The sequence below is a fragment of the Panicum virgatum genome, chromosome 8K (assembly GCF_016808335.1).
Source record: "Panicum virgatum strain AP13 chromosome 8K, P.virgatum_v5, whole genome shotgun sequence".
Classification (NCBI taxonomy): Eukaryota; Viridiplantae; Streptophyta; class Magnoliopsida; order Poales; family Poaceae; genus Panicum; species Panicum virgatum.
Window position 1 is genome coordinate 2049494 of NC_053143.1, and position 239438 is coordinate 2288931.

The 239438-nt window shown below is 46.6% G+C and overlaps 20 protein-coding genes, 2 long non-coding RNA genes and 1 other non-coding gene across 40 annotated transcripts; 9 read left to right on the forward strand and 14 right to left on the reverse strand.

The window, feature by feature from the left end:
• Positions 1–5071: 5071 nt before the first annotated feature.
• On the reverse strand, positions 5072–8879 carry LOC120646064 (UV radiation resistance-associated gene protein-like). Of its 2 annotated transcripts, none has more exons than XM_039922772.1 (6): positions 8445–8879; positions 7883–8089; positions 7414–7594; positions 6760–6914; positions 6284–6514; positions 5072–5907 (listed from the first exon to the last, which is right to left on the reverse strand). In XM_039922772.1, exons 1-6 carry the CDS (start codon positions 8697–8699, stop codon positions 5875–5877), a joined length of 1062 nt encoding a protein of 353 aa, XP_039778706.1. In that variant the 5' UTR covers positions 8700–8879; the 3' UTR covers positions 5072–5874. The 2 variants fall into 2 exon arrangements, with proteins under 2 accessions (XP_039778706.1, XP_039778705.1); XM_039922771.1 differs by having other exon boundaries at positions 5072–5608; positions 8445–8876.
• A 6793-nt stretch (positions 8880–15672) lies between these two features.
• LOC120646065 (calmodulin-binding protein 25-like) lies at positions 15673–16671 on the forward strand. Its single transcript, XM_039922773.1, has one exon. It carries the CDS (start codon positions 15775–15777, stop codon positions 16432–16434), a length of 660 nt encoding a protein of 219 aa, XP_039778707.1. The 5' UTR covers positions 15673–15774; the 3' UTR covers positions 16435–16671.
• A 4873-nt stretch (positions 16672–21544) lies between these two features.
• Positions 21545–21618, reverse strand: TRNAV-CAC. The gene has a single exon. It is a non-coding gene; the product is annotated as a tRNA-Val (tRNA).
• A 5007-nt stretch (positions 21619–26625) lies between these two features.
• On the forward strand, positions 26626–30542 carry LOC120646066 (UDP-rhamnose/UDP-galactose transporter 6-like). The gene is made up of 6 exons (XM_039922774.1): positions 26626–26817; positions 27502–27718; positions 28440–28624; positions 28701–28901; positions 29552–29713; positions 29913–30542. The coding sequence occupies exons 2-6, from the start codon at positions 27589–27591 to the stop codon at positions 30231–30233; spliced, it is 999 nt and encodes a 332-aa protein (XP_039778708.1). The 5' UTR covers positions 26626–26817; positions 27502–27588; the 3' UTR covers positions 30234–30542.
• Positions 30543–31920: 1378 nt separating this feature from the next.
• LOC120646479 lies at positions 31921–36839 on the reverse strand. The gene is made up of 7 exons (XM_039923037.1): positions 36826–36839; positions 35660–35752; positions 35361–35576; positions 34618–34740; positions 34297–34399; positions 33187–34137; positions 31921–33094 (listed from the first exon to the last, which is right to left on the reverse strand). The coding sequence occupies exons 1-6, from the start codon at positions 36837–36839 to the stop codon at positions 33919–33921; spliced, it is 768 nt and encodes a 255-aa protein (XP_039778971.1). The 3' UTR covers positions 31921–33094; positions 33187–33918.
• LOC120646068 (protein sym-1-like) lies at positions 36781–39083 on the forward strand. Its single transcript, XM_039922775.1, has 7 exons — positions 36781–37103; positions 37197–37284; positions 38045–38139; positions 38237–38309; positions 38443–38535; positions 38624–38710; positions 38803–39083. The coding sequence occupies exons 1-7, from the start codon at positions 36838–36840 to the stop codon at positions 38881–38883; spliced, it is 783 nt and encodes a 260-aa protein (XP_039778709.1). The 5' UTR covers positions 36781–36837; the 3' UTR covers positions 38884–39083.
• Positions 39084–62962: 23879 nt separating this feature from the next.
• On the forward strand, positions 62963–69654 carry LOC120646480 (uncharacterized mitochondrial protein AtMg00810-like). Its single transcript, XM_039923038.1, has 2 exons — positions 62963–63914; positions 69446–69654. The coding sequence occupies exons 1-2, from the start codon at positions 62963–62965 to the stop codon at positions 69652–69654; spliced, it is 1161 nt and encodes a 386-aa protein (XP_039778972.1).
• Positions 69655–79009: 9355 nt separating this feature from the next.
• Positions 79010–81049, reverse strand: LOC120646069. The gene is made up of 2 exons (XM_039922776.1): positions 80666–81049; positions 79010–79643 (listed from the first exon to the last, which is right to left on the reverse strand). The coding sequence occupies exons 1-2, from the start codon at positions 80967–80969 to the stop codon at positions 79273–79275; spliced, it is 675 nt and encodes a 224-aa protein (XP_039778710.1). The 5' UTR covers positions 80970–81049; the 3' UTR covers positions 79010–79272.
• Positions 81050–87454: 6405 nt separating this feature from the next.
• On the reverse strand, positions 87455–92439 carry LOC120646070 (aladin-like). Of its 2 annotated transcripts, none has more exons than XM_039922778.1 (15): positions 92125–92439; positions 91968–92023; positions 91713–91874; positions 91084–91198; positions 90884–90983; positions 90584–90766; positions 90288–90346; positions 90105–90192; positions 89954–90029; positions 89143–89242; positions 88986–89037; positions 88281–88418; positions 88090–88177; positions 87932–87994; positions 87455–87826 (listed from the first exon to the last, which is right to left on the reverse strand). In XM_039922778.1, the coding sequence occupies exons 1-15, from the start codon at positions 92180–92182 to the stop codon at positions 87800–87802; spliced, it is 1365 nt and encodes a 454-aa protein (XP_039778712.1). In that variant the 5' UTR covers positions 92183–92439; the 3' UTR covers positions 87455–87799. The 2 variants fall into 2 exon arrangements, with proteins under 2 accessions (XP_039778712.1, XP_039778713.1); XM_039922779.1 differs by having other exon boundaries at positions 91968–92063; positions 92125–92437.
• Positions 92432–95599, forward strand: LOC120646071 (protein ROOT PRIMORDIUM DEFECTIVE 1-like). Its single transcript, XM_039922780.1, has 3 exons — positions 92432–92741; positions 92902–95122; positions 95214–95599. Exon 2 carries the CDS (start codon positions 92985–92987, stop codon positions 94332–94334), a length of 1350 nt encoding a protein of 449 aa, XP_039778714.1. The 5' UTR covers positions 92432–92741; positions 92902–92984; the 3' UTR covers positions 94335–95122; positions 95214–95599.
• A 7253-nt stretch (positions 95600–102852) lies between these two features.
• Positions 102853–117805, reverse strand: LOC120646072. Of its 12 annotated transcripts, none has more exons than XM_039922785.1 (12): positions 117484–117805; positions 117301–117330; positions 116974–117030; positions 116386–116523; positions 115115–115168; positions 114572–114709; positions 113676–113744; positions 107235–107386; positions 104747–104788; positions 104421–104625; positions 104009–104170; positions 102853–103487 (listed from the first exon to the last, which is right to left on the reverse strand). In XM_039922785.1, coding segments are annotated over exons 2-10 (675 nt in total). In that variant the 5' UTR covers positions 117303–117330; positions 117484–117805; the 3' UTR covers positions 102853–103487; positions 104009–104170; positions 104421–104602. The 12 variants fall into 12 exon arrangements, with proteins under 12 accessions (XP_039778719.1, XP_039778717.1, XP_039778716.1 ...); XM_039922783.1 differs by having other exon boundaries at positions 117301–117367; XM_039922782.1 differs by having other exon boundaries at positions 117301–117378.
• Positions 117806–118530: 725 nt separating this feature from the next.
• On the reverse strand, positions 118531–128587 carry LOC120646074 (glutamine--fructose-6-phosphate aminotransferase [isomerizing] 2-like). Its single transcript, XM_039922793.1, has 11 exons — positions 128255–128587; positions 122482–122654; positions 121867–121978; positions 121342–121481; positions 120682–120843; positions 120187–120508; positions 119812–120062; positions 119604–119718; positions 119259–119514; positions 119021–119189; positions 118531–118906 (listed from the first exon to the last, which is right to left on the reverse strand). The coding sequence occupies exons 1-11, from the start codon at positions 128502–128504 to the stop codon at positions 118823–118825; spliced, it is 2034 nt and encodes a 677-aa protein (XP_039778727.1). The 5' UTR covers positions 128505–128587; the 3' UTR covers positions 118531–118822.
• A 198-nt stretch (positions 128588–128785) lies between these two features.
• LOC120646075 lies at positions 128786–129812 on the forward strand. Its single transcript, XR_005664268.1, has 2 exons — positions 128786–129311; positions 129410–129812. It is a non-coding gene; the product is annotated as an uncharacterized LOC120646075 (long non-coding RNA).
• Positions 129813–130261: 449 nt separating this feature from the next.
• Positions 130262–154792, reverse strand: LOC120646076 (peptidyl-prolyl cis-trans isomerase FKBP12-like). Of its 2 annotated transcripts, XM_039922794.1 has the most exons (8): positions 154607–154792; positions 152476–152548; positions 151865–152016; positions 136607–136661; positions 136453–136505; positions 136018–136152; positions 130742–130842; positions 130262–130648 (listed from the first exon to the last, which is right to left on the reverse strand). In XM_039922794.1, the coding sequence occupies exons 3-6, from the start codon at positions 151919–151921 to the stop codon at positions 136051–136053; spliced, it is 267 nt and encodes an 88-aa protein (XP_039778728.1). In that variant the 5' UTR covers positions 151922–152016; positions 152476–152548; positions 154607–154792; the 3' UTR covers positions 130262–130648; positions 130742–130842; positions 136018–136050. The 2 variants fall into 2 exon arrangements, 1 of the variants encoding a protein (XP_039778728.1); XR_005664269.1 differs by lacking the exons at positions 130262–130648; positions 130742–130842; positions 151865–152016; positions 152476–152548; positions 154607–154792 and adding exons at positions 134571–135007; positions 135123–135236 and having other exon boundaries at positions 136607–136731.
• Positions 154793–164831: 10039 nt separating this feature from the next.
• LOC120643468 lies at positions 164832–167549 on the reverse strand. Its single transcript, XM_039919833.1, has 2 exons — positions 165569–167549; positions 164832–165177 (listed from the first exon to the last, which is right to left on the reverse strand). Exon 1 carries the CDS (start codon positions 167378–167380, stop codon positions 165590–165592), a length of 1791 nt encoding a protein of 596 aa, XP_039775767.1. The 5' UTR covers positions 167381–167549; the 3' UTR covers positions 164832–165177; positions 165569–165589.
• Positions 167550–184846: 17297 nt separating this feature from the next.
• LOC120643469 lies at positions 184847–189442 on the forward strand. 2 transcript variants are annotated; one of them, XR_005663017.1, is made up of 5 exons: positions 184847–185473; positions 185591–185912; positions 187969–188077; positions 188320–188889; positions 189144–189442. It is a non-coding gene; the product is annotated as an uncharacterized LOC120643469 (long non-coding RNA). The 2 variants fall into 2 exon arrangements; XR_005663018.1 differs by having other exon boundaries at positions 188320–188411.
• Positions 189443–190485: 1043 nt separating this feature from the next.
• On the reverse strand, positions 190486–192283 carry LOC120643471. Its single transcript, XM_039919836.1, has one exon. The coding sequence runs from the start codon at positions 192143–192145 to the stop codon at positions 190886–190888; it is 1260 nt and encodes a 419-aa protein (XP_039775770.1). The 5' UTR covers positions 192146–192283; the 3' UTR covers positions 190486–190885.
• A 3178-nt stretch (positions 192284–195461) lies between these two features.
• LOC120643470 (probable protein S-acyltransferase 1) lies at positions 195462–199095 on the forward strand. 2 transcript variants are annotated; one of them, XM_039919835.1, is made up of 6 exons: positions 195462–195785; positions 195978–196169; positions 196394–196708; positions 197307–197540; positions 197996–198497; positions 198903–199095. In XM_039919835.1, exons 1-6 carry the CDS (start codon positions 195702–195704, stop codon positions 198962–198964), a joined length of 1389 nt encoding a protein of 462 aa, XP_039775769.1. In that variant the 5' UTR covers positions 195462–195701; the 3' UTR covers positions 198965–199095. The 2 variants fall into 2 exon arrangements, with proteins under 2 accessions (XP_039775769.1, XP_039775768.1); XM_039919834.1 differs by lacking the exon at positions 198903–199095 and having other exon boundaries at positions 197996–198688.
• On the reverse strand, positions 198936–200152 carry LOC120643473. The gene is made up of 2 exons (XM_039919839.1): positions 199843–200152; positions 198936–199292 (listed from the first exon to the last, which is right to left on the reverse strand). The coding sequence occupies exons 1-2, from the start codon at positions 200041–200043 to the stop codon at positions 199179–199181; spliced, it is 315 nt and encodes a 104-aa protein (XP_039775773.1). The 5' UTR covers positions 200044–200152; the 3' UTR covers positions 198936–199178.
• A 44-nt stretch (positions 200153–200196) lies between these two features.
• On the forward strand, positions 200197–202890 carry LOC120643472 (phosphoglucan phosphatase LSF2, chloroplastic-like). The gene is made up of 4 exons (XM_039919837.1): positions 200197–200514; positions 201830–202035; positions 202213–202383; positions 202456–202890. The coding sequence occupies exons 1-4, from the start codon at positions 200256–200258 to the stop codon at positions 202660–202662; spliced, it is 843 nt and encodes a 280-aa protein (XP_039775771.1). The 5' UTR covers positions 200197–200255; the 3' UTR covers positions 202663–202890.
• Positions 202891–203389: 499 nt separating this feature from the next.
• LOC120643474 lies at positions 203390–208346 on the reverse strand. 2 transcript variants are annotated; one of them, XM_039919840.1, is made up of 3 exons: positions 208330–208346; positions 207913–208083; positions 203390–206197 (listed from the first exon to the last, which is right to left on the reverse strand). In XM_039919840.1, the coding sequence occupies exons 2-3, from the start codon at positions 207917–207919 to the stop codon at positions 204084–204086; spliced, it is 2121 nt and encodes a 706-aa protein (XP_039775774.1). In that variant the 5' UTR covers positions 207920–208083; positions 208330–208346; the 3' UTR covers positions 203390–204083. The 2 variants fall into 2 exon arrangements, with proteins under 2 accessions (XP_039775774.1, XP_039775775.1); XM_039919841.1 differs by lacking the exon at positions 207913–208083.
• A 1994-nt stretch (positions 208347–210340) lies between these two features.
• On the reverse strand, positions 210341–214664 carry LOC120646481 (rhamnogalacturonate lyase B-like). Its single transcript, XM_039923039.1, has 10 exons — positions 214512–214664; positions 213444–213625; positions 213231–213347; positions 213007–213126; positions 212740–212881; positions 212481–212657; positions 212042–212395; positions 211637–211932; positions 211429–211548; positions 210341–210787 (listed from the first exon to the last, which is right to left on the reverse strand). Exons 1-10 carry the CDS (start codon positions 214662–214664, stop codon positions 210370–210372), a joined length of 2079 nt encoding a protein of 692 aa, XP_039778973.1. The 3' UTR covers positions 210341–210369.
• Positions 214665–217324: 2660 nt separating this feature from the next.
• LOC120646090 (probable rhamnogalacturonate lyase B) lies at positions 217325–222171 on the reverse strand. Its single transcript, XM_039922807.1, has 12 exons — positions 221791–222171; positions 221363–221484; positions 221203–221262; positions 220219–220335; positions 219983–220102; positions 219733–219874; positions 219474–219650; positions 219021–219374; positions 218240–218535; positions 218041–218157; positions 217776–217899; positions 217325–217653 (listed from the first exon to the last, which is right to left on the reverse strand). Exons 1-12 carry the CDS (start codon positions 221974–221976, stop codon positions 217384–217386), a joined length of 2085 nt encoding a protein of 694 aa, XP_039778741.1. The 5' UTR covers positions 221977–222171; the 3' UTR covers positions 217325–217383.
• Between the last annotated feature and the right edge of the window lie 17267 nt (positions 222172–239438).

The following is a 239438-nucleotide window of genomic DNA, read 5'->3' on the forward strand; positions in this document are numbered from 1 at the left end:
TCAACTAGTGAATACAAAATAGGCCCCAACAAAATCTCAATATCACAAATCTTCGCGGTATAAATTTGACAGTATCTCCCAAACTATACGTCCAAAAATTCATAACTTTTGCAAGTGAGTGGTTATCGGAATACTCTACAACTTTTGTATAACGCGCGTTTACCGCATGGACTGTCTTCACGAATTTTTACGTACTAAACTTCGGAATTACCATAAGTCGAACGCTAAAATGATATTTTACAATGGGATTACACACCTACAAACTCAATCCAAACATATACAAACCATCGTCCTATCTTACATCAGAGTTATTCTATCATACTACAAGATCTAGTTGTCTCTCATACATTTACCAAACTACAATACTATGTCAACCCTAACTACACCCAAAGTCCAACTACTCAACGCGGCGGCTGGTACTCAAAGACACGCTCAACCTCGATCCCACGCGCGCGTAGCTCCTCCTGCAGGCGTCCCACGTTCTGCTCGTTCACTAAGATGGCTGTGGACCCTGCCTGAGGTGGAACGTCGTTCTGACCGACGGAACTCGCTGCATCAGACATCTCCTGAGGCCCAACTCCTGACTCAACACCTGACACCTGAGGTGGTGGCTCAGGTGGGGCTGCGGCCTGCTGCTGCTGAAGCTGCAACTGGTGCACGTTCCCTAGTGCAACCTGAAGCGCGTCCTGCAAGTGGTCAGCTAGAGCCTCCTGGTCGTCCACCTGCTCAGTCAACTCCTCAATCTGCTGAGCCTGCTCCGCTAGCTGCTCTGTCTGCTCCGCTAGCTGCTGTGACTGCTCCTCTAGCTGCTGTGACTGCTCCAAAATCTGCTGAGCCTGCTCAACTATCCTCTGCTCCTGCTCCCAGAACTGCTGTGCCAACCCCACTACCTGCTGACTCTGCTCTGCGAGCTGCTGGCTCTGTCCTAAGATCTGCTGAGTCTGCTCCTGTGCTGTAGCGTGGGCTGTCCGGAGTCCCTGCCGGTAGAGTGTGTTCTCACTCCTAAACTGGTCGCACACCCCCAACATACCGGCGGCGTAGCGGGCGATCCTGGCCAAAGCTGGGACGTGGCCTGGAAGAGTAGAGTCCAACAGAAGAGAGAACCGCTGCCTCGAGTACTTAGAAGTCACTCTGACAGGAAAACCAACCGTCGAAGCAGAGTAACTCGCAAAAATGGGCTCCTGCTCACAAAACTGGGTAATAGCCATCGCGGCTGCACGATCCCAGACGCTCAAAATCTCAGCACCCTCAGTGTGCACCTCCCAAGGGTCTGACGGAAAGAGACCGAGGCGTGCCGGAACTCGCAGGCGAGCCTCCCAACCAGAGATGGCCCCCTCGGAAGACACGCGACCGTAGTACTGGGGAGGCTCGGTGTGGCCAAACTCCTGGAGCACCTCCCACAGCAACACGGGAAGGCCCTCACGGTGAAGACAAGTGGAACGCACCCACCCGTCCTCGTCAAAGTGGAAGTCCGACAAGGCTGCCATCTGCGAAAAACGCCGACAGCGGTAAGGAACATTCCCAAAAGAAAATACAAACTCATAACTTATAAAACGGTAAATACTTACAACACTCTGGAAAAACAAAACTCTTTTAATTTCAAACTTCCAACAAAAGTTCACAACCCAAATCACTCGCTAACCCACTAATATAATGCAATGAATGGTATTATGCATGATCGTCCTACGTCGCTCTTCCAACAAAATTTGCCGACAATAATAGGGCAATATACGTGAGCTTTCGGTGGCAACATACGCTCTCAATTATATAATCGATTTCTACACGCCTTAACTTACGCGTTCGTTTGTTAGTGTACCTGCAGAAAGCACATGATATACAGATATATGCATATATCCACGACTGGACCCTTCGTGCCAGCACACACGAACGGCCCCCATGTGTCCTACGCCACATGGGTAACGCATATGCAGTTGCCCACATATTCACACATACATCACCCTCCACTATAGAGATGGCGCCCATGCGTTTAACACTGCATGGACAGCGTTGCATACGTTACCGAGGCAACGTATTCACTTCCCGTACAAATCGCCTTACGGGACACCCAAGGGTAAACGTGTCCCAAGGTACACGGTCATAACCAATCGCATGACAGATTTACATCTCGTAACATTGCCTTACGAGATGGCCGTGATTGCAATCACACGGTGGGAAGTCCGCACTCCATATCAGGCGGCAGATAGCGACAGGCTCATTTGAATGGAGCCTTATCACCTCCTCGTATGCTCATCATACGGGACCCGCGCACGTATGAAACACGTGGGCTATTCTAAAGACTACCAAGAATTGCTCACCTTGCTTACCTCAGCGTAGGTGCGTCGTTACAATATTAAGTAAGGGTTGTGCAAGAAATTAAGGTTTAACAGAAAGAAATGTGCTGGAAGTCAGTGAATATAAATATTGCCGCCAATTTATAAATAACCAAGTACTATATAGGGCTTAGTACGGATTTAATCGTAAAGCGCGACTGAAACGACTTTCCTCATACCCCAGAAATTCGTTTTTAATTTTGAAAGTCTAGAAAATAGTCACATCCGTACCACCCCTGGTGTATTTCGGCTCTGATACCAGCTGTGACAGAACCGCCAAATTAAAACTCAAATTAAGCTAAATGGCCATCATTTGAACACATCAGGCACATTTGGCTTAACGGTTTAATTTGACAGTCCTTTCGAAACCGACATTCCGATCGAAACAAACACCAGTAGTCCCACGCGAAGGTGAGCGCAGGCAGTACAAATATGACGAGTACATATAAATACGATTACAATACTGAGTGGAGTACACTAAGTTCTACAGACCTGGTTTAATTACATATGTAATATACAAGAGCAACTTTATTTTAAAACAAGACCAATATAGAAACCTGACGTCTATATTACACGAAGTGCCGTATCGAATCACACACTCAGCCCACGGGTGTGTGATTTGGAAACTAGCAATGACTAAGCATCTGATCCGGCCACCTCCCAACCATCCGCGCCCAGCTGTATAAATTTAGCACAACACGGGCAGAAGTCTACGTCTTGGGGTCCTGAAATAATAATGGTGGCAACAAACCCTGAGTATTCTAATACTCAGCAATGCTTACCCGACCAGGGGTATACATAGCCCCTATATCTAGACATGTACGGCTTTCTGGCTCATAGTTGTTTTGCAGAAAAAGCATCTATAATTAAATCCTTACTTTCAATGTTCTAGCCTCATATTCTATGTAGAAAGACTCTCATCTAATGTTGGCCTAACTAAAACAATCATGTTGGAGCATTACAATAACAATTCGAAATAGTTCCATCATGTATCACTAATATTTCTAATACATTTCTACGTGGCGACAAAGAGATCAAGGCCCTCATAACCGCGAGACACGGCGAATCGATCCGATTTAACCTTGCAAGGTGGACCTAACCAACACGGCACGTATTTGCCCCGTCGGACAATACAAACCAACCATTCCCCTCCCCGCCCCGAACTACAGAACCGCCCCACCTACATATAGTCAGCCGGGCTCAACGAGAGACCACCAAAAGTAAACATATGCATCCCAATTCTCCGCGACTACCCGACTCGCCCTAAGGGGTGGTGATGAAGTTCTGTACTTTCGAAACAAGGCAGTACTCGGCTTACCGGTTTCGACTACCTCCTACTCCCGGCATGCGGTTAGTACAATTCAATCCCCGATCAGCACTGCCACAACGACCGGTCCTTGATCGACACAGGCGGAGCTAAGACAACCAGGAACCCTGTCCTGCTGCCATACCTAAACATCATCACTCTCCGCCCGGTCTCACAATTCCATATCACTTTCAATAACTCAGATACTGTAACATAACTATACATATAACTTTATATCTCGCGAGTAACTGGAAATTACTCGTCTTCTAAACATCCTATATCTCGCGAGTGACAAGCAGTCACCCGACTTCTATCGATACTTATTAAGCATAGCGTTACTATCGCCCTATACATACTAGTACAACTCAAGGAACTACGGATCATGCAACTAGGTTTCAAATCAACTCCTAAAACGTAATGCATAAGTAATAGTAACATATATGGATGTCATAATTTTAAAATACTAGGACATGCACCGGGGCTTGCCTGTGGGCTGCTGCTCAGAGCTAGTGTCCACTGGGCCTTGGGCCGGGTCGTCACGAAACGCCTGCGGGGCTGGCTCCGTCTGCTCCTGCGGCTCCGCGATCACCTCGTATACGACTTCCTCGGTCGCGGATTCTAGGGTCGATTTGAGCCGTCAAGCGACGAAAACGATGGTCGGATGAGGGAGTTCGACGGCGACCAGAGCTCCGAGCGGCTTTAATGGCTGGCGGCCGGGAAACCTCCGATTTCCGATGAAGCAGGGGTCGTGGCTAGGATTGAAGGGGTTGGGAAGGTCGCTAGAGAGGTGGAGGAGCTTTGGGTGAAGTGGATTTGGAATTCGTGGAGCGGAGCTCGCGAATCGGTCCGACGAATGCGAGGAGCTTCAAGAGCCGTTCATGGCGAACGCAGGGAGGAGAAAGAGAGGAACGGGAGCGTGAACGAGAGTGAAGGCAGGTGGCGAGCTCGGGAGACGTCGTGGGCGACTTGGCGGCGTCACCGACGGCCGGGAAACCGGGATCGGGCTCCACGACGACACGCACGGCGGGGAGCTTCGGGAGACCGCCATTACTGCGACGTGCAGCACAGGAAGAAGTATGGGAGAGGGGAGGGAGAGACTGACATGTGGGGGCCACGTGTAAGATTTGATTTTTATTAAATCTCTAATTTTTGGATTATTACACTGCTCTGCTGGCCCTAGATCAAACGACAACGGTAGATGATAAACAATGCCACACAGGGGTAAAGCACCAAGAATGGGTGCTTCTGGCTCAACCGTGAGTGCCTCCAGCTTAGTTGATGCTTGGTGGAGTATAAACCTGAACCCACCCTCCTCCGTCGAAACTGCGGCAACAGAAACAATCCAACTGCATTGCACGAGTTTCACTCGAACAGCGAGATGTACGCAAGGACAGGACGGATTGAAGTTGTTGTTCCCCGGATGAACCATGGCTACTGGACCACAGAAAGCTTCTCATCATTTTACTGGCATGCAGTGCAAGATACAAGAAATATTGCTCGATCTTGCGGCGGCAGTCAAACGTGTACACGTAAAACGGGGGTGCATTTTTTCACACTACTAGAAGAGAACAGGCTAAAACAATAGTAACTATGGCTATGGCATGAACAACAACCTCTGCTTCCTCCATTCCTAGTACAGTATGCCGTTTCTTACCCATATCTATCCTGTACACCTGGAAGTGACAACGTTTTACACCAACTTTAATGAATTGCTCATTTACAATGAACATATCAGCACAGAAACTGGCTCTTGAGAGTCCATAGGGGACGAAAAAAGGGTGCCTGTTAAAAGCAGCACCAACCACGTCTGGACTAAATATGTTCAGAACTCCAAAACTGCATCTGGGTCAAACTAATCAGTAGAGATATACTGTTGTGACTGGATAATCATAGTCAGCTGCTTCAGGTTAGCTAATACATATCTCGGCCCAAGACTTTCTGCGCCAATGTAGTTCAGGAGTTGTTCGATATCCTGCCAGGAAGCACGCAGGAGGTTATTAATGTCTAAACTCTAAAGTGAAACAATGCCAAGTGCTGATAACCCGGTTAGTTGCAGTAATCATCGGGGTGGTTGCAGTAATCACATGAACATTTTGGCTTCAAAATATAGTAACTCTAGAGAAAGGACACCCACTCAGTTGGTAACAATTTCATGAATCAGACATCACTAAATTCTTTGTTGGATTATTTCATTCATCACAGCTTCATATGTTGTCCAGAAACATGGCACCATCTTCACTAGCCTGACATGTTTGGTGCTTCCACAATGTTCTGTCAAATTCAGTTAAGAATTATATCTTATCCTAAACGGGGCTACTTCTAATCGAACTCAAGTACCAAAACACAACTACATTCTGAAGCTGAATTAAGATTCAATTTGATAAGCAAACAGGCATATGTAGGCATTTCTTTCAAACCATCTTTGATTGCGCTGAAATAGTTCCTACTTTCTAGTTACGTGGGGACAGATTTCCAGATTTAGTGGACAAGGCAAGAAGAGAAAACGTGTATTATGTATATTCTTCCACAGTTAATTTGAATTTTAACATCATCTAGATTCTTCTATTAACAACAGTGCTAAAAGTAGCCATTGATATTAACCGCACACTTTGCATAAAATAAATACCCCAATAGAAAGGAGACCAACCTTGTTCAATAGGAATATTGCATATGATGATCTTGTTGTCTCCTGGCCATCGAAAAACAGAGGGAATTCCATCATCCTCATGCTTGTGTTCGGCGGGACAGAACTCACAACTGAGGTCATAGATGATGGCTCAACTGAAGGCGAATGATCAAGAATATATGACCGCGAACCTCCAAAGCGCAAAGGATATCGAAGAGGAACATTGAGATATGATGCAATGAGGGAGACTGCCTATGATTCATAACAAATAAACAGTCAGATCTATAAAATAGTACAAACTGGAGAACAATGTTCAGTAACATGTCCACCCAATCTGAATACCTCTTTTCTAGAACAGAATGAAATTATAAACTGATAATAGTTCAAAAGGCTCTACCAAAAAAAACAAATGAATGATGAAGTTAATTTCCATTTGATAATAATTTTTTTTGTGGAACTCCATTTGATAATAATTAATAAAACTAGACTATACATACATGTGCAGCATATCCCAGAACAGTAGAAGACTTCTGAAAATCAGTCTTGTCACTGAAGTAGCCGGTCTTTTTGGCAGTAGGCTTCGATAACTGAAGACCCAATATGGCCAGAGGTCTTTTCTGAGAGCCATTTGGCAATATTGATTCAGCAGTGCCTGAAAAAATTTCTTTAGCATTTAAGTTTTGGCAAAAACACAATTTCAGAAGTCTTAGGACAAAGTAGTTCTCTATCCATAAAGTCTGACAAAAATATTAAAGTTTCATGTTCCGTATACCTCTTCCTATATCTTAGAAAGATTTTCAAGCAACCCAGTGAAATAGAATAATAGTTCTGTCCACAAAAAAAAATCAATTCTTGCAACTAGGGAATCACTGCCAGACACAAAGGTACACTTTGTACGACACTGTGAATGATCATACTTTTTACAATAAACATTTCATGGCGTTCTTTGTTAGTTACTGGAAATCATGTGTTGATAAGCCCATAATTACAGTTATTTTTTGTCTATCACCATTCACCAGGCCCCCCCTTAATTCTTAATTAAGGTCTGCCACTTAACACCAGTAATATGGTACAATTTTCTTTATGCATAAAATTGTATAGCTTGATCGCAGAACTGAAAACCCACGAAAGATGCACGGAAAAAGACATACTTGTTTTGATGATGCTAGTGGTAATTCCAGGCTTGTGATCTGGAGATTGTTCATCCAAATGCCTCACAGGATATATCTGCGCAACTTGAGTTACCATATATTGCTGTCTTTTCCGTAACTTCTGTTCCATATTTTCAAGGCGCCCATGACCATTTTCGCCTGACAGCAATTTATTAGCTTCCTGTAACCATCAAATAAAATATTCAGTTAAGATTTGTGGAAGAGAACAGCCTTGTCAAATGCAACAAGCAACATATGTAAGAGGCGAATGCATAATACACAAGTTTAGACAAATATTTTATCAAAATGATTATTGCTTACACAATCACTTTTTGTTTGCACTCAAAAGTTTCTCAAGAAAACTACTCGCTACAGTACTCAGCATGTTTCTGTGGCGTTTTGGTATTGATCCTGGCAGAGCTATTACTATTAGAGCTCAAGAGGGAAAAGAAATGTAAAGATGGAATACCTCAAGCTTATTGCGCGCGGTGCCAAGAGTTTTGCTTGCCACAGACAATGTTCTAATTTTGACGCAAAGCTGTTCCCTTTTACCCTCAACATCATCTGACGATTTCTTTGTGCGCACTTTCAAATCCCCCAGATGATGAGTATGCTCTTTCAGTCTCTGCCTCATTTCAGCCAACTCATTATCCTGCTGGAGAAACGCCCGTCTAGCCTGCCCACAAGCACAATGATGTTACAAATCTGTGGTATTCTTGGGTTCCAAAATCAAACACGGGAATTACTCCATGGGTGCTATTCAATTAGTTTTCAGCCTTTCAGGACACGCTGCATAGTCAAGAATTGGGAATGTGGGTTTCCCTCCTTTTGATATCCCAAGCACAACCAAAGGTATGGAGACGAATCCACCTTTGCCAGGAATAATTCAGTGCTGAAAAGGAAAGCACCAAGATCCGAGCACCCACGCACCCATTGGAGAATCAAATGGTAGAGCGCACAGGATCCGACAGTTCGACTAGGGATCGAGTGAGGAGGGACACCGATCGACTCCCAACCTCAGTGATTATTACCTCAATGGAGGAATCGAGCCGCGCGGCGAGTTGCGCTTTTCGGTCCCTGACGGATTGGAGCGCGGCGGAGAGGCTCCAGAGGCGGGCGAGCTCCTGCTGCAGGTCCTCCCAGTGGATGACCTTGGGATCGTCGATGCCCTCGACCTCGCTGGGCGGCAGGACCACCCAGCCATCCCCCTCCTCCGGCGGGGACGGGGGAGGGGGAGGGGGAGGCGGAGGCTCAGGGGCGGCGGACGACGGGTCCGGATCCTCCATCGCGGGGGATCATGTCCGCGGGTGGAGGAGCGAGCACGGCATGGGCGGGCGGTGGGAGTTCGTGGTGTTGCAGTAGGGAGGGGATGGTTGGAGGCGTCGGCCGTCGTCGTCGGGTGGGGGGAGCCGGAGATGCTTCGCTGGCGTGCTCCTACCCCGGCGACTGCTTTTTTTTTTCTGGAAAAAGAAAAGAAAAGGTGTCGTGGGGAGGCAGGCGATTTGGGTTGCAATCTCATATAGGAAGAAGGCCCACGGCCCATTATCTAGTGTGGGCTGGAGAGGTTGCTTACTAGGTTGGGTTGGGCCAAAAGGTTTCCGTATGGTTCTTTGCGTCGGTGAAAATGACCGACCCTGTTGAAAATAAAAAAAAGCAAGCAAGCATTCTCAGTCAATGAAAATGGAAAAAAAAAGAGAGAGAAAGGGAAAGAACAAAGCAAGGTGCATTTAGGTCCAAAAGGATTTGATGGTGAGTGATGAGGCCCCTTGTGCTTGACGATGGCAGCCATTTGTAACTACCGGTTCTAGTCAATGGAGAAGTCAACTCTACGCCCCCAGTGCGTATGTACTCTCTCTGACGCGGTCAAGCAAGCAAGCAGTGAGCCGCAAAAGCCATTGACCCTGGCCTAGAGTGTCAATTCTACGAAACCAGTTTCACACGCAAGCTGCAAAGTAACGAGGGGATACATATATACGTAGTAAAGCTGAAAGCAAAGGGCGGGATCAATCAATGCACTGCATACTACTGGTAGCTGGCGTGTTTGACCATGATAAAAAAGGACATGCATGCATACTACTTACTACTGCCAGTTAAAATTAAAGTTGACTAAATATTCGATTGATTGATTTAAGAATATAATTTTTTTTAATTTTGTTCATGTGGGCATAAGCATTATTGTTAGATTTTCGCAGAGGTAGGAAACGATTTCCTTTTAGATTTGATGTATTCTATCACATCACATCCGATTGATGAAGATAGTGCGGCCGATTTACGTGATCTAAAATCTCCCTGCACGCGAGTGGGGCAGTTTACTTTAGCACTGACGAGTTGATGATGCATGCTGTTGACAACAACAATTGGCAGCCCAGGTACGACCGGTCAGACCTCTCTCCAAAACCGGTCAGACCGGTCATGTTAAATTCTTCAAATTGCAAATTGGATTTCACCATTGCGTAGCTCTCGTCGAGACGATCAAAATGCATATATGGAACGTCCGATTTGGACTTCGGATGAGGGAGATACGCCTTCGGGAAGTTCTGCACCCCGGGCAGACCGGTCAGACCGGTTGGCACAGGCGGTCAGACCGGTTTTGACAGCCTATTCCGAGTTAGGAGTTGTATTTTGACACGATTTTAATTAGGGTTTCAACTCCTAAAGGGATAAGACCATCCCTCCCTATAAATATGAAGGGTCACGGCCGATTAGGGGTATCCAATCGATCAAACACATATCTATCTTTTATTTTGCCTTACTTTTTGTATCCTCCAAACCCTAGCTCTTCCAACCCCCATTATCCTTCTGTTCTTCCTTCGTCTCGACGACGTCTGAAGGCGTTCTAGGTGGCCTGCCGACCCTAGAACAACCCTACGTGCGCTTGCCCTGACGGGGTCCCTCCCGGGTGGGCGTTCGTCGGATCTCGTCGGGCCGCCCCGACGAGACCGGTCTGACCGGTTGGCGCAGCGGCGCTGCGAGGTGCACCGCCGCCCGCCGCAAGTTCAGTGCTGAGTATTTGGCGTGGCACGTTTTTCGCGTCAACATACTTTTTGGCGACTCCGCTGGGGAAGAAGAAAGATAAATCGGTTACCATGACCGATCCGAAACACGGCGAAGTTGATCCATCCAACATCGTCAGGTCTGATCTTGATCAGATTGCGGCCGACGAACAAAAAATCCTCGCTGAAGAATTGAAGAAGATCGAAGAGGAGCAAGCGCGAGAAGTGGAGCGTCGCAAAGAAGAAGCAAAGAAGAAATTCTTGTTGCCTTACTCCAAGGACCGTCAAGGCAAAATAACAAAGATCAAAGAGGTCATCTTCAACGCTTCATCACCTGAGGTAAAAACCAATGTGAGCACTGAAACGTCATCTGTTACTTTGGAGTAAGTTGGTCAATTATTAGTTACTGGTCAGAAACAAATCCTTGCTACTGTTCAAAACATAATTGATAAATCTTTAGGAAAACAACCTTTGACCGATGATAATGATGCTCCTAAGTTTATTGTTTCTGATGCTTCACAATATGATATACCTCCTGAGTCATCGGCAGCACATGCATATCAATACGGCATGCCGATGAACTTTTACGAAGGTCAAAAGGACCCAGATCAGTACAGTCTGAACAGGACGGTTAGACCGGTTTCACCAACCGGTCACACAATCATACCGGTTTCACCAACCGGTCAGACCGGTCATACAGGACCGACTCAAATCGGTCAGACTGGTTCTGGCGCTTTAGTTGCATATCAGCCATCCCCTGAACCAATTGCTACTATCCCTCCTATTCAGGCTGACTCTAGCCGGATGAATGGGTTTGCTGGTTATTGTGTTCCTCCATATACAACTATGACATATAACCCATATACTATGCCTCCCCGAAGTTCAGGTTATTCATACGGTGCAGTGCCAAATAATGGTTACTTGCAGCAAGCGCCGTATATACAACCGAACCGTGCACCACAGCATATGCCGATTAATTCAAACTCTGTGCAAAGGCCAAATGATACTTATTTTAATCAAATACTTGAGAAGCATAATAAAGATTTGGCCATCATGTTTAAAGAAAATTTCGGCATAGAGCTTAAAGATAAAACTCTTGTGTGTCAGAAACCTTATCCTGAGAGTTTTGATGCTATACCATATCCTCATAATTTTAAGGTGCCTGAATTTATTAAATTCACTGGGGAGGATAGTAGAACTACGAGGGAGCATGTTAGCCAGTTTAATGCACAAATGGGTATTCATGGTACTCTTGATCATTTAAAAATTAGAATGTTCCCTTTGTCATTGTCTGGTGCTGTTTTTTTATGGTTTTCGGCATTATCTTCTAATTCTATTCAGACATGGTCTCAATTAGAGCATAAGTTTCATGAGCACTTTTATAATGGTGATAATGAATTGTGGCTATGTCATTTAACATCGGTTAAGCAAAAACAGGATGAGCCTGTTGCTGAGTATATTAGAAGATTTAAAGATATAAAAAACCGATGTTATAGTGTGGTTATTTCTTAAAAGGATCTTGCCGAATGAGCTGTTAATGGTTTGAGATCTCATATCAAAGAAAAACTAGAAAGCTATAAGTTTCTGACCATTAATCAAGTGTTGCAAAGAGCTTCGGCTCAATAAAGCCGGAGTAGAGATGCTAAACCTAAATCTGATCGTCTTAGTATGCATATGCTTGATATTGATTCCTCAGACGATGAAAGTAAAGAGGTTTATGCTGCTGAATTTGTATGGTCATCTAATGATAAGCCAAGCACTTGTGCTTCTCTAAAGCCGATTTCTAAAAATCGGCATGATGAAATCAAATTCACCTTTGATGTATCTAAGTGTGACAGAATCTTTAATGAGCTAGCAAAGATTGGAAAGATAAGATTCTCTCAAGCTATACCACCATTGGATGAGTTGAAGAAGCGGGCTTATTGTAAATTTCATAATTCTTTCTCTCATGCTACCAATGATTGCAATGTTTTTCGTAGACACATACAATCGGCCATAAACGAAGAACGATTAGTGATCGGTGCAATGCAAATTGACCAGAATCCTTTTCCCATGCACATGCATATGCTTGAGTTGACAAATCCGAAAGTGTTGATTCGGCCAGATCAAGCCAAAACAACTAAAGGGAAAAATGTGATCATTGGTGAAGAAAGACCTAAGAGAAAAGTTCTACAGAAGAAAACTCCTCGTGTTGCAGTAAAGGCTTCAACACTCGGGGGGCAAGGCGGAAATAAAAAGGCCAACAACAAGACCACCGGTCTGACCGGTGCAACCGGTCTCACCGGTATACTGACCGGTGTATCCAGCGAGATTGGAAATTTCTCCAAAGTCAAGAACAGAACAAGGCCGAGTTTTAAAGAGCTCCTGGCCAAATATGAGAAGGAAAGAGATGCTCAAAAGCCGAAGTGCTGTCCTTCAGGCTTGTCTCGCACTCAAAAGAGAAGATTGCAATGGAAGCAACATAAAGAATCAGTAGAGCAACAAGTTGAGGTCGTGCCAATGAAATCACCAATTACAAGGAAGGTATGGCGGCCGAAGCAGGTTGTTCTATCATCAGTTTGAAGCAAGTTATGGCCGATAACATATTATCGCCCTTAGTACAAATATATGGCCGATGTATTATTAATCATCGTCCTTAGACAATTTTGGTTCAGAAGAATATTTTTTGGCACGCAAGCTTTCCAAAAAAACATGGGGACATATGTTGACAACCAAAATTGGCAGCCCAGGGACGACCGGTCAGACCTCTCTCCAAAACCGGTCAGACCGGTCATGTTAAATTCTTCAAATTGTAAATTGGACTTTACCATTGCGTAGCTCTCGTCGAGACGATCAAAATGCATATATGGAACGTCCGATTTGGACTTCGGATGAGGGAGATACGGCTTCGGGAAGTTCTGCACCCCGGGCAGACCGGTCGGACCGGTTGGCACAGGCGGTCAGACCGGTTTTGACAGCTTATTCCGAGTTAGGAGTTGTATTTTGACACGATTTTAATTAGGGTTTCGACTCCTAAAAGGGTAAGACCATCCCTCCCTATAAATATGAAAGGTCACGGCCGATTAGGGGTATCCAATCGATCAAACACATATCTATCTTTTATTTTGCCTTACTTTTTGTATCCTCCAAACCCTAGCTCTTCCAACCCCCATTATCCTTCTGTTCTTCCTTCGTCTCGACGACGTCTGAAGGCGTTCTAGGTGGCCTGTCGACTCTAGAACAACCCTACGTGCGCTTGCCCTGACGGGGTCCCTCCCGGATGGGCGTTCGTCGGATCTCGTCGGGCCGCCCCGACGAGACCGGTCTGACCGGTCCCTACAACCAGTCTGACCGGTTGGCGCAGCGGCGCTGCGAGGTGCACCGCCGCCCGCCGCCCGTTCAGTGCTGAGCATTTGGCGCGGCACGTTTTTCGCGTCAACACATGCATGGTGCTTTGTTTGATTTTGTAGAATCAATGAAAGCGGCAGTTGCATTCTTATACACTATATATATGCGCTAGCTAGCTAGTATGTGCGCGCGTACTTTGACTCAAGAGGTCAAAGGCTAGGAGCACAATAAATAACAAAAATACATATTTTAATTTGAAGCAAATACGATTTTTAAAAAAAAACTCGACCGTACCGGAGGAAGGTATGAAGGATATTTTGAAGCAATAATAATAATAATAATAATAATAATAATAATAATAATAATAATAATAATACAGTAGATGTGGTGCCATCGATGACTATTTGGAATGGTTGAATAGTATATACTTGCTCGTATATATGCTTGGATTTCATAATACACATAATTAAGTGAACGATCTTAATTTTTGGGTCAACTCGGCACGCAAATACAAAAAATCCTTATTGTGGCCTTCAGAATGAATGCATGCTTTCAACCGTATACATGCATGCGCAACAAGGAACTGCACAAGGGTATGGTCTCAATCACGTACAATTGGCATACGTGACTGCATGCAGCATGCGTTAACCATTCACACCAGCTAGCTAGCTAATTGCATTTGATTGCAGTTATATATTCCACCGTCTTAAGTCAGAAACTAGATAAATGCATATATTAGGTAGTGCTCCATCTGTTCCAAATTCTGACCACGGATTTATTCGAGGAACCTATCAACATGTCGTATGCTGCAACAGGAGACTAACTAAAAGCATGAAGTGATGGAGCTTGTGGTGGCACAAAAATACAAGCGTGTGCGCGTGGTGGCTGTGTTTATATACTGTAAAAAGTTGAAATTTTGTACTGTAATATTTTCGTTATTATTTGACAATTATTGTCCAATCATGGAGTAACTAGGCTCAAAAGATTCGTCTCGCAATATACAATCAAACTGTGTAATTAGTTATTTTTTAATCTACATTTAATACTACATGCATGTGTCCAAAGATTTGATGTGACAGGGAATCTTGTAAAAAGTTAGGAGTTTGGAGGGATCTAAACACAGTGATATGCGTAAGATATGACGGGATTGCTACCATGTTAAAATTTTGGCTAGCTAGCTAAATATTAGGCAAAAAAAACTTGACCATATTTTAGTAGGATAAATGTGAAATGTGGATAAATTTTAATACCCAACTAAATAGTCGTCTAAATTTCGGCTTGCCAAAGTTTGCCAAAATTTTTGTAGCAAACCAATCAAGCCCGACATCACGTTTTTCAGAAAAAATAAAACATCTCAGGCCTCTGCAGCACATAAACTGAAAAAAAATAGAAAAAAAATACGCTGACGATTTGAAGGAATTAAAAGTAAAGTTTATTATTAATGCTTCTGCATTCATTCATAGCATGCAAGCACGTATGCATGCTAAATTCTATCGATTCTTATACCGTCGATGCGTTGCGTGACTAATGAATGATTTGCATGCTAAAACAAGCAAGCGGTTAGTGACACGACGCAGCACATAATCTCTTGTTTGGCCGGCATGGTCGGTGCTGCCCGCAATAACAAAGCATGCATCCACCACTCCTCATCATTGGAAGCATCAGCTGGTTGAATTTCTTTTGGGCCATCAAAATAAAGAGATCCAGATCTTTTTTTTCTTTCTTCCATATGTTTGTCTGTACACATTCTCTGTTTTTAAAAATGGTAATAATTCAGCTAGTTTTTCGTTTCAAATTTACTAGTAGTTGGAGGCAGCAGCGTGGGGCCACCGGAAGCTGAAGCTCAACAGCGTGCTGTGCTGACGTGGCTGCCGCTGCCGCCGTGCCTTACTTTTCAACCCACCACACCACCTGCCCCATATAAACCGTGGCGCCTCGCCTGCTCTGCTCATCAGCTCATCAGCTCATCTCCCTCCGCTCGCCAAATCCTGCAGCCACGAGCTGCTCCACCACCACCAGTCCCGACCACCACTCCACCAGGATGCTCATGACCGCCGCCGCCGTCCACATGGACTCCTACTGCGCCCACGGTCACGGGCCGTCACCCTCCTCCTCCACCTCGCCGGCGCCGCCGTGGCTCCCCGTCCTTGCCGATGGCAACCACCGTCACCAGCTCCTCCGTGACTTCACGGCCTCCTCTGCGCCCTCCACGACGCCCGCCACCGCCGCGCCGCCGAACCGTCACCACCTCCGCACCGCGGCTGCTGCAGCTGCAGCCCGGCGCACCACAAAACGCCGCCCGCGGCCGTCGCGGAAGCTGCCCACCACCTACATCACCGCCGACCCCGCCAGCTTCCGCCGCATGGTGCACCAGGTCACCGGCGCCGACGACCTGCTGCCTGCGCCTCCTCCGGAAGCCCTCTGCCGCCCGGCGCCCTACCGCGCTGGTGCCGCTGCGGGCCCGGCCGGTGCTCGGCTGATGCTGCCCACGCTGGACACGTCGGCGTTCCTGCTCGGCGCGCCCGGGGTGGACGCGCCGTGCGCGCGCTCGGCCGGGTCGGCGGCGGCGGCGCAAGCGGTGGATCGGGCGGAGGCCGGTGGACCAGCAGCAGGGGCTTGCAACTACAGCAGCAACAGCAGTAGCAGCTGTGGTGGTGGCTTCCCGACCTTGGATTCCTGGGATGCTGCTCATCTCTTCTAGCAGTAACAGCAGTAACAGCAGTTTAACTCCCGTTTGGTTGCCTGCTGCCATCCTCACTTTCTGCTGGTTATTACGAGGAGCAGAGCACCCAAGAGATCTTCATGTCTCATTTTCTGTGGTTATTAGGAGGAGGATTGTGTGAGGTGGCTCCATCAGTAGTACCAAAATAAAGTAAAGTGTTAATTGTTGTTATTAATATTTAATAGCATGTTAAACAGGCTGCATGCTTAGAGCACACGATACGTTGAGATGAAGGCAAGCCAGCCAAACTGATGGATCGGAATTGGACAGCGACAGAGCAGGAGTGCGTCTGCTCGTCCTTGAGAATCAAATATGAGACTGATCCATCTTTATTTTGGATCCTGATTGGCTTGCCTGACTGCCACTGCCAGCCATCATCAAACGAATGAAATGCAGCCAGGCTTCAATTTTTGCGACTGACTGCAAAAGCCAATGGATTGACGATCCTCCCAAATAGAAAAAGGCAAGTAAGCGATCCATGGAGAAGAATGCTGGTCCAAATTAAAAACAAAGCCTGACTAATGATCCATGACACTACTAACAAATATAGGTGATGGTAAAACCTGGTGCTTCAGTCTACTGTACTGACAGAGAAGACTAAGAGCAAAGTATAGTAACAGCTTTCAGCCCGCGTATGCATGCTCCACCTCAGCAAAATCTGACGAGGATAGGAGCCACCGTCCGGTGAAACGCTAGCACATGGCACAAGAATCGAGTAAAACATATTAGTTTTTAACTCTCCCCCACTGGTATGTAGTCATTTATATCTTTGCCATTCTAATAGCCAACCTAATAGGTGACCTATTATATGAGCAGGCTATATTATTGTCTTTATATGGCATGGTAATAGTATCTAGCCTTCAGCTGGTTAAACTATTAGGCTTGCTCTAAGGTAAAGAGCTGTTGCTTGGAATGCTGCTGCTGCTGATTGCAGATTTGCAGTCGCAAAGCGGCCGTCAAAAAATAGCGGCCCAATGCAAGGCCGGGGTGCAAGTCGCAGAGGATCGGCGAGGCAGTGGCCATTCAGAGTCCACGTTGTCTCGGTCGGAGTTCGTACCGACAGCCAGATCGTTGAACGGCTCATGTAGCTCAGGCTCTGCTCTAAGGATGGAAAACGGATGACAGATATCCGAATTATCCGACATCCGTATCCATTTAAACATCAATATGGATATCCATATTCGTATTCGAATTTAATATGATAGTAAAGTGGATACATCCGAATCCGTTTTTCATTTGTTTTCTCCATCCGATTCCACATCCGTATTCGACAATATCCGACACTATCCGTATCCCGTTTTCATTGAAACTATTTTAAAATCATATTTATTTCCCACTACTAAAGTTATTAATTTTTATAATAAAGATGTAAGAAGATTAAGTTTAATTTTAAATATTTTTATCATCTACTTATTTTTAAAATTACTTTTATATTTTTATTTATATATTAATACAAAATTTATGTATTATTTATTAGAGAAAATTATTGATTAATAAGCTATTGTTAACAAGCTATCTTTGTTACATTGTTATACTTTAGTTTGTACATATATATTGATTTTATGTTCCAAACTATCTATAAAGAAAATAGCAAAATATCATCTCATATATTGAGTAAATATCCGAATTCGAATCCGAATCCAAGGTATCCGTTTTGTATTCGTATTCGAGAATATCCGAATTCGTATCCGTATCCGAGTTAAAATATAGTAAAAAGTAATATCTGGATCTGATTCCATGCGTATCCGATCCGTTTCCATCCTTACTCTGCTCTCGTCTCCTCTCTTATCTATCGGCATGGTCATGGAAATGGAATGGATGGAGATGGATACTCCAGATCTCAGCTCCGTTGACCGCTATCTAGCTGCCCCGTACGTCATTAATTGGGACTGCCGCCTGCTCGTCAGATAAGAGAATTCCGGGTCAACGGAGCTGACGAGGTAGAAGACGATGCTTTTGTCCGGACACGTGCTCCCTGGCCGCCAACCTGCCGCCTCATCACTAGCTAGCTCTTCGATAGGTACCCGCCCACATACGCCATCATGTCGCCATGCTCATGTCATCGATCGATCACCTTCTTAATTGCCAAGTTATTTTGGCCCTTTTCTTTTTTTTCTGAGATTAGAAATTAACAGTTCACTAGGTTTATGCCCATGCGTTGCTACGGGCTTCAATCATGATTGAATAATAACACCAATTTAATATGCAAGAAACTATATAATAAAAGCATAGGAAGGGAAACCATTTGTATTTTGCAAATGCATTAGAAACCGGTAAATCACCAGAAGCACAGTCAGTGGACATAGGAAATTGGTACATAATAGTTTCATACTATGGATGTGGGCACCAGTTTTATAACAATCATTAATCGTTAATGAAATAGTTAAATCTGAAGCACTAACCGTGGACATTACACATTATATCAAATTTATTTCTTTTATTTGCTATATATGTGCCAACTTCTAATAGCTGCCTGACCCATCATTGCTCATATATGTTATTGGCACATAAAGCATTTTAGTAAGAATGATCGAACACATTCTCATCAGTAGTATATTGTTGTAATAAGAGTTCCTAATAAATTCAATACCATCCCAACAAACTTTGGTCAACCATAAAAGTCTACACAATTGACTGCAAGTAATTCAACAACTCCCAACGGAATGAGTAGTTTGGACTCTGTAAGAAGCGGAACACATATGAATCAGGAGATAAACATCCGCCAAAATCTTGTATCATAGTTGATTGTACAATAGAGAGATGGTATTGGATGAGAATAATTACAGCTATGGACTATGGCAAATAATATATAGAGATGCAAACGCATTCAAAGAAGAACAGCTAGGCTGTAGTGAAGGATCGGAAGTTTGTCCTCATATTGCATTGATCACAACATGGAATTCTGAACAAAGAAACTATACACAAGACAATTCAGTGTCAGGCAAGCCAAGATTAAGCAGATGGAAACAACTCATTTTTTGTAACATGATTTGTGTAGGAATAGTTAGTCATCAGTTAAAATACATCTTGCATATAAATCATTCCATTATTACTTAGGTTACGTCAGAGGTCAGCAGAAGGATCAGAAAAGGTTAAGAAAGCACTGTTACGCGAAATTGCTCACAAGGAAACATGATCTACCTTCAAGTTCAGAAACACAATGAAGATAGTGAAAAAAAAACCAATCGCACACAGTTGTGACAAGTTTCCTTGACTGAACTGCTGCTTTATTTGGTTCTGTCATTGTACATTAAAGTTCCTATAGACTTAGTTCTAACATGATGAACCAACAATTCATAGGTCTAGCACTGCAAAAATGAACACTATACATTGAAATTTATATCAGTGCAAAATAATTGAGAAAGGAAAAAAAAAACATCAAGAGGGTGTAGTGTCTGACGGTGCAGGTTTCGTGATGGTACAAATCAGTACAATTAACATTATCTAACCATATGTAAAATCATCAATGGCAGCATATATATTCAATCACACGACCGTTGAACTTATACAATTCAAAATTTGAGTGATATCTTTTCAAGATTAAAAGAGTGAGTATAGCTCTGAACTCTGAAATAACTACCATGAGGGTTGGAGATAAAAAAAAAATGGAAGGGGCGGACTGGTGTTGGTGTAGGCATGTAGGATGATTGGGCAACGAATGCCATGTGTTCTTTTAATCACGATCTAAACTCACAGACTGAAAAAATGTCAAAAGGTCGAACTAAAGAAACATAAAAATTCAGAAACTTGAGTCAGTATACATCAATGAAATTACAATCGATATGTAGAGTACGGGTCGGCCGTCAGCCACATACCTGTTAAGCTGCTAGAGAAGCACCTCCCTGATCTGTGCATCCCATGCAACTCCCGGTGTCCTGCAGCCAATGGCCCTGCGACAACAGGCAAAGCTAATTGCAAAGAAACCAAAATCACCAGTTGATGCTAACATCAGATATCCCTATCCACAGATATCCCTCCAATCTACCCGTGATAGGGGATGGATTGAAATCAATAAATCGCAAGCAAAGCTAAAAAGAACTGAGTGAACTTCTTGTGTTATATCGGCAACGATGATTTGAGAGCCACAACCTCTGGGCTCTGGCTTCGGGTGCGCCCATGTGATTTGACTTCAAAGAGTGCATGGAAGGCGGCGAGGCAGATGAGTCAGCGCCATACCAGTTACCAGAAGACGCGTAGGCGCGATTAACGGCGACACAGCTTGAGGGAAGGATTTCCAAGATCTAGATGAAGGGGGCGAAGCGTCCACAGCGAGAAGGTGGTAGATCCTGGAGGAGAATTAAAAGAGAATGACGATTCTAAATAACTTCACATTCATAAGCGTATAAGCAAATTACTTATCCTTGAAATAAAAAACTGAACCAGAAGCGTTGAGCTAAATAATATAAGAGATCACAATGGAAATAGGGATGTAAATGCATGACGAACAGTATATCTTCTCCATCATGTTCAATTGCATTTCACTTGCATAGAGATGATGTGGCCCATGACAGCAAGATAGACGTCACGGCCCACAGCCTTGGCGAGCGCAGTGCAGAGCTCGGCGACAACGGTGCCTGGGGAGGCAACGGCGAAGGGGAGGGGCACCTCCGCATGGGATTCCACCGAGGGCGAGGGTGAGGTTACAGGTCGGCGACGAGGGGGTCGCAGGCTCGCAGCGATGTCGATTCGCGAGGGCGCGAGGGAGCGGATCGGCGGCGCTGTTTCGATTCCACCGAGGGCAAGGGCGCGGGCGACGGCGACAGAGCGGGTCGGCGACGAGGGGGCGCGGGCGAGGTAAGGGTTGCGGCGGAAGAATCGACGGCAACAGATGGCTTGCGGACGGCTCTAAACGCCCGGTAGCAGAACGATTCCGCCGTCCTTGCGGGCTCGCGCGTGACGTACGGATCGACGGCCCAAATCAAATGATAACAGCGCCGCTAATCAACCAACGGTGGGAATCCGCAGGCGGCAGACTGACGAGCGTGGGGCGTTCAGGTTCTTTTTAGTAGTGGGAGATGGGAGATGGGAGATTAAGATACGTACGAGCATAACGGTTATGCCAGCAGGGACCCCAAAAAAAAAAAGATAATGTCTGAGCCCAGGTTCGAACTGGGGACCTTTAGTGTGTGAGACTAACGTGATAATCAACTACACCACCCAGACATTGTGATTGACTAGAATCGTGCCCGTACGTTGCTACGGGCTAGAAAAAATTGCATCATGAAAGTTGAGAATAATATTCATCTGTGACTCACTCGATCATCAATAGAAATAACTAAATAAGATAACATGATACGATGGTAATTAGATTGCATTATATAACCAGGGCGATAAAATTAATAGTGATAAAACGTGAAAATAAGATAACATGAAAAAAAGCTGCAGGGATCTAAACTTGATAAACGCGATAAAATAAAACCAAGAAGGGGCAGCAGGGGAGAATCGCAAAACGATATAAATAGTGCTAGTAAAAAGTACAAGGCTCGGGGTCAGATTTGAGAAAGGATTCGGCTGGGACTTAGTGTAGGTATTTATTAGGTTTAGGGGGTTATCGGTGAAAGCAACAAGATACAAGAAATAACTAAAGGATTACAGGCTTCTTTGGGGTTTTGTGCAAAAGCTTGCAGATCCGTGGGCATGGCGTACAGGTTACAGGGCCTTCGGGGGTTCTCCTTGCCGGAGTTTGAGTGTGCAGGAGGCCATAGAAAAGTGGGGAGAAGAGAGAGGAGAGGGAGGGGGTTCCATTTTACCTCTTAGGCTCTTATCCGTGGCATAGAGGTACCGTGGCAGCCGAATTTCACCGGAGGAGGAGGCGGCGGTCTGGTTCCTTGCCGAGCAGACCTGGGGGCAGGGAGCGCTTCTACAGGGCACCGGAGGAGGCGGCTGCGGTCTGGTTCATTGCCGAGCAGACCTGGGTGCGCAGGAAGTGCTTCTATAGGGCTGCATAGGCAGCAGGGCGACGGGGAAGGGTAACCAGGACCGGCGTCGCCCCTTTTCCGGCAATGGAGCGATGATTGGCGGTAGCTGGATCAGGAGGCAGCGTGATTGACAGGCGTGTTCATGTGAGTGAGGACGCGATGGGAACGCAGAGCCGAGCACCGGCGGGCGCCACCAATCGGCGAGAGCGGCGATCCCTGGGGCGTGGCCGCAGGTCGGCTTCCGAACGGCGACAGGGGGTCGATCCAGGCCTGGGCGACTGGGCATCGCTGCAGCAAGATGCGACAACCCCAATTTGCAATCACGGCGACGGCAACAATCCCCGGCGTCCCGCGTCGTGATTTCTGGCGAGGGCGTCGAATCGACCATCTATTTTTTTGGGGACTGAGGACGTCGTGCGAGGGCGTGCGAGTCGGACGAATCGCGAGGGCGGGCGAGTTGGGGCGCGCGGGCGGCTCGGCGTCGAATCGGACGACGTGCGAAGGCAGGCCTACGCCTACGCGAGGCAGATGTTCGGTTCGCAGGCGGCAGGCCGAAGCGGGGCGCGCGGAAACATCGACGTACGGTCGCTCTTCCAGTCTTTTTTGGAGTAGATAGATATGAGTTGCACAGTTCATTTTACCAGAAAGTCGAATACCATGAGCATGATATATACGAGTCAAGTCATCAGCTACGTCAGAATGGTGAGGATGCGGCAGGGCAGCGGACGGCGACGATGCAAGCGCAGACGGCCAGAATCGTCCGCGAGCGATTACTATTACTATCTGGGGATGCGGAGGGAGAAAACCCTAACCCAACCGGCCGGCCGGAATCACCGGCGAGGCGAGGCGACGCCATCCGCATCCTCTCGATCGTCATCATGCCGTCGATGGCGTGCCTGATCCTCCGGGCGGCTGCTCGCGTCTCCAGCTCAGCTGCGTGGGCTACATATCACCTTGCGGCGGTCACGCGGGTGGCGGCGGCGGCGGAGGAGGAAGCGGAGGCCCGCTCTGGTTCAGGCGGTGCGCGCGGCGGCCTCAGATCTGCTCGTTGCTGCAGCGGCGGCCACCCGGACTAGTGCCGCGTCGTCATCTGATGGCAGCTTTCATCGGAGCAGGAGCAGACTCTCTCACGGCGGGTCACCCTAGCTACTTCGTCCTACCAACAGGTATCATGTTGATGTTGGTCTAGCCTAAATTAAATTAATGTAGTATATATGCATCGTTTTATTCATCATTTTTATCTCTATAGATTGTACGCAATTCGAGGCAAATGACAAGGATCTTGAAGGTGTTGTTTGGCTCCAGGACTTTTTTCAAAAGTCCCTATCACATCAAAAAAAATCTTACTATTTTATAGTATTAAATAAAATCTGTTTATAAATGTTTTTTGACAGCTGAGTGCTTTTTCGCGAGACGAATCTAATGAGCCTAATTAATTCATAATCTGCTACAGTGATGCTACAGTAACCATTCGCTAATCATAGATTAAGATACCTCATTAGATTCGTCTCGCAGTTTAGCCCCAGGGTTCTGCAGTTAGTTTTATAATTAATATTTGTTTAATACTTCTAAATACTAAAAAGTTCCAGGGACTTAAAAAAAAGTCTCTGGAACCAAACAACCAAACAAATGGGACCTGTACGAGCGCCGGTGCAAGTTTTTTAACCAGGAGCGTGACCGTGAGGAGATGGCTCGCCGCTTCAGCTACTTCAAGGACACTGTGCTGAGAGTCGAGGAAAACAAGAAATCCGACCTGCCTTACAGACTTGGGATTAACCATTTCGCCGATGGAAAGCTAAGGGAACTCTGCATCGAAGGTTCTGCCATGAACTCTCGACGCAGAAGGCCAGCTTGTTCTGCTTCACCCATCTATGCAACTGATGAATCCATCTGCAATTGAATTCCGTGCACTGGTTTGTATCCACTCTTAAAAAACTTTCTTCTATTCTAATTTCGTTGATTAAAGAAACATATATATAGATGACAAAAGGGAAGTCGATCGATCTCTGACCGATGGAGGGATATCAGCTTATTAGCTGGCAGTACCTTAAGATAATCCAAGTGAGATGTGATGCTGTTGATGAGAGGAAAATTTCAAGTTGCTTTATTCTTGTGCGCATTTCACATACGTAAGTTAGCTAATGTGATGCTGTTGATGAGAGGCTTCTGTATTTCTGAGATTTACCGTAACCTTTATTTATGTGAAAGAAAGCAAGCAAGCAACGTTGAAGTCAGTTTTCTGCTGTAGCTGGTCAGTTCTTCATCTTCGTAGCGTAGATAACATTTCTTTATCTAAAATTGGCACTTCCCTTCTATCTAATAAATTTAGGTGACGTGGGCTCATTTGGGTTTGAGCTGGGCTGCTTGGGGAGCGCAGCCAGCAGCGCGGCTCATTTGTGTTACTGGGCTGCTACTCTCCATGCATCACGTGTGTGTCCTTGGAATGGGCCGCATACATTTCCAGTTCCAGCAGGGCTGCCTGAAGAAGTACATTATTACAGTGATGATGAAAGAACACCAGTTCATATGCTTGATGCTTCCTCTCAAATAAAAAAAAAAGGTTGATGCTTCACTCTACTGCAGATGGGGAAGGTCTCATGTGCCGTTCCGTTTTTGTTTTCCCAGGACTAGCTAGCTTGTAAGCAAGCACAGGTCAACTCAAGATACGTACCTGCACCGACAAACTAAAAATAAGAATTATAATAACTAGTTCTTCTAATAATTATTATTTTTTCAGAAAAAAAATATAAAAAATAGTGAAGAGTCCAATAAGATTCTCTGGTGATCATAAAGTGTAAGCATCAACGCATGCACGGTGTTAGGGCTAATTTAATTAGACGACAGGTCAATATCAGGAGCTACCTAGCAATTCAGCTGTCTAATCTAATCTAATTAATTCCACAAGAACTCAGACGCAACGTCGTAGAAGGTCGTCGCAAGCTAGCTAAAAATGTGGAGGAATTACCTTTAAAGGCTTCTCAACAAGTATAAGCAACAAAATCAATTACTCTCTAAACTTTTATTATATGGGTGCATGGATTAAGTAAGAAATATAGTTGATGTTTAGAGTCGTGTGTTGTTGCTTCATCGACATGCTAGATCGAACCCTTGATTTGCTTAATTATCTCACACAGCAGGCTGGGATTAATCTTTTAGAATGTATGTATCCATAATTAAAGTTGGTGAACTTGCTAGCTCCTTTTGAGCCAAAAGTACAGTCAAATGCAAGCTTTTTAGTTTTTACCACTGTCACTACTAGTCCTTTTTTTTTCAAATAAAAGAAAAAAAATTACTACAGTAGTGGCTGTAGTGCGTAACATACATGGGGGCAAGTGTATACTAGTACTTCACACCTTTGGACAGAAGACAAGCCACATCTTCGTTTCTCTCGATGCATATAATATAGTATAATAGAGAGTGCAATGCTGCGATCTTGATCATCAGTCGTCTTAATAACGAAGCTTGCACGTCGTGTTTAATTGGTTGAGATGGCGTAGCTTAGTTTGTGATCCGAAAAAAGTTGCATCAAGATCATGCATTATTGGTAGGAGGGCCATGTGAATATGGGCTGGCATCTAGCTACTTTTGACGTGTGCTCTAAATTTTCATCCGGATTGCATGTACAGCTAGCAACCTGCAACCAGGCATCACGTACAGTGCATTTCCCATTTCCAGTTCAGTGGCATTCCTTGATAGGCTGATCCCGTGGAATGAATGAATGTATATATAATGATCTTTTTGTCATTTTCTCTCCTATAATTTTAATGCACTACAGTTGATTTTTAGGATGTAGGCCCCACGATACCATGAGAGTTGATTCTTAGGATGTACTCTACTATTTGAACTGAATTTTATTTGGGTGTACATTGTACTTTTTAGGAGACAAGTACACTAAAGATTAGGCAACCTAATTGTCAATACTTTTTTTGCGGGTACTAATTGTTAATACTAATATGGATTGAGAACTTTCTTTTTGAAAATAGCAAAACATGGCATTTCTAGGACTTGCCATTTGGATCGACAAATACGGCGGCATTTTTTTTTCCTGTCACTTTCCTTCAGAACGAAATCATGGCGAATTAACCGAGGGATTCGTCAGTTTGAATCGAATAGAAAAGGGAAAAGAAATGAAATAAAGCAAAGTGGGGTGACTTGTCTGCATATAAATATAGAGTTCCGTCCGGTACCTGGGCAGAGATCTGGGAGTGGCAACAAATAACTGTAAACCGGAAGGGCGAAAAGGGGAGATCAAAAGGGGGAAACGGAAACGAGCTCCACGCACACCACACCGCGCTCCTCTGACGAGACGAGGCGGCAGGCGGCAGCCGGCAGCAGACCAACACCCTCCGGCGCGGCGCCCACCCAAATCTCCCAGATCAAAACACCACGTCGGAGGAGGCAGGGATACATTGCTTCCGAGCAATCGAGAGGTCCTCCATCGCAGGTAACCCCTCCCCTGCCCTCCCCTTTGCGATTCCCTCCTCTGCTCTTCTTTCCCCTTTCCCGGATCGTTTCTGGGTGAGCGAGCAAGCCCCCACCTCTCTCTCTCTCGCGTGTGCCCCGCCGGCCTCCGCCGTCCGCGCGGCGCGCCCGTAGCAGCGATTCATCTCTGAATCCTAGGTGCTGCTGCGGCAATGGAGTGGGGAGGACGAGCTACAGTCGGACGGACGGAGGTACTATACTAGCAAGCTGCGGCGAGCGACAAGGCTCGCGGTAAATCGCAAGTGCGCTCTTGTCGGGCCGGCACGTCAGTGCAGTACGGCACCACGCCACCACCGGCTGATTCTACCTGATGGAGTGTTGCTTGCTAGTGTAGTCGTGCTCCATACTTCTTGTGATGCAGAGAATACACACCTGAATGCAGAGAATGCGCACCTGACACAACTCGGACAATTGTTTACCTGTATCGTGAACCAACGTTGCCAGTGAAAACTATAGAGAACCATTTGCATCGTCTTTTTTAAATCCTTGTGCAATCACTTGCACTTTGCCGGAAATCTCAGGCCCAGGCATAACCTGCACCACTTCCAACTTGTACAAACTGTATTGCTTTATGCTCTATATGCATACATACATTTATGCTTACTGGGTGAACTGCTCTTCTGATTAATCACTTCGCCTTGTGCAGTTCAAACTTGTATTCCTGGATCTGATGGTGTCGGTCTCTTGGAGACTGTAATTCAGCTAACATTGAATTGAATTCGTGAAAGTGGAGATGACTTCCGTGAAGAAATCCGACAAGAAGGCTGTCCTCGACTTTGCAGCATGGAGTCTCAATGTTACTACATCTGTTGGAATCATCATGGTCAACAAAGCTTTAATGGCTACGTATGGATTCAGTTTTGGTATGTCTGTAGCTCCGTGCTTAACTGAGCATTTATTTTTAATATCAGACTATCATCTTCGGTCTCTAGTCCTTGTATCTGTGCCTAGTGAGTGGTATAATCTTGTGTTGCCACATTTTGTTATGTGTTTATAAGACTTCAAACTGAATGCTGTATGCATATTTTATATTTTGAATACAAACGAGTATTGTCCTGATAATTCTTTTTCCTGAACAAAGTAATGGTATTTGTTTACTAATGTGGACTTCATACGTTTTCATTAGGCATTGCACATTTGGAAAACTGGAAAGCATCTTATAAAATTCTTTTTAGTAGTTTTAACTGTACCACTGAAAGTTTCCTACCTAAATTTTATCAGACTTCAATTTGAATGATGCATACTCTTCTGCAAAATCTTGGTTGCAAATGACAATGCTTTCACCTCACTTGCTTCTTAACTATTGAAGAATAGTTCTATAAAGTGCCCTGACTATTGGGCGCTTCTGCTGAACCTGAAACCAGCACTCTTCTAGACTTCCTTGGTGTAATTGGTAATGTGTCTGTTGAGCTTTAACGGCCTTGACTGAAGTAATAGGAATATGCTAACATTATGTAATTTCCTACTGAAAGTTAGGTGGTTGCATGTTCTACCATATTTCTGTACCTTCTCAACAAACTGTACATAGGAATTCTGAGATTTCTCCTGCCATCTCAGTAATTACAATCTTTTTATTTTTTGCAGCCACAACATTAACTGGGCTTCATTTTGTCACTACCACCTTGATGACAGTCATATTTCGGTGGTTAGGCCTGAGCCAGCCTTCCCAGTTACCGCTAGCGGATCTGATTAAATTTGTGATATTTTCAAACTTGTCAATTGTTGGGATGAACGTGAGCTTGATGTGGAACTCTGTGGGCTTTTATCAGGTTAGTAGATTTTAAAGTAGCTAAACTTTGTGGCTTTAAATTTGTTGCAACTGATTTCATTCTTTTCCTTGTTCAGATAGCAAAGCTGTGCATGATACCTGCTTCATGTCTTCTGGAGATTGTCTTTGATCATGTACATTATTCCCGGGACACAAAGCTGAGCATAATGGTTGTGCTTATAGGAGTTGCAGTCTGCACGGTTACTGATGTCAGTGTGAATGCAAGAGGTCTAATTGCGGCTGTTATAGCTGTTTGGAGCACAGCCTTGCAACAATATGTAAGTTTTTTTTTTAGCATGACAATATGTAAGTTTGATCACCTTCACATGCTGATTTCTTGTATGTCAGCTCACCAGTAAGATTGCTTGCTATAACTGATTGTTTGGTTTTGGTTGCACTTTAGCTGCGAAGTTTGTTGGCACACTATGAATCTTTTCAAAAGACATAAGTATTAAAATATGCCACTCTAGTGACATGATGCTCTTTAATTTTGCAAAGGTGTGAATGATTAGCAGTTTCTGATAATGCTCCAACTTTTCTTCTATACATTGCAATATAAAAGAACTCGACTGTTGGGGGAAAGACTGCCCCCATAGCTTTGCACTAAGAAGAAATTCTTCCTGGCCCGGTCGAGGAAAGGCCCCGAAGGTCGGCTCCCCATGTGTCCTGGGCACCCTGTGGCGTGTTCTATACATTAGGATTCCCACCATGCCAGTATTGGTATTTTCCATGTTTGAACTGTTAGAATTGATACCATGTTCTCATGATAATACTGCTTATCATTACACAAGTTATAATCCATTTCCGAAATGTGATAGCATGATTTCATTTAATTTCACAACTTTGGTATTCTATTACTATTCCTATCATGTACCCAATTAAAAGAGGCACCATTTTGATTCATTTGTAATTTCTGCTCGATTTGCAGTATGTTCATTTTCTCCAACGGAAGCATTCTCTGAACTCATTCAACCTCCTGGGCCACACTGCTCCAGCCCAAGCAGGGTCCCTCCTGTTAGTGGGACCATTTGTGGATTACTTGTTAACAAGCAAAAGGGTGGATCACTTCAATTTCTCATCTCTTTCTCTGGTAAAGGCAGTCTCATAAAAATGTTTCTTACTACATGCTTTCACACTAGTTCGATGTAATTAGTTCTTGTGGCTGGAATTCCACAATCTACTAATGCTAACTTCTAGCAACTACAGCTTCCTTCAACTGTCATCTTTTTGCTTGATCAGAAGTTTTTATTTGACTGTTATCCTTACCATACGTTTGCCTGACTATGCAGTTTTTCCTAACACTCTCGTGCTTCATTGCCATTGGCGTTAATCTGAGCCAATTCATCTGCATTGGGTGGTTTTCTGCTGTATCCTTCCAAGTCCTGGGCCACATGAAGACCGTGCTTGTTTTGTCCCTTGGGTTTCTCTTCTTTGGCAAGGAGGGCGTGAATCTTCAGGTAGTCGTCGGGATGGTCCTCGCTGTTCTTGGAATGATCTGGTATGGGAATGCGTCAGCAAAGCCTGGTGGCAAAGAGCGGCGCAGTGTCCTGCCGGTGAGGTCCGCAAGTCTCAAGGGAAGTTCAGAAGAAAAGGATGATTCAGAGGAATAGTCCTGCTATCTCACTGAAGTTGAGATGAGAAATAGCCCTGTGCTGTGAGGTTAAATTTCTGGTGAGGGAAGCTACAGAAGATGAACTCTTCCTGATTCTAGTAGAAACTCAGCATTGTTAGTTACAGGTATACGGGTATACATCCATTGTTATAGTGACAGGTATATTATGACAACATTTTTGGCTTTCCGATTCAATTTGTAGGGAGGGGGATGACAGTTACACCAAATATAGTGTAGTTGTTTGCAAAACATTGCCTTCAGTATTTCGTGTGAATTTGCGATGAGCACTTGTGGCTGGCTTGCACAATGCGAGCATTGTATCTTTCGTATGTTTTGGTTGACAATTTATTCAACTGATGAAATGCAAATCAGCAGCCACTGTCTGACCTCTATTACAAATTGATGCGGCTGAGTAGCTGAGCGTGACGCTCTGCCAAAGCCCAGTCAAAACGATGATGCGCTGCCTCCAGTATACAACCAAGCGGACTGGCGGTTCTTTTAATTTGGAACGAAAATTGCTCAATTACAGATAGGTCTCTGTGCACTATCCGAGTCTGTTGGCTCATGGCACACACATCATACTGCCAAAATATATCATATTTTAGGCATAGCATGAAGTTTTTACAACAATAAGCACCAATAGACTTACTTAAACAACAAAAACAAAAACACAAAAAGAGAAAGAAAGAAAAAAGGTTAAGAAATGTTACAGAAACAAACACAAAATGTATAAAATGTTAAGTATGAGCAATCAACAATTTGATCATCCCTCAGAACGCCAGATCTCAACAGAGCATATAAAGATATTGGTTCCTTCAACCTCCCATCCCATCAGAGTGACGAGGAGGGAGCACCAACTGAATGAGCGCTCAGATTACTAAAATGTTCATCACGGGGATATATGGAAACTGCGTGATCAACATAAGGGGAAAAACATTCTGAAGGAAGCGCCGATGCATCTCAATGTATCAGTTTTCTGATAAATTTTCATGTAGCAACAGATGTCATTTATTAGAATTAGAACTTTTGTTGTAGGGAACATATCCGGTGGAAACTACAACCTTCGTGAAAACCCATGCAAACCACGGCAAAAAAGTCCTTTAAATTAAGTCTCCACAACATCAACAGCTTCGCATGCAGTCATGTGTGTGCATTCAGAATGCAGGCGGGACGGATTGCAGCTGACCGCAAACCCACAAAGCTTTGCCGCCAAACTAATTTGCGGGTTTGCGGCTGCCCACTAATCAATCCACGCCGCTGATACTTATTTCGTGGACATAGCGACAGAACACACGAACCCGCATGACCCGCATGCAAAGCAAAGCAGCCAAAGCTGGCTTGCTCGTCGACCGCTTATCCATTTGCTCACCGGCCGCTAATACAGATAGCTGAGCATTGCTGCTAAAATGAAAAAAAATATATCTAGAATAAACAGTAGATCTAAAAGGAATTAACATTAAAAAACCTTAAATTATTCTATTCGATTGAACTAAATTAACAACTCAAAATATTATCTCATTAGCTTTTTTCTGCAAGGCAACTTGGTATCTCACAAAGGCTTTTAAGTTAAAAACAAGGGAGTAGCTGCAAAGCGTCTTCTTCGTTCAAGCACACCCTTTCTTCGAATATAGGAGTACAATAAAATTAAAATAAAAAATCTTGATCAGATCAATAGTACTCCAATGTGAAATCTTAGCTGCAGGAGCAAAGAAACTGTAGTGTCTACTATCATTTGAGTCTAAATATAGTTATTCATCATTGAGAACTCTAATTTCAGAACAATAATGGTAAGAACAAACATTATATGCAGCTCATAGTTTTTAATGATTTGAAAAGACATTAAAATTTAGAATCAGCGTATAGTTCAATCTGATTGAATTAAACCAACTACTAAGGATAGATTACATTGAGGTGAACCACATCTCATTAGCTTCTTTCAGCAAGGGAACACCATAACTCACCAGGACTTTTAAGTTAAAAAAAGGGGGAGTAGCTGCAAAGCTTCTTCTTCCTTCAAGCAGACCCTTCCTTCAAAACAGCTACAAGATTTCTCTCAGATTCAAAACAGGATAGCATAGAAGCAACTCTACTGCATAACAGATTCAAGAAGAAAATACCTGTCAGCTTTTATTCTAACTGATCCTCGTCATCGCTAATATCATCTTATGCATAACAAGTTTGCATTATTAGTATTGCACTTCATGAGCCATGATGGCACTAATGGCGATTCTTATCATGTTTTGCAATATTGAAGTAGGCATGGCGTATAACCTCTGGTTGCTGCTACATACGGAGAAACATGAACAATTGAAAATTTAAGCAACTACCAGAAATTGCCTCTAGCACATATGGAGAAACATGAACAATTGAAAATTTAAGCAATTATCAGAAATTGCCTCTAGCACCTAACCGTGGCATATAACACTAGCTGAACCATGTCATGTCAACTCTTTAACAAGGAAGTCGAGACCATTTCACAAAAAAAGAAGTCCAGACCATCATGTTTGTACTACTTTAAGATATCATAAGGCTAGACAAAGGAATCGTTTGTAACCGGTGGAATTCTAAGGAAATTTAAGTCCAAGTAGTCATAAATATTTTTCCAAAATCCACGACATTACTAGTCTACAAGCATGCATTTTCAGATTCAGATTTTGCTAAAATCCAAATAATCGGAAACACCCGTGAGATTGTGCTGCTAAAATTACCACTATGGATCAATTAGCCATGATGCAAAATTGAAGGCGTTACTTCCCAGGTATGCCCTGCACATGCATACAAGTATACAACGAAAGGCAAGGCAACTTGCGTGGAGAGGGTAAACAAATCAGGATATTGTGCTCTGATTCCTGAGATGACCTGCGCGCAGATCAAAAGTAAACGCAAAGGCGAACCCAGAGATCCTAATTTTGCAAGGAACCAATCACAGACATGAAGAGGAGTCTGCATACCAGGAGAGTCCTGAGCGCGGGCCAGTCCCGGAGCAGCAAACGAGGACAACGGCCGGAAAGCACAGCGCAAGGCGCTCAGCGGTGAAGGTATTGTGCATTTGTGCTGCGCTAATCCTCTCCTCCGTTGACGGCATGACGGCAGCGGCGGCGGCCGCCGTCGCGGCAGAGCATGAGGTCTGGCAGACAGAGGCGATGTGAGGAGGTGGACGAAGGGCGACAATAGTAGTGTTTGTTCCCTTCGCCGTACACCGCGCAAGAAGGAGATGCAGGCGGAGGTTGGCGGCGGCGGCGGCGGCGGCTGAGCACCAATAGGTTTCTTGCGGGTTTCTCGTGGGTTCTCGTGGGTCGGTCCTCTATCCACTGGGCTTGGTAGGCAGGATAACAGCGACCCGCAAAAGCATTGCAGCTGGGCCGCATGGGCCACGAGAGTTGATTTTGCGGGGCGGCTAGGCGGGTTCGTTTATGAACCCTCCCCGCCTGCAACCCGAGTGTGCATAATAGAGCACAACCATCCATATAGCATCAAGCTGGTAAGATTTGTTTTGAGCTCAGCTACTACCATCAAAAGAAGGAAAATGTACAAGACCAAATGAGTTTCTTGTTTGCCATATCAATGCCATGTATGCATCCATTATTTTTTTATGATAACAGTTGGCTGATGTCAAACAATAGTACCAAGTCGGTCAGTCCAACAAAAACCTGCTACTACCACTGACCTGATGCCGCTCTATCTCAAAGCAACATATCTCTCTCCTCTTTCATCTTATTTGCAATCTCAATTACCTTTGGGTTATAGAAACGGTCCATAACATACTTCTTTTCCTCTGCTTGTATTTCTTTGATGACACTTGGGTATGGGTTTGGCGGCGGTTCCTTCCCTTCACTGCGAGCGATTTCTTTCAATTCCTTGTATGCTTTCTTCTTTGCTTTCTTTTCTTTACGATACTCAAACTGGAAAAAGGATGATAGTCATCAAATAAAACTGACACTGTTTAAACATGTACAGTTCTATAACTTGCAAATTTAAACAGAGTGGGCTCAGAATAGGATTCTGTGTTAAGGGTATTTGGTAAAATTAACAAAAGGACATCTTCAGAATAGGATGATTACATCTGCCACAGCCATTGCATAATCTTCGCTGACTCCTTGCTCTTTCAACTCCAAGACACGCCAAGCGAAAACTCGTGCTGGTGGCGGATCAAATCCGCTTATCCTGAAACGATGGGACATGTATCAAAATTTGTGGTCAGTATTAAACAAATTTAGATAAGAGCACCACTTGTATGTGCAAAGGAAATAGATAAACAATAGAACATTCGCGCTTCCCTTAAAAAATTTGGAGTCTTAAATACATGTATACTATTTCAACTGTACACTGCTGAAGTGGTAAATTTTATAAGGTAAACACAAAGCACACGATAAGGAACTTACTTGATTGCATCATGGTAGAGCGAATCTGGATGCTTTTTGAAGAACTTGTTAACGTACACATCCTCTGGCAACTCAATCTTCTTGATCTTTCCATCCACACGAGGAAATGCCACTGGAGGTGCCCTGATCAACAAGTCTCATGTTTCAACTGACCAGCAAGCAATATGACGAGAAAAGGAAAGGCAAGACTGTAACACAGTAACAGAAAAGTAAAATAACAGTTTGAGAAAATAACTGCAAAGCATGCAGATTCACTGCATCTTCAGTTTACAAACCTCTAGCCTCACAGTGTAGCACAACTGAACCGCGTAAAAAAATGATGCAAACGATTTATGACAGCAGAAATGATAATATAGCAACATGAACTACACAAATCACAGCTATAAGCAGGACCATGTCGTTCAGGGTGATTTATTGATGAGAAAGAAATTATAAATCCACCGTGTTTCAGCACAGAATCATGCCATTTTACAACATTTCAGTTCACAGATCCTTGGATGAGCAACCAAATGAACCGTATATAATGGCCCGTAGAGTTTCGTGGACATAACCAGCTACGCGCAGCGCAGTTTACGCGTGGATCTGGCAACCAATCGCCGCTAGAAGGGTGGATGAACAGAGAAATGCAGGCGTAGATGCACAGACACAGCTAGAAGGATATGGCGACGTGGGGGTGGGGTAGGAGAGGACCGACTCTTCCATGGCCTTGAGCCATGTGGGAGCGGGCTTGGCGAGGACCGTACCCCTTGGTCGTTGGAGTGGAGGCGGCGTCCACCTGCGCGGGCGGCGGGCGGGGGCCGGGAGGGGCAGACGGCGGCCAGCTGCACGGGCGGCGAGCGGGAGGGACGGCGGCGCGCCTTGCGGCGTGCGGGTGAGGGACCTGAACCGGCCCACTAAAATGTAGGCGAGCGCTGCAAAATCTGAGGCCCGTCGGAGCCCAGAGGCAATTATTCTGTTGGCTGAAACAGGCTGTTCCCGGAGCCCAGTACGTACTGAAATCTCCGATCAGAGGCAATTCGCCTGAAATCTCGAGAGAACGTACTGTTCCCGGCCTGTCCGTTGGCTGTTGGCCTGTTGCCCGTACTGCACGTCAACACCGTGCACAAGGCTCTCTGATCGAGAGCCTCTCTCTTTCCTGATACATACGGTTTCCATAAATCAAGGAGGGTAGTTTAGCCCGTGTACGCCTTTTTTTTTGCATATAACTCTTGAATCTTGATTATATTATTATTATTGGTTAAATCAATCAATGAATCTACTACGCCTCAACATCTGACGCTATAATCAGATCGACATGTAGATGTTGATCTATGCAAAATAAAATTACAGGGGTCGACCCCCAAAAGAGATATCAAAATTCTTTATGCTATATAAACAAATAAAAGTTGGGGATGTAGCTCAATTGGTAGAGTGTTAATCTATGCATGATAAAGGTTCGGGGTTCGACTCCTCGCATCTCCAAAAATAAATAATTTTGTTATTTATCTTCCATCTATAAAAAAAAAAGATATAAAAGTATTTATTCTGCAAAACCAATAAAAATTGGGGGATGTAGCTCAACTGGTAGACCGTTAATCTATGCATGATAAAGGTACGGGGTTCAACTCCTCGCATCTCCGAAAACAATTGTTTTTGTTTAATTTATCTTTCATCTATATAAAAGATATAAAAATATTTATTGTGTAAAACTAATAAAAAGTTGGGGGTGTAGCTTATAACTGGTAGAGTGTTAATCTATGCATGATAAAGGTGCGGTTCAACTCCTCGCATCTCCAATAAAATATTTTTGTATTTATCTTCATCTATAGAAAAAGATATAAAAGTATTTATTCTGCAAAACCAATAAAAACTTGGGGATGTAGCTCAACTGGTAGAACGTTAATCTATGCATGATAAAGGTACGGGGTTCAACTCCTCGCATCTCCAATTTTTTTTTTAATTTATCTTCCATCTATATAAAACATTTATTGTGCAAAATTAATAAAGAGTTGGGGATGAAGCTCAATTGGTAGAGCATTAATCTATGCATCAGCGCACATCAATGGGCCTCAACGAATGGGCCCAAATGAGCCCACTAGCTTCTAAGTTTACGTTTTCTCTTGTTTCCGCTTTCTATGGAAGAGAAACGTAAATCAGTTCTTAAACCTAGCGAGGAAACGCTAAAACCCCATCCTCCATAGGACCATAGCAGGCAGCTGCTGCAGGTACCGTCTTCCTGCCATGGCCATGGCGTCCGCCCTTGCGCTCCTCCTCACGCCCCGGCCCATCTCCGCGAGGCCCACATCGCCTCATCTCCACTCCCGCCGGCTCGCTCTTCCTCCTCCCCGACCGGCCACCATCTCCGCCTCAGCCGCCACCCACCCGCGCAAGGCCGGGAGCCTCCAGCAGCTCCATGCCGCCTCCTGCTGCAGCAATTCAGCGCCAGCCGCAGGCACCGGTGGAGGAGGCGCTACCGGCGCGAAGGATTGGCGATTCTTCCTGGCATGGTAAATCGATTCTGCTGCATCTGCTGGCTCCCTGACACGCAATTGAGAATCCGAGTGTGCCCATCTTCAGATTTTATTTATGCATCGTAACAGGTATTTGATGTCTCTTGATAAGAATCCGATTGCAACTAAGGCTGTCACTTCTGCCGTCCTAACTCTGGCCGGGGACCTCATCTGCCAGGTACATTTGCAGCATTTGGCTTCAGTCTGATGCAATGCGCCATCACCATGGATTTCGTACTGACTTTCAGGCAGCCTAGTACTACTATGTTACTATTTGTTTTGAATTTTAATTGTTCATATAATCGAAGCACTGAAATATCTACCATAATCCCAACACCTTGCTTCAACCTAATTGTGCTCAGATTTATTTTGTTGAGCGCAAATCTGTGTATGAATCCTCCATAAATCTGGTGTCGGCAATAGAATCGCACAGAAATTTGGTTCCCAACCATGACGTTCTCTCAATTATGTGAAGTTATTGTGGTTTATTGCAGTATTTACTATCACTGCTGGCCTTTGATGGGGTAGGTGACTAGGTTCACCTTTGAAACTTGAAAAAACAAAATTCTTAGACAAGCAAACTATTTACAGTACTACTCTATGGTGTAATAACACTGATACAGTAACCAACTTTGTGAAATAACTTATTAATGAATGCATGCCAAAGATGAAAATTGAACAAGCAAGCAAGCAAGCAAATGAAATAACCTAAGAAGTTCAATCCATTGACGGCATAGGGGATTGCAGCAACAAGTGTATGTCAGCAGAGGACTGAAAAACATACTTAACGTTTTCATCTGTATTGAATTGTTAAGGTTGAAAACTTGCCTTGACGGCTCATCAAAGTGTTTTGATCCTATATTTGTGACTGTTGCTATTACTTTCTACTTAAAACACCAAAATGTGTAGTCCTAAATCTATTTTCCTTGCTGTTCCAGCTTGTGATTGATCAAGTTCCAGAGCTCGATTTAAGGAGAACATTTGTATTCACATTTTTGGGAATTGCACTCATGGGGCCAACTTTACATGTCTGGTAATCTTTTCTGAGCTGCAGAAGTAATTATCAGTACATAGTGTAGCCAGCATTCTCCGCACTGCTGTTTTGTTTGATAGTTAGTCTTCATATGCAGGTACCTTTATTTGAGTAAGTTAGTGACGATCAGCGGAGCATCAGGTGTCATTACTCGCCTTATACTTGATCAGGTTTGCCTTTTTTTGCCCCCTCTCACCCTTGCAATCCCAAGAAAATATACTGTCGTCATGTAATGTTTCTTTGTTTCTACAATTATTGTATTTGCTTCTGATGTTTTTTTTTATCTCTTCTCATCCTGCTCAGTTCATTTTTTCTCCCATTTTCATCGGACTTTTCATGAGCTTACTAGTCACCTTTGAGGGAAAACCCTCCCTTGTAGTGCCAAAGCTGAAGCAGGTGAGGTGAACCTTCCATACTGTTTGGCACGATATGCATGCACCCGGCCTGTTTCTTGCTATCTAATTTTCATCTCCAACATCTACAGGAGTGGTTATCATCAGTGGTGGCAAATTGGCAATTATGGATACCGTTTCAGTTTTTGAATTTTTACTTTGTCCCCCAGAAGTTTCAGGTATTTTAAGATACTCTTGTCCGCAAGTTGTTACACTAGCGTGTTGTCTGTGTTGGCCTTGCTGACACTGAAACTTTTTTTCCCTCACTCAGGTGCTTGCTGCCAATTTCGTAGCCCTTGCGTGGAATGTGATTTTGTCATTTAAGGCTCACAAGGAGGTTACTGCAAAATAGGTGGCTTGGAGCAAAATGGACATCATATATAGTAGGTTTACTGACTGACGATGCGCATGACGATGTATACTATATCGTGCCTCTGTTTATAGCATGTTGTTTGTGCTGTGATGGGTTGATGAAGCTCATCGCGTAGGCATTGCTGCCTCCTTGAGACTTGGTTATGCCACCAAGGAACGTAATAAGAAGACAATTTGTTATGGTTGGTTGTGTTGGAAACGGTCTTCAGCTATCCGGACTCCGCACACGACGCGCACGACGCAGTCTGAGCGCGACGCGCACGACGCGCAGCTCCGCAGGCTCCGCAGCGCGTCCGCCGGTAGTGTAGGAGTTAGTTAGCTTCCTGGTGATCCAATACTCGATGTACATGTATAAAAGAGAGTTCAGTGATCAATGTAAATCACGGTTGCCATAATCTTTCTCTACATGGTATCAGTCAACTTCCGCATCTCTCTGATTTCCTTTCCTTCTCCACCGCCGCCATGGCACACAGCCCGGCACACTCTGCCACCTCGTCCAGCTCCGGCGACGAACCGGCGCCCACGGCTCCCGCCTCTCTTCTCCAGACCGTCAACATTCGTTCCCATGTTCCGGTCCTTCTGGACATGGATGAATCCAACTACAGCCAATGGCGGTGCTGTGTTGAATCTGTTCTTGGCAAGTTCAGTCTTGAAGACCATGTCCAGGCGCCGCCCCCTCTCGCTCAACGCGACGCCGCCTGGCGCATGGCCGACCACTGCATCGTCAACTGGCTCCACAACTCCATCGCCAAGAACGTCTTCGACATCGTGTACAAGCCGCGCGCCTCCGCCTTCACCGTCTGGAACGACATCGAAGGGGTCTTCCGCGACAACGCCATGCAACGCGCCGTCTACCTCGAGGCAGAGTTCCGCTCCATCCAACAGGGCGACATGACGGTCACCCAGTACACCTCCAGGCTGAAGCAGCTCGCCGACGGTCTGCGCGACATCGGGCAGCCGGTGTCTGAACCGAGCCAGGTGCTCAACCTGCTCCGCGGCCTCAGCTCCAAGTTTCGCCATCTCCGTCCTGGCATCGCCGACCGGAACCCGCCGCACACCTTCATGAGCGCCCGCTCATAACTTCTCCTGGAAGAGCTCCAACTTCACCACGACTCCAAGACGGAGGCCGGCCAGGCTCTCTACGCCAGCCACGGTACGGCGTCAGGCTCCTCCGATGGCGGCGCCAACCCTCGCTCCAAAGGCAAGGGCAAGAAGCGCGGCAAGGGTGGCAGCACCACCTCCCCCGGCAACGGCTCCTCGTCCTCGTCCACCGGCGGCGGCGGCGGCGGCGCTCCCCAGCGGCGCCCGTCCTGGCCGACCAGCTACAACCCGTGGACGGGCCTTGTTCAGGCGTGGCCGATGCCCTTCCGGAGCCCCGGTGCCGGCGTCCTGGGCTCACGTCCTCCGTTCCCGGCCCAACAGGCGATGACGGCCCAGCACCAGTTCCCTGCACCGCCTCAACTCCAGCAGCTTCCCGCGCCGCCGGGCAGCTCGAACGCCTGACAAGCGCTCTGTACAGCGCTCTGCAGTCCGCCGGCGTCGGCACTACTCCTCCGAGCGCGGGCGACTGGTTCCTCGACACTGGTGCTTCCGCCCACATGTCCTCCTCGCCTGGTATTCTTACTCACCCCTGTCCTCTCCCTTTCTCCTCATTCATCACTGTTGGAAACGGCGCGCAGCTGCCTGTCTCTCATTCAGCTCACGCCACCATTCCTACATCTTCTTCCTCTCTTCAGTTAAATAACGTTCTCATTTCTCCTTCACTTGTTAAGAATTTGATCTCTGTTCGAAAGCTTACTCGTGATAATAATGTTTCAATTGAGTTTGACCCTGCTGGCTTCTCCATCAAGGATCTTCCAACACAAATGGTGAAGCTCCGCTGTGATAGCTCGGGAGATCTTTACCCTCTGCGCCTGTCGCCACATCATGCCCTCTATTCTTCAGCATCGCCGACGGTGGACTTGTGGCACCTGCGCTTAGGGCATCCCGGTGTTAAGCGTTCTAGGATCTTAGCTCAAAAGGAACCACGTAGATGACTCACCTTGATCATTAGGACCTCCCATCTTCTTGTTCTTGGATCTTGTTTCTTGTATTTGCCTCTTTGTGTGTTCTTAGTGTGTGTGTTTTTGCCGGTCACAGAAACCCCGGTATTGGCAACGCGAGGTGATCAGTCCCTTGCACGGGGTTCTTCCCCGTTATATAAAGCCGTTGCACACCGGGGGGGAACCGACATCAATTTGGGTCGGTTTTCGCCCCTGACCAGGACGGGAACGGGATGTTTCCATCCCGTTTTCTTATCTTCTTCATTAATTCATCTTATCACTTTACTGTAGATTATTTAATGAGCTTACTGTTTAAGCTCACAGATCATCATCCCAAGGATCTTAGCTCAAAAGGAACCACGTAGATGACTCACCTTGGTCATTAGGACCTCCCATCTTCTTGTTCTTGGATCTTGTTTCTTGTATTTGCCTCTGTGTGTGTGTTCTTAGTGTGTGTGTTTTTGCCGGTCACAGAAACCCCGGTATTGGCAACGCGAGGTGATCAGTCCCTTGCACGGGGTTCTTCCTTGTTATATAAAGCCGTTGCACACCGGGGGGGGACCGACATCAATTTGGGTCGGTTTTCGCCCCTGATCAGGACGGGAACGGGATGTTTCCATCCCGTTCTCTTATCTTCTTCATTAATTCATCTTATCACTTTACTGTAGATTATTTAATGAGCTTACTGTTTAAGCTCACATATCATCATCCCAACATTCTCCCCCTTGATCGTAAGTGCTTAAACTTATAAGTTTATTTTTTAACAAAATAGTACATCAAGACAAAAGGAGCTCCATAAACTTTATTACATCAGCCTTATACAAATTTACAGACTCACTCTTTGACAGACAGTACACCAAGACACTAAGTTACAATAGTCAATTAAGTACTACTGAACTAAGTGACTATGGTTTCTGAACAATCTCCGAGGAAGTCCACATTAGGATTATGGGGAGACGATGTCACATTGGTCCCAACTAATCCAGGATCAAGGGCTTATCTACCAAACCCATACCGGTAACGTGATCTTTGAATACACTGGGTGGTAGGCCCTTTGTGAGTGGATCCGCCAACATAGACTTAGTGTTTATATACTTAATACTTATTGTCTGATCCTGGATCCTTTCTTTCACAACATGGTACTTAATGTCAATGTGCTTGGCACCACTCATTGACTTGTTGTTACTCGAATAGATTACTGCTGGTTGATTATCGCAGTATAATGTGAGTGGCTTTGAAATGCTGTCAACCACTCTAAGTCCCGGAATAAAATTCTTAAGCCATACTGCCTGCCCGGTAGCCTCATAACATGCCACATATTCAGCCTGCATTGTCGACGATGCAGTAACACTTTGTTTGGAGCTTTTCCATGATATAGCTCCTCCTGCGAGTGTGAAGATATAACCTGACGTGAATTTCTTAGTGTCAACACATCCTGCAAAATCAGCGTCTGAATAACCTATGACTTCAAGGTTATCAGACTTCTTATATGTGAGCATGAGATCTTTAGTGCCTTGCAAATAGCGAAAGGTCTTTTTAGCTAATTTCCAGTGTTCTGGTCCTGGATTTGACTGAAATCTGCCAAGCATCCCGGTCACGAATGCCAAATCAGGGCGAGTGCAAACTTGTGCATACATTATGCTTCCGACAGCTGAGGCATAAGGAATTGACTTCATCTGCTGTAAGGATCGATGGACCAAGAGGGGGGGTGAATTGGGCCTTTTTCAAATTTCTAAGATAGATAAAACAACCTTAACCTATGCAATGCTAGTAAGGCTCAATTCACCAACCGGCTAAACAAAGCAAACTACACAAGCTAACAAAGATAAGAAACTAAGCAAGGTAGAGCTAAGCTATGATCTCTAAGGTCAAGCACATCAAAAAATGCATGAAAGTAAGTGCTTGAAATGAAAGAGAGTGCAAGAGACAACCGGATTTTTTCCGTGGTGTCGATGTGTTGGCACACACCCCTAATTCACGTTGTGACACTCACTAAGAGTCTTGTCACCTCCCATGTCACCGAGACTTGGGCGCTCACTAAGAGTCTCCGTTCACCATCCCGGCGTGGTGGAGCTCAAGCCACGTACAATCTTCTTCTCCGGGCTCCCACAATCCTTGGCAAGCTCTGCGAGAAACACTTCGATCACCAAGATCGTCTAGGTGCTGCCAAACACCAAGAGTAACAAGCTCCTAAGCCTTCACTTGACCTACACTCAGTTGGCCCTAGCTCAAGCACACTTGCTACACTTGCAAAGGATGAGTTCTTCAAGGTTGAAGCACAAACTAAGCACTAGATCTTCTCTCTTTTGCTCAAAGCTCTTTCTCTTCTTCTCAAGGGTGGCCTCAGGTTTTCAAGGTGTCAAAGGCAACTGAAATGAGCCAGGGGTTACCCTTATATAGAGTGGAGGAGGTCACATAGCCGTTGGAAGTTTTCTGCAGAAAAACCATGACCACCGGAAGAACCGACAGTATAGAAAATATGGGCATCGGTTCAACCGGTCTCTCTGTGTCAAAGAAGTAGCCGTTGGAGTTCTGACACAGTATCCACGCTTGCGTCATTGCACCGGTGCATGCTCCATAGGGGCATCGGTTCAACCGGTGCTGAAGAGGTTCGCTGATCAACTCAAACAAGCGTTCTGGAACAAAGTACATCCAATGCACCGGTGCTTTGATTTTGAACCGTCGGTTCAACCGGTGCTGAAGGGAAGTTGGAGTCCACCAAACATGCTCTCTGGAACAAAGGACTTTCATTGCACCGGTGCTTTGATTTCTGAGCGTCGGTTCAACCGGTGCTGAAGAGAGGTTGAAGTCCACCAAAACATGCTCTCTGGAACAAAGGACTTCCAATGCACCGGTGCTTATCTTTTTTGACCATCGGTTCAACCGGTGCTTTACTTGATTTCTGCCTTCATCCAGAGAAGATAGACCGACAGGGCATCGGTCCTTCCGCCATGCATCGGATGCTCCGATGCTAGGGCACCGGTTCAACCGGTGCAGTTGATTTTCTTTGTTTTCAGCTGTTTTGACTTGGATTCGAATGTGACTTTGATTGTTTCTTCTTCCAAGAGTTGTGTTGACTTCTATTGACCATATTTTGCTGTTTTTGAGTGAGTGTGCAAGATTTCTAAGGCCAACTCAAGTTTGATCAAGCTACTAACTCATGAACCCCTCTTAATAGTACGATCAAGAACTAGAAACTATAAAACCTAACTAAAACAAGTGTCCTTCAACTCCTTGTGACACTTGAGACTAGAAAGGTCCTTAATCTTTCAAATTGAGTCCTTGGTACGCATGATTGTTTTGAATTGAGGGGTCTCCTTTCATATTTCATATGAGACTAATCCAGTTGTTGAGCTTTCCTTTAAAACACACGTTAGTCACATACGGTTGTCATAAATCACCGAAACTTACCATTAGCATCTATCGGCCTAGATGCGCTACAATCTCCCCCTTTTTGGTGATTGATGACAACACAAAGTAGAGATACATACTATAAGAAAATGAAAGAGATAAACAAGCATGCATTACTTGAAATAAAGGCACATGTAGGGACATGTCAACACAGAGCATACACAATATCCAAATAACATGTCCATACACAAAAACCAATGAAGATCCAATCACTCCACAAACCACCAAGCTCCCCTATCTCTACTCCCCCTATCTACCCTATCTGTCTCCCCCTTTGGCAACAAAGCACCAAAAAGGAAGGCAAACTAATCCTGAGCTGGAGAAGGCGGGGTCTTCCGGCTGGGTCCGGTGGAGAACTGAGCGGCGGAGTCATCAGCGTCGTCGTCCGTCCAGTCGTCGTCGACCGAAGAAGACTTCTGCTCGACCGGAGTCGTCGGAGCAGCAGAAGTAGCTGGAGTAGCAGTAGAAGCTGGCGCGGCGACGATCGTGGAGTCCGTCGGAGGAGCAGACGTGACGGGAGTCAGGTCTGGCTGAGTGGGGCGCACGACGGACAGACGGAGCACCTCAGGCTTTGAAGGTGACTCGAAAGTGAGTGACTGAGCCGAGGGGTGCTGGAGCTGGTGTAGGATCTGCTGCTGTCTATGAAACTCTGCACGCTGCTCGGCTGTCCAGACACTAGGCTGTGGAGCAGGAGCCGGGGCAGCAGTAGGAACAGGACTGGCAAACAACCCGGTCTGAAGAAGTGGTGACATCGGGAAAGATGACAAGGGTGTCTGCACAAATCCGCCAACAGGTGGAGGGGGAACAGTGGGGTCGAACTGGAGCTGCTGGGGTGTAGGGAGCTGAGGCTCAGGCAGTCCAGTGTGTCGGTACAGCTGACCGAAGCATCCCGAGAAGAAGGTAAACATTTGCTGCTGGATCTGGGACTGCTGCTGAAGCTGTAACCTCATGGCCTCCTGCTGCTGTCGAATCCCCTCAAGCACTAGAGTCTGGGCCTCCTGCTGGCGAGCCTGCTCGGCCTGCATGCTCAGCTGAGCTGCAGCAAATCTGTCCTGCTGATCTGAGAGCCGAGTAAGAATGGCAGCGAGTGCATCGGGCTGAGTGACCTGAGCAGTGGAGACTGGAGGAGCGGGGGCTCGTGCTGCACCAGAAGATCCTGCCTCATCATCATGAGCTCCTCGAGGGACGGTAACAGTGGGAATGAAGTCCTCGTCATCCTCCGAGTCCTCTGAGTCAGTGATCAGGTAGTGTGGGAGCTGGGCCTCTGCTGCTGCTAGAGAAGCGTCCTCGGCTGCTGTCAAATCATCTGCAACTCTACCCTCAGCCAAGAAATGCTCATCCAGAACCCGCTGTGCTCGGCGCTGGCCTCTCGAGCCACGACGACCGTCTCGAGGAGTAGCTGGTGAGTAAAAACTGAAGTGTGTCCTCGAGTGCTCCAGCTCATCCATATGCTCATTTTGACTTAGCTGAGCCAGAATCCAACAGATCCAATGAGCAAACGGATGACGATGGTGAACTGTCATCCCATACAGAATCACATCCTCTAGCTCGCAGATAAAGAAGTCGACTAGGTCAAAGTCACGACATGTCATGATATAAAGTAGAAGCCACTGCTGCAGAGCTGTGATCCCCTCATTGTATCCAATCCGAAATAACAGACTCTTCCTCAAAGCTAGATGGATAGAGTGTGCCATGGGAGTCAGCCTGTCCGGAGTCCTCGGTGTGCCAGGTAGGAATGGCTGCTGAAAGAGAATACTGATCTCCTCGTCAGACGGGACGTGAGACTCATGAGGACGTCGAGGAGGTACCGTGCTGCCATAAGCCTGATAGTGCACGAAGTGTGGCTCCTCGACAATCTGAACTCCAAGATAGGTAGCCAGTCGTGCTCGGGTCAAACGATAGTGCCTCTCCAGGAACATGAAGTCAATAAACTGCCGGTCCTCCTCAATAAACAGAGTGGCGTAGAAGACTCGAACCCACTCTCGAATGTATCTGGACCTCTCACTGAGTAGAGCAGGCAATCCAACATATCTCTCAAAGAGAGGAAGCACTGGAGTCCCACCTGCTGCTACACGCATAGCTACCCAGTGGAGCATCTTGTGCTCACTAATCTTGATGTCCAACTGGCAGTAGGTGTGGTAAAAAGACTCCTGAAGCAGAGTGTAAAAGCGACGATCAACTCCGACATCCCTCTGCTCGGGAAACCACTGCTCCGGGGTCACATAACGCAGTCTCTTGACCCTAGGTCCTGGAATACCCCTGAGATCGAACAACTCAACCTCGGGCAGCTCCTCACCACTGTCCTGACCACCTGTCTGAGTCTGACTGTCGGTGTGCTGCTGCGGTGCATGACCTGCTCCCCTCTGTGTGCCACCACCTCGAGTCCGTGGACGTGAGCGGGACTCAGGTGTGGCCTGAGCTGTCTGAGTACGTCCTGAGCGACGTAACTGTTGCTGTGGCTCCCCCTGAGCCTGAGGATCCCTGATCCTGAGTGAGCCCTGCCTGTCAGCTGCGTCTGCCACTGCCTCAGCCTGCTCTCGCTCGCGGTCCTCACGTGTGCGCTTCTTCTTCTTCTGCACAACCATCTTGCTCTTGCCCTTCTTGTCACCAGCCATTTGACATAGAGCCAAAACATGGATTCGATTTGAGCTTATGACAAGAAATCTAAACTAATATAGATCATCTCGAGTCCAGGGCCAAGATGTGTGAGTGAGAGGCAAGGGTTATATGTGAACATGTGTGTCAAGGATAAGAAAACTAAGATACAACACATGCTTAAGAGTGTGTAAGCCATACCCTTGCAAAAACAGGGAAGAAATCGAAGAACAACCTAAAAGGCAATTCCTCGAACACATTGTGTGCACCGAAACAAGGGTGCAGAGAACTTCAAATTGGGCTTGAAAAATCATGCGAGGGAGAAGGAGTGGAGCAGTACTGTGGAGAAGGCTTGCTGGCGCTTGGAGAGAGGCCGACGGCGGTGGTGAGCGGCGGCGCGTGGGTGGCACGGGCGCGGCTTGGGCGCGCGTATGGCTGCGGAGCAGCGGCGCAGGAGCAGCGTGCGCGAGTGTGGGCGTGCGCGGGCGGCGGCGCAGTGAAGAGCTCTGGCGCGGCGGCGGCTTGGAGTGGCGAGCAGGCGGCGCGCGAGCGGCGACGGAGCGGCGTACGGGCGTGGGTGCAGGGTGGCGGTTTCGCGAGGAGGAAGAAAAACAGTGAGACTGACGCGTGGGGCCCGCGGAAGGGTTAAGAGAAAACAGAACGTGCGGGCCCGCCAACCCTAAGCATCGGAAGATCCGATGGTTTGGAGAAAAGACCGTCGGTGTAATTACCGGTGTAACTTTGACCAGATCTGAACGAAATTGAAACGGTGGTCAACAGGGTACCGGAAGATCCACCACTGAGGCACCGGAACATCCGACGGGCGTCGGTGCATTTGTAGGAGTAAGGTCCAGAGGCTTTGCAAGGGGCCATTTACTCCACGCAGTAGCACCGGTTGAACCGATGCAGAAGCGTCGGTTCATCCGCCATGCATCGGAAGCACCGGTGGTCATCGGTGTAAAGGTAGGAGGTTGTTCCAGAGGCGTTGCAGAAACCGAGCCACGAAGACTTTAAGGATCGGTTGAACCGATGAAGAGAAAAACCAGGCGTCGGTTTAACCGGTGGTTAAAGAAAATTTCTGCCGAACTACAAACTCTACTTCTGATCCAAATTTTCAAAACCAAAGCCATAAACACTCAATTTGGACCATTTTCGAGAGACAACCTCACCCCTCAAACACTCATACTAAGTGCTCGCAAGCTTTTATATAAACATAGACAAATTAAGATCCAAGCGAAGTTTAAACACAAAAACCAAATGTATGACCCACTTTGCCTATGAACTTAGAGATTGAAACTTTTAAGTTCGATAGGACGTGACTCAATAGGCATGCAAGCACAACGTTGATCTTATCACTCTTGTGGAGATGATATATCATATTTAGCATGAATATCTTTCTCGAAGTGTGATTTGCTCCCTTGTGATGCTACTAACGTGATGCAATGCCAATGCAAAGCGAGAAATTAAACATGGATGCATTCTATATGACAAGCACATGCATTGCAAAATTTAAATCTATCTTGTCAAGTTTGAACCCTCGTCAAGCTTCTTCATGATGAACCATTCTTCATGCCATGAGCGAAACCAAGACCACCGGCTCATGCAAGACCCATGTTCATCACTATCTTGACAAGGTTAGACAAGCCCCTAGCACATGTACATATGAAATGCATCTATATGACAAGGCAATTATATGACGTTAGAAGCATCTAGAACGTTAAGCTCACTCCTTAGCCTAACAAAAGTACTCTCGTCTAAAGGTTTTGTGAAAATATCCGCCAATTGCTCCTCGGATCTCACACCTTGAAGAGATATATCTCCTTTGGCTTCGTGATCACGCAAGAAGTGATGGCGAATATCAATGTGCTTTGTGCGAGAGTGTTGAACCGGATTTTTGGCAATTTTTACGGCACTTTCATTGTCACAAAGGAGCGGGATCCTATCTAGTTTCACACCAAAGTCCAAAAGGGTTTGCTTCATATATAGGATTTGGGCACAACATGCACCGGCCGCTATATATTCCGCTTCCGCGGTAGACAAAGCTACGGAATTTTGCTTCTTACTCGACCAAGAAACTAGAGAACGCCCAAGCAAGTGGCAACCCCCGGAGGTACTCTTGCGATCGACACGGCTTCCGGCAAAATCCGAATCCGAGTATCCCAAGAGATCTAAGCTAGCGCCTTTGGGGTACCACAAGCCTATGCTTGGGGTGTGTTTGAGATACCGAAGGATCCTATTCACAGCCGAGAGGTGTGATTCCTTTGGGTTTGCTTGAAAGCGGGCACACAAGCACACACTAAACATTATATCGGGCCTAGATGCGGTAAGGTAAAGTAAAGACCCTATCATAGAACGATAGAGGGATTGATCAATCGGTTTACCGTCCACATCCAAATCGAGATGCCCATTGGTTGCCATGGGTGTCTTGATTGGCTTGCACTCATCCATCTTGAACTTCTTCAAGATATCTTTAGTATATTTTTCTTGATGGATGAATGTCCCTTCCTTCATTTGTTTGACTTGAAAACCAAGAAAGAAGGTCAATTCGCCAATTATGGACATCTCAAATTCCCTAGACATCATGGTAGCAAACTCATGGCTTAGTAAATCATTAGTTGAGCCAAAGATAATATCGTCAACATAAATTTGACAAATGAAAAGATCCCCGTTGACGTCTTTTGTGAACAACGTGGTGTCCACCCTCCCGATCTTGAAGCCTTGCATGATTAGGAAGTCACGAAGCCTCTCATACCAAGCCCTTGGAGCTTGTTTGAGTCCATAGAGTGCCTTGTGCAACCTATAAACATGGTTAGGATTCCTCGGATCTTCAAACCCGGGAGGTTGCTCAACATAAACAAGTTCATTAATAACGCCATTTAAGAATGCACTTTTCACATCCATTTGATACAACTTAATGTTATGATGTGAAGAGTAAGCAAGAAGGATACGAATAGCTTCAAGTCTTGCGACCGGAGCAAAAGTTTCACCAAAATCCAAACCTTCTACTTGAGAAAACCCTTTTGCCACAAGTCTTGCCTTGTTGCGTACCACCACCCCATGTTCATCTTGCTTGTTTCGAAAGACCAACTTGGTGCCGATGATGTTCTTGTCTTTCGGAGGAACTTCGAGGACCCAAACTTCATTGCGGGTGAAGTTGTTTAACTCTTCTTGCATGGCCATCACCCAATCCGAGTCCTCAAGCGCTTCCTCTATACTAGTGGGTTCAATACAAGAAACAAACGAGTGATGTTCGCAAAATGAAGCATGTTTAGAGCGAGTTCTTACTCCCTTGGAAGGACTACCAATGATTTGACCAATTGGATGATCCTTGGAGATGCGACCATGCTTCACTAGCGGTACTTGCGTTGATGCTTGTTGGGGTGGATCTTGTGTGACTTGTGCTTGTGGTGGAACACTTTGCTCTTCTTGTTCTTGGACTTGGGGTGTTGGTGTTGGCACATCTTCTTGAGGTAGTGGATCATCTTTTTCTTGATCTTCATCCACTTGGGGCGCCGTGGAGGTGCTTGGTGTAGATGAGGAAGGTCCTCCCCCTTGATCATTGCCTTCATGCACCTCTTCCGGCTTAATATCCCCAATGGACATATTTTTCAAAGCTTCATCAATCTCCTCATCACCTACATTTTCATAGCCAACAACCTCCTCTTGGGAGCCATTAGATTCATCAAACTCCACATCACATGTTTCTTCAACTAACCCGGAGGTTTGATTGAATACTCTATATGCTTTGGAGTTTGATGCATAACCAAGAAAGAAACCTTCATCACATCTACTCTCAAACTTACCGAGCCTTTTCTTCTTATAGATGAAGCATTTGCAACCAAAGACTCGAAAGTATGATATATTTGGTTTCTTCCCGGTGATGAGCTCATATGGAGTTTTCTTGAGGAGTCAGTGAGGATATACTCGGTTGGATGCATGACACGCCGTGTTGATTGCTTCCGCCCAAAACTTCTCGGACGTGCCATAATCATCCAACATTGCTCTAGCTAGGGTGATGAGTGTCTTGTTCTTTCTTTCCACCACTCCATTTTGTTGAGGCGTGTAGGTGGCGGAAAACTCATGCTTGATGCCTTCTTCATCGCACCATTCTTCAATCTTCATATTTTTGAACTCGGTGCCGTTGTCACTCCGGATCTTCACAATTGGGGAGTTGTACTCCCTTTGAGCTCTTCTTGCAAATGTCTTGAAGATTTCCGGAGTTTCACTCTTATCGCCTAGAAACATAACCCAAGTGTAACGTGAATAATCATCAACAATTACTAGGCAATAGAGGTTACCACCAATGCTCTTGTATGTAGTTGGACCAAATAGATCCATGTGAAGTAGCTCGAGCGGCTTGGAGGTAGACAACATTGTCTTGATGGGATGATGTGTTGCAACTTGCTTCCCGGCTTGACATGCTTTACATAGCTTGTTCTTGTCAAAGGTGACGTCCTTCAAGCCGGTGATCATCCCTCTCTTGTGGGCTTTCTTGAGGTTGCTCATGCCTATATGAGCAATTCTTCTATGCCAAAGCCACCCAAGAGAAGACTTGGTGAAGAGGCATGTCATGGTGCTTGTTTGCTTTGAAGAGAAGTCCACTAAATAGATGTTGCCATGCCTAAACCCCGTGAATATCATTGACTTGTCTTCTTCAAGAGTTACTACAACACCATTCTTGTCAAAGGTACACGTTAGTCCAAGATCACACAATTGAGCAATAGAAATAGGATTAAAACTAAGTGCTTCTACAAACAAGACATTAGAAATAGATAAATCTTTAGAGATTGCTATTCTACCCAAACCTAAGACTTTCTCCCTTGAGTTATCACCATAGGTGACATGTTCATGATCGCCGGGGTCTTCAAGAGAGGTGAACATACTATCATTGCCGGTCATGTGTTGAGAGCAACCGCTATCAAGTACCCAATATTTTCCACCGGCTTTGTAGTTCACCTACACACATGAGAATTCACTTTTGAGTTTTAGGAACCCAAACAAGCTTTGGGCCTTGCACATGTGTGACAAGAGCTTTTGGGACCCAAAGTTGCTTGGGGAGCTTCTTCTTTGACTCCTTAGCAATTTTGCCAATAAATTTGGCCTTCACCTTGCCCTTCACTTTACTCAAGAGAAAATGGTTATTTTGAAACATTGATGTGTAATTCTTAGGTAAAGTGGGAAGATGGCGTGATGGTAAGGTGCACTCCCTAGTGTGGTGCCCGGTGACTTGGCAATGTTGGCAATATGAACCAACTTCCTTGATGAAGCTAATCTTGATCTCCGGAGAAGGAGTAGTGCCTTGATTTGGCTCCGGAAATGAACCAAGACCTCTCTTGCCATAGTCACGTGCATTGTTGAAGAGAATTTCCTTGTGGATGTATTCTCCTCTTGAGAGCTTCTCCACACTACTCTTGAGGCTTGCCACTTGATCCATCAATTCCTTTTCCCTAGAAGGTACAAGCTTGGGCAAAGCATTAGTGGCATTTGCATTAATGAGTAGGTCATCACATGAAGTAGAAGCATTGACCTTCTCAATAGTTTCATGAGCAAAGTTCTCAAGACTTGGGTCAATTGCTTCATAGGCAAATTCTAGTTCTTGATACTTGTGAGCCAACTCCCTATGCTCTTGTTTAAGCTTCTTGTGGCTCTCTTCAACTTGCTTAGCAAGTACAAGTGACTCATTGTGCTTTTTGAGCAAATCATTGTACTTGCCAAGCAAATCGGAGTGGGCAAGCTCTAACTTGGCATGGGTGCTCTCAAGAACTTTGACTTTGCCCTTTTCTCTCTTGATGACAGATGTATACTCATTAATGAGGTTAGTGAATTCATAAGGATCAAGATCTTCATCACTATCATCTTCACTATCTACCTCACATACCTTGGTGTTGCCTTTTGCCATTAGGCACATAGGAGGCGGAGGTAGTGGTGGTTCTTCATTGGTGAGGGCGATGGTGACGATGTCTTCTTCATCACTTGAATCTTCGCTTGATGAGACATCGGTCACCCATTCTTGTTTTTCCACCAAGAAGCTTCTCTTGGTGTGCCCTTTCTTCTTTGGGAAGAGCTTGGTCTTCTTGTCATGGCTCTTCTACTTCCCAAGCTTCTTGTTCTTGTTCTTCTTCTCATCTTCTTCATCATCGCTTGAATCATGGCGATGTTTGCCTTTGTTGTCCTTCTTTCTTTTGTCCGGCTTGGGGCAATCGGGAGAGATGTGGCCTTTTTCTCCACAATTATAGCAAGTTTTGTTCTTGACATCTCCCCATGACCGGAACATTCTTCTTTTGGGGTCAAAGTTGAAACCCTTCTTGTTGATCTTGTCATTCAAGCGTGTGAACTTTCTCATCATGAGAGCAAGTTCTCCATCATCTTCTTCATCGGATGAGCTCTCATGATGATCCTCTTCTTCATTGCTTGAGCTTGATTCTTGCTTGACGATCTTGAGCTTGCGGGATTTGTTGGCCTTGGTTTTGAGAGCGATTGACTTGCTTGTTGTTGGCTCTTCGGACATACCAAGGATACCCATTTCATGAGCGCGAATTTCGCCCACAAGCTCTCCCACTTCCATTGCATCAAGATTCTCTTTTTGAAGCATAGCATTGATAATGTTGTACTTGGACTTCGGAAGGAGCATGAGAATCTTGCGGTTGATGGAGCCACTGTCAATTTTAGAAACTTCAAGAGCGTTAATGTCCTTGACAATGACATTCAAGCGAGAATACATATCATTGCAATTTTCATGAGCAAGCATCTTAAAGGAATCATATTTTGCTCTAAACAAGTGATATTTTTGTTCACGGACTTTTGTGGAGCCTTCATGAATTTCAATTAGCTCTTTCCATATCTCACTTGCTAAGTCCATGCCATTTACTCTAGCAAAGACTTCCTCACTAATGGCTTCGAAAATTGCATTTCTAGCCTTAGCGTTCCATTTTAATTGCTCCGGGGTGGGAGTTCCGGTGAATCCGGTCTTTGTTGCCATCCACACTTCGGGGGCAATCGCATCAAGGTATGCGGCCATACGAACTTTCCAATAGGCAAAGTTCTTGCCCTCGAAGTGAGGCGGCGAACCTCCCATCTTGGCCATAACTCTAGGCGGTGAAGCCTAATGATCCAAATGAGCAACGAGGCTCTGATACCAATTGTAAGGATCGATGGACCAAGAGGGGGGGTGAATTGGGCCTTTTTCAAATTTCTATGCAATGCTAGTAAGGCTCAATTCACCAACCGGCTAAACAAAGCAAACTACACAAGCTAACAAAGATAAGAAACTAAGCAAGGTAGAGCTAAGCTATGATCTCTAAGGTCAAGCACATGAAAGAATGCATGAAAGTAAGTGCTTGAAATGAAAGAGAGTGCAAGAGACAACCGGATTTTTTCCGTGGTGTCGATGTGTTGGCACACACCCCTAATCCACGTTGTGACACTCACTAAGAGTCTTGTCACCTCCCATGTCACCGAGACTTGGGCGCTCACTAACAGTCTCCGTTCACCATCCCGGTGTGGTGGAGCTCAAGCCACGTACAATCTTCTTCTCCAGGCTCCCACAATCCTTGGCAAGCTCCGCGAGAAACACTTCGATCACCAAGATCGTCTAGGTGCTGCCAAACACCAAGAGTAACAAGCTCCTAAGCCTTCACTTGACCTACACTCAGTTGGCCCTAGCTCAAGCACACTTGCTACACTTGCAAAGGATGAGTTCTTCAAGGTTGAAGCACAAACTAAGCACTAGATCTTCTCTCTTTTGCTCAAAGCTCTTTCTCTTCTTCTCAAGGGTGGCCTCAGGTTTTCAAGGTGTCAAAGGCAACTGAAATGAGCCAGGGGTTACCCTTATATAGAGTGGAGGAGGTCACATAGCCGTTGGAAGTTTTTTGCAGAAAAACCGTGACCACCGGAAGAACCGACAGTATAGAAAATATGGGCATCGGTTCAACCGGTCTCTCTGTGTCAAAGAAGTAGCCGTTGGAGTTCTGACACAGTATCCACGCTTGCGTCATTGCACCGGTGCATGCTTCGTAGGGGCATCGGTTCAACCGGTGCTGAAGAGGTTCGCTGATCAACTCAAACAAGCGTTCTGGAACAAAGTACATCCAATGCACCGGTGCTTTGATTTTGAATCGTCGGTTCAACCGGTGCTGAAGGGAAGTTGGAGTCCACCAAACATGCTCTCTGGAACAAAGGACTTTCATTGCACCGGTGCTTTGATTTCTGAGCGTCGGTTCAACCGGTGCTGAAGAGAGGTTGAAGTCCACCAAAACATGCTCTCTGGAACAAAGGACTTCCAATGCACCGGTGCTTATCTTTTTTGACCATCGGTTCAACCGGTGCTTTACTTGATTTTTGCCTTCATCCAGAGAAGATAGACCGACAGGGCATCAGTCCTTCCGCCATGCATCGGATGCTCCGATGCTAGGGCACCGGTTCAACCGGTGCAATTGATTTTCTTTGTTTTCAGCTGTTTTGACTTGGATTCGAATGTGACTTTGATTGTTTCTTCTTCCAAGAGTTGTGTTGACTTCTATTAACCATATTTTGCTGTTTTTTAGTGAGTGTGCAAGATTTCTAAGGCCAACTCAAGTTTGATCAAGCTACTAACTCATGAACCCCTCTTAATAGTACGATCAAGAACTAGAAACTATAAAACCTAACTAAAACAAGTGTCCTTCAACTCCTTGTGACACTTGAGACTAGAAAGGTCCTTAATCTTTCAAATTGAGTCCTTGGTACGCATGATTGTTTTGAATTGAGGGGTCTCCTTTCATATTTCATATGAGACTAATCCAGTTGTTGAGCTTTCCTTTAAAACACACGTTAGTCACATACGGTTGTCATAAATCACCGAAACTTACCATTAGCATCTATCGGCCTAGATGCGCTACATCTGCGCAGCTTCATACTCATTCTTTGGACATTGGAATTTTCCAAATTTATCACCCTTAACGATAGGAGCAGGCGAGGCTGAACACTTATGCATATTATACTTTTTCAGCACTTTTTCTATATATGTCTTCTGAGATAGCCCCAAGATCCCTTTGGATCTATTTCGGTGAATTTCTATGCCCAGAACATAAGTAGCTTCACCGAGATCTTTCATCTCAAACTTAGAGATAAGGAACCTCTTTGTTTCCAGCAGTAAATTCTTATCACTGCTGGCCAGGAGTATATCATCCACATATAATATCAAAAAAATGAATTTACTCCCCCTGAACTTAGCATAAATGCAGTTATCCCTTTTATTCTCTTCAAAACCAAATTCTCTGATAATTTGATCAAACTTAAGGTACCATTGTCTTGACGCTTGTTTCAGCCCATAAATGGATTTCTTCAATTTACATCCCAAATGTTCCTTTCCTTCCACAACAAAACCCTCAGGTTGTGTCATGTATACATTCTCATACAAATCACCATTCAGGAATGCCGTTTTAACATCCATTTGATGCAATTCCAAATCATAATGAGCCACAAGTGCCATGATGATTCTGAATGAGTCTTTAGAAGAAACAGGGGAGAAAGTTTCATTGTAATCAATGCCTTCCCTCTGTGTAAAACCTTTTGCCACGAGTCTTGCTTTGAACCTTTCGATATTACCCTTGGAGTCACGTTTAGTCTTGTAGACCCATTTGCAGCCTAATGTTTTGGATCCTTTAGGAATTTCTACTAAGTCCCATACTTCATTAGTATTCATGGATTCCATTTCATCTTTCATAGCATCAAGCCATTCAGATGAATGCTCATTATTCATGGCCTCTTTAAATGATGTGGGATCATCGTCCAATATCAACTCATTCATATCTTCACTCATATAAGTGACATAATCACTAGGAATAGCTGATCTTCTTTCTCGTTGTGACCTTCTGAGTGGTTGCTCATTATTTTGCTCATTCATCACAACTGGAGGCTGTTGAATATCCTCATTAGGCTCATCATTAGGTGCAACACTTGAAGTGGTTGTAGGAGTTTCAACAGGTGTTGCAACAACAGTCCCTTGGACTTGAGGTTCAACATCAGCATGCACAGGGAAAATAGGATCTTGAACTATAGGTCTTGGGACATATTCCCGCTTTTCCTCTAGATTAATTTCCCTGGGAGTCATGCTCCCCCTGATTACTTCATCTTCCAAGAACACAGCGTGTCTTGTTTCAACAAACTTAGTAAACTGATTCGGGCAATAGAATCGATATGCCTTTGACTTATCAGGATAACCAATAAAATGACAACTAATTGTCTTGGGGTCTAACTTTCCCATATTTGGATTGAAAACTCGAGCTTCAGCAGGGCAGCCCCACACATGTAAATAATTTAGAGTAGGTTTCTTCCCAGTCCATAATTCAAAAGGTGTCTTAGGAACTGATTTGCTGGGAACTCTATTGAGAATGTGTGCAGCTGTCTTTAGAGCTTCCATCCATAAATTCACAGGCAAAGTGGAGTGACTCATCATACTTCGTACCATATCCATTAGAGTGCGATTACGCCTTTCAGCTACTCCATTTTGCTGTGGTTCACCCGGTGCAGAGTACTGGGCTTTTATGCCATTTTCCTCCAAAAACCTTGCAAAAGGTCCAGGAGTTTGGCCATAAGGTGTATGTCTTCCGTAGTATTCTCCACCACGATCAGACCTTACAATTTTGATCTTCCGATCATGTTGATTCTCAACTTCTGCTTTGAAAATTTTGAACTTGTCTAATGCCTCGGATCTTTCTTTAATTGGATAAATATATCCGTAACGGGAGTAGTCATCGGTGAATGTAATGAATGAATCAAAACCATCCACTGATTTTACATTAAAAGGACCACAAATATCTGTGTGGATTATTTCCAAAACTCCCGTGCTTCGGTTTGCACCTTTCTTGATTTTCTTTGCATATTTTCCTTTGATGCAATCAATGCAATGTTCAACATTTGCATCCGAGAAATCCAAAGGATGGAGGATATCTTCTTTAATGAGATGCTCAATTCTCCCCCTCGAAATATGGCCTAAACGGTAGTGCCATAATTTCGAAGAAGTCTCATTATCATTATGTTTTCGTTTGGTATTGATATTTGCATTTGAGGAGGAATCAACATGATAAGTGGTATCACATAAGGATATTTTATAAAGTTGTTCCCGTCTAACGGCGAGACCAACATTTTTATTACCACACATAATTATACATCTATGGTCTCCAAAAGTACAACGATAACCACCATCATCCAAACATGAAACAGAAACTAAGTTTCTTTTCATAGAGGGTACATAAAGAACATTATTCAGCTGAAGTCTAAAGCCAGTATGAAGAGTAAGAGTGAAGTCTCCAATGGCTTTGACTTCTGCTTCAACTCCATTAGCAACTCTAATTCTTCTTTCCCCTCTTCTTAGGGTCCTCCTCGTAGCGAATCCCTGTAAAGAGTTTGCAACATGAATTGTTGCACCTGAGTCAATCCACCAAGAGTCGGTGGCATAATCAATATAAAGGGATTCATCAACAAAAGTTATAACATCAGTACCTTTCTTATTGAGCCATCTCATAAAGCCAATGCAGTCCCTCTGACGGTGTCCACTTTTTCCACAAAAGTGGCATCCTTCGGGATCTTTTCCTTTTTCCTCTGCACTAGAGCCACCTGTTGGCTTGTTCTGCTGGCCTTGCTTAGAAGATTGCCCCTTTTCTTTGAATTGACCAGGCTTAGGCTTCAAGTATTCTTTCTTAAATTTCTTATACCTTTTCTTTTCAGAATGCTTGAATTGATTAGCATGATCAATCCTTTCTGCCTTAAGCCTTTCTTCTTCTTGCACACACATGGCAATCAACTCATCAATACCCCATTTTATTTTCATAGAGTTGTAGTTGATCACAAATGGAGAGAACTCCTGGGGCAGTGATGACATAATGAAATGGACAAGAAAACCATCAGAGATTTCCATCTCCATTGACTTAAGCTTGGAAGCCATGTGACATTTTTTCATAATGTGCTCCCTCAGACTACCAGTTGCATCATATTTTTCACCCACCAACCTTTTGATGAGGGCGGTGGCATAAGCTTTAGAGGAGCCTTTGAATTGTTCCTCAATCTTATTAAGATAATCCCTGGCAGACTGAGTATCAGGAATTGCTCCTCTTATTGCATCAATAATGGAGCTTCTGATGATCATAAGGCATTTTCGATTTGAAATATCCCATTTTGCCTTTGCTTCATCATATTCCTTCTTAAGGGCTTCATAATTTTCATCCTCTGGTTTAGGCTCAACCGGAGGATCATTATGGAGGGCATAATCAATATCCAGCAGAGCTAGAGTGATCTCCAGCTTCTCCTTCCATGAAGCATAGTTGCTTCCATTAAGTTGCTCAATATTGCCCAAAACTCCGGCAATTTGAGACGCTGCATAAGAGCGAATCAACATCATTAAATAAGCATATTCTTTTATTGATCAAATTCAAATCAGCTTTGGCCAGAAATGAATGAGAACAACAAAATTTTGTGAATAAGTATTTATTAATCAGCTTTGGCCAGAATAATAAATACAAACCACACTTTATTGAACTTCATGAACTTCTTTTATTAATTCAATCAAATCAGCTTTGGCCTGAATTGATTTGAATTAATAAAATTTTGTGACCGAATAAGTGTCAATCAGCTTTGGCCAGAATGACAATTATTTGTCACACTTAATCAGAGTAATTATTTGCAACGGAAATAATTTATAACACATAAAATAATAATTTTGAATAATAAACATAATGTAATCATCATAAAAATTAAATAAACATAAGAAAATTTCATTATATAATAAATCTAATTATTATTTTTATCATTATTTGTATCATTATTTGCTAAAACATAATGAAACATCTTTAAAAGTTAAACATGAAATGACACATATCATAATGCTTTAAGGATAAAAAACATGGAAGAATAAAACATAAAACAATATTTGTATCTTTAATTTCAATATTATTTTGGCCCATAAACATTTTCAGCCTGTTACTATGCAGCCCAACACATTTAAACCCAATACTATGCCCAAACTTCAAATTTCGGCCCAGGCCGAAAACGGCCCAGCCCGTTTAAGCGCCGTCTCCCCCTTCCTGGGCCCCAGGCCCAAAAAAACCTGGGCCTGGGCCGGGAAACCGCCTTCCCCGCGCCGGCCTCCGCCGGCCCGTCCGCGGCCAACGCGCGCGCGCCGTCGGATGCTCCCGCGCCGTCGGATCCGATCCGACGGCCGCCGCTGCTCCCGCGCCGCCTTAAAAAGGCCGTCGGCCGCGACCCCCCCCCCCCCCCCCCCCCCGCGAACCCTAATCATTCTCTCCCTCCCCTTCTCTCTCCTCACCCGTGGCGGCAGCGAGCGCGTGGGACGGTGGTGAGCGGCGCCGAGCACCTCGCCGGCCCCAAGGGAGGGAGCGGCATCGTGCGAGCTTCGCTCGCCGGAGCTGCATGCCGCAGATGCGGGCGCGCAGCTCCGTCGAGCAACGCTCGACGGTGCCCTAAGGGCACCTCGCCAACCGCGCGCGGATCCACAGCGGCGGCGACGGCAAGCTTCAGATCCGCCGGTCGCCGGCGTGAAGGGGTGGCCCTGGTCGGTCCGGGGCTCGCGAGGCCGCTCGGGACCAAGTCCCGAGCGCGCGCTCGCCATCAGTGACGGCCATGGCGGCATCCATGGCGACGGTGGTGGCCTAGAAGGCCCTTTAGGTAAGCCCCCGACCTCTCTGTAGATCTTAGAGTTAGGGTTTGAGCAGGATTTGGGGATTTTTCTAGGGTTAGGGTTTCGGCAGTGGGATTTGGGGGTTCTTTAGTGGACTTAGGGTTTCGGGCTGCACGATTTGGGCGCAAATCTTAATAACAGAGGCATGAACTTATAAAAGATGAACAAAATCACTTAAACAAAGCATGATCTGTGTACTCAGAGAGGTATTTTGGGTTCCATTCGATGCTAACCAAGCTCTAGATGCCATTGTTAAGCGTTCTAGGATCTTAGCTCAAAAGGAACCACGTAGATGACTCACCTTGGTCATTAGGACCTCCCATCTTCTTGTTCTTGGATCTTGTTTCTTGTATTTGCCTCTGTGTGTGTGTGTTCTTAGTGTGTGTGTGTTTTTGCCGGTCACAGAAACCCCGGTATTGGCAACGCGAGGTGATCAGTCCCTTGCACGGGGTTCTTCCCCGTTATATAAAGCCGTTGCACACCGGGGGGGAACCGACATCAATTTGGGTCGGTTTTCGCCCCTGATCAGGACGGGAACGGGATGTTTCCATCCCGTTCTCTTATCTTCTTCATTAATTCATCTTATCACTTTACTGTAGATTATTTAATGAGCTTACTGTTTAAGCTCACAGATCATCATCCCAACACCCGGCTCCAGCTCTCTGTCCAAGGTCCTCAGCTCTTTTGATTTTCAGTGTAATAAATCCGCTCCACATCTTTGCCATTCTTGCAAGGTCGGCAAACATGTGAGGCTCCCGTTTCAGAACTCTTCTAGTCAGAGTTATTTCCCTTTTCAACTTGTTCATTCAGACGTTTGGACCTCTCCAATTTACAGTAATTCAGGTTACAAATATTATGTTGTGCTTCTTGATGATTATACACATTATGTTTGGACCTTTCCCATTCGTCAAAAGTCTGAAGTTCTTCCCATTGTTCGCTCCTTTCTTGCTTACGTTCGCACACAATTCGGCCTTCCCGTGTTAGCTCTCCAAACTGACAACGGCAAGGAATACGATACACATGCGCTCCGGCAGCTTCTCTTGCTCCACGGCACTTCCTTTCGCTTATCGTGTCCTTACACGTCACAGCAAAATGGAAAAGCCGAGAGGGTTCTTCGAACCATTAACGATTGTGTGCGTACCATGCTTGTTCACAGTGTAGCACCTCTGTCCTTCTGGGCAGAAGCCTTGCAGACGGCGACTTACCTGTTGAACCGCCGCCCCTGCCGCGCCACCGGGTCCGCGACGCCGCACCAGCTGCTGCTCGGCGAGCCGCCGTGCTACGACGACCTCCGCGTCTTTGGCTGCTTGTGCTACCCCAACACTGCGGCAACATCGCCCCACAAGTTGAGTCCGCGGTCCCTCCCATGCATCTTCATCGGCTACCCGCTCGACCATCGTGGCTATCGCTGCTACGATATGGTCTCGCGCCGGGTGTTCACGTCACGGCACGTCGTCTTCGTCGAGCACGTCTTCCCGTTCCGCGACGCCTTGCCTCGACCCTCCCCTCCTTCGGCAACAGCTGCTCCAAGCGAGGACACTGTTGTCGTTCTCCCTCCCGTCGCGCCCCGGACTCCACAGCCGCGCGCCATCGACTCGCCGCCGCAGCCCGATGTGCCTCCTACTCTGTCACCAGTCGCGCCATCCTCACCTGCTCCGTCGCCAGCACCCGCCCCGCAAGCTCTGGAGCCGCATCCCATGACGACGCGCGCTCGCGCCGGCATCACCAAGCCAAACCCGAGATATGCTCTCACCGCCGCCGCGCCCCTCTCTCCGACGCCTACTTCCGTTCGCTCGGCTCTTCGCGATCCACACTGGCGCGCGGCTATGCAGGCTGAGTTCGACGCGCTCCTCGCCAACCGAACGTGGACGCTGGTGCCTCGGCCGCCCGGCGCACGCGTCATCTCGGGCAAATGGGTGTTCAAGACAAAGCTCAACTCCGACGGCTCCCTCGACAAGTACAAGGCGCGGTGGGTCGTGCGTGGCTTCAACCAACGTCCCGGCGTCGACTTCGGCGAAACCTTCTCGCCGGTGGTGAAACCCGCCACGATCCGCACGGTGTTGACACTCATCTCCTCCCAGCGGTGGCCGGCTCACCAGTTGGACGTCTCCAACGCGTTCCTGCACGGCAACCTCCAGGAGCGCGTGCTGTGTCAGTAGCCCACCGGGTTTGAGGATGCTGATCGCCCAGACGACGTCTGCCTGCTCTCCCGTTCTCTCTACGGGCTCCGTCAAGCACCGCGCGCCTGGTTCAACCGCTTCGTCGAGCACGTCACATCCCTCGGCTTCGTGCAGTCCCGTGCCGATTCATCGCTGTTTGTGCTCCGTCGCGGCAACGACATGGCGTATCTTCTCCTGTACGTCGACGACATGATCCTGTCAGCGTCGTCTCCGGCACTGCTCCAGCACATCGTCAGCCAACTCAAGTCTGAGTTCGCCGTCAAGGACATGGGACCGGTGCAATACTTTCTCGGCATCGAGGTCAAGCGGTCTCCAGAAGGCTTCTTCCTCTCCCAGTCCAAGTATGCGTCCGAAGTCCTCGAGCGCGCGGGCATGGCGAACTGCAAGCCTGTTGCTACACCAGCCGACACCAAGCCCAAGCTCGCCAGCGACGATGGCGCTCTAATGCACGACGCGACGTGGTACCGCAGCATGGCCGGCGCGCTCCAGTATTTGACGTTGACGCGCCCAGATATCGCCTATGCGGTGCAACAGGTGTGCCTGCATATGCATGCTCCCCGAGAACCTCATGGTGCGATGCTGAAACGGATCCTGCGCTACATCAAGGGAACCCTCTCCTTCGGTCTGCACCTCTGCGCCACGACATCGCCCACGCTCATCGCCTACAGCGACGCCGACTGGGCCGGCTGCCCCGACACCCGGCGTTCCACCTCAGGATTTTGCGTTTTCCTCGGCGACTCACTCCTGTCGTGGTCATCCAAGCGGCAAACTACGGTTTCGCGCTCCAGCGCGGAAGCCGAGTATCGCGGCGTGGCGAACGCGGTGGCTGAGTGCACCTGGCTCCGGCAACTCCTTGGCGAGCTTCACTGCAGCATTCCAAAGGCAACCATCGCCTACTGTGACAACATCTCCAGCGTCTACATGTCCAAGAACCCGGTGCACCACAAGAGAACCAAGCACATCGAGCTTGACATCCATTTCGTCCGCGAGAAGGTTGCGCTTGGTGAGCTCCGCGTTCTGCCGATACCGAGTGCCCAGCAGTTCGCCGACGTGTTCACGAAGGGGCTCTCTTCTAGCATGTTCAACGACTTCCGTTCCAGTCTCTGCATCGGCAAGCCGACCGCTGATACTGCGGGGGGGGGGGGGGGGGGTGTTGGAAACGGTCTTCAGCTATCCGGACTCCGCACACGACGCGCACGACGCAGTCTGAGCGCGACGCGCAGCTCCGCAGGCTCCGCAGCGCGTCCGCCGGTAGTGTAGGAGTTAGTTAGCTTCCTGGTGATCCAATACTCGATGTACATGTATAAAAGAGAGTTCAGTGATCAATGTAAATCACGGTTGCCATAATCTTTCTCTACAGGTTGGATTACTAAATGTGAGCAGAGGGGTAGAATCTAGTACATATGAATCTCAGCCCGCTTGTATGTTTGCCGTGCTTGGGTTGCCCGCCAGTTTGTTGCTGGAATTGCATATTGGTATGCAGTAGCACATAGCAGGCCGGCGCATGATCGATGCCCTGCATAGTAGTACTTGTTTGAACTTTGAAGCCATGCCATTGCCATGCCCAGCATGTTCAACTACTGTGCCCAGTTGGTGGTGGTGGCCGCTCTTCTTCTTGGTGGTGGTGGCCGACGCAGACGCAGCCCCACCCCAGCCGCAGCTGCGGATGGGGGTCCGTCCCAACTGCACCACCAGCTGCGGCGGCGTGAGCTTGCCCTACCCCGTCGGCATCGAGCCCGGCTGCCACCTTGGGGACTCGTTCCGCCTCACCTGTGACGACACACACAAGCAGCCTGCTCCTCGTCCTCGGAGGGTGGCCGTTCCAGGTCATGAACATCTCCCTCGATGACTCCACCCTGCGCCTGGTGAAGCTCGTCGACAAGACCACATCGCCGATCCTGCAGGGTCTCAAATTTTTGCTTGTCTTATTTTGACTTGTTTCGACTTATTTTAGCTTATTCACTCTTACAAAATACTATTAAACCAGCCGAAATCAGCCAAAATCACCCAAACGAACAGAGCGCGATGCATATCGTCGCCTGCCGGCGCGGTGCCAGGGCCAAATGAGAGACGTCCTGGGAACACCACGTGCCCCTATGATTTGGCCAGCACCGCATGCCATAGCCGTTACAGCACCTGCAACGGCCTCAACACTGGCGGCTACACATGCGAGTGCGACGAGGGTTACCGGCAACCCTTACCTCAGCGACGGATGCCAAGGTGGTAAATTTAGTTATCTATATACTCCTTCCTCCGTTCCGGAATATAAGTATTTCTAAATTTGATCAAAATCAAAATTTTCAACTCTGATCATAAATAGTAGATAATTTATAAAGATCTATATGATGAAAATAATATTAGTATATTCTTTATGAAAGCAATTATCATTATGTATAAATATTTATATTTAAAATAGTTTATTTATAATGACCAAATCCAGAAATTATCACATATTGTGTTTTTTATGCCCAAGAATAATATATAGTTTACCCTTCATCATTATTAGACGTCGACGAGTGCTCGCTACCGGGTAAATGCTTTTCAAATTGCATAAATTTACCTGGTGGGTATTCGTGCCGATGCCCGGAGGGAACTATTAGCGACCCATATACTCGAGATGGCTGCGTCAAATCACGTGATCTAAATAAAGGTAACTCTTACTCTTAAATTAACTAGTTAACCCACATATATGTAGCAAATGATTTTACTCTTTAATTTTATGCCAAGCTTTTAATAACAACCTTTTATGATAAATAATAGTGCTTTTTGAATCTAGATAACATTGCACATATCTTGGTGAGAAGAGAAATATATATGTGTTCACAGAGAGATTCTAAAAAAGCGTCCTCCAAACTGTAGATGAATAGGGATGATTCTAGTAGCAGAAAATTGTTTGCACCTACTAAGACAAATATTCTGAGTCACATCCCCTTGATAATTTGTATCGTGCTCTTTTATTTATGTTACTAAAGTTAACCATTGTGTCAATCTCAAGGCTAACCATTGGCCTAGGAGTTGGAAGTGGTGCAATGCTCATCTTTCTAGTCCTAAGCATCACATTTCTGTCCATAGAATCTTGACGCGAAAGAAAAGGATGAGACGGAGATGCTTCGAGCAAAACCATGGTCAGTTGCTACAACAATTAGTATGTCAAAGGGCAGACATTAGTGAGAGAATGATTCTTACTTTAGATGAGCTAGAGAAGGCCACGAACAGCTTTGACAAAGCCTGTGAGTTAGGTGGTGGAGGGCATGGCACAGTGTATAAGGAAATTTTATCAAATCTACACGTCATGGCAATTAAGAAGTCAAAGATAATGATTCAGAGAGAAATTGTTGAGTTCATAAATGCGGTTGTTATCCTCTCTCAGATAAACCATAGGAATGTTGTGAAGCTTCATGGGTGCTGTCTCGAGACATAAGTTCCTCTACTTGTTTACGAGTTCATTTCCAATGGGACCCTATACAGTCATCTTCATGTGGAAGCTTTTTTTATCATTGCTATGGAAAGATAGAGTGAGGATTGCAGTGGCGGAGCCAGGATTGAAAGTTAGGAGGGGCCAAGAAATTTTTTTAGCACAAATTCTTCCATAACAAGGATTAATTACTAATTTCTTAATGATTTTTTGCTAAAAAATAAAGAAAAATTAAGGCTCATAGTGTAATTGTTGGGAGCTTAGGGGGGGGCATGGCCCCTGCTAGCCCCCCCCCCCCCCTTGGCTCCGCCACTGGAGGATTGCTGTTGCAACTGCTAGGGCTCTCGCATATCTTCACTCACTTCGATGCCAATAATTCACATGGACATCAAGTCTCCTAACATACTTCTTGATGATAACTTAATCGTGAAGTTGTCAGACTTTGGAGCTTTGAGGTACATTCCAGTTGATCAAACCGGGTTGGATACAGCTGTGCAAGGAACATTTGGGTACCTAGACCCTACGTACCACAGCACGAGGCACCTTACTGACAAAAGCGACGTGTATAGCTTTGGTGTGGTTTTTATAGAGTTGCTTACCAGAAAGAAGCCAGTTTCTTATCACTGCTAGAGAATCCAACATCTGTACCGGTTGGAAACCCACGGTTAGTATCGGTCCACAGTCCGGTACAACCTAGGCGGCACTAAAGTGCCCACATTTTAGTATCGGGCAAAAGGACCAGTACTAAAGTACGCGTTTAGTACCGGCTCGCGTAAACAACCGGTACTAAACAGCCACCACCGAAAGTTCAGTGGCGGCTATTTAATACCGGTTGTTGTTAGCAGCCGGTACTAGAATCTTTTTGTCTTTATGTTTTTGGTTTTGTACATTTTATTTTAATTCGAAATCGATTTCGTAACGGTAGACATTTATGTAGAGCTAGTATTATTTGTGACTATACGTACAAGTATCTCGAGCATATACAAAAGATGACAACATAATATATATATATATTTCAAGTAAGCACTGTTCCGTACAACTAGTTCAACCTTCACTGTCGTCATCATCGTCATTGCCTGTATCTAATACCCCCACGCTTATCGTATGATTGGCATAAAATTCTCCATTTGGATTTATGACCTCATCTAGCAAAAATCTGCATATTTCTTCTCGGACGGCCCTGACTCTTTCTGGAAGAATGAGGTCCTCTTTCATTACAAAAATCTGTCACGTGCAAACCTCATTATTTTTTTACATCAATACATGTAAAGAAATATGCGAAAGAAATAAAAAAATACATGTGCTTATTTTTTTACGTACTTCTAATGCTTGTGGCGTCATTTTCTTTGGGCCGCGGCAAAAGGGGCGGATGTACTCACAAACGTAGTACCCGCATAAGTTGTTTCATGACTCTTGTCTCATACACTATACACAGAGGAGGGTTATGAAATATTAGTTATGATTAAGGAATTGGAACTAGATGTGCGAATTGTTTTCATACCGAGAAGTCTGTTTTGAAAGTAAGTTCACTCTGGCTTGATGAGATTTCTATGTGCTTTTTGAGGAAGAGATCCCATACTTTTTGGAGGAGATTTATGATGGGTTGATATAACTCTTTTGATTTTCTCATAGAGTCGAACACGATGATCCTAGATTTTTTTATCTCGATACATAGCAAGATCTAGTGATACCTGTTCATACACATACTTTATATGAAAACGTTTGAAATACTAAAATATTATGAAATTATTAATCCAATAGTCGACTGCTTACTGAAAGTTGTATGAAAGTTGTATGGCAACTGAATGAATGTACACGTGTTCTGCTCATCCAAGCTCTTGAATATACTTTTCATCGTCCGGTTTGGCCATTTGCGTACGCTTTCCTCATGGATAACATTCGGGTCCATAAAGCCAATGTCATAGTAACCTATTTGTTGACATTCTTTCACCTTTGACCTGTACATAATACAAAAGAGAAGACATGATGAGCGTTGGTGGAAGTAGTTGAGTTATAGTGTAGAAATGAGAGGAGACACACTTACATAAGAAATGCACTGAGGAGGGACTTATCTATTGCATCCTGATGGTATAGAAACCAAAGACTTTCAAACTCGATCCATACATCATCGTTCCCCCGATAGAAATGTTTATGTTGAACCTGAGCTGCAATCATTGTAAGCCCATCCTCACTGCTGGCCTTCAAGTACCATCTATGCAACTGTCACATCCTCGTTGGTAGTGTCTCCACTAACTCCGGCCACATGAGAGGTTCACCTAATACAAATAGTTTTCTTCTTGACCCTTGGTGCTTTGCGATTTCTTCCTTCCCGTTGAGCTGAGATTTTGTGAGTTTAGTTTCTACCATAAATTTGGCCGTAGCTTGATCCTCTTTAGAAATTACCGGTGTAGCTAATGTTTGCTCCGGCTGGTCTCCGAGCTGGGGCACTTTTTGGTTGCGCCGACGATTACTCACTTTCTGGTAAGACTTCGTTATCGAGCGTTCGTAGTCCGATAATCTTTCTTGGGCCCTTGGTTGGCACATTGCTATGCGAACCCACGACCACAAGGCTCTTAACCCTGTGGTCGTGGGTTCGAGCCCCACGGTGGGCGCCAAAACTGTTGGTGGAGGGGACCGTTCGGATGAAGCGATCCCACAACAGTCGAAGTGAAACCGTGACGCGTAACGAAAATAAGCACTCAAATCATTCAAAGGGAATCTGAGGAATATTCTATTACTCCCAGGACCAACTGTCCCATCAATGACAGTTACATGAGTATTTATAGGATGACTGTTCATCTTCCCTTCGGTTAATTACACATTCTTACCCCCTAACTGCTACATTCTCGGAATATTCCAGGGGCAAATGGTCATTTCTCGACCGCACTAACTATCCCCATCACCCTGACTGGTGGGCCCTGGGTAGTCTTCCCTCTCCGCTCCTCGCTTGTCGCACGAGTAGGATGCGAGGACGTTTCGCTGTCTTTCGCCGGTGCTCCTCACGCGAAGGTCCTGCGTATGCTTCGCCGACCTTCGCTCGGACCATGCTCGCGAAGGTCCTGCGGGTGCTTCGCTGACCTTCGCTTGGGCTTCGCATGCGAAGGTCCCGAAGAGGCTTCGCTAACCTTCGCTTGGGCTTCGCATGCGAAGGTCCCAAAGACGCTTCGCTGATCTTCGCTTGGGCTTCGCTTTATCGTCGCATTCGTCGGTCTTGAGGATTTCGCCAGGGCCAAAGGTGGCTTCCCAAACAATCGCCTTGGAGGTCGAGTTGCCGGCCCTCGGCCCGGGGCAGCTGCGGGTGACCGTGGCAAACGGCGAGCACGTTTGGTGCCCGGGCGTGTACCGTGACGTGTTGTTCTCCATCGACCAGGAGTCCTTCACCGGGGACTTCTTCGCACTTCCGCTGGCTGGGTACGACGTCGTGTTGGGGACCTAGTGGCTCACGGCACTCGGGCCGATCCTCTGGGATTTCAGCTCGCGTACCATGTGTTCTGGCGCGATGCTCGCCGGATCACCTGGCGTGGTCCATCCTTGCATGCGTCTCTCCTTGGCATGCCGTTCTTCGGCTTCCTTCAGGGCTTCCTCGGCGAGAGCCTCATTGCTCAGGGCGATGGTGGCTCACGCCTCTACGGCTGCCAATTTCTCTTGGAGCCTTCCCACCGCGAGCTCTGCTTGCTCAGCCCGGTGGGTCTGCTCCATAAGGGTGTTGGCCTGCTCGTCAAAGAGCTGATCAAGGGAGGCTAGGTAACTAGCCACTTGGTATAGGGGCTCCTCCTCATCGCGGCATCGTTCTAGGCTTCGCATGCGAGCCCCCCAAACTGGGGTTCTGACGACCGGGGGAAAGAACCTCATTGGTGTGGGGGTGAGGTGTTATTCGAAGATCCAGCACAGATAGCGGAGTGCCTTCCTGACGGGCAAGGGATAGGTATCTGGATACCTAAATCCTGTGGCGGTCACTCGCCATGGCTCGATGGCGGGGTAGCGGTTACTTCTGGCGATGGTCAGGGTCACCCTGCAGCGGGGAGTACCACTGTACTCGTACTCCTTGCTGTAGTACCTTGGGCGTTACGTAACACCAAGGTTTTCCAGGGCATTGATCAACAGGCTGGGGAGGCCAGGTGCAGCTTGGCAAATGCCCTGGATCCATCCTTCCTTAGCCATCTGAAAACAAGGACAAGATAAACAAGGATTGCATGATTACTTGGGTACAAAGGGAACATGTGGCTTTTATTTCGTCACAAGGGTGGGTACATGGTTCATAGGTACACTACGAGGATAGCGGTTCTAGCCTAAACATGCTACCCTCTGCTCATGGGGACGCTTCCCTATGCCAGGTGCGATGCTTCTTCGACGGAAGACAGAGTTCTTCCTCCTCGATCTGAGTGCCCTTATCCCAATGGGTTTCTTCGGGTTCCTCCTCTTCTTCCTCTGTCCTGGGCACCTCTCGTTCCTGTTGCTGGGTTCGGAGAGCTCTTATGGCTCTCGTATTTTGTTCTTCCCTTTCTCTGATTTTTTTTTCTGCCCTACGAATCTGGTACTTTAGTTGGGCCGCCTGTTCTTGATAGAGGTAGTCTAAGCCGATGAGGTAGATGGACAGGTGGTGGACCGTATCTTCTAATTCCTCTTCATCCTCTCCAAGTCTTCTCATCCGGTCAATCCATGCGCGACCACTTTCTACAATGGGTGGAAAGAATTCCATAGAAGTATGCTGAAGATGATGCTTGTAGACCACTCGCAGGCGTCGCAGGGCTTTTCGCGCAGCCTTCCGATAGGTGTCTGGGAAACGAAAGCCAGTGGTGGAGATAAACCAGGGTGCCACATCAGGAAAATGGGTGCTTTTTCCCACGAAGAGAATCAGGTCACACCGAGGGGTTCCCCTGGAGTCGTACTCCCGGTAGACGTACTCCGGTGTATCCTCAACTCCAAGACGTTCCAGGCTGAGGAGAAGCAGCTTTGGGAGGCCGGGCTCTACGTGGCAGATCCTGCTACTCCACTCGTCGTTAGCCATCTGGAACCAAGCAAGGGCTAGAGGTAAGCATTATGGGGAAGATGGGCTAGGCAAAGAAAGTCCTAGGGCAAAGCGGCTTAGGAAAGAGTCATCGATCCTAGGGGTCACGTTCTACAGCCAACCTACGGCTCTGATACCACCGGAAGCGTCCCCACTTAAGTAGAGATTTAATATGATATAAATATCAGTCTCAGGAGGCTGATATCACATTTATTCAACAGGTGGTGCAGTCACGGTGCATACCTTGGACGCGGAATGCACTCTAGCAGAAAGATAACAAAGAGTAAAAACGCTACGATGATACACCACAACACGACCCAGATAGTCTCTATCTCGGGCTCAGAGTAACGCGCTAGCAGAAACATCTTGTCAGGGCCGCTCCACAGGCAAGGTTGGGGTTCGGTCGTTGTGGCAGAACCGCCTAAATTATCCCGGCTCAAGTGCGTAAACCATCACCATAAAGGCAACATTAGCTTAAACGCACTTCAAACGGAACAATTTTTGGTCTGTCGGGTAACGTCCCGATACAACCACCGATTCTCGGATCGAACAAGCATACCCCGCACGAAGGCGAGTCCAGAGATATTACAACCATAATTTTACAACACAGGCATAGTAATGATTACAAGCCAGTTAAAAACATTATTACAAGACCAACTTAAATAAAACAGTTATACAAGTTATGATCATAAGTTCAGAGTCTAAACAGCGGAAGATGAAACACGATGACTACAACACGTCGCAAAAGTATACCAAGCTAGCCCAAGCATGGTATCACTCGTCATAGTCATTGCCGGCCGAAGACGTATCCCATTCTACGGACCAGCCAGGAGGCAATGTGCAAGGATAGGTCAAGCTAGCGATCTGATCCTCAAAACTCATACCTGAAAAAGAGTTTCAACAGCAAGGCTGAGTATTCTAATACTCAGCAAGACTTAACCGACAACGGGTATAAGTAGCCCACCTTAGCTAGACTATGCAAGGCTTTGTAAGGCTCTGGTTTTCCTTTGCTGAAAAGCAATAAAGAGTAGGTCCTTACTTTCAAGTTTTAGCTTCAAAATTCTAGTTGATTAACCATTCTATGTAAGCATCTACTATCCAATCATGGTGGAACTTCTAAGCAAACATCAAGATTAATAAGAATATTGTTGCTCTTATTACTCTGTGTGGCAAAGAGATCAAGCAGTCTCATTTCATCGTGAGAGGCGGACGATTCTGAATCGAAATTCAACCTTGCAAGGGTAACCTAGCACACACGTCTGGAATACCGTCGGGTCATTCCCAAACAACCGTTAACCTTTCTTTCCGGCTTGTGGATAGTGCCACTCTCCCCGACTACAGGGCTCCAAGGCCGAACCTTGTCCCTAGAAGTCGTAGTGTTGCGCAACATATAATAAAACCTATCCCTACTGAGAGAGTGGGAGGTATATCCACTCCCCGGTCCAATCGGCTACTAGGCTTGCCGCGTACCATATTTACGGCATGTGACTAGTACTTTCAAAAACTTAACCAGCACTACCACACACCGCGACCTTAGCAAGTTCATCAACACAGACGGGGTCTCACATAGGACATGATATCGAACACAACCCCGTCCGTCGTCCTTATATTGATAACAGAAAGTAAACAAGCAATTCCTATAAAGCTCGCGAGTGACAGGCAATCACTCGACTTTTACCGTTCCTATAAGCTTAGCAATTACTCGAACTCAAGTCTAGTGTTCAGTACATAGGTTCCTAGGATCATGCATCTAGGGTTTCAATCCAAATCCTAAGAACTGTAAATGCACAAGTAAGTAATACAGTAAACGATATTAATTTGAAGTATAGGTTATGTCCGGGGCTTGCCTTCTCGGTAATTACTAACTATTTCAGCGCTAGGCTCTTCCGAACTTTGGTTCGGGGCTTCAGTTAGTTCCGCAGTGTTTACTTGAGCTTCTAGATCACCTCCGTCAGATTCCGGGATCAGCTCGTACGTCCCGTCCGATAAGGCAGTCGTGTCTATATGTAATGCAAGAACAACATTATAAACATACATGGGCAATCATTTATAGAGTAGTTAAATACCAAATTTAACTACACAAGGCATCATGATCAACAACACAAATGAAGTTGACTAACTTCATAAACAAGTGGGGGTGATTTCCTATACAATTAAGTCACGGTTTACAAATAAATCAACAACTCAGAGTACAAATAGAAATAAATTATACCAAAATTACACTAAACAGAACATGAACATACTAAGCTACCCTGTAGAAATCATGCCAAGACATTTAACCATGTAATCACAATAAAACATTTATGCAGGCAACACCTAGTACAAGCTTGAATTATACAGATCAAACTAGAGCCAAACAGAGGCTCAAAATTTAACAGGAGATCTACACAGGGATGATTTATCTACTGTGAATTTCTCACGATTTTACCTACACAGAATTAATTCTGAGAAAATAAACAAAACAGACAACAGTTTAGAAAGATTCAATTTTAGCTCCTGTTCTAGCCATTAACTGATACTCAAACTTCCTGGACAAGTTAAGATATTCTAGATGAACACTCAGGAATATTTTCATGATTTAACAAGAACAGGAACTATTTATCATAAATAAAGTATACTAAACAAGGATTAAATCAACTAAATAGCTACAACAAAGAACTGATCATGAAATTTTTATAGCAAAGCTAGTGTAACAAGAGTAAACTACCACCAAAATTTCAGAGCAATATCAGCTTTCAAGCATCAGATAAGAAAAAGATTAAATAACTAGTATTTATACACCTAGTAACACAAAACAAAATCTACAGCAAAAACTTGCAACTAAAGCCTAACATATTATGGTTCTACTGCATAGAGCTCTTCAAGAGGATTCCAAAATATCAAGATTTGCTAATTTACGAATTTTCTACGAATTGATATTGAATTTCAAAGATCACTGAAAAACATTGCAAACCAGTCCCTAAGGCACTATTGCAATGAGTCACTGACATCGCAGATAACCCCCTGGGCTTTCTCAAATTCAAGCACGCGGTCCTTGGGTCGGGTCAGAGAGGGGAGGCAAGGTTTGACCGGCCGTTTCCCGGCGAGGGGCTCACCGGCGGCGAGGGTGGAGGGGTGCGTGAGCCTCACTGGTGCAAGGCGCACCTCTGGGTGCTTGGAATCGAGGCTAGGGCGGTCGGAGGTGGGGTGTCGACGGCGAGCGGCGGCTTGCGGGCTCGGAGCACGGCGGCGAGGTAGCTCCGGTAGGTTTGGGCGAGGGGAAAATGGCCTGGGAGCTGCGCTAGGACGAGGCGCGGCTAATGGTGGGGGATGTAGGGGTGGAGCGGGCTTGCAGTGGCGGCTCCGCGGTGGGGTAGAGCTCGCCGGGGTTCAAGCGGGGCGGCGGCGGTGTTCTACGGTGTGGGAGCGAGAAGAGAGCAAGAGAGCGAGGGGAATGGGTCTCTGGGGTTCCTCTATTGCTCGGGCGCTCGCTAGAAGAGAGCGGCGGGCTCTGCAGGGGGCGCTCCACGGCGACGTCGCGGTGGCGGCCGTCGGGGAGGTTCTGGGCGCGGCGGGGTGCGTGGCACGGGAAGGAGAGGGCCAGCGCGGAGCAACAGGAGGGGGAGGAGGTCGTCCGCGACGCGTGGGCGCCAGCGCACGGCGGAGTAATGGCCGGGAAAGCCGGGAAGGCGTCGGCGGCGACGCTGTCGGTGGCGTCGGCGGCGAGAAGCAGAGCAGGGAGGGGAAGAAGACAGGGACCTAAACGCAATTTCCAAAATTTCAGGGACCTAAATGTAAAATAAGGATAACTTTTAAACTAAAGCTCAAATGAAAAAGTGCCCAACATGAAAGTTGTTCAACTTTTCAAGATCTACAACTTTGATGTTGTGCAAAAATTTATTTGACCAAAGATTCAAGAGCTAAAATTAAAATCATTGAAGGGAATTTTGAATTCCAGGAATTTTGTCTTTTTCAATGTATTTTCACTTTAAACATAGACTTAAAAGCAAATTTTGCTTCCATGCATTAAATGCACTGAATTTTGCAAAAACACCCTCCACAAAAGTTATAATTACACAACCTATTCAACATAACTAAAGAAAGGACCTTGCATAAAATTATAATTACACATATAACCTTTTATAATTACAAAAAGATCCTTTTTCAAGCAATTCAAGCACATGATGCATAATTTGGTTCTAATTACCCTAAATTGGCTATTTAAAACCCTGGGCCGTTACAGTCGTGACCTCTACTCGGCGTCTTCAATAGTGTAGTCCGGATCTTCTTCTGAGGAAAAACCACAGATAAATAACGGGTGAGTACAAATGTACTCAACAAGTTCAACCCCACCCACGGAGGGGATATAACAGGAATGCACAGGATAAATCAAGGGTACGATTAGGGTTTATTTGCGGAAAGCTAAATTTAACACATGCAGGGATCTATTTTCAAAAAGGGGTTTCGTAAATAAAACTTTACTTAAATTAAGTGGAACTGATCCCACACAGGGATCCCAGTTTTAAATGCTACCGGACTCCCCGTCCGCAGTAGCTCACGGCACAACTGTCAGATACTTTTCAAAACAACTGACACCACAAAACCAACCATCCCAAAATGCTAGTTATGTGACCATGCCGTAACTCGTCCATTACCGTGGACACGGCTATTCGAATAGATTTTACACTCTGCAGAGGTTGTACACTTTACCCACAAGTAGGGTACCGCACCACGAACACCTTAGTGCCGCTGCGGATCCTAACAAAGCCATTACCCACCTTAGTTGAATCTAACTAGCCAACACGGAAGCAACCATGGGGTTAATGATCTATCCACGAAGTCATAACCGGGACATATCACACAGATCGCATTTCTTCTCCATGATCTTCCGTTGCTCACCAGCTCTCCTATTGGCTAGCAGAACAACTAGTGGGGTTTATGCTAAGTCGTTGCCCATACAACGGTCGAGTGGTTGTACGATAAATTTGGGTTAGGCAAGATGACACATCAACTCGGTCCTTAAGTATGACAAGATGGATACCTCCCAACCTTGCTCAACCACTAAGGTACGAGCTCACCTCGGTATTTCACACAAGAAACACCATCCATCTCATCGAGTTACCTCTTTCTTTTATTTTCCCAAAATCCTGTTTTAATCTTTAAAACACTCACACATTTATTTTAGAAGAAGCATATGGTAGTCATGATTAAAATTTACAGCTGCCCTTTTCTATGCCACAGTTTCTGCATTTGTGCGCCTAAAAGTCGTTGAATGCTTCAAGTTTCTTTTCCCAGACAAACCTGCTTGCATATCAGAGACCATCAATATGCCTATAAACAAGCTAGTCAGTTATCTGCCAAACTCCTTTAACAAGCTTAAACAGCTTTTGTTAGAACTGTACCAAGATCTATGCATGCACAACAATCATTTCCGGTACCTTGGTTTGGATCATTGCATTCTGGTGTCTAGTGCCAAGTACTGAAGGATCAATGCAAGTCAGGTTTAAGAACTCTTTGTTGCTCCATATTGTGATCATATTAGCCATACATTTCGTGAAATATGTCCTCATGGCTTGTTGCAATTCCATATCTGTTGGTGTACATCCATTGTTCCACTGAATGGATCGATTTGTTAATTTCTTTTTCCTTTTTGCCCCTCCTACTATGCAGACCACCATGTGTGTCACACGGATGGATCATTTCGGAAGAACTCCGATGGTACCTCATTTTGAGAGGGCTCCAACGGTAGGTCTATTAGAAGCTGCAACCTTACATTGTACATACGTATGATGTGCCCTGGTATATATGGCAGAGGCATATTATAATCTAATTCGAACCAATTATGCAATTGCAGCTCCATAGCACTGTGGTAAATGTTCACAGTGTGTTTTAGCTTTAGGATAACTCCAATAGCAACTCATTTTGGAAGGACTCTATGACCATGCTTATTAATATTTGGATGGAAGTTGTATGCTTCGATTGTAGGTCTAATCTGCCAAACTATGTAACTCCAACTATTGTAGCTTAATCCGGGTCAATTATATGCTACCAACTCTATCTATGTACTGCACTGATACTTATCGTGTGTTTTGATTGGTGCCGTACGTGTTGAATCAAGGGTATATCAGCAACACAAATTCAGTACTATATTACTGTAGGTTCCCACCTAATTTAATCTGTAACCTCCTTTGCCAATCTTCCTACAGCGACAGATATATACAGAGAAAAACACTCCATGTTCATTGCAAGTTAGTGTAGACTATTTCTCCAGACTCCACACTTCTCTAAAATAAAAATAATAATACGCGCGCGCATTTACTAGTACATACCGCACCGGCAGCAAGGACGTGGATCCATAGGCCTAGATAGACGGTCCAAGCTAGATAGCCTCAACGGCCACTTATACAAACGAGAAGACATTCCCCCTTGAAGAACACAAAGTCGATGGCCTTGAGAGGCGACTTTGTTCGTGACCAGGAGGAAGTTCTTTGGCTTCAATCCCAGTGCATCACTCCGGCCGTTCTCGTGGAACAGCTGCTTATCGGATTTGCAAGAACAGCGGTGTAAGACTCTGGCGAATTCGTGCGTCCTCGCTCGCTCGGCGGTTACCTGCACGACCTCGCTCGACGGTGGGTGGGGTGAGCTTAACCGCGGCTCAAGATGAAAATGGGTTGGCCCGGATCTTGTCTTGGACCCGGCCCTATAACTCTAGAATCAATTTATGAGGTCAGGGGCCGACCCAATCTAGCGTCTGCATATGACCTCAGTGACCCAATGAGTATAATGGGTTGCCCTATTTAAACATATTAGATACTAAATATTATAACAATAAATATATCTTACGATCAAATTTTATTAAAGTTGATTGAAATTTGTTGAAGATGACTTAATATAACTAAACTACATCAAGAGTCGGACCCTGAAAATAAAATCCCACGTTCACACTATAAAATTTCATCGAGATTGATTAAAGTTTGTTGGAGGTGACTCCGTTCACACTATATATTTATTATAACAATAAGTATATATCTTACGATCAAATTTTATCAAAGTTGATTGAAATTTATTGAAGATGACTTAATATAACCAAACTTCATCAAGAGCCGGACCCTGAAAATAAAATCTCGCGTTCACACTATAAAATTTTATCGAGATTGATTAAATATATATCTTACGATCAAATTTTATCAAAGTTGATTGAAATTTATTGAAGATGACTTAATATAACTAAGCTACGTCAAGAGCCGAACCCTGAAAATAAAATCTCGCATTCACACTATAAAATTTTATCGAGATTGATTAAAGTTTGTTGAAGGTGACTCCGTTCACACTATAAAATTTTATCGAAATTGATTAAAATTTGTTGGAGGTGACTTAGTATAATTGACAGCTACTTTGTGCAAAACGGTGAGGCTGTTTTGGATCGACACATCTTAACCATCGGATCTTAACCATCGGGGGCTGTTTTGAATCGACCCATCCTAACCATCGGGTCGGTAGATTTCGGCTTCATTGACCCATTCTCTAATTTGAGAGATGCGTCGGTCGAACAGCGAGCTCACCGCCCTTGCTAGCTCGCAGAGCTCCATGACGAGGTGCCCGCCTCGCGGACAGGCTTTGGGGGAGAGCGAGCGCCGCCGCTCAGCTCATTCACCGCTGGTGGACTAACGTAGTAGGCGGATCCATCCTTAACGCCCCATACGCATCCATGTATTATGCCCCTGACAGTGGGTCGTCAAAAGCGTAGAAAATAACATAAATGAGAGCACAATAGAATTGTAATGGTTAGCTTGAAAAATTGCAATAAACAGAAAAAGGGAACCCTTTATTATTAGGTCTAGACATCAAACATGTTACGGTGAAGATGCAAAAGTCGAATATAGGACAAACAAACATAACACTTGGCACGAACATGCATGCAAGTTTGCACAGAACCAAACATGCAGCTCAGTAGATTAGACATGCATGCAAATGGCACGCCACACACATACAATAACTTAATACAGGTTCGAACGAAAAGTTATTCATGCATGGGTCTTGTGGATCCTGAGAACGATCATGCCTAATTCAATTGCAGATGGATTTGAGGTTTCGGTTGCGGCGGCTGGCCCGCTTGCGCCTGGCCTGGCCCCTTACTTCACTCCCATAGCTCAGTGAAGTAGAACAAGACCTTCTCTGTCGAAAGTTCATGCTACCACTTTCGATGCAGAGTTCCCTTAGCTTCCCATCGGCAAAATGGTTAATCCCAAGTCTGTAAGGCAGATCAGATTTCTTGTTTTGCTCCACTCTCAGCACAGTCTTTTTGAAGTAGCTGAACCGGCGAGCCATCTCCTCACGGTCACGCTCCTGGTTAAAAAATTTGCACCAGCGCTCGTACAGGTCCCATAGGGCATCATCTGACTCAAGATCCTTCTCATTTGCCTCGAATTTCGCCCAATCTAGAGACATAATTGTGCGGATCAGATTAGCTGGTATACATATACATATACATACATACATATATATAAGAGTAAATAAATGAATAAAATGATGCATATTAACAACAAAAAGAAGAGTAAATATCGCCTAATGATACAGACTACGTTTAGGCTAGGCCTGTTCCTTGGTTGAGCGAGCTAAACCGTAACCCAGTACAGAACCAACCAGGATGGAACCATAATCACCTACGGTGCGCGAGGCGGAAAACACTATAAACACAGAACAAAGAATAATATATTTGACAGCCTTGCGGGTTTTGATCGCGGAAACAGGTAGAAAGAAAAAAAAAGAAGAAGAATATATTTGGCAGTTGCCTCTCTCACACACGAGCTCAGCTTGAGCCTCCCCCAGCTATTGACATAGGAGGCAAAAAGGTTGCATACAACTCAATTCAAGACCGGATACATCAAAAGAATTAATTCAGGCTCCTGACACTGTGAAGCACAACCCCAATCTGTTTTGGTGCTGCTGGCGGGATAAACTAACACCAGGGAAACATAGTGGGCAGTATCAAATCAAGCTACAGTAGCGGCCGCTGGCGGAATAAACGCAACACCTGGGAATCCAAGTGCCCGAGCTACCGTGGCCACTGCGCAGCCAGCTCAGCTCCGATGATCAGAGAACCTGCTGGCCATGACATGCAGAGAACAAATTGCCGCGCTGGCAGCAACCCTTGGATCGACCCACCCACACAAGCAGTAATCCATTAAAAACCAATGGACTCGTATTCATCCCAGTCCGAATGCACTAGAGTGGATCGGAATCATCTAATTTCTACCAAAATCCACTCCAACTCAACCTAGAATGATGTGAATACGAGTGCATCCAAACTTAAGAACTAAACCAGCCCGAGAAAATTATAATGATAGGACTCCCAAACATGTGATTTGCTATTTTAGGCTGTGGATTCGCGTGCACTAAATTAGCGTCCTACTAACGTCTGACCTTAGATATAGGGAGGTATTATTGGGGGTACGGATACCTGGTATGGCTGATTGCCATTTGTCGAGAGTGGATCTATTGTCGTGAGAGAGCCTGGCCGCCACCGGACCGCCTGGACCAAAGCGGGCCTTCGCCGCCGCTGCAGCAACGAGCAGATCTGAGGCCGCCGCCGCACCGCTTGAACCAGAGCGGGCCTCCACCGCCGCCGCCACCGCCGCACCGCCTGAACCAGAGCGGGCCTCCGCCGCCACTCGCGTCACCGCCGCAAGGCGATCTGTAGCCCACGCAGCTAAGCTGGAGACGCGAGCAGCCGCCCGGAGGATCAGGCACGCCATCGACAGCATGACGGTAGATGAGAGGATGCGGATGGCGTCGCCGGTGGATGGGTCCAACTTCACTGACTTGAAGAAGCGAAGGCACAACGATGAACAGTGATCTGAGTCTGGATGAACAGATAAGTACTCTATTCGCAACCCTAGGCAGATTCGGAGTTGGAGTTGGAGTTGGGAGGACCGGACCGCCGCCTCTCGCTTGGGACGGCCCATCAGGCATACGCACGGCCTTAACAGCCCACAACCACCGAGCCCGCAATTGTAGTTTGTTTCCTAGTTTGTTCCGATGAAAAACTGATGCGTATTGGTGCCGTGCCTGTGTGCATCAGCTTATTTGCTGTTGATACAACCCAGAACGAGTCCAGTCGTCCATCTCCACGACGCCCCGACGTTAGCTTGTCCAATGCGCAGGAATTCTAGACCAAAACTTCGCATGCACGGCGTCCACACATGTCGTCAGCTCTTGCACGCCTCTGCACCAAAGTAAATTGACAATGCAACTAATAAATTCAACATAACGCAAATGTACATACAGGTCAATGTTACATATATGGGATACAATCATGCTTAGGCGCATAGAAATTGCACCTGCTTAACAAAAGCAAGGCTTTGCAATGCATCTATACAAGACATCAACAGTAATTTAAACATTGTCTTCCAACCTGTATGTGAAACATTCAATCTTCCAGATCCACAGCACTAGTTGAAACATTCGGTGTCCTGAACCAAAGATACAATGCGCTACACAGCAAAAAAAAAAAGGAAAAAGTCCATTTTACACCCTCCAACTATCACAGAAGTCCAAAACCGTACAAATTTAGCCCTTAGGGTGGTTTTGAAGGTGGTTTTGGATTTTTAAGAAAAAATTAAAAAAATCTAATTAGATCTAAAAATCAAAACTAATTCATCTTAAATCAGAAAAATATGAAATTAGTACAAAAAATTTCTAAACATGTAACCTATCTATTATTGCTCTATTTGAATCTTAATTATTCAAAAATAATAGGCATAACTACAAGCAACCAAATACTATAAACATAAAAAATGGATTCGATTAACTGACAAATATAGTGACAATAGATAGGTTATATTTTTAGAAAACTTTTGGTACCAATTTTGTATTTTTTTGAGTTAAAATGAATTACTTATGAATTTTTTAGTTTAAATTTGAATATTTATAATTTTAATAAAATGGAAAACACATTCAAAACCACCCAAAGGGCTAAATTTGCACGGTTTTGACAGTTGGATAGCCTTTGTTATCCGGTTTTGTAGTTTAAGGTTGAAAATCGGACTTTCGTGATAGTTGGAGGGTGTAAAATAGACTTATCCCAAAAAAAAATTGAAATTATCAAAACAGTAAGCAACACAAATATCAAGTCATCATAGATAACTGAAAGACAATGCGAGAGGCCGGCTGGGAAGCAACAAGCGCTTTGTTCGCTTGTCTTTATTTTGGCTTGTTTCGGCTTATTTTAATTTATTTCCCCTCACAGAATACTATTAAATCAGTCGAAATCAGCTGAAATCACCCAAGCGAACAGAGCCTCCGGGAAGAAGCATATTTTGACTTGTCTTATTTTGATTTGTTTCGACTTATTTCAACAAAGAATTGAAGCTAGGGAAATTGTATAAACCTGGAAGAAGACGCCGAACAACGTCTCCGGGATCTTCCGAGCCGCTGACGCGTCGACCTTGATCACCGCCTGCTGCTGTTCATGGTCCGCGCGCGCAGGCGACAAAAGGAGAATGATGAGGAGCGAGAGGGCGGTGGCCATGGCTGCTGCCATGCTCTTCATTCTTTGGTGGCACTGGCAGTGGCAGGCCAAAGCAGAGCTGCAACGGCGTCCTATATATCAGCTCAAGGCCGGCCGGCTTCTTAACTTATTGTAGCTTAATTATATATTATGTTTAGTTTGTTACTGATGATGCATGCATGGCCTATCTAGCCCACTGCATGCATGCTCCTCCCATGCACGTCCTTTTCACCTGCCGAGCTTGACAAAAGGAGAGTATCAACATGGACGATGAAGAAAAGCGGAAATCAAGGGGCAAAGATGCAATGGATGAATGCCATACAATTGCAAAAATATTTCTGTAGCAACTTATGTGTATATCGGTTTACTATAATAACAATTTATGAGCATAATAACTTTTATTTTAGATCAACTTATATGTATAAGTGTATGATAGATTTAATTTTTAGTGATAAATTCTATTTTTTTGACAACTTATGCTTATAATAATTATGCCTTTATTTTCATGACTGCTTATAAATAGTATTTTAGCAACATTTATCTTATATGTATGGCAACTTATATCCTATGTTTGTGGTAACTCATGTGTATAGTAGATTCTATTTTTATGGTAACTTTTATTTTACATGCGTAACAACTTTTATTTTATGACAATCGTTTTATATAAACTCATCATTATAACAACTTACTCCTCTTTTACTACTTATGTATATGACATTTTGATAGCTTATGTATATGACAGATTCTGTTCGTGAGAACTTATGTTTATAACAGGTTATGCTTTTTGTGGTAACTTTATTTTTATGACAACTTATAAATATTTTTATGCAACTTTTATCTTATACATGTAGCAACGCATGTGTATAAATGGCACATTGTGCGCCTAAATGCGAAAAGACAGTGTAAAAACTTCCATTTTCATGGCAACTTATTTGTATAATAAATAGCAATTTATAGGCAGATAATGTGTCAACTGATATACAGAATATGTGGCATCTTATATTATATGATTTTTTATCTATTAAAAATTTTAGAAAGTACTATAGTAACTGATATAACTACAGTAGCAACTTATAAGGTAGCATATTATGATTAGTATATATTTTATAGCCAAAAAATACTAATAGTTGTTGCATGTTATGCACGTTAATTTATATTATATATACACTAGCAACTTATATACATGTACTTGTAACAGCTCCTTCAATAATATGAAACTCAAATTTACACATAAGTTGCTACTAGAGTAAAACATCTTCAAAATATATGCAAGTGGGATCTAGTTTTGTTCGTCTCATTACGTAGAATACAACGGTGCAATCAATATTGTAAACAGATATCGTACAAATGAGATAAAATATTTTTTAGCAAGCGGTTATGGAAGGCATATCTCATCATGTGCTGAACACATTGGTCGGTGGAAGAGGTCGCACGCGCTCCACCCAGCGCGACCCACCGCGCCTTATCCCGGTCCACCCAGCGCGACCCCTCACGCGTTAAGTCTATCAGACGACCGGTCGCGCCACCGACCGATCGCGCGACCCCCGCGGCCCAGCAGGCCAATGCAGGCTTAGGTAATCTCCGGCTTGTGCGACTTACGAAGCGCCCACATGGCCCTCTGTTTTTACTGTTTTGGAGCATAACCGCCGGCTTCCTGCGACAGTGCGGCGGAGGTGACTTGGGGGAGGCGATTTTCTTCACTCGCCGGGAGAGCGGTGGAGCGGGGGCAGCAGCCATGAATGGCGGCAGAGGAAAATAAATAGAGGGTGCTACTATAGATAAGTTGCCAACATTCACTTCATAAGTTGACGCGTGGTCTCTATATAACTTGATGTTGCATATGTTGTAAAACTTTTTATACACAAGTTACGTAAATTGACACTCGGGACCCTATATAATTTGATATAGTTGTAACGTTTAAATTGTTTAACAATCTATGTAATTTTTGTTACTAGACATTCATATTTACGTAAGTTGTTACATTATATTTTTAGAAGCGCTGACAACTAGAAGTTGCCATGCATTCTTCACATAAAATCAATGTATTGAATTGATCCAAATTATCTATGTTGATACAATGTATCTATATACGTTGTTACATTATATTTTCAGGTAACAAAAATAACTTGCACTTTTTCTCTACATAAACAATACTTATAAGTTGATACAAAATATCTATGTAAGTTAAGATGGTACTAAACATAAGTTATTACAATGTACATCATAATTTGCTACATGTCCATGTATATATTTATGTTAGACAACAAGTCGCTACACATTTGTATATAAGTTGTCATTTTAGATTCAACATAAGTAGATAGTAAAATAAAAACAGTATTAAAATATATCAAATATGGGTCTTATATTGTAGATCTTGTCGTCAGGAACATAATGGTGCAAACGGATTTGGAAATGGATGCTTGATGAGAGAAATATGTTAGTTCGAAGGAGAATACATCTAGTATTTGATGCCTACGTTTAACATCAGCTGAAAGGGACGGTTTTCTGTGGATGCTTACGCGCGCCATCGTGCCGTCTTGGAAACCAAAGGGCACGCGCCAGCAGGGGCTGGGGGCCTGGTGCGCTCCCGCCGCTCAACGTACAGGGTGTCGCGCAATAGGTTTCTGCGCGATCGCGCGTTAACCCGGTCCTTGTTGGAATGAGGAGGCACGTGACCAGCCGGCCCAAATTATATTGAACGAGATCGAGAAAATAAACAACACCGTACTAGCTGCAACTGTCTACAACTAGCAGAAATAGTATAGTGTCACCCCACACGTCAGTAAGCCAATTGCACTCTAAAGTACTGCAGAGGATCCTCGCGGACTGCGACTGCCTCGCTGACGTACGTATCTTGTCAACGGAAAAAAAATTAGGTGGGAACGGTCCCCAAACCGCACTCCGTGAGGACCTGCTCCCGATGAACGTCACGTGGTCACACCAGCGATCCGAGGGCACACAGCGCTTCGGCTCCGACGGGCAGGAATGAACCCGGTTTGCTCGGCTCTAGTGCACCAAGATGGACCGGCTCGCTCGGCTCCAGGTGAAGGCGAACATTCTCGGTGATTCCGTCGGCTTGGACTTCTAGCTTCCCACCAGATGTCAGGTGTGGATCTTGCTCTCCTGATGGTGGAATCGAGCGCTGCTCCATCCTGCTCCGCCTCCCTCATCTGCCGCCGGCGACACTCCTTAAGACCGGCGGCCATTCGCTTGACAACTGACACACTTAATGACAACTTCTTCAGAACTGAATGGCATCTGAACATTCAAAGAACTTGACGAATGCTGCAACATCCTGATCCTTCACTGATCATCTGACACGCCCCTGTAATCCCCCGAGGGGTTCGCTGATTTAGCTATCGCTTCATTTAACACTAGTCACAGATCATGCAGCTCCAACACCTTCCATCTTCATTCAAGAATTGAACATGATATCCGATTAATTGCAAGGGGAGCAAGCATCGACAAGAGACAAGTTCATTGACGTGAGACTTATTACATCTGAAGCAACGAATCGAACTGATCCAGGCAGCCACAAAATTGGAAGCTAATTGGGCAACGGAGGCAAGAAGATAGGGAGCGTCTATTCATCGCACATGCTACTAGAAGTTGTTACATCGTACATATCTTTAGAGATAATAATGTTCCAGAACAAAATTAAATATTCTAAAATTTGTTGTAGAACATTGTTATCTTCAAAGTTCTGGAACATTTGATTTTATTCCGAAACATTTTATTTTATTATGGAATATTATTAGCTCTAACGGATATGTGCGATGAAACAGTTTCTAGTAGCTTTCCGAGAATATGCAGCATAAATCTTTCGGAGGAAGGAGCTGACCGTGGCGGATGAAGGAAGCGTCGAAGGCGACGGCGGCAGCAGATGAGGATGACGGATGCCCGGCTCCGCTCAGCTGTCAGCCTGCGAGCCGAGAGCGAGCCGAGCCATGCGAGGGATGTTGATGGTTGCGAGCCTTGCCCGCGTGGGAGCCGAGCGAGGCGTCGTCGGATCGGTGGAGTCTCCACGCGGCAGGAAACGGGGACGGGTCCTCACGGATAACGGTTTGGGGACCGTCCCCACCCAATTTTTTTTCCCTTGTCAACAAGCTCAAGTTACTCGGCCCTTTAATTGGCTGGGACGAACATGCAAGCACCAGCCAAAAAAGAATGATGCGCGGCGCGGCCAGCTTCGATCAGCTGGAAATTAAATGATGCAGTTGCAGTGGCAGCTCGATCAGTTACTACTGTTGGATAGGAGAGGAGCCTTTAGAAAAGACGATCGAGTTCGTCTTCAGCTGGATTTAGTTGTAAGCTGCTGGTGCTTCATTTTCAGAGGTTCTGTTGGCTTCCAAAAGAGAGAGAGAATCAGAGGTTGGTTGGTGGACAAGGCTCGTGAAATTCTATTCGAGGAGGGTCGATTATATTGGGACATGTTCGCATGCATGCTGCACAACATACAAAGAGAGAGAGAGAGAGAGAGAGAGAGAGAGAGAGAGAGAGAGAGAGAGAGAGAGAGAGAGAGAGAGAGAGAGAGAGAGGTGTGGCCATCATGGACCAACAGAGTGCCGCTCCATTCTCAGCTACAAGATAGCAAACCATGGCGTGCCAAGGTTGCAAACCAGCCTTTTTTTGCTTTGACTATTATACTTGACTTGCATTATATCGTGTAGATACCAGATGGGTGCGGTGCATGGGACGTGTATCATTGCTAGCTGCTCGTCTCGGATCATCATGCATTGCTTGCTTCTAGGATTTTGACAGCTCGTTGCTAGTACTAGCTCAACCATAGGAAAGGGACGGTCAAATCCTCCATTCCAGAAGCTCGCATGAACTTCCTTTCCTCCATCTGGAGACGAATCCGCTAATAGACAGACATCCTTTCTCAAGCTACAATGTTACATATATATGGGATGCAATTCATATACTTTGCATTTCTCCTAGCAGGCGCATGGAAATTGCACCTGCTTAACAAAAGCAAGGCTTTGCAATGCACCTATGCAAGACATCAGCAGTACTTCGAAAATTGTCTTCCGACCTGTATGTGAAACATTCCATATTCCTGGTCGACAGCAGTAGCTGAAACACTCAGTCCTGAACCGGTGTGACACCACACTAGACATCAAAAGGAAAGGTACGTCAAATTATCAAAACAGTAGGCAACACAAATATCAAGTCATCATAGGTAACTGAAAGAGCAAGTCTGCTGAAGAAACTTACATTGTGGAGTTTATGGGAACGAAGTATCAGTGGATATGTACAGCACCAGCCACTGCTCCAGCACTGCATGTGCAGCGGAACCATGTGTGAGCAAAACAAGTTGAAAGCGCAAGCCATTGTTTGTCTAATCGTATAAGCAGGATTCACAGGTCTCTTACCACAGAAAGCAAGGGTCCTTGCTTAAATTTATTGTGGAAAGCAAAAGCAAGTGGTTTCGCTCCTTCTCCAGGTCCTCTAATGAACCCACTGGATGTGCGCAAAGGAATATCATCAAAGAATGGTGAAGGAATAACATGGAAACACAAGTTAATGATTAACATGATGCAGTATAAAGAAAATTCGCTCTTACACTAGTGACACTGAGACAAGTGGAGATCTCCTCACGTCATATACAGCAACAAGACCACGGTACATTTCATTTCCATCTTTGAACGACAATGCCAGACGCTCCCCTGAAGCATCCCATGCTAATTTTTCTATGCCTCGGCTAGATGAAGCAATTAAAGAATAAGTATGTGAATCAAAATAAGTATGCGAATCAAAGTAAGATTCTAGTCTAGGCTATAATAATGGGTGAACTTCCTAACTCAATCGGCTGGCCTACTCCAGGCTGCTGGGCTGGTTTCCCCGGCTGGAACCAGGCAGCCCGGCTGGAAGCAGGCTGAAAGAGTTCCAGCCCTCACCAGCCCAAACAAGTCCAGCCGAATGGTGTGAATACAAAGTATACTACTGAGCGAAAACATGTGCAGGCAGTGGTAGTAAAAGGCAGATTTTGAAGATAATTTACAGAAATAAATGGTCTGCATGCTTCTGTTAGTTAACAAGTGCTTGTCTTTCCTTGTGATCCTACAAACCTATGCTATATACACTAAGACCGGCTTCTGAGCTAGCTGAGTGCATTCACTGCATACATGTGATATAAATTACCAATTAATAGCAAATGAAATGAGGCAGTTGAAATATCAAAATCTTAAATGGGGATGCAAGATGGCAAAATTATGCAGCATGAGGTGCCCATAAGATCAAGAGCTTATTCTAATATCTATGTTTGTACCTGACAATCAGGGAGGAAATTTCTGGAAGTTCAACTGGTAGGAGATGAGCATCTGAAGAAAAGGAACACAGGACAATTATCAGGATTCATCACACAAATAGTAGAGCAGCATAGTTTTAGCAAAAAAGAAAATTTTGCAGGGATATCTGGGATATACCTAAAGATGGTGTCTTAGATGAGAAGTGAATTGAGCCAAGTGTAGTAAAGTTAGAAAAGGATACCAATGCAACACGACCTTCTGGGTCCCAATTCACTCCCTGTCAGGAACCAAAGTAGAAATTAGCAAACATGTAAACAGTTGTGGAACAGATACCATCCAATGTGTAAAGGTACACTGGACACATCATGTGTTGCTGCCAAGTAGATTTGCCATAAAGCAGGATTATTTACAATATTCAAATAACCAAACTAGAGTCAAATGCGGGTCAAACATCTATGTTAATATTTATGTGTTGCTATAGCTTAGATACAATCAAATCAAACTAAACTTTATGCAATATTCAAGTTACAAAATTAGAGCTAGTCACTATTAACTGCCAAACAATCATCTATATTTGTTTCCAAAAGATTTTATCCACCAAATAAGTAAGTCTCATATAGTTTTTTCCTTTAAAAAGCAAACCATTTTCAGCTGTTGGGACTACAAATCATTCAGAAATTAATAAAAACAAAAATGCAAGGTTGTCATGAATAAAAAAAAATTAACTTACAATATTTGTACTGTAATCCAATATGCAATGAGAAAATAGGTATGTTCCATATGCATCATTTAGATGCTAAACATATCAACGTTCAAGATAACTTATATGATAACTAAAAGATTCATGAATATCAAGGAAATGATCTGTTTCCAGCAGATCCCATATAACCTCGAAAGTAAGAAGAAATCTATAAAATGTAACTTGAGTATGGTGCTCCAATGTAAAAAATATTAAAAACAGGCTATTAGGACTGAGGATGTTACATACAGACACATATCCGTTAGATGAAGACCAAGGTTCTGAAGTCCATGTGTTTGTCTCCCAGAAATGAAAAGTTCCATCACTAATATAATAATGAATTTTGTAAATCTCTCGAAATATTAGTTACTAGAAATGTAAAAATGAAAATAGACCATACAATTTAGCAGCTAGAAGATAATCTCCACTAGGTGACCACCGCAGTAGTGATATATTACTTAATCCACGCCGTATAGGAGTACCCAACCCTGTAGCAAAAGAAAATGTCTCCAGATATAAGTAGACATTTCTGTATCAAATGGGATTGGTCATCAGAATTTAGAAAAAGATAGCAAATGCCTACCTTGAGACACATCCCAAATCGTGAAAGATGGACTATTACAAGAGGCAGATGCCAAGTATGTGGAGACTTGTCAAGGAAACAATATATACAGTTGTTGGTTCTTCGCACAAACAACTACTCTTATTGTGAACTTTTCTGTATCCGCAATGGATGATAGATACAAGGAATTTGGCAAAAATGTAATTTTATGCAGTTAGCCCACACTGACATTGAATTTATTGCAGTCCTAAAACAAGATATATGAAAACAAACGAGAGCTTTTGCCAGATACTTATGAAAATTTATATGAAGGATATCTTCCATCAGGCTTCCAGCAAAGCGAGGTAACTTGCTCAGAAGAAGAGTCACGAAGCACATCCACCAGTATCCACCAACCACCAGAACTTCTAGGGAAGGCACTAAAGGAATAAGGGGTGACCCCAGCTTTCATGAATGGAACATCGCCAGGATATGATGCTGACCAGAGGCATATCCCTCCCCTAAAAGAAAAATGATCACCTCAATCTAAAAGTAATATATGCCAGCAATTATTAAGACATGACAAGAGTGAGGAGCCAGGTTGAAGAGCTATAGGATCAGGAAGTAGTAATACACACCTGCAGGCGACTGCAATCATCTTGCCACTATTTGGTCTCCACTCAACAGCCTTAACATTGGTTTGCTGATCACTTGTCAAAATGAATGGCTCTTTAGCATCTGTTAAAAGGGCCAGTCATTATTATGGGCTGCAACTAAGTTGATGGATATAGTTCAGTTCATAAAATTAATACAACATAACAAGGTAGGCAGTTCCCACCTGAATCCTCAAAGTCATGTACAATAACCTGGTTCTTCCCAGACACAAATGCTAGACAATGCTTGTGCGGATTCCAGCTTATTTTCTGGGTGTCAAATTTTTGTAGCAGATTTGGCTGGTAAAACAGAATGACTGTTCATGAGTATAATGATTTTCTTCTAAAAAAGCACATGGAAGGACTTAGCTAATTCAGCAATCAGGAGGCAAATACAGGGCACAAGGATAAAAACTTGAGGCTTTAATTTTGTGATAACTTTGTAATGACAAAAAAACTAGAAAGTTTGCTGGAGGAATCAGCAAATCCACGCATAGATTCCAATGCTGTCGGATAAGTAGAAAATGGAACTTGATATAACACCAACCTTCAATCTAAGGTGGGTTGTATAGTTGCAATCGGAGTAACTACTTTACTCTATCAAAGGTACTGAACCAATATATAATCATGTATGCTCATTGTGGAGAAGTGAGAAACAGGCAACTCATTCAGCCTCTGGGACTGGACATTGACATTTTTCACAAAAAAGGTAAAATAATATACTGCCAACTTCTTAATGCACACGAAAATGGTTTAAGAAACTTGAGGCAAATTGGAGTGAAGTGAACATTTCAGATACAGTAATCCAACTCACATTTAATGGAGGGAAGATCATCCGTTTGAAGAACTCGGATATGGTGGAAGCCACACTAGCTGTGGGCACGTTCTCAGTGGACTCTGGTTGCTCTACAGCAGGGGGCTCGCGGATTGGGGGAAGAGAGTCTGGCTGGAAAGGGATAGGACTGAAGACCATTCCCTGCAAATGCCAAATCCCAAATTCAAATAAGCAAATTCGCTTCGTAGATAAAGAAAAATTTGTGGCGAAATCTTTTAGCGGGGGCAAACTGACGAGGACATCGCCGTATGCGTCCTTGGCTCGGTCGTCCGACAGGGCCTCCGCCGCAACTGCGAGGTGAGGAAGGCAGGTCGGGATGAGCACACATCACTGAAACCAACTGATTCAGAGGTCGTCAAGGGGGTAGGAATCGATTAGACGAGGGAGGTACCGAGGTCGCGGTTGATCTCGCAGACGGTGACGGCGCCGGGCGGAGGGAAGCTCGGCATCGTCGATCCGCTTGTCCGTTCCCTCGCGCCTTGCTAGGGTTGGGGCTCAGGGTTGCGAATCCCAGCCCGGAATGGGGCTCGAGCTCGACACAGCAGAGGAGGCAACGTCGGGGGGTAGAGGCGGAGCGGCGGAGGCAGCGGCGGAAGCGAGCGGTAGGGGAGAGGGCGGCGATGGGTGGCTGGTCGGCGGCGAGGCGAGGTGGCTGCTCTCTTGCTTAAACCCTGGTGGCTGATGCGGGAGGGAACGGGGAACGCCGACTAAACGGTAACGGACGGCCCGATGGCTGCTGGTTACGGAATCCGACGGCCCAAGAGGCACGCAGCGCTCGGAGTGGTTATCCCAACGCCACCCGCCGCCCACTTCCCGCCTGCCGAAACGCCGATCACCTCCCGCACCGCACTGCTTCGTCCTGGTCCTTGCCAATTGCTACCTTGAATCTGAAGCCAGCCGGCACCTCTCGCCCTCCGTCTGGCCACCGAGGCTTGCAGCACCCTGGAGTGGGCTTCATCCGTCGCTCTGATCAGTGGTTATGTTATGTTCGATGAAATGCCTAGGAAGGTAAACTTCGAGTTGCTGTGCTGCTACACCGTCTTGTGTCATGCTCTGCTCCCACTTTCTGACACTCATTTGTTAAATTTTATGAATACATCCTCTACTGTGTGCTAGTCCTGCCAATGACATGCTCTGAAAAAGCTGAACATGTGTTGAACTTTGGCAGGTTGTCATTGCCCTACAGATGCACTTGTGGCTCTTGATGAAGCTTTGTGTATTCTAAGGATTGGAGTTCTAACATAAAAACAAATGGCATCGATCATATTCGGTCCAGGAAACCTGCACGCCCTCTCCGTGCGGCTGAGAATATTTGTTGGGAGTGGGATATTTCAGTATGGTCCCTTTATCCGTGGTGTGCAGCGGAGGTGGAAGAAGCCAGTAGATTCAGCAAGAACCCGTCTGGAGGGCAGAACAAGGGATCATAGGCTGGACAAGCTAATGGTCCAACTGAGGAACTTGAGGCATGCCTTGGCTTTACGTGAGTTAATATCTCAGCGGAGGAACGAATATGCTTCTCTCCAACTTCTTTCAAAGTGGAGACATGAGGTCGGATTGAACATTGAGATTGGCGCTTTCCTCAAGAAATACCCCCACATTTTCCAGATTTACATGCACCCTGTGAAGAGAAACCATTGCTGCAAGGTCACACAAAAGATGACTGACTTGATTGCAGAGGAAGAGGCAGTGATCAGGGAGAATGAGACCAACATAGTTCAGCGGCTGAAGAAACTTCTCATGCTCTCTACAAATGGAAGTCTGAATATGCACGCATTATGGCTAGTGAGGAGGGAACTTGGGCTGCCTGATGATTACAGGTCTTCCATGCTACCAAAATATCCACATGATTTATATCTTGAATCCCCTGATACTCTGTCACTTGTCTCTCGGGATGACGAATTAGCTGTAGCTAAGATTGAAGAATGGAGGAAGAAAGAGTACACTGAAAAATGGCTAGCTGAATCAGAGACAAAATACGCTTTTCCAATCAACTTCCCTACTGGATTTAAGATTGAGAAAGGCTTTAGGGAAAAACTGAAGAACTGGCAGAGGCTTCCCTACACCAAGCCTTATGAGAAGAATGATTTGCATCCAATCCACAATGTGGAGCGGATTGAGAAACGTATTGTTGGTATTCTTCATGAACTCTTCAGCCTTACAGTAGAAAAGATGATACCACTTGAGAGACTGTCGCACTTCAGACGAGTTTTTGCTATGGAAGTAAACTTGCGGGAGCTTCTTCTTAAGTACCCCGGAATTTTCTACATCTCGACCAAGGGAAGTGCACAGACAGTCATTCTGAGGGAGAGTTACAGTAAAGGCTGCCTAGTTGAGCCTAATCCTGTATATGATGTGCGAAGGAAAATGCTAGATCTGATTTTGTCTGGATGCCGTAACGTCGGTGAACCGGAGAGTGCAGCTTTGTTTGCTGAGGAGTATGATCAGGCAAGCTGCCATGAGTTGCAGAAGAACATGTGCCAGGTGGATACTGCAAATACCGTACTTGAACTTGAAACTGACAGTGACTCCTATAGAAAGAAGTGTATTACTGAGAACCTCCCGTACCAACATTTCTGTGACTCACAAGAAAAGAGTGACTAAGCGATGAAGCAGACCTCAACATGTAGGGATAGTTTGGGACTCTTGGTTACTGGACGCAGATGGTATCAACAGGCACTGTTCTCACTTCTCACAGCATCTTCAACCATGTCCAATCACCGCTCTGTTCGCTTGGGTGATTCGGCTGATTTCGGCTGGTTTAATAGTATTCTGTGAGAGGGAATAACCTGAAATAAGCCGAAACAAGCCAAAATAAGACAAGCGAACAGAGCGCACAACGCTGCATCCTGCAGACCAATTCATGGACCTCCTCAATCGGTACCCAAACAGTAGCAACAGTATTCAGTCTCTTGGTAATTTTTAGATGGTTTTTGCACCATCATACAGTGACGCTTCAGATTGGTATATAGCTTCCACTTTGAACTAGCTAGGGACATGATGCCATCGATATACATCTAACTGCAAATATAGAATGTCGTCCGGTTCAAGAAACACGAGAATCTCCAGTTGCAGGCCTCCTGCAACCGCTTCCCTGTTAAAACCGATAGGATCATCGCAGCATCAGGGCCTACTTGTAGTAGTAGTAGTACAACAAGTGAGCATTAGAAGAGCAGAGCTTCACTGATCTCTGAAGCTATCTATAAGGATACTAATGGTACTGCTAGGAGTACTAGGGGTGCAGAGCTTTTGAACCACCACGCTCACCATCTATTCGTCAGCTACGAGCATCGCCAAGATGTCACGGGGCACCGGCGGCCTGACCGCCGTCCGGCTCGGGCTCCGGCGCCGGCGAGTCCTCCAGCTCCAGGCCTCCTCTCCCAGGTTCAGAGGTACGTGGTATCTGCACTTCTTGGACAGGTTGGAACTTGGAACAATCACATAATCTAATCGTTTGATGAATTTTCAATCGCTGATGTGTAGTGGGATTCATCAGCCTGAGAACGTGGATACTGGCGTTAATCTTTATCATCACCCTCGTGCGCCCTGATCTGGTTCTTGCCGGGGTGAACGCGTCTTCAGCTATGCTGCCTCTGCCTGAGCCAAGGCCGCAGCCGGCGACGTTGGAGTTGGAGGTGGAGGTGCCCCTGCCGGCGGGACCACAGGCCCGGATCTTCCATCTGCATCCTACAAATGCTGCTTCGGTGGTGGCAAAGCCGACATCCACCCTGCCACTTATTTTGCTCTTGTTCTTCCTCCTCACGATTATTGCTTAAATTATCTACTTCCGGACATTTTATATGAACAAACAATAAACTTTTGTTCGATATAAACATATATATGAATGAATGGTAAACGGTAATGCGGCTCACGATTGGAAGAGCGCCACCTGTCCGTCACGGCTTGCACGTTCAGTCGCCGACGCGCGTGCCTGGTGCCTGCTTCCATTCCACCCAAACTAGAACCTGAGGCGCGCTTTGCGCGCCCTATAATAAATACGATGACTCTAACAATGTAAGTAATACAGAATAAACTCTGATAATTTCTATTGTTATCTTCAACTTCAACCATTGCAATCTTGAGGTCATTTTGACATAAAACTTTTTATTTAAAAATAGCTATTAGTATAGATCACCAATTACAGAGTACGGAACGTGTTAAAGAACTTATTTTAGGTCCTTTATTTTTTTCGGCAGCCATTGTACTTTATCTTGCGAATAACCAAATTTTTAATATATGCTTTCTAAAAATTAAAACCAAACCAAGCTAATGTATCTCCTATCTTTTTTTGTCTGCATAATGTACATGGGAGACTAAATTAATGTACACTTATAATTGTTAACTAAAAAAACATAATAGAGGAAGAATTTTAAGTTAAGTATGCCATATCTGTGCTCCACTGGTCCAGCTCTCACTTCAACGGCAAGAAACACTGCAGCAAGCAGTAGCATCACAACTACACCAATCTACTTCATCCATCCACAAAAGAATGCAACTTTTACTTTATAAATATAAAAAATCATTAATATTTATGTCTACAAATAGATTTAGTATAAAGATATATTACATAATTAATCTAGTGATATTGATTTTGTAACATAAATGTTAATAGTACTTTGCATTTTATATGAATGTAGTTAAATTTGAAATTGTTTGACCCATAAGAAGCGAGAGTTGCAGATTTTATTTAGGGTGTGTTTAGATTAAAAAACATTTAGCACTACTGTAACTTTTAACGTTTGACCATTAATTAGGAGCATTAAATGTGGATAACTGACAAAACTCATTCCATAACCCCAGATGAAATTTCGAACGAATTTTTTAAGTCTAATTGGACCATAATTAGACAATGTCGTGCTACAATAAATAATATCTAATGACGGATTAATTAGGCTTAATAGATTCGTCTCGTGATTTCTCGGACATCCATGTAATTAGTTTTATAATTAGATTATATTTAGTCCTTCTAATCTTAGATAAAAAATTGCTACGGTGAATTTCGTAAAAAAAATTACACCATGTAAACACATTCTTAGCCCTCTCACACGCAAAATGAGCACATAGCAGCAAAATCGAGAACGCTGTAACAAAATTGATTCTTCTCACTACTTCAATTTTTCTGTGCTGATCTGTCCAGCACCACCACAACAGCAAAATTAATTCTTTTTCTATGTTCCATCTCTCTCTCCTCTCTCTCTCTTTGTCTCGGCAGAAAGCACATGCTGGTTGGGTGCTTGCCGGTAGCAAGGCAGGCTGTGGCGCAGGTGGCTCAGCAAGGAGGGAGGGTAGGGCCCACGCTTTAGCTAGATAGGAGAGGCCTTCCGGGCCGGGTGACGCGGCCTGCTGCGAGTCAGCTGCCGTACGCGGAAAACCCTCTCGCGCCATGAGGAGCAAGTTACTTTTAAGGCCCTGTTTAGATTTTTATATGTAAATGCAAAAAAGTTGTAAACGTATTAAAGTGAAATGGGATCTTGCTAATTTAAAGTACTAAATGAAGTCTATTTACAAATTTTTTTGCATAGTTGGGCTGTAAATCGCGAGACGAATCTAATGAGCATACTTAATCCACGATTTGCAACAGTGATGCTACAGTAATCATCCGCTAATTATTGATTAAACATGGATTAATTAGCATCATTAGATTCATCTCGCGATTTACAACTCATCTATACAAAAAGTTTTGCAAATAAACTTTATTTAGTACTTCAAATGCCCTCTTTACATCTTTACACAATTTTGCAAAATGAACTAAACACCCTCTTAAAAAATCCGATGCGGCGCACATGGGCCCAGTCAGCCGCGTCGTCCGTGACTCCGTGTCTGCAGAACAAATCGTCTAAGGGGGTGTTTGGTTCATTTTGCAAAATTGTGTAAAGATGTAAAGAGGGCATTTGAAGTACTAAATGAAGTCTATTTGTAAAACTTTTTGCATAGATGGGTTGTAAATCGCGAGACGAATCTAATGATGCTAATTAATCCATGTTTAATCAATAATTAGCGGATGGTTACTGTAGTATCACTGTTGCAAATCATGGATTAAGTAGGCTCATTAGATTCGTTTCGCGATTTACAGCCCAACCATGCAAAATTTTTTGTAAATAGACTTCATTTAGTACTTCAAATTAGCAAGATTCCGTTTCACTTTAATGTGTTTACGGTTTTTTGCGTTTACATGTAAAGATCTAAACAGGGCATAAGAGCATGTTTTATAATCTAGCCGACATCCGGCTGCAAGCGCGCGCTTCCCCGCGCAGGAGGGTGCGGCCCCCGCTGATGTTGATCGCTGCGGCAGCAACTTGAGCCAATAGCAGCGCGGCACAGCGCGGGAGAGCACGTCTCAGCCGGCTTGAGCGGGCGTCTGGCGAGACGCCCGTCTCTTTCTCTCTCTTCATTTCTCTCTCCACCACGACGATTCCAGCCTTCTTACCGCCGATTGTAATACTTGCTCTAAGCCCGCAAATTCATCCTTGCACCTTGCAACCCTGGTAGAAGTTATCCTGACCCTTCATCACACATAGGGTTCTGTGCTATCTCGTCCACAGTGAACGTATTCCGCTGTATACAAGGTTTTCTTTTGATGTATATATATATGGCCATGTTTGGTTTGTTTTAGGAACTTTCTAGAACAGACTTTGATCGATAATTACATGTGTTAAATAAAGTCAGTTTGCAAAACTAACTTCAGGATCTCTGTGTTAGTAATCTTGAAAAATCTAATGAGGTCTTTGATCGGACGATTAGAGGATGAGATCTTTGATCGGGCGATTAGAGGATAGTTACTGTAACATCACTATAGCCAATCATGAATTAATTACCGTCATTAGATTCGTCACGAAAAATTACACTCATCTCTGAAATTTTTTTGCAAATAAACTTCATTTAATACTCCATGCATACAAGATTCTTTTTTTTGGAATTGTGCATTTTAGGATCTAGAATGATCCAAACAAAGCCTTATGTTTAGGGAAAGGAATCTTTTACTGACGGATGGAATCTAAAGCTGCCTGTACTTTTTGCTTTTGAGCCTACAGGTGCAGGAGTGATAATGGACAGCAGTACTGACTGGACATAAAGTTGAACAGTAAATTGTGAAGTTCTATGCATTAAAGTACAACTTATTTCAAAATTTAAAAATTATTACCGTTGCACATGGTGTAATATTGAAAATATCTTCTCATTTTTTATGACCGGTAACATGTTTATTTGAATATGCACCTAGGTAACACTTCGATATACACAGGGGTACCGCATGCGAAAAACCTATGAACACACACATCTTACCCATAAAAATAATATCAAGAGAAATAAAAAATATAGTTACATATATCTTGCTCATGGAAAGGAATATCAACACAGAGAAAAATAAAGTTTTCATGTACCGACAACATAACATCTCACTGTACCTAGCTTTTTTCATATTTTGTTTACAGGTACATAGGAAGTGGATGGAGGCAAGAGTACACAGCAACATCTAATTCAAATTATACATAGTACTTGTTCAATTGGAAGAATAACAATCCACTTGTACAGTGGTCTCTACCACATAAATATAAAATATATTTATCATGAGTCCAGGTAACCTGTCTTATGCTCCCTAACTCAAATAAGCACACGCATTAACCATGGACTTTCATTATACATCATTGTACAGTCATGGTACTCCTATCATTTAAAATTCAAAATTAACCCATTACAAAGCAGATAATGTACATTGTGATGGATATACTCAAGCCACACTAATTTGAAATATACATGATGGTACCTCATGATGTACCATTTGAACACACATATTCATCATGAAGGTAGTCTCATCAAAATAAAAATAAAAAGGCCTCACAAATGTTGAAATAAGATATGCTGAACTCTGATGATACACGATGATATATACACTTTACAATTTTACCGACATCCATGTAAAATGAATATTTTTACATATATTTTGCACGGTTATTGCAAAGAACAAACAACAACAATGAACAGTTATTGCAAAGGAATTATTGGTTCAAACAGCTAAAGACACCAAGAACCAAGAAGAGCTAACGAGATCGAAGAACAGGAAGGGCCGGACTAGAAAGCTGGACTCCACTCGCCTCTCGCAGATTGCGATGGCCGTGGATGTGGAAGAGCAAGCACAAAAATTTTATTGAATCTATAGCTACCAGAAATTCGGCATTTTGAGCGGCACCCATGATTAAAACTTAACGACAACTGAAAATGGTACTTGTGTGATTCCTGTACAAGCAGGCGGCAGCGCATGCATGAAGTACAGCCATTCAGAGAAGCAAGCTGGGGGGATTCCAACAAGGAAAATAAGCGGAATAATAGCATCGATAAACTCTCGTGTAAAAGAACACCTCAAGCTGTAATGAACAGAACATGAAAAGAACGTGAAACATTTTTCCAAAGAAATCAGTCCACTGAAAAAAATAATAATAAGCTAATAAAAGGGAAGAGCAAGAAGCAGGGGAGAACTCGAGAATGAGGTAGCACACCAGCGCCGCTCCTGCTGCACATGCGTTCCACCAGCTGGCAGCTCGCGCCGCAGTCGGCCGTCATCCTCTTCCTCGCACGCTGCAGGCCGGCATCGCCGTCGCTCCCTAACAGCTCGATGTAGTGGCCTCTGAAGAACTACGCGACCGCACGGTCAGCGTCGCCAACACCGGTGACCGTGTGGACGGTCTCCGCACATGCGTCCCACCAGCCGGCAGCTCGCGCCGCCGTGGCCACACAACTATGCGCGGTAGGCGGGCTTCCCTCCTAGCGCCTGCACGGAGTCGTCATGGAGCTCGAGGACGATGACGCCGACACGGGACGGCGAGCGGCATGTGGGGCAGGACGCCGCCGCCGCATCGGCTTCGCCCACGCGCCTACTGCCTCAGCTCCTGCTGTTGGAGCCCCACACCCCCGCGCCGAAAGATGCGGCCGCAGGCGGCGGCCTAGGAGCAAGCGCCGCCGGCCACGACGCCCGCCGGATCTAGGACCGCAGACGCCGGATCCGACCTCTCCAGTGCTGGATCTGGACCCAGGAGCAAGCGGCGGGCGGCGGCGGGGCTTCCGCACCTGCGTCGCCGTCAAGAAGGTGGACCAGCCGCCGGTGCGCTTGCCGGCAGCCGTGCCGTAAAGGTCCACGCTCCTAGTGCTGGCGCCGTAGCCGCCGTCGAGCTCCGGGAGCGAGCCGATGGCGATGGCGGCGCCCCGTAGCTCGGCGGCCTGGCAGAGGTGCCGGTTTCCCGTGTCCAGCAGTCGCAGGGCTGGACCGCTCGCCCCGCGCACCGCCCTCTTCGCCCGGATCTGCTACCACCTGGTCCGGATCTGCTCCGGCGGAGAGCCGGAGCACCGCCATCGCCGCCGAGAGGAAAGGAGAGGGGGTACAGTTCAAATGATTTTGAAAGCTGAGGTGAGGATGTGGTGTTACTTTTATAATGTATATAATATGTACATGTACTCTGGTCCCACCGTATAGAATACATCGACGAGACATAAATCTGCTACCCTAATGTTTGGCTCAGATCTCGATACAGGAACAATTCACAGATGGATGGACAGGATAACACCTATCATGACTAGGGCTGGATATCGAGCCAGCTCGGCTCGTTAGTGGCTCGGCTCGTTATAGCTCGGCTCGTTATGGCTCGACTCGTTATAGCTCGTTATACAAACGAGCCAGAAAGCTAGCTCGGCTCGGCTCGTTAGTGGCTCGAGCTAGCTCGTTTGGCTCGCGAGCCAGAGTATAAAAATATTTACATAGGGATGATAACCGTAAATCTATAAAAAAACACATCACATGCATATTTAAAGTGAAATAAATAAAATAATGTGAATTTTATAATAAAAAATATAAGTATGTTATCATCCATGACCATGATCAACAATTATTCGTTGATCGTTTCAACTAATTCATACAATATTTGTTATTTATCTTGGCTCGTTATGGCTCGCGAGCAGCTCGCGAGCCAGCTCGAGCTGGCTCATTATAAAGCGAGCTGGCTTGTTATAAAACGAGCTGGCTCATTATAAAACGAGTCGAGCTCGAGCCGAGCTACTAACGAGCGAGTCGAGCGAGCTAGCGAGTTTCGAGTTTTTCGCCCAGCCTTAATCATGACTGCAAGGTGTATAGAATTCTAGTTCGCCTCTCATCCATCCAGGCTCCAGCGCCGTCGCACGTGTCCGCCTCTCTCCCGGCACTCGCATGTGCCCCGTTGTGCTAAAAATTTATTCTTCAAATTGTTAGGAAAGAGTTATACATCAAAATTATGTATATCATAAAAAGTTGTGATGATAATTTATCCTCGAAGAAGGTGTGCAAAAAGTTATACGTAAAAATTATCTTTACAAGTTGTAGTTTTCCAAAAGTAAAAAATTGTGTAGAAATAACTTTTCAGAAAAGGAAAGATAACCCCTGTTGGAAATCGCTCGCTGCTAGCTCTCCTGGCGAGCGCCCGCGGATTAGCATGCCCGCATGCCATCGCCGCTCGCCCACAACGGCCACTCGTGCCTGCCCGCTCGCTCCGTGCCCGTGCCTGTGCCCGCCCCTCGCCCTGCCTGCTCGCCTGCTGCAGCTCGCGCATGCACGCGCCGCCCGGCAAATCTATTTATCGCGCGCGCGAGAAAGCGCCGACGCGTCGCAGAAGCTGTTCATCTTCCTCCTCGCGCCAGGGGAGGGGCAGCGACCGCCGGCGAGCCAGGGGAGGGAGCAGGGGGAGGGGGTGGCCGGCGAGGGGTGGTTGGTGGGGGGCGGCCGCCGGCGAGGTCGCCGGCGGCCAGGGCGGCGGAGGGCGGCGGCGGCCTTATTATCCGGGTTGCTAGGGCTCCAATGGCCACCGGACCTTGAGGAGGAGGTCGGGGGTGGCGGCGGCCCGGCGGTGGGTTGTCGTCGGTCGCTTCGATCCCATCTATCTGATCTGATCTGACATGCCAAATCAGTCAGCCCACGGCCTATTAACTGCCACCTTCCCAGAGCTACTGGCCCAGGCCCCTGTGATGGCGAGTGCCCTGGCCTGCTCAGCCTGGCACTTCGGGCTCTGCCGCGTGTCGCTCGGCAGAGGCACAGGCAGCATCAGACACATACTCGTGTGCACATTTGTATCCTGCATACTGTAATACTGTCTAGCTAGCATCAGACAATATCACTTGTCTAGCTTTTTTTTTGATGCCTCTCATCTGGGTACAGCTGTAGCATCTGTTCATACACGCACGCACGCACCACCCTACACACGCACACCACACTCACACCACACGTGTACAAGCAGACCTACAACTACACACAGATATGAAGACCGCGTCCTTCTGGAAATCACCGGAAACCTCCAAGACTCCGTAGGCAACGGGTGCGTTGCAGTCCCTTTGTGGCACCACGCGTGAGAGGCAAACGCTTGGAATCCATCCAAGCGGAGACTAAACAACAGGGAACTACTGTTCCCGGTGGGAAAATCACGAGTTCGAGCGCGCTCGAACCGTGACCGGCGGCCTCCACACCCGGAGGTCCCGCCACCCGAGCTACGGCTCGGTCCCTATCACTTGTCTAGCTAGCATACTGTAATACTAGCCACCTCAAGAATAAGAATAAGTACACCAAGCAAAATGGCTAACAAACAGATCTAGCAAGCCTGCTCTCTATAGAACAACAGCCTGATACAACAATAGGGATACAAGTCACACATTCCTCTGCCTCTATCTATTGTGTGGTCACGCTCTTCACCAGATTTCTTGGTTGATCCACATCGAATCCATGTAGAACAGTCTGATGGTATGCAGCAACTGAACAAAAAAAACACTTTGTTCAGCGAACAGAATTCTTGTGAAAATGCTAGTGTAAAAGGAGGTTGATAATTTGACAGAGATTAACAAAATAAGCTTAGACAAACTGGTAATGGAATTATGTTAATCACAGGCCTTTTCTATCCGGCATTCCTGTTATATGGCCTTATAGTCATTTATAACTAGGTGGTTCTTGATTCCTACCGGTGGACGTAATACAGCAAAGAGGCTACACATGCCAATAGTGTTTTAGTGTTTAACTTCTTTCTAATAAAATTTTTAATTTTCCTAAAGAAGTTTGTATACAGAGGTCAGCATCGAGTGAACTGAGCTAGGTGGACAGTCACCAGTCACCATACAAGCATTAACATAAGACTTACATGTCATGGAGTGATTACCAGCTGAGAAAGAATGATATTTGACCCAGAAACAATACCATAAAAACAAGCACACATCTGAGGAAACAAAATTACTAAGAAATGGAAATATACAGTGAGTATTTATATATTCATAAGTTGTACCTTGTCAACAGCCAAGGGCACCACAATCATCATCGCCATCACTGTCAGAGTCAATGTCATCTATAAAAGGCCAACATATATCAGCAGCTCCTACCTCGTAACAACCCGTACTAGGATGCTTTAGGTCATACATGTCCTGGTTCTTGCATCCATAGCAGTGACCTTATGCAAAAGAGTTAACAAATCTTTAAATACAAAAATGCAATTCAATTACACAAAACAAAAACTATATATGTAACAGCTCTACAGGGAGTAATTCATGAGGGGGAAAAACTCAAATGAAAGCTACTCATATACAATTTTTTTATATTTTTGGATGATTCAAAATGTAAACTAATCTAAGATTTGAAAATATAACTAACAACCTTTAATGTCCACTTTGACAAATTCTTAAGAAAATTAGAGCATAGACCTTCATCACTTCGGTCCAGCGGGCAGCAGAAATATGACTTAACACCAGACAGTTGCTTTACTTCAGCAAAATAAAGTTGTGAAGTCAAAACATCAGTACTTCTATGCTCTGTCTCAATAGTGAAGTTGTAGTGATGAAAAATCTTGTCATGAGCTTCTACACTTAAACATTGATAGCAAAGCTCACCAAACCTGTGCTTGATGCCCTACAAACCCAGGAGGAAACAAAGCTTAATTGGACTACATGAAAGAAAAAGTAAAGGGCGAGGATTGACAAATCTCAAGATTATTAATCTTTTCAGCATATTTTGTGAAAGCATTCCTCACTCATCCATTTGATTCCATTATTAATTGTTTCTTTCTTAGAAACTGTAGGAGAGAATAGAGATGCGTAATGGATGGATTGTATTAGTCTGAGCCTTGGGGCTGAATATATAGGAGTACATGACTTGGAGGGCAAGAAGCCTCTCCTACAGATCTGGTAGGATACGGATACAATCCTAATCTACCTAATATAGAGATATCCCTAATATACTCTAACATCCCCCCGCAGTCACAGCGGGAGCGTCGCAGACGATGAGACTGGAGAGAAGTCGATAAACTGACATCCCCCCGCAGTCACAACGATCAGTGCGCCGCAGATGCTGTGGCTGGAGTGGAAAACCACAAGGTTGCTCAAGCAGATGATAGCCCTTTGTGCCGATGTCGAGGTAGCCGAGGTGAGGACGAGTAGCCATGGTCGATGATGCCGTACGTAGAGTAGCCGTGGTCGACGTAGCTATGTCGAGGTTGCCGAAGACAAGGTAGCCGCACATGAAGCCGCGGGCGCACGAGGAGGCGCCATGGTGGTGGCGTAATGGAGAAGACGCCGGAGACGAAGATGGCGACGCATCGAGGCAGTCGTAGAGGGAGCGATGCCGAAGTCGAAGCAGTCAGGCCATCGGGCGACACATACCCGAGTTTGCCAGGCTCGAGAACGCATCGGGGATGATGGGCACGCACCGGTGTTGCCAATACCGGACGTGCAGGGGAGGATGCACAACCAGACGCCGTCGCCGGGTGGACCAGCAGAGAAGGCCTCCATGGCAGTCGCAGGCGCAGAAGAAGGCGAGGTAGAAGATGCCAACGCCTGCTGTTGCTGGAGTAGACGAAGTAGTCGGGGACGAGATGGCGACGCTAGCGACGTGGTTATGCTAGACGAAGCGAGGAGGGGAACCCAGATTTTCCAGCACAAGACTGAATGATCCGGATGACGCGGCGGCGGCGCTCGAAAGAGACGGCGAAGAACTCGTACAGCTTGACGAAGACCATGCGCGGGGCGCACAGCGACGAGTCCATGATGAGGTCGGGGACGTGGTCGATGGCGGTGAAGAAGCAACGGCGGAGAAGACCACGGGGTGACGCCATTGCTGCCCGAAGAGGCGATGCAACGGCAGCCCTCCGTGCTCGGTGAAGGGCGCGCTCGACGAGGACGGACGTCACGGGAGCCGGGTGGATCACGCACATCAGCTGATCAGACCGAGTAGCGTGAGGCGAGACGACGGTGGGCGAAGTTGGTGAAGGCGTCCCGATCGGTGAAGGCGACGACGAGCCGGCGAAGGTCGACGTGCGGACGAGGCGGCGATGTAGGCGGCGGCGCAAACAAGCGCCCCCTAGGGTGCCGGCCATCTCGCCATGCCGCATGGTCGAAGAGGAAGAAGAGGCCGGTGAAGTCGACGCCGACGTCGAAGTAGAGGCGTGAGGTCGACAGGCGGTGGGCGACTCAATCCCGATCTCTGATCGGGCAAAAGAAAATGATGCAACAAGCAGCTTCTCTGGTAGTACCTCTGGGGTGCACGTAGCTGGAACCCTTATCCTCTCTTTCCTCTCTGCCCGCAGCCCACCATGGCCAAAGACCAAAAGCAGAGCACGAGTGAGAAAAGGAAAAACAGAGGCGAGGGAGCACTCGGACGAAGGCTGGCGTGGACGGAGCTCCTAGCCGGCGGCGGCGAGGATCGTGTCGGGATGGGCGGCGCATGGGCTGGCCGTTAGCAACAGGAGCCCACACGAGGCAGAGTCGGCGGGGCGGAGCTGCACCGAAGAGCCATCCTAGAGGATTCCGCCGGTCGAGCGGCGCGGATCCATCCCGCAAGGCAGAGGAGGCGGGGCGGAGCCGTCCCGGAGGAGTCCGCTGGTCGGGCGGCGCGGGTCCCCCCCCCCCCCGCGAGGCAAAGGAGGCGGGGCGGAGCAGGGGCGCCGCCATGTAACCAGCCGACGACAAGGTGAACGCACCACGCCGAGGCCCCTGCTGCCACCACGGCAGCACGGGGTAGGACGCAGGTGCTGCATGAGCCCGCGGCTGCCACCACGGCAGCGCGGAACGGAGGTGTCGTCGACGATTTCCATGGCGGGTGATGAGGTACGACCGGATCTGCTGCTGCTTGACGCGATCTGGCGGCGGATTAAACTGATCCGCCGCGAAGAGGGGCGCTGCCCCCGGCGGAGGTCATGGGCGACCTCCCCGGGGGCGCGCTAGGAGGCCGTCGAGGGGGCGGTTTGGAGGTGCGCCGTGGAGGACGGCCGGCGGCGCGCGGAGGGCGGGGTGCGAGAGGGGCAGCGGAAGATTAGCCTAGGATCTCAAACCCTAATCTCGTGATACCATGTAGGAGAAAATAGAGATGCGTAATGGATGGATTGTATTAGCCTGAGCCTTGGGGCTGAATATATAGGGGTACATGACTTGGAGGGCAAGAAGCCTCTCCTACAGATCTGGTAGGATACGGATACAATCTAATCTACCTAATATAGAGATATCCCTAATATACTCTAACAGAAACTCTATTCATACTCTTGCAATTGTCCATTGTGGCATTGTCCATTTCAATAGGATCATAGAACTCATCTGGCACATCATAATGTGCGACATGTTTTTCTCCTTCATCTGGGATATAGCGGGATAAGATATCATCATGCCCCCCACTCTTCAATCTAAATAGTCATTTCAATCTGATTAGAAATAATATCTTCAAAAAATTACATACCTAGTGACTTCAATCTGATGTTTATAGCAACGACAAGAAAAATGAAGTACCTTGATAGCATATAAGCCTAGTGTTTGTATCTTAATTATGCATTAGTTTCTTGTTTAGACTTGCCTTGGCTTCCAAGTTGATGAGCCGGGCTGCCTTTTCTGCTTTAAGCACTTTAGTGGGTGAGCTCCTGCTATATAAGCAGAGCATCCCCCCTCTATGTAACGGTGAACTTCATTTCAATTCAATCAAGCGGCCTCTGGTCAAGCTGACCTCCGGCCTTTACCATGAGATTGTGAGTTACCTGGGCAACAATTGGCATCAAGAGCTAGGGTTTTAGTGCTCTCCCCTCCCCAGCCGCCGCCACTGCCACCATGTCTACCTCCAGCTTGAGAGCTCGCCGCCTTGCGGACGCCTCCAAGACCCCTAGCGCGGGCGGCGACGCCGCCGCCACGCAGGAGCGGAAGGCGCATCTCGAGGCCGCCGAGGCAGCTGCTATGCAGGCGGCGCAGGCAGCTACGGACGCAGCGGCCGCGGCCATGGCCGCGGTGGAAGCCGCTGCAACTCTGCAAGCGGAGATCAAGACGGAGGAGGCGGAAGAGGAGGAAGGGGAGGCGGAGTCAGAGGAGTCCGGCGGATCGCGCCGGTCGAAGAACCACTGCCGCCGCATGTCGCCGTCTCCACCACGGCACCGCGGGCGGCGCGGGCGTTCGCCGGCTGCGCACATCTACCGTGAGATCGGCACCGGGTGGCCGATGCTCACGCGGTCGAACTACTACGAGTGGAGTCTCCTCATGAAGGTGAAGATGCAAGCTCGCTTCTTGTGGGACGCCATCAAGTACGACAACGTCGACTTCGAGCAGGATCGCCGGGCGATGGAGGCCCTCTGCGCCTCAGTCCCGCCGGAGATCGGAGCCACCCTCGTCAACAAACCCACCGCCAAGCTCGCCTGGGAGGCGATCGAAGCCAGGCGCGTTGGGAGCGATTGCGTTCGCCGCGCCGCACTCCAGCGCCTTCGCGGGGAGTGGGAAGGTCTCACCTTTCGCCCCGACGAGCCAATTGAAGATTTTGCGGTTCGCCTCACCAACCTGATGGAGCAAATGGTGCGCAACGGCGACACCGATCTCGACGAGGCGCGCACCGTGGAGAAGTTTCTCCGGTGCATGCCCAAGAGGTGCGAGCAGCTCGTCTTCTCCATTGAGACCCTCCTCGATCTCCAGGATCTCTCCATCGACGACGTTGCCGGGCGGTTCAAGGTGGTCGAGGACCGCGAACGCGCGTCGGAGTCAGAGCAAGGCAAGCTGCTGTACTCCGAGCAGCGGCGCGCCGGCGGCCGGAAGGAGACAACGCCACCACGTCCAAGGACGGCCAGGAGTGGTGGCGTCGTCCCCGTGGAGGCAGGAAGAACAAGCCCAAGGGCGACCGTGCTGGCGGCGCGGCCGATCCCGGCGGCGGACGCGATGATCGTGGAGGTGACTCCGGCGGCGAAAGCAGAGCGGGCCGCGACGACACCTGCCACAACTGCAACCGCGCTGGGCACTGGGCTAGAGATTGCCCCAGCCGCGGCGAAATCGCGGTGCCGCACATGTTGCGGAGGGAGACGTCGACGTCGGCCTCTTCCTCGCGCACGGCACCGTCGAGCTGGATGCAGAACGTGCAGCAGCGCACGGTCTCTTCCTCGAGCTCGACGAGCGGCGTGCCCGAGTCGTCCTCAACACCGCCGTCGAAGAGAACGTCGACGAGTGGTACCTCGACAGCGGCGCGACCCACCACATGACCGGGCGCCGTGAGCTCTTCACCGACCTCGACGGCGATGTGTCCGGCTCGGTCCGGTTCGGCGACGCGTCCAGGGTGGACATCCAGGGCGTCGGCACCATCGCGTTCGAGGGGAAGAACGGCGAACGGTGGCTGCTGCACGACATCTTATACATCCCGGCGCTCAAGAACTCGATCATGAGCCTCGGGCGGCTGGACAAGGACGGATCGAAGTGAGGATCTGAGACGGTGTTCTGAGGGTCTGGGATCAGCGCGGACGTCTCCTGATCAAAGTCCTGCGCGGTCCCAACTTCCTCTACACCCACCACTTCGCCGTGGCCAAGCCGCGCCGTCCTGACCAAGCCGAGGACCAGAAGCTCTGCCTCGCCGCGCGCAAGGATGATCAAGCGTGGCTGTGGCATGAGCGCTACGGTCATCTCCACTTCGACGCCCTGCACAAGCTCTGCAAGGACGACATGGTGCGCGGGATGCCGGTGATCAAGCACGACGGCCACCTCTGCGACACGTGCGTCCTCACCAAGCAGAGGCGTGCGCCCTTCCGCGCCCAGGCCCAGTACCGCACGCAGGAGCAGTTGGAACTGGTGCACGGCGACCTGTGCGGGCCGGTGACGCCGGCGACGCCCGGCGGCAGGCGCTTCTTCTTGCTGTTGGTGGACGACGCCACGCGCTTCATGTGGGTGTCCCTACTGACAGCAAAGTCGGCCACCGCGGATGCGATCAAGCGCGTCCAGGCGGAGGCGGAGAAGGCCAGTGGGCACTAGCTGCGCGTCCTCCGCACTGACAACGGCCGAGAGTTCACTGCCGCAGAGTTCGCCGACTACTGTGCCGACGAAGGCATCACGCGGCACTACTCCGCTCCCTACTCGCACCTGCAGAACGACGTGGTAGAGCGGAGGAATCAGACCGTGGTGGCCATGGCGCAGGCCCTGCTCAAGCAGCGGGGAATGCCGGCCAAGTTCTGGGGGGAGGCTGTGGTCACGGCGGTTCACCTGCTGAACCGATCGCCGACCAAGAGCTTGCAGGGCAAGACCCCTTACGAGGCTTGGTACGGGCGAGCTCCGGCGGTGGCGCACCTACGCGTCTTCGGCTGCCTTTGTTTCGTCAAGGAGCTGAACCAGGTGCGGAAGCTCGACGACCGCAGCAGGCCGGGCGTCTTCATCGGCTACGCGGACGGCGCCAAGGCGTACCGCGTCTACGACCCGGTGTCGCGGCGCGTGCTCGTGTCGTGCGACGTCGTCTTTGACGAGGCGCGGATGGGACTGGAGCAAGAGCGCAGATCATGCTGCGTCGGTGGCGGAGGAGCTCGTCTTCGACGACGAGCTGATCGACGCCGGCGGACCAAGTGCGCAAGACGCTTCTGCGACCGCCGTCTCACCCTTGCCTCGATCTCCATCTCCGGGGGAGATTGGGAGCGCAGCATCAACGGGCGGCGCGCCCTGCTCTGCTTCCGCTCCGTCCCCTACTTCCGCGCCATCCCCTGCTTCGGCAACTCCTGGAGGGGCAGCACAGACTCAAATTGAGTCAGCCACCCCTTTGCAGGATGATGAGGACCGCCTCGACGTGTTCTACGACGGCGAGCCTCTCCGGTACCGCAAGATCGACAATATCCTCGGCGACGAAGCCGTGCCGGAGGTGGAGCCGCGGGTGTGCGCAGAGCTGCATCTTACGCACGTTGGCGAGCCGTCCACGTACGCGGAGGCACAAGGAGATCCAGCGTGGCGCGAGTCGATGCAGCTGGAGCTCGAGTCCGTGGAGAAGAACAGGACTTGGGAGCTCGTGGATCCGATTGCCGGTCACCGCCCAATCACCCTGAAATGGGTCTTCAAGCTCAAGAAGGATGAGAAGGGCGCCGTGATCAAGCACAAGGCGCGGCTGGTGGCGCGTGGCTTCGTCCAGCAGGAGGGGATCGACTACGACGACGCATTCGCGCCGGTGGCAAGGATGGAGTCCGTCCGTGTCCTTCTCGCATTGGCGGCCCAGGAAGGATGGGGCGTGCACCACATGGACGTGAAGTCCGCCTTCCTCAACGGGGACCTCAAGGAGGAGGTGTACGTGCGGCAGCCACTCTGCTTCGCCGTCCCCGGAGAAGAAGGCAAGGTGTATCGCCTGCGCAAGGCGTTGTACGGGCTTAGGCAGGCACCGCGGGCCTGGAACGCGAAGCTGGACGCCACGCTCAAGGAGATGGGCTTCCAACAGAGCGCGCACGAGGCGGCGATGTACCGGCGGGGCAGCGGGCGCTCTGTCCTGCTGGTCAGGGTCTACGTCGACGACCTCATCATCGCCGGCGCAGATGCAGGGGAGGTGGAGAAGTTCAAGGCGGCCATGAAGCAGAGGTTCGACCTGGAGCTCGGCGGCATGGAGGGCTGCAACCCCGTCCACACGCCAATGGAGGAGAAGCTCAAGCTCAGCCGCGACAGTGAAGCAGAGGAGGTTGATCCTACTCACTATCGCCGGCTGGTGGGCAGTCTCCGCTACCTCGTCCACACCCGGCCGGACCTAGCGTTCGCGGTCGGGTACGTGAGCCGATTCATGGAGCGGCCGACAGCGGAGCACTTGCAGGCCGTCAAGCGGATCCTGCGCTACATCGCAGGGACGCTAGACTTCGGCCTACACTACAAGTTGAAAGGATCGATGGACCAAGAGGGGGGGTGAATTGGGCCTTTTTCAATTTCTAAAACACAATAAAGCAACCTTAACCTATGCAATGCTAGTAAGACACCAATTCATCAACCGGATAACTAAGCTACCTACACAAGCTAAGAGAGATATAAAGAGAAGTAAAGCCTAGCAAGGTAGAACTAAGTTATGATCTCTAAGTCAAGCACATGAATAAATTGCATGAAAGAAAATGCTTGAATAAAGAGAGTGGATAAGAGACGACCAGATTTTTTCCCGTGGTATCGATGTGTTGGCACACACCCCTAATCCACGTTGTGACACTCACAAAGAGTCTTGTCACCTCCCAAGTCACCGAGACGAGGGCGCTCACTAAGAGTCTCCGTTCACCATCCCGGCGTGGTGGAGATCAAGCCACGTACAATCTTCTTCTCCGGGCTCCCACAATCCTTGGCAAGCTCCGCGAGAAACACCTCGATCACCAAGATCGCCTAGGTGATGCCAATCACCAAGATTAACAAGCTAGGGCCTTCACTTGAGCAAGAACCGATCACCAAGAACGGATGCACACAAGCTTCTCTCTACTCAAGTCCTTAGCCTTGCTTCTTGAATGATTGAATGATCAATTTGATGGAAGATGAAGCTCAAGGTGGCTCTTGACTATTGTATAAGTGTATGGATGTTGCCTGGTGTCAAGAGTAGCAAAATGACCCATTGGAGGGGTATATATAGGCAGCTCACACGAATAGAGCCGTTGGAGAAAAAGCTGCCAGAAAACTGCGTAGCGCCGGTTAATCCGATGTACCTCCAATAGTTATCGTCGGTTTAACCGATGAATGTAAACTGCCCATTCTGAAAACTAGCCGTTACAACTTGATAGCTAGTCTCCAAGCGCTCCTATCCAAAACTATCTCTTTAGAGATATTCCAATTCTTAAGGTCTCTCTTAACCGACTCATCCCACGTCAGTTTAGGTCTACCTCTACCCCTCTTTACATTATCGACCCGCTCAAGAACTCCATTACGCACCGGCGCCTCAGGAGGCCTTCGTTGGACATGTCCAAACCATCTCAGCCGATGCTGGGTAAGTTTCTCCTCAATTGGTGCCACTCCGACTCTATCCCGAATAACTTCGTTCCGGACTCTATCCCTCCTTGTGTGCCCGCAAAACCACCGCAACACCGCATCTCTACTACACTCAGTTGCTGGACATGTCGCCTTTTTGTAGGCCAACATTCAGCACCGTATAGCATCGCCGGACGAATTGCTGTCCTATAGAATTTGCCTTTTAGCTTTTGTGGCACCCTCTTGCCACAAATGATGCCAGAAGCTTGTTGCCATTTCAACCAGCCAGCTGAAATTCTATGCCTAACATCTTCATCAATGTCGCCATCCTTTTGTAGCACCGATCCTAAATACCGAAAAGTATCCTTCTGGACCACCACTTGTCCATCTAGACTAACGTCTCCCCCCTCATGCCTAATCGCGCTGAAATCGCACATCATGTACTCGGTCTTGGTCCTACTAAGTCTGAACCCTTTCGACTCTAACGTGCGTCTCCACAGCTCTAACTTCCTATTAACCCCTGCCCTACTCTCGTCAACTAGCACCACATCATCAGCAAAGAGTATACACCAAGGGATCTCACCTTGTATATCCCTTGTGACCTCATCCATCACTAAAGCAAATAAATAAGGGCTCAATAACAATAGTGATGTTTATGGCAATAACAATAAATCTTAAGGTTCATGTGATTAAAAAGATCTTCTAAGCTTATACAACAGTGGATAGCAACCTTCTAATAGTGATGTTTAACACTAATCCAGTAAAAAATGACTGCATGCCATAAATACTTACATCTTTATTATCCAATCTACATATTCATCTTCATCATCATCAAACAAATCTCCTTTCTTTGCCTTGGTCCTGAGTAAAATCACGTGCCACGGACAGTTAGCATGTTACTAACTTTATATTATTTAACAGACGTAAAGAATTATTCCAAACTAAAAGGAGGGCATATTTGAATATGGCATGCTTACATAAGGTATACAGAAGGTCCTCATATTTGTAAACACATAACCAGCAGTGATAATTCATGTTTTTTATGTATCCCATAAAACATACAACTTTCATCATACGCAAAACTGATATAACATCCAGCACACAATTAATGTAAGCCCATAAACAACACCTGCTGGATGTAATCCAAAAAATCGAGTATATCCATAAAAATAAGATAAACAATGGTAGACTCAGCACATCAATAATAGTAAACGTGCAACCATACAGATTAGCATCAAATGCCATACTGTCGTGTAAGTATTTACGCTAGAAAACATAAGAGCTCAAGATGTGGCACATACTAGTGGCAAAAAAGAAAAAAAAACATCGAGAGATGTAACACATAACTGATATTCTGCTGCTTACCACGAAGTTTATACTATCTCAAATAAGCATAAGATGCATATTACCTCAAAGCTTATGGAACATGATCAAATTAACAACAAGGTAAGAATAGTAAAAATAATAGTACAAGACTAACCAGTGGGAACAAAACAAAGGTTAAACTAAATGCTCCTTACATAATTACAGATATAGCTAAATAAGTTCGAGTATTTATAAGCAAAAGAGAGGACAATAGGTTTGAACGCAGCTTTACTAGGCCAGATGGAAGCACAAAAAATTGCAAGAATGACAAAATTAACCCTTATATATGCCAGGAAAAGATAACTCAAGGCAGATGAACATACATGGTCGAATCCTTCTCCGAGGATCTGTCAATCTCGGAAAAAATACCCCCCTCCACCAGTGGAGGTGTCTCTACTTGCGCCACTTTACCTTTGGAACGAATACTATCCTCATTTGCCTCCAAGCCTGACTTGCCAAACCTAAATCGTCCATTTAAATCTGATTAGAACGAATGTCTCTGAAAGATCAGATGACGGTATTAAAAAAAATCTGGTTAATTTGATTATGTAAAATATGTTTTTAAGCTTGAGTGGTAGAGGATCAAAACTTTCAAAGAGTACTGTAAATTCCACAGGATGAACATAAGTTAGCAATAGCACGTGAAGCAGAAACTGGGCATGAGTACTAGTGGGGTGTTCCATTTGAGGAAGCACCCTAAAATTGGTTTGTACAACCTCAGCCCCAATGGTTCTCGTGGGATGATACCATTCTTCAATGTTATATTAGCATGAATGCATGATTTTGTACTATTTGATGGAGATAGACCAACTCTTCCAATGACAAGCTAAAAGGCGTGAAAATGAATGCCTGAAAGAAATACTTACAGCAGCGAGATCCAATCTGATGACAGATCTTCTTCATGCAAGCCATCCAAATCCCTATGCAAGATAAAAAATGCCACAATAAAGTTACCATATCACCAACTTTTTTTCTCAAACACGCAGGAGAGCTGCGTATCTTTGTATTGAGATAGTAGTAGTTTTGTCCAATTACAGAATACAGCGCCGCACCTTGGACCAGAGTACCCATATCACTAACTTTATATCATTAGATAAACACAAAACATTTATAGGCCTAGTTCATCGCTGACAAGGTCAGCCTATGAATTCTGAGTGTTGTGTATGTTCAAGCTTGTTATTCCTTTGTGTTGGAGTATAAGTGAATTGCCCGTCTTTCCCCATCAGCTTAAGCTTTTGGGTTGAACTGGTCGGTGCATGCAACTCAATATGGTATCAAAGCCAGAGGTCTCGAATTCGAATCCTGGCTGGCACAATTTAATAAATAAATTGTTGCCCACTCCAATATTCCACGTTTGCGGCCTGGGGGAGCCTGCACGTGAGGGGGAGTGTTGGAGTATAAGTGAATTGCCCGCCTTTCCCCATCAGCTTAAGCTTTTGGGTTGAACTGGTCGGTGCATGCAACTCAATACTTTGCTAAATATAATGACATGAAGTTATCCTGCACGTCTAAGAAAAAAAATAGGCCTAGCTTGAATATGTATGGTTGGCCAGTAAGCTACATAAGCTATCCAGACCATGATCTTATTTGTACAGACATAATGAATGGCAATTTCTGTATATTTTCCCTTGACTACCTTAAAAAATAAATATGCTCCCTTCATAATAAGCTAAATTAATATCCTGAGCAGAAAAAAAAACATCATGTAAACAAGACCCACAAGTTCTGGATGCAGTATCACAAATTCAGTAGATACAAAGGATAAACAATAGCAGACTTAGTACAACAAAAGTAGTTTTTCAGAAAAATTGAGCAAGCAAAACATACAGTTTGGCAAGTTTGGCATGATTTGGCGTAGGTGTAGGAGCGTTAAGCATGAGAATCTTAGACACCTCAAAGCTTATGGGAACATAATAATCAGATAGGAATGCAACAGAAGAATAAGATGCCATAGGAAAAAGATGATGTTTGATTAAAGGATCCTTATGAGATTATAAAAGATTTTCACACGCAACTAGAGAATAACATGTCCATCAGCAGATTTAATTGGCCACATCAAAGGGATAAATATTTAACGGTAAGTTGAAGATGCTAACAATTGCTAGCAGAAGAAAATTTCATGGCATAGATATCATACATGGTCGAATCTTTTCCTTGTGATTTCCCGTGGATTTCAGAGGAAATACCCCCCTCTGTAATGGGATATGTCCCTACTTGAGCCATCTTCCCAGTGGAAATGCTATCCTCATACACCTCCAAGTCCAATTTCTCGAACCTGAACAACCCAATCTTATTAGAAAGAATATCCCCAAAAGAAGAAGCCTTTAGAAACTTAGAGATGATGATAATCATGATAAATCAAAGGTTCATTAGGTAAATGAATTAATAAAAATCTGCTTAAGCTTCTAGGAAATATATTTGTTATTTGTTATTAAACTGCCGCAAATGGAAGTTACCAATAGCTTCAGAAGAAGAAAAGAATGAGAAGACTAATGTGATTTTTGGTCTGACGAAGCAGTCCCATGGTTTATCACCATATCAACCCATGATTAGATGCAATAACACCAACCCAATCCATTATTCAAACAAAACAAGTGGATTCGATTCAGGAGTAATGATTGGCTAGTCAATCCCTAGCCCATTCCTCAAAACAAACTCACAATTATGACTTGGAAGGACTCACAAATCAAAAGGACATGTAAAAAGTGAAGGAAAGGAAACTTACAGCTGTGACATCCAGTCTGATAATTCTTCTTCGTGCAAGCTAGCACCCACGTCAGCCCTAGGAAAGGTCACAATAGTTAGTTCGTGCCAATGGTTAGGATAAATGCTCCTGATGAAATTACACGGATTATATCCTTTACTAGGTAACACAAATTATAATTACAGAAAAGGAAAAGTAAGGAGCTCACAGTATGACAGTATTTACAAGCAAACTAAGAATAAAAGGTCCATACCTTATGCCATATTGGAGGCACAAAGTTTGCAGGTAACAAGACAGTAAAAAATTATGTGTGTGAGCAACAGAAAACTCAAGGTAGAGATAGCATACATGGTTGAAGCTTCCTTTGGCCGTGAATTTCTGTAGATGATTGAGAGGGGGTCGTTTCAGCAGCCGTCTTGCCAAACACTTATTGATTAGGTTCGTGCACTTATTGATTAGGCCGATTTCAAAGGCATAATGTGTGCAGGGAACATTAAGCGCTACTTATGCACGTGAGCTGAGGCAACATACTTGGCCGAACCTTCCTCCTCCTCGGGCCTGCCAATTTCTGCAGAATATTATGAGGTTTCAGCAACCGCTGTTCTTCTGGATTGGGCACGTCGTCGGCGTCCATGGTGCGCGAGTGTGGTCAGCCGGACGGCGGGGAGAGAGGAGGGTCTGGACAGGGTGTCGCAGCTGCTAGCTACCTGTTCAGGGGAGGGGCAGCCAAGGCGCGGCGGTGTTCAGGGGGAGGAGGAGAGGGCGCCTGGGCATCCTGTCCCGCGCCGAGGGAGATGGTCGGCGGCGGCGGAGGCAGAGGACCGGCTGGTGGGAACTGGCTGGGTGGGCTGGTTCAGCCGTTCGGCGGCCCACCACCAGCCGAAGCTCCACCTACTGGATGGGCTGGGCTGGCCGGCTGTTTCAGCTCCACTTCCAGCCCAGCTATTTCCAGCCAGCCGAGCAGGTAGCATATACTATCTTCCATCTCAAAAAAAAAAAAGTAGCATACATCTTACAAAGGCAACTTTGCAAAAAGGAAAATTTTAGTTCAAAAAAAGGAAAATTACAAACACGCCCTTGTAAGAAGCTTCCAGTTGTTCAGAAGCGGCTTCTCTTCTAAGCGAAAGTTAAGCGTAAGCGGATAGTTTGGGTGGGTTTTTCGATGAGCTCCCTTATAAAATTCACAATTTTAAGCGCAAGTTCAGGGACTGCAAATATTTGGCCTTTTTGGGTTTCAGATTCAGAAAAAATTATTTGACCTTTTCTTATCTCAGAAAAGCTTAATATCTTGTTTTTAAAGAAAACATGTTTTGATAGCTGTCATGACTCATGAAAGTAGTAAGAACGTGTGTTGCGAAAAGATGGTGGAGTACCTTAGTACCTTCCGCTGCGGAGGGCTACGAATCCCGGGCCCTTCTTCTTCTTCTTCTCCAAATTACTAGGAGAGCCGATCGGACGGAATTACTAATCAACAATTGATGACATTTTAAAAAAAAAGAATTGATGACATTTATATAGGAGGCAAGGCAACGTCCATCGCATCATATGGTGTCCCAGCCGGACTCCAGATACACATCATCTCGGTCTCGGTTTCATATCCTTCGTTCTTCCCAGATCAGAAAAAAGAAACAAAGAAAGACAAGTCCCAAACCGATCGGCCCAAGGCACACACACCTGCACATTTCTTTCACAAGTACTACCATTTGCAACAAGCATTTCACAGTCACTTGTTTAACATACTGTAATACTTACCCACCCCAAGAATAATAAACAAAATAATTACAGTAAGCAAAATGGCGCTAACCTAAAACCCTGCTCGATACAACATAGGGATGGATACACGCCACCCATCTATCTCCTCTACCCCTGCCTATTGTGTGGTCACGCTCTTCGCCAGATTCCTTGGTTGGTCCACATCGAATCCACGGAGAACAGTCAGATGGTATGCAAGCAACTGAACCAAAAACAACGACAACAGTCCAGTCAACAGAATTGTAGGGACAAGGCAAACATGAAAAGGGAGGTTCGAGGATTTCACAGAAAAATAAGAAAACAAGCGTAGAAAAACCTGTAGTGGGATTATGTTAATCACAGGTTGGAGACAATCCGCGACCCCTGGAACTTCAATAACCCTGCAGGACCCATTGGAGCATACAGCAGACGCATCTCCCTTTGAGCACATCACTATCAGGCGCCCCTTGCGTGAAAGTAGCTGCTGGATTACCGATTGTTGCTTGCTGCAAAAGGGGGGAGAACTTGTTAAGCAAAGACTTTTTACCAATAATAAAACCAATGCGCTTGATTACCTGAAGCATGCATCACGTGTCGCAATGACAATGATGGGAAGGATTTCATCCACCAGTGCCAGCGGCCCATGTTTCATCTCACCAGCAAGCATGCCTTCGCTGTGCATCAGCGCGACCTCCTTAACTTTGAGGGCGCCCTCTAATGCAGTGGCATAGTTATAACCTCTTCCAAACACAAGGAGGGACTCTGAATCGATCAAGGAAGAGGCAAGATCCTTCATTTCAGCATCAAGTTTGAGAACTTCACTGACACAGCCTGCATCGTACAGTACACGCATTCAGGACTCAGGAGCATCAGTCAAAAAAAAGTTAGCATAATAAACTTTTGTATCCAACTCAACATACTTGGAAGACTGGTAAGTCCACTGATGATAGCATTCCTTCTAGCTTGAGTGGATATTTGATCAGATCCAATAGCCAAAGCCATCATCGCCATGGCAACTATCTGACTTGTATATGCCTGAAGGATTGGCAGGTATGTTTGTTAGGACATACAGTATGAGATGGAAAAGTGAGGATAGTCATTGCACGGAGAAAAATTAAATAGACCAACCTTGGTACTGGCAACACCAATCTCACAACCAGCATTGATATGAACTCCACAGTGTGTTTTTCTCGACAGTGTGCTTCCAACAGTATTTGTTATGCCGACACAAAGGGCACCATTTTCTAGTGCATAATCAAGAGCAAGGAGGGTATCTGCTGTCTCCCCTGACTGACTAACAAAAACTGCAGTGTCTTCCCTATAGATGGGACCTTGTCTGTCCAGCAAGTCACTTGCAACCTCCATAGTTACAGGAATACCTATGATCCAAATAGAACAAGGAAAAAGGACTTAAACTACAGGACCCTAAATTCTAATTGCGTCAACGAATTCCAAAATTTTCATCATAAAGGCAATACAGCCGGGATAATTGATTGGACTTACCAGTCAGTTCTTCCACAAAAGTTCTTGCAGCTAAGGCAGCATTGTAACTTGTACCGCAGCCAATAAAAACCACCCTTCTACAGCGCCTAATTGTTTTGAGATGCTCCTTCAGTCCACCTAAAAGAACCCCACCATCCTTTAGCCTGCCTCTCATTGTTGTTGTTAACGAATGTGGTTGTTCATGGATTTCTTTTTGCATGAAGTGATCATAACTTCCTTTCTTTATTTGCTCAACTTCCATCTCAAGAACAGACAATGCTCGTTGCACAAATGCTGGCTTCTCTTTGTGAGGGTCAAACTTGAGGATAGACACACTGCCATCCTGCAATGCTTAAACCAATCAGGAATAGAAGGTAGGGAATCAAGAATAGCATTGATGATTATCAAGGTCTAGAAAACCTCAAATTAAAATACAGAAAATTCTACAAACACAAAAACTGGCAACTTAAAAACCAGAAAATGCATGTAAACTAACAAACAAGCCCTTAACAATACCTTAATATGCACAATTTCATTATCTTCAAGAGCTAAATAGTTCTTCGTATGCTCTACAATAGCACACAGATCACTGGAGAAAAATAATTCTTTGGGCTTTCCATTTGTTGTCAAGGTTTTGACATCATGAAATGGTTTCCCATTTTGTTGACCACTCAATTCCTGCAAGACAAGAGACAGTGGTCATGATATGTATATTATATTATATAGGAAAGAATTCAAATTCAATAATACTATTATAAGATATATACAAGTGCGATAACAAAATGTACAGTACAGTGTCGTATTACTGAAGGTTGTCCGGAGATAGAATCAATCTTGAACTACATAAATGCATGGTTCTTAAGGTCGAACAGTGTAGAGCAAAACATGTGGCAATTAACAAGTTCATTACTATATTGAAGGTTATAATAGTGAAAGTCATTTATAGGATACTATTCCATGGAAATAATGGAATTAACATTATTTAATGCTTCATGTTTACTATTATGCTGCTTTCCCCTGTCATATATTTTTGAAGCAGATGACGACAAGAAAAGCTTAACTTTAGTGCCTCATTGTAACATAAGATGAAGCTAACAAGAAGAAGAAGATTAGTTTATTTTCCTCATATTAAACCTACTCAATAGCCCAAGGGTATAAGGATATTATTTCACTTACATTAACACCAAGTATCAGTGTGCTGCCTCGTTTGCATGCAATCAATTCGTTTGGATAGTGTGGACTCTTAAAGATAAGTGCATAAGCTCCCTCCAGCTGCCTCATAACTTCCATAACAACTTGGCTAAATGTCACATCACCTGAGGAAATGATAAACAATGTAAAGAATCGCTATAAAGATAAGTCACAGATGGGTTCAGTCGGCAATTATATATTCTGTAATGCAATAGTAAGTATTCTTCCATGCTGAAGGAACTCTTCTGCTAAGTTTAGAGTCGTGTGTTGCCAAAGAAGTATCTACATTCTACTAGAAAGTGTTAAGCACAAATAGCATGTCTGTATCAACTATTCCCTCATCTACTTCCCAGGGGGACAATATTAATGTTTTAGCTATAGTGTAATGCTCCAAGGAAACAATTTAAGAGAAACTACAGACTAAATGACCCAGATAACTATCAGAAGGTTATTTTTTCTGCTTTATGGTTATGAAAGCAATATTGCAATTCCAAGATAAAAATGCAGTACCTTCTTCATCATGAGATTTATCAAAAACAAATTTTGCTAGTTTAGGTATGACTTCTGTATCTGTATCAGACTCGAAGGTGAAACCATGCCTAGTTAGTGTCTCTTTCAGGACCTGCACAAGTATGTCAAAAAAATCAGGTTATAATTACTATGGTATAAGGAGAACAAAATGATCACATACATTCAAGTTTCAAATGGTTGAGGCTTCTCATAGATTTCCAATAGATACAAGATCAACTTTGAAATCTAACATTGAGAATTGTGAATCATCATTTACATAATTAGACAAAAAATTTAGTGAAATACTCTTCAGGATTAGATATTCCATTTGTTAAATAATAAATAACGTGCTGCAGTAACTTTTCCTAGTACTGGTCATTTTATGAGCTTTTAAACTAATGGGCAGATTCCCTCTTTAAAAAAATAGGAAGGAAGATAATGAGACATCCCATGTGGAGGGGCTCAAAGCATAGACTTTCACATGGAGTGCAAGTTGGTACAGGCATGTGGTTTCAATGATTCGTGTGCACTCACAACTGTAAAGATTATATAGAACAAAACAAACAATACACAAGAATTGTATTACATAATATCACACCGACAAAGTAAGCAGACCTCATAGTTTGTGATAATGCCATTGTGGACGACCAAGAACTCATCGCCGGCACCAGAAGATTGGGGGTGGCTGTTCCTTGGGGCAGGCACACCATGTGTGGCCCATCTGGTGTGGGCAATCCCAGCATGCACGCTGAATGCAGCATCCAGGTTCACATCCTTCTCATCAACCTCTGGAAATAATATTAGTATAAACACGAAAATTGGAGTAAGATTTAGCTTCTGTGCTACTCCTATAGTATGAATGTCCGGAGCAATAAAACTGCAATGGTAACTTTGCGTAGCATGGAGTTGCATGGAAATCGAAAATAAAGGGGTACTGAAGTGCCGAATTGCATAACATATCGAAATTTAAGAAGTGGCATAAACTAAGGTACAAGCTTGATCCGAATGGGTTCAACCTTTTTTTTTGTTATAGGCCATGTGAAGTTAGAGATATCGTTGAAAAGCACAGCAAGAGAGGCATCAAAGCGATCATTGTTTTTGTCGTCCTGAGAGCGTATGAGATTAAAGTCCCCAACGAGAAGTCAAGGGCCAGACACAAGTGGCGCAAGCTCAGTTAGGTCCTCAAGAAAGGGAACCGAGTCCCGGTGGTCAGAGGGGGCATAAACATTCGTGACAGAGAAGAGAATGTTAGTGACGGTAGAGGAGAGGACCGTCGTTAACGTGTGCTTGCGGGTAATGAAGCCCTCAAGGGAGAGGGAGCGTGCATCCCACGCAGTTAGTATGCCACCTTTGGAGCCACCGGCATCAACACACTGGAAATCTCTAAAGTTGGGCGGTAAAAAGGAGCGAGCTTTCTGGTTTGTGGGGGAAGAGAGTTTGGTCTCTTGCAAGCAGATGATTGTGGGGTGTGCAGAGGTTAACGCATCCTTAACAACGTCGCATTTTAAAGAATCCCCAAGCCCACGCACATTCCAGGAGAGCAAGTGAAACACACGGCCGTTTTGATTCATTCCAATAGGACAAGCACCGAGCTAGAGCAAATCACCACACAGTGCGCCTTCCATCCAAGGCACAGTGTGGCGAAGCTAACATTAACCCAGGAAGAAGGGGCGAGCACAAAGACTCCCCCAAGAGCTAGGACAACGATGACACGAACAAGACCGAGTTCAGTTAACAACAACACGAGTGACACAGCTAGAACTAAAACACCAGGGAGACTGACGTTGGCGCTACTGCTAACAAAAAATGGCAAAGCAGTCCGCGTCCACGGCGAGGGATCAGGCTTCATTCCTTGGATTGTAGCACCAGGTCCAGCTGCGCAGACGCCGCCGGCCCAATGCCTGCGGCTGCGGCGAACTTGCGGAGATCAGTGCCGCCCAGGGGTTTCTTCTTCTTGCGCAGGAGCCCGTGCTTGGCAACTTAATCCTGCAGGTCACGGGAACAGGAGGACAGTGTGTTCTTGAGTGTCTTGAGTTGAGTTGCCTTCGCTGCCATGGTGATGAAGGTAGGCTTTTCCTTAGCGGCCAAGCATGAACTGGGCTCGCGGCGCGGCAGAGCGCGGCGGCTTGGCATGCGGCGGCCACGCGCGGGCAGGCGCTCCTTCACGGGAGAAGGGTGCTCAGGGGAGGAGATAGGGGTAGGTGGTGGTGGAGGGGGTGTGTCAAGCAGTGGAGCCGGATGCCAAGCGAGGAGCGGGAAGGATGGGTAAAAGGTGCGAGGCTGGCGAGGTGGCGCGGTAGCAGTAGCAATGATCACCAGCGGGAAAGCAGGAAGGCGGGGCAGCGGGTAGGCGTTAACAAAGCCGTGGCAGAGGATGGTGGCACCGAGGAAGGCAACGGGGTGCAGCGGTGCAGGGGGTTGTGGCTGGTTTGCTGGCGGTGCTGGAGGTGGGGCAGGCCCAAAGACCGGGGCTGGCATGGCGGCTGGAGCTGGTGGCGGCAGGCTGTGCGGTTTAGGCGGTGCAGGCGGTTGCGGGAAGAAGGGAATGAGCTCGCCATTGTCGTCCAGTTGCTCAGCGCGTGGCCAGATCTCGAGCCTAGTCACGTTCACAATGCTGCCATTGCCATCATCTGCATGTACCCAGACGTCACCAGAGATGTCCGAGCGTTGTTCCAGCTCGATCAGCAAACGCAGGGCGGAGTAGTCAGAACGGTTGAGGTTCTTGGGATCAATCTCTGCCACTCTGCCAAAGCAACGGAAAGCCTTCTTGATTGGGATCTCAAACCAGTGCTCCAGTGGGAACTCCTTGACTGATAGTAGGGCAACCCATTCATACTTCCTGTAGAACCGGTTGGAGGATTCCTCACAACGTTCCAACTTCACTTGAGCTCCCTCATGGATGATGGGCTGCATGTTGGCGACAAACTCACGGTCCTCGTGGGAGGAAAAGCGCAGCATCATGACCCCACGGGAGGAAGGTAGCATCTCAAACAAAGTCATTGGTGCAACCGAGTGTATCGCTTCCAGAACTCCAGCTCATGGAGCTCCCTCTTCTCGATCGGATGTTTACTTGGTCTAACAAACGTGACACCCCAACGCTCGCCCGTCTAGATCGTGTTCTCCTCAAAACCACTATGAGCACTACCTTCCCCAACACTACTCTTACCTCTCTCACACGCCCCACCTCTGACCACACCCCTCTAGTTGTCACCATCTCCACCACGGTTCCAAAACCAAATATTTTCCGCTTCGAGAACTCGTGGCTCATACACAATGATTTCCTCCCTTCCATCCTCCCGACCTGGTGTGCTGCTCCTGGTACAACAGACGCGGCAGGTGATCTTGCGAGTTCGTTGAAGGCGTCGAGAGGTGCAGCAAAGGTGAACTTTTCTTGAGGCAAGCTTGTACTGATCGACTGCATGTGGCAGTTCGAGAGAGGGCAGCGTACTGGAAGCAAAGAGGAAAATTCAGGGCAATACGGGAGGCTGATGCAAACACAGCCTTCCATCATGCTCACGCCACTGCTCGACTCCGGAGGAACCAAATCAAAACTCTGGTCATTGATGGCACTGAGGTCACAGCGCACAATGCTAAAGCAGATGTCCTCACCGCGTATTTCTCCTCCATCCTCGGCACCTCTACTGCAACAACCTGGGGCTTTGACATGAACATCATCTACAACGACTCCCCTGTGGTGGACCTTGCACACCTGGCTGCACCCTTCACCTGCCTGGAAGCTAAGCATGCAATCCAGCAGATGAACCGGAACAGTGCGCCAGGCCCTGATGGATTTGGTCCCGGTTTCTATGCTGCTGCCTGGGACACTGTTGCCCCAAAGGTCATGAATTTTGTTCACGCCTTTGCTGAAGGCCGGGTGGACCTCGACCGTGTCAACCGTGCATACATTGTGCTGCTGCCCAAGAAACCAGGAGCTGTGACGCCCGAGGACTACAGGCCGATCTGCCTGCAAAATTGCTCCTTGAAGATCATAGCAAAAATGCTTACTACCAGGCTACAACAAGAAATCCCAAAACTCATTGATCTTGACCAGACCGGCTTCATAAAAGGGAGGTCCATCTCTGAGAACTTCATATATGCCATGGAACTCGTGCAATGCTGTCACAAGAGGAAACTACCCACTCTTGTCCTCAAGCTTGACTTTGCAAAGGCTTTCGACTTGGTGAACTGGGACAGTTTGCTCCACATCTTGGCTAGCCGAGGCTTCCCCATGTTATGGTGCTCCTGGATCCAGCACATCCTCAGCACTTCCAAGTCTGCCGTCCTCCTCAATGGCTGTCCAGGACGCTGGTTCACCTGCAAGCAAGGGTTACGGCAAGGCGATCCACTTTCACCTTACCTGTTCCTACTAGTTGCTAATGTTCTCCAGCAACTGATCCGCACTGATGGAGGAGTTCGCCACCCTGCCATGGACAACGCCAGTTGCCCGGTTTTACAGTACGCAGATGACACGCTGATTGTACTTAAGGCGGCTCAGGAAGATGTCATCAGGCTGAAAAATTTGCTCGATCAGTTTGCCACAGCAACAGGCCTCAGGATAAACTATCACAAGAGTACAATTGTCCCGATGAATGTGGACGCTGCTGATCTGCCTGGCCTCCTCGACATCCTCGGCTGCCGCCAAGATAGTTTCCCTCAGACGTATCTCAGTATGCCGCTATCCAATGTCAAGCTCAACTTGAGCGCTTTCACCCCACTGATCGCTCGAGTGGACAAATACCTCAGTGGCTGGCTGGCGTCTTTGTTGAACGCCATGGGCCGCACAGTCCTGGTGAATGCCGTCCTAGACAGCTCACTAATTTATATCCTCTCTGCCATGATGCTACCACAAGGCACGATTGAGGAGCTGGACAAACGCCGCCGCGCCTTCCTCTAATCTGGTGAGTCGTCAACAAGTGGTGCTCAGTGTTTGGTAGCATGGGAGCGAGCCTGCCTCCTAAAGGAACATGATGGCCTCGGCGTCAAGGACTTGAAAACCTTCAACCAATGCCTCCTGCTCAAGCTTTTGCATCGGCTACACCACCCAGGAGACTCAGCATGGGCAAAGTGGGTGAAAAATCAGATTACAGTTGCCTCGCTTGCTGGTAACATTGAAGGTGCACACTGGGACAGTTTGAAAGAATTGCTGCCAACATACAGGGCCATCACAACAACACAAGTTGGAAATGGCATTTCCACATCCTTTTGGTTTGACAATTTGGCTGCAGGCTGGGCAGCTTGCTCAGACCTTCCCAGCGCTACACAGCCATGCCACCTGTGCAATTGCCTCGGTCGCGGATGTCCTAGCTCAACCCATACGAGCCCACTTTGTTACGCGCCTGTTGCGCGCTGCTGCTGCGGAACTAGCAGCGCTTGAGGAGCTGCTTGATGATGTACACCTCTCGGCCGATCCGGACAATCGTCTCTGCCCTCTAGCTGCCAAGGATAACATTCTCAGAGCTGGACCTGTCTACGCCACAGCGATGCATGCCCGTGCTGACTGCCCCTTCTACAAGTTCATCTGGATCAACCACGCACCACCCAGAGTTTGTTTTTTTGCCTGCCTGCTCGTCCAAGGGAAGATCCAGTGCAAGACCAATCTGCTGCTCAAAAACATTGTCGACGATGCAGAATGTGAGCTATGCCACATGGATGCCGAGTCCCCTGACCACCTGATTCTCCATTGCCCTACTGCCACACAATTCTGGACGGTCCTGGGGATCACTATCCCCCCTACTGCTTCGGCCTCCTGTATGTGGGAGTTGCCATGGCCAGATCACATCCCGGCGCCTTCCTACCACACCTTCCTGTTGCTGTGTGCCTGGCAGCTGTAGAAGCACCGACACGACGTCGTCTTCAGAAACATGGAACCATCCCTCCTCCGACTGATGCTCGCCTACAAGGAGGACGCACGCCTGTGGCGTTGCCGTCTGCCACATGCCCTCCAAGGAATCAGAGAGGCCTGGTGTCAAGCTTTTTGTTTAAATATGTAGTCCCTCGCCTCTCCCCGAAAAACTTTGTAATCCTGCTGAAACTATGGTTTTTATGAGCTCCCAAAAGCTCCTTGAAATATAACATGGTGGGGATCCTCTCCCCCCCCCCCCCTTCCATAAAAAAAAAGTTAGAGATATGGTCATATGGATAAAAGCAATAGACATCCTAAATTTTTGGAAGTAGGCTATTCCATTGTCAAAATGCGAAACAAGAAAAGCAGAATTATCCAAAATTGCAACACCAAGTAACTAAATTGCCCTGGAATTGTGACCTGAAACCCGGTTAAAATCGAAGCTTTTACAGCGGGAAGCAGCAAAAAATCCGCTTTGTGCCAGGAAGCATTCAGGAACCGAAGGTTGAAAAGGACAAAAGAAAAAAAATTCAAAAGAGAACTGACCGGAGTAGACGGATCGCACGAGGTTCTCGATCTTGCCCTCCTGGCGGAAGACGAGCGGCGGCGCGCCGGCGTAGGGCGCATCAGAAGGGGAAGCGGAGGAGGAGGGCAAGGTGCGGTCGGCGTCGAGCGCGATCCCGGAGGAGTCGTAGCCGCGGTACTCGAGGCGGCGGAGGCCGTTGAAGAGGACCTCGAGGATGTAGCGGCGCTCCCGCGACACATTGTAGTTGAGGTAGGCGAAGATCCCGCACATCCTGGCCGGGGGGCGGGCGGGCGGGGCTTCTAGAACCTTCTGCTCCGGAGGAGAGGAAGGTTCTAGGCACTGTGGGAGGGGCAAGGATTCTTGTGTGCAGGCCGTACGAGAAGAGATAAAAAAATGGGGTGGACACCGGGTGCAGGAGCGCCACGGTGCGACCCCGCGCCCGATGCCCTCCACGTATCCACAAGCGCAATCGGACGTCTCCTGGCTCGCTACGGCGCACGGCTTGTTTCCAGCATCAAACAAGGCTCGGCTCGCCTCCTTTTCCTCGTCCTCGGCTTGGCGCAGCTTCTTATCCATCTCCGCAGCTGTCCCGCGCCGCCGCGAATCCCCATCGCCGCCGCCGGAGCCCGCCGCGTCCCCCACTCCCGCCCGCCTCCCCCGGTGGCCGGTGCCCCCGTTCCCGCGAGTCCGAGCCCCTGATGCCGGCCGCCGTGCCCCCACCCGCCACTGCCCCAGGCGCAACCATTGCCGCCTCCCTGGCCGGCCACCCTCCCCGGCGCCCTGCGGCGTCGCCCGCGGCCGCTTCCCCTCCGCCGCCGCTGCCCCGCCCGTGGCCGGGTGCGCCGCTGCCGCCTCCCTGTCCGGCCGCGGGTGTCCTCAGAGCAGGCTTCACATGCCGATGGCTTCAAGTCCAGCGGCCTGACTAACAACCTCTTCGACGGCCTCAGGTTCCTGAAGAGCGCACAGACGGTGGTCGTTGTTCCTATGGCCTGCATTGTCAGTGAAATCATCACAGAGTTTCACGTCTGCTGATTCGACCACGACGCTGGTGCTGCCTCTGTTTGTTGAATTGGCCAGGTCCATGGATGTGCGCTCGGCATTCCAATTAAGAACTCAGTAGGCAGTAAATTCAGAAGTGGTTTCATACTGATACTCTTCTTTATGCAATTATGCAGGATCACAGATTTACCACAGGATGAGGCAGGCTGATAGTCTGTTGTTTTACCAGTGAGAACTGAAGACTGAAGAGGAGGCTACTGAGCTCTGAAATCTGATGTTTTAACAATGCAAATGTTTAGTCCTGCCTGACGCTGGCTGTGAGGATGATATTGTTCATGCTTGTGAACCGGATGTAGAGTGTAGTTAGAAATTGTACAATGTATGGACGCAGATGGCTCGAGGAAGGATCTAAGCATGCTGTTGTGGCCTAATGCTTCTGGCCAACTGCAGAGAGTACCAAAGATGAAGTCTCTTGATGCTTCTGGTCTGATGTATATAGTGTAGGGCTCAAATTGTACAATGTATGGGTGTATTACAAAAGATAGATTATTCTGAAATAAATATGGATGTTCTTGAACATGTGATTTTCTCTCATTTGTTGCAAAATAAATTTAGCTAAAGTTAGCTAAACAGAGTGCTATTGTTTCCAACAGATTCAAACTTTACTCAAACTGATACAATTCTGTACTAACATTCATGGAGAAAAATTTGAATCTGTTGGAAATAGTAGCACTCTAGTTAGCTAATGTGAGGAACCTCTCAATTTTTCTTCACGTGAAACGGTCATCCAATTTTTCTTCATGTGTGAACCTGTCATTTGTTCTTTTGTCATAAATGAATCAGCCATTCTGGATTCAAATGAATCAGCCATTTTGGATTCTTTTTAACTTGGAATGTTGCAATTCATTTTGACAGAAATCTGATATTTTTCTTATAAAGGATCTGTCGTTTTCAGAGAATTATTCATTTTGAACCTGTTATTGTATACCAAAATAGAAAACATGTCATATTTAAACACAACCATCGGATTGCTTATTTCAAAATATAAATATGTATATTTCAGATAACAAGATACATTGTACATTGATCCCATGAAATCTTTGTACATGGACACTGTCAATACAAAATTTCAAGCAGGGAGAGGCTACAATGTAAATCATAAGCAGAATTACAATGTTTTTGCCTGCTTGCTCAGTATCCACTTCCACAACAGGGAGTGGCTCATCACTGGTGATTGCATGCTACTTGGTGCACTTCTTTCAGGGCATTTCGTAGCTTGACTTGACTGTCTTGATGGCATGAGCTAATTCATCAACCTTGGCACCAGTGACATCCTTGACAACCTTCATACTTCCCATCCTTGAGGATTTTAAACGTTGGCACAACCTTTTATGCCCAGCTCCTTTTGCAAGAGGCTGCAATTAGGAAGCAACGAGGTTTGTCAGCATGCCATATCCCCACATAGCACATAGTAGTAAATACACAAGAGACATCAAAGTAATCCCAACTGAACTTGTCCTGGATGGAATCCAGCTTGAGGAACACAACATTGATGTTCTTCTCGGACATCTCCTCTCATTTCGGTGCCATCAATTTGCAAGTGCCGCACCTACAAACAAGAAACGAAGAAATCAGACACTGGTGTGAAAGACTGAAGCGAAGAAGAACCTCACTGGCGTCACTCCCCTCGTCTCAGAGTAGAGCAGAGAGGCGGCAAAGACTGAAACGAAGACTGAAACAGAGCAGAGAGGCGGAGGCAGAAACAAAGACCGAGGTGGAGGCGGCGGCGCTCCGGTGGGATCCGGCGGCGAGGGGCTTAGCAGAGAGGTTGGGGTAGCGGACTAGAACCAGAGCAGAGAGGCGGCGGCGCTGCGTCGGGATCCGGCAGCGACGGGCACACCACAGGGAGGTCGGGCGGCGGCGGCGCTCCGCAGGGAGGTCGGGATTGGGCGGCGGTGCAAATGATGTGGGGTTCGATCCGGCGCCGCAAATCGTCCTCCCAGGTCACGGCTGGCCTGCCCAGGTCACGGCTCCCAGGCTCGGCTCCCTCCCTTGCGGGATACGGAGTAGCAGGAAAGGCTCGGCTCGGCTCCCTCCCGCTCAAAAGCCGTCGCCGTCGGATTTGGTTCCTGGGCAGGTGGCGTGAATCGGAGATGGGGTCGCACGGACCCGGTGTCCACCCCCAATTTTTTTCCGAGAAGAGAAGCGGTTATGTAGTTGCGTCGGCCGGCCGGAGTCGCGGAAGAGTAAAAGAGAAGGCCTTGTTTGGAGAATTCTAGCACGCACACATTCCGAAAAAAAAATCTCGTATGTATGAAATACTAAATGAAGTCTATTTGCAAAATTTTTTTAGGGATGGGTATAACTTTTCGCGACGAATCTAATGACGGTAATTAATCGATAATTAGCTATAGTGATGCTACAGTAACTATCCTCTAATCGCGCGGTCAAAAGCCTCATTAGATTCTTCAGAGTCACTAGCGCGGGGTTCTGAAGTTGGTTTTGTAAACTGACTTTGTTTGACACCATAATTAATGGTCAAAATTTATTACTATTCACTATCTACTAGCGCTGCAATTCTTACCAAACCAAAGCCAAGAAGAAGAAGCCGCGTCGTTTCGATGGCCGACGCCCCACGGGGTGGCCTCGTGCCCACTGCCCAGTGCTACGACTTGCGCCACGTTTGCAGTGGGCCCCATGCATGTTTTCTGGATTTTAGCTGAGATGAGATCCGACCACTGCATTTTCTTTTTGGTGACGAATTTTGCTGCATTATTTCAGTCTCACTAGTACATGCACGTGCGGCATCGCACGTGTCTCAATAATAATATTGTGAAAAAAAAAGAATCATATTAAATTTTAGTTGCAACAATCATGTCGGTACTCTACAGTTGGGGTACCCACTCCTACTGTGCCAAGACTCGCGTAGTTATTCGTAACTACGCCTTAAAAAACTGAGCAGCCGGACCCCTGAGATCCGACTCCACCTCATCGAGCCAATAGTCCCGGACCCGCTTCCCGCTCGGGGACGGGTCCGGTGTCGCCACGTGTCCCAGCGCTGGAAATGCTCGGCACCTGTGACCGCAGACCCGGACCCCTGGAGGTGGTCCAGGACCTCCACGTGTCTATCCGGACCCCCGTGAGCCCTCGGCTCTGCAAGCTGCTCGGGAGGGGTCCGGAGCCAACACGTGTCCCACAGACGCAGACGCGGGCTCAGGCGCAAGCCTTCCGCTGGAAGCTCGCCCACGTTACCCGCATACGCGGGCACAAGCCTTCCGCTGGAAGATCCCTCACCCACCCGCATTAAGTGCGAGTGGTTGAGACGTGCTCTGCTGCCGCTGGGCACGAGGCGGCTTTTGTCAGTCCACACTATGGATCGCGGGTTACCGAGGTAGGCTCGAATGACCGCACAGCGGGTCGCGAGTTACCGAGGTAAACAGTGAAGTCACGAGCGCTGTGTGCCTGTCCTCCAGAGTAAATGGAGGCGAATGCTCAAGAAGCCTATGCCACAGTCTACGCAGCTGGCACAACAGGCTACACCGCAACCTACACTACGGACAATGCACCGACAAGATGGGTCGAGCATGCCAGTCTGGTCAGGGAATCCGAAGCAGCAGCGCAAGGAATCCCGGGATGAGATCTCCGTCAGTCAGAACTACATAGCGCCGTAGTTGTAGGTTGTTTAATACTTGATTGCTGGGGCCACCTGTCGGGACCCAGCCCCATGTAGCGCCCCTCTCCATTGGCTATAAAAGGAAGGGAGCGCTCGTTAGAAGGGAGAGATCTCCCACACTCTCTCCACGCTCAAGGCTGGGAAATTGAGACTCAACCCCCAGAACCAGATCTCTCTCGAATTCACTCCGAACAATCCCGTTCTAACACAAGCAATACAACACACAGTGGATGTAGGGTATTACGCTCCAGCGGCCCGAACCACTCTAAACCTTCTGTGTTCATCGTGTTCTTGCATCCAGATCGGACTAATCCTAGCTACCCCCCGAGTTCATTCTCCCTCAGGGCTTAGGCGGATGCATTCTGCCACCCGGCTGGGTTTACCACTCGATAAAACATTTTTGAGAAACTATATATGATGAAAACAAACAATGAGATCTCAATTATGGTAAAAATAGGCAAAATATTCGAAACATAAAAAATATTTATAAAAATAAGTAAATGGTATGTATAATATAGTGTATAATGGTATGTATAAGTATATTATATAATTATAAAAATATGTTCGAAATATGATAACACTACGAACACGGCTGCTTTTCCAATAATGCATTGTGTTCTATTCGCTGCAAATGAACTGAATAACGCTCTAAATAGCTCTCGCCGAGTAGGAGGCGAAGTTACATTCTTCCCTGGAGCCTTGATAGGCGGTGTCTAGCTTGCCGTATACTTTTTCACCACTCGCTGGACATGCCTCCCCCGTCCGCACCGTTGCTCGCCCTATATACTCGTCGTTGCATGCTTCCTACATTGTCGAATGCTGTCACGTCGATACATGCTGCTCAATGGTCGTCGTCAATAGTTATAAGCAACCGTCACCGAGCCATCATGTGCAACGATGCAAGTCTAATCAACCATGGCCATGTGCATGTTTATATGCACACGACCAAACAAGGCCATCGTCATTTCTTCTGCAAATCTGCCAGGCGCAATGCCTCTGTACCTATATACAAGCTCAATACCCGTTGATGTCATGCCTATGCAGTAGGCATGCCTATGCAGTAGGCATGACTTTTTCTTTTAACAAAACAATTATGATGTTCCATGTATTCCATTATATTCAAATTTTAGAAATACTGAGGCGCAATGCCTCTGTACCTGTGTACAAGCTCAATAATCATTGATGTCATGTTTATGCAGTATAGACATGACTTTTTCTTTTAGCAAAATAATTATGATGTTTGATGTATTCCATTGTATTCAAATTTTAGAAATCTTGTGATCTTCACTATCTTTGATCCTTTGATCCGTAAAATCTATCATCTTTTATTTTAACTACAAAATACAAAATATAATGCTTGCCTTATTTATTTGATTATTTCTCAATTATATCTTGTTGACATCACTCTTGCACAATAATTAATTTCTAATTCCCATTTACTTCCTAATTCCAAAAATGTCTCTTAAATCCCCTTAACTTAGTTTCTTATTTATATAGGGTGCCGCACGTGTTTAATAATCTACTTGACATACCAAGTATGTTAATATCACATTAATTTGTACTTACGGCAGTACATTAATACAAGCAACGGGCGGAATTATGAATTACTTATCTTATATGAAAGAGAGGTCTATGAAATGTTGGCGACTCATGCTTCACCAAGAGAAACCAAACACGCACGCAGCATCATCTCTCTATCTTTAAGCTTTCTTGATCCAAACATAACTCTAGCATGGCCAACACAATTATGGTTGCTCCCAATCTGCTCAATATTGGTGTCTGGGACTCTGGGTTATACTGCCACTTGTGTTTGTTTCTTGTGCAAAAACTAAGGTACATTGTAACAAATCACAGAAACATATGAAACTAAAAAAAATATATGTGAATGCATCTTAAAACTATAGCCAATCAGACTACCAGAAACATCAATCGTTTGGCTCTTTGTTGGGCTTCGTTTCTGAGTCATGGAATGTGGCTTCCTCCGTTGTTAATTTTCATGTGCTTTCATGCATTTCTCCTTATCTTCCTCTGATATAGTAGCGTACCTTTGTCTCCTTTTTTGCCGAAGGCATTCATTAGGGTCCACATTCTCATCCTATCACTAAGGAACAGCAGAATATGAACAACAGCAGAATCCACTTATTATTTTTGTGCGGGTAAAAGATACCATTGCAAATACATAGGTACATAATTACATAAAACTTAAGTGCAAGTACCTTCTTCTCTAATCCGCTTATTAACAAAATCCCCTAAAGGTTAAATGTTATGTTAGAAGCATCCCCTAAAGGTTGTCCAAGACCCATCACACAACCAAATCCCAACCAGATCACCTATCATGAAATATAATCAAAACTATATTAACATGAAGAGCTAGCAATAGATGCAAAGCTTGGACATTCTACAGCAATCAAACAGGCAAGATCAATATATAGATACTAAATATAGGAGATTCCTCACTGATTTAGAGCTTTGTATAGCAAAACAAAAACATATGATCTTTACATGGAATAGCCGTAAACCCGATTGTCAAGAGTAAAAAAATGAAAAATATTTAGTGCTTTCCTAGTGGCAGTTTGTCAAGATTAAAAAAAGGAAAAATATTTAGTGCTTTCCTAGTGGCAGTTTGATCAGGTAAGAGCAAGGGCGAGTTCTGATCAGGAAAAAATAGGGGCCAAGCAGGAAGCTGATACGGGGAGAGACCACTCCCGATAAGAAATCCACAAGAGCCCCACATCCCCCCACCCCCCGTTCCCACCTCATCCTACGTCCCTTCTGCTCCACGTGGACTCCACACTCTCTTCTTCCCCGCATCACTCTTCTCCCTCACATTGTCTTCCTCCACCGCCGGTGGCTCCTGCTGCCCACAGCCCACGGCCAGCGGCGACCCCGCCGCCACGTCGCTCCGCCCGCACACCAACCCCACTGCACCACCCCACCCTTCCTAGCCACTTAACTGCTCGCCCCCGCCGCCGACCCCACCCACCGGGGTCATGGAAACGCCGCTCGCCCACACACCACCTCCTCCGTGGGGCCGCTCGTGTAGGAAATAGGTTACTAAGAACACCAGTCTGTTGTATGTAGCATGAGGTGACAATGGATTTATTTCATTACCTAGCAAGGCTCAATCCAGAATTGTAACGCGAATTACTGGGCACTGAGGACCTCAACCTCGAATACCAGCACCGAGTTTGGTTGAATTCCCCAGGCTGGAAATCCACTGGCTTCATAAGCATAGTTCGGGGTGCACTGAAGCAAGAGTACTCAAGTATCAGGTGCCAAGATACAGCTAAGACAAATTATTTTGAACTCGAGAATACAAACAACAATGCAGATTGACATTTTATCAGGCAAAAATGCATTGCAAAAGGCCTAAAATCCAGAATAAAAGCATGCTTTTTTTTTTGTTTTTGAACAAGTTACTTCCATCAAGAGAGAGAACTGCCATGAATAACAGCACTTCAAAGTTACAGTGCATATGAAATACGCTGGAAGAGTAAAACAAACAAATTCAGGCAATCAAGCTAATTTAACATCTCAGGAGTATACCTGGATACGAGCAACTTCACCCACTTGCATGGTCATAACTCTCTCATCCCATCCTATAAGAAACAAAGTAGTTAGCGCAACCTTGATGTGAAACTGGACTTGGAGTCTGGGACTGCCCATGAACAATTACAGAATAGCACTGTGACATGATTACCTTTGATCACAGAACCCAGACCAATGTTGGAACTGAATGGCTGCTGACCTGAGTCCTTGGTGTTGAAAGGAACAACAGCAGAATATGAACATATAACAGATTAAATTACTCACATGTATTGTAACATCCCGGATTTTTCCGGAATGTTATAAAGTCGAAAAATGTGAATTTCAAAAAAATTTCGTGGCAATGCCGTAAATATCAACTTAAGTAGGATTTCTGCCTTCTCAAAATCCTAGTAATTAAAAATTTTGTATAGAATTAAGGATAATATTTGCTAGTGTGAGAATATTTGGAGTTATTGGATTTATTTGGCTCTACCTTGTTTAATTCGAATTGGATTTGGATTTATTTTAATGTGCGGACTTGTGTGGAAATTAAATTGAGGTGTGCCCCTCAATTTAATTTCATCTCCTAACACTTGTGTGGGATTTAATTTGGATTGAGTCATTCAAATTAAATCCAAACCACTAACCAACCCTAACCGCTAACCTATCCTAGCCCTAATCCAACCCGGGCAAACCCTACCCGATCCAGTCCGCAGTCCAAACCCGTGACGAAGCCCGAGCTCTACCCTAATCCCGGTCCAGCCCAAACCCAGCAGGACCCAACCAAGCTGACCAGCTGCCCACTTCCTTTTCGGCCTGACCCAAAGACCAACACCGGCCTGCACCCTTCAGCCCAATCAGCAGGAGGCCATCTCGGCCTGCTGAGCCCCAACACGCGGAGCCCAAACCAGCCGGCCCATCCTTCCCCACGCCACCTCTTTTCTTTGGCTCCCTTACAGGCGGGCCCCACATGGCAGCGCCCCATCCTGTTCCTCTTCCTCCTCCGTTCCTTTTCCGCCTCGCCTCCGTCGCTTTCCGCGACGCACTGCCCGCCCGTCCGCCGCTTTCCGTCCCTTTCTTCGCCATGCCGTCCAACGCCGCCACGCCAGCCCCGCGTCGCGCCCGGCCTTGACCGCCCCGCTCCCTTTTCCCACGCACGCCGCCCTACCAACCCTAGCGCTGAGCGCCCTTGATACAGCCACGCGTCCAGGGCCCAAACGCCGAGGATCTCCGCCGTCCGAGTCGTGCCCTGGCCTCCAACCCTAGCGGACGCTGTAAGACTTAATCTGCAGCTGTCCCTTATCTGATTTTGGTCAAGGAAGTCTGCAGTTTGCTAGCAGCCTTTGTTGATTTGCAGCTTTTGTTGACTTATGGCTCTAGGCCACTAATGATCAGATAGTGATAGAAGTTATTAGCCATAAGTGGTAGCACCTTAGAGTAGGTAGCAAATGGTGTATAAATATGAGTGCAATGCAATGAGAAAAGGCAGTTCAGTTTGCCACATTCCAGTCTCTAGCTCTCAGCCAACGCAGAGAGCTGTGTGTGTGTGCAGAGGAGCTCAGCTCTTCTTCAACTTTGGGACAGAGGTGAGGGAGAGGGAGGTGAGCAGGTTGCTCACCTGGTTATTGTGTTCTAAGGCCAACAAGTGGCATCAGAGCCGTACGGTGTCGTTCTAGCCCAGCGGCTGAACGATGGCTGGCGAAAACTCCCCGGCATCCAGTGCAGGCGACAAGGGGAAGGATGTCTCGGAGGTTGTGATCAGGACGGTGCGGGAGACGAGCTTACGGGACTGGCCGCAGCTCACTCGCACCAACTATGGCGAGTGGGTGGTGCTGATGAAGTGGCGGCTCAAGGCGCGCAAGCTCTGGACGGCCGTGGAAGTCGGCACCAAAGAAGAGGATGAAGACGTCCAGGCCATGGACGCACTGCTGTCATCCACGCCACCAGAGTTCCACGAGGCCATCGGCAACAAGAAGACGGCGAAGGACGCGTGGGACATGCTGGCTTCATTCCGAGTTGGCTCGGATCGAGCCAAGAGGGCCAAGGCGCAGCAGCTGCGCAGGGACTTCGACGACCTGAAGTTCCGCCACGGCGAGGCTGTGGAGGACTTTGCGCTCCGACTCCAGTCGTTGGCAAGCCAGTTGGCAACGCTGGGGAAGAAGTTGGAGGAGGAGGACGTCGTCTGCAAGCTGCTCCGCGCGTGCCCGGCCAAGTACAGCCAGATGGCGGTTACAATCGAGGCCACCTTGGACCTGGATCAGGTCTCGCTCGAGGACGTCGTCGGTCGACTTCGCCTGGCCGAAGGGCGTTCTGATGCGCCGCTGGAGCGGAGGCAGGAGAGCGGCAAGTTGCTGCTCACCGAGGAGGAGTGGAACGCGCGCATGAAGCGGCGGACCGGGGAGAACTCCTCAAGCCGCGGCGGGTATGCCGGCGGCAACAAGGCGCGCGGGAATCCGCGCGGGAAGGGAAAAAAGAAGAAGAACTTCGACCCCGATGCCTGCCGCAAGTGCGGCAAGATCGGGCACTGGGCTAAGGAGTGCCCGGAGCGGAAAGAGAAGGAGGAGGCCCACCTAGCTCAAGAAGAGAGCGACGACGACCACGCGCTGTTGATGGCGCAGTACTGCGCGCTGAAGGATGGCGAAGCAGAGGAGGCGGACACGGAGCAGAGGACTGCGCCGCAACCCGTCAACCTTGACGAGCCAGAGGCGCGGGTGTTGCTGGGCGCGGTCGGCGATGAGCTGGAGCAGAGGTGGTACCTGGACTCTGGGGCCAGCAACCACATGACATGGAGCAGGGCCGCCTTCTCTGACCTCGATGAAAGCAAGACCGGGACGGTCAAGTTCGGCGATGGTTCGCGGGTCATCATCCGCGGGCAGGGCACGGTCCTCTTCAGGTGCCGCAACGGCAAGCACCGTGCACTCCAGGAAGTGTATTACATTCCCCAGCTGCGCTCAAACATTGTGAGCTTGGGGCAGCTGGATGAGCACGGGTCGGAGGTGCTCGTCAAGGCCGGAGTACTAAGCATCAGGGACCGGGAACGGCGTCTTCTCGCCAAGGTAACACGTTCCCGTAACCGGCTTTATCTCCTAGATTTGAAGGTGGAGCAGCCGGTGTGTCTCGCGGCGGCGTGCACGGAGGAACCATGGCTGTGGCATGGGAGGTTCGGCCACTTGAGCTTTGAGGCGCTTGGACGCCTGGGCAAGAAGGTGACCGGGCTGCCGCAGATCAAGCACGTCGACGAGCTCTGCGACAGCTGCTTGGCCGGGAAGCAGAGGCGTCTGCCGTTCCCAAAGGCGGCCAAGTACCGGGCGCAGGAGGTGCTCCAGCTGGTCCACGGGGACCTGTGCGGGCCCATCACGCCGGCGACGCATGGTGGTCGGAGATACTTCCTCCTGCTCGTGGACGACTGCAGTCGGTTCATGTGGCTGCAGCTCCTGACGAGCAAAGATGAGGCGGCGGAGGCCATCAGGCGCTTCAAGGCGCGGGCAGAGGCGGACTCCGGGAAGAGGCTGCGCGTCCTCAGAACCGATCGTGGCGGCGAGTTCACAGCGGTGGAATTCGCCAGCTACCGCGCAGGAGAGGGAGTGGCGCGTCAACTGACGGCACCATATTCGCCACAGCAGAATGGCGTAGTCGAGCGGCGAAATCAAACCATCGTTGGGATGGCACGCTCGATGATGAAGGCGAAGGCGATGCCGGCGGAATTCTGGGGCGAGGCGGTGAGCACGGCGGTGTTCATCTTGAACCGCTCACCGACCAAGGCCCTCAAGGGGATGACGCCGTATCAAGCGTGGTATGGGCGTAAGCCAAACGTCTCGCACCTACGCACGTTCGGCTGCATCGGGCACGTGAAGACCGTCAAGCCAGGCCTTGGGAAGCTTGAAGATCGGAGCACCAAGATGGTGTTCCTGGGCTATGAAGATGGGACGAAGGACTATCGGCTCTACGACCCGGCCCGGGAGAAGGTGGTGGTGTCCCGGGATGTCGTTTTCGACGAGGCGGCGGCATGGAGATGGAGCACGCCCGCGGCAGGGGAAGCAGAGGTGTCCGGCAGCGGCTTGACGGGCGAATTCGTCGTCGAGCAGCTGGTGATCGAGCGCCGGAGTGGCGCAGAGGAGGCAGCACAGGAGCCAGAAGCGGAGGCGGTGGAGCCTCCAAGTCCTGGCACGGCGGAGGTTCCGCCAAGTCCTGGCGCGGCGAGTTCAGCGTCCCCTGCCTCACCTGTTTTTCCAGAACAGGGGACCCCGACAGCGGCAGCAGATCCTGAGTTCGCATCCCTCCCGTCCTCCTACTCGGAGTTCGTGGATGCCTACCACGACGGAGAGGAGCTCCGATTCAGGCGAGTGGACGACGTCATCGGTGATGCAGAGCTGCCGGGGCTGGCCTCGCGTCTCACCGATCCAGAGCTCATGCTCATGAGCGCGGAGCCGGCCACGTTCGCGGTTGCGGAGCGTGACGCGGACTGGCGGAAGGCCATGATGGAGGAGATGCGGTCAATCGAGGACAACCGCACCTGGGAGCTGGTCTATCCGCCGGCGGGATGCCGGCCGATTGGCCTGAAATGGGTCTACAAGGTAAAGCGGGACGAGCATGGTGCCATTGTCAAGCACAAGGCTCGGCTCGTTGCCCGTGGTTTTGTGCAGCGTGAAGGGATTGATTTCGAGGAGGTGTTCGCGCTGGTGGCTCGGATGGAGTCGGTGCGGTTATTGCTAGCTCTTGCGGCGGCAAAAGACTGGCAGGTCCATCACCTCGACGTCAAATCGGCGTTCTTGAATGGCGACCTGGAGGAGAAAGTCTTCGTCAAGCAGGCGCCGGGCTTCGCGGTGCCGGGGGCAGGGCACAAGGTGCTCCGGCTGTGGAAGGCTCTGTATGGGCTGCGCCAAGCTCCCAGGGCATGGAACGCCAAGCTCGACACCACCATGGGTGAGCTTGGGTTCGCACGCTGCGCCACCGAGCATGCGCTGTACACACGACGACGGGGGAAGGAAGAGCTCATCGTCGGCGTGTACGTGGACGACCTGATCGTCACCGGAGCTCGGGCGCAGGACATTGAAGCGTTCAAATGCGAGATGGCGGCTCGTTTCAAGATGAGCAATCTCGGCGCACTCTCCTACTACCTCGGCATCGAGGTAAAGCAAAGGAGGGACTCCATCGCGCTGGGCCAGCGCGCCTATGCGCTCAAGCTGCTGGAGCAGGCCGGGATGACGGGCTGCAAGCCCATGGCAACGCCGATGGAGGAGCGGATCAAGCTGTCGAAGAACAGCACGGCGGCGAGGGTGGACGCAACGCGTTACCGGAGCATCGTCGGCGGGCTGCGGTGGCTGACGCATACGCGGCCGGACATCACGTTCGCAGTCGGGTATATGAGCCGTTTCCTCGAAGACCCGCGGGAGGACCACTGGACAGCGGTCAAGCGGGTGCTGCGCTACGTCCAGGGCTCTCTGGACATGGGCGTCGTCTTCCCCAGGCACGGCGGGCTTCAGCTGACGGCATTCAGCGATGCGGACATGGCTGGAGATGTGGATGGACGGAAGAGCACCACAGGTGTGCTCGTCTCCCTTGGAACCGCACCGGTGTCTTGGCAGTCACTGAAGCAGAAGGTGGTGGCGCTGTCAACCTGTGAATCGGAGTACATTGCAGCGGCCACCGCGGCGTGCCAAGTCGTTTGGCTGCGCCGGCTGTTGGGTGAGCTCACTGGCGTTGAAGCTCGCCCGCCAGCACTCAAGGTGGACAACCAGCCGGCCATTGCGCTGGCAAAGAACCCCGTCTTTCACGACCGAAGCAAGCATATCGATGTGAAGTTCCATTTTCTTCGGGACTGCGTCGATGGGGGGCACCTTGTCATCGAGTTCGTCGACACCGGACGGCAACTCGATGACATCCTCACCAAGTCGCTCGGGCGTATTCGGTTCTAGGAATTGAGGAAGATGATCGGCATGGATGAGGTCCAGGGCTAGCAGCAGGATTAGGGGAAGTAATGTAAGACTTAATCTGCAGCTGTCCCTTATCTGATTTTGGTCAAGAAAGTCTGCAGTTTGCTAGCAGCCTTTGTTGACTTGCAGCTTTTGTTGACTTATGGCTCTAGGCCACTAATGATCAGATAGTGATAGAAGTTATTAGCCATAAGTGGTAGCACCTTAGAGTAGTTAGCAAATGGTGTATAAATATGAGTGCAATGCAATAAGAAAAGGCAGTTCAGTTTGCCACATTCCAGTCTCTAGCTCTCAGCCAACGCAGAGAGTTATGTGTGTGTGCAGAGGAGCTCAGCTCTTCTTCAACTTTGGGACAAAGGTGAGGGAGAGGGAGGTGAGCAGGTTGCTCACCTGGTTATTGTGTTCTAAGGCCAACAGACGCCGGCTATAAAACCCGCGCCGTGGCCGCCACCAAACCCTAGACCCCCGTGCCACTTTTTCCCAGCCGCCGCCGCCAAGAACTGAAGGGGAGGGAGCCGAGAAGGAAGAAGGAGAGGGAGAAGAGGAAAAGGAGGAGAAGGAGCAGCGGCCCGTGGAGCGCCGCCGCCGAGCCAAGGAGCCGGAGCCACCGCGACACCGAGGAGGACTCCCAGCACCACCGTCGCCACTGACGAACGCCGACGCCAGAGCTCTGCACCACGCCGGCGCCCCCGATCGGCTACCTCGACGGAGCAGCGCTGCACGGCACAGCACCGCCCCGTCACGGCAGCACCTCTCCGCAGCTTCGCCCTTGTCGTCTTCAACCCACCAGGTAGGACGCCACCTTGCCGCCCTCGACCTCCCTGTGTGCTGACCGGCGACATGCCGATGAACCGTCCGTAGAAAGCCATAGCACCCCGTCCTATCTTTTCCGCTTGCAGGGACCCAACGCGCCGCGTTCCACCTTGCAGACCGCCGTCGTTTGTCCTCGTGGCGTTGCACCACTGCCGTGGCCACGCCATGGCCTTGCCAGGGCCATGCCCGGCGTGCACGCTCGTGGAAGCCACCCAAGGCCGCACCTTCTGGCCCCTTGGCACGCACACGTTGAACCCGAGCCTTCCAACTTTCCACTGGACACAAACACAGCCATGCCGTTGCGTTTGCGACAAGACGAGCCCTTTCGGGCATTTCATCGAGCGCTCACGGCGCGCACGCCCACACAGCCTGCACGTGCACATGACCGCACCTTGCTGTCCACCATCACCTAGAACGCCGCCCTGGCACCGTTGCACGCACACACGACGCTCCCGACACGCCCGTGCACCCACAGGTGCCTTTCGGCAGTCGGCCGAATACCTTGCAGGCAGCCACCAACCTACGCTCGCGCACCGATGCGACACCGCTGGCTTGTTCGCCGCGTCGCCGTCGCGTTCCACCTCCGCCTTGACCTTCTCTACCTTGTTCTGATCCTAGCTGCATGCCACGACCGGCTTGTTGCACCGCCGTGGACCGGGAACGCCCGCGTTCCGTGTCCGAGCATTCGTCCAAGCCACTCCGGACCAAGCCGAGCTTCGCCTCGTCGCCGCCATGGTACACGCACGTACGCACGCCAGACCGCACACGCCGGCCTTGGCCGCTGCACACACGCGCCGGCCAGGCCTTTGGCCTGTTCACGCACCACGCCGCCGTGGGCCTTGTCCCGCGCTCACGCGCACGGCCCTGCACGCGACCAAGCCTTCCAGGACCTGCCCTTCCCGCCTTGCCTCGCCATGTACACCTCGCGGCCGCTGTAGCACCACCAGCCGCGCCTGCGCGCGTGACCTAGCCCAGAGCCCCGCCTGGCCGCGCCTCGCCTTCACCTCGCCACCGCACAGTCCCCGTCCTTGACCCCGCGCCCATGCCAAGTCCGTCGGAGGAGGCAAGAGAAGCAAGGAGAGGAGAAGGACGCACTGCCATGCGGGCCCGACTCGTCAGTGAAAAGAAGAAGAAAGGGGAGGAGAAGTGGGCCGCCTGTGCCCCGTCGGCCCAAGAACCGCCCGTGAAGAGAAGAGGAGGGGGAGAAGTGGCGATGGGCCGCTTGCGCCCTGTCGGCCCAGCCCGCTGAGCCGAGTACCCAAGCCGGCCCTTCTGTTCTGAGCCGCACCGAGCCGGCCTGCAAGCCGTCTCCCGAGCCGGTCCACCTCCTAGAGCCGAGCCGCCACAGCGTTGGGCCGAGCCGACCGGCCCAGTTCTCCCTTTGAACCCAGCAGCCCCTTTGCCTTTGCCTTTTTCCTTTTTAAACCTTACACGTGGGCCCCACTTGTAAGCGTCTGATGTGAGGCTGACCAGTGGGACCCACTGACATGCTGACCCCACTGACCCGGTTGACCATTCAACGGTCAACGTTGTTTTGGTCAACGCTGACGTCAGCAGGGCCCACTGCTGACGTCGGCAGAGCTGACCCCGAGGTGACGTCATGATGACGTCATGCTGACGTCATCATGCCACGTGGCACGCTCTGGTGCTGCCACGTGTCACCTTTGTGTTTTTCCTTTTTCGATAATCAGTTATTAATTCCAGAAAATGCTTTGATCTTAGAAAAATCGTAGTAATTCAACCGGAGCTCCGAAAAATATAAAACCAGTTTCATAAATCTTCTAAAATCATGATCTACGCGTTAGAATAGGTTTTGTTGTGAGTTGGATCTCTTTTGAGCCTGCTTTGTGCATTCTTGCACTTTGGCCCCTGTATTTATACGTAATTACGATTAGGTCCTGACGAGGAGGAGCTGACCGACGTCCCGGACGACCAGAAGATCCCGAAGGACGTACCCGGACACCAGAAGCCCCGGAGGACCAGGAAGACTACGAAGGCCTATCAGGTTCACGCCCATTCGCGATTGAATACCTATTAGCCATTGCTTGCTAGATACGCTACGCTCCCAAATTGAGTGATGAGATGAGCTTGCATGGCCATTTACTTTCCGTATTCCTTGTTTCCCGTACTCAGCTTTGATTGTTACATGCTATTGCTACTATGTGTGTGAGATTGGGGAATGGGAATATATATATGTTTGGTATAGTCCTTGCGTGCTGGAAGATGCCTCCACATATACAGGAGTTGGGGATAGGTTACAGCGGGGCGAGCGGACCCTTTCTCCGACCTTAGGGTCGGGAGCTGGGGGTTGTGTGTTGGGCACGACCCTGTGAGCACCTGTGATGGGTGACGAGCACCTGTGGCGAGTGCAAGGCTGTTCAAGTGGGAACATGAGTTGAGGAGTTGAGGCGGCGATACCTGTAATGGGTGCCGATCGCGAACCGTGTTTACGGAACGCAAACTGTGGACGAAGACGCTCGCCCTTGCGGGATTAAGGACTTGACTTTGTGGCCCTAGTGATGGAACTATGTCAAACGTGCACACCACTTATCCTTTATGAGGGGGGACCCAGCCCGAGCTAGCAATGTGCGGCACCATTACTGCAGGAGGATAGAGTTTCAGTGTCAGGGGGAGTGGGCAGGACCCTTTAGCCCCCGATCGCAGGATCCATGGAGATTCCATTCTAGATAGCTTCACAGCCCCGGGCGACCTACTGCGGGAGGACGCACCCCAGACCGGGAGTAGGATGGTGCCGTAGCCGTTAGTTTTGTTGACCGGTGCCTCGGAGAAGGTCGGGTCGCTCCCGGCCGGATTCGTGGCGAGTGGGTACAGGTGTACAACCCCTGCAGGGTGAAAACTATACGTATAGCCGCGTACTCGGTCATGTACAACTCTGGATCTGGCCCCACAAATGTAGTTAGAACCACATATACTTTTCTACCTCCCTCTAATACCACTTTTCCTGCTTGGATAGCTGCTGAGGTGCGGGGAGAGGGAGTTCCCGCACCGACCCAGGGTTGAGACAAATGTAGTGGAAGATAGGAGACCGGGAGTCCGGGTTGCCGGAGCTGCCCGTGTTGAAAGGTGTTTTGGATGACTTATACATATACTGCTTGCATAGGAAAACATAGTCTATCCTTGGCACTATCTTTATACCGTTTGCATCCACCAAAAGCTTGCATACGGATGGTGACGTGAACCTATCCCATCCTTTGGGATAGCCTGATAGATGCAGGATCCGAGAGGAGTCGATAGGACGACAAACGTGGAAGGAGTTAAGGATGGCCCGAGCTACACCCCGAGCTGCCTGTGGAGAAGGATCGAGAAGATTCGTGAAGACGAAGTTTGCCTAGAAGACTAGATATCGTTTCCGCTTTTTGTTTGTTTTCTTTTAGCCCAAGGGGCTTGTACTCTGAGATTCGTAATACAATCATTTGGATTATGTAATAAATAAACCCATGTGATGTTGTAAACGTGAGTTATGTCTGTGATATTCAAATGAAATGGGTTCTGTATGTGATAGCTACTGATCCAGGGACTATCACGACGATACAGAGGTTCGGGTTCGCCTTTCGGGAACCCGGTCTGTTTCAGTATGTGACACCCCGGCCCAGGGCTTAATAAGATTAATAGGATACTCATACCAACAAGTTGCAACTTTTTTCCGGAAGCCGGTCTCCAAAGAACTACGAGATTAAGCGTGCTTGGCCCGGAGAAATTTGGGATGGGTGACCGACCGGGAAGTTCTTCCCGGGTGCGCACGAGTGAGGACAAAGTGTGCAGAAAAGACTGGTGTTGGTCTGTGAGGACAGTTTATGTCCTAGAAAGCAGCCAGATGTAAGCGAGCTCGGCCTCGGGGAGACGGGACGTTACAGAATGGTATCAGAGCCGACTCTCGCGGTTTCACGGGCACGTACGGGCGTAAGTGCGGAGGCATGAGCACGGGCGCGTGGGGGCGCAGATGCCACCGACATGTGCACGGGCGCGTGGCGGGTCAGTGTGCGAGCATCTGGGATGCGCCGTTGGCACTGGACGCACGGACGTGGCACAGGGACCGTTGGCACTGGACGCACGGACGTGGCACATGGGCTGCTGGCACTGGACGTACGGGACGTGGCCAAGAGAGGACGTTCCTGGCTTGGGATTGACCGACGAGGACGTCGGTCTCTTAAGGGGGTGAGCATGTGACACCCCGGCCCAGGGCTTAATAGGATTAATAGGATACTCATACCAACAAGTTGCAACTTATTTTTCGGAAGCCGGTCTCCAAAGAACTCCGAGGTTAAACGTGCTTGGCCCGGAGAAATTTGGGATGGGTGACCGACCGGGAAGTTCTTCCCGGGTGCGCACGAGTGAGGACAAAGTGTGCAGAAAAAACTGGTGTTGGTCTGTGAGGACAGTTTATGTCCTAGAAAGCAGCCAGATGTAAGCGGGCCCGGCCTCGGGGAGACGGGACGTTACAGAATGGTATCAGAGCCGACTCTCGCGGTTTCACGGGCACGTACGGGCGTAAGTGCGGAGGCATGTGCACGGGCGCGTGGCGGGTCAGTGCGCGGGCATCTGGGATGCGCCGTTGGCACTGGACGCACGGACGTGGCACAGGGACCGTTGGCACTGGACGCACGGATGATGCACATGGGCTGCTGGCACTAGACGTACGGGACGTGGCCAAGAGAGGACGTTCCTGGCTTGGGATTGACCGACGAGGACGTCGGTCTCTTAAGGGGGTGAGCATGTGACACCCCGGCCCAGGGTTTAATAGGATTAATAGGATACTCATACCAACAAGTTGCAACTTATTTTTCGGAAGCCGGTCTCCAAAGAACTTCGAGGTTAAGCGTGCTTGGCCCGGAGAAATTTGGAATGGGTGACCGACCGGTAAGTTCTTTCCGGGTGCGCACGAGTGAGGACAAAGTGTGCAAAAAAGACTGGTGTTGGTCTGTGAGGACAGTCTATGTCCTAGAAAGCAGCCAGATGTAAGCGGGCCTGGTCTCGGGGAGGCGGGACGTTACATGTATAAATATACTTGACGAAATCCACAACACCCCACCCCCCAAACAATAGGAATTTACAAGAACAGAAAATATCCCCATCATTGTGCACCTGCTTACAGCACTGATGCTACAGTTGGATGTAAAAACAAAGAAATATATTTATCCTTCACCTCCAAAATTTCTTGGATAGATCACGATCCTTCCCTGCAGAAAACAGAGCGAACAATTACTGCAGAGTAGATATTGTTGCTTGTCATAGAAAAGACGATTGTGTTCTTCATCATAGAAAAGAGAGAGAAATGAATTATGGCGGCATAAAAAGGTTCGCTTGCAACTCTGAATCAGATCAGTCTCAATCCTACGACAGAACTTCGCATCCTAAGCATCTACGCCGAGGGGATAAACAACAACAACAAACAACAACAACATAGCCTTTTTTCCCAAGCAAGTTGGGGTAGGCTAGAGATGAAACCCGAAAGAAATAAGTTCAAAATTCAGGCACATTGATAGCTAGTCTCCAAGCGCTCCTATCCAAAGCTATCTCTTTAGAAATATTCCAATCCTTAAGGTCTCTCTTAACCCGACTCATCCCACGTCAGTTTAGGTCTACCTCTACCCCTCTTAACATTATCGACCCGCTTAAGAACCCCATTACGCACCGGCGCCTCAGGAGGCCTTCGTTGAACATGTCCAAACCATCTCAGCCGATGCTAGGTAAGTTTCTCCTCAATTGGTGCCACCCCGACCCTATCCCGAATAACTTCGTTCCGGACTCTATCCCTCCTTCTGTGCCCGCAAAACCACCGCAACATCCGCATCTCTGCTACACTCAGTTGCTGGACATGTCGTCTTTTTGTAGGCCAACATTCAGCACCGTATAACATCGCCGGACGAATTGTTGTCCTATAGAATTTGCCTTTTAGCTTTTGTGGCACCCTCTTGTCACAAAGGATGCCAGAAGCTTGCCGCCATTTCAACCAGCCAGCTGAAATTCTATGCCTAACATCTTCATCAATGTCGCCATCCTTTTGTAGCACCGATCCTAAATACCGAAAAGTATCCTTCTGGACCACCACTTGCCCATCTAGACTAACATCTCCCTCCTCATGCCTAGTCGCGCTGAAATCGCACATCATGTACTCGGTCTTGGTCCTACTAAGTCTGAACTCTTTCGACTCTAACGTGCGTCTCCACAGCTCTAACTTCTTAATAACCACTGCCCTACTCTCGTCAACTAGCACCACATCATCAGCAAAGAGCATACACCAAGGTATCTCACCTTGTATATCCCTTGTGACCTCATCCATCACTAAAGCAAATAAATAAGGGATCAATGCTGACCCCTGGTGTAGGCCTATGTTAATAGGAAAGTCAGTGGTGTTGCCATCACATGTCCGGACAAACATCGTCGCATCCTTGTACATATCCTTAATGAGGGTAATGTACTTAGTTGGGACTTTGTGCTTCTCCAAGGCCCACCACATGACATTTCTCGGTACTTTGTCATATGCCTTCTCAAGGTCAATGAAGACCATATGCAAGTCCTTCTGCTCCCTATATCTCTCCATCAATTGTCGTATTAAAAAAATCGCCTCCATGGTTGACCTTCCAGGCATGAACCCAAATTGGTTTTGGGTCACACTTGTCACTCTTCTTAGGCGATGCTCGATAACCCTCTCCCAAAACTTCATCGTATGGCTCATCAGCTTAATCCCACGATAGTTAGTACAACTTTGAACATCGCACTTGTTTTTGAAGATATGTACTAATATACTTCTCCTCCATTCTTCCGGCATCTTGTTTGACCAAAAAATGAGATTAAAAAGCTTAGTTAACCATACTATTGCTCTATCTCCTAGGCATCTCCACACCTCAATGGGGATACCATCAGGGCCCATCACTTTACCTCCCTTCATCCTCTTCAAAGCCTCCCCGATCTCTACCTCCTGAATTCTCCTCACAAAATATTTGTTGGTGTCGTCAAAAGAGTCATCTAACTCAAGGGTAGGGCCCTCACTCTCCCCATTAAACAACTTGTCGAAGTACTCTCTCCATCTATCCATGATCTCCTCATCCTTCACTAACAGTCGATCTGTCCCATCCTTAATGCATTTGATTTGGTTGATGTCCCTTGTCTTCCGCTCGCGGATCCTAACCATCCTATAAATGTCCTTCTCCTCTTCTTTCGTGCCTAGCCGCTGATACAGGTCATCATACACCTTACCCTTTGCTACACTCACAGCTCGCTTTGCAACACTCTTCGCTAATTTATAGCCCTCGATGTTGGCTGCACTCTTGTCAAGATGGAGGCGCTTGAAACACTCCTTCTTCTCCTTAATAGCCCTTTGCACCTCGTCGTTCCACCACCAGGTGTCTTTCCCCTCCTGTTTGCCTCCCCTACTCACGCCAAACACCTCTGAGGCCACCTTCCGAACACATGTTGCCATCTTTAGCCACATGTCATCTGCGTCTTCTCCTTCTTCCCAAGGCCCCTCATCTAGCATCCTTTCCTTAAACGCTTGTGCCGCTTCCCCTCTAAGCTTCCACCACTTTGTTCTCGCAATCTTGGCACGTTTGTCCCGGTGGACACGTACCCGAAGACGAAAGTACGCCGAGGGGATAAAGTTGTCGTTTATTCATCAAGGATGCAAAATTAAGAGAGAAGGAAACGACAACCATCAGGGTAGCCCTCACCTTACTGAATCACAGATTCTCCAATAGTTCAGATCAAATAATTGCACTCATTCCAAAGCTTTAGCACAAACCACCAATCATAATTACACGCCTATCAGCCAAATGTAAAAGTGAACCTAAAGACACAAAGAATAGGAAGACCCTTTTTCACAGCAACATCCCGAATATGAATTCATTTGTTCGCAATAATGGAGACACGAAGTTTAATAGATGGTAATAAGTAATCAAGCATAGAATTGCATGGCTCAATGACAAACAAACAAGAAGGCAATATGTCATCAAGCATTGTGCATAAAAGAAGGGAAGCAGGACATGGCTACTTACTCATTTAACTATTTTTATCTATATTATTACTCATAAATGGGAAGGAACAAAATTGGACGTAGGCGTCTTTATTTGACCATAGTAAACTTAAAACACAAGTTTTGCACAAAGCCATTTTGTCATGGCTCAAATTAGAGTGAATCGTAGAACTGCAAATAAGTCTGCTGGAATAGGAAAATAAAATAGGTCCGCCCCTGTTAGAAAAGGCATCAAAGTATTGATCAAGCATATTGATTGCAAGTAATATTGATTGATGTATGCAAAACTTATATTCTGATTGATGTATGCAAAACTTACTACTTAGGAAGAAAAATTATTCTAGGACTCATGTACCACAAATAATAATAGCTTAGAGACGAAATCTTCAAAAAAGGACTGCCTAATTCTTTTAAGCAAATAGAATAAGCCGATAAGTGTAAGCAAGCTCTACAAGTGCAACAAATCAGTTGCCACTGTTTTGAGTATCGGATGGTAGGGTTCTAAGAGTAAGCAGACTTTCATCATACTATTGAATAAGTTTAATAGGAATTGGGCATTTAATAGCAAAAACACCTTTGGAGTATTCTAATAATGATTCTCCAATATATATACCATGATTTTAGGAGGGATTCAGAAGTAAGCATTTGATATGATTAACATCAAAGGGACAACAATTCCCATCAGCCACCATACCTTGCCAGAGAAAGCTTCACTGCTCCAACCGTCCAGTAGAGATTTATGGTGATGCATGAGCCTAACAGTACTGGCAATACCACACTATGCTAAAATGCTAACACACGAACTTCACCGAATAAAGATCTATTTGCCTAGCAACCTTTGAAGCCCTGCAAATCATAAGTATAGAGCAATTAATGTCACAAGCAAGACTAAACAGGAAAAGATTAATACAGCTATTAATCAGGCTCTTAATGACCTACTAATGTCAAATTTTACGGTGCTTGAGAATTCTACTAAATAGTTTAATAGGGCTACAATCTTAGTTAACCATGTGATGTTCGCACCTCTGAAACCATGATTAACAGCCAGATAACCCCACATATTTTCTCATGGGATCGAACTTATTAGATGTTATGAAGGCTGAAGCAAACCCAGCATTCAATCATGAGCCACAAGCTATATGTTGCAAAAAAGGTTGCAAGCTAGAAAAGTAGGACCTGGGAATTTCACATCCAAATAATAACGATCTTAAAATGACCGATCCTGAATTTACAACATGTTTATGGTCGGTGCGTATGAATTTTGCATTGATTCACTATCCAATGTGAGAATAAGCAGGGACTTACATATCATGAATAGTCACTTTATATCCAGCTGTAATCAGGTTCATAGCCATATGGGACCCGAGTCCGATATATCCTACATGGACATATTAAGCAAGATAAACCACTTTTTAAAACATTAATTCATAAAAGGCATGTAAATCATCCAGAAACACATGGACATCATTTGTCAAAGAGTTTATACAAAAAACATAAACCAGCAGAAGTAGTTTCAAAATTTTATCATTTATTATAAAGAGTTTATTTATTATGAAAATAACATGATTACAACAGCAAACAAGCAATAAACTTTATATTGTACCTATACAAATTTTAGATCTGAAATATACAAGACAAATGTAAGCTAACAAAATATACATGAAAACTTTATATTCTACCTATACCTCCTAAGATTTATTAGGCATTAAACAGGCTTAGCTGAAGATAAATCCTAGACAAAAGTATACAACAGTGAAATGCACGAACTTATTTTGAATAAAACTACCGCTCATCAGGATCCTAACAAAACAAGCTTGGCATTTTTCTCATTTTCCTACCGTTTTCTATGCATTTTCGAAGTTTGTAGCTATTTAGACCAGGAAGAAAATAAAGGAGACTAAGGTCATTTTATAGATAGGCCCTTAGATCTAAAGTGAATTTGCACACGGGTCACGGGTCCCTGGAACTTTTCCCTCTCCTTCTCTCCTCTCTCACCCACGCAGCACACAGGGGTCGGCGGTGGCCATGGCCGGCGCCCTGGACAAAGGCTTCGGCCGGCGGCAGGAGAGGCGGCTCGTGAGCCAACACGGCCAGGTGGGGCCACGGCTCGCGGGCGCGTAGCGCGGGGCCGCGCCGGGGAGACCCGCAGCGTGCGGCAGCGCGGCAGACGGCCCGATGCGGTGGCGAGGCCGCATTCCCGGCGGCGCGGCGAGCAAAACGGCGGGGGAAGGGACTGGGAGGTCGAGGGTGTTGCGAGAGAGCTCACCGGGTGGTCGATCTGGTCGGAGGAGAACCGGAAGGAGGCCGTCGACGTGCGGGCAGTCGGGACCGGCTGCGGGGCTTCTCCGACCGGCCGAAAATCGGTCGATTCCGGCCGGGGAAGAGGACGGCGGGGTTCGGGGAAGCGCGACGGAGGTGCGGGAGTAGGTTGTGGTCGCGCCCGTGGAAGTAATCGACGAATGGCGGCCGAAGATGGCCGGAATCGATAGGGAGGAGATGGCGATGAGAACTCGGCCAGGGACGCTCCGCAGTCCCAGGCCCGCGTGCAGCAGTCTGGCGACGAAGACGACGAACCCCGCTGCGGCCGCAAGCGGTGGAGCCAGAGGACGGCGGGTTGGGCGGGTGTGGCACCCGCGGCGTCCCGCAGTTCGGGAACAGCCGCCGCGCCGCCGCGGATGGGCTGCCGACCCGCTCGCTCCGGCCAGCCGCGCCCCGCGCCAGCGAGCGCCCCAGGTGCGACGCTTGGGGAGCCTCACATGGCCACCTCCCCCACCAGACGCTCGCCGCCGGCAAGCAATCGAGGCTGCGCGTGCCCCTGCCCGGCCGCGCTGGTCGCGAGCCGCGGCCCCGCCTGGCTACGCCGGCCGCTCTGTCGTCGGAGGAGGGAGGGTGAAGGGGAGGAGACGAGGCCCGATCCTGGAGGAAATCTCGCCCGATCCGTGGCTCCGAGGGAGGACGGCGAGGGCCAGACGCCGCGTTATGGAAGGCAGGCGCGGCGTTATGGCAGGAAATCAAGACCAATGGACGGGCGGGTACAGAGAGAGCGTACAACGACGGGGCGGTGAAAAAAATTTTGGCGACTGGGCGCCCGACGTAGGGAATTAACTGGCGGCGACGAGGAAATCGTTCTGCCAGTCTATCCTGTCAAACTATTGGTCTTACACGTGAGTCTGATAATGATAGTTCGTGAAGTGGGTATTGGAATTAATTTTAGTGAAAAGTGTTCTAATTTTCATAAATCCTTATAGTATAGATATACTACTCCTTTGGTATAATACTCCTATCTTGCAGCTGCTTTCAGTCTCATGTACCCCTCTTTTGATACCCATAGAGATAGAAAATGGTACAAAATTTTACACTGACTTTGCAGCTGCTTTCGGCTGTCATATATATCAGTACTTTAAAGATTGTAGTAGTACAAGGTATAGTACTTAACCTGATGCTCCAAGATTGATTCGTAATGTCTTCCCTTTGATTTGTCAGAGAGTCAAGAGCACTCCGTTGTGGAGCGATCTGATTGGTTGGAACGTCCCCTTTCACACTTGTGCGGTCGTTTTCCCGTGTCCTCTCCTCTCTGTGCGATTCTGTGACTGTGAACGAACGTTACGAACGTGCGTAATTATACTATATACGAGTACTTTGCGCGCGCTTGGCTCGCCCTCATTTTATTTTTAATGAGATAAACAAAGATTAAGAGTATTTATGCGTAAAAACTGTTTTAAGCTGCAACAGTATGAATTTTTTGTGGAGGTCCAAACATGCATACATATACATTAAATCTGATGGGTCATTATTTGTTATTATAATAGAATCCAAATACACAGGCACAATTATGTACAATAGTACTAAAGGTAGCATATATGTAGATAATCACATTTTTCAGAACATTGTAGCACATGAGTCAGGAATGGTGAATTTACTTCTATAGATAAACACATTTTTCAGAACATTTGATGGCACTGATGCAGAGGTGCCATGTGACGTTTGAGAGCTGTAAAGAATCTTTATCGAAGCGCAGTTAAATTAGTAGAGTCTAAATTTACCTTAAAAGAGTCCATTCTGATGCCCATTGACTTTAAAACACTAGAATAAATTATGTCCATTGGCAACGTACCATGTATATGTAGTTTAGTGGACTAAATTATTCAAGATGAGCCACGCAACCTACAGAAACCAATTCAATCAATCAAGGTGTAAATTATATTAAAGTTGCATATGGATATGGATGTACAAAATTTAGAGTATATAACTCATAGAGTTGTGGAGGTAGTATAATAAAAAAATTGCAAGAAGCAAGGGATCCATCAAATCAGTTTAGAAAAAGTCTGTGATCGAATCAGTTTAGAAGCGAATGAGACTTCTTCTTCGTCTTCTTCTTCTTTTTTGAGCAACTTCTTCTTTTAGAAACAGCAGTACAAGGGAAAAAAAGATTAGGAAATATATCCACAAAATGGTTATGCAGTCCTAGATGAAACCACTATGATCCTAGCAACACAGATATCAAAAGAACTTGAAGAACTGTAGAAAGATGTTGCACATCAGGAAGCAGCTGCAGGTTTACAGAGCAGGTGCTCACCACTGAAGGACGCCCTGGAGATGGACAGTGTGTTTGCAGATCAGATGGTCACCTGCGCCAAGCACGAGCAAGAAAGAGCAAGCATGCTAAAGAGCCCCAGCAAGGCATAACCCAAATCGAAGTTCCATCTCCTTCAGTACGGCAGCAGGGAAGCAGGGAGCAGTACCGCAGAGGGGTTGCTGCTGGAGAAGGTCTCGAGGTAGATGATGCAGACGTCCTGGACTTCTGGGCGCCACCCCCCACGAACGCCTCCGCCGATGAGAGATCCTTCCACCACATGACCCTCCCTCCAACAACTTCACCTTCCCACATGGCCTCGTCTTCGCTCCACAAGAATCAATGTCATTGTGTATGAACTTTGTGTCAACAATATAAGCCAGTGAGAAACTGAGAATCCGCAATTAGAAATAGCCTTTGCCTTTTGCTTGTCTAAAATTAGACAGATAATTTGCAAAGGGAACATACAGCCTTCAGAGGGCGTCCACTGACCCTATGTCAATGATATCTATCCATGTGCATACCGCCTGCAGTTTCAAGGTGACCAAAATAACATATCTGATTTGTTTGCACTCACCTGTGTTGTTCATTCAACATTCAAAGCAATACTAAGCACTCAAGTTCAAATAAATTTATCTTCCTATCTACTAAAGTTAGAATAAACTTCATGCAACTGCTATTGTGACTGGCATCAAAGCTCTTATTTATCACACTGCAAAAAAAACTGAAAAAACATATAGATACATTACACAATCCCTTCATGCTGTACCAAGTTCCAAAGGCAGACGAAAGGCTCCCGCGTCGCCCTGTCTCGGTGACACGGGCGGCGACCCGCCCTACGCCGCCGCTAGCCCCTCCTCCCTCTCCTTGCCTTCTCGCCGTCACAGGAGCGAGCTGCCGGCAACGCCACGCAGTCGTGAGGATGATGGCGACGGGGACTTCTCCCTGCTGCTCCTCGGGGCAGGGGCTCCCCCGGCGGCGGCGCGTTTCGTCACCGGCCACTGGTGCTCGGATCTGTGGCCTCGGCGGCCGGATCCGGCAAGGCCAGGGGTGGATCTGGTGGGGGGAGATGGCCCATTTCAGCGGTCGGTGTGAGGATCTGCGGCTCGGCCGGCGAGGTGCAGAGCGTGTCTGATGACATTCAGCCTGCGTGCTCCCGGCGGCGATGTGCGCGTGCGGGTGGCGGCCAGGCCATAACATCGGCCACGCTACGGCAACGGCACGGCGAGGGGCGACGTGATGCTGCGACGCGGCTCTCGCGAGGGAAGGATGGGGCGGCGCTGCTCCGGGAGGTGTCGGGTTGTGTGCTTGCAGTGGATGAGATTCTCCAGGCGAAAGCCTTGCCGTGTTCCTGCTGGCGGTGATGACGACGACGTCCGAGGGCACCGTTCTCCCCGTTGGGGGCGTCATCCATCCCGACAAGGATCTCAACCTGCAGGGACAGATTCAAGTGAAAACAGAAAAACCAACTCGCTGGTTCGGGTGGCGGCAGCATCGTAATGTTGCTCTCCTCTTGAGGCGTCGTCTTGGAGTCCTTGTTTGCGACACCATGGTCAACTTCGAGCAATGACAGTGTATAATCTATGGGCGTGGTAGAGATCGACTCAGTACGGTTTCTAGATCACAAGACATGAGGACCAAAGCAAGGTTAAAGGAAGGATCTAGAAGAAGTTCAAAGTTTAGTCTTTTGTTTTCTTTTTTATGTTCTCCTTTCTTGTCTTTTGTGTTCCTCGATTGGAGGTTTGGAGTCTAAGTACTCATGTAAGTTTCTGGTTTTATGGCCAGATATATATTTTTTGTGGTCGTCGACATTCACCTGTGAATGTTCAAGACCGGGTTGTCCCTTAATCTAAAAAAAAACACAATCCCTTCATACTATATAAATTCACTGTGTGGAGAGGTTGCAATTCAATTGGCTGATAAGCCTTCACTATCCGTGTATTTCAAGCTAAAGATAATGAAACATGTTCACTCTCAAATATAAGAAAAAAATTATAGTTCTTAACTGTATTTACAACTTTGGAATAGGATGTTTTTCTTGCTTACCTGGAACTATAGCGCTGGATCTTGCAGACACCGTAATCGAATAAGAAAGTTAAAATCAGAGCCGACAGTTAAATTCTAATGTGTGATTAGCTTAACATAGCTTAACATAAATAAGGATTTTTGAACAGCAGGCATCACTCCACCACAAACTGAAGGAGCATATTAGCTACCACCCTTTTCCTTTATCTGTTGCCATACTTATGCATTTTCAACAAAAAAAAGAACAATATGAAATACTTCTTTTGGTTGCTCAAAAAAATACTTTTGTTGAAATATGCATCCCTTTTTTTTGTGGTGAGTATTGCATGGTTCTATTCAACCAATTGTGTTTTACAGATACCTGAAACTCCAAATACCAATCTGCATATGTCGATATCCCAATCAGTCGTAAGGTTAGTTCTGAACATGAGAAAATATTAACTGTGATTTAGCATTCTAACAAAATCTTTTAAATTTTTTTTAATGGGAGACCAATCAGTCAAATATGTGCTTTTTCACTTAACTTTTTTTTATGTGAGACCAACAAAGGAGCATCATATCGAAGGTACTTTTAACTTGTTTAAATTATTGCTTCAAAAATAAAAATAAAATCCATATTCGAGCAAGAAACATTAACTTAGAGAAGACAAATAGCCTGGATGTGTCCCTTTTTCCCCATCAAATAGGACTCCTTGTTAGCTTAATTTCACATTGTTAATTGGTCTGTGTTGCAGAGGCAAACCATCAAACACATAGCGTGCATCCTCTATGGCCAAAGGCCCGAAGCAACGATTGCAAAAGCAAGCCATCAAACGCATTGTGTAAATCCTCCATGGACGAAGCACTTCTAGGCAGCATGGGATGGAATTCATAGACGCACGGAGGCAAAGAAATCAGAAAGTGAAGATGCACGGCCGTACCTGATTGGTCAGTTGGCCACCTTGGCCAGCAAAGTGATGAACAAACAGCACCATCTGGACATGTTGCCCGAGCGGGAGGACTCGTTGTTGTCAGATGAGTTCGTCTTGGGAAGCTTCTGCAGCAGCGACGTCTCTTCTTCCCATTGCCGGGGTCTCATGCAGCGTGAGGCCAACTTGCTCCCGCTGCCGCTTCTTGCTCCCGCTAGTTGCGGTGGCTGTGATGCTGAGAAGACGTACGACGACCCTAGAGGCACACGGTAAGGAGAGGTCAGCGTCTGCGGCTCTTGAGGCGAAGCCTTGAAAAAGAAGCTACTCATGGGGAAGGGCCCGCCCGTGGGCGTGTTGGACCGCTCTGCCCATCGCCGCTGGCGCTGAGGCCAAGGATATCCTCGGTGGATGGCGGCGGCGGGCGGAGGTGGTCGCCGGGAGCGCTGTGCGGCGGAGAAATCGAGCGGGTGAGGGCTCAAACAGGCCGAGGAGGGTAAGGTGAAGGTGTAGCCGCGGTGAATCGAAGGGAGGATCACCGAAGACGACGAATTTCGATGGCGATCGGCGTTGGTGAAGGAAGCAGTGGCGGCAGCAATGAAGGTGCGGGGGGAACAAAAGAGGCTAGGGTTTGGGGAGGTCCGCGTGCAGGCGGCAGCAGTGGAGCGCAGGTCCGCAGGCGGCGGCAGAAATTTCCCATCCATCGCGGCTCGAGCGCCATCGGAGAGGTCGGGGCAGCGTCGAGGCTGCCGGATGTTTCGCGAATGAATTTTTGTTTACAGCAACCGGGTGAAAGATGACCACCGCAGGATATAGATGTAGCGCATCTAGCCCAATAGATGCTAATGTTAAGTTTCGGTGATTTATGACAACTGTATGTGACTAATGTGTGTTTTAAAGAGAAGCTCAATAACTGGATTAGTCTCATATGAAATATGAAAGAAGAACCTCATTCGAAACAATCATGCGTACCAAGGACTCAATTTCAAAGATAAAAGGACTTTTCTAGTCTCAAGTGTCATAAGGAGATGAAGGACACTTGATTTAGTTAGATTTTATAGTTTTTAGTTCTTGATCGTACTATTAAGAGGGGTTCATGAGTTAGTAGCTTGATCAAACTTGAGTTGGCCTTAGAAATCTTGCACACTCACTTAAAAACAGCAAAAGATGGTCAATAAAAGTCAACACAACTCTTGGAAGAAGAAACAATCAAAGTCACATTCGAATCCAAGTCAAAACAGTTGAAAACAAAGAAAATCAGTAGCACCGGTTGAACCGGTGCCCCAGCATCGGAGCATCCGATGCATGGCGGAAGGACCGATGCCCTGTCGGTCTATCTTCTCTGGATAAAGGCAGAAATCAAGTTTAGCACCGGTTGAACCGATGGTCAAAAAGATAAACACCGGTGCAATGAAAGTCTTTTGTTCCAGAGAGCATGTTTTGGTGGACTTCAACCTCTTTTCAGCACCGGTTGAACCGACGCTACGAAATCAAAGCACCGGTGCAATGAAAGTCTTTTGTTCCAGGGAGCATATTTTAGTGGACTCCAACTTCTCTTTAGCACCGGTTGAACCGACGGTTCAGAATCAAAGCACTGGTGCATTGGATGTACTTTGTTCCAGAACGCTTGTTTGAGTTGGTCAGTGAACCTCTTCAGCACCGATTGAACCGATGCCCCTACGGAGCATGCACCGGTGCAATGACGCAAGCGTGGATACTGTGTCAGAACTCCAACGGCTACTTCTTTGACACAGAGAGACCGGTTGAACCGATGCCTATACTTTCTATACCGTCGGTTCTTCCAGTGGTCACGGTTTTTCTGCAGAAAACTTCCAACGGCTATGTGACCTCCTCCACTCTATATAAGGGTACCCTCTGGCTCATTTCAGTTGCCTTTGACACCTTGAAAACCTGAGGCCACCCTTGAGAAGAAGAGAAAGAGCTTTGAGCAAAAGAGAGAATATCTAGTGCTTAGTTTGTGCTTCAACCTTGAAGAACTCATCCTTTGCAAGTGTAGCAAGTGTGCTTAAACTAGGGCCAACTGAGTGTAGGTCAAGTGAAGGCTTAGGAGCTTGTTACTCTTAATGTTTGGCAGCACCTAGACGATCTTGGTGATTGAAGGTGTTTCTTCCGGAGTTTGCCAAGGATTGTGGGAGCCCGAAGAAGTGTGTACGTGGCTTGAGCTCCACCACGCCGGGATGGTGAACGGAGACTCTTAGTGAGCGCCCAAGTCTCGGTGACATGGGAGGTGACAAGACTCTTAGTGAGTGTCACAATGTGGATTAGGGGTGTGTGCCAACACATCGACACCACGGGAAAAATCCGGTTGTCTCTTGTCCACTCGTTCATTTCAAGCATTTACTTTCATGCAACTTTTCATGTGCTTGACATTAGAGGTCATAACTTAGCTCTACCTTACTTAGTTTTTTTTCTTTAGAAACTTGTGTAGTTTGTTTAGTTAAGCCGGTTGGTGAATTGAGCCTCACTAGCTTTGCATAGGTTAAGGTTGTTTTTATTGCTTTAAAATTTTGAAAAAGACTCAATTCACCCCTTCTTGGTTCATCGATCCTTACAATAGATCAAACGACTAATTTTTTTTTACTATCGTGGAGTACATGAGCGTGCGCCAAGCAGTGCGTCTTTAAAGATTAGAAAATGATTTTTTTTCAGCAACCGGGTGAAAGATGACCACCGCAGGATATAGATCAAACGGCTAAATTTTTTTTTACTATCGTGAACTATATGAGCGTGCCCCGAGCGGTGCGTCTTTAAAGATTAGAAAATACCGGTCGCAGTCGTAGCCGAGGGAGGGGTGACTGGATGATGCTGATTAGGGCTGGATATCGAGCCAGCTCGGCTCGTTAGTGGCTCGGCTCGTTATAGCTCGGCTCGTTATGGCTCGACTCGTTATAGCTCGTTATACAAACGAGCCAGAAAGCTAGCTCGGCTCGGCTCGTTAGTGGCTCGAGCTAGCTCGTTTGGCTCGCGAGCCAGAGTATAAAAATATTTACATAGAGATGATAACCGTAAATCTATAAAAAAACACATCACATGCATATTTAAAGTAAAATAAATAAAATAATGTGAATTTTATAATAAAAAATATAAGTATGTTATCGTCCATGACCATGATCAACCATTATTCGTTGATCGTTTCAACTAATTCATACAATATTTGTTATTTATCTTGGCTCGTTATGGCTCGCGAGCAGCTCGCGAGCCAGCTCGAGCTGGCTCATTATAAAGCGAGCTGGCTTGTTATAAAACGAGCTGGCTCATTATAAAACGAGTCGAGCTCGAGCCGAGCTAATAACGAGCGAGTCGAGCGAGCTAGCGAGTTTCGAGTTTTTCGTCCAGCCTTAATGCTGATGCATCGCCGGCCGGAAAATTAAACCAGCAATAGCGAGCGGTGTGATCCGGCCAGCCGCGTCCCCAGCCAACCACGGGCGGGGCTATATGTCAGCACCATCTATCACCTGAACAATCTAATTAGAACAGGTTATATGGGCCATCAGCCCAATAATACAGTGATACGGACTGTTTGTATAGATTAGCGGTTAAAGAGGAGAGAGATTTAATGCATGCATGCATGCAAAGAGATCATGACTGTTTGTATAGATTAGCGGTTAAAGAGGAGAGAGATTTAATGCATGTATGCATGCAAGAGATCATGACGGCATCCATGTGCATGCAAAATTTGAAATTAAAAAAATTATAACTATTAAATGGAGCATCTAAATTAAATTTAAATTACACTATTATCTTTCTTATAATAAGATCTTTAAAACAAAACCACACTTGTCTATGTTTGTATGATCTTTTTTAAAAAATAATAATTAATAATTAATTTCATATCCTGGGAGCAAAATAATTTAACAACACGAGCAAATAATTATTTTTATGAATAAAATAATTAAACATAATGAACAAATAATAATTTACAACGAACAAAATATTAAACATCACGAACATTTGATTATATAGGATAAATACTAAAAATGAATATTGCGAACAAATAAGTCAGCGTGACAGAACAATTTAATCTACGAAGCGAAGAAATACTTTTTAATGAAAATAATTACATCTACAATACACTCATATATATAATATAATATATAATATTCACACATAAAAAATAGTTTTATAAGAATATATACACATGCTAAAACAAACTAGTATATAAAGAAAATAAATCATTTCACACACCAATTTATGAATCTACAATAAGAAAAGAATCTTTATAAAAAATATACTAAGTAATACCAAATTTGGAATAGATGGAGCCGCCAAATATACCAAATATATACTAAGTAAGTAATATTCTCATTTAAAGTTAGAGAAAGAAAGGATATAAATTTTAAAATAAGTGGTATGAACTCACATAATAATTTTAGGATAAAAAATAACTGAAGATACCAAATAAAAAATGTAATTTAAAAAGTCAACGTAAAATGTAAGAAAGAAAAATGAAAATAAAAGTAAAATATGGAAAGAGAAGAAAATATATATTAGAAGAGAGAAAAATAAATAATGAAAGAAAATAAAAGAAAAGATTTGGTTACACTAAGAGGATTGAAAAATGGTATCGTCACTTCTCGACAAAATAAATAAAGAATAAAATAATAAGATCGATAGAAAAAAGGATAAAACAAAAAATGAAAGAACAAAATTAAAATCGTACGTAAAATAAAAATTGTAAGGAAAGAAATGGAAAAGAAGAGCACGAGAGAAGAAGAAAGAAAAAAAAAAGAAAATACTACTCAGGCAATGACCAGCGTTCATGCACCAAATGCAGAAAGGAAAATAAAAACTACTAGCAATTGAATAATAAGAAAGAAAGCGACGAGAATAGGGAAAAAATAAATACTTAATAGCATAGCGCCTGCGACAGCTGATACATGTCTGTCAGTGTGTACGCAGGTGCATTGGGTCAACCCGCGTGCACGCACGCACGCACATGCAGCCCACAGCAAACACGCTTGCTACATACTAACAGTGTTATTAGGCTGAAATTATTCAAACCGGCCGACAATTGGCTTCAAAAGATGGCTCTGCAAATTGTAGCATGGGCGATATATAGTCATCCCGGCCAACCACGGCGACTCCCTTTTTGAGAAAGGTCGCAACGTGTATTTTAGTTAGGCGAAAGGGCTGGTAGCCTAGTGGTTACAAGAGTCTCAGTAGCACTTGAGGTCCTGGGTTCCACACTTCCACTCCCCGTGGGAGCGAATTTTCTAGGATTTAACAACGTTTGTGCTTTCAGTGGTAGACGACGTTCCCGTCGACAGCGAAGCGCCTGTGGTGGCTTCGTCAATCTCGAGAATTTGCCGGCTCAGTCTCTCGGAGGTGCTCATAAAGGTAGGGTTGCGTGCGTGTATTCATAGAGATGAGTGTGTATGCGTGTTTATGAGCATCTGCGTCTGTACTATTTTTCTAAAAAATGTGTACTTTAGTTAGAAGGAAGAACAGCTACTGCTAGCTGGACCAGTTTCACACCACACCAAGCAGCAAAACCCTTGCTGCTAACCCAGCATCATCCCCATGCCCATGCGATTCCAGGATGAATGGATGGTTCGTCATGGCTACAATTAATTATATATCCAGTCTCCACGCAGCAAAAACATACTACAGCTAGGTGTGATGCATCAGCTAGTGACAACAGAATGACACGCCAAGCAAGAACCAATGGCACAACACTTGTTTGTGCATCATTGCTGTTACACAAGGAAGCCGACTAGCCCAGTTAACATTATTTATGCTATACGATTCCAGGATAATTCCAGCGAACCAAACAAGTGCATCTGTAGTTAACTGCCACTCGAGAGAGCAGAGGGAAACCCTGCCTCAGTTACTGGATGGCCTTGCGCAAGGAAGCATACTCTTTTGCGCTGATCATATATACTTCCATTGTTGTTTGGCTTATCAGTGGCCTCAATGAATTCCATCTCTATCTGATCGGTACTAATCAGGTGGTTTACTTCCTTAAGTTGCATATATTTTTTAAGAATATTGTTACAAATCCTGATTCTCTTATACCAGACTTCAAGTAATGCATTTAACTGGACTATATGACACAGTGCCATAGTTTCAATATCTTGAACTTAGTGGCTCAATCGGGAAATTAATCTGCTCTGCTATTTTAATTGGCTTCTCTTATCTTTTTGAATGGGAGATTGCTACCAAAACCTTCATTAAAACGCAAAGACTGTACACTGCAAGCTACATACAGAAAGAAACAAATAAGGGCAAGTCAAAGTTGAGAGTCGAATCAAAGCAACAATACTCCTATATTCAGATCGCTCCACAGCTTGTAGCTAGTATACGACTTGGCGCATCCCCGCAAAGCAACACAAGAACATGGTCGTCAAGATTTGCACCACACAGACACAGCAGTAGTATCGTCAATGGCAATTATGAAAACATATCCTGATGATACAACAGTGGTACGCCAACAGCAGTAGTTAGAAGCTTTCCACACATCATCCACCTCAAACCTCAGCAACCCTGCAATTTGAGTAAAAGCGCCATATGAATTTAAAGCAGTTTGACAAATTTTCTAATGTACAACAAAGATAAACATTTAATAATTTATTAAAACTAACATGGCAAATCTTTGAATATCTTGGGACACCTTCAAGATCCACTTAAAGGAGAAGTGTACACAGAACAAAATAACATTTTAGAAAATTTTCTAAAATGCCATATGAATTTAAAGCGCCATATGAATTTAAAGCAGTTTGACAAATTTTCTAATGTACAACAAAGATAAACATTTAATAATTTATTAAAACTAACATGGCAAATCTTTGAATATCTTGGGACACCTTCAAGATCCACTTAAAGGAGAAGTGTACACAGAACAAAATAACATTTCAGAACAGAACAAAGAACTGACCTTGCGCAGTAGCAAATCTATCTATCCAACGATTCCAACATGACAGATGTCATCAAATACAGCAGTCCACGAAGCTGGAGGATCCATTGGTTCAACGGCCATATCATCTGGAAATGGTATCTCCCAAACCTCCTGCGTCCCTATATCAATTGCAAGCACTCTTGAAGTCCGAACTATACCATCACTGTCTTCAACATATACTGTATTCTGACGACGTCCTAGCAAGCCATCCATTGAATTAAGAACCAGAGGTTGGTTTGCACCAAGATACACTGAGTAAGGTCCAATGGAATCCACCTCCACCATGTTAACTCGACCACCCTTATGTTGAATCCTAAAGCAGCGCACACCAACCTCATTTATGTTCAGGATTGATCTTGTCAAGATAAGAAAGTAAGCTGAGGGCCCGCACAAAAATATGTGTTGCCCATTCTGCATCCAAGTAACCATCGAAGCATCCAAATGAAGTTGCTCTGCTAATCTTATCACTATGAAGGGTTGGTGTTGTTGTCTGCCGATTCTGTCTAATATGAGATCGTTGGTAGCAGTGGCACCAGCAAATGTAACTCCTGTCATAAAGTTAACTGAGCGCATGGGAACGAAGCCCTCTGTTCCAGGGTATAAATCCCAACACCAGTTCAGAAAAAGTCCAAGCTCCACATCCTCGCCATCAATCTCTCTATCAATCAAACCTCCTTCAGCATGTGAACCAACATGAAGGCGAAGACGGTACAGGAGAGTTCTATCAAGCTCCAGATCACAAGGTTCCACTTGTAACTGACCATTTTCTGTAAAGACAGCAAATACAGAAAGTCCCTGAAGGTATATGCCCTTTGGAGTGTGCTCTTGTGGTGGATCTGGTAGGTCTCTTCCATAACCACAAGTGAAACAATGTAGACAAACCTTGTTGTTCCTTACATTTTTTAGTGCCAATAGACCCTGACTGGAGCCCCAACACATATTTTGTTGTGGAGGTGGGCACAAGCAGTCAACTACCTCAAATCTAAATGGTTCTTGCAGACCCTGGTGGGCAGGGATCTTAAGTAACGTGATGGCTGGACATGTGGGGTGGTTCCTAGTATGAACAAGAATTGGACCACTAATTTCAAAAGACTTATTCCAAGACTTGCAGCATAGCTTCATAGCAATTGCGCTTCTGATAGAGGATGTAATGACAAATCTAGCAATCTTAGCGACAAGCTCGTGAGGGAGGTTTCCCATTGGTGACCTCATCTGCGGTGCTCGGGTGTGACTGTTGGCAAGTATGGAACTCGGACCTGACTCCTCTGTGGGCGTTCTCTCCTGGAGGTCGGCGCGGCGGCTGCGGAAGCAGGCCTGGAGCGCGTCCCCATCGGGCAGATGTCCCTCCTGGAGGTCGACGGGGCGGGTGTGGAAGCAGGCCTGGAGCGCGCCCCCCTCGGATAGATGTCCCTCCTGGAGGTCGACGCGGCCGCCGCGGAAGCAGGCCTGGAGCGCGTCCCCCTCGGGCAGATGTCCCTCCTGGAGGTCGACGCAGACATGTAGCGAGTCCCCCTCGGCCAGATGCCCCTCCTGGAGGTCGACGTGGCGGAGGCATGGCGGGGGCGCGCCAGCCGCGGGAACATCATCGGCAACCCCGTCGGGCGGAGATGTGTCCGCGCTGGAGAGGGCGGCGGATCTGGAGACCGCGAGGAGCACGTCCCCCCACGGCAGCAAGTTACCGCCCGTAAGAGAACCTGCTAGGGCATCCTCCAGATCTCGCTGGCCCGTGCGAACGGGTACAGACGAAACCCCAAAGACTGGAGGAGGAGGAGTGATCTCCGGCGCCGCCATCGCTTGCGGCGAACCCGTGGATGTGGATCGGGGCGGGCTAGGGTTTGGATAAGGTGGAGAGCCGAAGAAGCGAGGCGGGCTAAGGGTTTGGATGAGGGGATGCGATGGGGAGGGGAGAAAGCTGTGGCGGACAAGGGGAACCGTTTTCACTTGGATTGGAGGGAGGAGGACCGCGGGCGGGGAGGAAAGGGCCGGGCCGGCCTGCTCCGCTGCTCGTTACTTCTTGCTTCGCCCCGCTCCGCCTCCGCCGGCTACTCCACCAGCCGGAAAATGTTAGAAATCGCTCCGATAATAGGAGTCAAATCATCACAAAAAACTTAATAATTATTTTTTTATTTTGAAATAATATTTTTATTTCGAAATTTGTTATAGAACAAATTTTTTGTTCCAAAATATTTTTTTAATTATTTTAGCAATAAAATAATTATTCTGAAATAAAAAAAATTTGACTATAAAATAATTTGTTGGGCAAGTTTAGGTCTAACATTATAAAATTTGGGGTGGGTGATAAGTCTGCTGGGACCCTCAGCAGCCCCCCACCAGCCAGACAACAATATTTTTTTTCACACAGAACCAACTATCAGACAACTAACAGTAATTTTCTCTCATAATAAATTAACACCAGCCAACAACCGCAACCAATAGAACATAGTGTACATATAGAGTATTTTTACTCTTTAATTGACGTGACGCATGCACCGTTTAGGCCTCCTCCAGCGGTCCGAGCTACCTTGGCTCGTGGCTACAGTAATTCGATTCCAGTACAGTGCTACACAGTACCATGGAATCCTGTGTCTGAGAGAGAGAGCACCTCGGTCTGCGAGCGAGCATAGCGCGTCGCAGAGCGATCGTCTCCTCATTTCGGAACTGTTCACTTATTAAAAAATTTATGAGCTACCTCAAGAGCCAGCCGTTGGACGTGGCCTTAGTCAAAAGATATACTCCATTCCCTTGGGTTTCCATCTCAGCAGAAATATCCCACGCTAAGCATGTGTTTGGATTGGAGACGGGTCGGGTCCAACCCAGATTTTAGGGTTGGGTTGAACCCAGTTGGTGTTTGGTTGGAGGGTTGGGTCGAACCCAGTTTTTTGTTTGGTTAGAGGGATTTGTAAAGATGGGATGGATGTCCATTTAACTCCGTTAGCAACAGTAAAATATGGACCCCACGTGTCATCCTCTATTGTTTTTTTCTTTTTTTTCCTCTGCACCTTATCTTCTTCCTCGAGCTCTCCCACCTCCGCTCCGCCCAGCCCCGCCCCGCCCCGCCCTGCACGCGCCGGCGCTGCTCCGCCCGCCCCCGCGCGCCGCTCCGACCGCCGCGCGCCGCTCCACCCGTCGCGTGCTGGCGCGCCTCCCGCCCCCGCGTGCCGCTCCACCCGTCGCGTGCCGGCACGCCTCCCGCCCCTGCGGGTCGCTCCGCCCTCCCCTGCGCGCCGCTCCGCCCGGAGCTCGACGAGCTCGGCCGGCGCCGCTCCTCCCTGCTCCGCGCGGAGCTCCGCCGGCGCTACTCCTCCCTCCTCCGCTGGGAGCTCGACGAACTTGGCCGGCGCCGCCCCTCTTTCCTTGGCGCGGAGCCCGTCCTTGCCGGCCGTCGCAGGCCACGCCCCCCCACCCCACCTCGCTCCTCCGCCGAAGCCGGCCGCCGCGACCCAAGCTCCTCGCTGCGCCTCGCTCCTCTGTTGAAGCCGGTCGACGCGACCCGAGCTCCCCGCTGCGCCTCGCTCCGCCATAGCTGGCTCCGCCGTGCGTCGCTGCTCCGTCTGGGCGAGCCGCCGTGGTCGCCCAGCTCGAGCTCGCCCGCCATGGCCGCCCAGCTCGAGGTCGGCCCCCATGGTCGCCATGGCGCCTCCTCCTCGCCCACGGGCGAGCCGCACAGCCCCACCTCCTGCCAACGCCCACGGCTGCGCGCGCCGGAGCTGGGCTACGCCTCCCACGCGCTCACGGACTCACGGAGGAAGACGACGTCGATGTGGGTCGAGTTGGTCCGCTCGAATCGGACGGATCAACTCAACCCGCATCTAAGGAGTATATTCCTCTCCAGGGACCAACCCAACCCATACAACCCACCAACCAAACACGGGTCGATGTGGGTCGAACCCGTCCCAACCCATTTCGACCCACCAACCAAACACACCCTAAAAGAACCGATTAAACATTGCTATTACTACACCCAAAAACTGCCCCTGCTGAGAGCCTGTTTCCTTGTGCACCAACAAAAGCTACACAGATAATTCCCCCACACCTGAATGAATGGTCCAGATTTGATTGCTTTGAAATCGGACGACCCACGGCAGAAGGCTTCAACGCGAGCCATCCCCGGTTCCCCACCCCGCCGCCGTGGTACGAATCCCTCTCCTGGCTCGCTTCGTCTCCTATCTCGACCACAAAAAAAAATCCACGTAGCCTGCGCCTCGCCCACGCCGTGTTAGCAGCCCAAGTACTACACCGACGCCATCAGAGTCCAGCCCAAGGCCCAAGCGACAGAAGAAGCCCAACAAGCGAGTGAGCGGCCCAGAGTGGGTGAAGTAGATGATGTATATAGGTGAATGAGCCGGACAAGCTCGAACTCACGGATGTAAACAACAACTTTTCCACCAAGTTAATCTGTCCTCCGCCGATCCAATTTCTTGCTTCCTCTCCCAGACTCCATTCTTCTACCCGAATCCCCGCTACCTCTGATTGATCCTAACATCTGGTATCAGACTTGCGATCCTGCGCACGCTCTGGATCCCCACCACACTCGCTTCCAGAAACAGCTCGGCGCCATGGATCCAACCTCGAAGCCCTTGATTGACGAGATGAAGAAGCTCGGCGATCGATTCGCCCGGGTGGAATCGCGCGTGGACAGCCAGGAGGGCTCCCTTGGGGACCGCTTCCGGTTGGTGGAACAGTCGGCCAACAATCTCGTCGCCTGGCAACCCGGCATCGACGCCGCCATCGCGAATCTCACCACCAAGCTTCGATCCGTCGACGACGTCAAGTCCCAGATCGGCTCTCTCTCCGCCAAGTTGGATTGAGTGGTCCTCGATCGTCATGCAGCTAGTTCGGGGATCCTCCCGAACCCCGTGGCGGCCGCGGCGTCTTCGCTTGCCGGTAACCCGGCCGTTGGCCCCGATGGGCACCGCATCGACAATCATTACCGGGAGCCTGGGTTTGGGTCGGTATAGCGAAAATGGCCTCTCATGCCATATTTCAATATAATGTTTTGGCGATTAATGACACACACAACATTTGGACTAATATGATTGTTAAGATGACCATTCTCAGGCTTTTAGGGTCAAGTGATGACAAAGAGAAGATAGGCGTAGCTAGGCCCAAAGGGCCGCCCCTACGGGAAGCTCTTCGATTCAGGAGCACCGGAAGAACCGACGCCAGGGCATCGGAGCATCCGGTGGTAGTCGGAAGAACCGACGCCATGATACTTTGGTGCAGAAGGGAATCGAAGCCAAGTCAGCCTATAGGCACCGGTTGAACCGACGGTCCAAGAAAGTGCATCGGTGCAATGGCCGTCCTTTGTACCAGAGACGATGTCAAGTGCCCAGAAGAAGTTTCTTCAGCACCGGTTCAACCGACGGTGCATTGGTGCATACCACCAGTGTAATGACGTCAGCGTCCAGGAAAAGATTCCTTCAGCACCGGTTGAACCGGTGAAGCATCGGTGCATTGCATCGGTTCAACCGGTGGTCTCTGCGTCAGCCGTCAGGAGTCCAACGGCTACTTCGGGTTATGAGTGACCGGATGAACCGACGCTACCCCGCCAAGAGGCATCGGTTCTTCCGGTGGTACGCAGATTTTCAGCTAACCGTTGGAGCAACGGCTACAAGACTTGGTGGCCTATATATACACCTCACCCCGTCCATTTGAAGTTTGCTGGAGTTGCTGGACATCCCACACACACCCAAGAACATCTCCAACCACCATATAGCTTCATTGTACATCATATAGGCTTAAGCACACTTGTGAGAGTGCTTAGTGCTTGTTTAGGCTTAGTTCTTGAGAGAACTAGCTTGAGAGAAAGCCTTGCTGCGGCAAGCACCTTGTGTACTCGTCGTGTGACCCTCCGACTTGGTGTGGAGTGGCAACGACACTTTGTGCAGGGAAGGAGGCCCCTACTTGGTGTTAAAGCTCCAAGATAGTGAAGACGGTGCCGTGGTGACGCTTCGAGATAGACGGTGGCGGTGACCTCGTCTTTGTGACTTGGTGTCACTTAGCCTTTGCTTGTCGGGAGCCTTGGAGGCGTGGCAAGACGGTGATCGAGCGAAGAGACTCGGTATCACACTTGTTCGTGTTGGACAAGAGACTCGGTTCTAGAATGCTCCACAAGAATCATAAGAAGACATGAAGCTTGGATATTTTCTTGTCATGGTAAAATTTAGAATTTTCTAGAAATAGATATTTGTAGGGAACTTCCTAGAGTGTGACATGTGTCACTCATCTAAGAGGGTATGGATGCCTATATAAGGAGGGTGACACCCCTTGCCATGCCATACTACTCCACTCCATCCCACACACATCCAAGGGCATGGTAGAAGTGAGCATAGGTAGAGTGTGCTAGGTTAGCCACCACAAGGTGTGTTCCTTCGTAACTTTGTTACTCCAATAAGGTAAGTGTCTTTATAAGTGTTAGTCTTCTGGTTAAGCTTAGTACTTAGTGTATAAGTTGTGATCCATCGAAGGTTGGCTCTGTCACCCGGGATCACAAAAGGGTCTGGCTTCATCGAAGGTTGGCTCTGCCACCCGGAAACCAGCTTCATCTGTTGGTAGGCTCTGCCTCCCGGAAGCAAAAGGCGGCTCTGCCGTCAAAAGGACCCGGTACCCTAAGTAACTAGAAGCTGACCGACTCTGAAGTGAGTTGGTGTAGATCCTCAACTTAGTAGGGCCACCTCAATTTCCAACAATCACTAAAATAAAACTTATATTGCAATTAAACTAGTAACGTAAAATAATACTAACGTTATATGAGGTATTACATAATTACTAGGCAAACTATTTCATACTCTTGCCTTGCGTAAGTACATTCGTTCCCTTCAGTAACCAGCATACGCATAATTGCACCTATGACAAAAATCATCTCGTCTCTTTCCATAGAAGCCTCTCGAGTCACCGTACCACGCCATAATTCCCAGACAATCATGACAGTGCCTACCTCCTTCGCCATAACTTCATCATCCCCTGGAAGCCACAGAGTACCCACACCATTGACCTTGAAATGACCCATCATGACTCACTCCATTTCCTGGAAGCCGGCAAGAGTGCTCACAATATTAAACCCGTCATGCAAATATGGCGGCACCCACCTCGCCATAAATCGGGGTCGTCGCGCACAGTGCCGGCCGAGATTTTTTTCTCCGCCGCGCGAACCGCCTCACCTCGTCTATAAAAGAACCCGATGCCCCCTCCCTGCCATCCCCACCCGCGCTCGCTCTCGCTCGCGCACGCGTGACACGCCGGCCCCACGACGGGACCGCGCACTACCGTCGGCACCACGCCGTGCCGCCCACCTCCGCGTCCCCACCTCGCCCACGCCGCTGCAGCGTCCTCGCCGGCTTTGCCGCCTCGACGCTCGCGCCTTCAGCACTGCCACTATTTGCGTTGACGACGAGCTGCCGCAGCCCACGCCGTCGCCCGTCCCTGCGCGACGCCGCTGTTGCTCTCCTCGCCTATAAAAGGAGCAAGGCCTGGACGAGCCCTTTCACCAGCCCAAGCACACCGAGCCGCTTCGCTCCGCTAGCTGAACCACTCCTCACGAGCCCAGCTCACTCACGAGACGAAGCTCCAACAGTTGACCCTCTTCCTCGAGCTATTCCGCGCCAAGGTGAGATGGCAGGCAGCTACACGACCATTAACTCTGCAATACTAATAAAGGCCCAAAACACCCACCAGGCTGTGAGCACTTAATCCAAATCATTCTATTTTCGGAATTAAATACCAACCAATACTGTAAACTCAATATCTCCTTCATATCAACTCCTTTTTCACGTAACTCTTTTTCCTAAACTCTCCTCAAATCATATACTATCTATTCCTCCTATTTTCATCTCCATTTGAGCTTATTTTATTGCTTGCTTGCGTTTGTTTGCCGGTTGTGCTGTTTTCGCCCGTAGATCACGGAGTAACCAAGGAGGAGCCTGCCAAGGAGTATGAAGGCCAGTGCCGCGAGCCGGAGCCAGAAGACCCGTACCGCGAGCAGGAAGCCGCCGCCGCCGATGCATACGTAAGCGAAGGCAAGTTTCATGGACCCCTACGTGAGCAGTTGCATCCTTGTGAGGACGTCTAGCTGTAGCTTGGGTCTAGGATCGATTACATATACCAGTACTTGAGTGATTGAGTATGCTCATGCATGCATCTGAGTAGTCATGCATATCCAGTGCTGAGACTAGTATACGAAGGGATCTGGCTAAGACCAGGGCAGCTGGGTGTGCTGGAGCCAGCGCTACCGTGGTGGTAGACTGGCAAGTGAGTGCTACCGTGGTGGTAGGCTCGAGTTGATATGTTGAGGGATGGTTGCTGCCCTGGTGAACCATAAGGACCGAGTTGTTTTGACATCTCACCTAGCTTACTTTAGTATGACCACAGGTTCCGGTATGGGCTGGACTTAGCCTAATCCCGTTGGTTGGCCTGACGGTCGCAGGGATGGTTTACGGGTATAGACCATTGGGGTCAGGGCCCGAGGGTTTGTGCGGCCGGGCTAGGGCGTGACCACGGCTGGGTGTCGGCTATGTCGGTTGTCCGTTCGGGCAGTCGAGCGTGTGGGTACAGTGTACGACCTCTGCAGAGTGTATAATCCATTCGAATGGTCCGTGTCCACGGTATGGACAGGCTACGGTGTGGTCCTGACAACTAGTGAGCTACCTACTGTGGGTTGTGTCGCGAAGGATTGCATACCATTAGTTGCATTATTAGTAGAATGTGCTTATTATGTGTCGTGCATGTCAGTCCCCTCCCGTAGGGTGAGGTGGAGCTTGCTGAGTACTTTTGTACTCACCCTTATTGATATTCTCCAGAGGATCCTGACTTTGTGCCAGAAGACTACGAGTAGATCGTGTCCGCACCCAAGCTGATCGAGTGGAGCCGTGGTGGATGAAGAGCTAGTCCTCCATGCCATCATGCTAGTCGTTATCCTATGGTTGTTCTGTGTAGCTCTGTGTTGTCGCTTTATCCCTCGTGTATATGTTGAATAAAGCTCTGTATGACTCTGGACTACACTTGATGTAACATGTATTATGCCGGAGACTTTATTCAGTAATTAATACATGGTTTAGCCTTGATCTTTGGGTCGGGGCACTTCATATATGGAGGCGCCTTCTGACCATTTGTTCTTGGCAATTTAAAAGGCTGTTGTTAATGGCATCTCTGCTGCTCGCACAGTTCGATTCTCTGGCTCCATTCAGCACATTCCAGTTTCTATATTGGTGGATTCGGGCAGTTCAACATCCTTTATCAGTTGTCAGTTGGCGGCTCAGCTTTCGGGTGTCCAGAAGTTATAGGCCCCTGTATCTGTACAAGATGCTGGTGGCAGTACCCTCTCTTGCACCTCTGTTCTAGCCCAGGCTCAATGGTTCATTGGAGAGGTTTGGTTTCAGTCCGATCTCAAGGTGCTCCCGCTAACTGCTTACGACATCATCATCGGTATGGACTGGCTTGAGGCATTTAGTCCTATGACTGTACATTGGCAGCAAAAATGGATGCAAATTTCTTATGAAGGCCAGTCAGTTCTTCTACAAGGGGAACTTCCCATACAGCTTGACAACCTGTTGATCCAAGTCTGTGTTCTGACCGATTCAGTGGTGCAGCAGTCTGAGTTGTCCTTGTTGCCACCTGATATCCGGCTTCTTGTTGATCAATTTGGTGAGTTGTTTGAGGAACCCAGTGAGTTGCCCCCATTCAGAGCCTGCGACCATGACATACCTCTGATTCCAGGAGCCCGGCCAGTGAACATTCGCCCCTACCGCTACCCACCTGTGCTACGCGATGAAATTGAGAAACAAGTCGCTGATATGCTGTAGAAAGGATTGATCCAGCCAAGCTCCAGTTCATTTTCCTCCCCTGTCCTCCTTGTCAAGAAGAAAGATGGCTCTTATCGATTCTGTGTGGACTTTCGGCACCTTAATGCTCTCACTATGAAGTCTAAGTTTCCAGTTCCGGTCTTTGATCAGCTAATGGATGAGCTGGCTTCTGCCTCCTGGTTCTCTAACTTTGAAGCGTCCCCTCATAAGAGAAGATTTAAATGTGTTACAAATATCAGTCCCAGGTGGCTGATACACATTTATTACATCAGATGGTACATCACCGTACAATCTTCCGAGGAGGTGGACACTCGAGACAGACAAAAACAAGAAGTAAAAAGGCTACGGTGATACACCAGAGCACGACCCACATGGGATCCAGCTCGGGCTCGGAGTATCGCGCCAGCGAAAGCATCCTGAATAGGGTCAACACCACAGGCAGAGTTGGGTGTAGGATGGAACCCCTACTCAACGTCTTCGGGAACGAAGTCTAGATCTTCCTCTGTAAAAATTAGGAAAGGGGTGAGTACAAACGTACTCAGCAAGTCCAACCACACCCAAGGAGGGGGTATAAACAGAATATAATGCACAGGGTAAATCAAGAATAAGGCTAGGGTTTAATTTGCGGAAAACTAATTTTTATGCAGGGGTTCATTTGAAAGAAAAAGGATTTTCAAAGCAACTTTCTCGCACCGAGTAACACATAGGGTTGAACCACACAGGATCCAAGTTTTAAATTTACTACCGGACTCCTCATCCACCGTAGCACACGGCACAACTGCCGAACACTTTTCCAAAACAACTCACGCCATCCCATCCATTCCCAGAAGAAATGCTAGTTGTGTGACCAAATCGTAACTCGCACAGTACCGTGGGCACGGCTATTCGAATAGATTTTAACTCTGCAGAGGTGTGCAACTTTACCCACAAGCGGGGGTACCACAGCACGATCACCTTAGTGTCGGTGCAGATCCCAACATAGCTATTATCCACCTTAGCTAGACCTGACTAGCCAACACGGGATCCACCAAGGGGGCCATTGACCTATCACAGAGGTTTTAACCGGGGCTTAAGTCACACAGAGCTTATCCCTTATCCTTGATCACCCATTGCTCTCAGATCTCCTGATGGCTATCAGACTAACTAGTGGGATTTATGCTAAGCCGTTGCCGCATACAACGGTCGAGTGGTTTGCACGATAGTGGAGCTAGGCAATATGACACATCAACTCGGTCCTTAATTGTGACAAGATGGATATCTCCCTTCCTTGCTCAACCAGGTACGAGCACACCATTCGGCAATTCACACAGAAGTGTCCTCCATCCCATCTAACTCATCTTTTGAAAATTTCACATTTTCCCTTCCCACACACTCACACATTTTCCTTTTATAGAACAAGTTGTACCGGATTCGAGGTCCTAAACGTTCTAGCAGCGATTAACATCCAAACAGAATAAATCATATTCAGACATTAATCTAGGTGGTCAAAGAATGGTTATAACAAATCAAGGGGTGGCTAACCAACCATGTTTTCAGCAGTCAAAACATATGCAGTTTTGTAAAATAGTCCAATAGGTTGTGTTTATAAAACTGGGACAAAACATACATCAAAGGATGGGATTGAACTTGCCGTTCTCAAAGCCTTCCGGGAAGTCCTGATCGAGGTACTGTCCATCGGGTTCGGGGTCGCGGTACTGGTCCTCATTCGCTTGCTCGCAATACTACTCGTCGATGGGTTCTCCCTCGTTCACACCATGATCTACGACGCACACAAACAAGCACACAATAAAGAAAAAGAAATAAAGATTTTATCGTTGAGCTCGAATTGGAAACAATTAAGATATGAAGATAGGAGTGATATTTTTGGGTGATTTACTAATGGTACGGCCGAAATTATGTTGGGAATGATGTGGTAAAGTTTCAGGTCAAACGGGGAATGTTTTGCGCATGAAATGATAGGTTACAGAGACATTTAGGGGTTGAACCGGGATCAGAGACCTATTTGTAAATACTTTTGGAATAGAAAGGACTTGGTTGTAATTTCTAGAAATACACAAGTTACTCTGAAAAGGGGCAGGGGCATATTCAGAATTATTTCTATGTGGTGGAGGGTTTATTTGCGAGTAGAAAAATAAGAAGGGTTTCTTTTGGAAAAGAACTAGAGAGGTGGGAGGGCTCTTAATAGAATAGAAGGAAAGGGAGGGGCTTTTGGGAAAAATAGCCCTTTCTTCTTCCTCCTCTCTTCCCGTAGAACAGGGGAGGGGTGCTTGGGCACCGGCGGCCCTGGGCACGGCAATGGCCGGGGAAAGGGGGAGGAGAGAGGAGGCGGCACGGGGGATCGATTCCCCTCCACAATTTCAGAGGAGGGGGGCCACAGGGAGTGGCGCGATGGCCATGGCCGCGGCGGGCAGGCGGCTGCCGCGGTGGCGCGAGCAGGGGCGGCCAGGGCGCGGGCGTTCATGGGGGAAAAGGGAGAGGGCGACAATGGGATCCTTTTTCCTCACTCACCAAGGAGAGGGGTGCAGCGGACCGTGCTAGCCACGGGGGGCGGCGGCAGCGGGCGGAGCTGCTCGGGACGGCGGCGCTAGAGGGCTGGGGTGGAGAGCTGGAGCTGGTGGACCGGTTGTGCAGCTCGGAGGCGAGGTGAAGGGCCTACTTATAGGCGTGGCAACACGGTGGAGCGGGCGGGGCGCGTTGGTGTCGGCCGGCGAGCTTCGCGGGGCGCCTTTAATGGCGTGGGGGCAGCTTGGCTGCTTGCCGGCATCGTGGAGCGGCGCGAGTGCCGAGGGCGTCGGTGTGCAGGGCGAACGGTGGCGTGTAGTGGTAGAGGCGGCGCCCAGGGAGGTGTGAAGCGTCCCCTCCTAAGAGAAGACTTAAATGTGATACAAAACATCAGTTCCAGGAGGCTGATGCCACATTTATTACATCAGATGGTTCAAAACCGTACAAACCTTGGAGGACACTCGATACAGATAATAATAATAACTAACCAAGCTACGACATAACACCAGACCGCAAACCACATAGGGTCTACCACGGGTTCAGAGTACTGCGACAGCGGAGGCATCTCGACAGGGCCGGTACCACAGGTAAGGTTGGGTGTAGAACGGTAACCCTACTCGGCGTCGTCTGGCACGAAGTCTGGATCTTCTTCTGTAAAAAGTAAGAGTGGGGTGAGTACAAACGTACTCAGCAAGTCCAATCACACCCACGGAGGGGGGGTTATATCAGAATAATATGCATAGGTAAATCAAGGATAAGGTTACGGTTTAATTTGCAGAAAAACGATATTTCATGCAGGGGTTTATTTTAAAGAAAGCCTTTATGAAAATCAATTTCAGAAGTAACACGGAGTTTCCAATTTTTAAACTGCTACCGGACTCCCCGTCCGTCGTAGCACACGGCACAACTGCCGGACACAATTCCAAAACAACTCACACCAGCCCATCCCAATGAAACACTAGTTATGTGACCACACCATAACTCGCCCAATACCGTGGGCACGGACTATTCGAATAGATTCTTATCTCTGCAGAGGTGTGCAACTTTTCCCACAAGTAGGATACCACAACTCGAACACCGTCGTGTCGGTGTAGATCCTAACATAGCCGTTACCCACCATAGCTAAGCCTGACTAGCCATCACGGGTTGCACCAAGGGGTCATTGACCGTTCACTTAGGTATAACCGGGCATAAGTCACTCGGGGCTTATCCCTTCTCCTTAGACACCCGTTGCTCTCAGCTCTCCTGATGGCTATCACACCAACTAGTGGGATTTATGCTACGCCGTTGCCCATTCAACGGTCGAGTGGTTTGCACGAAAGTAGAGTTAGGTGAGATGACACACCAACTCGGTCCTTAGACATGACAAGATGGATGTCTCCCTTCTCGCTCTGCCACACAGGCACAAGCACACCAATCGGCAAATCACACAGAAATGCCGTCCATCCCGTCTGCGCTTTCTTTACAAAAACACCACTTTTATCCCAACCTATACGCACACATTTTCCTTATAAAATCAATTGTATTATGAGTAAAGCCCTAAGCATTCTAATATCGATTAACGTCCAAGCAAAATCAGACATTAATCTTGGTGGTCAAGGAATGGTTATCACAAATCAAGGGGTGGCTATCCAACCGTGTTTTCATGCAAGCAAAACATATGCAATTTTATTAAACAGGCCATTGGGTTGTGTTTATAAAAACTAGGACAGAAACATGCATCAAAGGATGGGATTGAACTTGCCGTCTTCAAATCCTTCCGGAAGTTCCTGCTCGCGGTACGGGTCCTCGGGCTCGGGCTCGCGGTACTGATCCTGCTCGGAGACGGGTCCTTCCTCGGTCACACCGTGATCTACAGCACACACAACAAGCATACACGAACAAACAATAAATAAAAAAGAAAACAAATGTTTATCGTCGAGCTCGGATCGGAGAATAATCAAGAAATGGAGATAGAAGTATTATTTCCGGGAGATTTTCTAATGGCATGGCCAAAATTATATTGGAAAGGGCGTGGTGGAGTTTGGGGCAAATGGGGAATTTTTGGCGCATGAAATGAGAGGTTAAAGAGGTGTTCAAGGGCTAAACCAGGTTTCAAGGAGAGATGAAAATAGTATGAATGGATAGTATTTGATTTTATAGGAATTTAGGGACAAAAATCACTTGAATCGGAGGTTGGATGAGTGAGATAATGTAATTATAAAATTGGAGGCTTAATTAATTCCGAAAATGGGCTGGAATAAACGGACGGAGTGCTTCATTGCCTTGCTTGTGCGTGAACGGAGTTGAGCTGGGCCCCTGGGCTTTTCGTCCAGCACTTGGGCCAATGGAATGTAGTTGGGCTGGTAGAGAAAAAGTAATAGGAGAGTGGAGGAATACGGATAGGAGCAGAGAGCAGAGGCGCTCGTGCCCCACGGACACGCCTGGCGCCATAGGAGACGGACGAAGCTCGCCGGAGCTTCGGCGTTCGAGGATTCCCGTCACCAAAATCAAATCCAAGGGCATGGGGAGGAAGAGGGAGGTGAGGGCTACTCATTCCGGGGATTCTCCAGCCGAGATGGGGAGCTCGGCATGGCCGGCCATGGCAGCCATGGCTACGGTTCCAGGAGCTCCGTGGGCAGCTCGACGTAGGAAGGGAAAGGGGAAAGCGAAGCTCGGCGAAGGAAGAGGGGGATGTGGAGATGCTCACCGTCGAGCTAATCGAGCTGGGGTGGCCTGGTCGAGGAGATCGACGAGGGAGTTGTGCCCTGTACCGAAACAGGGGAGGTGGAAATCGGAGCGGGGAGGAACAAGAACGGCGAGCTGGGTGGCCTGGCGAGCTTGGGATGGCGACGACAAGCAGCTCGGGCTCCTTTTATAGACGGAGCGAGGCGGTGGAGGTGGCGTGGCACGGTGAAGGTCGATGGGCGGCCATTAATGGCGCTCGGGGCTTGCTTGGCGGCTTGCGGGCGTCGCAGAGCGGCCACAGGAAGGCGGTGCGGCACAGGGGCGACGCGACGCGTCGGGCAGGTGGAGTAATGGTGCGGCAGGGCGATGAGACGGCTCGGCGGCGGCGGTGTGCGCACGGCGCGACGCGGGCGGCGCGGCTCGGTGTGCGCGGGCAGGGGCGCGCGGCGCAGGCCGGGGCCGGGGGGTGCTCAGGTCGACGAGACCCATCGGGCAAGGGCTCGCGCGCGTGCAGCGCGTGGGGGAGGCGTGGCGTGGCTCGGGCAGGAGGCGGCGTGCACACGGTTGGGCAGCACGCTCAGCGCCAGAGGAAGAAGAAAGGAAAAGGGAAGAAAGGAGAGAGGAAAAAGAAAAGAAGGAAAAGAAAATAAAAAGGAAGGGAGGAGTAAAAAGAGAAAAAGAAAAGGGAGGGCGCCGGCGGGAATCGCGGCGACGACCGCGGCCGGGCGGGCACGTGCGCCGGTCGGGCGGCACGCGGTGGAAAACGCGGAGCGAGGTGCACAGGGTGATGGGACGGGGATTGGTACGGGTGTCGGCGACGTGTCGCCGGAAAAGATTTTTAGGAAAAAAAAAGGACTGAGCTCGACGATGCACAAATAATTTTGAAACCAATTTTAGCGCATGATTTAATTTAGTGAATTTTTGAGATGTTACAAGGTGGCTCTGCGTCGCTGTGCCCGACGTCGAGCTGAGCAGTGCGAGTACGGTGGCGCAGGGGCGGCGGCAAGTGGCTGGCGCTGTGCCGGGCGGCGCGGCGAGCCTCGGGGGCGAGTGGAACGCGTGCTGCGCAAAGGACGCGCACGCGGCGCGTGGACAGGCAACGGGATGAGTCGGCAGCGGCGAGCGGCGCGGCCGCGTGGTGCGCGTGGGGGCGGCCGGGAGTAGGGGTGTGCGTGCGCGTCGAGGCGGCAAGGGAGCTCGGCGGTGCCGGCGGGGTAGGCGAGGGCGGTGGCCGGTGGTGGCGCTGTTGGGTGGGGGCGGCGCGGAGCTGCCCGGCTCGTGCGGCTCGTGGGAGAGAGCGACAGTGAGGAGAGGGAGGAAGGAGAGAGAGAGAGAGAAAAGGAGGGAAAAAGAAAAAAAGGAAAGGGAAAAAGAAAAGAAAAGGAGAGAGAGAAAAGAGAGAGGGAGAGAGAGAAAGGGAGATCGCGCCGGCGAATTACCGCGACCGGACGAGCACGCACCCTGTCGGCGACGCGTAGCGCGTTGCGCGGAACGAGGGAAAGAAATGGATGGGACGGCGATTGAAATCGGGTGTCGGGACGGCAAAAATTTCCGGGAAGGAATTCGAAGGATTAGGTGTTTAGGGATGATTTGAGCCCAACGATGAAAGAAAAGTTTGAAAATTATTTTTAGCGCGTGATCTAACTTGGTAAATTTTTCGGAGCGTTACAAACTTTGATCTGCGGGCTGGTTTTCACCAGATTCTACTCAAGCCAGGGGAAGAGTTCAAAACGGCATTTCAGACCCATTTTGGCCAGTTTGAGTTCCGAGTCATGGCTTTCGGTTTGACAGGAGCCCCAGGGTCGTTTCAGGGTGCCATGAACGCCACTTTGGCTTCTGGGCTGCGCAAATTCGTCATTGTCTTCTTCGATGATATATTGGTTTACAGCCGCTCCTATGAAGAACATCTGGACCATATCCGTCAAGTGTTTGAGTGGCTGGCTCGTGATCAGTGGAAGCTAAAATTCTCCAAATGCAAGTTTGCTCAAAGGTCTATCTCTTACTTGGGCCACATCATTAGTGAAAAAGGTGTTGCAACCGACCCCGCCAAGGTCGAGGTTGTTCTCAGTTGGCCTACCCCCTCCTCTGTCAAGGAATTACGTAGCTTCCACGGCCTCACCGGTTATTATCGAGAATTTGTCCGGCATTTCGGCATTCTTGCGCGGCCCCTTACTAATTTGCTGAAGAAGAATACCATGTTTGTGTGGACTGCTGAGCATGATGAAGCATTTTCAGCACTTAAGACGGCCCTGTCCTCAGCTTCGGTATTGGCGCTACCAGATTTCTCTGTCCCTTTTGCCATTGAGACATACGCCTGTGCTAATGGGGTAGGTGCTGTTCTGGTCCAGCAAGGTCACCCTCTAGCATTCATCAGTAAGGCACTTGGGCCTAACACTATAGGTCTATCCACCTACGAGAAGGAGTATTTGGCGATCCTTGTGGCAGTCGATTAGTGGCGCCACTATCTTCAGTATGGGGAATTCTTAATCTTTACTGACCAGCGAAGCTTGATTCATCTTAATAAGCAATGCCTTCATACACCTTGGCAGCAAAAGGTCTTTACCAAGCTCCTGGGACTGCAATACAGGATTGTGTACAAACCAGGTTCTACCAACCGGGCCGCTGATGCGTTGTCGCGCCGGACTACTACTCCCCAACTTATGGCCATCTCTACCTGTACCCCGCAGTGGTTAGAGGCAGTTGTGAACTCTTATGCCAAGGATCCAGTGGCTGGTGATCTCATCACTAAATTGTCCTTGCATCCTGCTGCTGTTCCCAATTACAAATTATCTGCTGGCGTGTTGCGCTATAAGAACCGCATTTGGATCAGGGCTGACAAGAATCTGCGCCAACAAGTGATCTCAGCAATGCATAGCTCCGCTCTGGGAGGTCATTCGGGGATCCCAGTGACTTATAATCGCCTCAAACAGTATTTCTTCTGGGCAGGCATGAAGTCAGGGGGTCCATGAGTATGTGCGTGCGTGTTCAGTCTGTCAGCATGCTAAACCTGATCGTGCCTGCTACCCGGGTCTTCTCCAACCCTTGCCAGTGCCGTGCTCAGCTTGGGAGATGGTGTCACTTGACTTCGTGGAAGGTCTTCCTCGCTCAGGGCATTCGGACACTATCCTTGTGGTTGTCGACAAATATTCCAAGTTTGCTCACTTCATCCCACTGCGCCATCCATTTATAGCCCTCTCGGTTGCCAAGGCCTTCATGGATCATGTGTACAAACTGCACGGGTTGCCGTCCTCGCTGGTTTCCGATCGTGATCGAGTGTTCACCAGTAAACTGTGGAAAGAGTTGTTTGCATTGGCTGGAGTTCAGCTGCGGATGAGCTCCGCATATCACCCGCAAACGGATGGGCAGACGGAGCACGTGAACCAATGCATGGAGACGTACCTGCGCTGCTTTGTCCACGCCTGCCCGACCATGTGGTCTTCTTGGCTTTCACTCGTGGAATTCTAGTACAACACGAGTTCTCACTCTGCCTTAGGGCGCTCTCCCTTTGAAGTTTTATATGGGCATTCTCCTCGTCACTTTGGCATCATGTCGGCGTCGGCATGCGCTGCTTCTGATTTGTCTGATTGGCTCCATGAGTGCGAGGTTATGTAGAATCTGGTCCGTCAGCACCTTATCCGAGCCCAAGATCGCATGAAGAGACAAGCAGATAAAGGTCGCTCCGAGCGAGTGTTCCAGGTGGGTGATCGTGTATACTTGAAGCTTCAGCCCTACATGCAGTCCTCCTTGGCCCCTCGCGCCAACCAGAAGCTATCTTTTAAGTTCTTCAGCCCATACAGTGTGGTGGAGCGGATTGGGTTAGTTGCTTACCGCTTGGATCTTCCTCCGTCAGCGCTCGTCCATCCGGTGTTTCATGTGTCCCCGTTGAAGCAAGTTATTGGCAACCAACCGGTGTCATCTTCATTGCCTTCTACCTCAGCATCACTGGCTATTCCTGAGCGCATTCTACAACGTCGCGTGTCTGCAGGTGACCGCCCAGCATTGCAGGGTCTTATCAAGTGGTCTGGACTTCCGGCTTCATTGGCTACTTGGGAGAATTTGGAGTCGTTACGCCAGCGATTTCCGATGGCTCCGACTTGGGGAGAAGTCACGTCGCAAGGGGAGGGGGGTGTTAGCAGCCCAAGTGCTACACCGACGCCATCAGAGTCTAGCCCAAGGCCCAAGCGACAGAAGAAGCCCAACAAGCGAGTGAGCGGCCCAGAGTGGGTGAAGTAGACGATGTATATAGGGGAATGAGCCGGACAAGCTCGAACTCACGGATGTAAACATCATCTTTTCCCCCAGTTAATCTGTCCTCCGCCGATCCAATTTCTTACTTAACCCAGACTCCATTCTTCTACCCGAATCCCCGCTACCTCTGATTGATCCTAACACGCCGCCCTCAGGGGCGGAGGAACGGCCTCCGCGCCCAGCTTGCGGGCCGGCCTCCGTGCCGCAGGCGGCTGCCCTCAGGGGCGGGGGAACGGCCTCCGCGGGCGGCTCAAGGGGCTACGCCCAGGACGTGCGGCGCAAGCGGCGGAAGGGGCTACGCGGACGCCGTGCGCCGTGACCTGCGCGGTCGGCGTGCGCCGCGGCACACGGCCGGCAGGGGCGGGTGAAGGGGCTCCGGTGTGCGGTGCGCCCTCCGCGGCCGGCGTGGCACGCGGCGTCGGCCCACGGCTCGATAACCAGCCACCGACGGCGTCGCGGACGGGAAAGGGGCTCCGCACCCACTAATGATTGGACGACTTGCTCCAGATTGGGGGGGGGGGGGGGGGGGGGGGGGGGGCGCGGCTGGCCGCGGGGCAAGCGCAGCTCGGGGCAGCGGCGAGCGCACGCGAGCCGAATCCGTGGCGACTCGCACCACCCGGTCGGCTTTAGCGCCGTCCCCAACGTCCCACTCCTCACCAACGGCCAGATGGTACGGCGGATTCAGCTCCTCGCATCCTCCTCCTCCTGCTGCTGCTGCTGTTTCTGCTAGGCGCATTGCTTTGGATCGGTCGAAATTGAATCCGGATGTGCTCGCTGTGCTTAACAGGTCGACAACATCCTGCTGGAGCAGCACGCGCTCGTGCCGTCCTACATGGCAGCTGCGGCGGCGGAGGCGGAGGCAAGAGGATCCATCCGTGACCCCACAATCCAATGCTGGAATCTGGCAATCCAGTCTCTACTCCGTAGCGAGCTGTGTCCTCAATTGCTTGGTTGCTTGCGCAGTGCAACCGAGATCCATGGACCCGTGGAGCGTGGCTTGGAGCGACCGGACGGAGTGCTGGAAGAAGAACCAGGTGCGCCTGCAGCACGACAGGAGCGAGGGCGGCTGTGATTGGGACGGCGACGATGGTCGATGCTGATATGGCGCTGTATGTGCTGAGCTCATCCACGCTTGTCTGTTGACCACTAGCTTCCTGCTGCTTTGATTACTCGTCTTTCCGCGCGGAGGGTGCACTAGAATTGGAGTAGTACACAAGTTAGCGTATGGTAGCTGCTTGTTGTAGCCCTGTTTAGTTCCCAAAAAATTTTCAACCAGTACCCGTCACATCGAATGTTCGGACACATGCATGGAACATTAAATGCAGTTGAAAAAAATAACTAATTATACAGTCTAACTGATTAGCACGAGATGAATCTTTTAAGCCTAATTAGTCCACGATTGGATATTATTTGTCAAGTAACAACGAAATGTGCTACAGTACCAAAATCAACAATTTTTCGCGAACTAAACACAGCCATGTCCCACTTAACTGCACAACGCCGGTCTTTATTAAACTGCAGATCTCCAGCTAAACATACATAAACGTGATATCCATTCTCATAATGCAGTAAAGGGCTTTTAATCACAACATTTCTGAAAATCTGCAGCCAAGGTTGTAGCTTTGTTATTTAGAGTACTTGGTAGATGCTGCATGGCCATTTAGCCGGAGAGAATCCGGAATGCTTGTAGAATAAGATGTGTACAACTGAAGTACCATTTTACAGATAATTTCTCTTTTCTTGATGTAATACTCCTGTTTGTTACTGCCATTCAAACTATTGTTTGTTCCCTTGCTTGTTGTGTAACTTTATTGATAGGAAAATGTCCATTTTTGACCATCCAATTCTGGCCTCAGTTTGGTTTTGGCTATCGAACTCCAAAACCGGATATCTTTGGCCAACCAACTATCAAAACCATTCAAATTTGACCATCGGACTATTTTGGGGGGTGGTTTTAATTTTTTTTATTTGCAATTAAGTCCTTAGATCTTAAAATGATTATTACTTTTTGCCGTACCTCCGATTTAGGTCATTCTTGCGGTCACGCATTCGTAACGGTGAGCTTTATCTTTTAAAATATTCTTCATTAAAATATTCTTCATACTATCTTATCACTATTTATTATATTATTCTTATATTGTTGTGTAAAAATAATAATATAAGAAAAGCAAAATAAACGGTTATAAAATAATATAAAAAATATTTTAAAAGACAAAGCTCATCATTACGAAGGCATGACCACAAGAATCACTTAAATTGGAGATACGAGAAAAAATAGTAATCATTTTAAGATCCAAGGACTATTTTATTTACAGTTTAGTCCTTGGATCTTAAAATGATTACTATTTTTTTCTCATATCTCCAATTTAAGTGATTCTTGTGGTCATGTGTTCGTAACAATGAGCTTTATCTTTTAAACTGTTGTTCATATTATTTTGTAATTGTTTGTTTTACTTTTCTTATATTATTATTTTTATACAACAATATAAGAATAATGTAACAAATAGTGATAAAATAGTATGAAGAACATTTTAAAAGATAAAGCTCACCGTTACGAATGTGTGACCGCAAGAATGTCATAAATCGGAGGTACGGGCAAAAAGTAATAATCATTTTAAGATCTAAGGACTTAATTGTAAAAGGGCGTACCCAGTGCCGTAGGCTTCCCGCACTGTGCGGGGTCTGGGGAAGGGTTGTTTTTAAGCCCCAAGCCTTACCCACACAAATGTGCAGAGGCTGGGGCTCGAACCCGGAACCTTCCGGTTACAGACGGTAGGCTCTACCACTGCACCAGGCCCGCCCTTCTATCTAAGGACTTAATTGTAAATAAAAAAAATTAAAACCACCCACCAAAACAGCCCGATGGTCAAATTTGAACGGTTTTGATAGTTGGATGGCCTAAAATATCCGGTTTTGGAGTTCGATGGCCAAAACCAAACCGATGCCAGAGTTGGATGGTCAAAAAATGGACTTTTTTCCTTACTGATAATAATGGCATAACCATTTTACCATCAGTGCATAATATATCTACTGAAATTAGCTTGTTAACTTTAAGGTTGTACAAAGCTGTGCTATGGTTCAGTCAGATTACTTCCTCTTCATGAGCATGTACTGTTATATTGATAATTCCTCTGGAAATTGCTTTTCCGATGGTATTTCATACAGGTCTCACTCTCACCTAAAGTAATACGCCTCCTCTCCCGTCTGACTGGAGCATGCTGAGGACAATGGCCTCTCCCTCAAGACCACTTGCTCCTTTGCAAATGACGCCGAGGTGACCATTAAAAACCCTCAGTTTATGTCTTTTCTTTCATCTATACTATAGATTGAATATTGTGTTTTAGATGGACGGTTCAAGTGGAGAAGATTTAATTGATATACTGTGCTATTGTGCTATTTTGTTCATTTTTGTGAGCTTTGGCAATAACTATGATCTAGCTTTTGCAAGTACTGAGATTTTTCTGCACAATTACAAGCACCTCGCAAGTACTGATACAAGTTTTTTTTTTCTTTCAGTGCAAGCCTCTAATATGCAGTATGCATGTTCTTGCAAGGGTGCGTTGCTGATTGACTGGCCAAATTAGGCACTGAATTATAAAAAAATTCATGTATGTTGACAAAATTCAGTCTTGTCCAATTGGAATTCCAATTACAGATCTGTCCAAATTCTGAATTGTTTGCTACATAATATCTTTCCTGGTTTATAGAAACTCGACTCTTGGGTATTTGGTGGTTGTCTTCTCTACACCATTTAGGGGACAATTTTCATACCTTGTGAGGACTATTTTGTGCTGTAAAAACCAAAAGCCAAAATTTAGATCAGAGATTTTTGGGAACTAGCATGTTTTGCGGTGGTTGGTTCCAGTCCTGTTGTGCGTATACATGTATAGTCTGAATTTAGTACGTGACACAATTGTGGTAGTTTAAGTTCAGCTTACATGGGTTTATCCAGTTCACCGGTATTCCTAGACTAGCTACTGCAGGTCTGGAAGTACATGGCACTGTCAGGTCTGGGACTGGAAGTACATTGGTGTTGGTCAGCTCAACATCGCAAGAAAAAGAATGCAGTATTGAAGTGCACATATTGTGCGTGATCTCCATTCTGCCCTTATATCTATCTATATCTAATAGCTGAGATTATTAAATGATGGTCTGATTGAATGAAACAATTCTTATCCTGAAACGATTAGTTTGTTGTAATGGAATACTTTCTTATTTGTGCTTGCATTTTTCAAGCCTAGAATAAAATTTGGCGTCCTATTGCTACTTAATTTGCTAATTGTGCTTGCAATCAGATTGTTAGTTTCATGTTGTGTAAACTTTTGTTTATTTTGGCACAGGCAATCCTAGGCCTGATGGTTGCATGCAGATCCTTGCCCTGCAGTATCCAGAACGCAGGAAAGCCAACGAAACTCTGGAAGTTTATTTAATGGAGGAAACAAACATCATCTCACATAGCCATTTACGGATATCTCTTGCGCAATTGCCTTGTATGAGATGAAAAAAGATATATAGATTGAGCCTAATTGTCTTGTATTACAATTGTTTTGTGATCCCATAAGTTGTGATTTTGCACTATGGATGTGGTTGTGTAATCAATACAATAACTTTATGTTACATCTTTTTTGTATGAACCATATATTTCTTATTTTGGACTATGAATTATGTGTTATTTTTTTTGTATATTTGAATTTTATCCGTAGTGTTAGCACGGGTATGCTTACTAGTGAAAGGAAATGCATACATGGGCAGTACTCATCGACCACCGCATTTTGATAAGCCAAACATCCATATGGTGCAGTGCACGTACTAGAGAATAACAGCAACACACGGGGCAGTGGATCTAGCATGCCATGACTAATTGCAAGGAGCAATCTACAAATTGACCGTAATGATGTGAGATTTAGGGTGTGTTTAGTTCGCGAAAAATTTGAATTTTGGTATTGTAGCACATTTCGTTGTTACTGGACAAATAATGTCCAATTATGGATCAATTAGGCTTAAAAGATTCATCTCGTGCTAATCAGTTAAACTGTATAATTAATTATATTTTCAACTGTATTTAATACTCCATACATATGCATGTGTTTAAAGATTCGATGCGACGGATACTATAGAAAATTTTTTGGAAACTAAAGAGGGTTTTAGCCACCTGCTGAATAATCATATCATCTCCAGGAGATTCGCATGTGTCAATGGTCCGGTGACAAAAAAAAAAAGCATAATCAGTACAGATGAACAGTATAGGGAAAGAAGACAAAATGCTATCATGCTTTAAAAGGGCATTGGTAAGTGGGTTCAATAAATATCTTCAGTAGATGGCTTTAATTTTTTCCCTTGTTCATGAGGAAGCAGCACAAAGGTAACTTGGGCTTACCAGATCAAAACTGCTGGTATTTGTTCATCCGTATCCTTGTACGGTGTACCTGTTCCTGTACGCGTATTTGTACTTCCTTAACTTTAATACAGGTATGCTTTGCTCAAAAAAAAACTGCTAATAACATGAGCATGCCACCATCAGTTCCTTCTACATAGAGTACGTAAGTACACAGACACAGACCAGCAGTCGTGCTGTGCGTAACTGCTATAGATAAGAAGAATGAAAGACAAGGTAAGTTAGAAAATGCAGAGAACACGTTCATTTTGTATTTAAATTATTATAAGAGATTATTCCACTAACCATTCAAAGTACAAAGGTTCATAATAACACCATGAAGAGAGTACAGAAGGTTGGCATTATGTATTTTTTTAGGAGAATAGTAGAGAGAACCCTACTGAATATATTTATAAATAAACTAGGTAAACAGTTTATGTACAAAGGTCTGAGAGAAGAAATTTTCTTCTCAACTTGCAAAGAATGTGAGCAAGATTAAGTGGATCCTTATCTTCCATAAGTGCTACAGTGTAGTGAATTCTTTATGGAACACAGATCCACTAGTGTTGCTGCTTGTGATGTCTGTCTGCACACTATACATTGTTCCTCTTGATGGCATAAAATCGATTTACAAACAAGGACAATGCATCAAATTGGACCACAAACAGTGAGTAGTCACAGAGAGGTTCGTCGCCCTCCATTAGATCTTCAACAGATGATACTCTGAATGCCATCTCTGAAAACTTCAACACCAGCTGCAGAGCTCAGTGTTGCTGGATCTTCATTTCTCGATAAGGCGTTTTGCTGCTTCCTCATGAATTGGCTTCTGAGACACAACCAGAAAAGTGGCTGCCAATTGCTTCCTTCGTCCCTGAACTCTCCTGGGTATGGAATTTTTTTCAAAGTACCTGAACCCAGGTCGAACACAAACGCCCAATCAGGCCAAGCGTGGTCATAGTTACGAGAGTAATTCCCATCAAATTCCAAGCCGTAGATATGGTTCCTCCTGATAGCGGGGAACTCCTTGGCAGAAAGGGCGAAGTTTTCGCCGCGAGCAAGGAAGAGAGAGTGATTGCCAAGGTCCGTTACTCTATCACCGAGCTCCAGTGGCGGCCCACGCTCCGGCGGCGACTCAAGCTTATAGATTTCAGCGAAGGACGGGTGGCCACTGTCATTGCGCAGGACAACAAGCAGCAAGTCGCCGGCACAGGACACCATGTGGGCCCTGCGGATGCCATGGTAGCGGTCGCAGCTGCAGAGCCGGCTAATGTGGCCGCTGATGTTCCTGATCTGGACGTGTGGCGCCGGCCCACGGTTGAGGTCGCAGACGACGAGGACATGCATCCAATCCATGTAGTATATCCTCCCCCCGTGGAACGCTACCCTGTCGACCCCGGCGGTGGGCCGGTCGCAGAGGACGCTCCAGGCGGCGTCCCCAGGCCGGCAGAAGAAGGGCTTCTGCGCCCCCATGTTCCCGTAGCGCTGGCTTGCGACCGCCATCCAGTCAGGCGAGGCGAGCGGATCCGCGGAGAGGAAGACCTGGATGACGCCCGGCAGGGGCGGGAGGTGGACCTCGGCGCCGGAGGCCGGGTCCCACAGCACAAGCCGCGTGGGGGAGCTGGCGTTATCGGTCAGGGCGAGCCAGCCGCGGGATGCGCCGCAGCAGTACGGGACGCCGGCCGGCGGGGCGCCGATGCCCACCTCCCGCTGGAGGTGGCGGCGGGGGAGCCAGACGGAGTAATTACAGGAGGAGGGTGCCGGCGGTGGGCTCCGGGCCGTCCAGCGGGCCAGGATCCACGGGCGGAAAGCGGAGGGAGAAGGGGTGCAGGCTCGCCATGGGGCGCAGACCTGGTGGATGTGGAGGTGGTCGGCGTCGGTGGAAAGGTAGCCGGAGATCTGCTCAAGGAGGTCGCCGGGGAGGGCGGACCAGCCGGAGCCACCGCCGGCCGTCGTGCGGAGACGTTTCATTGCGAATCTGATGGCTGGGGAGTCTGACCCACCCGCGATAATACTTTGATTTGGAGAGACCACCACCAGTGCGAAATCTCGCGGCGAACTCGTTTTACCCGCGACGACCAAACTCTCTCTCTATATATAGGTCGTGATCCTTGTTTCCTTAACCGACTAGGATCGGAGGAGAAATCGGAAACAATCTGTATGATCTGCTATAAAGAGGACTAGAACATTAAGCGCGCTTTGCGCGCCCTAGCATAACTACCATAAATTTTAACAATATAAATGAATTAAAGAGCATCTACTTGGAATTTTCTTCAAAAAAAATGTAAAAAATTATATTAGATATCCTAATATAGTGTGCTTTGCTTAGCCTATGCTTCCCTTTTCTTATTCTCAATAGTCAATTTATTACAAATATTTTAAATAGCATCTGGTAAAAACTTTGACCAAGTTATGATGATGAATAGAAGCTCAGATGATCAGCTATTAATTCTACAAAATAAAGTTGCATGTTCCCAATTAACATCTACACTATATTAGTGATTAGTGATAAGAACGTAATAAATCTTGTTATTTTCTATTTATTTTCTTCTTTTGTTTTATTTATCTTGTTCTTTTTCTTCTCTTTCCTATTTCTTTCCTTCTATTTCTATTTCCCTTATTTTTCCCAATCCTTTGTATCTATTTATTTATCTATTCTCTCTCTCTCTCGCCCCCCTCATTATAAATCTCATGTACATAATCTTTGTTTGTGTATATAAATTATCATTCTTATAATTTATCAACCATGTTTGTTTCTTTTATAAGATATTAGTAGATCGGTACTTACTTACCTTTTACTATGATCTCAAAAAAACATTTTACTATATTATCAAACTTTTTTTTATCACAATTAAGAGTGAGCCATGCTTAATTTATATTAATTTATTTGTGTTGTGGACTCATAAGTCCAATGTGAAATAATTTATTTTCTTTTATGAGTAAGCTGTTCATCACATTCATGTATACTTATAAAAATATATTTTTTCAATGTAGATGTATTTGTTCTTCATATAAAGTTCGCAATGTTTAATATTTTGTTCGTAGTATATTATTATTTGTTCGATATGTTTAACTTTTTTCGTATGAAATATTTATTCCCAATAGTTGAAATTAATTATTTAGTGTAAAAAATGTTTTTTTTCAAAATGTCGTGAAAGATCTTGTCATAAGAAAAACAATGGTGCAATCTAAATTTAATTTAGAAGCTTGATTTAATAGTTATAATTTTTTTATTTTGAATTTGCATGTAGTCACACCAGCTAAAACTATCATCCCGCGGTACGCGTGGAAACAGTTCTGCGGCTGAGCTAATGACGGCCCATCGTAGCATGGAAATAGTTCCGCGGTTGGGCTGATGATTGCCCATCTAATATATCTTCTAGGTAATGATAGGTGGGAATATCATCTGAAGTGATATATAATCGCACCCTGAGCCTTATTTGTTGCTTTTTCCCATCGCTGCATGTGGGTTAGTCATAGTTCAGGATCCATCAATATGTGTGGGTGGAAGTTGGGCATACGACACAGATGAATGATGTTGTATTTTTTTTCCTCCATGTCCATCGTCGTGTGCCAAACTGAACCCGTTCTACACTGACTGTGATGCCAGAGCGATCGTGTAGTCCATCCTCCCGTGTCTAGCATGTCATGATCCTGATGCACGGAGCCTCGAAGTTTGCCTAGGCTTCTGCCTTGAGGGATGTCTACTCATAGCATGTGCGACTACCATCACACCATTACACAAAGTCCGTTGGAGTTAAAAATATTCTAGAGATGCAAATTGTTCCAGAACCAATAAAATGTTTCGAAACAAGATAAAAATTTCTCCAAGATAGAAAATGTTCCTGAATAAAATAAAAATGTTTTAGAAAAAATATAATATAAATACAATCAAGTGTGGTCTAGTTTTGAAGATCTTGTCGTAAGAAACACAACGGTGTAGTCGAAATTTAATTTGGATAATCGGTTCGCAAAGTAGATCATTTTTTAGTTTGGGATGTACAAAAATCAAGACATAAGAGCACTTTTTCCTCCTGGAGCCTGCTGCCCAGCACCAGAGCTCATCTTGACGACGTGGCGTGATACGGAGAGCAGCGCTTGAAACGCGGAGAAAGCCGGAGGAGGCACCGGTCTTTAAGAAACCCGATTGGGAAAAGAAAAAAAAAACCATCCTTCTGAGCACTCCTACGAGGAGTTCATGGGTTGGCACGTATGACAGGAGTCAGGAGTGCGATGGGAACTTTGTACCATGGACTTGGATGGAAATGCAAAGATAAAGATGAGGTCTTTAATCTTTTCAGGAAAAAAAAATGACAGGAGTCAGGAGTGCGATGGGAACTTTGTACCATGGACTTGGATGGAAATGCAAAGATAAAGATGAGGTCTTTAATCTTTTCAGGAAAAAAAAATGAGGTCTTTCAAGTGCCTGGCTTTGCCTACTATTTTGACGGGACAAATGCCATCATAAACGAAAGAACCATGATGATACGTCGGTCCAAATGGCTAATTCTACATTTCGAATTCCATAGAACCATGTAAAATTCGATAGCGATCCTGAATTTTGGGAGTTGACGATTCCAGTAGCAAAGAAAAGTCAAGTGATAACAGTAGAGTTATCTAAAATCACAAGACACAATTTCCCCGAAATCGATTAATTTCCCTACTGCTAGCTGGACTGGTTTCACACCACACCAAGTCACCAATACGCCCATCGTCATTGACCACAAAAATAATTAAACTGCATTCCAAAACAACAAACAGCACAAGCGGCCAAAACCCTTGCTGCTAACCCAGCATCCTCATGCGATTCCAGGATGATTCGTCATGGCTATCCACGCAGCAAAACACATACTACAGCTAGGTGTGATGCATCAGCTAGTGACAACAGAATGACACGCCAAGCAAGAACCAATGGCACAACACTTGTTTGTGCATCATTGCTGTCACACAAGGAAGCCCAATCAACATTATTATACTATACGAGTCCAGGATAATTCCAGCGAACCAAACAAGGGCATCTGTAGTTTACAGTTACTAAAACTGCCACTCAAGAGAGCAGAGGGAGCCCTGCCTCAGTTCTTACCTTTTGGCCGGCGTGCACTTGCCTATAAGGCTGTGTGAATTGGCAAACCAGCTTCCATTTCCAACGGGGATCGCGGCAGGACTAAACTGGCATCGCCGCCCTGCCAGTCTCATTTCGTTTGTCAACCAAGGCACACCCAACCTAACAAGAGAGCTGGACGGGACAGGACAAAATCAAGCAGCCTAACTCATAGTGTGCCTGTTATGCTCACAGTACAGGACATCCCTTGTCTCGTCCTTGGGAACTCCTCAAATTAAAAAGGATAATCCAGTTATTGGCATGCAGTACAGCAAGCGCGCCAACTATCTGTACTCCTTCCTACGGAAACAACAATGCTTCTGCTCCGGCCATCCGTGGAAAGCAAAGCAGACAAACATTTCCTTCTCGTCATCATGCCATGACTTGTGAGAGAATTCCAGATTCACGCAGCAGCTGCAAATCATCATGAAACCAGAGCCTGAAGATGAACCACCGCAGCAGCTGGAGGCCAAGCCCAGGAGGCTCTACCAAGCATGGAAGGGAAACAACGTATGCACGACTGTTCGATTCTCCTCCTCATCTTCTTCTCTCTCCCTTACCAGTAATTTGTTCTTCAGAGGCAAAGCTTGCGCCCATGAAGCAACCGTACAACTCCAGATAGATTAACTGCTCCACAAACTTCATATGATTTGCCACCAATTGAGCAGAATTTACTGACAAAACAGCTTCCTCAATTTGCAGATATTCCTGTGCGGTGGCCGGCTGATATTCGGACCAGATGCTGCATCCCTGCTGCTCACGACCTTCCTCATCATCGCCCCAACCATCATCTTCTGCTACCAGATGGACTCCAAATTCCACCACTCTAGTAGTACTGGCCAACAGCATATGCATCGAGCAGCGTTGTTGATAGTCATCATCACCACGATTATGGTCAGTATCCATGCTGCCATCAAGTTGCTACTACAGCATAGGATAGGAGTATTTTTTAGGACCATCTTTGTCAATTGTCGTCCCCAGCAACTATCATGGATTCCAGAATGATATCAGACTTGATATCTGAATCTGTGACCAACCAATTCTTCAAGATTAAACATACCAATTGCCACAACAGCCTAAAGCAGAAATAATCTGGTTCAACTTGGCCTCAAATGCAGGACCTGGTCTTCCTCTTCATGACATCTGCAAGAGACCCAGGAATAGTGCCAAGGAACACAAGAGCACCACCTGAAGCTGATGAATTACTGCTTGGCTCCAACACACCATCCATGGACTGGAGCGATGGGAGAACCCCACGGATGAGGTTTCGTCAAGCCAAGGATGTCATTGTGAATGGCTTCACAGTGAAGGTGAAGTTTTGCGAGACCTGTCTGCGGTACCGCCCACCACGATCCTCGCACTGCTCCATCTGCAACAACTGTGTCCACAAGTTTGATCATCACTGCCCATGGGTTGGTCAGTGCATTGGACTTGTAAGTAAGAAACTTGTTACTATTAAGAGACTGTTGTAAGCCATGGAATGAATTTTGCTTTAGAAAGAGACTGCAAGGATCCAAACCTAGCCTAGTCTTCATTACAACACCTTGTATTTATTCATTTTAAGCTGTTCCTGAATCTGCAGTGATCAACAAGCAATTTGTACTTATGCATAGTTGCATACAGCTCTAGTTGCACTATAGTACTGTTAACCAAAAAAAGATCCACTTAGTTGTGTTAGACCAAACAGTTAGCGCCATATCATCACAAAATCAACAGGGAAAGCTGTTAACTCTAACTGGGGGTTTGTTCATCAGATTAGACACCTAACTAGGAAGTGAACTTCCAAAATTTCAAAAGAAGAAATGAACCACGCAGAACATATTTCTCAGTAGCTGACTTTTGAGTTTTGAGATCAAGGACAGAGCATAGTTAGCACTAAAAACTGATTAGTCAAACATAATCCAAAGTCCTGTTTCTGAAATACAATATCATGCAAATAAACACTGCCTAAGTAAGTTGCATCAATATTTGTATTCTTAAATAGTTTCCTTGGGCTAGAATAATCACCATTTCTTTTCATGCTCCTTGCAGAGGAATTACCGCTACTTCTTCCTTTTCATAGCAACATCAACTTTCCTGTGCATATTCATCTTTGTTTTTGCATGGCTGAGTGTCTACAGCCAAATGAAAGACAACGGTGGCTCTATGTGGATGGCCTTGCGCAAGGAAGCATACTCTTTTGCGCTAATCATATATACTTCCATTGTTGTTTGGTTTGTCGGTGGCCTCACTGTATTCCATCTCTATCTGATCGGTACTAATCAGGTGGTTTACTTCCTTAATTGCATATATTTTTTTAAGAATATTGTTACAAATCCTGATTATCTTATACCAGATTTCAAGTAATGCATTTAACTGGACTATATGATACCCTGAGATAGTTTAAATATCTTGAACTAGTGGCTCAATTGGGAAATCATTCTGCCCTGCTATTTTAATTGGTTTCTCTTTTCTTTTTGAATGGGATTGCTACTAAAAACTTCATTAAAACACAAAGACTGTACACAACCAGCTACACACAGAAAGAAACAAATATGGATTTCGACACAACATGTAGTACAATGTAGAAACATACACATGAAGGTTGTAAACAATATATTGTCCAAATTGAAGTATTCTTATTGGTCTGCAAAATAGCCAACAATTCCAATGACTATCATAATCATATTAGCACTTGTTGAATCCTGTAGTTTTAGCGATACTAACTGCATATCTTACAGACAACATATGAGAACTTCAGATACCATTATGACAAGAAAGACAATCCCTACCGAAAGAGAATTGCAGCAAACCTTGCGGAAGTGTTCTTTACCAAGATACCTCCTCCAACGACCAATTTCCGTTCGTGGGTAGGTGAGGGTGCACTTGAAGCTGGATTCTACACTCCGTACATTGGGCTGGATGTGACAACCCCGAGGGAGAAGATTGATCTAGAGAGGGAAAACAAAGAAGTACTTGTTGGGGGCGTGCAGATCCCAACAGTACTTCAGAACATAGACTATGGTTCCTTTGAAGATAGCTCAGAGGACAAGAATAGGATTGAGGGCGAAAAAACAGTGCATTTTCCTTCAGCTTGGGCACAGGGAAATGAAGGTGCTGGAACATCTGCAACAGCTACCACAGCATGCAACGATGAAACAAGCGAGGACGATCTTAATGAAATTGATAGCCCGAATATAACTTCCACCCAAGCATCTGCAGAAGCTAACTCAGAACCACCAGGTGAGGGTGATGCTACAGAAAGTGATAGTTCAAACAGAACTGCCCAATCTCCAGGAGCCATGAATCCATGATCAAATAGCTTCCTTTAGCTGTGTATATCTGAGAATTTGTTTGTAGATAGCTAGATATGGCCATTGTGATTTGTGGTTGACATGATTCTTTATAACATACATGATAACTAAAAAAAAAGTGCAGTACTATTCTTATCTATAGCTAAAAACATGTTTTCAACAAGAGTGTATTAAGGTGAAATAATTTCTGTATCTCCCATGTATTGTTCAAAATAAAAATCAATTTCATTATTTACGATACGAGCATGTTGACCTTGGATGGAAAACTGAAAAAACGGATGTAACAAAAAAAAAGTAGGTGTACTGACTGGGTTTCATGCCTTTGTAATGCCAGGTCATACTGATAGAATGGAAGAGCCATTGGAAAGGAAGAACCAAAGAAGTAACACAATCTAGAATTCTAGATGCTTTGTCAGTTACAGAAGGAAAGCAATGATCTCTCATACGGCATGGAACAAGACATCATTAACAATCCAAAGCAGGCGCTCCTTATTGGGAAGGTACATTTAACAAGCTGAACTTTGCAGGACAACTAATATGCAACTCAAAGCAAAAGTCTCATGACTAAAGACAGTGTCATGGGTCACACATACGTGCACAACAGAAGCCCTCAAGGCTGGTAGACATCTGGAAGTTGAAGGCCTACACTGGCAGCAGATTTGTTCAATATCTTCTTCATTTCATCAGATCGGTCCACAGCAATGTTGTATGAGAATAGCAGGTCCTGACAATGAAAAATGAACTAGAGTTAATGGGGGTACATGATAAGCCTAGGGTATCATACAAACATTGACTCGATGCAAAGAACTTGTTTGGTGTAAAATTAAAAGGAGTTATCCAATCAGGGAAACCAGAAATAAAACAAACATGCGTCCAAATTGCGATCAAATGAACCGACACATAGTGCAGTCTGTTATCTTATTGTTGCATTAGTATGAACCAAACTATGCCGCTAATTACTGAAAGCAGTGATTGGGCATTGAGCTAGACAACAACTAGCAATCAGCCAATCAGTGGATAGCAAATGATCTCTGTAGACTCTTATCCAAATTTCTTACAACAATGAGCTCTCATGGAGTAGCATCCCATTCTCTATAAGAGACCCATAGCACATCCGAAGAAAGACAGTCAAATTACGTGTGAAGAGGGAAAGGACTCTTCTTTAGCATTTCATCGAACACGTGATCTCCCCCTTATAACAGGATCCATATCACGTTATTTTTCCCCCCGCAGAAGCACCACCGAAATCGATAGCACCGCGCTTAATACCCTACCTTGTGGTGATGAACGCTGGTGAGGAGGTAGGCGTAGTCCCCGGCGAGCCGCAGCCTCGCCCTGGCGTCGGCCTCCGTGCCGGCGGGGGCGCGGAACTCGGCGGCGACGAAGTCCCGGAAGTGCTGGTTGGAAGCGCCCCCGCCGACGTGCTTCTGCACCGCCTTGAGCACCCGCCGGTACACCGGCGCCGCGGCCGCCATCGGCCAGCTTGGGCAGGACACGAGGCGTCGGAGCGAGCACGTGCTGGTGTCTCTTACAGCCTGACGGCCTGGTTCGCTCCCTCCTCCAAACGGGGGTGAAGCCGTGAAGGCCTCCTGGTGGGCCAATTTGCAATCAGGCCCACACATTCCCCTCCGTCTTCTATTCCGCTCCAGCCTCTCCAGACTTCTGAGATCCTGCGATCACGGCGGCCATGGCGACCACCGCCCGTCTCCCCGCCTCCTCGTGCAGTCTAGCCACCGGCAGCATCACCACCAGGAGCAGGAGGGCAACCATGGCCGCCGTTGGATGCGCTCCCGGCGGCAGCAACACCCACCGGAGGAGCATGGGCCTTTTCCTTTGCCGCTCCTCCTCCTCCACGGCCGGAGCTCAAGGGGGCAGGAGGATGGAGGATTACAACACCGCCATGAAGCGGATGATGCGCAACCCCTACGAGTACCACCACGACCTTGGTAAAGAACCCATTGGCACTCCTCTCCTCTTGCGATGGCCCCTGCGCAACTGATGTTTGAAATGAAATGTCGGCTGTTGATTTCTTATCCAAAACAATTGATACCATTCTGTGCACATACTTTGGATGGATGGTTGGTACTAGTCTGATGTTAGTAATGCCACGCGATTGATGCGGTACTAGGTGGAATTACCGCTGGGTTTGCTTCAAAATTGGATTCTCGTACATATGCCAACTTTGTTTTATATTATAATCTCTCTTAGAGATTACAATTGGAGATGATATCAGGAGAGAATGTTGTATTGCTTGGCTCACAGGGTGTTTAGGAAATTGCTGCTTGGTCATCCTGAGCTGTTGGTACCTCTGCAGTTAGTAGCATTTGGGGGGTATAGCTATAGGGTCCGTCTATATTTCTGTAAGTGTGCTAGTCATTACAAATCGGATTGATTTCTCTATCTAAGACTCTGTGATCTGGATTTGCCCTTTCTTGGCAAGAGAATGCATAAAGAAGACAGGATATTGGCATTTAAGAAGCATCTTAATTATCAAATTATTGCTTCTATGATTTGAAGGAAGTAATGACAGAGCAACACTGCATTACTGTTAGTGAGACACTCTAATGGGGAATTTCAGTATTTTTTTTTTGTTTGGCAAAATGCCATAGCCTCATGTATCAGTTTGATGGCGATTTCTTAAAAACTGCTACTCCCTCCGTTCCAAATTATAAGACATCCCAAGAATCTTGGAGAGTCAAAGTAATCTCAAGTTTGACCAAGATTATAGAGAGAAATATAAAGATTTATGATATCAAATTTATGTACTATGAAAATATAACTAATAAAGAATCTAATGGTACTTAGTTTATATAATAAATGTCATTATTCTATTATATAAATTTGGCCAAACATAAAAAAACTTTGACTCTCCAAGATTGTTAGAATGTCTTATAATTTGGAATGGAGGGAGTAACTCATTATTTTGTGGTAGTTCAGAATAACTCAGATCTATGTCAGGACATTGAAGAAATGCCTCATTTTTAACAATTACTTGTTATTTTGCCAAAATATTTTGTGACATGCCAAGGTGAGTTTCTGCTGAAACTACTGAAAATGGTCGCAAGATAACTACTTTGTATAATCATCTGATTCCTCTTTTGTCATTGAGTCAATAAGGTTTTCTTCTCTAGATTTAGTAATTTTAGTAAGTTTCTGTTCTAGACACAATAATTTACTATAACCAAAGATGTGCAATTTCATCTAAAGAGAAGAAGAAATGTGCTTTTTCATGGAAAATTAATTCTTACACATGGAACTTAGGTATGAATTATGCTGTCATCAGTGATAGCCTGATTGTTGGGTCACAACCTCAAACTCCTGGAGATATCGATCATTTGAAAAATGAAGAGAATGTTGCCTGCATTCTTTGTTTGCAGCAGGACAAGGACATCGAATACTGGGGTATTGATTTCCCAGCTATTCTCAGCAGGTGCAAAGAACTTGGCATTCAGCATATCAGAAGACCGGTGAGCTTATTTAACCATTAAGCCTATACCATTTTATCTGTTTAATTTTCTTTTGAATTCCTGATATTGTAAAGAAAACTAGATCGGTGTCTTTTATTGTTCTTTCTACATATGAAGTGTGGCATACATTCATATCATTTGCCCTCTTGCGCATGCTTACAATTGCTTGGTTTGCAGGCAGTTGACTTTGACCCGGATTCCTTGAGGTCACAATTGCCAAAGGCAGTTTCCGCATTAGAGTGGGCTATATCGCAGTGCAAAGGGCGGGTTTATGTCCATTGCACTGCTGGACTTGGGAGGGCTCCGGCAGTCGCAATTGCATACATGTTTTGGTTCAAGGATATGGATGTAAGTTTGTTTCATCTCCTTGTATACACACGGTGGTAGAAAATTAGGTGCTCATTTATCTGTCACATGCAGCTTAACACAGCCTACAAAAAGCTGACCTCCATAAGGCCCTGTGGGCCCAATAAGAGAGCCATTCGTGCTGCCACCTATGATCTAGCTAAGAAGGATGATCCATGTAAAGAGCCTTTTGAGAATCTACCAGAGAATGCTTTCGAGGGCATTGCGGACTGGGAGAAGAAGATAATTCATGACCGGATACGTGCTCTTCGTGAAGCATGAGTTGAAAAAGGAAACCTTGACAATAGCCTCTTTCAGGTGTGTTTCCACATGCTGCATTACAATTTATCCAACTTTCCTACACTGATCTCAGGGTAGGAAAATTGTGTACGCGTATGATGAGAGGTGTGATGCAGCTACTATCAAAATAAATCATATGTATGGTCTTATTCATCAGTTGACTGTTGGTAATATAAAGAAATAAAGAGGCGCTCATATGTAGTCATCACATGATATTTGTTGCAAGCCACTGCACATTTGTGGTGAGAGGGCATGGCGTTTTGTACAAAGAACCCCAACTATCTGCTTTATTGTAAAATGAAAGAACGTGAAAATTCGATTCACTGTTATGATCGCTGTGGATTACAGCGATGGTGTGGACATTAAACAAGAATCAGTATTTCTTTTTTTTTTAAACAAAGTGTAGACACAGACGCCAGCTGTATCACAGTTCAGTCTCATCTTAAGGTCTCAACCGTAGATAACAACTAAATGCGTTCACATCCATATTATTCATCATGAATCATGATGTAGCGTTGCAGTAGCTAGTCCTGCCTGTTTGCATCTCTTTGAAGGACTTACAGTTCTGCTACTTGAAGCAATCTGCAACAAGTTCAAAAACCGGACAAGCTGTCTGGGAACGAAACTGGACAGACAACTGGGGAACAAGACACACATCACAACAGAATCATATTAGCATTCATCGCAGTGCTTCTCCTTGCAAACAACATATCACAATCAGAAAAGCATTCCTTGATGTATGGGGAAAATTAGTAGTACCCCTCACTCACAGACAGAATTAAGCACACCAGTAGCAGGATAGGAGTTCGAGCGACTGAATAGAACATCATTTACAGGACCTTGATGCACCCAACAAAAAATTTAGTCAGTTTCAAAATGCTACTATGCCACGACCTCTAATCACAAATCTATCCTGGAGCAATTACAAAAAGGAAGGGCAAAAATTGATCAACTATACCACACACTAGAGGTCCACGTTTGCCTACTGATTTAACCGTTTAAACACTGACCATGAGAAAAAAACAAAATTCACCCACAAGCCTAAAGGTACTTGGCCCAGAATCTCGGAGGGCAACCAGAGCAGAGCACAGCTCACCAATTTACCCATGACTATTCATAAAATACATCATGTTGCTAATATCCTCAAGGATCTATATACTGCACTCTTGTGTGGATGGCTGAGGATGAAACCACGGAACAGTAAACAGTGACAGTGATCCGATTGAGGATAGCAGCAGCAGATTACTATTTTGGAAATACCTTTATCGAAGAAATGGTGCAAGAAGAACAATAATATGAGCTATGGACCTTTCACAAACAAATTATCTACAACAACAACAAAAGATAATGGTCGATCACTCTTTATCTTCCACATTTTTGGATTTGCAAGATATGCTGTGGTATTAACTTGATGACGTATCAACCTCCTTCCCATGATCTTCATTTATTGTTCTTCGCAATCTTTTCAACCATATATCATAGTCCATTGGGTATGGGGTCCCACAAAGGCTGTCAACATAATCCGCAAACGCTTTTAACACTGCTGAGACATCGCCCAACCTCTGCTGTATTACTCTCCTCGACCATGATGTCTCCCTCCACTGAAGTGCACTTTCAACCGAGTCAAGCTCTGGGCAAACTCCACCACAACAGAAATATAAAAGATAAATTAAACTTTCTGCATCAGATGCTGCGCATAGCTTGCCTTCCTGGAGCGCAAATGTAGATGAGAAGAACAGATTCATTACAGGCCGATCCCTATCTTCTAGGATAGCATGACCCCATCCAATAAGCACAAAATATGGATGCCTTGAACCATTACTAACACGGATCACATTCTCTGGCCGGATATCACCGTGACGGATTCCTGAAGATGCAGCAGCAGCAGCAAGAGCAGATAAACAGTCATGGCAACATCTCAGAGCCTCCTCAACACCGAACAATCCGTTCCGTATCAGATTTGAAATGGTCTCACCGACTGGTGAGGTGACAAGAATCGGAGTACTGCACCATGGATGACCACAACTTCCACTTGCGTTAGGCTTGTTACAAGGGCCTGGATGGATGACCCGTCCAGAAAATACCATCTGTGGTATATACCTACTAGAAATGCCTCTTTGCTTCATCAATGTCAGTACTTTGGTCTGCCTTTGTACTTGGTACCAGGAATTCATATCCTCCCATGCTGGCTCCAAATGAGAAGGGCTGGAGCCTACATATAACAAATAGGTTTTGGTAGGCTCTTCTACAGGAGTAGAAGTATAAATAGGAGGATCACTGTCTGTCAGAATGTCATTGATTTGAAAACCTTTCTGGCTGTAAGCATCATCCATCAGTATAACAGATCCTATTTCAAGCTTCAAAGTTTCCTGTGGTTTCAAATCAACAGCTGCTTCCTCCTGAACTTCGACAATTTCAGGAGAATGACTTCGCTGCTGGAATCGGAATAAACCATTACCATTAGCTTGTCTGTCGACCAAATGTCTTTCTGATCTTCGACATTGTAGCCGTGAACTATGTTCTGTTGCCAGTTCATCAAGAGAATACTTTGGTTCTCCATAAAATTGGATCATTGAGTGAAATAATGCAATGAGAACTTGAAGGGTCCCAATATCTCCCCAGTTAGCATTCCCAAGTTTGTTCCATACTCGATCTATGGAAGAAACTGAAATTTTAGCATGCTTCTTTATCCATTCAGCAGCACAGTTATAAACATTATTCAGATCAAAATCCAGTTTGTTCAGATCACCTTGGACCTTTACCACTCCTCCAAACTGTGAATCAACTAGAAGCAAGTAAACACAATCTGAATTGCGGAGAACGGTGGAGGATCTGCTGAGGCTTCGAGACAGTAGAATGCGCAAAGCAAAGAACAGTGCCTCCCCTAAGACAGCAGGAGATGGTTCCTGGTCCCCCTGTGCGGAAACCATTCCAATATCAGGTCTCAACAAAGCTAAAACCACGATATGATCCCATCTACCTTGTGAATGCTTCAAATTCTTCAGCAGTACAGCTGTTGCACAAACACCATCTAGTTTTCCGCTGCTAATAGCCTTCTCAGCAGGATAAAACTTGGAGCTTGTGCTGTGTATACAGGCAACTGAGAAAGGCAATGCTTCATCAGGACCCCAGAAAGTTTCCCACAACCCCTTAATGCCTGCATGAAGGAAATCCTCCAGAGCAAGATATGCAGTAGCTTCAAAAACATCTGATGTTGATGCATAAAGAGCATTTGGCATCCGTACTAGCTGCTGAAAAGTAACACCCTCCAGTGCATAATCGAAACTCTGTAGTTCACTAAGGTCAAAAGGAACATCAAAAGCTGGTTTCCTGAAATTGCAATCTTCACTGTGACCAGAGAACCAATCCTCTAGACTTGAAGTTAAAAGTTCATTGTCCACAAACTTCCGGAGAAAATCTTTACATGTCGATGATGAGAAATTACGCTTTCGACCTCGTGACGAAGTACTAGACTTTTTTGGTGCTGAACCAACTGATATATTGTCAGGCGATTGGGCTGCAAAATAATGTTGAATTCCTTAGGTACTACGTGTAACTTTTGTATACAAGGGATATAATTGAATATGAAAGCTTTGAGAAATTATAGGAATCAAGGTGAGTAAACAAACCGGAAGTAACAGATAAACACTAGAGTAGTGAAGATAGCAAGTGTAGCATGAAAGGATGCAAGTTATCTAAAGATTGTCCACTATGTTTAAACAATACTTATATGTCAATACCAATACAATCTTATATGGACACGAATATTTTTGTGTTTTTTCCCTAGATGTACCCAACAAGTCCATACATATCAAAGAGAAATCATAGAAGCTTAATATGGACACAATGTTCAGGACAATTAGGTTTAGAGAACGATCAAGCAATCAGCTGACAAAAAAGATTTTTCTCAAGTGAACCTGACCAAGCGCTCAAGAATTACTGAAATAACTAAATATGAGCATAATATTAGTTTACTCTGGATTAGTGGAAGCACACAGAATTTAGCTAATCCCATTCTATCATCCACTCCTTATACAAAACTTTACACGAACATAAAAACAGACTAGATGGATCGTTCTGTGGAAATTGTGCTATAAGGTTATGTGTGCTGGCTCCTTGATCAATCTAGGTACAGAAAATTAGAAATTGGCGAGACAGTCCAAACGTGTATCAAAACTTTAGTCTACATATGGAAAAAAGAAGAAGAGGAACTTGGTAGTTTTCAGTGCGAAAATTTTTAGCACAGTAGCCACTGCATCACTAGCAATGCAAGTGAAACTTAGATGTTTACTGTTTCAAAACAAACAGTAGGCACCTTTTCTGATCTTTTATAGAGCTCAAATAATTGAGGTTCTAAATGAAGAATTGGCATCCCTACATTTTGAAACCTTCTTTTACATTCTGTCACAAGGGCATTGCAGTTGACAAAATTATATATGGCATGTACACTTAAACATCACAAAACTCAGAAACACAGATGACTAAAATGTCTATTGATTTCTATCTGGTAACAAAAATGCGGCATATTCAACTGCACTTGTGAGATGTGCGCGTGGTAATTCCTGTAATACGATTTCGAAACAAACCCATTGGATTGCACTGCTTTCCTTTCCGCATTGCAGAATATCATCTCAATTTCATTCACTAATTGCACAGGTGATCCTAAAACCTAGCTGAGTGGCATAATGCTAAAAGTGAATCAGCCCTACATTAAAAAAAAAGGCAATCCTATTTAAATGCATAGACCACCAACAGAACATGAAACAAATCATCTTAACAGCCATCCTAATAATTATGCAAGAGTTTAATTTCGTCCTATATATGAAGCAAATGCTAGTTTCAGAATTCAATGCGGGGAAATCCATGAAAGCACTCTCCTGGGACCATGAAATCCATGGAAAAGGGATTCAATGCTGAAATTCAATAGTGGCATCCTAAAGGACAGAAGTCACACACTTCCAGAGGAAAAAATTGAACCTTAGCCTCTTCCCCGAATGCTTACCGACATATCCGCACGAGATCGACCAAAAAATAAGAATCCGCAGAGACAATCGACGGAGATTGTGTACATGTATTCTACCGCTTCGACGAAGAACTAGCCAAGAATCGGGGGGCAAAAATAAAATAAAATACAGTCGAAACAAAGCCGCCTGAATCCTAGTCTTCAGGAAACCCTGCGCAGATCTAGAACAGGGGCTATCCGAATCCTGGAGCAAGAAAGAGCGGCCCTACCTTCCATGAGGCGGCCGGATCGCCGTCGTCGTCCCCCAGGGCCGGCGGCTGCGCGGGCGCTAGATTGGCGCAGCTGCTGGGCCGGTAGGACGACTACTCCCAACTGCCTCCGCTCCCCGGGGTCGCTGGACGGCCGCCCCAAGAAAAGACATCCGTCGGTACCAGGTGGAACTATGGAAGAAGGTAGGAAAGGTGGAATTTTTATTGCGAGGAAATCAATAGAGTTCTTCTTCCGTTTCCACTGATCCCCGAATTCCGGTGGCGAGCACAGCACAGCACAGCACAGCAGAGCAGAGGGAGTTTGAGCCGGAACCCGGAACTGCCTGATGATTGCCCGTTCCTTTTCCTCCCTGCTCGCCGGCTGCCGCCCCCAAGCCGAGGCCCCAGTGGACTTTTTTTTACTGGGAGGGAGCTCACCTTTTTGTGCGTGCAGCCGTGCAGTTCACTAGCCTTCAGGGTGTGTGGTGGTGTGCGATGCTCTGCTGTAGCTGCGCTGTGCTGTTTTGGGGTTTTGCTCTTTTCTCGTCTTGGATTTGGACTCCGTTTGTTTTGTTGGCTGCCAAGATGACATGGATTATTGGCCAGCGGGATTAGCTTTTGCCATCAAGCCTGTTCTTATGAGAATTGAGATGAGATGAGATGAGATGAGATGGGGACAACCTCCGGCATGGAGTTCATTATTCAAATAGAGTTGATTATTCAAATAGTAAAGGAAATTATCTTGCAGGTGGTGAAGCGGAACTCCTTGACAGGGCCGGTGGCAGTGACTAAAGTAGTGTGACTGGCGATGGAATCGATGATGTTGCGACAAGCATGCCGTGCCATCTCAAGACAGCATGATACTAATTGATCATAGGGGGGATGGCAAATGCAAAAGGGGCACGCTGGCTACCATCGTTGCGACAGTTGCATTGCATGCTAATGAAAAGCTAGTGATCGATCTCTTCTCTGCGCTGATATTGGGTCGGGTTGGGAGATGGACCTGTATTTATATTGTGACGTTGCATTGTGAGCGTGTCATGGGTCCATGCATGCGCATCATTATGGATGCTACCTGCAAGTCATGCACGCACGAAAGACTTTGCATTATGTTGGGAGGGAGGGACAGACAGATAGAGACACATCGATCACGATCATTTGGAGGCAACGGCATCCTCGTGCAAACTGCCGCTTGCTGGCTTGCATCTCTTGTTTTGCTGCCGTATCTCTCTCTCTCACTCTCAGCTTTACAACAGACGGACATCACTACCTGGGCTAGGCCTATACGAAGGCTCATCACTATCTTTAGAGCACAGCTAAGAGAGAGGGCCTGCTTGACAGCCCAGTTTAGGCTCTTCGATTTCTTTCTTTCCCAAGAATGGGGCTGCCTAAATCTGCTCAGTGATTGGTGCCGGTTGGATATGATAATAAATAATTATAACCTGCAGTTGTGTTTATAGTAGAGCAAGACTAATATTTTAGCCTCTTCCTGGCTTTATATTAGTGTCACATCACTTAAAGCTCATCTAATAGCCAACTCGTATAATAGTTCATTGTTGATATAGACTCCATCATTAATATATGACTCACCTACCCCCTCACAAGATACCTTAAAACCTGTGTCTCGGCTAGCTGCAAACTTTTTTTATGAGACAGGAGGGACCCCTACTGATTATATATTAAAAAAAGGAAAAATCAAAGCAAAGTCTACAACAGGTACAAGAGATCAAGAAACAAAAAAAGAAAATTAGCTGCAAGCTTGCATCCCACTTCTCACCTTCTCTCTCCTTCATCTCATCATTAATTAATGCGATGCGGCACCTCACACAAATAGGTTAGGTGGCTTTATAATACTTGCTTGTAGTGGGGTACCGCAGCATCCGAGCTTATCCAATGGCCTTTCAAAACCGACTTCTCGGATGTGCTGGCAGGTTATAAAGCGACTCGTCACCACTTCAGTTGTGCACAAACCACTACAGTTCGGCGCTTGTCGATGCCCCAATATAATCCACGTGGTGTTGATTCTGTGATTTTTTTTCTTTTTTCTTTTATTACCTGGTTAAGGCCTCCTAAAGATATAACCTTGTATTTCTCTGCTCTATCAATGAAAACGCATTCGTCGAATGTTGTTTGTAAAAAAACGACACATCGGTTGTGCTGGCAGGTTATGAATAACTCATCACCACTTGAGTCGTGCGGAGACCAAACATTCGACTCCCAAGGCAATAGAAAAATAATATCACAAAAAGAAATTGACTAATTTATTCATTTGAACTTCCAAAAATATACTGACTGACTGGGCCAGTTTCTGCAGGTTTATCCTAACTCAAATTCACTTTGGTCTGTCCTACTGCTAACACACATGTAGGGATTCATGTAGGAATAGTGATTCATTCTGTTAATGCCCTGGAAACCTTTGGTTTCACTACTACCAATACTATCGCCTATATGTTGTGTTTCTCGAGTGTAGCCAATAGCCTACCGAATTCCGGCATACTGACGACCATCATGCACCTCTCGTGGGGGATCGGCGGCAGGCCCTTCCAGTCTGATGTAGTCGTACATGACTCCCAAGAAGAGGCCCAGAGCTCTCGTCTGCGTGATGCTGATGCTGTTCTCGCCTTGCTGCAGCAGGCGCCCCCTGATCGGGAACTCGAAGCTCCGCTGCACGCCGTGGATGCCGTGCCGCGCGATCGCGTTGCCGTCGCCGATCTCCGGCGTCGTGAACACGCCGCCTCTGCTCCTCCCCGCGCCGCCCCCTTTCACTTGCACCCGCAGTCTGGACATGTGAGCAGCTGCGAGGGCGATGCGCAGAGTGTAGGTGCCGTTTGCCACGACATGGCCCAGCTCGAACCGTATCTGCCGTGTTGTGGGTATACTGCCGTTGCCAACTTGCCTGCAAATTTATTATCTTATTATTTGGCCAACAAACGGAACATTCACGTTCGCTTTCAAGGTTTAGAAATTTTCACGTTAATCGGAGAAAAATAGAAAAACAAAAAATTACCCACCACTGTCATTACGATAAAAATTAGCCTAAAATATCCCTGTGCCTAATTAAAAATCGCCCACCAATGTCATTATAAAAAATTAAATATAAAATACCATTTAGTTATGCATCAATTACAAATATATACTATTAATAAAAACTAAAGCTAACAACAATCAATGAAAATAAAATGAAAATAAGAATAATTATCTGCATAATATTATTAAAGCTCAACAAATCAAATTGTTATTATAGGTAGATCATAGTTGAATTGTTTTAATCAATAATAAAACATAATTTACGATAATAAACAGGATGATGTATGGTAAAAAAACAGTATAACTTTTAAGTAAGAATACAACGACATGCAAATTTTTTAATTTTCAATACTAGCCGCGCAAATGCGCGGGCTATACGCCTAGTTTTATTTTATTTTCCAAGATGTTTGTTTATTCAATTTTTACACTTCCTTTAGGCTTAATTTAGACCATCTGTTAATCAGTAGTACTACATAAGCAGAGATGATGAAGTACTGAATGTATAGTTACCTTGTGACATGAGCAAAGAACCAGTCCTTGGAGTGGTTGCTCTGACCAACTGTGAAAACAAGATCATTTCCCTCCGGGTACAGCTCGGCGTACCTCTCCCAGAGACCGTACTGCCTGTACCTGTCCGATGCCAAACCAGGCCAACCAGATCAGAGCTGAACCAAACAAATTTACATGAATGAATATAAAATGGTGATCAAGGACTAACTTGTCGGTGTTCAGATATAGCTTGTTGGCGTATTTGGGGTCGGCGTCAGGGACGAAGAACTCCGCCGCAGTCCGGTCAGGAACGCCGATCTCCCAAAGCGGCGGGCCTGATCTCGGAGGCTCGAACACAAGATCACCGAGGTCAATGTCACCACCTGAAGTTACAGTGACAGGAGAAGTGTACATGTAGTCTCCCAGGAATCCAGGCACCCACGCGAAGAGGTTGTACACCCCTGTTCGGACATTGCTGACGGTGAACCTCCCACTGGTTGCCGCCCTCGTCCAAAACTGATAGCCCTGAACATAGTAATACATCGCCATGGCATCAGGATGTCTGCTGACAATGTGCGCCAGAAGTTCATCAGAATCGTCTCTGATTAGTTCGTTCTCTACCAACTTGCAGTACCTTGCACTCTGTCGCCCATGAGCCGGGCTGCCCGGGCGCGGCGAGCCCGACGAACGCCGTTCCAGCAGGCATGTCGTCCTTGCTGACGTACCTGTCTCTGACCAAGAGCCTGCCGGCGACCGACCCTCTGTCCCCGGCCTTGGCGAAGTCCGGTGACCCAGGGAAGCTGTACGGCCACTTGCCAACTTCGGCTTGCGCCTGCGATTTGGCGTCGTCCCAGAGAGCCCGGAGGTTGCCGTTCTTGGGGTTGGAGTTGAGATAGATGAAGACGGGACCCAGCACTTTCTTCCAGTACTCGCCGTCGCCGAGGTTGAGCACTATGTCGTTCCCAATGTAATGCGTCCCAAGGAACATCTGGCAGATGGAAATTCACGAAGTTCTTATCTGTGTTCATCGTTCATCGATGATTTGGAGTGGGAATGGAAGAAATTTTTCTTACGGTGAGTGAGGTGGGTCCGACGTGAGATGTGAGCTCCCGCTTCATGGGGCCTCCGCTCTTGAACTCGTTGCTTGGAGTGATGACCCAGAAGCCCATGGGGTTGGGGTGTCTGCTGCTGATCCATCCATGGACGACGTTGTCCTTGTTGTCCAGGGAGTACTCGTACTTGTCATCCACCTGAACAAAATTCAGAGAGTTGCAGACTCATGGCTCTCTGTCTCTGTCTGAAACTTTAGCTTGTTCAGGTAGTAGTATTTACCTCTCCCTTGAACTGTGGCTCGATGGGGTGAACCAGCAGGACGGCCTCCTTGTAGGCCAGTGGAGCAGCTCGAGGCGCATCTCTGTCTGCTGCGCTGGGCATGTGCCTCTGTATGTCGTCCGAAATCGCCATGTAGTTGAACCTAGCTAGCCACAAGTTAGAGTTCGATTGATCAGCTTGGTCATCAGTAGTTAAGTGATGAAGAAAACTCCCTAACAATGCCAAGCTCAGATGCAGAGATCGAGTAGATGATGATCAGTCGTGTACTTGGCCGGGTTGAGCTTGAAGGCGAGCCGAGCCTCGGCGATGCTGAGAGCAGGCCAGCCGCTGGGGTGCTGGAGGATGGCGTAGCAGTAAAAACCGGAGCTGCCTTTCAGCATCACAAGCCTGAAGCAGCAGCAGTTTTTTTTTCCCACAAAATTCAGTGACTATTTTAACTGGAGGGACAAAAGAAAAAAAAATCAACACAAGCTGGATGGCTGCTTGCGCACCTCTTGTCGATGTTTAGCCGAACGCTGTTTGGGCTTGACGGATTATACGCACTCCTGAAAGAAAGCTCCACCTGTTCTTCAGTTGAGGACACCACCCTGAACTCTGTGCCATCCAACCTGTACAAATATATTATAATTCAGCTTGTTAATTTCTTCAGGTTATAGATATTAGATAGGCTATTGGTGATCCACATCCAGCACTCGATCACGTACATATCGATCATTCCACTTGGATGACCTGATCCGGGATAGTTCCAGACCACGTCCCAGTACCCTCCCGAGTTGTCGTTGCGGACGTAGTCGAGCAGATTTTGGTCGCCGTTGTAGCGGACACCGGTGATGTGCCCCTTGGGTTTTGACAGCGTCACCTGCACCATGCCGTTGTCCACAACTACCTGCAAACACATCATATATATCATCACCATGTGCTTATGACCGATTATTATAATATTATTATGCAGGGTTTTCTTTTGACTGATAATTATATAGTTGTACTTGTAGGTGGTTAGTTCATAAAAATTACAGCAACACATATATACGTATTCAAAACAATTTAAAGATGATATTGTTGTGCAGTGGTTGACAACATATCGCAAATAAGAAATTAAATGTCAAAATATACTTTTACATATTTTCACCTTTTACATCTTACATTGGTAACGGAAGCGGTGCAACTTAGCAAGACTCTACTTCAAAAATATTTTGATAATATCTATATTTATTGGATTTTTTTTTTAATATTTTGATATAGAATAATGGCTAAATATATACCCACAAAGATCAAGGTCATGCATATCCAAACTAAAACGTCAATTACTTTGGACTAGACAAATAATTTAATTAGTACTCTATCCTAAGCAAACATAAAATTAGATTCCGAATTAATTAGTACTACTATAAATTTGGACACACACACACACACACAACTAATACTACATAAATGATGGGGAAGAATACTTATGGTAACACTAGCTAATTGAAAATTTGGAATCTATAAAATTTATGTTTTCCAGTCTAGCAAAAAACAAAAAAGCATTTCACACATGGCAGTAGTTATTAGGGAATGGATCCGAGATATTGGATTTCTTTCATCCAATGGTTTAGAAGGTGATAGATTTTAGCATTGACAATCTTCAACTATTGGCTAACCACATATAATTAATTCTAAGGAACAAATCCTTGTTACCCGAGTAACAAATAATGCACTACTATTGGCTACCACATATAACCTCGGAATAGTATGCATCTTCGTTTCAAAATAAAAATAAAAATAGTACGCACCTGGCCTTGGTGGACGCTTAACGTAGCACCTTGTGCTGCGTGGTCCGGCGGCGGGACTGCGCGGGCGAGCTGCAGCAGGGATGCTCCAGAAACGGCGACGAGCAGGATGACCGGAAATATTGAGGTCGCAACAGCAGCAGGCGCGGCAGTCATGGCCGATGCCCAGCAAAACCTACAGTAGCTGCGACGTCCTGATCGAAGAGATACAGTATAGACCAATAAGCTACTGCATGCATGTGTGTGGAAGAATTTTGACTCACAACAAGCTGAGGCTCTTGCCTATTTTATATGCAGGTATACGAGCTGATCGATCGACCGGCCAGCGGCTCAGCTTGAGTTGTTGTTGGTCTGAACTCTGAAGTCAGTCGTTGAGGTATGCAGCATGGGCATAGGCTGAGCTGTGACAAACCCGCCGAGTTAAAACACTTAATTAAGCGTAACCGACATCATCTGAACGCATCCGGGCAGGGTGTTACATGAACTCCCGTCACAGCTTCGGTAGAGGTGCACTACCGGCCTAATGGACAGATGCTCCAACATCCCATCCGGCTGCAACTATTTATACATATCATCAGTTGCAAGTCGTCATAAGTCAGATTCCATCTAAGGTTTCTTTTGCATATCTTGGAAAGATACCAATATCATAGCATTAATTTTTGGGGTATCCATATCCATTCTTGGTGTACTTAGCCATCAGTGTCCACTTTTGGTAGATTTGAAGTTATAATTGGCGCGGTACTTAATAGCTTTTTCAAGAATGGTAAAAAATAGAGCTCTGAATAAACGGGAGTAATTATTTGGCTACATGCATGACGACACATGATCTTGGGTTGGGATTTGGCTATATTTGTGTTTGGATATTCTGAAGGAAAAGCATCTAAAATAAGCCTATCAATGGACAGGACGCATGCATAACCATCATAAAAATTAAAAAACTACTATAGTAGGATGCGATCATACTAAAAAAGTATATATAACTAGAGACTAGAGTACCATGCATGCATAGATATTTTTAGTAAAAAGTAGTTTTTTTTTCTCAAACTTTCCTGAAGAGTTTTTTAGGAAAATATTTTATGAGAAGGACATGTGAAATTTTTTCAAGAAAAAGTTTGGTGAAGTTTTCCCCAAAACAAAAGACTTAAAAGGATAGATGTGTTAGGGAAAACCTTTTTCATAAAAGGATGTGCCACATGTGCATGATCGAGTTAGGGCTTTTTTGGTAGGGCTCCGGCTGTTCCGAAAACAGCTCCGGCTCTGGCTCTGGCTCCTCTGGTGGAGCGGCATCTCTGATGGTGAAGAAGTTGTTTTGGAAAACGCTTGGCAAAACAGCTTCAACTGTTGGATTGAGGTTGTGAAAATATCTAAATTGCCCTTCTTTATATTTGTCTTCTTTCCCCCCCTTTTTTCTCCTCTCATTTTTTTTCTTCCCCTTTTTCTCTTTTTCCTCCTCTCCTCTTATCCATTCACCCCACCCCTCCCCATCTCCTTCCTCTTGGTTCTCTCCTCGCCCTGCTTCCACCCTTCTCCACACCGACACCGCCACTCTCCACCGTGCCATGGCTCATCTCCCGCCGGTCGCCTCCCCCCCTGCCGCCACGCACCTCCCTTCTGTCGCCCTCCCCCCACCCCCACTGGGCCGCGCCCTGCGGTGGCCGTCTATGCCGCCGTCAGCCCAGCCGGTCCAGCCCGCTGCTAGCCTACGCACATGTTGCCATCGGCGCCTGCTCTGGCTGCCTCGCAGATCCCGCCCACCTCCGCGCGCCACCAGCCTCGCTCCCTCCACCTGCTGCCCTCACGAGGACAAGGATGTCCACGGACGGGAGGAGCCGCTTGGAGCCACGTTTCCGTGGCTCCACCTCCCTAGTGGAAACCGGAAGGGGCTCCTGGCCTGGAGGTGCTCCATTTCGGAGCCGGTTTTGGAGTCTTACCAAACAAGTCCTTAGTTTGTTGTTGTGCGTACGTGCACATCAGCAAGGATTAATTTAGGGTATCGGTAATGCTACGACTCAGATGTCTAATTTTTTGTTCATCGTCAGACGCTCGACACATATTGCAAGAGGTAAGCATCGATGTTGCAATAATTATTTTTTTATGTTCCGCAATGGATGTTGCATGAAACAAGACGTTAGTGTTGTAGTGGGAATTTTCCATCCTTGGATCGGATGTTAGTCATTTATATACATTTTTTTTTTGACATTGCAAGCATTGATTTCTAATGTCGCAACTATTATTTATTTATTATTAATGTTGTGACGGACACTGTTCCATGATGAAATTCTGATCGGGATGTCCGTACGCTAGAAGCTAGTGCCATTACGGTATACTCCTTTCAGTTGCAAGCACTTCATTCTTAAGCAAGATTCCATAAAGTTTTCGAAATTTTACCATCGGAAACTTTTAAATATTCTATTTGGAAACATGAAAGTCGTCACTTGCATATATTTTCTCATAAAAGTCACTTGTCTTAATATAGAAGTTATTGTAACTAAAGATTAGATTTATAGCCTGGTTATGCATCATTCAATTAATTAGACGCGTCAATAAAGAAAAAGCCTGACAGCAATCGAGTCGTGCATGAGTTAGGTTGCTAGCACACATACGCAAGAACTAATGGACACGTAATGGTCACTGAGGCCAAGTGGTACAAACGAATACGAAATGACATGAGAATTTTTTTTCAAAAATTGTGGCCCATTTCACTCTAGTATTAGCTTCCCTATTAGTGTTATACATTTAGAAATCCATCCATCCTGCTACTGCTCTGAGTACAAACTTCAGATTACTCCTACAACTGCTACTAGTATGCGTTGTGTCTGTCCATCCTATACGAATGAGCAAATAATTCCTACCGAATTTGACAATAATGATCTGATCACGCCCCTCGCGTGGGGTCTCGCCAGGATCCAGGAGGCCCTTCCAGCCGGATGTAGTCGTACATGACCCCCAAGAACTCACCGAAGGCCCTCAGCTGCGTGATGCTGATGCTGTTCTCCCCTTCCTGCAGCAGGTACCCCCTGATCGGGAACTCGAAGCTCCACTGCCCGCCGTGGATGCCGTGCCGCGCGATCGCGTTGCCGCCGCCGAACTCCGGCGTCGTGAACCTCACCCCGCCCCTCCTCGCGCCGCCCCCGTTGACGAGCACCTTAATTCAGAATCGAAACGCAAACGCATCCGAGTTCAGTAAGTTCAGCACGGATCAGAAGTTCAGAACTGTATATACTACATTACACGCACGATTCTTCAGTCTGCTGCAGGGATTTGTACCTGCAGTCTGGACATCTGGGCAGCTGCAAGGGCGATGCGCAGTGTGTAGGTGCCGTCGGCCACGACGCGGTCGAGGCTGAACCGGATCTGACGCGTCGTTGGCACGTAGCCATTGCTCACCTTCCTGCAAATTAAAACCGAAGAAGATATCTTTTCATCAAAAAAAAAAGAAGAAGAAGATGCAGCTAGTACTCTGAAGCATGCAGAAACGAAGAGGCGAGCAGCACAGACGGATCAGACAGAGCTCTGCAGCGTCCGTCAGTACCTCGTGACATGCGCAAAGAACCAGTCCCTGGAGTGATCGCTCTGGCCGACCGTGAAGACAGGATCGCCGTCAGGGTACAGCTCGGCGTACCTCTCCCACAGACCGTACTGCCTGTACCTGTGTAACGAGATCAAATCAGCAAACAGATTGATCAGAGCTGCTGATCCCGTAACGTAACCAATCAAGATCGAGAGCTTACTTGTCCTTGTGCAGAAACAGCCGGTTGGCGTATTTGGGGTCGACGTCGGGGACGAAGAACTCCGCGGCGGTCCGGTCCGGGACTCCGATCTCCCACAGCGTCGGGCCTGACCTCGGGGGCGAGAACACGAGATCGCCGAGGTCGATGGCGCAACCTGGCGTTACGGTGACATGACAAGTGTACATGTAGTCTCCAAGAACCCCCGGGACCCATGCGTAGAGATTGTACACCCCCGCCCGGACATTGCCGATGGTGAAGCTGCCGCAGGAATCGGCCGTCGTCCAGAACTGGTAGCCCTGAACACAGTAGTACACATCACAGCATCAGGCCCTGTTTGGAACAACTTTTTTCAAAAATCCCTATCACATCAAAATGAATCTTACTATTTTATAGTATTAAATAAAACATGTTTATAAATGTTTTTTGACAGCTGAGTGTTTTTTCGCGAGACGAATCTAATGAGCCTAATTAATTCATAATTTGCTACAGTGATGCTACAGTAACCATCCGCTAATCATAGATTAATATACCTCATTAGATTCGTCTCGCAATTTAGCCTCAGGGTTCTGCAGTTAGTTTTATAATTAATTTTTATTTAATACTTCTAAATACTAAAAAATTCCAAAGACTTAAAAAAAAGTCCCTGGAACCAAACAACCCTCAGAGAATCAAGATGTCTGAAATTCTGAATTCTGATGACAAGGTGTGTCAGAAGTTCAGAACCAGTTCCATCAGCTTGCTGCTGCCTGCTTGCAGTTACAGAGCAGACAACCAAATGTACCTTGCACTCTGTCGCCCAGGAGCCGGGCTGCCCGGGCGCGGCGAGCCCGACGTACGCCATCCCGGCTGGCATGTCGTCGTTGCTCACGAATCTGTCTCTGACCAGTAGCCTGCCGGTGACCGAGCCTCTGTCACCGGCCTTGGGGAAGTCCGGTGATTTGGGGAAGCTGTACGGCCACCTGCTGACTTCGTTTTGCGCTTGCGCCTTGGCGTCGTCCCAGAGGGCACGGAGGTCGCCTCGCTTCGGGCTGGAGTTGAGGTAGATGAAGACAGGCCCCAACACCTTCTTCCAGTACTCTCCGTCGCCGATGCCGAGGACGATGTCGTCCCCAATGTAATGCGTTCCCAGAAACATCTGATATATCAGTACAAATAGATTATAATGTTTTTATGCTGAATCTATCTTGATTGAAACTGGATTGGGGATTCAAGGGAATGACAGAAGTTTTCTTACGGTGAGGGAGGTGGGTCCGACGTGGGAGGTGAGCTCCCTCTTCATGGGGCCGCCGCTCTTGAACTCGTTGCTTGGAGTGATGACCCAGAATCCCATGGGGTTGGGGTGCCTGCTGCTGATCCATCCGTGGACGACGTTGTCCTTGTTGTCCAGCGAGTACTCGTACTTGTCATCCACCTGAACAAAAATTCAGAGAGTTGCAGGCGCATGGCTCTCTGTCTATGTCTGAAACTTTAGCTTGTTTTCTAGTAGTATTTACCTCTCCCTTGAACTGTGGCTCCTTGGGGTTAGTGAGCAGGACAGCCTCTTTGTAGGCCAGTGGAGTACCATGAGGTTCATCTCTGTCTGCTGCGCTGGGCATGTATCTCTGTATGTCGTCTGAAATCGCCATGTAGTTGAACCTAACACCAGTTTGTTGTTGGAAAAAAAATCAGCTTGGTCAAGAGAATTCTGTGACAAGTTCAGATAAATTCCTGGCCATCAATGTCTGAAGAAAAACGGGCACTCACTTGTCCGTGTTAAGTTTGAAAGCGAGCCGAGCCTCTGAAATGTTCATGGCAGGCCAGTTACCGGCATGCTCAAAGATGGCGTAGCAGTAGAACCCGGAGCTGCCTTTCAGCACCACAAGTCTGAAGAAACAGTTTTTTTTTTTTGGAGCAGATTTCAGTGAGAGTTTGGTACCATTTCAGAGGACAGAAAAAGATCAAAATAAATGCTCGTGTAATCTGAATAATGAATGTGTCACCTCTTGTCAACGTTTAGCCTAACACTATCTTGACGTGATGGATTATACGTACTCCTGAAAGAAAGCTCCACTTGCTCTTGGCTTGAGGACACGACGTTGAACTCCGTACTTTCTAACCTGTACATCAAATGCAGTTAGTTGCTAATGGAAAAGGAGTTAGTTGAATCCAAAACGAAGGACACACATGCACAAATACTTTCGTCAGCTGTACTAGGCCTGTGAGTCCGAATAGATCGCAAAGCGTCCTTTGCCTTGGAGATTAGTACGTTTGAAAATCATTGCTTCTTCAATCCTCACTGGCCCACTCCACTGTTTGCAGTTGCCCAATAATTTCTGACGGCGTTTAAGACGAGCTAGGGTTGATTTTGAGTCAGACAATAAGTTAAGATGGAGCGACGCTTTACAGCAGATAAATCAGCCAAGTCGTGATCCTTTCGGTGCACATTCATAGCTAGAGTACCTTGCTGATTTGCTGTCTGGAAATACATCTTTAAAAAAAAAATGCAGTGCGTCACAATGCCTAGATCGAGGACCTCGCCTCATGATCTTGTGTTTCTGATCTGTGACGGCGCTTCCATAAACCCAAGTTGTTGCAAATAGCTAGGAGCAGGTATGGTGTCCGGTCAAGAGCTTTCAAATGGCAGAAAAGATTATGCATGATATGTTGTGAGATGTAATTAACGGCGGCCTCCAACATGCAACAACACATGCATGTTCTTGATGGCTGCAATGGTAAATGTAGCAACTAGCAATACAGCAACGGCACCGATTAAGTAACAGTTTTTTTTTTCTTCTTGCAAACGAAACTAACTCAGAGAGCATGCCTGCATGCAACATCCTCTTGAATTTATTTGTTCAGACGACAATATAATGACGGTGATGAACACACACACACCAGGGAGGTGGGCAGCAAGTAAAAAAGAGCATTATATTATATATATTGTGGGGATCGAGTTGCGTTGATGAGCAGGGAAAAGTACTCACATGTCGATCATCCCTCTTGGGTGATCGGAGCCGGGATAGTTCCACACCACATCCCAGTACCTGCATCATATACATTATCATGCTTTGCCGCCATTTTAATTTCGATGGGAACATATGAATTAATCGTACTACACTTGAATTAATGCAATATTTACCGTACCCTCCCGAGTTGTCCTCGCCGGCGTAGTGCAGGAGGTTGCGCTCGCCGTTGTACCGGATTCCGGTGATGTGGCCCTGGGGTTTCGACAGCGTCACCTCAACCACGCCGTTGTCCACAAGCACCTGCACACGCACAAATGGTGATCCAGAGGAAGAAGAATATATAAAACATGCGAGAAACACTAGCTCGCTCAGTGATGAAGTAATCCTTTTTTTTTGGAGAAAATAAAGCAGTGATGAGGGAGTATTAATAAGGTGAAAACAAGTTATATATGGACAGTTATTAATAATTACTTAAATTAATTACTACTAACCCTTGCAAAAATAAATGAGTAGCAGTACTGCTAATTAAAAAGGAAACCCCAGTGCATATATGGACAGTAAATATATACGGTGATTCGCTGCCCTGCAGGGGCCGAGAGGACGCACCTGGCGGCGGTCGATGCGCAATGTAACGCCGCGGCCATTGGCGGCGCCGTTCACCGTCGTGGCGGCGGCGGCGAGGGGCAGCACGGACGAGGACGGCGCTCCGAGTCCGACGGCGGCGATGAGCAGGATGACCGGCAGCAGCAGCAATGACGACCTGCTTGTCGTGCCAGGGGCGGAAGCGGCCATGGTGTTTAATTCCGACGCCGTCGATCGCGTGGTCGACTGAGGCAGGGATCGATCGCTAGATTTGTACTTGTACATACAGCAGAGCGGCGACCCTGCCGGCACGCAAGCGGCCTCACTAGATAGCTAGCTTAGTGCGCCCTGAACAGACGATGCACGCGCATGACTTGGACCAAGCCAGTAGCAGGTCCCCTAGCTAGCTACTAGCTTGTTCGAAGGAGTCGATGGGAGCCGCTGGCCTGCTTGAGCTGACTATATATATAGGAGCTGAGGAGCACGAGATGACAGTGCAGAGCAGGTACGGCGGCGGGTTCGTTAGCTAGGCTCCCCGCCATGCGCGCGGCGGCTCAACTTGCATTGCACGCCCACAACTCCTCCAAAAACGATGCCACACGCCCGGCACACAGCCACACACACACACACACGCCCCTTTCGGCGTTTTATAAACCCCGGCGCCGGGGCTCGATCGGTTACCTCGCCGTTGAAACAAGTTGAGCCGCCGCCGTAGCCAGACTGCCTCCATTGATGAGTGCTCCAATATCTGATCCGGACTGCACGTTGTTTAAAAATTCATAGCTTTATAGTTGACTCAATTGGATGGATACATAAAAATATGAAAAAAAATATTTTTCATTTCACGAGTTGGAATATTTTTATTTGAAAACATGTAGATGTCCCAATAAATTAATAGCCAAAAGAATTGAAAAATAGTTGCCAAAAGAAAAAGGAAAAAATATGTGTTGCTGTCCGCAACTAGTGATAGTTTATAACTTTAAAACTTTGGTGTGTGCAAGATTCCAAGAGAAATACACATTCCTTCTTGTTGCTAGCTTTATGACATATATGCACAAGGGAAGACCTTGGCAGGTCAATTACGGTAATGACTTATTTCGCTCAATTCAAATGTTGCCTACCGAATTTAGCTTTTACTGACCGGTGCGTTGCTACGGATAAGTTAGTACAAATATCGGATACACATAGTTATTCATGCATTAATTAGTAGGGATCTGCACGATCATGTTATGAATGGACGGCTAGTCCGACTCATATACGGGATGAGCTAATTAAGGTCCGCTTATCAATAAAACAAGGTGGACTAAACTAAAAATTTAGATGAAAATATTACGTGCTTTAGAAATATAGGTATAAATCGATATAGGGGGTGCATGATTATGCCGCCGGGCACTCTGCCTTTCTTTTGCCACATCTTGTCATCAGATGATGTGTTACATTAATTGCTCCACCAATGTGCTAATGGCTAGTATGCTCTGCTCCATATATATATCATAGGCAGTTAACATGCTGTATCAGTCATCACACCTAGCATCAAATTCCCCGGTAGCCTAGCTGCGTTTTGACCGTGTTGATTATTGCTACCTGAATTGTCCACTTCTTTCTTGTAATAAACTTTATACTATTGTTGTGGGAATGTTTTTTTTTCTACACTACTACATAATTCCTTTTCTGAGACGGTCAAAATGGCTTTTTCGAGGTGGGCAGCCCAACCGCCTCGGACACACCGTCACGGTTAATGGAGGCATTTACCGAGGCGGTTTCCCGACCGTCTCGGTAAAATCATTAACCGAGGGATAATGTATCTTAACCGAGGCGGTCAATTTTAACTTGACCGCCTCCATTATTGTATCTTAACGGAGGCATTCAGTTTTAATTTGACTGCCTCCGTTAAGATTTTCCAGATAAAAAAAGCATATTGGATTTTAAATTTAAAATCGAATTTGAAAACCCAATCATTAAAAGTGATCTAGGCCCCTAAGTGGGTTCTGGTGAATAATGATAAAATACATGTATATTTAATTGTGTAATTGAGAATGTGTGCAGGTGATGAATATGTATAGGTGAATCAAGTGATGACGTATGGCCCCCCCAAAAAGGAAATGAAAAGGCGGTGTTTAAGTGTACTCATGATATTAGATTTTATATTTGAAATTTGAGTATAGTGACGCCGTACTATCAAGAGGGACTTGATTCAAGGGTTTCAATTTAAATCTTGTGCTCAAGAGAACCTGCACAAACACTTTCAAGCCACAAAATACACTCAAAATAGCAAAACATGAGTTTTCATCCTGCCTAACCCGGATACTCCGGGTATAGGGCCGGATACTCCGGACCCCTTTGCCCGGAGTGTCCGGGTGCTGTTCACGGGCTGAAAATTAGGGTTGCCCGGAGTCTCCGGGCATATACCCGGAGTCTCCGGGTAACTGTTCGCCCAACGGCTATTTTTGGGTCAAGGGGTATAAATACTCTCTCTCCTCCTTCAGTTCACTCACTCTTGCCATTCTTTCGAGCTGAACTTCTCCTAAAGCCAAAAGAGAGCTCTCTCACTCCCCTCTCTTCATTCTTGAGTGATTCCTTTGAGGGATTTGAGTGAGAAGCAAGCAAGAGCACGGATTCGTGCTAGTGAGCCTCATTCCCATCTCTTGAGCACTTGGTTTTGGTCAAGCCCGTGGATTCAAGTTTGTTACTCTTGGAGCCTTGGGTTCCTAGACGGCTAGGCATGTTTGTGACAGTTCGATCTCGATTGTGAGCTACACAAGAAGTTTGTAAGCTCTATTCCTCGTCGAGGAATCCATAGTAAGTGACCTTGGGCTTGAGAGGTGATCTCGCCCTTGGGAGAGGAGCATAGGGGTTCTTGAGCACCGTCTCTCGAATCCTTCCTCAACGGAGACGTAGCACCTTCGGGTGTGAACTTCGGGAAACAAATCCTTGTCTCCTTCGTGTTAATTTACTTCATTTTATTGCTATTTGCTTGTGAGACTTCTTTTCTAGGTTTTGAGCTCGATCTACTCATTTACGAGTTTCTAGTGAGTTTTGTTTGTTGGATATCAATCTTAAGGAACCCCTAGTACTCGTCCTATAGCTCGATCTACTTTTCATACATTATTTTCTGCAGTTTCCTTTTAGCTTGTTCTTACCCGGAGTCTCTGGTTATAGCTCCGGATACTCCGGACCCCAAAACCCGGAGTATCCGGGCTTATACCCAGAGTATCCGGGCTGAGTCTGCGTCTGACAAGTTCTTAAGTGTTTTTGAGTTGCAGATTGCCTATTCACCCCCCCTCTAGGCATCTTAAGGTCCTTTCAATTAGTATCAGAGCTTGGCTCTCCATTCAAAGGGCTTAACCGTCCGGAGAGGTCAAGATGTCGGATGATGAATAGAATCCAAAGAATCCAGTTGATGAAGGTGAAAAAGGCGATTCCGGTGATAAAAGAGACAAAGACAAGAATGCAGGGCCATCCAACAAAAAACAAGAAAGAAAAGAATAATAATGGTGGAGAAGAAAGTGAAGAAGAGACATCCGATGATGAGATGTCTTATGAGAAGTGGAAGGCATGGAGGAAAAAGAAGAAGGAGCAAAGGAAGAAAAAGTCTAACTCCCGAGTTATTATTGATTCTAGTGATGACTCTGACACCGATTCCAAGAGAAGAGCCTCACGCTCTTCAAACAAGGGCAGCTCATCGAGGTCAAAAGGCAAAGATGATTATCGAAGAGTTGCTCATGACTACACTTTTTCACTACCTAGTGAGCACAATGCATCAATCCACATGGGCAAGCCACCTTTCTTTGATGGGACCGGATACAATCAATGGAAGACAAAGATGTACGGCTACATGAATGCAATCCACAAGAATGTGTGGAAGGTTGTAGAGGTTGGGTGTGAACTACCGGAAGAAGATGAAACTCCAACACCCATTCAATCATATGTGTTCCAACGAAATTTTCAAGCATTGAACATGCTTCACACATCCGTGAGCCCCGAAGAATTTAATAAGATAGAAGATGCACAAACCGCTAAGGAGGATTGGGACACTCTCCTAGTGAACCATCAAGGGTCAAGAAAAGTACGTGAATCAAGAATCAAAACTTTGGAAGATGAATTGAGCTTATTCTCCATGAAGAAGGATGGAGGTGTGAAAGAGATGTATAACCATATGAAGAAGATCACAAATCAAATCAAATCTCTTGGTGGTGACAAGTGGGGTGACCATGAGATCGTGGACAAGCTCTTGACCGTGTATATGGCTAGGGATGTTACTCTACCTAGCTTGATTAGAGCCGAAAGAGGATTCAAGCACTTCACTGCCAAGAATGTCCTTGAAAGAATTGAGGCTCACCATGATCAATTGAAGAGAGTCAAGATTAACCAAGATCTAGCCAAGCTTCAAGAACAAGCAGCCAAGAATAGTGGGTTGGCACTTCAAGCTAAGTCAAAAGGCAAAGAAAAGGCAAACCAATCCTTAAAAAAATGAAGGCACTAGTAGTGATGATGATAACGAGCTTGATGATGAGCAAATGGCCTTCTTTATCAAGAACTTCACAAGAGTATTGAAGAAAAGCAACTTTAGAAACTTTGAGAAGAACAAGAAGTATGAGCCAAGAAGAAGATCTAATAGGCCGTGCTTTGGGTATAACAAAGCTGGGCATTTCATTGCCGATTGCCCGGAAGAGAAGAAGAAGAACAAAGACACCAAAGAAAGCACATTCAAGAGAGATAGATCAAGATACAAGAAGCAAGCCGGAGAAGCTCATCTTGGTCAAGAATGGGATTCACAACAAGAAAGTGAGTCCGAGAAAGAAGATGTTGCAACCATGGCTTTCAAGGCATCATCTCCACATCCTACAAGCTTGTTTGAAGATCTCACCGACGATGAGGATGAAGATCCTATCATGTGCTTCATGGCTAAAAACTCCAAGGTAACATCTCCAAACTCATCGGACGATGAAATGGATAATGAAGTAGAAGTTGCTAAACTAGTCAAGAAATATGGTAAAGGGGCCGCAACTAAAATGATGAAATTAGTTATGAAACTAGGTGAAGTGGATGAGACTCTTGAAACACAAGAAGAATTGCTTAGACTTGAGAGAGAGAAATGCAAGGCTCTTGAAAAGGACCTCGCCAATGAAAAGGAGGAAAACAAGATGCTTGTGAATTCAATCAAAGTTAAGGATGGCACTCTTCTTGAGTTGAAAGAGTCACTCTCTAGTGAAAGAGAAAAAGTGGATGATTTGACTAGAAAATTTTCTTTTGTCAATGACACTAACACTTTCCTAAGGAAGGATAATGAGAAACTTCAAGAGAGCATGACAAGCTTACAACCTAATCACACAGCACTTGAAGTTCAATTTAATACTCTTTGGGAAAGTACTTCTAAGACTAGAGAGACATCTAATTCATCTAGTCCTTCGATAAGTAATGGTTGTGCATGGTGCTATAACATCGATATTCAAACTTGTGCTACTAACCATGTTGAGATGAATGCAATGAAGAAAGAAATCTCTAGACTCACTCATTTGTTGCAAGAAGAGGCTCCATCACATATTCAAGTCCCAAAGAAAAATCCCTCAACAAGGGTAGGTGAGTTTGAGAAACACACCAAGGGATTTGGGTCAAGATACATGAGCAAGTTTGGGTTTGAAAAAGGTAAGGGACTTGGTAGGAATGGGCAAGGTACTCCACATGCCATTCCATTTATCAAGAACAAGAACAAGACCGCCTTGGGTGCTCAAGGAGGTCTAGCGAACATGACCACTCCCATTCACAAGATAAATGATGTGATTCAAGAAAGTGGTCATGTCAAATTCATCAAGAGAGGCACAACTTGTGATGAGGGTGCTAAGATTGTTGCATCCTTATTCAAAGAAGATAAGTTCAAGGCCTCTAACTCAACCAAAATCAAGGCACAAGAATCATCTCATGTATCCTTTTATGTCGATTATGTATTGACAAGGAACCACCGTGGTAAAGTGGTTGCCAAGTTTGTAGGACACCGTACATGGAACACAAAAGTAAAAAGCCATGTATGGGTGCCCAAAGTTCTTGTGACTAACATTAAAGGACCCAAGTATTATTGGGTACCTAAAAGAAAAGAGTAACTTTGTTTTGTAGGGATACTCCTCCGGTGGATCAACTTGGGTGATTGATAGTGGATGCACAAATCATATGATCGGAGAAAGGAGTATATTCGAAACAATAACCGCATCAAGTGGAGATCATTTCATTACCTTTGCGGAAAATCAAAAGGGAAGAGTGCTTGATACCTGTAACATTAATCTAAACTCAAAGTTCACTCTCTCAAAAGTTCTTTTAGTTGAGTCACTTGGTTACAATTTGTTGTCCATCTCACAACTTTGTGATTCGGGCTTCAATTGTTTGTTCACTAACGAGGGTGTGACCGTCATTAGAAGAAGCGATGACTCCGTTGCTTTCAAAGGGGTGCTCAAGGGAAAGTTCTATCTTGTGGACTTCTCTCAAGAGAAGGCTGAACTTGACGCTTGCTTGATAGCAAAGTCTAGCTTGGGTTGGTTATGGCATCGCCGACTAGCTCACGTTGGGATGAGAAATCTCAATAAGCTTCTAAAGGGGGATCACATACTAGGACTAACAAATGTTTCTTTTGAAAAAGATTGTGTTTGTAGTGCATGCCAAGCCGGAAAGCAAGTTGGTGTTCAACATCCATCAAAGAGTATCGTCAGCACCGTCAAACCATTTGAACTCCTACATATGGATCTTTTTGGCCCGGTGGCGTACATTAGTATTGGTGGTAACAAGTATGGTCTTTGTCATTGTCGATGATTATTCTTGTTTCACTTGGGTATTCTTTTTGCATGACAAAAGTGTAGTGCAAGAGACCTTCAAGAAGTTTGCAAAAAGAGCTCAAAATGAATTTGAGACTAAGATCAAGAAAGTGAGGAGTGACAACAGCACTGAATTCAAGAACACTAACATAGAAGAATTTCTAGATGAAGAGGGCATTGTCATGAGTTCTGGGTTCCATACACTCCTCAACAAAATGGAATTGTTGAGAGAAAAAATAGAACTCTCATTGAGGCCGCAAGAACAATGCTTGATGAGTACAAGATATCGGATGAATTTTGGGCCGAAGCAATCAACACGGCATGTCATGCAATCAACTGCCTATATCTTCACAAGATCTTGAATAAGACGGCATACGAGCTTCTACTTGGTAAAAAGCCTAACGTGTCTTACTTTAGAGTCTTTGGAAGTAAGTGCTTCATTTTAAACAAGAAGCCCAAGAACTCTAAGTTCGCACCTAAAGTTGATGAAGGAATTCTTCTTGGTTATGCCTCAAATGCTCATGGCTATCGTGTTTTCAACAAAACCTCCGGTTGTGTTGAAATAGCGTGTGACGTGACATTTGATGAATATAATGGCTCTCAAAGAGAGCAAGTTGATAATATTGTAGGAATGGAAGAATCACCAAGTCAAGCCATCAAGAAGTTGGCGATTGGTGAGATAAAGCCTCAAAAACAAGTAGACAATGATAATGATGATGAGATGATGTTTCAAGGGCCATCTACCTCCACATCCGCTGCAAAACCCGGAAACTCCGGATATGAAGCCGGAGACTCCGGACATAATGACCGGAGTATCCGGTTCACTCAAGCTGAAACAACAACTCAACAACAAGATAAATCTCAAGATAATAGAGAAGCTGAACCAATCCAACATCAATCCTCCATTCTACATCCAAGAGTTCATCACATAATTCAAAAGGATCATCCTGTGGATAATATCCTTGGAAGCATAAGTAAAGGGGTAACCACTCGATCTCGTTTGGCTACTTTTTGTGAACATTACTCGTTTGTTTCTTCTTTGGAATCTCTTAAGGTAGATGGAGCATTGGATGATCTGGATTGGGTGATGGCTATGCAAGAGGAATTGAACAACTTCACTCGGAATGAAGTCTGGTCCTTAGTAGAAAGGCCCAAGCAAAATATCATTGGAACCAAGTGGGTCTTTCGAAACAAACAAGATGAACATGGCGTGGTAACAAGAAACAAAGCTAGGTTGGTTGCTCAAGGCTACACACAAATTGAAGGTTTGGATTTTGGTGAGACTTATGCTCCTGTAGCTAGGCTTGAGTCAATTCGTATCTTGCTTGTCTTTGCTACTCACCATGATTTCAAGCTATATCAAATGGACGTGAAGAGTGCTTTCCTTAATGGACCAATCTCCGAATTAGTATATGTTGAGCAACAACCGGGTTTTGAAGATCCTAAATTCCCAAACCACGTCTATTTGCTCCATAAGGCGCTCTATGGGCTCAAGCAAGCCCCTAGAGCATGGTATGAATGCCTTAAGGACTTACTCATAATTAAAGGTTTTGAAATAGGCAAAGCCGATCCTACTCTTTTCACTCGCAAAGTTGTTAAAGATATCTTTGTGTGCCAAATATATGTCGATGACATTATATTTGGCTCTACTAACAAAACTTGCTGCGATGATTTTAGTAGGATTATGACAAAGAGATTTGAGATGTCTATGATGGGTGAGTTGACCTTCTTCCTCAGATTTAAAATCAAGCAACTCAAGGATGGCACTTTCATTAGTCAAACCAAGTACATCAAGGATATGCTCAAGAAGTTTGATATGGAAAATGCCAAGCCCATCAAAACTCCCATGCCAACCAATGGGCATCTCGATCTCAATGAAGATGTCAAGGTCGTGGATCAAAAGGTATATCGCTCCATGATTGGATCTCTTCTTTACCTTTGTGCATCTTGGCCTGATATTATGCTTAGTGTGTGCATGTGTGCAAGATTTCAAGCTAATCCGAAAGAATGCCATTTGATGGCGGTTAAGAGAATCCTAAGATATTTGGTCTTCACTCCTAACCTTGGTTTATGGTATCCCAAGGGCTCATCTTTCGACTTACTTGGCTATTCCGATTCGGATTATGCTGGTTGCAAAGTGGATCGAAAGAGCACTACGAGGACTTGTCAAATCCTTGGCTGGTCCTTAGTAGCTTGGAGCTCTAAGAAGCAAAATTCGGTTGCCTTGTCCACGGCGGAGGCCGAGTATGTCACCGCCGGTGCGTGTTGTGCACAACTCTTGTGGATGAGACAAACGTTGAGTGACTTTGGTTGTCATTTTGAAGCAATTCCTCTATTTTGTGACAATGAGAGTGCAATCAAGTTAGCAAACAACCCGGTATAACACTCCTGAACAAAGCACATAGATATTCGTCATCACTTCTTAAGGGATCATGAGGTTAAGGGAGATATTACTTTACAACATGTAAGCACCGATGGGCAACTTGCCGATATCTTCACTAAGCCTCTAGATGAGTCAAGGTTTCGTGCTTTGAGAAGTGAACTAAACATCTTGAATTCTCGTAACCTAACTTGAATTACTGCATACACTTGAGTGATCATAGATTAAGTGGTTCTCAAAATGAAAAAATCTTGAAAACTTTCAAAAATGTGTGACTTTTGTTTTATGAAAAATTTGGTTATTCACTTTACTCACTTGAGATCATTGTTCTCCTTGATTGATTGTTGGCTGATCTCGAGTCGAGTAATTTCTCTCACACCATTAGATCTTCAAAATCTATCTATACCAAATCCATCTAGATCAAGTTCTTTTGAGCCATTTTCTGCTCAGTTTGAGGGTGAGCCGGAGTCTCCGGACGGTCCGAATTCTCCGGCCCAGAGGCCGGATACTCCGGATAATTAATTTTTCCTATATACCGTGGGGGGGGGGTCGGGGCTAAACCGTTCTTCAGGTCTTTTTCACTGCCGCCGCCGCCTTCTCCCTTCTCCTCTCCCTCTCTCTCGCCCTAGGGGCGATTCCACCCTTCCTACCATCCCAAGTTTGTCAATCTTTGAAGGAAGGCTCTCCTCCCCTCCGGAAACTCCTGGGAGACCTTGGATTTGAAGTTCCCGTGCTCTCAACGGTCTCAAAGGTACTGTGAACTTCGAATCGCCCGATCTCCCAATGCAGTAGGTTTCTAGTAATGATCTTTAAGGTATTTCATCCTAGCTTGGCTCAAGTTTCACGCAAATCCCATGGCAAAATCCTTAGATTTTTGTAACCTAGGGTTTCAGGTGCTCGAGTCCGGATACTCCGGATATACACCCGGATACTCCGGACCCTCTGGGCCGGAGGTTCCGAAGATATACCCGGAGTCTCCGGACTGGATCACCACAGGCACATCTTCTTCCTCCCAATCCTATCTAGCTTGGTCATGATCTTACTTATCTTTTCTTTAGGCATGGTGAGGCCACGTGCTGGTGAATCTTTGGAGGATGCGGAACAAAGAAGGCAAAAGCGGCGCTATGATCCTCGCGCTCAAAGGGAGGATCCCCCTCCAAACCCTACAAGGGAGCTGCGTCCACGTCATCGCGCGGGCAAGGAATCCGCTGGTAGCAGTTCAAGAAAGGAGCCAAGGAAAGCTCCTTACATTATGCAAAGCCGACCCGCGGCTCCTCCATCCCATCCGACTCCAACAAGAAAGGGTATTGCTCATGACATTTGTCCTCGAACCCCTCCTCGCTTGCAAGTTGAATACTCTTCTAAGCAGCGCAACTATCCAAGCATTCCAAGGCTTCATCGACCTGGAATTGTTCCTGGCTTTACGGTTAAGATGGAAAGAAATTACTATGAGCAAGATGTGGCACTTAGGGAGGCACGCAAGGAGAAAGTCTACAAATATGACAAGAGTGAAGGTCTTGAGAAGCGTTTTTGGTGTAAACTCCATGAAGACTTCTATTCCTCAGTGGTGATGCGCAAGTCTCATGCTCCCATTGTCCCATGCAAGTACGTGGATTGGAAATATTATAAAGATATGAAGGATCCATTCTTTAATGAGGCTATGGATAAGTGCAAGGAGATGGGTCTTTATGATATCATGGGCTTTCGCTATGATTGGAATGAGGAAATCCTAGGTCAATTTCACTCTTCCTTGTACTATGATGAAAGGGAGATTGTTTTCTATTGGACCACCGAGGGAGTCAAATATGGAGTAGATTACATGACCTTCTCTAGGATACTTGGACTTGGCACTGAGGATGAGAAAAGAGATCCTATTCATGTTGAGGAACAACTCAAGCCATATCAAGTACCTACCTTGTTTTTCAATTCTATTTGCGCTCAGGAAGGAAAGGCAAACTATCTCATACCGGTATACTATGCAATGAATCAATTCTTTAGAGACACCATTGATGCAAAGGATGGTGATTCCACGGCACTTAGATACTATGCAGTAAACCTTCTAGCCCGTGCTTTGCCCAGTGGAAAACCTTTTTACATTATGGACTTCATTTGGAATGAGCTAAGAAGGACTATGATTGAGGCCAAGAAGTCACTTCCTGCTGCACCATACATCATGTACATGATTGAGAGGGTGACAAAGGTCACATTTCCAAAGACAATCAAGCATGAACCTCTTCACCTGCGTGCCCGCTCTAGTGATGCACCATCTCTTCCTCCATCTCATGCCGGTGCAACAAGAAACCCAAGATATGATCCTACTCCATCTTCTTTGGGTGCCTCTTCATCGTCTCGTCACCGTCACCATGACTCTTTTGTGAAGAGGGCCCTCCGCAGCTTGTTCGAAATGTGTAGGAACATCGCACAGGATGTACATGAGAATGCAAGGTCAATCAATGAGATTCGGGGTCACATGGGGCTTCTTTTGGATCCACACTGCGAGTTACCAGCTTTTGATGATCCCTTCGCCGAGTGGGATGCTGCCGATGAGGCCGCTATCGCCGCTGCTCATGCTCCTCTTCCTCGTGCTCGTCGCCAAACTCGTTCTCCTCGTCGCCGTGCGTCTACTTCCTCTTGTCGTGCACCTCCACGTGGCCAAGAGATTTTTGATGAGGATGAAGAAACCGAAGAAGACGCACCCCTCGACTACCGCGAGCACCCCGACTCCACTGAAGATGAGGACACCTCCGAGGACGCCGCCCAAGATGAAGATGATGAGTAGATGGACTTCATGCTTCTTTCCATTCCCTTTTTGGCACTTGATGACAAAGGGAGAGTGAAAGTGTCATTTATGTACTCATTTGGGCATGTATCATCTTGTATCAAACCTAAGATCGTTTTCATTCCGTTTCGATCTTCCTTAATCGTTGTAAGGACTATGTGGTGTGAGAACATTTGTAATGTGTGCTACTCTGTGCTTAGCGGTCGAACTTAAGTTTAATCTAAGGAAATTCTGCTAGTATGTGACATATTTGAGCTATATTGACTGTTGTTTTTCTGTGTTCTGTGCACAGGGGTCCGGATTCTCCGGGCCCAAGGCCGGATTCTCCGGATTTCATGTCCGGAGTCTCCGGGCTCCTACCCGGAGTATCTGGGTCCTGCTGCCAAAACACAATTTTGTTGAGTGAATAATATGTCATTTGCATCACACATTTGCTTTGCACTCACATGCTCACCCCACTGTATATCATATAAGAGCTTCCTTGTTTTCTTCTGAGATTTATGCCAATTGTTGACATGTTAAGTCAAAATTGAAATTCAAAGTTCATGGCATACATTAAGGGGGAGCTCTTATATGCTAGATGTTTATTGTTTTATGTTAATCAAATGAGCTACATGTGGGTTGTCATCAATCACCAAAAAGGGGGAGATTGAAAGTGATCTAGGCCCCTAAGTGGGTTTTGGTGAATAATGACAAAACACATGTATATTTAATTGTGTAACTGAGCATGTGTGCAGGTGATGAATATGTATAGGTGAATCAAGTGATGACGTATGGCCTCCCAAAAAGGAAATGAAAAGGCGGTGTTTAAGTGTACTCATGATATTAGATTTTATATTTGAAATTTGAGTATAGGGATGCCGTACTATCAAGAGGGATTTGATTCAAGGGTTTCGATTCAAATCTTGTGCTCAAGAGAATCTAGACAAACACTTTCGAGCCACAAAATACACTCAAAAGAGCAAAACATGAGTTTTCATCCTGCCTAACCCGGATACTCCGGGTATAGGGCCGGATACTCCGGAGCCCTTTGCCCGGAGTGTCCGGGTGCTGTTCACGGGCTGAAAATTAGAGTTGCCCGGAGTATCCGGGCATATACCCGGAGTCTCTGGGTAACTGTTCGCCCAACGGCTATTTTTGGGTCAAGGGGTATAAATAATCCCTCCCCTCCTTCAGTTCACTCACTCTTGCTATTCTTTTGAGCTGAACTTCTCCTAAAGCCAAAAGAGAGCTCTCTCACTCCCCTCTCTTCATTCTTGAGTGATTCCTTTGAGGGATTTGAGTGAGAAGCAAGCAAGAGCAAGGATTCGTGCTAGTGAGCCTCGTTCCCACCTCTTGAGCACTTGGTTTTCGTCAAGCCAAGTTTGTTACTCTTGGAGCCTTGGGTTCCTAGACGGCTAGGCGTGCTTGTGACAGCTCGATCTCGATTGTGAGCTGCACAAGAAGTTTGTAAGCTCTATTCCTCGTCGAGGAATCCATAGTAAGTGACCTTGGGCTTGAGAGGTGATCTCGCCCTTGGGAGAGGAGCATAGGGGTTCTTGAGCACCGTCTCTCGAATCCTTTCTCAACGGAGACTTCTTTTCTAGAGGTGATCTCACCCTTGGGAGAGGAGCATAGGGGTTCTTGAGCACCTTCGAGTGTGAACTTCGGAAAACAAATCCTTGTCTCATTCGTGTTAATTTACTTGATTTCATTGCTATTTGCTTGTTAGACTTCTTTTCTAGGGTTTGAGCTCGATCTACTCATTTACGAGTTTCTAGTGAGTTTTGTTTGTTGGATATCAACCTTAATAAACCCCTGGTACTCATCCTATAGCTCGATCTACTTTTCTTACATTATTTTCTGCAGTTTCCTTTCAGCTTGTTCTTACCCGGAGTCTCTAGTTATAGCTCCGGATACTCCGGACCCCAAAACCTAGAGTATCCGGGCTTATACCCGGAGTATCCGGGCTGAGTCTGTGTCTGACAGGTTCTTAAGTGTTTTTGAGTTGCAGATTGCATATTCACCCCCCCTCTAGGCATCTTAAGGTCCTTTCAGAAAACACATATTACATCCATTTAGGTGCCAATCCGATTTTGCATAGTACATGTTCAACAAGTATATTACATCCATTCACAAATATATATTACATCAATTCAACATTAGCGTTCAAATGATTACAAAAGCTAAAGGCATCTAATCGAGTTTCGGCAACTTGTAGTCCTTCATGTTAAGTTGGGTTCTCCAGTTGCGTAGCCTCATGAACTTGTCGTCCGTTGCTAGATCGCTCTCGTCATAGAAGGCGAGACCCCCAACATGACAACATTCATCAGTGACAAACTTACAAATGTCAAATATTATTTGGTTGATGACATACTTGTCCACCCTTGACCTGCGCCACCATGCTACAGATTTCTTGAGCTGTCGCCAGCTTCTGTTGTAACATCCGGCAGTCATGAGGTATGCACAAGCATAGTATCCACACAATACTGAGTTTGCAAGTTGCTTCGCGCACTGCATTAATGTAAGACATAGTCGTTAGGACACATAGATTGCATGCAAATGTAGTAGAACATAATCTTCTTCATACATACCGGAAAATCTCGCCAGAGGCGCAATTTTGTGCCATTCTTTTGCTTCTTTTTCTCGGACCTCCGATCATAGCAATCGGGGTCTTCCGCGTATTTCCTGTAACCACTGTATACGAAACACTTGTGTCAACAACAAATTCAATAAATACTTTGAGTGCATAAGAAATTGTGTCGTCACTTACTATCACAGATAGTATTCGAAATCCTTATACACGTCCTTGTGCGTATGGCGCAAGGAATCGAATATGACAGCCTTTCCATCCTGAGGATAGATGACAAATACAACCCAGTGGCCCATGATTCCCCTGCTACACAACTGAAACAATATTGGTACGCAAACGGTGAAAAACATGAAAAATCACAATTGAAACATAGCAAGTATCGTTTTAACTTACCCGAATTGGTGCGCGGCAAGGATACACCCATTGCCCTGGTCTTCTTCATGGCTTCTAAGATGTATTGTCCTTTTCTTAATACAACCGCCTCGGTTAAGTTCCATTAACCGAGGCGGTTTTTCTTAATCGACCGCCTCGGTTAATCTGTTAACCGAGGCGGTTGCACGGCGGGCGGCCCGGCGCCTATTAACCGAGGCGGTCCGGGATCCCGCCCGCCTCCGAGGCCCATTTTAAGTGCCTCGCAAAATGAAATTCTGTAGTAGTGCTATCAATACCAGATGATGACATTCCTATTGTGGCATTGTTATGGGATGTCCTTTTAATGCACTTCTTGTCTACCTTAAATTACATAGTTGCTCAATCACATCCAAAATTGTTGTTCCTCATTATTATTTATTGCAAACGAAAAATATTCAAATGACTATCTATTCATTTGCTTCTGGCGGTTTTTTCTTTTTTATATTTAAAAAAAATTAAAATTTCAAAAATATATGTCCGTTTTGGAAAATTTCAAAAATATACCCCGGTCGCCCTATGGGGGGGCGACAGGGCTCAAATGTAATTTTTTTTTTCAAATTTGCAACGAAGTCCCTAGAGTAAAAAAAAGGGGGGGCCTATCGCCCTCCCAATGGGCGACAGGCCCCTGTCGCCCACCCCAGGGGCGACAGGGGCCTGTCGCCCGTTGGGGGGGCGACAGTGTCCTTTTATAAGACCTAGCCGCCATATGCCGCCATTCCCTTTGTCATTTGAGCCTAAAAATTCAGGAAAAAAGCTGGAGTGCTTGCTGTGTTGTCACATCTTTTTGAAATGGTGGAAGGGCACTGTTATTGGGTCACGTATGTCTGGGCAAAGAATGCGACATTTGGGAAACCCATGATCGCCGTGCTGAGTAGTGGCAGCCTGTGATCTCGTACTCGCAGCTAGATACACTATGGTTCCTATTTTGAGCTATTTGAGCGTGTAGTCGTCATCATCGTCGGCAGGATCTCGGCCGCTAACTCCTACCGCACCTAACTTGTCCTTCATTAAATCACGGAAAAAATCGCAAGAACTTCCCTTATTTCACGAGCATTATGGAACCCACAAACATAACAAATTCACATCAATAGTACCTATAGAAACAAATGACAAGTAAACTAGCACAATCATAAACATCGAATACAAATAAGCGGTCCGCAGCTATCTCATTACAAATAAACATCAGAGATACAAACATCAGATATATCTAACCACCCCTAGGGCGCCGGACCCTCTTAGCCCTCTGCTGGGCACGGACATGGCCCTCGGAGTAGGTGAGAACATCCGGAGACCTCACCTGTCGCTCAGGACGCGCAAGGGGCTGCGGTGTCTGCTGCTGAGAGATCCCAAGTGGTGCTCCTCCTAGCTGTGAATACCCCAAGACATCGGGGTCACCTTGCGCGGCAGGCTCTTCTGGAGTCAAGCTGTCGAAGTCGTCTAAGGTGAAGGTCTCGTTATCTGGTCGAAAGGAGGAAGAAGAAGGTCTGGCGCCCGCATCGGGGTAGAATCCTACGCAAAAAATGTGGATGTTAGCGTACGCTCGTATATTTCGTAATGACATGTAGAAACCGAAATACAAAACATAAACTAACCTGTGTAGACCGGTATCTGTGGCCCCGGTACCATCCCTAGATACGGTCCGCCAACTGGTGCTGTCCCTCTAAACATTCCAGTATGGCCGAACGCAGTAGCTAGATCGTATCCTGTATGTGATATTAGTAAATATGTAGGAACACTTGATCTAATTTGAAGAGATATGTACGTTACCTGCACTTGGGAAGAACTGCGACGTCGGCCCGTGCACGGTCGACGGACACGGGAACGAAGACGAGGCCTGGGACGACCCGTGGCTGTCTTCGTACTGCACACGGCTTCCCAAGTTGTGCACTACCTGACGCAACTGATCACGCTGCCTCGACCATGCCTCTGTCTGCTCAAACTGGGTCATTGGGGATCCGGCACATACCCTCGTCAGGTAAGTCGAGCAGTCCGTCTCCATCATGTTGCAAAGGCGAAACTGCATCCATTCAGTAAAGGTACAGTTAGAAATGCATGAATTATCTTACGAATATGAATATATATATATATATATATATATATGCAAATATGATCAAGAGACTCACCGCGCCAGCTAGTGCCTCCACGTGGTGCCGGGCGTAGCCATCCTGAGTCCTCGCCTGGTGTGGCTGCGGGTGAGTGTCAACATAAACCAGACGAGCCCGAGTCCAGGGTAAGTACCAGATGAGGTATGCCCTAAAGGAGGTGTCTGTGTGTGGTCCTGTTGGATGGACCAAGTGATCGTCTGCCTGTTCCCATTGGTCCACCCACGGCTGCATCTTGGTGAGCCAATCATCAGAGCACGGCAAGCCACTCCTTGACAACCTACAAAAATGGACCACGAAGAATCGTTAGATTCGACATGAATGTATGAGCCAAGTTAATTCATAATTACCTGTGGTCCTGGCGACTGACAAGCTCCAACGCGGTGGGCACCGGAAACTCCTGGCGCTGCCCAAACTGTCTCCTGACTCTCCAGGGGTAATATGCCTCAACCGCGATGTCATAAACCAGGACGGCGGTAGTAAGCCACAGGCTCGCATTCGCGGAGCAGTGCGAAGACAGGCCTGCTGGTGCACGAGTAGCCACAGCCTCTGGGCTGTAAGGCTCCCAGACAACGTCCTCGGGCGTCAGCATGTCGAGCTCCGAAACAAACTCAGGATATGCGCGTCT

Bases quoted from the DNA above. Each gene is read 5' to 3' on its own strand.
- LOC120646071 (XM_039922780.1), top strand. From the start codon at position 92,985: ATGGCATCGATCATATTCGGTCCAGGAAACCTGCACGCCCTCTCCGTG.
- LOC120646481 (XM_039923039.1), bottom strand. From the start codon at position 214,664: ATGACTGCCGCGCCTGCTGCTGTTGCGACCTCAATATTTCCGGTCATC. The intron at 213,626-214,511 runs GTGCGTACTATT...ATGTGTTTGCAG, and splicing joins TAAGCGTCCACCAAGGCCAG to GTAGTTGTGGACAACGGCAT. The intron at 211,933-212,041 runs GTACTGCAAGTT...TACTATGTTCAG, and splicing joins CATGGGCGACAGAGTGCAAG to GGCTATCAGTTTTGGACGAG.
- LOC120646480 (XM_039923038.1), top strand. From the start codon at position 62,963: ATGGCGTATCTTCTCCTGTACGTCGACGACATGATCCTGTCAGCGTCG. The intron at 63,915-69,445 runs GCAAGCCGACCG...GGATTTCGCCAG, and splicing joins CCGTTCCAGTCTCTGCATCG to GGCCAAAGGTGGCTTCCCAA.
- LOC120646065 (XM_039922773.1), top strand. From the start codon at position 15,775: ATGCTCATGACCGCCGCCGCCGTCCACATGGACTCCTACTGCGCCCAC.
- LOC120646068 (XM_039922775.1), top strand. From the start codon at position 36,838: ATGGCCATGGCGTCCGCCCTTGCGCTCCTCCTCACGCCCCGGCCCATC. The intron at 37,285-38,044 runs GTACATTTGCAG...TTGCTGTTCCAG, and splicing joins CCGGGGACCTCATCTGCCAG to CTTGTGATTGATCAAGTTCC. The intron at 38,711-38,802 runs GTATTTTAAGAT...TCCCTCACTCAG, and splicing joins TTGTCCCCCAGAAGTTTCAG to GTGCTTGCTGCCAATTTCGT.
- LOC120643468 (XM_039919833.1), bottom strand. From the start codon at position 167,380: ATGGCGGCGCCGGAGATCACTCCTCCTCCTCCAGTCTTTGGGGTTTCG.
- LOC120646070 (XM_039922778.1), bottom strand. From the start codon at position 92,182: ATGCCGAGCTTCCCTCCGCCCGGCGCCGTCACCGTCTGCGAGATCAAC. The intron at 91,199-91,712 runs GTGAGTTGGATT...CTGTTTTACCAG, and splicing joins TGATCTTCCCTCCATTAAAT to CCAAATCTGCTACAAAAATT. The intron at 87,827-87,931 runs GTAAGTTTCTTC...TTTGATGTCTAG, and splicing joins GTTCCCATAAACTCCACAAT to TGTGGTGTCACACCGGTTCA.
- LOC120643473 (XM_039919839.1), bottom strand. From the start codon at position 200,043: ATGGCGGCCGCGGCGCCGGTGTACCGGCGGGTGCTCAAGGCGGTGCAG. The intron at 199,293-199,842 runs GTAGGGTATTAA...TTTCATTGTCAG, and splicing joins CCAGCGTTCATCACCACAAG to GACCTGCTATTCTCATACAA.
- LOC120646074 (XM_039922793.1), bottom strand. From the start codon at position 128,504: ATGTGCGGGATCTTCGCCTACCTCAACTACAATGTGTCGCGGGAGCGC. The intron at 120,844-121,341 runs GTAAGTGAAATA...CTTGTCTTGCAG, and splicing joins CACTGATACTTGGTGTTAAT to GAATTGAGTGGTCAACAAAA. The intron at 119,190-119,258 runs GTAATCAAGCGC...CCCCTTTTGCAG, and splicing joins ACACGTGATGCATGCTTCAG to CAAGCAACAATCGGTAATCC.
- LOC120646090 (XM_039922807.1), bottom strand. From the start codon at position 221,976: ATGGCCGCTTCCGCCCCTGGCACGACAAGCAGGTCGTCATTGCTGCTG. The intron at 221,263-221,362 runs GTACGGTAAATA...TATATGATGCAG, and splicing joins GGCGAGGACAACTCGGGAGG to GTACTGGGATGTGGTGTGGA. The intron at 218,536-219,020 runs GTACATTTGGTT...TACTGTGTTCAG, and splicing joins CCTGGGCGACAGAGTGCAAG to GGCTACCAGTTCTGGACGAC.
- LOC120646066 (XM_039922774.1), top strand. From the start codon at position 27,589: ATGACTTCCGTGAAGAAATCCGACAAGAAGGCTGTCCTCGACTTTGCA. The intron at 28,625-28,700 runs GTTAGTAGATTT...TTCCTTGTTCAG, and splicing joins ACTCTGTGGGCTTTTATCAG to ATAGCAAAGCTGTGCATGAT. The intron at 28,902-29,551 runs GTAAGTTTTTTT...CTCGATTTGCAG, and splicing joins GCACAGCCTTGCAACAATAT to TATGTTCATTTTCTCCAACG.
- LOC120646479 (XM_039923037.1), bottom strand. The intron at 35,577-35,659 runs GTACGTTCTCTC...AGCCTGTTTCAG, and splicing joins CAACGGACAGGCCGGGAACA to CCAACAGAATAATTGCCTCT. The intron at 34,741-35,360 runs GTACGGTCCTCG...CTTGTTGATCAG, and splicing joins TCCACTCCAACGACCAAGGG to GGCACCTCCAGTGGCATTTC.
- LOC120646072 (XM_039922785.1), bottom strand. The intron at 113,745-114,571 runs GTATGTTCATCT...GATTTTACTCAG, and splicing joins TCGGAGAAGGATTCGACCAT to GACCAAGGCAAAGAAAGGAG. The intron at 104,789-107,234 runs TTTCTGTTAGAG...TCTCTCCTACAG, and splicing joins TTGCAAGAGTATGAATAGAG to TTTCTAAGAAAGAAACAATT.
- LOC120646076 (XM_039922794.1), bottom strand. From the start codon at position 151,921: ATGCATCACCATAAATCTCTACTGGACGGTTGGAGCAGTGAAGCTTTC. The intron at 136,506-136,606 runs GTAATCATGTCA...TGTTTCTTATAG, and splicing joins TCTGGGTTCTGTGATCAAAG to GATGGGATGAGAGAGTTATG. The intron at 136,153-136,452 runs GTATACTCCTGA...CTCTTGCTTCAG, and splicing joins GTGAAGTTGCTCGTATCCAG to TGCACCCCGAACTATGCTTA.
- LOC120643470 (XM_039919834.1), top strand. From the start codon at position 195,702: ATGAAACCAGAGCCTGAAGATGAACCACCGCAGCAGCTGGAGGCCAAG. The intron at 195,786-195,977 runs GTATGCACGACT...CTCAATTTGCAG, and splicing joins AAGCATGGAAGGGAAACAAC to ATATTCCTGTGCGGTGGCCG. The intron at 196,709-197,306 runs GTAAGTAAGAAA...TGCTCCTTGCAG, and splicing joins TTGGTCAGTGCATTGGACTT to AGGAATTACCGCTACTTCTT.
- LOC120646064 (XM_039922771.1), bottom strand. From the start codon at position 8,699: ATGGAGGATCCGGACCCGTCGTCCGCCGCCCCTGAGCCTCCGCCTCCC. The intron at 8,090-8,444 runs GTAATAATCACT...GCTTGTGGGCAG, and splicing joins GGCTCGATTCCTCCATTGAG to GCTAGACGGGCGTTTCTCCA. The intron at 5,609-6,283 runs GTTGGTCTCCTT...GCTTCCTGGCAG, and splicing joins CAATATTCCTATTGAACAAG to GATATCGAACAACTCCTGAA.
- LOC120643472 (XM_039919837.1), top strand. From the start codon at position 200,256: ATGGCGACCACCGCCCGTCTCCCCGCCTCCTCGTGCAGTCTAGCCACC. The intron at 200,515-201,829 runs GTAAAGAACCCA...CATGGAACTTAG, and splicing joins CGAGTACCACCACGACCTTG to GTATGAATTATGCTGTCATC. The intron at 202,036-202,212 runs GTGAGCTTATTT...CTTGGTTTGCAG, and splicing joins TTCAGCATATCAGAAGACCG to GCAGTTGACTTTGACCCGGA.
- LOC120643471 (XM_039919836.1), bottom strand. From the start codon at position 192,145: ATGAAACGTCTCCGCACGACGGCCGGCGGTGGCTCCGGCTGGTCCGCC.
- LOC120646069 (XM_039922776.1), bottom strand. From the start codon at position 80,969: ATGCTGTCGATGGCGTGCCTGATCCTCCGGGCGGCTGCTCGCGTCTCC. The intron at 79,644-80,665 runs GTATCCGTACCC...TTATGTCTCTAG, and splicing joins ATGGCAATCAGCCATACCAG to ATTGGGCGAAATTCGAGGCA.